This window comes from Prionailurus viverrinus, chromosome C1 (assembly GCF_022837055.1).
Source record: "Prionailurus viverrinus isolate Anna chromosome C1, UM_Priviv_1.0, whole genome shotgun sequence".
In the NCBI taxonomy this organism is placed as follows: Eukaryota; Metazoa; Chordata; class Mammalia; order Carnivora; family Felidae; genus Prionailurus; species Prionailurus viverrinus.
In genome coordinates, this window is record NC_062568.1 from 118935138 (window position 1) to 119220219 (window position 285082).

At 44.5% G+C, this 285082-nt stretch overlaps 10 protein-coding genes and 1 non-coding gene across 20 annotated transcripts; 6 read left to right on the forward strand and 5 right to left on the reverse strand.

Annotated features, from left to right (window-relative positions):
- Positions 1-69678: 69678 nt before the first annotated feature.
- TRNAE-CUC (transfer RNA glutamic acid (anticodon CUC)) lies at positions 69679-69751 on the reverse strand. Its single transcript has one exon. It is a non-coding gene; the product is annotated as a tRNA-Glu (tRNA).
- A 16981-nt stretch (positions 69752-86732) lies between these two features.
- Positions 86733-90957, forward strand: ADORA3 (adenosine A3 receptor). The gene is made up of 2 exons (XM_047873199.1): positions 86733-87605; positions 89848-90957. The coding sequence occupies exons 1-2, from the start codon at positions 87256-87258 to the stop codon at positions 90452-90454; spliced, it is 957 nt and encodes a 318-aa protein (XP_047729155.1). The 5' UTR covers positions 86733-87255; the 3' UTR covers positions 90455-90957.
- A 2457-nt stretch (positions 90958-93414) lies between these two features.
- Positions 93415-106641, forward strand: LOC125173720 (transmembrane domain-containing protein TMIGD3-like). 2 transcript variants are annotated; one of them, XM_047873205.1, is made up of 7 exons: positions 93415-93485; positions 95295-95393; positions 96789-96895; positions 100345-100411; positions 101143-101243; positions 101754-101815; positions 106494-106641. In XM_047873205.1, the coding sequence occupies exons 3-7, from the start codon at positions 96856-96858 to the stop codon at positions 106533-106535; spliced, it is 312 nt and encodes a 103-aa protein (XP_047729161.1). In that variant the 5' UTR covers positions 93415-93485; positions 95295-95393; positions 96789-96855; the 3' UTR covers positions 106536-106641. The 2 variants fall into 2 exon arrangements, 1 of the variants encoding a protein (XP_047729161.1); XR_007155132.1 differs by lacking the exons at positions 93415-93485; positions 95295-95393; positions 96789-96895; positions 106494-106641 and adding an exon at positions 103211-104654 and having other exon boundaries at positions 100329-100411.
- Positions 106642-107264: 623 nt separating this feature from the next.
- Positions 107265-114506, reverse strand: CC1H1orf162 (chromosome C1 C1orf162 homolog). Of its 6 annotated transcripts, none has more exons than XR_007155130.1 (8): positions 113858-114352; positions 112533-112652; positions 112312-112359; positions 111070-111130; positions 110481-110575; positions 110149-110216; positions 109288-109982; positions 107265-107315 (listed from the first exon to the last, which is right to left on the reverse strand). XR_007155130.1 is itself a non-coding variant. In XM_047873201.1 (8 exons), exons 4-8 carry the CDS (start codon positions 112346-112348, stop codon positions 109824-109826), a joined length of 420 nt encoding a protein of 139 aa, XP_047729157.1. In that variant the 5' UTR covers positions 112349-112359; positions 112533-112652; positions 113858-114008; positions 114377-114506; the 3' UTR covers positions 109181-109823. The 6 variants fall into 6 exon arrangements, 5 of the variants coding, with proteins under 5 accessions (XP_047729157.1, XP_047729160.1, XP_047729158.1 ...); XM_047873201.1 differs by lacking the exon at positions 107265-107315 and adding an exon at positions 114377-114506 and having other exon boundaries at positions 109181-109982; positions 113858-114008; XM_047873204.1 differs by lacking the exon at positions 107265-107315 and adding an exon at positions 113531-113601 and having other exon boundaries at positions 109181-109982; positions 112312-112390; positions 113858-114353.
- A 5335-nt stretch (positions 114507-119841) lies between these two features.
- On the reverse strand, positions 119842-142952 carry ATP5PB (ATP synthase peripheral stalk-membrane subunit b). Of its 2 annotated transcripts, none has more exons than XM_047870901.1 (7): positions 142810-142952; positions 142494-142530; positions 138429-138574; positions 136121-136284; positions 135450-135575; positions 129671-129932; positions 119842-119852 (listed from the first exon to the last, which is right to left on the reverse strand). In XM_047870901.1, the coding sequence occupies exons 1-6, from the start codon at positions 142847-142849 to the stop codon at positions 129696-129698; spliced, it is 750 nt and encodes a 249-aa protein (XP_047726857.1). In that variant the 5' UTR covers positions 142850-142952; the 3' UTR covers positions 119842-119852; positions 129671-129695. The 2 variants fall into 2 exon arrangements, with proteins under 2 accessions (XP_047726857.1, XP_047726855.1); XM_047870899.1 differs by lacking the exon at positions 119842-119852 and adding an exon at positions 128128-128463 and having other exon boundaries at positions 129753-129932; positions 142810-142949.
- Positions 142953-143052: 100 nt separating this feature from the next.
- WDR77 (WD repeat domain 77) lies at positions 143053-151838 on the forward strand. Its single transcript, XM_047870898.1, has 10 exons — positions 143053-143320; positions 143575-143760; positions 144756-144897; positions 145180-145229; positions 148027-148097; positions 148232-148286; positions 148760-148831; positions 149402-149510; positions 150060-150128; positions 150718-151838. Exons 1-10 carry the CDS (start codon positions 143206-143208, stop codon positions 150875-150877), a joined length of 1029 nt encoding a protein of 342 aa, XP_047726854.1. The 5' UTR covers positions 143053-143205; the 3' UTR covers positions 150878-151838.
- A 6753-nt stretch (positions 151839-158591) lies between these two features.
- Positions 158592-163393, forward strand: OVGP1 (oviductal glycoprotein 1). The gene is made up of 6 exons (XM_047868850.1): positions 158592-158671; positions 159850-159957; positions 160181-160346; positions 160827-160951; positions 162224-162332; positions 162429-163393. Exons 1-6 carry the CDS (start codon positions 158592-158594, stop codon positions 162642-162644), a joined length of 804 nt encoding a protein of 267 aa, XP_047724806.1. The 3' UTR covers positions 162645-163393.
- Positions 163394-168914: 5521 nt separating this feature from the next.
- On the forward strand, positions 168915-183695 carry LOC125172748 (pepsin B-like). Of its 2 annotated transcripts, none has more exons than XM_047871229.1 (9): positions 168915-168999; positions 176221-176377; positions 177583-177700; positions 178206-178324; positions 178992-179191; positions 180403-180525; positions 182046-182193; positions 183060-183158; positions 183388-183559. In XM_047871229.1, exons 2-9 carry the CDS (start codon positions 176258-176260, stop codon positions 183538-183540), a joined length of 1080 nt encoding a protein of 359 aa, XP_047727185.1. In that variant the 5' UTR covers positions 168915-168999; positions 176221-176257; the 3' UTR covers positions 183541-183559. The 2 variants fall into 2 exon arrangements, with proteins under 2 accessions (XP_047727185.1, XP_047727184.1); XM_047871228.1 differs by lacking the exon at positions 168915-168999 and adding an exon at positions 175616-175671 and having other exon boundaries at positions 183388-183695.
- A 31059-nt stretch (positions 183696-214754) lies between these two features.
- LOC125173923 (pepsin B) lies at positions 214755-223695 on the forward strand. The gene is made up of 9 exons (XM_047873581.1): positions 214755-214810; positions 215377-215533; positions 217095-217212; positions 217745-217863; positions 218539-218738; positions 220307-220429; positions 222199-222346; positions 223240-223338; positions 223543-223695. The coding sequence occupies exons 1-9, from the start codon at positions 214755-214757 to the stop codon at positions 223693-223695; spliced, it is 1173 nt and encodes a 390-aa protein (XP_047729537.1).
- A 4079-nt stretch (positions 223696-227774) lies between these two features.
- Positions 227775-240659, reverse strand: PIFO (primary cilia formation). Of its 2 annotated transcripts, none has more exons than XM_047873582.1 (6): positions 240517-240659; positions 232763-232905; positions 232058-232156; positions 231149-231279; positions 229596-229713; positions 227775-228014 (listed from the first exon to the last, which is right to left on the reverse strand). In XM_047873582.1, the coding sequence occupies exons 1-6, from the start codon at positions 240599-240601 to the stop codon at positions 227946-227948; spliced, it is 645 nt and encodes a 214-aa protein (XP_047729538.1). In that variant the 5' UTR covers positions 240602-240659; the 3' UTR covers positions 227775-227945. The 2 variants fall into 2 exon arrangements, with proteins under 2 accessions (XP_047729538.1, XP_047729539.1); XM_047873583.1 differs by lacking the exon at positions 240517-240659 and adding an exon at positions 233135-233248.
- A 3785-nt stretch (positions 240660-244444) lies between these two features.
- Positions 244445-254803, reverse strand: CHIA (chitinase acidic). Its single transcript, XM_047868851.1, is given in 14 exon segments — positions 244445-244705; positions 245339-245358; positions 245480-245531; positions 245533-245622; positions 245709-245828; positions 246565-246750; positions 247033-247156; positions 247338-247462; positions 249963-250128; positions 250775-250855; positions 252864-253002; positions 253005-253063; positions 253588-253621; positions 254779-254803. Coding segments are annotated over 14 exon segments (1482 nt in total).
- Between the last annotated feature and the right edge of the window lie 30279 nt (positions 254804-285082).

A 285082-nucleotide genomic window follows, 5' to 3' on the forward strand; every position in this document is an offset into this window, starting at 1 on the left:
ACTGGGGCACCTGGGTGGCTCAGTCAGTTGAGCGTCCCACTTCGGCTCAGGTCATGATCTCGCGGCTCTTGAGTTTGAACCCCATGTCAGGCTCTGTGCTGACAGCTCAGAGCCTGGAGCCTGCTTTGGGTTCTGTCTCCCTCTCTCTCTGGCCGTCTTCTGCTCATGCTCTGTCTCTCTCTCTCTCAACAATAAATAAACCTTAAAAAATTTTTTTAGGGGGTGCGCCTGGGTGGCTCAGTCAGTTAAGCATCTGACTTTGGCTCAGGTCATGATCTCACAGTCGGTGGGTCCGAGCCCTGCATCGGGCTCTGTGCTGACAGCTCAGAGCCTGGAGCCTGCCTCAGATTCTGTGTCTCCCTCTCCCTCTGCCCCACCCCTGCTTGTGCTCTGTCTCTCAAAAAATGAATAAACGTTAAAAAAATTTTTTTTGAAATTTTTTTAAATGGAAGCTGATTGCACACACTCCCTGACCAACCCTGCTTTGGACCACCTCGATTCAATACCCAGGGAGTTGATCATGACCATTCTTAACTCTGGTCCACGCCTTTGGCACAGACTTGGTAAGATACTATTTTCATTCATTCATTTAACAAATTTTATTGAGCATCTACTATGGATGAAACAGGGTATTAGGAGTGAGAATGTAGCAATGAAGAAGATAAGTATGGTCTTTGACTTCACAAAACTCGAGTCCAGTGGGAAAACACACTATGACCTAATCATTCTATTGTACAGGGATTAAAAAACACATTAAACGAATTGTTTTCATTTTCATCAACCACCATGTGTCGCAAGGACTCCCCTTGGGAAAAATGGAAGGTGGGCACTCCTTGTGGGCTCCTGTTGTCAGAGCCTCCACGGGCTCATTAAAACCACCTCATGGAAGAGCTCCTTGTCCACAGTTGATTTGGCTGACTCCTAGTCTTCATGGGTTATCTTTAGGGCCTCAAGAAAATGGTACGACAGATCCTACCTGCCCATAATGATGACTTCCAGAACTCAGAGAAAGCCCCATCTTTAATCAATGAGTATGAGCTCATCTTTTATTACAAGCATGTTTATCTATTAGGTTTAAGAGAGGTGGCAGGATATAGTACAGAGACCCCACAGGCTTTGAAGTTAGCCCTGGGTTCTAATCCTGCTCAAACATCTATTAGCCATTTCCCCTTGGGAGACTTATTGATTTCACTTTTCTGTAGTTTAATTGCCTCATGCAAAATGGGAAAAATAGCACTCAACTCAGGATTGTTCACATTCTTAAATAATCACTAAGAAATGCTTGGTATGTGAAACATTCTCCTCCATGATGCTTGGAAACTATATTCTATGTGACACAGGTCTCGCCTTTGAAAGAGCACAGCATTTGCATGAAATATTTAATGACAACCATACACAACCGTGAGCTATTTGGTAAATGATAAAATTATGTCCATAGCTGACGCTGCCCATCCTGACTGGTGCCAACCCTTTCTGCTTCTGTTGCCCTCATTCTGTAGCTCAAACCATACCTTTCTAGCAAATGACCTGACCAGAGGAGCCCAAAAGAAATCAGCATGCTCCAGCAAGAAATCAGAATGAGAGACAGTAAGATACTTTACGTTTTAAAATGAGATCCTTGGGGTGCCTGGGTGGCTCAGTTGGTTAAGCGGCCAACTTCAGCTCAGGTCAGAATCTCATAGTTGGTGGGGTCGAGCCCCACATGGAGCTTTGTGCTGACAGCATGGAGCCTGCTTTGGATTCTGTCTCTTCTTCTTTCTCTGTCCCTCCCCTGCTCTGTCTCTCTCAAACATAAATAAACATTTTTTAAAAATAACAATATTTTTAAAAATTTTTCAAAAATGAGATCCTCAGCTTTGTCACATTAAGTGTAGCCCCTGTCCTCTATTTTACAGTTCTTTTCACTCACTGAAAGTGTTTTTTACTATCCCCAGGATGCTTGAAAATGTGGGGCTGGAGATGGAATTTGTGGCCACGTTTGGCAGGGAAATACAGAGGTAGATGCTAGTGACATTGCCTTAAGCAATTTCTATGTCCTTCAAGACCCTGTACCAGAAATCCATGGTTCTTACAGCCCAAGAGGGGCTAGATCCCCCATGAGGTCCACTGGCAGCCCTCTCTGATTGTCTGTGTCCTATAGGTGCTTCAAGCTCTCAGGTTACAGATGCAGATCCCAGTAGGATTTACCTGATGGGCTGATGTGAAAGTCTCCAAATTTTTTACATTAATTAAATAAAGACTTAGAGTCTTTAAAACAATTTTTTAAAAAATGTTTATTCATTAAAAAATATTTTAAAAAATGTTTCTATTTATTTTTGAGACAGAGAGAGACAGAGCACGAGCGGGGGGGGGGGGGGGGGGGGGAGCGGGGGCAGACACAGAATCTGAAGCAGGCTCCAGGCTCTGAGCTGTCAGCACAGAGCCCGACGCGGGGCTCAAACTCACAGAATGTGAGATCATGACCTGAGCTGAAGTCGGACGCTCAACCGACTGAGCCACCCAGGTGCCACTAAATGTTTATTCACTTTTTGAAAGACAGAGACAGACCACAAGCAGGGGTGGGGTGGAGAGAGAGGGGGACACAGAATCGGAAGCAGGCTCCAGGCTCTGGGCTGTCAGCAGAGCCCAACGCGGGGCTCGAATTCATGAACCGCAAGATCGTGACCTGAGCCAAAGTTTGCTGCTTAACCAACTGAGCCGCCCAGGCGCCCAAGACTTAAAAATAAGAAACGAATAGGGGCCCCTGGGTGGCTCAGTCGGTTAAGCATCCGACTTCGGCTCAGGTCACGATCTCACGGTTCATGGGTCCGTGCCCCGCGCCGGGCTCTGTGCTGACAGCTCAGAGCCTGGAGCCTGCTTCGGATTCTGTGTGTCCCTCTCTCTCTGCCGCTATCCTGCTGGTGCTCTGTCTCTTTCTCTCTCTCAAAAATAAATAAAAGCATTAAAAAAAAAAAAGGAAACAAATATAATGTCTAAAACAGACGAGATGATTAAGTTAACTCTATAGATTATGTTAATTCTATATACATAAAGGAAAATTATGTAAACAATGAATAATATTAGTCATAACAGAACTATTATAAAATAATAATAATAACATAATTTCCATATGATAGCAGGAAAAAACAGTGAGATATATTTAACAAAAAGCAGTGTACAAAACTCTGTATATAGAAGGAGAGTAACTGTTAAAAGAATAAGTCTACACCTATAAAAAGACTGGAAGGAGAGGTGCCTGGGTGGTTCAGTTAAGCATCTGACTTCACTTCAGGTCATGATCTCAAAGCTCACAAGTTTCAGTCCCGCTTTGGGCTCTGTGCTGACAACTCAGAGCCTGGAGCCTGCTTGGATTCTCTGTCTCTGTCTCTCTCTCTCTCTCTCTCTCTCTGTCCCTCCCCCACTCATATTCTGTCTCTCTCTCGAAAATAAATAAACATTAAAATTAAAAAAAAAAGACTAGAAGGAAACACTTTAACATTTGAGTATTGGAACTATGGCTAATTTTTTGTTTCTACTTTTATTTTTATAACAAGCATATATTGTTTATATCATTATTTTATTTTATTATTTTATTCCATTTTATTTTATTTTATTTTATTTTATTTTATTTTATTTTATTTTATTTTTAGAGAGAGATAGAGAGACAGAGCACACGAGCAGGGGGAGAGGGAGAGAATCCCAAGCAGACTCCACACTATGTGTGGACCCCGATGTGGGGCTCGATCCCACAATTGTGGGATCATGATCTGAGTGGAAATCGGGAGTCAGACGCTCAACTGACTGAACCAGTGAGGCACCCCTGTTTACATCCTCTTAAAAAAACATTTTGAAGACTTTTGAGGCCAAGAATATGGACTGCCCTGAGATGATTTCCAAGGAGGATATGCAGTAATTCACCAGTTGGCTCAGCCGAATGAAGGTCAAAGTGAGCAGAGGCGGTAGTTTTCAGGGACTTAATTGTGGATCAAAAAGTTTGCCCTGTTCAAGTCTTGAATTCTCATCTTTCTTTACAGGGGCTGTAGTCGTTTTCTGTCTAGCTGCTAAGCTTTGTTAGTTTTAAGTCACCCCACTTCCTCTTGAGATCAAGCTTTGCTCTTTCCAAGTGATGGCATCTGGCTATGCACTTATGCGGGATAGGGGTGGGGGGTGGGGGCTGTGGGAGATGAAACCAAAGGCTGACACCAGCCCCCACTGTGGGACCAACTGAAGCAGAACGTGCCTGCAGGCTTAAAAACCCAGATCAACTTATTTTGTTTTCCTCTGTTTTTAAGCTAGTCCTCAAACTTCCTGGTTTTGTCCTAAAATGAGAACCAGACAGCTTGTGAGCAAATACTGTCATCCCCATGATCTGTGACAGCCTATCTCAGGGGACATTTTATTATTTTTTTTCTTTTTCCAGAAGATTCTGCCGGCAGCCATACCACATTAACAGGACTACATGCCTCTTGGCCCTTGTTCCTTGCGCACGTGGTTTTTCTTTCTGGTCTCTTGTGACAGTCTAAAAGTCTTCAAGAGGGACTTGAGGGCTGGCCAGGCAGATCCCCATGAAGCCAGACCATTAGACATGTTCCAAGGGCTCAGCCTACTCTACTCTTGTTTCACTTAGAAAAGTGTAAAAAGTAGGAGTTGTGTCCTAATCCAGACACACACCCAGTGGCTTCTCAGCCAAGCCCATCCCGATGGGGCAGCGTTCTTGGATCCCACAGCAGAGCCACCGCCTTGGTTGGCCACCATGTTCACCCCCCCGGACCCTCCCCCACTTCCCAAATGTCACTCCTGACCTGCCCGCAGCCTTAGCCTTAGGCTGGCATCCAGCTCCACTATGATGCTTCAAGATCAGGTCTTAGGAAAATGACGCATTCTAAAAAATCCCAACAAACCGAAAGTACAAAGAAGTCATTTAAGCTACACCCTGACTTTTGTCACCCAGATACCACATGACCAGAGAGGGAATGGCCGTGGAGCAACATCCTTGTGTTCCTGATTAGCAGCCTTGCAGCAACCTGAACCGAGAATTCCAAAGCCCTGGGACCCAGAGCTTGTAAACAGAAGAGCAGAGCGGTCAGGTGACTGGTCCAGCTGAGTTTTACTAGACAGCTCAGTGTTAGCAGTTCCTGAGGGGCCTGCACTTAGCCTGAGTCAGCCAGGGTGTGACAAGCCACAGTGCTGATGTCACCTTTGCAAGCCAACCAAATTCCCCGCCCGCTCCACCCACTCAGCTGCTGTCAGCCACTTCTGCCAACTTGTTCATTTTGTTTCTATTTTTCTCCCTCTCTCTTTCTCTGGGCAGCCACCTTCTCTGTTATTTATCCCCTGGCATACCCGCTGATCTTCAGAGCTCTGCCGTTTGAAGGGTGGTGACTCATTTGCGACTTAGGTATTTCGGGTTTGTTACTTTTCAGCCACTTTACCAAGAACCACACAGAGCCAAAACAGAGAAGAGAGGAAATGGGGGTGTGCAGGGCGGAGGGGGGTGGGGCAGAAATCCAAAACTGCTGTGGAAAAATTCAGCGGAGGTGCCGTGGTCAGAGCCCGGACTCAGAGAACAAGGCCATTCCAAGAGCAACAATGGGAAGGAAACAGTGCTTTGATTAAAACTTCATTGAGAGGCCTGCACACACACCCCATAGTTCTCCCACAGCAGAGATGGCGTGGTCAGGAATCCAAAAGAATCGTCATTGCTCTTTGGGACTATTTATGAGCGACCACACCCTAGCTGTGTTGACTCGACGCAAGGTGGAAGGAAGAGTGCAGTTAAGGGACAGCCCAACACCATCTGCAAAATACAATCCAAACCATTTTCCCTTAACATCAGTCTCCCACTCCCCCGTATCCATGTGCCTTTGGCTCAATTATCTAGGTTTGCTTTGTGGACGACATCCGGCACGTGGAGTCTCGGCTGTCCTGAGTAGACAGACGCTGCTTCTGTTGTGAACAATGAAAAAATCACGTGTGACAGGTCAGCCAGAAGATTCATGAATATATTTGCCTGAGAGGTTTCCAGAAAGTTGTTGTTTAGAAATGAATTTTCCTTAAGTGGTTCCCCCTCCAGACTATGCGGTACATGATGCTTCTGCTTGGTCCATAGGCCAGTTATGTTCTAGTTCCAGTCTCTTTAGCAAGAGTATTGAATTGCTGTTTGTGACATTTACCATCCGTTTCTAGTTTGGGGCTTGCAAGATTAGCATACTGAGAGTATTCATTCCTTTTAAATTATGCATTCTTTACTTCGACAAATATTTCCTAGATGCCTAATGTCGGAGGCAGTCCTTGAGGTCCAGAGCTGGGGCATGGGACAGAGCCCAGGTTTCTGATGGGCAATTCCAGAACAGGATTCTGAACTCTTATCTGACAGGAAGAAGCTGATGAGAATAGAAAGAGGACCATTTCGTGGGTTTCAAGACAAATCTCATGATTATTCAGTCTGGGCTGTTTATTGCTTCTCATGCAGGACTGTATGTTTCAACAGTAGGTTGTACCAACGGCTGCTACATGCAAACCATTTCCTGTGACAAATACAAAGAAAGTATGTGATGGAAGCCATGTATTAGGATGACAAAACAGAAAGATGGAAGGATGCGGGTCTTTGATGGCACATTGCAGCCATCTGTCTCAGCCCAGACGACAATAAATCAGTATCCCATAGGTCACGTCCTCTGAGTTATAAGAAAACTTACTTTAAAAAACCCTAATGTTGATTTCCATAAATTAGGAAATTTAAAAATACTTCTAAATAACATTAGGAATAAATCATAACTGATGGTTCAAAGAAAAAAATAACTACATTTGTATGCTCTTATATATAACTAGGATTGGGTAACATAGAAGCTAAATAAAATATAATTAAAACATGTTTGATGTGGCAAAAGCTGCAGAGAAGTTACAGAGAGAAACTTACAAAAGCTTTAAGATGCTTCTTTAGAAAAGAAAAAAGTCTAGAAATTAATGAGCCATGTGTCCACCTCAGGACACTGATAAAAGAAACAATGGCATACACACAAAAGACTGTAGCAGAAAAGAAGTAATACAGAGGAGAAGTTAAATAGAAAACAAAGTTACAATGGAAATGATCAAGAAAAGCTCATGTCTTCTTATCCCTACATATATAGTAGAATTTAAAAAAAAATAAGAGAATGTTAAAACTTCATGCAATGAAATTTGAAAACTTGTATGAAATGTCCAGTTCCCTAGAAAAATGAAACCTACCAAAACTAACTCAAGAGGAAATCGAAAATCTACTTAGAGAGCTACAGCTATTTTTAAAAAGTTGAATGGGCAGTTTAAAATCTACCTACAGAAATGAAACAAAATACACAAGGGCCAGAGTAGTTTATAAGCAAATCTGACAGAGATTTGTCACTTGAGAAAAAGAAAAACATAATCCCATGCAGTCTATTTCAGAGAACAGAAAAAGAAACGATGACCACAACTCATTTTATGGTGCTGATAGAATTTTGATATCAAAACCAGGTAAGGATAGATAGAAAAGGAAAATTATAATCTCTCATAAATGCAGATGTAAAAATCCCAAGTAATATAATAGAAAATTAAATTCATCAATGCATTGGAACTAATATTTATACTCGGTTGGGGTATATCACAGAACCCAAAACTAGAACATTTAAAAAGTTGCTAATATAATTCAATACACTTATATATTAAAGGGGAAAAAAACCAAATCATCATCTCAATGGATACGGAGAGAACATTTGATAAAATTTAATTCATGACAGAAATTCTTAGCAAATTTATCATGGAAGGAACTTCTTTAACTTGGTAAATGGTGTTCACCCAAAATGTATTGCAAACGATAATGTTTTTTGGAAAAATTCCCTTTGAAGTCAGGATTAAGAGAAACATGTCTACCATCACTTCTTCTATTAAATTGAGTACTGGAGGGCCGAGCAAGCAACCCCAAGATGAAAAGAAATTAAATGTGTAAGGATTTGGAAAGAAGAAACAAATCATTGTTATTCGCAATATATTTAATAATACAGGAAATTCAAGACCATCTACAAACTATTAAAATGAGAGAATGCAGCAAAATCCATAGAAGCAAAATCAAAATGCAAAAATCAACTGCGTTCTTATGTAAGAGAAACAAATCATTAGAAACTGTAATTAAAAAATGGGGGCGCCTGGGTGGCGCAGTCGGTTAAGCGTCCGACTTCAGCCAGGTCACGATCTCGAGCTCCGTGAGTTCGAGCCCCGCGTCAGGCTCTGGGCTGATGGCTCAGAGCCTGGAGCCTGTTTCCGATTCTGTGTCTCCCTCTCTCCCTGCCCCTCCCCTGTTCATGCTCTGTCTCTCTCTGTCCCAAAAATAAATAAACGTTGAAAAAAAAAAATCTCGAGCTCCGTGAGTTCGAGCCCCGCGTCGGGCTCTGGGCTGATGGCTCAGAGCCTGGAGCCTGTTTCCGATTCTGTGTCTCCCTCTCTCCCTGCCCCTCCCCCGTTCATGCTCTGTCTCTCTCTGTCCCAAAAATAAATAAACGTTGAAAAAAAAAAAAAAATGATGTTCCCGGGGCGCCTGGGTAGCGCAGTCGGTTAAGCGTCCGACTTCAGCCAGGTCACGATCTCGCGGTCCGTGAGTTCAAGCCCTGCGTCAGGCTCTGGGTTGATGGCTCAGAGCCTGGAGCCTGTTTCCGATTCTGTGTCTCCCTCTCTCTCTGCCCCTCCCCTGTTCATGCTCTGCCTCTCACTGTCCCAAAAATAAATAAACGTTGAAAAAAATTTTTAAAAAAAATAATAAAAAATAAAAAATGATGTTCCCTAGCAGCAAAAATTAAAAAAAAAAAGACTCTGAAGATGTTTAAGACAATCATGGAAACAGCTATAAAGCCATATTGGTTTTCTACATAAAAGAATACCTAAATAATTACTGAGAGGTACTATATTTTGTGAAAGTAAGAATCAATAAGGTGTCACTTCAGGGGCACCTGAGTAGCTCATTCAGTTGAGTGTCGGACTCTTGATCTCAGCTCAGGTCTTGATCTCAGGGTCATGGGTTCAAGACCTGCATCTGGCTCTATGCTGGGCATGAAGCCTACTTTAAAAAAAAAAAGATAAAAAAAGATGTCATTTCTTCACAAGGTAATTTATGAGTTCAGTGCAATTCCAATCAAAGTCTGCAAGTGTTTTGTTTTGTTTTGTTTTATTGTGGTTTTTGGGTGTTGCTGGACAAGCGAATATATAAATTTGGAAGGTAGTACATTCAGAAGGCCATAAAAAAGCAATACAATTGTGAAGAAATACAAGTTTGGGGGAACGTGCCCTACCACATATCAAGGTAGTATAAATCAGTACAAGATACTTGATCTCTCCTGCACCCATCAGAGAGGTTTCCCAGGATTCCCTCCCGTGAATCATATTCTTATGAATGGACAGTTAGATTACAGGCATTTCAACTCTACCAGTTCTTGCCCTCACCTCTCTGTAGTGCAGCACTGCTCGAGGCACCTGTGAACTGAAGGAAGTCCCTGCTCTTTGGAGCTTGCATTCTAGTAGGAGAGGGGGACACAAAAGCAGTAAGCATACGTGCTCCCACATCCTCACCAGCACTCAGACATTTTTTTCTTAATTTTACTCATCTGACAGGTGTAAAATGACACCTGGTTGCATTAATTTATCTCTGATTTCTAATACGCCTGACCATTTTCCCTTACGTTTATTCACCAGTCTTAGTGTTCCTTTCTGTATCTGTTCACATCTTTGGCCCATTTTTCTCCTGTTGAGTGGTCTTCTTCTCAGTAATTTGTGGGTTATATTATTTATAATGCTAATTTTAGGAGGGCTGTATACATTATAAATATACACTGCTGGCTGCTGGGTTGACTGTTCACGTTGAGCCTTTTTGTGGTAAAGAAGTTTTAATTTTAATATAATGAAATGTATCAATCTGGACGTTTATGACTTGTGCTTTTTGTATCTTATTTTATAAGTCATTTCCTTTCCCAAGATCATAAAAATATTCTCCAATATTTTCTTCTTAAAGTTTTTAAAATTTTTTTTTGAGAGAGAGAGAGAGCATGTGCACGCAAGTGGGGGAGGGACAGAGAGAGGGGGACAGAGGACCTGAAGTGGGGTCTGCACTGACAGCACCGAGCCCGATGTGGGGCTTGAACTCATGAACTGTGAGATCATGATCTGAGCCCAAGACAGATGCTTAACCGACTGAGCCACCCAAGCTTCTTAAAGTTTTAAAGTTCGTCTTTGATGTTTAGGAGTCTAATCCACCTAGAATTAATTATCGTACATAGTGTGCAGGAACTGTGATTTTCTTTTATTTTTCTGCGTGGACACCAACTATCAGTCCGTATCTTGGCTGATGTGTAATGCCACCCACTTGTCATAGGGCAAATTTCCATGTATGTTTGGGACTGTTTCTGGGCTCTCCATTCTGTCTCATCGGTTGTTAGCCTACGCTTTGGGACTTCCTTCTGTTCACAGGTGCCTCACACTGCAGAGAGGTGAGGGTGAGAACTGGTAGAGTTGAAGATGTGTGTAATCTAACTGCCCATTCATAAGAATATGATTCATAGGAGGGAATCCTGGGAAACCTCTCTGACGTACGCAGGAGAGATCATGTCCAAGTATGTCTCTTGTTTCACAGTAGCAACAACTTGGAAGAGGCTAGCTGCATAAATTGTGGAATATTTATACAAGGGAATAATATACACCAGTTAACATGCATGAGTTAGAACTATCATGTATCAATGTGGATAGAGTATGGTATTGTTCTCTGTATTTAAAATGTATTTGCTTAAAATATGTCATCAAAAGAGTTATATCTGTACTGTCTTTAAAGGGTTGAAAAATGTTAGATAAACAAAAATGTCAATATAAAACCACGTATGAGGATTTATTATAATTTTTGCTATACAAAAGTTTAAAAGGTTAAATCAGATATACTAATAGGTACAAAAGGGCATGAGACTCCTGAGAAAAGAGAAATTAATCTCTCCAAAAAGAATCAGAAAAGCGTTCATACCTGAAGCTGCACCTAATATTTAAATAGTTGGAAGTGGAGCAAAGAGATTTTTTTTTTAAATGTTTATTTATTTTTGATGGGGGGAGGGCAGAGAGAGAGGAGGAGGGTCAGAGAGAGAGGGAGACAGAGAATCTGAAGTGGGCTGTGTTTTGTCAGCAGAGAACCTGATGCAGGGCTGGAACCCATGAAACATGAGATCATGACCTGAGCCAACGTCCTAAGCTTAACCAACTGAGCCACCCAGGTGCTCTGGAGCAAAGAGATTCTTGGTGGAGGGAGTTAAGGCCCAGGTAGAAGAGATACAGCAATGAGAAAATATGAAGCATTGAAATTTAGAAGTGCAATTTGAGCGGAATATGGGTTGAGTACAGAGGAGTGGTGGGAAATAGGTTGGGAAGAGACCCTGGAGCTATTTAAATCCAAGTTGAAGTGTTGGATGGCAAAACGGAAGTTGCCCGAGGTATCTGGTGGTGCCTGGATTTGTGTTTCGGGTACTTAGGCTCCACTTGGATTTATTCCCTTGAGAGTTCAGTGTAAGGTATTTTCCTAATGAATTAGGATTTTTTTCACTTAAAAAATTAGGATGTCAGTAAGACACCAAAACATTAATCGTAACTGCTTTAACACACTTATTTAAGGGAATGGTACATTTTAGAGAAAGATATGTATATATAAGCATATGAAGATCTCCAATTTAATGTAGTGCTTTTTTTCTTTTTTCAAAATGTTTATTAATTTTTGAGAGAGGGAGAGAGACGGGAAGAGAGAGAGAGAGAAACAGAAAATCCCAAGCAGGCTCTGCCTGTCAGTGCGGAGCCTGAAGTGGGGCTCAAACTCACGAACCGTGACTTCATGACCTGAGGCGAAATCAAGAGTCAGATGCTTAACTAACTGAGCCACCCAGGCTCCCTCGTAGTGCTTTTTCCCATAATTCTTCCAATGTTATCGCTATTTAATTTATCTACGCTTTGTCCCCTGTCTTGAGTAGAAAACAACTTTTTATTCACTTGAACTTGTTTTTAGACTTGAAGGCTCAGTGATTTCTTTGTTCATTCATTTCCTTCTACTAATATTTATAACAGCTTAAGCCAAATAATACATGGTCTTTGCCTTCCTGGAGAATGTTTTCTAGGACCTGACACATGAATCCACCAGCAATGATGATAGAGGTGATGTTCTTGTGGAACAGGGGAGCGGCAGCTAATTGGGGAGTTACAGAGGGCTTCTTAGACCAGGAGATAGTCGAGAAGGATATTTAACAGTTTTGTTAGCTGGACCAAGGAGGAAAGCGTAGGAGAGCATCTGAGGAGGAGGCCCAGGGGCATGAAACATCCTGTGCAGATAGTCAAGTTTGATTAGAAGAAAGAAGGGCACTTAGGGCACGTAGTGGAATAAGGGCCAAACATGTGGGCAGAGGCAAATTATGAAGGATTAGGTGTTTAAGGGGTTTTAATTTTATCTTGAAAGCTACTGGGGAGCCATCAAAGCATTCTAAGTGGGGAAATAATATGATCTGATTTGCATTTTAGAAAGATTCTTCTGGCAGTAATGTGGCAGGTAGATTGGAGAAGAAGAAATTAGCAGACCACTATAATGATCCAAGTGACAGATGATGAAGCCCTCCCTAAAGTAAAAGCAGTGGGAGTGGATTCACGAGATGGTAGAAGAAGGCTCTAGAAGCCTAAGTAACTGATCAGATGTGCAGGTGAGGAGAGAGGGACGAGAACAAGGGGATGGCCACATTTCCAGCTTGACAACTGCGTGGATGGTGATGCTGATCACTGAGGCAGGAAGAGAAGCAGGTTTATGGGGGAAGACGATGGGTTTGATTGGGGCCCATTGTCATCTATGTAGACAGAAGTTTGAGTTCGACATATTTGGAAAAGATTTGGGGCTGAGGTCGTATGTGGAAGCTGAAGCTGGATATTTGATTGAAGATCACCAAGGAGAGTTCATATGTAGAGTGGGAGAGCAAAAGCCTTAAGACAGAGCCTTCTCTCTGGTCAAAGAATACACAGAAGGAAGATGTGAAAAGGGACAAAATGGTATCACAGAAACCAAAGGGGGAGGTCACATCCAGGACGGAGATTCTACAGCATTAAGTGTTGTAGGGAGACAAAGTGAGATGCTGACGGGCCACACAGAAGCCACTAATAACCTTGGAGAACAATTTTACTGGCATGCTGAGGATGTGCGCCAGGTTGAAGTAGACCTTCAAGGGAATGGGAGCCGAATGCGGAGACCACGATCATGGGCTGGCCTCTACAATCTTGACTCTGAAGGAGAAGGAAAGGGATGTTGCTAGGAGAGAGAGCGAGAGAGCGTGGTATGGAAGGGCAGAGTAGAGGTGAAAATATTTACATGCTGTCAGGAAAGATCAAGTGAAGGGAGGCTTGGAGTAAAGGAGATAGATGGGAGGATTAATAGAGCAAGAGCTTCCTGAGGAGGAGGCAGAGGCCAGATGAAGGGATTAGCCTTGAACTGGAGAAAAAAGTCATCCTGGAACAGGAGAGGAGGAAAAGATCAAGTCAGAGTTTTCCATGTGTAGGCACCGGGAAGGGAGCTCAGGGGGTTCCAACCTTCTGGCTTTCATTTTCTCGTGGAGTAGGAAGTAAGATGATGCGCTGAAAGTGGAGGCGTTGGGGGTTTGAGGGCAAAGAGGGAAGGGGCAGAAACTTGAGCGCCACCTGAAGCTGGAGCAAATGAACCTGCGTGGTGGCTTGTAGCCTCCTGGGTGCCCCAGTGCAAAAGGCAGGATGGCAACAATCAAGGCCAGAATGTTCTAGAATGGTTGAAGTACAAGGGCAAGGGTAAGAGGGCTGGCAGTGGGCCACTGGAGAGGATCAGAGGTCAAGGCCACTGGCGTTGAAGAATCAGGGCAACGTAAGACCTTGTGACATGAGTCTTCCACATGGACATTGGAGTCTCACGGTTTGACGGGGGCGTAAGAGGTGGTGGGGAAGGATAAGAGGAACGAGAACCAGATGCCAAGTCCTAGGTGAAGGGACACTCCTGATTCCAGCTGACTCTGGTGATCCAAGCCTGCAGGGTAGTTTGCCACAAAATAAGAAAGTCTGAAAGAAGGCCGTGAGCTGTCTTTCCAGCACACCTAGTGAGCTGCTTGTCTGTCTGTTCACTCATTCTTTCATTCATCCTACCCTTTCGTTCCTGTCCTTCAACAACCTGAAAATATTCACTGAACATTCACTATGGCCCAAATCCCCATCCCTGACTGTGAACAAGGCATATCTCAATTCATTGGTTCTGAAACACACATCCCACTCCACCCCACTATTTTTAAAGATCTCTGAAATCAGTTGGAATACTTGTCTACGATGAGGTCATCCAGGCGGCAGTCGTGATGCAGCGGGCATGGTCTGTCCAGGCTCACACTGAGTTATAGCTGTTCATGCGGTCATTTACTTCAATTGCGTTAAGTACACTGTTGGTAATAACACGTTGAGCTTAGTTGCTGCTTAAATTACAAAACTTACACTATCATTTGGCATTGAAATGAAAAGTTATCGTACTTGAAGAAGGCGTGGAAATAGTGGGGCATGAATCTGATATTGGTGAAGTAGATATTTATTAGTGGAGAAATTACCACAATTCCACATATAATTGCAAAAGAGACAATAGACAGATATTTTATGGGACCCACAAAAGAAGAAATACCCACAAACAGATTGAAAAAAATGCGTTATGTTTGTTACCGATATATACCCAAAGTAAGTGCCTAAGAAAAGCCAAGCAATGTAATTGAAGGCAAGGAGAATTGTCTCATGTTTTAAAACTGTGAGAGGCTGGTGTGACTAATCCCTGGGTCAGGGGGTTATGGGTAAGGCATCGTGTCATAATGTGGTTGGCAGGATTTTGTTTTCTCTTAGTGATAAATAAACTAACGGTGTCTCTTGCAATTAAGTGTGTCTTAGAATGGGTGATATAGGATCATTCATGTCCTAGAACTCTCTAAACATTTTCTTTTGGGAAAACGTAGAATGGCAGACCCAACTAACTCCCTCCTTTCCCAATGAGGAAACTGAGTCTGAAGAGATAGGCGGTTGGCTTAGGATTGTACACCATAGCACGTTAGAGGTAGAGGAAATGTACTTACTGCAGAGGATATCGCTGTGCTTTCTGGTAAAAGGAGCAAGAAAAGATAAAAATTACATAATGTCTTAATGGCCCAGATCTCTATTAAAAATCCTCGGATTTCGCTTTTTTTTTTCCCCTACCGGAAGGGTTTTAAACAGGTTTAGTAACTTTTAGTAACTACTAATCTTTGACAACATGCTTCTGATGTATACCTATCATCTATATCTGTTTTATCTCCTTAATGGAGGGCCTTCTGGCTTCAGAGCTTTAATATTTCACAGAGCATACACTTTCGGTGTCCTTTTCCTTTCTTTTGAGAAGTTTCCAAGACACCTAAGGCAGTTTTAAAAATAGATACAGACAGCAATCTATTATTGGATGTGATAAATATTTTTTCAATACCGAAAACCCCAGCTCCCCTGGGGCTGGATAGTTAAGGAAAGCAGGTGTCTGAACTTGAAAGGGAGGATCAAGACAAGAGCAATGGTGGATGGAATCACCATGCAGTAACTAGAGATGGGTAGCTCTTCCTACCCCTTTCCTTCTGGCCCATGCTATCGTAGAAGCAAGCTCTTTGTTTACTGGCCTCAGCTCCTAGTATTAGTAAGCAAATACAGCAGAGTGGGAAAATAAAGATCAAAGATACTCAATTTTCTAGTTTGCAGTGGAAAGCTGCAGACTCTCGTGCTGAGAATTTTATGCTGAGCAGCTGGAGTTCATCTTCTCAGGTCCAGTATCTTAACTGAAGAAGACTCAAATTTGTTTTTTGTTTTTTTTATTTTGGTTATAATAGCTGCTACTCTTTTTGTTCTTACTAAATAATGGCATTTCGGTCATTACCCACGCTAGTCGGTTATAAATTATTTCCTATTTATAAACGAATTGCTCTAAAGGCATTAGAGGAATGTAAACTAGCTCTGAGAGACCTTATTCCTCTCTTCTCCCCTCTTTCAGGATCCTTTTATCTCTAAGTGTTTCCAATGTAGAAGAGATTTGCCCTTTTCTGATAGTAAAATTGATCCATAGTGTATCTTGTTACACATCTTTCTGATCTTTTTTTTTGTCAATAAAAATTATAAACTTTCAACAGCTGATGGTCAGTTACGCTTTTTTCAGAAAACATGATTAGATTAACTCATTAATGGCTGCTTCAAGTTTTTCCATATTAGCTCCAGAAAATTTCACCCACCTTTTGTCCCTTTTGAAAACACTGGAAGGTTGGCTTGCAATGACTCAACACCCTGAAGCAACGTCCTGATGGTCATCAACATCTACTTCAACTTTAAGGTACATGGCACTGGATGACTTTCCAGAGGGAACGAAAGAACAGCTTGTTCATTTTGCAGGGCTTACATCACATGGCAGAGAAGCCCATGACCGTGAATTTATCTCCTGCACTGTTCCCTGGCAAGCGTCTGTAAGAACCAATGGAAATGGATCCAATCCTTTGTGCATCCTCTTCCCAGCTAAACTATCCATCGTATATACAGTCATGTAGTTTATTTTGCTCATTCAGCATTATTATCAGCTCTCTTAAGCATAGTTATTAATATTTGCAGAATATCTTCCTGTGTACATATCATACTTTCCAAATTTGATCCATTCTCCTGTGGCTGTAAGTTAGGGTGTTTTCAGGTTTTTGCTATGGCAAATAATGCTGTGATGAACATCTTCTTGCATTCATCTTTTTCTGTATGAAATGAGAGTCACCTCTTTTGGGCTGGCTGGGTATTTTTTAATATATTGAAATGTTAATTAGTGAATTTAGTGGACTAAAATTCAGTGGCCAAAGAAGTGAATAATTGTGTTTAAGTTGACTGTACTTAAAAACAAGGTTTTTGTTTGTCTGTTTTGTAAGCATGTACAAACTTATCACCATCAGGGGATGACCCCTTGTCCCAAAGAGTAATTGGGCATATGTCCAGCAGCCTTGGACTTATTCTGCCCTTTTGCACTTTTCCAAAGCAGTGAAATAAGTTGGGGGTAGGTTGAGTGGAGAGTGTAGAAAACCAGCGGCCATCTATGCCTGGCAACCTCTGCTCTGTGACCAGGGAGTACAGGAATCCCTGCAAAATCCTTTGTGAAAATCATTCTGTCCTGTGTTCCCAATTAAATGACACATTCCATGAAATCAGGGTGGACTCCAGACCTCCATGAACCCTTCATCCCCTTGCAGTCAACACAGGACTGTATGGATGTAGGAGTTGGGAACCCAGAACAGCCAGGATCAGGACCAGGAGACCCAGCTCCGGCCTGGGTGGGAGTAATCCCCTAGCTTGGCACCTAGTAGCTTCAAAGGACGATTTGATCCAAAGGCCCTTAGGTCACACTTTCTAACACAGCTGTTAGAATATACACCCTGTAAACAGGAAATGCCTTAGGAAGTACAACTGAGTACTTCTTATTTTTATTTTTTAAGAAACTATTAAAAAGCCTGAGCAGAGGATGACATTTATCTGGCATTATAGTTAACAAGCTAGCGCTGCTCCCTGACAGCCCTGGTTTTATGTTCTGGGCAATTGTGTGCCCACTGCTGTTTAACAGGTGCTTAAATATTCCCAAATTAGTCTATAACTCATTTTGCCTTGTAAAATGAGTCTCAGTCAAGGGAGTTGTAAGTTACATAGCTCGTGTTTGCTGTCATAGAAAAGGGAAAGATTTACTAAACCCTAAACCAATATTTAGACACCTCTGTGCTTGGAATATGGAAATTTTAATACTTGGTAAAAGGAAAACCATGTAAAACAGAGGATAAGGAGGCTCTAGGTGGCTGAGTACGTTCAGGAAAGGCTAAAACTGAGAACTGCTGACTTCTAGGAAAGACTTAGCTATATGGCGGCCACACTACTCATCTACTGCTTGGTGCTGGATTCCACCCCCGCCCCCGCCCTGGGTGGGTACCAATTGTTTCAGTCACATAGCCTCACAAGCTAACTAGGCTGTTTCACACCACAGGGCCTTTACACGTTCTCCACAACACCTAGAATGGCCCTATTCCTCACCTCTCCCCTCTTTGGTAAATTCTTACTTATCCTTCAAGACTAAGACATCACTTGATTTGGTTATAGTTAATGCTGAAGACAGCACAGCATAGTGGAGAGTACTTGGACTTCAGAGTAAGACATACCTGGATTTAAATCTTAGAACCATTTTTCACTAGATGGGTGACCTTGGACAAGTTGACTTGACCTTCGTAGTGTGTTTCTTCCTCAGCTTATGGAGCTAATATCTTGCTCACTGGACTGCAGTGAATTAATTCACAGAACTATATACAATGCTTGGCATACAGAAGACACTCAATAAATATCAATTTCCTTCTGCCATGCCCACTTGCCAAGCATTCCTTAATACTCCAGCATCATTTTATTCAAAACTTTGGAGATGTCTGTGTCTTATCTCTCAGTCTGTAATATCTACATAGTATTCAAATTCTTCATGCCATGCTTAAATTATAGGGTTTCCAGATGGAATTTTTAATTCGTTTATTTATTTAACAAATATTTATTTAATGGTATCTTATGGACACTAATCCTATCACTTGTGTCTTGATATGTTTTATTTTTCCTTTATTTTTTTACATTTTTAAAAATGTTTTATTTATTTTTGAGAGAGAGAAAGACAGAGTGCAAACAGGGGAGGGACAGAGAGAGGGAGACACAGAATCCGAAGCAGGCTCCAGGCTCTGAGCTGTCAACACAGAGCCCGATGCGGGGCTGGAACCCATGAACGGGAGATCATGACCTGAGCCGAAGTCAGATGCTTAACCGACTGAGCCACCCAGGCGCCCCTTGTTTTTCCTTTAGAATAGGGTTTCTTAGACACTGTTGACATTGGGCCATACCCTTCTTCTTTGGGGCGGCGGTGGGGTGGTGCTGTCTGTGCGTTACAGGATGTTGAGTAGCATCTGTGACCCCTGCTCACTGGAAGCTACTAACAACTCCCCAACCCAGATGTGACAACCCAAAACGTCTCCAGATGTTGACTGCCTTTGGTTGAGAAAAGTTGCTCTAGAACTTTGCCCCCCTGGTTATCATCCCCCATTCTTGGCTCTGTATTTAGCCTCTACTGGCCCCTTTCTCTCATAAATATATATTTTCTCGTCTCTCAAAACAAAACAAATGAATCAAACCCCAAACGCTCTCCTTTCACAGTCAAACTCTCCAAAAGCAGAGCCTGCATTCACTGTCCCTTTCCATCCAGTCTTTCACCTGCTGCAGCCAGGCTCCCCTCACCTTCCTCTGTGAAGCACTCTGGCAATGCTCCTGCTGATAAAAGGCTAAACTCTGTATTCTCTTTCCCTGGCTCATCTTGCTTGGCCTCTATGACATCTGACACTTGATAAGTTCCAGAATGTCTTTCTTTCCTGCTTTTTTTAAAAAAAAAAAGTTTATTTATTTTTGAGAGAGACAGAGTGTGAGTGGGGGAGAGGCAGAGAGAGACAGGGAGACACAGAATGTGAAGCAGGCTCCAGGCTCTGAGCTATCAGCACAGAGCTCGATGTGGGGCTTGAACCCATGAACCGTGAGATCATGACCTGAGCTGAAGTCTGATGCTTAACCGACTGAGTCACCCAGGCACCCCTCTTTCCTGGTTCTTTTTTGACTCTCTGTCACAAACCTTATTGGAGTCTCCCTTGCTCTGCCCCTTAAGGTCTGTCATTCCCCAGGGCTCTGTTCTTGGTCTTCTCCCTTCTCTCTCAAGGCTTTCATTCTAAGATAACATTGACTCCAAAACATTTAGTTTCAAATCAGCTTTCTCTCCTGTGTGTGTGTGTGTGTGTGTGTGTGTGTGTGTGTTTCATAAACATCTCAAAGAGAACTTATTATCCTATCTCCCATTTCTAAAGTTGCTTCTCTTCCCATCTTCCCATTACCCGTCTCATCTGCCCAGTGGAGCACTGTGTGAGCACTAGACCCTGGTGATGCAGATACTGGGGGCTTTCATAAAGATGTTCATTTTAGGTGACCTAGTCATGCAAGGCTGAGTCAGTTCCTCTCCCGCCTCTGCCCTGCCCAGAATCCTCTGGCTATTGCCTACATGGAATGGGGAACCTTAGTATTACATTAAATGAGATAACCTCTGTAAAGCCCTCTGTGTGTGGTAGGTACTCACTACGTGTTAGTTCCCTTTCTCTGATTATTTTCTTCTGGAAGACACATTCCAGAAAACTAAGAGTTGTATATGTATGGTGGGATTTATACGTGATCTTTTTCTGGTGTTCTCTAATTTTTTTCCCATTGAAAAGAAATTAGTTTTGCAACTGAAGAAAAAAGGTTTGCTGAAACACTCTTACAGGCATATCTGATCATACAACTCCTCTCTACTGGCTGTTCGTTGCCCTCATGGTCAGGTCCAAACCTCTCAGCACGGCTTCCAAAGTCCCCTGTGATTGGGTCTTGATCCAGTTATGTAAGTTTATCCTCTTCCACCTCCCCCTACAAAACACACTCTGACCACTCCGAACCTCTTCCAGATCCCTGAACAAGACAGGCGGTTGCGTGTTTCTGCATAGGATAACTCCCTCTGTCTGGTGACTGACCCTGTACCCCTTCCTTTCCATCCTGTGCCCATACACAAGGCCACGCGGAGATGTATACTCTGGGACACATGGCCAATCAATTCTTATTTCTCAAAACTCAGTTTAAATGTCTACTGTGTACCATTTTTTTTCTTTTGGGATACTAGAGAAACGTATTTTTTTTTAAAGCATGTCCCTTTCTCAGCTTTATTTTATCTGTGTGCTGGGTCATTTTGCCTGCTAGATGGGATTCTTCTCTGGTTTTGTAATTTTAGTAGTGGCTTCAGGCCTTCTTGCCTGTGATAGGAGTTCAAATTAATGTTTGTGGAGTTCCACTCAATCAACCTCTCTAGGAGTTCTGGTGTGGCTGGTGGGACCCCCCCATACCTTCCTTTATTGTTGTTGAAGAGAGAAGATTGGGGATCCCTCGGTGGCTCAGTCGGTTGAGCATCAAAATTTGGCTCAGGTTATGATCTCACAGTTCATGGGTTCGGGCCCTGCATTGGACTCACTTCGGTCAGCACAGGGCCCGCCTTGGATTCTCTGTCCCCCTCTCTCTGCCCCTCCCCCCCTAAAAAAAAAGAGAGAGAGAGAAGACTGGCCTTCAGACCCTCCCCTGCCCATAGCACTGCAGTGGATGCTGGTGCACAAGCTTGTCCCTGAGAGGCCAGACCAGTTTGATTTTCTTTCTTGATTGGTGCAGGTTGATGATAAAAAGTGCAATGGATCCATAACATAGTTGTGGTTGTAGTGGTTTGTGCAGTGAACATAAATTATTAGTTTGTTCCAGATCACTCGATGTGGGCGTGGCTTCCGCTGGAGCCTAGCGGCCTGCAAGGCCAAGACTTCAGGGGCACTTGTAAAGGCACTTGTAAAGGAGAGAGAGCCAGTAGTCTAGATTACTGGTTTATGAGCAGCCAGATGGCAGAGATGTGGAGGCCAACGAATGGGGAGAGGGCATCACCCTCCCCAGATTTCATGTTCATCAACCCAGAAGCTCCTCAACTCTTTCTTGTCTCTTTGAAACTAAAAGTAAACACGCTCTGCTTTGTCTCTCTTTGCCCATTTAGACATTTGTCAGGGCAAACACTCGATACCTGATTATACTTCTTTGTCGAGTCATCTGTCTCCTTCGAAGACACTGTATTCCCTCAGGGCAAGGACTCTGTCTTTTTTTTTTTTTTTTTTTTTTTTTTTGGCATATAGGAGAGGCTCCTTTAAATTTTATCTGAGAAGCACAGTAGACTTCAGGATGAGAGGAGGGAAGGGACAAAAGCCACAGCCCACACTGCCTTTATGGGGCTTGCGATTGCATCATGGTAACAACTGGAAACATGGAAACATGGAAACATGTGCTTCAGTGCAATAAAGAAAGAAGTTATAACAACAGTTAAACACTGTACATGCGTTATCTCCCATTTAATGCATGATTTACTTGGAAATATGTACCATTATTTTGTAAATATGAGAAATTGAGACTTTAATGAGGTGAAGGGACTTGAAAACACAGCTAGGAAGCCTCCAAAAACCAAGCTCCTGGTCTAAACACAAGAATGTACTTGATCTGATGGTTTGAATGAAGTCCTCAAAAGTCTATGCAGGGAGAAATTACCATCAGGGTCGTCTTGACCACTCACCTTATCAGAAACCTGGATTCCTGCAGAAGCACACCCTGATGTTTCCTGATTAATCCGAATTTTCAGGGGCTGAGATTTCTGCTACTCCTTAAACTCCCCTCTGCACATTCAACTCTAGAAAAGCTTCCCTGAGTTGCTGGATCCACACCTGCTCGACCCAGGAACGCTTGTGGGTCTCCAGAGACAAGGAAGATCTGACCTGGGTGTGGTGGGGACCTGGAAGGGACTGCTCGGGGCACAACAGGAGAAGCAAGCCCTATCAGAGACGTTCATCTCAGGTTCCCTAGGCCCCCAAGGCCGAGTCTGCTCTTCCTCCTACATGCGCTCTCTTCCCAGAGCGCTGGCTGCGGGTCCACAGGGACGCTTACCTCCTGGTAGCTTTGTTAATGACTTTAGTGTCTGATTGAGATCAGGTGGCCTCCAAGCTGGCACCAGCATCCATTACACTCTCCACAGATAAGGAAACCAAACATTAGTGGGTTGGTAGCAAACAGTGCCATAAAGACACCCACGCCTTCCTCTCCTCACCCCTTCAAAGGAGCAGCGAAATGCCACTTCTGTCCTTATTTGGACGGGGAAATAAAGAGCTGAATACAACCTAGCTTGGACTAGAAAAGGTTGCGTTAGCCCAGAGAGGTTTTCCTACAGAGAATGCTTTCATTTCCCCTGCTGAATCAAGTGCCTTCTTGTCTTCCTCCGGGAATTCTCCAAATAACATCACTGGCTTGAGCACCTTACCTCGATGGCCCCGGATTATATGTCTACTTAAAGGGTACTCTGAACTCTGTTCATTGTATAGATACAGGATACAATTTAGCAAGGATTGTCAAGTCACTTGATATATTTTGTTTTGTGTCTTGTGCATCTGAATAGTTTATTTTTTTAACGTTTATTTATTTTTGATGGGGGGAGAGGGGGAGGGGCAGAGAGAGAGAGGGAGACACAGAATGTGAAGCAGGCTCTAGGTTTTGAGCTGCGGGCACAGAGCCCAATGCGGGGCTCGAATTCACAGACCGGGAGATCATGACCTGAGCCGAAGTTGCATCCGAATAGTTTATAACTCCCCTTGGGACTAAGCAGGGTATTTCCTCAGTGTTGCCCGGTGTGGGGCACGGGCAATCAGCTTGGAGCTTGTTAGAAATGCAGGCTTGCTGGTCCCACGCAGAGACACCATCAGAATCTGCATTTTGACAAGATCCGCAGGTGAGATTCATGTGCACCTTGAGGTTTGAGAAGCTCTGGGCTTCAGTGTTGTTTACTGACAGAGATTCTCCTGTGATCCCAGCACGGTGGTCAGTATACAGGGCAGGGTCCATTTCCACTGTCCCCCAAGACCCCCTCCCCCTAGTGTGGACAATAACTCTGCTTATCCTCTTTGTATATTTTTGTGCATATTATATACTTTTCCAGTGTCCCGCACAGATATTCTTATTAGTAGCAAGTAGGAATAAGAACAAGAGGTATTTACCGAGCATTCATGGGCTAGATGACCTACATGTGTTATTTTGTTTAATTATTGTTGCATTCGTTTTTATCGGGCTGCCATAACAAAGTGCCACAGGCTGGGTAGCTCACACAACAAAAATTTATTTTCCCACAGCTCTGGAGGCCAGAAGTCCAAGATCTAAGGGTCAGCAGATTTGGTTTCTTCTGCAATCTCTCTCCTTGGCTTGCAGACGGCCATCTTCTCACTGTGTCTTCATACAGTCTTGCCTCTGTGTGTGTCCGGTGTCTCTCTGTGTGTTCAAATTTCCTCTTCTTATAAATCAGATTGGATTGGGGCCCACCCTAATGGCTTCATTTTAACTTGATTGCCTCTTTAAAGACCTTATCTCAAAATGTGGTGACATTTTAAGGTATTAGGGGCTGGGACCCCAAAGTATAAATTTTGGAAGGACGCTGTTCAGATCATAACAACAATAAAGTGGCTAATTATTATCATCCCCATTTTACAGATGAAGAAACAGAGGCTTAAACAGTTCCTTAACTGATTAATGTCACACAGCTAGTGATGATGGAGCCAGCAGTGGAATTTTTTGTTTACTCATGAATTTGTTTACTCATTTATGTAGCAAATATTTACTGGATATTTACCATGAGCTATGCATTGTAGTATGTGATAGGGATACAGAAACCACGGGTGTTGGTCTCATAAACTTTACATTTTCCTGGATTATTTTCTATCCTAGAGTCTATATGCTTACTCTCCTATGACTGCAGAGATCCGTTTTTTTTGTGTAGTTTCACATCATTATTTATCACTAAATTTAAGTGAATAATATAGACACCTTCCAAACAAAACCAGGTTCTGAATCGACCCCGTAACCACCTACCTAGGACTGTACTCGCTTCCGGTCAGTCCTGGCCATTTCTCAGAGTGACAAACTCATCCCAGTTTGTCTGAGACTGGGACTTCCCTGGTTTTCAGCAGTGAGAGTCCTGTGTCCCAGGAACCTCTTCCATGTCAGGCAAACCATCATAGTCGGTCACCCTGCTATTCCCCGACTTGTGCCCTGCTAGGACAGAGGATGAGGAAGGAGAAGACGTCACATGGTAGAACCCAGTTTCCAAATGGAGAAGGACCGATGGGCCAATGAAGCCTCAGTGTCACCCAGGCCGCCCCCTACTGGCCAAGTGGAAACCATCTGGGGCGGCCCACTCCCTCCTCAGATGGGAACTGAACCCAGGGGATACACAGACCATCTCAGCGTCGCTATTCTCGACAGAAGCGCGGGCTCTGGGAATTACAACAAAGTAATCTCTTCAGGTTCGTCAGCGGAGGCCTCAGGAATTCCCGAGTTCCAAATTGCCCACAGCCCCCCCTTGGATAATTTCAGTTTTGTTTCAGTCCACAGCACATGTGGAACTCCCAAGAGCAGTGCGTTGTGGGGGCCGGGGACGTCCTCTCTGAGTTGGCCTTCTTGGGGACAACGGGGCCTGCTGTGTTGTCTGACGGTAGAGCCCTTGGAATGTGCGGAAGGCAGCTTCCAAAAGGCAGCCAAATCCTGTTGTGTAACTGATGGCCTCAGCACGGCCCTGCTGACCTGCTCTGCCTCTTCCCTGGTGCTGGTGTATCTTCTGCTCACTGACCCTTTGAGACCCCTGTAGATGCGGCTTCTGGAGTCTGGCAGTGGCAGGCCTGTGTGCTGCAGAGGTGCTAAGCGCCCTGCGGTCCAGCCCCTGCTTTTTGTCATCCTGTTCAGGCTCAGGGCTTCAGTGAAGGGGTCAGGGAGTAAAGAATGGTCAGGCAGCCTCTTAATTAAACCTAGCAAAACTCCTAAATATAAATTTTAGCTTTTCGACAACAAAAGAATAGCCACAAGGAATGCTAGGTTATATTCTTTTTTTGTTTTTAATTTTTTTAAACATTTATTTATCATTGAGAGGCAGAGAGAGACAGACCGTTAGCAGGGGAGGGGCAGAGAGAGTGGGAGACACACAATCAGAAGCAGGCTCCAGGCTGCGAGCAGTCAGCACAGAGCCAGACGTGGGGCTTGAACTCACAAACTGAGAGATCATGACCTGAGCCGAAGTCGAATGCTCAACCGACCGAGCCACCCAGGCGCCCCGGTCATCTATTCTTTCAACAAATTCAAGGTTATAAATGGAATTGGGACAGGCAGAAGAATTGGAACTGTCACAAAAATGGGGGGTCTGCTATTATCTTTCATCCCTAGTTATGCTTCTTGCATTCCAAGTTAGTCAAGGAATTAACCAACTGATACGTGTTTAACTAAGAGCCTACTGTGTGCAGTTGTGGTATGATAAAAAACATATTGAGTCTTTGTCTCAGATTCCTAAAACCCTTGGAATTCCCGTAGTGATAGGAATGTCTTCTGGTAGTCACAAAGGGTCCCTTTTGACCACACCTGTGTTTTTTGCCAATGGAACTCTACAGGGTGGGACCTCGTGGTAACTTCAAGGTGGAGGTTGGTCCCCAGAAACACTGAAGTTTTAGCCCTACTCTCTGACCTTCAGGGAGAGAGGAAGGCTGGAGATGGGCTATAAAAACTCTTGAACAAGGGGACCCAGGGGACTTCCAGGTTGGTGAGCATGCTGTTGTGTTGGGAGGGTGGTGTGTCCAAAGAAGCCTTCAAGTTCCATGCACTCTCTGCCCCCACACCTCATACCTTGCCTTATGAGTGTCTTCCATTCGGCTACTCCTGAGTTATATCCTTTGTAATAAACTGATAAATGTAAGCAGAGTGCTTTCCTGAATTCTAGGAGTTGTTCTAGCCAGTTGTGGAACTGGGGAAGGGGCTTGTGGGAACCTCTGAACTTGCAGCTAGCTAAGCATAAACTTGGGTAGCCTGAGCACCCCATTCGTGGCTGGCATCTGCAATGGAGGCAGACTTGGGGGGCTGTGCCCTTAACTGGTGGGATCTGACGCTAACTAGAGGAATTAGTGTCAGAACTGAGTCGTTGGACACCCAGTTGGTGCTGAAGAATTGGAGCACCATGGGAAAACTCCCACACATTTGGTATCAGGAACCATCTTTCAGCAATGAACATACTAAGCACCAAGGAAGAGACACGAAAGCAATAGATGGCTTTTTGAGTTGACAACCAATTGGGAGTTCAGAGGCACATGAAAAAATGCACAATTCAAAGCCATTTTGATAAGTGCCCAACAAGTGAACTGCTATAACTCAATAGGTCTTCATTTGACCTTGGAGTCCCTTCTGACTTCCAGATGATTTCCGTTTCTATGTATTCTAACACGCTCAACTATAGGGCTATGAGAGAAGAGCAAGGGACAAGAGATGGCCCCTCCCTCCACATGGCCTCAGAGACCCTCGGTGTTACAGCCTGCCTCCCAAGTCCTGCCACACTGACCAGGCACAATGCTGTCATGGTGTGAGGGCCAGGGGCTAGCCATTGTTTGTTCATAGAGCATTTGAGTCTCCATGCCAAAATGAAGGCTGGGTTGCAAATGTTGGCATGTCCTCTGGGAGACTAAGAAGCTTCCCCACATCAACGCTCAGGACATAGGCCTCAAGCAGTTTCCTCCCTCACATTTTATGACTGGTTTTTACTTTTATTTTTTCCAAGTGGAAGAAGCATCACAGAGTCTCCTTGTTTAACTGGGAAAAGACTCTAATATTTCTTGTTGATCAGAACCTTCCAGAGAGACCTCTGAATTCCCACCTCCCAAAATACATTCATGGATCCAAAAGTGACAAAAAGCAGGGGACTCCAAGACTTTTGTGTAGGTGGTACAGTCACCTGTGCACCCAAGGCTGATTTGAAGACTGCTGGGGGCCTCTTGGCCAGAAGCACATCCCCCTCTTAGAGGATGATTCCTTTCTGTGGGACTCCGGGGACGTTTCAGTCCTCAAACTCCCTTGAAAGTGGACCCTGGAAATATGTAGCTTAGAATCTGGGAGCTTAGGGGTGACTTAGCCCAGCCCTCATTTTATAGTTCAGAATCAGGACTTGATCTGCCTGGGGTCTTGTACCCTAGACAGTGGCCAACCTGGCCTATTTCTAAGTATCACGAGGACTTGTTCAGCAGTATTAGCTACCTCCTCAATCCAGGAACAGAGAATCATTTGCTAGCTATGAACACGACCCCTGGGGGATGATTCTAAAACCATAGAGGGGCTAAGATGTCTGGAAGAAGGAGTAGAGGAGAGAGCCCACGGAGGTGAGGGGTACCAAGTGGTTCTCCCACCCCGGGACCCAGCCGAGTGAGAAACTGACAACATTGCTGTAGGGGTCTGTCTTGCCTGTTCAGGCTCCTGTAACAAAGTTCTGCCCAAAAGCTGGGCGGCTTCAACACCAGAAACTTATTTTCTCCCATTTATGAAGGCTGTATGTCCAGGAACAAGATACAGGAAAATGTAGTTCCTGATGAGGCCTCTCTTCCTGGCTTGCCAGGGAAGGAGGGGAAGAAAAAAGGAGGTAAGGAGGAGAGAGAAAGAGAGAGAAATATACCTGGTGTCTCTTTTTTTTTTTAATTTTTGTTTAATTATTTAATCTTCTTTTAAAAAAATTCTTACTCTTTGTTGTTATTTTTAAAAAATGTTTTTAATGTTTATTTATTTTTGAGAGACAGAGACAGAGCATGAGCAAGGGAGGGGCAGAGAGAGGGAGACACAGAATCCAAAGTGGGCTCCAGGCTCTGAGTTGTCAGCACAGAGCCTGAAACGGGCCTTGAACCCACGAACTGTGAGATCACGACCTGAGCCGAAGTTGAATGCTTAACAGACTGAGCCACCCAGGCGCCCCATTATTTTTCTTTTTTTTTCTTTTTGAATTAATTTATTTTGGAGGCACCTGGGTGGCTCAGTGGGTTGAGCATCTGACTTCAGCTCAGGTGACGATCTCACAGTTCGTGGGTTTGAGCCCCACGTCGGGCTCTGCGCTGAGAGCTCAGAGCCTGGAACCTGCTTTGGATTCTGTGTCTCCTCCCTCTCTCTGCCTGTCCCCCACTTGTTCGCGCATGCTCTCTCTGTCTCTCTTTTTTTCTCTCAAATAAATAAACATTTGTTAAAACTTTAAAAATCTTTAAAAAATTATTTTTCCTTTTTCTTTTTGTTGGTGTCTCTTCCTTATAAGAACATCAGTCCTATCAGATCAGGGCCTGATGCTTTTGACCTCATTAAACCTTAATTACCTCCTTAAAGGCCCTATTTCCAAATATAGTCACAATTGAGGGTTAGGGCTTCAACACATAGATTTTGGGAGGACACAGTTCAGTTCATAACAAGGTTGTCATTTTGCCTTGGGAGAGGATCTCAAGTTATTAATAAGCCATTCATCTCGGCAGTGACGAGTCTTTTAGCAAGAACTGAGTTTGCCATTCAAGGCCCTTCTACTTTTGGTTGACAAATTTTGCAGCTTCATGGGACTTAAAGCATTACCCATACCTCTCAGGAAGACACTAGACCACTCTTCCCTCAGGTGAGTCAGGTGCCTCTTTTCTCTGTACCCACGATACCCGTGGACAAACTTTTTATCTTTACTTTTTCCTGATGCACTGCCACAGTGACCTGTTTAACTCTCTCCTCCGCTAACGGGTAGATTTCTTGAGGGCAGGGCCTACGTCTCATCTCAGTCTGTTTATAGCCCCAGCACCCTGCTCAATGCCCATAACGCATTAGGTATTTGATAAACATCTGGTGGATAAACAAAATGGCATCTTAAAGTTGTTGATACTGAGGCAGATTTATGTGCTCATGAAGCGTAAGCATCAGGGCCCCTCATTTGCTGGAGGACCTACCTGGCAATTTTGAAGTCACAAGTTACTACTCTTTTCTTTAAAAAGATCCCACCCCTCAAAAAAATCTATATAGGGGCGCCTGGGTGGCGCAGTCGGTTAAGCGTCCGACTTCAGCCAGGTCACGATCTCGCGGCCCGTGAGTTCGAGCCCCGCGTCAGGCTCTGGGCTGATGGCTCAGAGCCTGGAGCCTGTTTCCGATTCTGTGTCTCCCTCTCTCTCTGCCCCTCCCCTGTTCATGCTCTGTCTCTCTCTGTTCCAAAAATAAATAAACGTTGAAAAAAAATTAAAAAAAAAAATCTATATAAATTTTGGGCTCCACAAAACCTGGGTAGGTTCCTGGGTTGCTAAGGTGAGGGGTGGTACTCTGCTGTATTTAATATTTTTTCCCTTCCTTGTTTGCCACTGAAAAGGAGGGAAGCACCTCAAATACACGTCTCTTTCCAAGACGATTTTTGAGAGATATAATCTTGTCACTCGGCCATCTTTTTTTTTTTTTAATTTTTTTTTAACGTTTATTTATTTTTGAGACAGAGACAGAGCATGAACGGGGGAGGGGCAGTGAGAGAGGGAGACACAGAATCGGAAGCAGGCTCCAGGCTCCGAGCCATCAGCCCAGAGCCCGATGTGGGGCTCGAACTCACGGACCGCGAGATCGTGACCTGAGCTGAAGTCGGACGCTCAACCGACTGAGCCACCCAGGACCCCCTCTCGGCCATCTTTTGATCAAAGGAAATGAAAATACTCGAGCTGTGTGCCTGGCAGCATGGAATATACGGACTTCCAGAAATCCATTAATTGAAGATAAAATAAGATGCCCGAGTATGATTCCCGGACAGTTTTCTTCCCACCAACTATTACTCATAATCTTGGTGGGAGAGGAAGCAGCCACAAGGGTCAGACCTTGAACTTCAGGAGCTCAGTCATTTGTCTGGGCCCTCCTCTTTGAGGGCGGTAGTCATTGACCCCTCAGGCTCGCTCGATGGAAAGTCTAGCCAACCTGACCTCTTGTTAATGTCCCACGTTAGCCCACTTCTCTTTTTGCCTCCCTGTCACTGCCTTGGTCTCCAGCCTGGTTTTTGCAACTGGCGCTAACTGGTCTTTTCCCTTCCCTTCTTGCCCCCTTCAGTCCATCCCTCACATGAGAGCCAGAGTGACCTTTTCAACAATTCCAAGCCGGTCAGGTAGCTCCCGTGCCCGGATCCCTCTATAGCTCCCTATTACACTCAAGATTCTGTGGTACACAAATCCCTCAGGACCTGGCCGCTGCTTCCCTTCCCTTCCTGTCTCCCCCACTCTTTGCTGGCATCTCACGGCTCATCTCAGTGAGTTACTTGTAATTCCTCGAAGGTGCCAAGCTCTCACTACCATCTGGGCTTTGGCACACGTAGGCTCTCTGCCTGGAGGCTTCTCCCTCTACTTTGCGCTGACTCATCCCTTCCACTTTCAGTTTAGATTTGCGCCATCCAACACGAACACTACAGGAGGCACATGTTAATTGTAAATTTTCTGGTAGCCACGTTGTAAAAAGCTGAAAGTACACGAACCTTCCGGCACGATCATAGCTTACGTGACGGAACAGCAGATGCGGAATTGTAGTCCCACCAGAACACCCGAGCTGTGTTTGATGGGACACTATTTCCCACCGCTTCGGTTTTCAAGTTCAAATTCATTAAAATTAAGCACATTTGAACATTCATTTCCTCGGTCATGCTAGTCACACTTCGAGTGCTCGGGAATCCCATGTGGCTGGTGGCCGCTGTACTGGACAGCACAACTTGGATGCCACTCTCTCGGGCATCCCCAGGTGCACTGGGTGCCCTCCCCGTGTTGCTACAGGATTTTGCGCTTCACCCCATCAGAGCACTTATCGCCCTGTGATATAGTTGCCTGCTTACTTGTCTCTGCTTTTCTTCAGACTCCACGCCTCTTGCCAGTTGGATCTTTGTCTGATTCATCTTTGTATTTTCAGCACCCAGCAATCCTGGCCTCAAATGGCAGCTGGGTTTGTTTGTTTGAACGAGGTTGGAGGCCTGAACAGCAACAATCTTCTCTGGGCCTTCCCAGCACCACAAAATCTGCTCCCCGACTTGCTCTCACGTCTCACCTCCTACCACCCTCCCCTTGTTCGCCCTGCTGCAGCCACGCTGGCTCTTTGCCATTCCATGGAGGCCCCGTGTTTGTGCTGAGCTCAGGCACTCAGTGCCGTGTGCCCAGAGGCTGGACAGCCTTTCCCTGGTAGAGCCAATCAACTTTATTTGCTACCTTGTTGTATGTAAGCGCCTTGGTAAAGCTGCTTTTTCTGGCCAACCTTTCAAAAATAGGCCCCAGGGCACCTGGGTGGCTCAGCCAGTTAAGCGTCAGACTCAAGATTTCGGCTCAGGGAGTGATCTCACGGTACGTGAGTTCAAGCCCCACATCAGGCTCAGGCTCATGCTGGCAGGGTGGATGGAGTCTGCTTGGGATTCTCTCTCTCCCTCTCTCTGCCCCTCTCTCTGCCTCTCCTCAGCTCGCTTTCTCTCTCCTTGTCTCTCTCTAAGTAAATAGACTTAAAAAAAAAGAAAGGTGGGCAGTGCCTGAGTAGCTCAGTCAGTTAAGCGTCTCTAGATCTCATGGTGCATTGAGTTCAAGCCCCACAGCAGGCTCTGAGCTGGCAGTGTGGAGACTGCTTGGGATTCCCCAGCTCTCTCTCTTTCTCTCAAAATAAATAAATAAATTTAAAAAATAAAAAAAGGGGGGGGGGCATCTGGGTGGTTCAGTCAGTTAGACATCTGACTTCACCTCAGGTCATGATCTCACAGTTCGTGAGTTCGAGTCCCGCATTGGGTGAGCACAAGCCCTGTTTCAGATGAGCCCTACTTCTCTCTCTCTCTCTCTCTGCTCCTCATGGGATTCTCTCTCTCCCTGTCTCTCTCTGCCCCTCGCTCACTTGCGCCCTCTCTCTCTCTCTCTCAAATAAAAAATAATGGGCTCCATTCTGCAAGTCATTTCCTAACTCCTGAACTTTATTTTTTACGACAGTGCCCATCACCACCTCGCATGTTATCAGCTTAATTAATCTGACGCTCCCGACCAGAGTGCAAGTTTCATGAGAACAGGTGCTTTCCTGTGTTGCTCAGTGGTGCATTTCCAGAACGTAGAAGAGTCTCTGGCACCCCAGAGGAGCTCAATAAATATTTAGGGACTGCAAGAAGGTTAGACTATCATAGGGGAACTTAGGCAAAGGGAAAAGATAACTAGGCACACAGGAGCAGAGTTCCAGAAATTTCAATATTTCTCCCACTTCCAAGTTTCAAAATGTCTGTTAGAAAGTTACCTAACAACCAGCTTTTCCTTGGTTGATGGCTGTAACAGTTGCTGTGGGAAAAAAAGGGAAATCATAAGTTCTAGGAGGCTGAGGCTTCACAAGTATGTCTGAGTCTCTGCCCCCAGAACCAAGGGACCCCTGATCCTCCACAGGCAGAAGGGCTGGATGGGTGGAATGTGATTGTTGGAAGCTTCCACTGCAGTTGGTAAAGGAGACCACCAGCTGGACTGATGGAAGAGATCCTGCAGGATGCATGGAACAGAAAGGCACCAGGTAGGGAAGCTTCTGGGGAAAGCAGGCAGAATGGATGTCAGGCTGCCCTCCTGAATGGCAATGAGGCCGGTCAGAAAATGTAAGGTCTGGGACAAGGATCTAGGTCTCAGTCTGCATAGGGGCCACTCTGGAACATGACTCGGTGATGTGGGGCAGGCCACTCACTCAACACTTTGTGATCACTTGTGAAATGGAGGTAAGTTGTATCTCCCAGGGTTGTTGTGAAGACGTGCCATGATCTCTGTGAAAGTGCTCCTCTGTGAGCTGTTAGTTCTCTGAGAAATACAGGTTATTAGCACTGTGGGCATTTTCTCCTGAGTTCTCTTGTCTGCCCACCCCACATGTTCAATCATTGAGTTTATTGGTTGTATATGACTCAGGGCTCTTGTAAACTTTTATTTTGTTGTAAAACTCAGGCCCTTTCCTCTTGACTGTCCCTCGGGGTTTACAAAAACAAACTCGATGTGGCCTTGGAGAACCACCATAATCTGTGATTTAAGGAGCTACGTTTGGCGTTTCAACAAATACTGTTTTCCAATGATTTCATATGTGAGTTTCTTATCTCCCCGGATGCACCATAAGCTGCTTGTTGTTAAGAACACAGACTTCAGAGTCATTCAGTCCTGGGTTTAAATCTCAGCCTTGCTACTTACTTGCTGTGTAAGGCTTTGGGTAGATTATGCAATCTCTTTAAGCTTTAATCTCCTCATCTCCCACAATATTGACATCACGGTGCCATTTGTGAAGCATCGTTGTGAGAATTAAGAGATAATGCATCTAACATTCTTAACGCAGTACCTAGTACCCACTAAGAGCCCAATTAATTGTACTCCCTGGACAACAGCAGCTAGCAGTACGCTAGGCACTAGAATGGGTTTTCCCAAAATGCTTGATTGAGAACTAGAAGTAAAGCAAATGAAGCAAACAGTAACTCAAGGCCATTTTTGGCTTTCAGCTCCCAGCCTGTATCAATAGGAACGGAAAGAGTATGGCTTCCTGTCCCAGGCAGAGACTTAAGTGGTAACATAAGTGTAATTGATTTTCTTGGGTAGACAACTGATAAATTTCAGTTGAACTACGGCAGTAGGTTTGGGTAGAGGAAGGCGAGATTGGTGATGTTAGTCCTGAGAGGCTCCCTTGGTGGTATGGTCGTGGAACATGAACACAAGGCAGCATAGTTTTGAGGGTATTTTCCCGTTTTAAATCCTCTGCCCCATATTCAGACCACGTGTCTTGATTTTGTTCAAAGAATTTAATGGACACAAACGTAGATGTCTTATTGTACATCACCAAAAATGATTAGCATTTTATTTGGCTATCTATTTAATTTATCCCACTCAGTCAACAGTCTTTAAGCTACCGAGCTCTGTGCTACGTTCTCGAAATCTAACAGAAGACACAGTTCTCGACCTTATGTTCTGGTGCAGAAGTCACACAACCAACTGTACCGAAATGCTAACTGTGCTGTTTTCACGGTTATGTACAGAATGACATGGGGTATATTTGCCCTACTTTTGTAACATTTTAAAAATAAAGCATACGTTGTTAGGTAGAATTATTTTTCCTCTCAGTCTTTGCAAGACCTCACACTTCTCTGTCTTGGCTTTCATCACGGTGTTGAGAAATCAGTTGTCAGGGTAAATATCATTCCTCTGTAGGTGATATCTTTGTGCTGTGACTAGTCTTAACATCGTCTCTTTGTTAATCTGTGGTTTTACTTCACCTGTGTCTAGATTTGTATTTCTTTTACAAGGGATTCATGTAATTCCTTAATTGAACATTTGCGTCTTTTATCAGTTTTGGAAAATGAACTGCTATCATTTTGTCAAGTTTAAAAAGTTGTGGAAGTGCCTGGGTGGCTCAGTCAGTTGAGCCTCAGACTCCTGATTTTGGCTCAGGTCATGATCCCAGGGTCGTGAGATTGAGACTCACATCGGGCTCTGCAATGAGTATAGAGCCTGCTTCAGATTCTCTCTCTCTCTCTCTCTCTCTCTCTCTCTCTCTCTCTCCCCCGCCTTCAGCCCCTCCCCTGCTCTCTCTCTCTCTTTCTTTCTCAAAAAATAAAATAAAATAAAATAAAATAAAATAAAATAAAGTAAATCAAAAAGTTGTGGTAAAATATACAAAACAAAGTTTACATTTTTAACCATTTTTTAAACTTTATTTATTTCTTTTGAAAGAGAAAGAGTGAGTGGGGGAGGGGCAGAGAGAGTAAGAGAAAGAGAATCCCAAGCAGGCTCCACACCGTCAGCGCAGAGCCCAACTCTGAGCTGCGCCGAAATCAAAAGTCAGTTGCTTAACCGACTGAGCCACCCAGGCACCCCCATTTTAACCATTTTTAAGTGTATATTTCAGCAGCATTAAGTACATTCACATTGTTGCATGACCATAACCACCACCCAGCTCCAGAACATCTTTTATTTGTTAAAACTGAAATTCTGTACCCATTAAACCCTAACTCTTCCGTCCCCCAGCCCCTGACGATCACGATTCTACTTTCCGTCCCTATGAATGTGACTGCTCTAGGTACCTCATATAAGTGTGCTCATGCAGTATTTGTCCTTCCAGGACTGCCTTATGTCACTTTGCATAATGTCCTCAAGTTCATTCATATTGTAGCATGTGTCAGAATTTCCTTCATTTTTAGGGTTAAATAATGTTCCATTGTCTGTATATGCCACATCTTATTTATCCATTCATCCATTGATGGGCACTTGGATTGTATTTCCATCTTTGGGCTACTGTGAATAATGCTTCTATGAACATGGGCAGACGGATATCTGTTTGAGTGCCTACTTTCAATTCCTTCACTATATACCCAGACGTGGAATTGCTGGATCATAGAATTCTATTTTTGATTTTTCAAGGAACCACCATACTATTTTCCATAGTGGCTGCACCATATTACATTTCTACCAGCAATGAGCAAAGATTCCAATTTTTCCACATTCTCCTCAACACTTGCTATTTTCTGTTTGGTTTGGTTTTCTTTTTTTGAAAATAGCCATTCTAATGGGTCCGATGTGTTATCTCATTATGCTTTTGATTTGCATTTTCCAAGTGATTAATGATATCGACCATCTTTTCATATGCTTATTGGCCATTTGTGCATCTTTGGACAAATGTCTATTTGAGTTCTTTGTCCATTTTCTAATAGCGGGTTGTTTTTTTGTTGCTGAGTTGTAGGAGTTCCTTATCTATTTTAGATATTAATTCTTTTTTTTTTTTTAGTTTATGGTGTGTTTGACTTAAAATCATTTTTTTAAATTTTATTTTTTACTTTTTAAAATTTACATCCAAATTAGTTAGCATATAGTGCAACAGTGATTTCAGGAGTAGATTCCTTAATGCCCCTTACCCATTTAGCCCATCCCCCCCCACAACCCCTCCAGTAACCCTCTGTTTGTTCTCCATATTTATGAGTCTCTTCTGTTTTGTCCCCCTCCCTGTCCCCATATTATTTTTGTTTCCCTTCCCTTATGTTCATCTGTTTTGTCTCTTAAAGTCCTCATATGAGTGAAGTCATATTTTTGTCTTTTTCTGACTGACTAATTTCACTTAGCATAATACGCTCCAGTTCCATCCACATAGTTGCAAATGGCAAGATTGCATTCTTTTTGATTGCCAAATAATACTCCATTGTGTGTATATATATATATATATATATATATACCACATCTTCTTTATCCATTCATCCTTCGATGGACATTTGGGCTCTTTCCATACTTTGGCTATTGTTGATAGTGCTGCTATAAACATGGGGGTGCATGTATCCCTTCGAAACAGCACACCTGTATCCTGTGGATAAATGCCTAGTAATGTAATTGCTGGGTCGTAGGGTAGTTCTAGTTTTAGTTTTTTAAGGAACCTCCATACTGTTTTCCAGAGTGGCTGCACCAGCTTGCATTCCCAGATATTCTTTATTGGATATATGATTTGCAAATATTTTCTCTTATTCCATGGGTTGCCTTTTTACTCTGTTGATAGTATCCTTGGATGCACAAAAGTTTAGAATTTTTAGATAGTCCAATTTGTTTTTTCTTTTGTTACCTGTTTTTGGTGTCATATCCATGAAATCATCGCCAAATCCTACGGCATGAAGATTTTCCCATGTGTTTTCCTCTAAGAGTTTTATACTTTTAGCTCTTCAGTTTAGGTTTTTGATACATTTTGAGTTAATTCTTGCATATGGTATAAGATAAGAGTCCAACTCCATTTTTTTTGCGTGTGAAATATCCAGTTTGCCCAACACACTTGTTGCAAAGAGCATTATCTCTTGTATTATTGTCCCTCCTTTCTTCTTAGTCTCTCTTTTGGAAAGTTCAATAGACACGGAGTTTGGCCTTCATGTTTTCTTAATCTTTGTCTCCATTATCTTTGTGATATTAAGTCTGTACACTTTCTTCAGCTTTGTTTTTCAATTTATGAATTCTTCTTCTGGGTCACATTACTATTTAATCTGTCCACTGAGGTTTTTTTTAACTAATTTATTTATTTTTGAGAGAGAGTGTGTGTGTGTGTGTGTGTGTGTGTGTGAGAGCAAGCAGGGGAGGGACAGAGAGAGAGGGAGAGAAAGAATCCCAAGCAAACTCCATGGTGTCAGCATAGAACCCGATGAGGGGCTCAAACTCACAAACCATGAGATAATGACCTGAGCTGAAACCAAGAGTTGGACACTTAACCCATTCAGCCACCCAGGTGCCCCTGTCCACTGAGTTTAAACTCAGTTATTACATTTGTTTCATTTTTAGAATATCTCTTTAGTTCTTTTTCATATATGTATGGTCATTTTTAGTTTCTTATACTTTCAATTAATTCTTTTATTTTGTAAACATACTATACATACTTACTTAATATTCTGTAACCATTAATATCTGTACTTAAAAACTTGGAAGGTAATTTTTCCCTTATACATTATTTCTGTGTCTCTCACTCAGGGAATTTTATGTCCTCATGTATTTTGTGATTTTTGATTGTGAGCTAACATTCTTTGGAACTTTGTGGGAGTTCTTAGAGGTCTGAGTGGAGAGAATTTGTGGTTGTTTTTGCCAGAGTACTACCAATATTGGACCTCTTTGACTAAATTTTTGATTTCTTTTTTTTTTGGAACATAAAGAAAATCTGAATTTAGGCCCCCAACTTATCTGAGGTCTCACAGATTAAAAATTCACAAAAGAGACTTTGGATCCTGTACCAAATACCATGATTGATATTATTATTTTTCACTATATTCTTTTGAGAGGTATCTGTTCATCTCTTTGAACTATTCACTGAGTGTGTAATCTTTTGTAACTTCTGGATAAATGTTTGGGTCTCTAATCTTACCCCTGAACTCACTTGGACTCCAGACTTATGGTGCTGCCTCCAAGTGGCCACTAAAACAAGTGCTTTAGATAGTAATCTAGACATTGCTGTGTCTCAGCAAATGCTCTAGAATAGCCCCTTGCTTTAACATTAACCCTCTTCTTTGGGGTTGAGCTGTGGTTTCACCTTTGACCTTTGAATATCTTTATTTTCTTGTGAAACAGAAGGCTTGTTAAATTTTACCTGGTAGTTTACAGCAGAAAGGTTTTTCAGATGTGAAACCCTCTGTAACACTATGTATTTCCATGGGCTTCCATAGTGCTAAATTCTGTGATGTTTCTAACTTGATCTTTGATGGATGTTTTAGGTGTATTATGTTAATTCTCACAACAATTCTATAAGATAGTATTACCATGATCATTATTACCATTTTATATATATATATATATATATATATATATATGTATATGTGTATATGTACATATGTATACATATATATATTTATTTATTTAAAAGTAGGCTTTATGCCCAGCACAGAGCCCAACATGGGGCCTGAACTCACCACCATGAGATCAAGACCTGAGCTGAGATCAAGAGTCAATGTTTAACCAACTGAGCCACCCAGACACCCCTCATTATTCCCATTTTAGAGATGAAGAAACTGAGGCATAGAAAAGTTAAGCATTATGCCCAAGGTCACAAAGTCAATACATAGATATTTTGATCTGGGATTCTGCCTTCAGTGCACATGCACTTACCACTGGGGTCAATCACACTCAATTTCTGCTTTGTGCCCAGCTTCCTGCTCACAGTCAGAATGAGGAGGCAATGCATGCCCATATAGAACCTCTAGAAAACAGTATTAGAAAATAATATATACTCAAATTCAAAGTTATGTGTACAGGTTCTTAAGTACTATAGATGTTCACAGAAAGGATGATCAATGGGGATGTTTCCCACTGGTTTTGGACTTGAAACAGGTCTTGAGAAATGGATTTGAGTAGACTAAGTAGGAGGAAAGGGAATGGGGAAGAAATTCCAAAGTGGAGGAAATATGAACCCCGTGTCAGAAGTAGAAATGAGCAGGGCGCCTGGGTGGCTCAGTCGGTTAAGCGACTTCGGCTCAGGTTGTGATCTTGTAGTTCGTGAGTTCAAGTCCTGTGTTGGGCTCTGGGCTGACCACTCAGAGCCTGGAGCCTGGAGCTTGCTTCGGATTCTGTGTCCCCCTCTCTCTCCACCCTACCCCTGCTTGTGCTCTGTGTCTCTCTGTCGTTCAGAAATGAATAAACATTTAAAAAAAAAGAAGAAGAAGTAGAAACGAGCATGGTAATACGTGTTTGAAATTCCTGGCCTATGAAGTAGGTCTTCTTCAGGAAGAGATGGACAATTCAGTTGGAGAAGTATGGAGGAGCCTAAAAGCCAGAAAAAGAAAAAGAACTGTAGAGGTACTAGGTAGAAATTGAGTTTAAGGAAGTTACCCTTGTAACGGCATACTGGATGGAAGTTCTCAAAAGCTGTGAAGGGTGTGACATTTTACCCTACCCACAATGAAAAAAGTTAGCCCCTTGCAAAGATGCTGGCGGAAGACACCAGACTCCTGAGCAGAGACAAGTGACTTCCTTATCCATGGCACAGAGAGCAACATGAGTTTCAGTTTTACATCCATTCTCTTTGCTCCTCAGGTCCCATAGAGATGATGCAGAGTGAATGCTATATATGCCATGACTGAGGAACCCCAAGCCTGAGGAACTCCAATCTTTTACAGTGGTCTTCAAGAACCCTTGCCTGACTTTTGTCTGGGGGCGGGGGGGGGGGGCAGATATTATCTTTATTATGCTAGACGATACACAAACCCATTCTCTGCTCTAGAGGGAGACAGTCGGAAAATCAAGCCATCTGTACCTCTTGAGGCTTGCAAGAAAGGAAGCAACATGAGAAACCCATGAAAAATTGGTTCCCAGCAGAAATCATCTGAAAAATAGCAGTCTGGGTACAAAGGGTTTGGGATATTTCGTGTAAGTTCTATGAGATCAGGACTCTTACCTGTTGCTATTAATGTTGATCCCTCCCGCCCACCAGACTCACATGTTGAAGCTCTAATCTCCAATGTGTGATCAGAAGATCTGATCAGAAGACGATGATCTCTCTCCGCCACGTGAGGATACAGAAGGAGGCCATGTGCAAATCAAAAAGACCGTCTTCAACAGACGCTGAATCTGCTGGCACCTTGATCTTGGGCTTGCCAGCCTCCAGAACTGTGAGAAATAAATGTTTGCAATTTAGGCCCCTCAGTCTATGGTAATTTGTTAAAGCAGTCCGCGTTGACTGACTGTTGTCAGTCTTGTTCACTGTACAAGTCCTACAGATAAATATATAATAGGACTTCAATATTTACTGTCTAATAAATATTTAGTGTCTAATAGTTTTTTAGTGTTTATTATATGCCAGGCCCAGTACTTATCACTGGACAAGTGTTAACTCATTTAATCCTCATAACAACAGGTACTTTTATCATCCCTTTTTACAGATGGGATATACACATAATACACGTAGAGACACACATGTAGAACTAGTAAACAAATTCAGCAAGCTTGAAGGCTATGAGATCAATATATAAAAATCAGTTGTATTTCTATACGCTAACAATGAGCAATCCAAAAATGAAATTAAAAAAACAATTCCAGGGGTGTGTGAGAGGCTTAGTTAAGTGTCCGACTTTGACTCAGGTCATGATCTCACAGTTGGTGAGTTTGGGCCCCACGTCAGGCTCTGTGCTGACAGCTCGGAGCCTGGAGCCCGCTTCGGATTCTGTGTCTCCCTTTCTCTCTGTTCCTCCCCCACTCACACTCTGTCTGTCTCTCAAAAATAAATAAAGATGAAAAATAATTGGAAAAACAATTCCATGTACCATACCATCAAAAATATTAAAATACTTAGGGATGGATTATTGTTTTTATTTTTTTAATTTTTTTTTCAACGTTTATTTACTTTTGGGACAGAGAGAGACAGAGCATGAACGGGGCAGGGGCAGAAAGAGAGGGAGACACAGAATCGGAAACAGGCTCCAGGCTCTGAGCCATCAGCCCAGAGCCTGACGCGGGGCTCGAACTCAGGGACCGCGAGATCGTGACCTGGCTGAAGTCGGACGCTTAACCGACTGCGCCACCCAGGCGCCCCGGGATGGATTATTGTTAAGATGGCATTATTTCACTTCAAACCTACTAGTATGGCTAGTTCCAAAAAGAAAGCCAAAACCAAGCAGAACAACAGAAGGTAACAAGTGTTGGTGAGGGCAGGGAGAAATCGAAACTCTTGTACGCTGTTGGTGGGAATGCAAAATGGTGCAGCAGCTATGGAAAACTGTATAGTGGTTCTTCAAAACTTCAAAACGGAATTACCCTATGATCCAGTAATTTCACTTCTGGATATAAACCCCCCAAGAACTGAAAGTAGGAACTCAAACAAATATTTGTACACCCATGGTCATGGCAGTATTATTCACAATAACCTAAAGGTGGAAGCAACTCAAGCGTCCATCGACAGATGGATAAAAAAGGTGTGGTACATACATGTAACGGAATATTTTTCAGTCTTAAAACGGAAGGAAATTCTGACACAGGTTACAACATGGATGAAATTTTAGGACATTGTGCTGAGTGAAATAAGCCAGTCATAGAAGGAAAAAGGCTCTATGATTCCACTTATATGAGGTACCTAGAGTAGTCAAATTCATGGATGCAGAAAGTACAATGGTGATTGCTAGAGGAGAGAAAAGTTATTGTTCAGTGGTTATGAATTTCAGTTTTAAAAGATGAAAAGAATTCTGAAAATGGATAATGATGTACAAAAATGTGAATAACCAAGTGTGGTCTCGCCATCAGTGGAATATTATGCAGCCATTAAAAAGGAAGTGTGAATACATGCTATAACATGGATGAACCTTGAAAACATTATACTAAGTGAAAGACTTCAGACATAAAAGGTCACGCATTCTATTATTCCATTTATAGAAATGTCCAGAATAGTCAACTCTATAGAGACAGAATAAAGATGAATAGTTAACTAGTTAATAATAGTTAACTAGTTAATAATAGTTAATAATGAAGTTGCAAGGGAATGGGGGAAGGAGGGAATTGAGAAGTACATGATTTCTTTTTAGGGAGACGGAAATGTTCAGGAACGAGATCGTGGTGATGGTATACAACATGGTGAATATACAGAAAGTTACTACATTATTTACTTTAAAATTGGTAAAATTCTAGATTTTATGTTATGTGGATTTGAGCCCCATTTTTATTTTTATTTTTCAAAAAAATTTTTATGTTTATTTTTGAGAGAGAGAGGGACAGAATGTGAGTGGGGGAGGGGCAGGGAGAGACGGAGACACAGAATCCAAAGCAGGCTTCAGGCTCTGAGCTGTCAGCACAGAGACCAATGTGGGGCCCGAACCCACGAACCGTGAGATCATGACCTGAGCCGAAGTGGGATGCTTCACCAATTGAGCCACCCAGGTGCCCTTGAGCTACATTTTTAAAAAGGAATGAATAAAAAATGAATGAATTCCCTTCAGGCTTCACATCTGGGTAACTAAGAGAATAATTTCATTGACAAAGATAAGTTAGGAATGGAACTCTGATATTTCAGGAAAAATGGCAAATTTGCCTTTTTAATTTTTTTTGGCTAAATAGTCCATGTTATCAAAAGGCGGCAAATTATCTGCAGGAAAATAAATACAAAATGTATAATTTTCAAATTTATTAAAAAAATAATTTATTGTCAAGTTAGCTAACATACAGTATATACAGTGTGCTCTTGGCTTTGGGACTAGATTCCTATGATTCATTACTTACATACAACACCCAGTGATCATCCCAACAAGTGCCCTCCTTAATACCTATCTCGCATTTTTCCCACCCTCCACCCCCACCCCAACCATCAACCCTCAGTTTATTCTCTGTATTTAAGAGTCTCTTATGGTTTGCCTCCCTCTCTGTAACTTATTTTTCCTTCCTTTCCCCTATGGTCTCCTGTTAAGTTTCTCAAATTCCACATTTGAGTGAAAACATACGATATCTGTCTTTCTCTGACTTGTTTCACTTAGCATAATACCCTCCAGTTCCATCCATGTTGTTGCAAATGGCAAGATTTCATTCTTTTTCATTGCCAAGTAGTATTCCATTGTATATACAAACCACATCTTTCTCCATTCATCAGTTGATGGATATTTGGGCTGCTGTAAACATTGGGCTACATGTGCCCCTACGAATCAGCCCTCCTATATCCTTTGGATAAATTCCTAGTAGCGCTATTGCTGGGTCATAGGGTAGTTCTATTTTTAATTTTTTCAGGAACCTCCACACTGTTTTCCAGAGTGGCTGCACCAATTTGCATTCCCACCAGCAGTGTAAGAGAGTTTCCATATCCTTTCCATCATCTATTGTTTCTTGTGCTGTTAATTTTAGCCACTCTGACCGGTGTGAGGTGGTATCTCAATGTGGTTTTGATTTGTATTTCCCTGATCGTGAGTGATGTTGAGCACTTTTCATGTGTGTGTTAGCCATCTGGATGTCTTCTTTGGAAAAGTGTCTATTCATGTCTTCTGCCCATGTCTTCACTGGATTTTTTTTTTTTTCAGCTGTTGAGTTTGGTAAGTTCTTTATAGATTTTGGATACTAACTCTTTATCTGATATATAAATATATAACAAGTGTTTATATATTTGCAAATATCTTCTCCCATTCCATTGGTTGCCTTTTAGTTTTGTTGATTGTTTCCTTTCCTGTGCATAAGCTTTTTATCTTGATGAGCTCCCAATTGTTCATTTTTGCCTTTGGCGATGTGTCAAGTAAGAAGTTGCTGCAGCTGAGGTCAAAGAGGTTGTTGCCTTTAACATGCTGACTTCAAATTGAAGACTCCACATGTAGTTGGATATTATGACCTTTGACAGATGTCTAAGGGTTCAGGGCTGGAAATAAGATTTGGGATCCTTCAGCATAGAATATGGTAGAGACTGGGAGAAGGAAGTACTCCCCAAGAAAACAGTCCCTTCTTTGTAGACCATAGTCTATTCTCTCTAAGAAGGCCCAATGCTTTAAAATAAACAAACCCTGGGGCACCTAGGTGGCTCAGTGGGTTGCGCGTCTGACTTCGTCAGGTCATGATCTCACAGCTTGTGAGTTCGAGCCCCGTGTCGGGGTCTGCACTGACAGATCTGATCCTGGAGCCTGCTTTGGATTCTGTGTCTCCTTCTCTCTCTGCCCCTCCCCTGCTCATGCTCTATCTCTCTCTCTCTCTCTCAAAAATAAATAAACATAAATAAATAAATAAATAAATAAATAAATAAATAAAATAAACAAATCCTATCACCTTCTGAAATGGCCCACTCTGGGTTGGCAGGATGAATGGTAATGTGAGAAAAGGTGTAATTCTATTTTTATTTGAAGCTTTCCAATCTGCACTAGGACCTCTTCCCCACTCCTACTCAAGGCTGAGCCTGGTCTTTCGGCGAGGAAAATCCACTTTTCTTTTCCTCAGAGCACTGAGACACCAAGAAATGACCGTGTTTACATTTTGATGAGCCCTTTCCAGTGGGAGGTTTTTTTTTTTATGTTTATTTATTTTTGAGACAGAGAGAGACAGAGCATGAACGGGGGAGGGGCAGAGACAGAGACACAGAATCGGAAGCAGGCTCCAGGCTCTGAGCCATCAGCCCAGAGCCGACGCGGGGTCGAACTCACGGACCGCGAGATCGTGACCTGAGCTGAAGTCGGACGCTTAACCGACTGAGCCAACCAGGCGCCCCTCCAGTGGGAGTTTTAAGTAGAAGAGTGATTTTATCTAATTATGTTTCTCAGAGATCCCACTGGTTATTGTGTAGAGAATAGATGGGAAAAGAAATTCAGTTTGAGAGCAGTGTAGTTTTTTTTTCCCTTTTGGCAGTGAATCTCCTTGGAAATGATATTCTTCAGTTTTTCTTCAAAATCAAATTCTTCTCTGATTTTAAAGTTAAAAATGTATGTGTACCTGAGTTCACATAGAACTTTATTTAGTTTTTTTTCTCTCTCTCTTTCTTTCTAAATTTTAGATAAATTAAATAAATTTCTTTCTATTTATTTTTGAGATAAAGAGGGAGTGCACGTTGGGGAGGGGCAGAGAGGGAAACAGAGGATTCAAGGCTCTGCACTGACAGCACAGAGCCCAACTCGGGGCTTGAACCCATGATCATGAGATCATGACCTGAGCTGAAGTCCGATGCTTAACCAACTGAGCCACCCAGGCGCCTTTCTCTCTCTCTCTCTCTCTTTCTTTCTCCCTTCCTCACTTTCTTCCTTTCTTTCCTCCCTCATCCCCCCTCCCTCCCTTCCTTCCTTCTTTATTTCTTTTATTCATCAGTAAACACACACACACACACACACACATTAAAAACTACATTTAACAGTTAGGTTACCAAGGAACTCATACCTCTGCTGTGGGTGTGTTTAGCAGAATTTCTTTGGAAACTTTCTAGATATTATAACCCAGTGGGGGAACCTACCAACAGACTTTTTATTTCATTTTCCCATTGCATTCCAAATGACGGTTTTTATGTTTTCTTTGATAAGGAGAAAACTGAGTTTGTGAAGGGGGTAGACACACAGCTATGTAGTTACTCACCTGGCATTTCAGAGGGCCGGTTGCAATTCTCCCAAGACAAATCCCAGAAATACACAGAAATCTGCAGGCAATACTTTGGTAAGATATTGCGGCAGTCAATACTGTTCTATCTGTGCAGGTCTGGTTAGCTCACCTGTAGGAGTATTCAGAGAATTTCCCTAGAGAACTAGGAGTTTTAAAGGATGCTCTCAGAGCTGCTTTAAAAACCAGAAAATTTTTAATGTATTCTTTCGTTTTCCATGGTTACTGAAAGAAATACACATTGTAAATTTCAAATCTAAGAACCGGTCCAGTTGAGGACAAAGGTGTCTGGTGTCGTAAGTTTGTGCATGAGAGACGTGCTCCCTGTACAAGTCACAGACGAAGGCGTTTGTATGGCTGTGTTGCGTGATGTCTGCACTGCTTTAAATCAGATTTTCCCACCCTCGGATGATGGTTCCAAAACTTCGCTTGTCTCTTCAAACTTGCTACACAACCCTCGACTTCCTCTCCCAATGGTGCCTGGTATTTCATCAAAGGAATGGAGACCACCAGGTGGTTTCCTGCAGGTTCTGCCTCTTATTCAGCACTGTCCTTCTCCCCACGAGGAAGGGAGGCACACAGCCTCTTCTCCTTTATCTAACCTCTGTGCAGCGTCCCCAAGTTCAAGGGCTAGGTAAAGAAGGGAATGTGAGTGGTAACATAAACCTCTTCCACTAAAATTCACATCTTGCTTTTCCACTCCAACCGTTTCTTCTGCAGGCAGTAGCCATTTTCCTGTCTCTCTGAATATTAACTCCCTGAATTTCTCAACCTCTATGAGACCCAGTTTTAGTGCAGTCCCTTACAGCTTCTTGAGATTCTCCTTTTCCTTGGCCTCTTTTGAGCTCCTCTCTTCTTGGCGTCTTAGGTTCTCAGGACCTTTTGTGCGTCCCTTTCCTCCTGCCCATCCACTGGAGGCTGGGTTCCTCGGGGGCTCTGCCTTAGCTCATTGCTTTTCTCTCCGTGTCCCCCTCCCGGTTATCTCATTTATTCACATGACTCTGACCATCTCGTCCGTGTGGATGCCTGCTAAGCATCTCCACTTGGAGATTCCATAGGCACCTCAAACCCCAAATGCCTCCTCCTCTTTCATTTTGCCTGCAAATTATCTGCTAATTTCAATTCTCCTGTCACTGTACCAGTCAGGATTGTGTTGGGGGTGCTCATAGACGATTTCAGATCCCCTATATGGACCTTGAGCTAAGAATAAGATGGAAAGCTCTGAGCTCCTATTTCCTTCTCTAAGTTCTCCAACGTACTTAGAAGCAACCAATCACTCCCAGCATAGTCAGCGTTGTCACTAAAATATCTTATGGCAGCAAACGCTTGTTCACTCAAACCTTTACCTTTTATGGCAGAGGTTGGCCAACTAAGCCTCCTGGACCAAATCTGGCTTGCTGTCCGTTTTTGTAAATAAAGTTTGATCAGAACACAGCCACACCCATTCATATACTTACTGTCTGATGGCTGCTTTTGAGCTACAGCCAGAGTTGAGTAGCTGTGGCTCGCAAAGCCTAAAGTATTTACTACCTGTCCCTTTTCAGAAAAAGTTGGCCAACCCCTTTTCTATAGCCATTTGATTAAAGGTGGCACGGTATGACAATTTGTGTATCTGTTTGCCACTGCACGCTACATGGTACCAGTGTCCTCTTTACCACTGGAAACAGGGCAATTATGAACATATTTAAATCCAACAAAATCAGAGAATGAATTCCAGATACCCCAAAACCTATTCGGAGACCCCTAGACCCCTGTAATCGTGTCCAGCACCAAATTGTCTAATGTTGGAGTTCGATCAGAGAAGCAAAACCACTCGAAATTTGACCTCTCACCATTGTGAGATGCGGTTAAATGGTCTCTGGGAGATCGTTCTCTGTGTCAAGTTTGCAGGGTGGGCAGTCAGGAGAAGAAGGAGGATGTAAAGTGGGGAAGAAGAGCAGGGACGGGCTGGAGCCCAGAGCCTCCAGCTGAAGGCCCGTGAAGACGGACGGGAACTGTATCACTTTCTCATCACCTCTAGCTTCTATGGGAGGAGCTGGCATACTTTGCTGTGGAGCTAAATACTCCCCTGGCTCAGGAGTCAGAAAAGCGGGAGGAAGATGCCGGAGGAGGCAGAGCAGTTGCAGGACCGGCTCTGGCCCCACGCCCAGGAGCTGAGCCCACAGATAATGACAACACTCGTGAGTTCCATCAATGCCTCCTGCTTCTGTACCAACCTTACATGCGTGAAACCATGGCTGCTGCTTCCCCTCTACTTCCCAAAGCTCACGTGAAATGTCTCTTTGGCCCACCCTTGCCAGAAACATACAAAGAAGAGAGTTCTGGGAAATAGTCATCGTAACCAAGCCAACAGACTACAAATCACCACAATCACCTTCCCAACTATTACATTTTTAATTGAATTATTTAAAAAAATTTTTTTAACGTTTATTTATTTTTGGGACAGAGAGAGACAGAGCATGAACGGGGGAGGGGCAGAGAGAGAGGGAGACACAGAACCGGAAACAGGCTCCAGGCTCTGAGCCGTCAGCCCAGAGCCCGACGCGGGGCTCGAACTCACGGACCGCGAGATCGTGACCTGAGCTGAAGTCGGACGCTTAACCGACTGAGCCACCCAGGCGCCCCTTTAATTGAATTATTTTAAACTGTAATTAAATTACTTAAAATTTCTGAGTAAATTCTACTTTCTGTCTCTCCATGTACCTCTAGTGGTTACCTAGTCTCAAGTAATGGTGCGCTATTCACTAAACTTCTATTTTTGTAAATAATTTATCTTTTAGTTTACATCCAAGTTAGCATATAGTGCAACAATGACTTCAGGAGCAGATTCCTTAATGCCCTTACCCATTTAGCCCACTCCCCCCTCCCAAAACCCCTCCAGCAACCCTCAGTTTGTTCTCTATATTTAACAGTCTATTATGTCTTGTCCCCCTCCCTGTTTTTATATTATTTTTGCTTCCCTTCCCTTATTTTCATCTGTTTTGTATCTTAAAGTCCTCATATGAGTGAAGTCATATGATTTTTGTCTTTCTGTAACTAATTTCACTTAGCATAATATCCTCCAGTTTCATCCACGTAGTTGCAAATGGCTAGATTTCGTTCTTTTTGATTGCCGAGTAATACTCCATTGTATATATACACCACATCTTCTTTATCCATTCATCCATCGATGGACATTTGGGCTCTTTCCATACTTGGCTATTGTTGATAGCGCTGCTATAAACATGGGGGTGCATGTGCCCCTTAGAAACAGCACAACTGTATCCCTTGGATAAATACCCAGTAGTACAATTGCTGGGCCGTAGGGTAGTTCTATTTTTATTATTTTTTTTATTAAAAACATTTTTTAACGTTTATTTATTATTGAGAGACAGAGCACAAGCGGGGGAGGTGCAGAGAGAGAGGGAGACACAGAATCCGAAGCAGGCTCCAGGCTCTGAGCTGTCAGCACAGAGGCCAACATGGGGCTCGACCTCACAAACTGCAAGATCATGACCTGAGCCGAAGTCAGACACTTAACCGACTGAGCCACCCAGGTCCCCCGGCAGTTCTATTTGTAACTTTTCGAGGAAACTCCATACTGTTTGAGGAAACTCCATACTGTTTCCCAGAGTAGCTGCACCAGTTTGCACTTAAAGTTCTACTTTTTTTTTAGTTTATTTATTTATTTTGAGAGAGAAAGCATGAGTGGGGGAGGGGGAGAGGGAGAGGGAGAGAGAGGGAGAATCCCAAGCAAGCTCCCACTGTTAGCACAGAGCCCGACGCGGGGCTCAAACTCACAAACAGCGAGATCATGACCTGAGTTGAAGTCCGGCACTTAACTGACTGAGCTACCTAGGTGCTTCTCACTGAACTTCTAAACTTCTAAAGCTAGGTATCTCAGTTCATTTCTCTTCATCCTCACCATTCGTCACGCACCAAATCTTGCTCGTTTTAGGTCCTAAATGTATTTCTAATGTGTATGTTCTTTAGCGGTGAACTAGCATTTCCCTAGTCCAGACTTTCCTTATGTTCTGGCTTTCTGCTGTCACTGTCTAACCAATCTGCCTGCCTTTCATTTAGTCCTGATGAAATCCATCCTTCTTTGCTGCCTCAAGCACAAATTGAATCACATCCTATATTCTCCCATTTACTACTCCAGAGTGTTAGTGTTATAATTGGTAGGAACAGGGGGATGTTGTGTATCGTTATGAGTAACTTTCTAGCTTTTCTGTGTTCGTAGGCGGGTTTTTTTGGTGGTAAAATTTAAATAAAATGAAACGTAGCATTTGAACCATTTTTAAGCCTACAGGTCGGTAGCATGGAGCATACTTACGTTGTCGTGAAACTGTTACCACCATCCGTCTCCAGAATTTTTTTCACCTTTCCACACTGAAAGTCTGTACCTGTAGAATACTAACGCTTCCTCCTTCCTCCCCCCAGCTCCCGGCAGCCTTCATTCTACTTTCTATCAATGAATTTGACTATTGACTCTTCTCCTCGTACTTCATGTAAGTGCAATCATACACTATTTGTTTTTTTTTATGACTGGCTTACTTCACTCAGCATAATATCCTCAAGCTTCATCCACGGTGTCGTGCATATCAACATTCCCTTCCTTTCAGGGACCAAATAATATCCTGTTGTGTGCACACACCACATTTCGCTTATTCATTTTTCTGTCAGTGGACATTTGTATTGTTTCCATCATTTGGCTACTGTGGGTAATGCCGCCGTGAACATGGGTGTATGAACGTCTCTGAGTTTCCGATTTCAGTTCTTTGGGGGTATACCCAAAAGTGGCGTTTCTGGATTTTAGAGTAATTCCATTTTTAAGTTTTCGAGGAACTGCCATGCTGTTTCCCACATTTCTACCAGCAGCGGACTTCCTAACTTCTCCACACCCTCACTACCCTTGTTCTTTTCTGGTTTCTTCATTTGTCTGCCTTTTTCTGTTGGTTTTTTTTTTTCAACTTTTATTTATTTTTGGGACAGAGAGAGACAGAGCATGAACGGGGGAGGGGCAGAGAGAGAGGGAGACACAGAATCGGAAGCAGGCTCCAGGCTCTGAGCCGTCAGCCCAGAGCCTGATGCGGGGCTCGAACTCACGGACCGCGAGATCGTGACCTGGCTGAAGTTGGACGCTTAACCGACTGCGCCACCCAGGCGCCCCTTCTGTTGGTTTTAATAATAGCCATCCTAAGGGATGTGAACTGGTATCTAATTGTGGTTTTGATTTGCATTTCTCTCATGGTTAGCGACATTGAGCTTCTTTTCATGTGCTTGTTGGCCATCTATTTATCTGCTTTGGAGAAATGACTATTCAACTCAGTTTGCCCATTTTTAATCTGGTTGTTTTTGTTGTTATTGGGATGTAGGAGACTATATATAGGTATATGTGTGTATGTATATATATGTACATATGAACATATATGTATATACATAATTTATTAACCTCTTATCAGATATGTGATTTGCAATTGTTTTCTCCAGTTCCATGGTTGCCTTTTTACTCTATTGGTAGTGTCTTCTGATGCACAAAAGTTGAAAATTTTTTTAAAGTTTTAAATTTTGATATACTCCAATTTACCTATTTTTTTCTCTTGTTGCGTTCACTTTTGATATCGTATCCAAGAAACCACTGCCACATCCAATGTCATGAAGCTCTTCCCTGTGTTTTCTTCTAAGAGTTTTATAGTTTTAGCTTTTATGTTTAGCTCTTTGATCCATTTTGAGTTCATTTTGTGTATAGTATAGGGTAGGGATAACTTTATTCCTTTATATGTGAATATCCAGTTTTCCCAACACCGTTTGTTGAAAAGACTGTCCTTTCCTCATTGAATGGTCTTCAAATCCTTGTTAAAAATCATTTGACCAGGGGCACCTGGGTGGCTCATTCGCTTAAGTGACCGACTCTTGATTTCGGCTCAGTTTGTGATCTCACACTTTGTGAGATGAAGACCGTTACGGGGCTCCTGTGTGGAGTCTGCTTGTGATTCCCTCTCTCCCTCTCTCTCTGCCCCTCCCTTGCTCTCTCTCTCTCACAATAAGTAAACATTTAAAAAGTCATTTGACCATATATGTGGTTTATTTCTGGACAGTCTATTTTATCCTATCTATCTATATATTTGTCTTTATGTCAATACCACATTGTTTCTATTACTGTAACTGTGTAATAGCTTCTGAAATCAGGAAATGTGATGCCTCCAGCATTTTTTTTTCTCTTTTTTTAATTTTCAACATTGTTTTGGCTATTTGGGATTGTAGTTCCTAGGGTTTTTTTTAAATAAATGAATATTAATTTCATTATAATAAAACATGAAAAGACAAATTTAATAAAATATCATCTACCCAAACAACTCCCTACATAAACAAAGCAAAACTCGTCAATGGTTCCTCACTTTGTGCTGAATAAAGTCCAAACTCCTTAGCAGGCCATTCAAGGTTCTCCACATCCTATTTTCTATAGATTTACCCTCCCTTGTCTCACCCTGTCCCCACCTTCCACCTTGTACTTCTTTAATAATTCCTGAACTAATGTCTAATTGCTTGTGCTTCTTATCACAGCCTATCTCCATGTACCTTTGCTTATACTGTTCCATCTGCCAAGAACATCCTTCCTACCTTTTGGAAGTGAGTCCCCGTTATTCTTCCTGGAGGAATTAGGTTATATGCTATCTTCTTCAAGAAGCTTTTCCCAAACCCCCATGTTGGGCTATGACCCTCTCTTCTAAGTTCTGATGGTCCCCAGTCTGTGTTGTTTGGTTAAGACATTTTATCATACAGCACTTGTTTCTAAGCTTTTTAGGATCAGTGGCTAAACACAATTTTTAACACCTAGATTACATTTGTTAAAATTAACAGAACCAAAAGGAATTATGGCGAATGTCTGTCACTAAGGGCAGGATATCACTGCCATTGGCAAAGGGAGGCCCAAGTGTGACAGATTTTCTCACATTCGTCCTGAGGATCAGGCTCATTGGGGTGTAGAATATATGAAATTTTGTGGGGGAATAGAAGTATCAGATTACTTTCATATCATAGATTGGGAAACTTCTGTTGCCCAATCACTGTGAAGGGCATCTATTTGAAAAAGCATATAAAGTTCACGTCATTCCAAAGGCTACTAGGCAAAAATCCAATTCCTCTGTGGTGTAGTTGTCCTTTCCTGGAGGAATGCCAGAGGTCCTGGGAACCTTTTTATTCTTCAGTGCATTTAGATGGAAACATGTTTTCCTCAACCTTACTTCTTTAATTCTTGACAATGTTTCTCCAAATGCATTCCAATGACTGCAGAAATTGCAATTATTTTGTAAACAATATGGTTCTAAACCCAAAGGAGATTCTGTGTGCTTGGTTTCTGGGACTTCAAAGAACAAATGCATTTACGGCAAAATACGTAGTAGTTGGTGCCCACTACGCAGGGCCAGATGCTGAGAGCAAGCCGATTCAGCAGCCACAACAAGAGACACACACTCATCAGGAACTTCCTGCTCACGCCTTAGAACCATTAGTCATACACAGACATGGTGTGTCCAAGCAATGAACTTGTTAATGGAAAGACCACAATATGTATAGACATGTGAAGGGTGTGGGTGATGAACTTCCAAATTCCAGTCTTTCTACTGTATTTGGTTGAAAGCAAGGAGTCGCTGGGGCACCATGTAGTTTTCTGCACAGTATCTTGTCCATAATACGTACTTGATAAATGTTTGATACAACACCTAATTCCAGAAGAACAAATTGTGTTTTTCGGTGAGCTTTCTGTAGTTTTCTGCATATCACAGGAAGGGTATATTTAATGGCTGGTATCATCCGTGACATCATCCTGATGTGCTCAGTTTTGTAATGCAACCATTCTTTTAAAATTGTGTAAATGCCGTATGAGCTTACAAACATCAAAGAAGTGATCTTTAATTTTAAACGTTTAGGTATTTAAGGAGAGGACGAATAAGAGGCCCCATTGTTGTAGTAAGGGCGTGGAGCTAGGGGAATCCCCTTGAATAGTGAATAGTAATTAAAATGGTCCAGCAAAAAAAGACCACATCTATTTTGGGGTACCTGGCTGGTTCAGTGGTAGAGTATGCGACTCTTGATCTCGAGCCTCACCCTGGGCGTAGAGTTAAAAAAAAAAGTCACATCTGTTTTAATCTTGGTTCCCATGGACCCTATGTGTCTAATGTTGCTAATTATATTGTTTTAATTTTCCTTAAAGTTTCTTCATTCCAGATTAGGTATGTCTCCCTTAGTCTCGGTAAACTAGGATCGTTTCCCTTAGAAACATAATATTTTTATTCCTCGGCATTTACAAATGAGTTCAAACTACCTTCTTTCTAATTCTTTAAAAATCATGTGTCAGGAGCGCCTGGGTGGCTGTCGGTTGAGCGTCCGACTTCAGCTCAAGTCATGATCTCACAGTCTGTGAGTTCAAGCCCCGCGTTGGGCTCTGTGCTGACAGCTCGGAGCCTGGAGCCTGCTTCAGATTCTGTGTCTCCGCCTCTCTCTGCCCCTCCTGTGCTCATGCACTGTCTCTCTCTGTCTCAAAAATAAATAAAAACATTTTTAAAAAATCACTTGTCAGAAAGGGAAGATTCCTCTTAAAGGAGAACTCTCTGGCATCCGAGGACAGCTTATGCCAGGGACAATTTTCAAAGTACTATTTAGACTTTAGGCCTCTTGGGTCTCAGTTACCCAAATAGGGAAGTTTCCTCCTTTAAACAACAATGCTGCTATGAATTTGTTTTTTCTGTCATGATAGCCGTTTACATCCCTGCCTCCATGACTGGATGATGAGTGCTGATGTCAGGTTACCTTCAGGTGCTCAGCAAGCCTTCGCTGTGCACCTGCAGGGAGCTCAGCGCTGTGCTAGGAGCTATTCATTCATTCCACGCAGGACATTTACTGAGCACCTACCCTCTGCTGAACATCGGAATACAAAATAGAAGGGATCGTTCCTGGGTTCGAATTGCTCAGAGCCCAGGCGAGGAGAGAGCTGATGAACACGAAAGCATACAGCAATCCAAGCAGTCCTGTGCCAGAGGTAAGTGCCCAGGGTAACCCAAGAGGAAACGATTACTCTAGTGTTGAGAAAGAAGAACTCTATGATGATACTTGACCCCAGGCCCTGAAGAATGAGTGAAATTTTACCAAAGAAGACTTAGGTGAGAAGAGTGAGGAAACGAGTTTGGGTGGATAGGGTGGTTGTAGGAAAACTTGAAAACCAGGGGGAGGAATTTGGACCTGAATTAGTGGGTAATAGGAAGAAATCAACCATAGGCAGAGGAGCAGAAGGACGGCATGAGCGGTGAGTTGTTCAAGGAACATTCCTCAGGCATGACATGCCGGAGACAAGAGAGGCTGGCTTGGAGGCACCCAGGTAGTTCTTGAAGATGCCAGTCACTTGGATGGTGATAAAGCCTAGGGCTGAGGTAGTGGCAGAAAGAATGAAGACGAAAGGAAGGTGTCCCAGTGGAAAGGGACATGGTGGGAGACAAATGAATGTCTGTTGGGAGACTGATGGAATATTTAAATGGGTAACTGACAGCACTGGATGTATAGAATAGGAGTGAACATAAAACATGGCTAGGACTCTGAGGATTTGAACCAAGGTGACAAAAAGAACAGTTTATCTTTTCATTGACAGGGATGAGGCATCTGAGAGATGAAGTGCGTTCAAAGAAAAAGAAATCAACTAGTCATTATAAATGCCTGAAGGGGAGAGCTTTGCTTCCCTCTCCTGAGCACAGCACTTAGTATACAGCAATTTATCAGCAGGGGTTAATAGGAAGTTAATAATGGAGGTAAATAGAGGAAACAAGGGCATGTCTCTCAGCCTCTCTGGGGTCCTTAAGATGGCTTGTGCTGGGGATACTTCTCAAAGTGCTGCTTGGGCCCTTAGTCTCTCTGTCCTTGGTTTCCTTATCTGAAAAATGGAGGAGTTGATTGGTGGCTAGCTAACATCCTTCCAGTGCTAATAATCAGTGACTCTGTTCTTTTGGCTGATATTGGTGTTCTTTCTGCTACAGAATAACTTAGAAAATGAGCCTCAGCTTCTCAGGCTTATCCCTTCCCTCTGAAGTGAGTGAAGGAAACTAATGTATGAGGTAGAGAGAGAATCCAAAGGACTTCTGAGCTGAAGGGTTATTTCTCGGTTTGAAGGATCCCATTGCCAAAAATGGAAGTGGTGTTTGGAGTGTTGTTTTTGCCATGTCCCCTGGACTTAAATGGAGCTAAATTCTCTTGCAAAGATGGAGAGGAGAGGAGGGGGTGCCTCGGCTGGAAGCTGGCTGCTAATCTATGCACTGGAGGTCCAAGTTCAAATATGCTTTCAGGAAAGCTTCAGTTGAATTTTTCTCCATGCACAATGGGGCTGTTGTGCGTTCAGAAGCTGGGAGAAGGCGGCTGGATTTCTAGAGCCCAATGGCCAGCATCTTTTTGATTTCTTTCTGATTCTCTTATTTGGAGACACATCTTTTTGATTCTCTTCCTTTGGGACACATTGGTCTTGAGAATAAAATGCTAGTCAGTCATTATTATGAAGGCAAGAAAACAAGAAGCACATCCTGAATGGGAGTTATCAGGCCATCATTAGCACTTGGCCTCAGTGAATCGTTCAGCAATATGCAAACAATGACTTTCAGTAGAACAAGGAGCATCAAACACTTTGACCTCACCTTAATTATTTGCCCTGCCTATGCTGACCATTTTAGGTAGGTGAGTTCCTGGACTGCTGGGTTCTTTTGCTGTGTTCACTGAATTTTGTAAACTACCCCATACAGGAATGTGTTGACTAAGTGCCCATCTGATTTCCAAAGTCCAGAAGGATTTCTGTGCCTACTGCTTACAGGATCTAATCAGGTCTAATCAAGAGGGCTCTGGCCCTCTTTCTGGGAAAATTTCAAAAATGACAAATTGTTTTTTTCTGCTAAAACTCTGTGTGATAGATTGTGTGTGTGTGTGTGTGTGTGTGATTTCTCTTTAAACAGATGAAATGTAAGGAATTGGCACAAAAGGAAACTGAAGTTTAGAGCTAAGGGTAGGTGGATGCCTTTAAATACAATGATAATAATAGTTGATGTTTATTCAACTGGTTGACTCTGTGCCAGGCTCTGGTAGAGATATCTTATGAATTTAATTCATTTAATCCTCAGAGTGAGTCTATCAAAGAGATATTATCATCTTTATCAGCCTAAATATGAGGAAACTGAGGCACAGAAACATTAAATCACAAAGCTGATTGGTAGTTGAGCCAGGCTCCCAAATGTGGTACGTAGAGCCACACACTAAACTAGTTTCCTGTGAGGTGGGTGTTGCCTGAAATTTCATGCCTCTTGGCTTTACATTGTGTTATGTTCTGGATACACATGTGTTGTATGTGTCGTGTTTTAGTTCTGGGTACAGTTATTGACTATTCAATGTCTTTATACTCTGCTTCCCAGTCATAAGATGAGCAGGAAGTAATAGAAGAGTAAATAGGGGTGGAGATCAGGGGAGAAGTTGTGACATTGAGTCCATACACTCATGCACACGGACGCATACACACACACTCACACACACACACACTCACAAGCCGACCCATTTATTTATTTTATACTCACATCCCTCATGTGCTCTCACAAGCTCCTTTCCTGCCAGGTTATACATAGTCTTTCCCTGAGGGATCAGCCCTTTCCAGTCCAGGTCGTGGGAAGGGGCAGGAAGGAGATCACTTCCCTTCCAAGGGCCTGCCGGAAAACCATGTTTGGACAGGGTCACTTATAAGAATGGATCAATAAGAATAGTAGCTGTGAAGGCCAAACCTCTGTGGGTGAGAAGTGCAATGCCAGCTCTTAGAACATGGAAGGAAATCAGGCCCGTCCTTCGCAGCTCTGCATCGACAGAAGCAAACACAGGTTCTGACACATCCCCCACGTGTGCCCGCAACCCAGGACCCCACGATTAATACCTTGGGACACATTCTGTGATATGCTGTCATGTACTCTATAGTTTCTTGTGCCCTGGATTTAAAAACAACCCCAGCTCTTACAACCATACCATCAAATCCTGTGTCATTACAATGAACGAGGTTAAATTAATATCGAAAGATACCCATGGGATGTTTATTAGGTGAAATACTCTTGCAGCGCTGTATGCATGGTATGATCCCACTTGTGTAACAAAGATTAAAATACAGGCATAATAACAATCATAAAAATGCACAATAATAATATCCATATAGTGTTTATTAGACACCAGTCATTATTCTAAGTGCTTTACCTTTATTAACTTACTAGTCTTCAAAACAATCCTATAAAATAGATACTAATATCTCAATTTTATATGAAGAACTCAAAGAAGGAGAAGTTAGGTCACTTGCTCAAGATCACCGAACTAAATGGCAAAGCCAGAATTCAAACCTAGGCATTCTAACTCCAGAATATCTATTAGTAACCAGTATGCTGTACTATAGGCATGTAGGCATGGAACAATTCTAGACAAACACACAGCAAATGCTAACAAAGTTTAGTTAAGAGTTGTGGAAACGGTGGGTAGGATAAGAGACAGGACAAGAGCACTTATTTTTATAACACACACCTTTGTATTTTGGGGGCATTATTCTTAAACTATCTTACTATTTGTTTAGTTTTAAGAATCCTTTAATGGCTGCAGACAACCATTAAGTCTGTGGTAGACCAGTCAAGGGAAAAGATCAAAGAGATTCTTTTCTAGGAAGAGAGAATTGAGACCTGGGTTGGCTACAAGTAGAAAGAAAAGAGCAGGATTTGACTAAAAGAGAGTAGGGAGAGTGGGGTGCCTGGGTGGCTCAGTTGGTTGAGCATCCAACCAACTTGATTTTGGCTCAGGTCATGATCTCCCAGTTCATGGGATCAAGCCCCATGTCAGGCTCTGTGCTAAGAGCATAGGGCCTGCTTGGGATTCTCTCTCTACCTCTCTTTCTGCCCCTCCCCTGCTCATGCATGGTCACACACACACTCTCTCTCAAAATAAATAAATAAACTTAAAATGAAAGAAGAGGGAGATATGAGGTACTTGGAGTAGAAATGGAAACTGTGATGGTGCCTGCTCGGGTTGGGGGTGGGAAGAATGGAGAGTTGGTGTTTAATGGGTACAGTTTCAGTTTTATGGGACAAAAGGAGAGGTGTAGGGCTGGATGGTGGTGGTTGGACAACATGAATGCATCTGAAAGCACTGAACTGTGCACTTAAAAATTGGTTAAGATGGTAAATTATACACACACACACATACACACACATATTTATCTATTTATTTATTTATGAGAGAGAGAGAGAGAGAGAGAGAGACAGAGCATGAGAGGGGGAGGAGCAGAGAGAGAGAGAAAGAGAGACAGAATCTGAAGCAGGCTCCAGGCTCTGAGCTGTCAGCACAGAGTCTGATGCAGGGCTCGAACTCATGAACTGTTGGTCATGACCTGAGCCAAAGTCAGAAGCTTAACTGACTGAGCCATCCAGGCACCCCAAAGATGGTAAATTTTATGTTAAGTGTATGTTGCTATAGTAAAAAAGAAATTGAAGAGGAAAAAAAAGGAGAGAGAGAGAATAGGGAAGAAGAGGACAGAGGAGCCAGGGGAGGCAACAAAGAAGGGAAAGGAGCTGAAATCGGTGCATAAAGTGTGCTGAGGACCTTGGATACCTAACACTGCCAACTTTAAGGACCTACACTTAAATACAAAGTCTCAGTGGGAGGAAAATTTACATTCTCCATGTACATATACGAAGTATTTTGCACACCTTATAAACTAGTGTAAGTAAGTGTAAATTGGTATAAGTAAGTGTCCTTTTAGGGAATGGTTAGAGGGTCCCCGGGAGAATTCCAATCATAACTCACTTTCTTGTCTCCATCCTGAGACTGGGTATTCTGGTTTGGAGGAAAGGTTGCTGTTTTAAGGCAGAAGTGGGCTCCCTGTCTCTGAAAAATGCAGGTACAGATTGAGCCTTCTCTTGGAGTAGAAATGGAAACTGTGGAGCATTATGGATAAACAGGGTCTCTTTTGTGGAGCATTATGGATAAACAGGGTCACCCACAAGCACACCAGCATGGGAAGGCAGCAACCGGGTTTAGCCATTCGGACACCTTGCTGGCTTGCTGATTGGCCTCTGTGAGGTGGCCCCATTCCAGCAGATCCCAGTAGCTCCTTTGCCAGGTCTGCTATCAGCTCACCCACCTTTGCCCTTGAGCGAGAGCCAAGGTCTCTGGAGGAAGGAGTATGCTACTACCTTTCATTTCGGGGCCTTCCCGGCACACACTGAGGTCAGGCAGCACTCAGCACTGAGTGGCTCCCAGGGTCTCTTGCATGGAACATTGTCACTGGAAAGACTGAGTCTCTGGAAAACACAGCCTTTGAAGGACTGTCAGTCAGGGCCAATAGTTGCCATCCTCACTTGGGACTTCTCTGACAATTTTGATTTTTTTGGAGTATAAATGAGATTTTCTTCATTTCTCCTAAGCTTGGATGGACTCCACTTTAGAACACAGCATGGTTTTCATTTGGGCAAGTATGAAGAGGTACCACCTTCCTGTCTCTTTCTTGTGGTCACTGTTTCATCTCCATATAGTAAATATAGCTATATTTTCTGAGTGAATATTATGTGCCAGGAATCATACTTGCATACTTCTCACGAAAAAATGCTGCAATAGGGAATATCACCACCATTTTATAAATGGATGAATCTGATCATCAGAGAAGAGAGAATCGAGAGCTTGATCCAGGACCACTCACTTGTGGCCGAGGTGGGATTGGAACCCAGGTCTGTGTCAACTCCAAAGCTGGTAAACGTATACATTACGTTTGTGCGTTCTACATTATGCTAGATTGCCCTTCCAAGCGCAAATAGGATCTATTTTCTATTCACGTCGCTCCCTAATAAATAGGTGGCCAGAGCTGTGGCATAAGCACAGAGCTCTACCTTGTCGGATCTAAGGTCTCAGATTCTCCTCTACCTTACTAGGTACAAAAGGCATTTGCATATGGAAACTTTGGCAGCTACATTTCCTCAGCTACTAAGCACCATGAGGTCCTAGAAGTGGGTTACTATATCCCCAAAGTTCCTCATTTATGCTGAGGGTGTAACTCTAGCGCTAAGAAGGATTTGCTCTAATTGTGTTCAGAGGCCTGCGGAAGGAGCCAAACTAATCCACTTCTCTCCCACTGCAAGGCCAATGGCAGTCTCTCCGAGCTCATCACTGCCCACAAGGGAGGTAGGTTACTACTGTTTCAGTGCTTTTGGCTAGGTTTCTGAGGAAGAATCATCGATTATCAGGGCCGATTGGTATCTGAGGATTGCTTCTCTGCTGATGGCATCTCCTCACGGCGAGGCCATTCTGTACAGTTTGTTAGGGCTGGCCTCAATTTCCAGTGTCTCTTGTACATGATCTTAATGATAGTCTGTGCTACTTGGATTCAAGCTCTCGATATTTATACAAGTTTACAACTCCTTTGTAAAAATACAACTCAGGATGGTTCTGTTAAAGAGGTGATTTTCTTTTTTTTTTTTTTAAATTTTTTTTTTTCTCAACGTTTATTTATTTTTGGGACAGAGAGAGACAGAGCATGAACGGGGGAGGGGCAGAGAGAGAGGGAAACACAGAATCGGAAACAGGCTCCAGGCTCCGAGCCATCAGCCCAGAGCCTGACGCGGGGCTCGAACTCCCGGACCGCGAGATCGTGACCTGGCTGAAGTCGGACGCTTAACCGACTGCGCCACCCAGGCGCCCCAAAGAGGTGATTTTCTAAAGCTGGTTGACCTTTGCATGACCATACCCTGCAACGGATGGAATTTTATTACTCGTGAAAATGTGTCTTTAAAGGCAGTGTTTATTATACTCACACACACACCCCCCACATTAAAAAAAATACATTTTAGGCTTTTAATTCCAAGCAAGATGGCATAAGAAGATCCAGATTTGCTTTCTTGGCTAAAACAAGTAATAAACAGTGTTTGGACACTGTCAGGCCCTGAAGACGGTACTCCCCGAAAGAGAGAAAAAGATGATGTCAGCCCCACAGTCACCCAGATTACTTCTGGAAGAGTGTCTAGGTTGCAAAGCAGAGCAGAAGGAGCGAGGCAGAGCCTGGTGATTGAGGAAATGGACACGGGAGTCTGGCGAGCTGAGGTGGCCAGAGTCTGCAGAGAGAAAGGGCTGGACACCACACAGGGTCTCCTCCTAGTTGTCAGCTGAGTGCTGGTCAGCACACGCATGCAAGGAAACTATCTGCAGCTGGACAGAAGCATCGAAAGGGAGCAGAGGACAGGACCATAATAGTTCATGTTCCCCCCCCAGCCAGGGTGGAAAACTTCACAATTAATGGGATTTGGGGTAGAGATCTCATAAAGATACCACCTCGGTTATAGGACAGAATTAGCCCTGGACTAACGGCAGCTCTGGTCTCACCAAACAATGTTTGAAGCAAACCTGGAAAGGGTAAAACTGTTCCCAAGTAACTTAACCATGCTCGAGAACAGAACTCAAGAATATTTGCAGGAATACAAAAATATCTAGCACTAGCAAGGTAAAATTCACAAGACCCGGTGGCATCCAGTCAAAAAAATTACCTGTCATGTGAAGAGCCAGAATATGACCAAGAATGAAGTGTAAAATAACAATATAGTGAAAGCTTTATCACATTTATAGAAGTAGAATGTATGGCAATAGCACAAAGGCCGGGAGGGGGGGTGGAAATGGATGTATACTGCTTTACGGGCTTATGCTTTGTGTGAAATGGTATAATACTGGAAAGGAGACTGTATTCTACAAACCCATGGTTATAAAATAATAGTTATAGCTAATGAGTCAACAAAAGGGGATAAAATGGAATCATTACAAATATTAATATAGAAACAGAGCAAGGATGTCCCCTCCCACTCTTCTATTTCAACATTGTACTGGAAGTCCTAGCTAATGCAATAAAACAAAAGGAAATAAAAGGTATACAGATTGGGAAGGAGGAAATAGAACTGACGCTTTTCTTAAGATGCCATGATTTTCTATGTATAAAATTCCAAAGAATCAATGAAAAGCTCCTGGGATTAATTTGCTACTATAGCAAGTTTGCAGGATACAAGGTCAATATGCAAAAGTAAAATGTTTTTTTTTATAAAACAGCAATAAACAATTGGAATTTGAAATTAAAAGCACAATATCATTTACATTAGCATTATTATGTAAATATGAAATACTTGGGTATAAATCTAATTAAATACACATGAATTTATGTGAGGAAAATGGCAAAAGTCTAATGAAAGATATCAAAGAACTAAATAAATGGAGAGATATTCCATGTCCATGTAGGAAGACTCAATATTGTCAAGACATCAGTTCTTCCTATCTAGAGCTATAGATTCAACACAATCCCAGTCAAAACCCCAGTGTTATTTTATGGGTATCAACAAAATAGTTCTAAAGTTTATGTGGAGAGGCAAATGACCCAGAATAGCCAACACAGCATTGAAGGAGAATAAAGTTGGAGTACTGATGATACCTGGCTTCCAGTAAAGCTACAGTAATCAAAACACTGTGGTATTGGTGAAAGAGTAGACAGATAGATCAGTGGAAGAGCATAGAGAGCCCCAAAATAGACCCATATAGATACAGTCAACTGATCTTTAACTAAGGAGCAAAGGCAATACAGTGGAAAAAAGATAGTCTTTTTGACAAATGGAGCTGGAATGATTGGACATCCCCGTGCAATAGTAAATTTAGACATAGATTGTGTGCCCTTTACAGAAATTAACTTAAAACGGACCATAGACCTCAATGTGAAACACAAAATTATAAAACAACCAGAAGATAACATAGAAGGGAATCTAGATGACTTTGGGTATGTCGATGACTTTTTAGAACAACTGGAACATCAAAGGCACAATCCATGAAATAATAATTCATTTATTTCTGGACCTCATTAAGTTGAAATTTTTCTCTGCAAGGTCCATTGCCAAAAAAATGTGAAGATGAGCCACACAGGGAGAAAATATCTGCAAAAGGCAAATCTGATAAAGGACTATTACTCAAAACATACAAAGAACTTTTAAAATTCAGCAGTAAGAAAATGAAAAACCAGATTTAACAATGGGCCAACGACTTGAATAGACACTCACCAATGAAAATATGCAAATTTTCAAATAAGCATATGAAAAGACACCCCCCTCATGTTATCAGGGAAATGCAAATTAAAACAACAATGAGAGACCACTACACACACCTGGTAGAATGGCCAAAATCCAAAGCACTGACATCCCCAAATGCTGGCAAGGATGTGGAGAAACAGGAACTCTCATTCATCGCTGGTGGGAATGCAAAATGGTACAGTCACTTTGGAAGACATTTGGTAGTTCCTGACAAAACAAAACGTAATCTTACCATATGATACAGCAATCACACTCATTGGTAGTTATCTAAGTGAGTTAAAAAAAACTTATATCTATACAAAAACCTGCACATGGAGTTTTATAGCAGCTTTTTTCATAATCGCCAAAACTTGCAAGCAACCAGGATGACTTTTAGTAGCTAAATGAATAATAAACTGTGGCACATCCAGACAATAGAATGCTACTGAGCATGAAAGATAAATGAACTATTAAGCCATGGAAAAACATGGAGGAACCTAAAATGAAAGAACCTACTAAGTGAAAGAAGCCAATCTGAAAAGGCTTCGTACTATATTGTTCCAACTATATGACATTGTGGAGAAGGCAAAACTGGAAAAAGCAAACAGACAAAAACCACTGGGTTGCCAGAAGTTGAGGGGGAGGGTGGGAATAATAGGTAGAGTACAGAGGATTTTTAGGACAGTGGAACTATTTTGTGTGATACTATAGTGATAGATACATGTCTATACACATTTGTCAAAACCCATAGAATGTACAACACCAAGAGTGAACCCTAATGTAAAGTATGGACTTGAGTGATAATGGTGTGTCCATATACGTTCCTTCCTTGATTATAACAAGTGTACCACTTGGTGCAGGTTGTTGATAGTAGTGAAGCTGTGTGTATGTGGGGCAGAGGGTATGTGGAAACTTTCTGTACTTGTCACTCAGTTTTGCTGTGAATTTAAAATTGCTGTAAGAAATAAAATCCTTGGGGCGCCTGGGTGGTGCAGTCGGTTAAGCGTCCGACTTCAGCCAGGTCACGATCTCGCGGTCTGTGAGTTCGAGCCCCGCGTCAGGCTCTGGGCTGAAGGCTCGGAGCCTGGAGCCTGTTTCCGATTCTGTGTCTCCCTCTCTCTCTGCCCCTCCCCCGTTCATGCTCTGTCTCTCTCTGTCCCAAAAAAAATAAATAAAAACGTTGAAAAAAAAAATTAAAAAAAAAAAAGAAAGAAATAAAATCCTTTTTTAAAAAAAATTCTAACAGGGGCATCTGGGTGGCTCAGTCGGTTAATCATCCGACTTCAGCTCAGGTCATGATCTCACCTCTCATGAGTTCAAGCCTCGTGTCAGGCTCTGTGCTGACAGCTCAGAGCCTGGGGCCTGTTTCCAGTTCTGTGTCTCCCTCTCTCTCTGCCCCTCTCCTGCTCACACTCTGTCTCTTTCTCTCAAAAATAAACCTTAAGAAATACGAAAAAAAATTCTAACAAATACTCAGTCCAAAAGAAGGCATACAAAGAAGAAAATGGAAACCCAAAACAAATGGAACAAATACAAACCAAATAGCAAGACAGTAGATTTAAATCCAACTATATTGATAGTTAAGGCAGAGATGTCCAAATCACATAAAAACCACAAGATTCAACTATATGTTGTTTCAAAGAAATCCACTTTAAATATAAATGCATAAATAGGATAAAAGTAACAGGATGGAAAATAATATACCATGGTAACACTAATCAAAAGAAAGCTGAAGAGGCTCTATTAATATCAAAGTTGATTTCAGAGCAAAGAATATTATTAAGGATAAAAAGAGTTATTTCATAGTGATAAAAGGATCGATTCATCAAGAGGACACATTAACCCTAATTATGTATGTATTAATAGAGTTTCAAAATAAATGAAACAAAAATTGAAAGAACTGTAAGAGGAAACAGACAAATCTACAATTATATTGGAATTTAACATCTCTCACTCAATAATTATTAGAACACATAGACAGAAGTCAGCAAGTATATTGAAAAATTGAATAACAACCATCATTTAACTGGGCCTAACTTGGTATTCATAGAACTATCCATGCAGCAACAGAAAACATATTCAAGTACACAAAGAACATTTACCAATAAAACATGAAATAAGTCCCAATGAACTCAAAAGGATTTAAATCATACAAATGGTTTTCTAGCCACATGGAATTAAATTAGAAATAAATAATATAAAAATACTAAGAAATTTCCCAAATATTTGGAAATTAACACACTTATAAATAATCTGTTATATCACAGAAGATATAAAAGAGCAAATTAGAAAAGTAGTTTGAAATAAATAAAAATAAAAATATAACATCAAAATTTGTGGACCCAGCCAAAGCAGTGCTTAGAGGGACATTTATAGCACTAAACATTACTAGAAAAGTCAAATCAATGACTTCAGCCTCTACCTTAAGAAAGCTAGAAAGAGATAAGTAAACTAAACCCACAGCAAGCAGAAGAAAGAAAATAATAAAGGCTACAGCAGAAATCAATGAAATAGAAAACAGAAAAATGATAGAGAAAAATCAATGAAATCAATGCTGGTTCTTTGAAAATATCAATGAAATTGACAAACTCTGTAAAAAGAGAAGATGAAATTGCTAAAGTGGAGGACATTACTGCAGCTCCTGTACAAACTGAAAGGATAATAATAAGTGGATGTTATTTATAACTTTGCTGATAAATTCAACAATTTAGAAGAAACAAAAAAAATTTTTAAAGACACAAACTGTCAAAGCTAAATAAATTGAATTTCTTGTTAAAAAAAAATCCTCCCATAAAGAAAACTCTGGGGCCAGATGGCTTCGCTAGTAAATTGCATCAAACATTTAAGGATAAAATATCAATTCCACCAGAACTCTTCCAAGAAAATTGAAGAGAATACTTCCCAACTCAGTTTATAAAACCAGTATTGATTTCATATCAGTATCTTTCATGAAATAGATGCCCAAAAAAATCCTTAGAATTTTTAGTAAATGAAATCTAACAACACATAAAAAGGATAACACATATGTCCAAGTGGAATTTATTCTAGAAATAGGATGTTGGTTTACCATTCAAAACCTAACCCATAATTTGTATATTAACAGACTAAGAAAAAATAAAAAACATATAATTACATCAATATGTAAAATCATATGTAAACTCTGAACACTGTAAACTATAAAACATTGCTGGAGGAAATATGAAAAGGCCTACTAAAATGGAGAGATAGATCATGTTTGTGGATTGTAAGGTTCTGTGTTTTTGAGATAGCAATTCTCTCCCAAGCTTATCTATACAATACCAATCAAGCTCCCAGAGGCTTTTTTGAACAAATTAAAAAGCTGATTTTAAAATGTATATGAAGGGGCGCCTGGGTGGCGCAGTCGGTTAAGCGTCCGACTTCAGCCAGGTCACGATCTCGCGGTCTGTGAGTTCGAGCCCCGCGTCAGGCTCTGGGCTGATGGCTCAGAGCCTGGAGCCTGTTTCCGATTCTGCGTCTCCCTCTCTCTCTGCCCCTCCCCTGTTCGTGCTCTGTCTCTCTCTGTCCCCAAAATAAGTAAACGTTGAAAAAAAAAATTAAAAAAAAAAAAATAATAAAAAAAATAAAATGTATATGAAAATCCAACAGACCTAGAATAGCCAAATAAACTTTGAAAAAGAACAAAGTTGGGACTCCAACACTACTTAGATTTCAAGACTGACTATGAAACCACAGCAATCAAGACAGTGTGGCATTGGTATAAAAACAGGCAAATAGGTTGATGGAACAGAATATATAGAGTCCAGAAATAGACTCACATGCATATGGTCAATTGATTTCAAGAAAGATGTCAAGCAACTGAATGGGGAAAGGACAATCTTGTTAACCAGTGGTGCTGGAACAATTAGATACCCATATGAAAGACAATGAACTTCAACTCTTACTTCATGCCATATGCAAAAATTAACTTGAAATGGTTCATAGACTTGAATATAAGGCTAAAACTATAAAATTTCTAGGAGAAAACACAGGCAAAAGCCTTAGTGGCCTTGAGCTTGGCAAAGATTTCTTAAATATGACACAAAACCCACAAACTATATAAGCAAAAATAAGTAAACTGAATATCCAAGCAAAAAAAAAAAAAAAAGAAAAAAAAATATATATAGTAAATCATTTTCCCTTCAAAAGGCATTATTTAAAAAATGAAATGGTAAGCCACAAACTGGGAGACAATATTTGCAGAACATATATATCTGACAAAAGACTTGTAACAAAATATGTAAAGAATTCTAACAACTCCTTCAGAAGATGAGTAATCCAATTAAAAATGGACAAAAGATTTTTTTTGAAGAGAGAGAATGCGAGTGGGGAAGGGCAGAGGGAAAGGGAAAGAGAGAGAATCTTAAGCAGTCTCCATGCTCAGCAAGGAGCCCAACGCGGGGCGGGGGTTGATCCCATGACCGTGTCATCATGACCTGAATGGAAATCAAGTGTCAGATGCTCAACCAACTGAGCCACCCACGTGCCCCAAAAATGGACAAAAAGTTTAACAGTAATTTCACCAAAGAAGATGTATAAATGTCAAATTAAACATGTGAAAAGATGCTCAATCTCATTGGTCACTGGGAATATGCAAATTAAAACAATGAGATACGACCACGTAACCACTGGAATCACTAAAACTAATGTAATTGACTATTCCAAGCATTGGCAAGGGTCCATTTAGAGAAACTGGAACTTGCCTTCACTACCAGTGGGAATGTAAAAAGGTGCAATCGTTTTCCAATGTGTTTTGGCCGTTCCCGAAAAAGCTAAATATACACCTACCATATGATTCAGTCTTTCCATAACCAGGTGTTTACCCAAGAATACATATTGTCCACATAAAAGCTTGAATGTGAGTGTTTATGGATGGCACTTTTATTTTTTTTTTAATTCTTTTTCAACATTTATTTATTTTTGGGACAGAGAGAGACAGAGCATGAACGGGGGAGGGGCAGAGAGAGAGAGAGACACAGAATCGGAAACAGGCTCCAGGCTCTGAGCCATCAGCCCAGAGCCTGACGCGGGGCTCGAACTCACGGACCGCGAGATCGTGACCTGGCTGCAGTCGGACGCTTAACCAACTGCGCCACCCAGGCGCCCCTGGATGGCACTTTTAAATGTAGTAGCCCCAAACTGGAAACAATCTAGATGCCCATCAATAGGTGAATGCATAAGTAATTTGTGATAGATTCACGCAGTGGAATCCTACCCAGCAATATCAATGAATGCACTATTGGGGCACACAGCTACACGGCCAAATGTTAACATAAGCAGGCTGATTGAAAGAAGCCATGTAAAAAAAAGTGTGCGCATTTTTTTGTAGATACCATTTCTACACTTTTCTAGAAAGTACAGGCTATAATGGCACAGAGCAAAACCAGTAGTTAGTGGGAAGGAGTGGGGAGGAGTGGGGAAGAAGGAGAAGAAGGGATCACAAAGAGGCATGAGGAAAGTTTGGGGGGCAGTGGATATGATATCTTTTTTAAAAAGTAGAATATATTTGGGGAGATTCATTAATTTTTTTAAATTAATCTCTATGCCCGATGTGGGGCTTGAACTCATAACCCTGAGATCGAGAGTCACATGCTCTACCAACTGAGCCAGCCAGGCACCCTGGATATGTTATCTTGATTGTGGTGATGGTTTCACCCGTGTATACATATGTCAAAATTTATCAGATGGTGTGCTTTAAATATGTGAAGTTTAAAAGGGTGACTGCGTGGCTCAGTCGGTTAAGTGTCCAACTTCAGCTCAGGTCATGATCTCACGACCTGTGAGTTGGAGCCCCGCGTTAAGCTCTGTGCTGACTCAGAGCCTGGAGGCTGCTTCAGATTCTGTGTCTCCTTCTCTCTCTGCTCCTCCTCCGTTCACGCTCTCTCTCTCTCTCTCTCTCTCTCAAAAATAAGTAAACATTAAAAAAAATTTTTTTTAAATATGTGAAGTTAATTGCATGTGAATTATATACTTCAATAAGGGTGTAAAACAAAAGGAATTAATTTTAGAGTGCTACCCACTATACACTCAAACATATACCTGATGAAAAAGAATTAGTCTTGCTTATGTGCTGTCATCTGATACACCCATTCCATTTCATTCCACTCCATTGAAAATACACTCTGAACGTGATCTACTAAGCTGATTTCATAAGTCACTAATAGGTTGATGCCTGTAGTTTGAAAAACATTGCATGGCTTGAGTCCAAAACAGTCCCTCAGTTACATTGACAAGCCCCCTCCCCCTCGTGTTAGTTTCTATGTGTTTATCACCAATGGTCATCTCCCCTTCTGTTAATGTGGTGACAAAATTTAGAGCCTTAAAGTAAAAGACCTTATCTTTCAAATTCTTGCACTGGGGCCTGAGATCGACCCTTACCCTTTGCTACCATCTCCCCACTGACTTGTTTGGAGATTGTTAATTTTGTGATCTCATAATGAAGATTCTTCTGTGATGACTCTAGGAACACTATGGGGGCCGTTTGGGGGACAGCGAGATGGCAGCGACTGGCCACAGGGTTACTCTGGTTGCCAAGGCTTCTGGACATCACTAACATAAGTAACAGCTCCTGTTAGCTATCATTTCCCTCATAAAGGAAAGCAAGGTGGCTCTGACACTGAACCTGCTCTTTGTGATGACTTATTTAGCTTCCTTGAAGAATTTGCTTTTAGTTGTTGTTTTGTCTATGCACAGAGGGCCATATGGAAAGTGGTTCCTCTTTCCTAACACACCGTGCGTTAACAGTGGTAAGTACCTGTGTCTGTGCCCAGCAGGGTCCAGCAGAGAAGAGGAAAAGGCTAGAGAATAAAAATGATGGAAGAAACCTAGGCTTGGGGTGGTTTCGGTTCTGCTATGAATTAGTGCTCCTGTATGTGACTTTGTATTGATGTATCTGTCAGTCTGTCTTCAATGACACATCTTTCTGTGTCACAGGAAGTGGTGTCATTTGCAAATTCAGTTCCTTTTATGTCCATAAAGATTTTAATAAATGAATTTGGAACCAGGAGGAGATGAAACTCAGGCAGAAGTTGTGAGTTGTGATTCTGTCCCCAGCATTTTTCTAGACAGTAGCCAGAGATAAGTAACAGAGAGCCGCCCTTATTTCCCAAGACCTCAGCCTTCCCGAGGCTCCAGAAGAACCAGCATGGCATACGCCCAAACCAAGCTGCGTGGCATACTCAGGGGACACAGGACTGTAAAGGAGAGCTTCAATTCCTAGGCTCAGCAGAGTGGCCTAGGTCTCAGTTGATAATAGCTCCAAAAATCTAAGATCTAGATTCCGTTCAGATAAGTAGCAGCCAGAGGCTGTAAGTTCAGAATTTGAACAGCCTTGGGGGCGGGGAGTCAGAGTATATTGACGCTATTGCTTCTGGGCAAATAGATTTCAGTATCAGGTTCACACCTTCCTTATTTAGAACCCAGAGAGAGCACGATACAGTGACAAATACGTGGTCGTGGTATCAGGCAAACCTTGGTTCAGATCTTGTCTCTGCTGCCTGCCAGCCTTGTGACCTTGGGAAAATCATTTAATCTCTCTGAACTTCAGATTTCTCGTTTAGAGCAGTAGTTCTCCACTAGGAGGGATTTTGCCCCCACCCCCACCCCGGGAACATTTGGTGACATTTAGGACAAGGGGTGAGAAGTGCTTAGTGGGAAGGGCGGAGGATACTGTTCAACATCCTACAATGCACAGATAGCACCCCCACAGCAAAGAACTATCTGGCCCCAAATGTCCATAGAGCTGAGGTTGAGAAAATCTTAGTTTAGAGATAACATATGCAAAATGTCTGGCATAAAACAGGTAGGCGCTGCCTCAGGCACTACCAAATCATGCATTCAGTGTGGCTAATTGAAAACCAGATTGTAGGGAAGCAAGGATCATGCAAGTCTATCTGAGGTTCAGGAAAAGTCCCCAGTGGTGGTACCAGAGGCCCACTGAACCAGTTACGGCCGTTGTGGCAAACAGGTTCAAGGTGGTGGCTCTGGAACCAGTCTGCCCACGTCCAAACTCTGCCTCTGCCATGCACTGCACGTATTACCTTGGGCAAGTCACTTAACCACAGTCTTATCCCCACTTAACCAGAGATAATAACGATATACCTGCCTCACAAAGGATGGGTCTGCATAGATAGCAACCTGCTCACCTAATATTTTCTCTTGTTACAAGGGGAATAAATACAGAGCCAGTGCCCAGAGGAGCCCTGGTTTTAATAAGAAACTCTGAATTTTTTGATAGGAAGTATGGAGAGGAACATAAACCAAACATAAAATGGGTAATTGACACAGCAATAGAAAGTTCATCAACCCACTAAGGACCCACTATGAGCGGCTGGGCAAGGTGCCAGATGTTTATAAATATCATCTCACTGAATCCCCTCGACAGCTCTTTGAAACGGCTTCTATTAACCTATTTTGATCTTTTTTTACCGACGTGGAAATAGGCTCTAAGCAATTAAAGTACTTTGCCCAAACTCTCCCAGCCATAGGGGTTTGGAATCTAGGGATGACTCCAGCCTGTGTTTTGGTGAGCCAAAATTCACAAACGCTTAACTCGGGGCAATTCCAGGATGTACAACATTCAACCAGCTGGGATTCTCTGTATACAGGAAAGGAAGCAAAATGTAAAGCCAGGCATCTATCTCTAGTATTGGCTGGGACTCATGGCCCAGGGCATGTAGGGACGAGGAAAGAGGAGCAGGACACCAGTGACAGGTGCAGTCCTTGCTTTTCTCCAGGGATAACTGCTACATCCAGAGAGCCACCTTGCATCACCACTGCAGCCTGAAGCCGCTTCTGGGAACATTTCCTGGTAACGGCTTAGGTCTGGCAGGTTGGGTTACTCAGCGTTGGTGCTTTCTGCCACGAGGAGATATTTTCTAGAGGATTCCTGAGATGCTCCTCCCCTCACTAAATGTTTCATGAGGCTAGTGCTGTGTGTGTGTGTGTGTGCACGAGTGCACGTGTGCGTTTTCTGTGTGTGTAGTGGGATGACAGGATAGCCTGGGACTGAGGAGCCAGCAGAACCAGGAAAAGGTTCCTGGTAGAAGCTGTGGCCCTTCCTCTAAACAAACAGCTGTGTTTGGAGAAAGACGGAAATAGTGCCTAAAAATAACCAAGAGGCCTGAGTATATCCCAAGACTGGCAGTACTAAGGGGTCTCACACACTGACGCTCAGGACCGAGGCTGTGAAGTAGGTGCTGTTTTGTGGATCTCTGCTTTTCCTGAGGGTCCCCTTCACTCTGTCTGGTGCCGGAAGGCATCGCACCTGCTCGCGCCCAGAGAGCCATCTGGGCAGACCTCCCCAGCCGCTCGCCAAACTCTGGGCCCCGTTCACCCAGCAGAAGCTGAGGAGGAGCAAAGCACAGGCCACAGGGCCTCATATCATCGTGTGCCCTGTGTGTTCTGTGGAGGGCTGTGTTCTTCCCCTGGGCAGAAATGCTCTCCCAAGTTCACTAACCTGGTTGTTTAAATATAGGAGAGGAAACAGATGCTGGCTGGGCGGAAGTCTCTTGAAGACGGGGTTTTGGCGGTGGCTTGCTAGAGCTGATAAGGACACGGGGTGTGCTCCCAGATGGGCCTCTGCCAATTCGCTTTTGGGTCTTTCTGAGGCTGCCCTGAGCCACCACCATCAGAACATGGCTCCTCTCCAAGCTCCTCCTCATGGCTGACATGGAGAGGAGGGTTATTTTTAAACTGATCTTTGTGACTTCCTCTTGGCCTTCCTCCTTGCTCTCCTCTCTCCGAGGCCCTAAGAGCAGCTTCCTGGCCAAGCCAACTAGAACTCCAGTGATGGGGATGTGTGCAGGGTCCTGGGAGGCAAGGGCTGGCTGTGCAGGGCAGGGACCCAGCCCAGGGGGGTGCCAGGGCAGGCGGGAATACTGGGGGTACAGGATACACCCAGCAGGGGTCATGTGGAACCCACAGTTCCTGGGCTCTCCAGGGCCACGTAGATGGGTACCAATGCCCTGAGCCAGGACATCACCCCGCTGATCCCACCAGGGGACTGACCCTTCCTGGGCTGGGCTGGGCTGACCAGGCCAGCGCACCCCTGCAGTCTGCGGGGAATGCCCCTCCAGCGGCCCTTGGCTCGCAGAGTTCTGGCGGAGCACGTCTGGCCGGCTGTACCACCAGCATCCTCAAATTGTGTCGTGGCTGAGTCATAGTGACAGCCCCACCCCAGCACCCCCCGTAGAAAAGGAGGAGAGCTTTGCTGCTAGCATGGGGACTCTGGGGGCTGCCTGGGAACCACATCCCTGCACAGAGGCCCTGGGGCTCTGTGGCTTCTGCCCCTGGCTCCCTCTAGCTCCCACACCCACAGCCAGGCAGCCCAGATACAGCCACAGAGCCCAGCAGCTGCCCCACAGTGGGCCTGTTGCCTCTGGCCCAAGCCACAGTTCCTCCCAGGGGGCTCCTTCCTCATGTCTGCTGGGAGGAGACTGACAGCACTCCCAGCTGCCACCAGGAAACCCACAGCACCTGCCCTCTCCCCACTTCTTGGCCTGGCCCCACAGCCAGGACCTGAAAACACCTTTCAGCTGGTGACTCCTTCATCCAAGAAGCAGGGCTGAGGACAGGCATGTAACAGTTTGGGAAACTGATGGTTCCTCTCCAAGACACAGGGGAGCCGAGGCTCAGTCCTTCCTCTCGGGGACTCCTGGTTCTGCAGCCCCTTGTGAAACCAGGCGGGAAGAGCCAGGCTGTGTCCCATGGGCCAGCATCCATGTGATGCTCAGAAAGGCCTTTCCAGGTGAGAGTCTGGGTCGAGAACTAGGCCTTCACTCTGGGTTAGAGTCTGGGTCAAGAACTAGGCCTTGACTCTGGAGATTCCCTCTTTCGGGGAAGAGAGGCCCCTGGGGGCATCTGTCTGTGGAATGCAGAATTCTAGACGCTCAACCTCCGTCACTCATCTGTGGAGACTGGCAAAACCCAGCCCCCGGGGCTGAGGCGGGCCGGGCAGCATGGTGGCTGGGCCAGTGACCGCCGAGGGGGACGCTGGCTCCGCGTTCACAAACAGGGCCATTCTGGGAAAGCTGCTTCACCTTCCTAAATATCAACTTCCCCACCGTGCGAACAACAGATGTGATGAAAATGATAGGCGCTATGATACGGCCATGGCAAGGGTCAAGCGAGGTAGGGCACTAGGCGTCGTGCCCAGAGAAGCCCACGGGAGGGCTGTCGTACCGCTGCACAGGAAAGCCCCCAGCGTGGCTCCTGGCACACGGTCCGCGATGGATACTTGTTACTGTTTTCCCTTCCTTTCTTCCTCCTCAACCTGACCTGAGGGGAGGTGACATGGAAAAGTGTGTGTGTGTGTGTGCACGTGCATGCCCGCCCACACTGCACACACACTCACGGTGTGTGGGGCCGGTGCCGGGTGCTCGTCACTTATCACACCTGCTGCCTCTGTGGGCCCTTGGTGTCACCTGTGGAACAGGGAGTTGGACCCATTGGTTTCCAAGATCCATCCACGAAAGGGTGGATCCACGAAAGGGTGGGCATGTGGTCTCTTCATTCCGCTACCACCCAGCAGAGTCGGGGCCTTCCTTCCACCACGGCCTGGTGGCCTGTTTGCCCTTCTCTGATGCGCGTGCCCTCAAGTCCGTGCATCTTCCTCCCACGGCCTCTCCTCCCGTGTCCCCACACCCCCACCCCAGCCAGCAGCTGCCCTGGCCTCCCTGCAGATGTTTCCAGTTTACAGATTGCATGGAGGGCACGTTGGTCATTTGTTCCATTTGCTCAGAAACAACGGCCAGCATTATTGGCAGGAAATGCAGAGGTCGTGCCAAACTGCAGGATGACACAAAACGCCCTAGTCATGGGCACTGGGCGCGCTGGGGGTGGGGGGAGGGAAGGAGCGCAAGCTGGATTGTCTCGCCGTGACCTGGAGCTCTGTTGTCGCGGTCACTGAAGCAAGGTCCGGCTCCCCTCCGGGAACGGCCCGAGCGGCCCGTTGACTCATCGTGGAGGGACAAGGACAGAGCGAGATGCTATCTTGGATGCTGGGAGCAATCGGGGCTCGGCTCCGCAGCCCGGCCCTGAGGCTGAACCTCGACCAAGAACAAATTCTATTTCTTTGTTCCTGCGAAATCAGGAAAGATTGCAGGGGTAATGAAAGATTAGATGATGTTTGGTGTTGAAGGTCGAGAGCAAACACAAATAAATGTAATGCAAACTAAATTGTGGGCCTCACGGGCCCCGGATGTTTGCCATGCAGCTATTCTGGCCGGAGCCGGCTGTGTGTTCAGCAACCCTCACACCCTGCTCAGGCGGGGGCCCCTTCATAGCAGCAAGTAGTGCCAGAATGAATGGCACATGAGAAATGGGCACTATGATTATTGCTCAGCGTCATCTGGCTCTCGAGACCCAGGCTGGAAGAGTTTCGCTTGCAGCAAATTGGGAGCCCAAGCGGCTTTCAGGGGGTAGTGAGCTGGCAGGCTGCCTTTCCCCAGGCCCAGAGGAGTCATGGGTGGGACTGCTGGTGAACCCACCGGGCAGGCCTGCTGATGCTTTCCTGGGTAAGTAGGTGCCACCTCCAGTGTAGACAAACCACTCAGAATGGCAGAAGCAAGGGACTTCCCGGCAAGTGTGAAGAAGGGAGAGAGAGGTATTGTAGCCTCTGGACATCTCCTTTGCACACTTCTCATTTCTGAAGCCTGGGACACATCAGGCAGAATTGGAACAGAGAAGAGCCCCTTCAGTGAGAGACTGAACATCCGCGCTGGAGAAACACAGGATGCAGGGGGCACATCCTTAATGGATTCCCAATAACCCTGTATCTCACAGTTTGTGGCAGGGTGGTAGGTATGGAATGTGGGATTTTTTTAATGTTTTTTTTTTTTGAGAGAGAGACAGAGAGACAGAGCACGAGCTGGGGGAGGGCAGAGAAAGAGGGAGACACAGAATCCGAAGCAGGATCCAGGCTCTGAGCCGTCAGCACAGAGCCCGACATGGGGCTCGAACCCATGAACTGTGAGATCATGACCTGAGCGGAAGTCAGATGCTTAACTGACTGAGTCACCCAGGCACCCCAGTAGGTATGGAATGTTCTAATTCAGTGTTTACCAGGTACCTCCTAAGTGGAGCTCCCGTCTGGGTGCTGGAGAGGCCCTGACAGTAAAACAGCTCCCCCCACCCCACGTCCCGGAGCCCTCACGCACACTGGAGCAGAGAGTGGAGAGCCAGCACCATGGACCAGTTTCCGTGACACCTGCTGTGCCTATGTCACTTCACTTGGTCTTCACTCAAGTGTCTTTGTTACCTATCAAAGGGGCAATTGGAGACACAGACAATAAACAATTTGTGCAACATCATCCATGTAGAAACAGAACTGACAACAAGAAAGACGGGTGTAGGTTGAAGCACATGGCTGGCACTGATAGCATGTAGGCAGGATCACAGCGGAAAGGGCCTGCCCCTGTGTGAAGAGGCATCTTGCTGTGGCTGAACACCCATTGGGCGCATCTGGGGTGCTCTGGTGTGGAAAGGCACTGTCGGTGTGGGACAATGTAACTTGCAGCACCCACTATTCCCCCGCTGGCGAGGACTGACAGGAAGACCGTCAGGAGTCAAGCACGGTGAAAGACCAACCCACCCGTGGGCTTGGTTGGAGGCTCCCAGGCTGTGTGGCTGGGGTTAAGAGAGTTGTGGACCAGGATGACCGAAGAGCCAGCAAAACGGAACAGGCATACAGCCCCTCCAACAAGTCACTGAGAGAATCAGCCTTGAAGAATCACAGGAACTGGGGAGGGCATTTTTATGGATGCCCAACCGTAAAGGTCCCTAACCATTTCCTGGCTGCTTCTCCAGGTCTGACCTTGAACTAGCCACTCCGGGCATCAGTTTCCCACAGTGCTCCATCCCTCCCCAAATCCCCGTGTCCTGGGACCCCTACACTGAGCACAGCGATCCGGGGCCAGTCCCCCGACTTCCTGAGTCCTGTTACATCATGTGTCAGAATGAGTGGCCAGCCAGGGCCAGAGGGGGCTCTGGGTCCTGCAGACAGAGCAGTGACGAGTAAGGAGGGGATGAACTAGTTCTGACGTGAAGGGGAAATGAGCAGAGTGAGACGATGAAAAACACGTGTGTGAGCTTGTGTGTACGTGTGTGTGTGTGTGTGTGTGTGTGTGTGAGAGGACACACCTTAGATCTACCACAGAGATGAGAGAATGACACAGGCCGTTGCACGTACAAATGCGGAAACCACAAAACGCAATGCAAATATCAGACATTCTCTCCGAAGGTCCCTTTCACTAGAGCTAACTGGTCACACTCTATTTTCTATCTGTACTGGTTTGAGACTGAAGTTAGATGCCAAGAAAACTATTTCTGCTGAGGAGGAGGGCTCCCTGCGTGCCTCCTGATTCCTCACTGGACGTTGAGAGGTGCGGTCAGCACTCTTGCGGGGCGAGGAGAAGACAGGCTCGAGACTAACACGTTATATGGGCCGCGAGGATTTATCCCAGGTCTCGTTTGGGCCAGGTTCTATTTTAGGCTCTTGGTACTTTGGGGAGAAGGGGAGTGGGAAGGAGATCTAAAGAGGAGGAAGGCATCATTTCTTACAGAGTTTGCTTAAGGAGTTTACTAGCTAGTGGGAGAACAGTCATATAAATAAAATCACTACAAATGGTGTAACACAGGCTCGAATAGAGAAACGTGTCAGCTGGCTTGAGCGTACAGAGGAGGAAGCTATTAACTCAGTCTGGTAGTGACTTCAATCCTTTGTGGAAGTGGGTGGGGTGTACATAAATAAAAAAAAAGTCTACCTGGGAGAATCATAATATTAGACCCTGTTCAGCACCATTCCTAAGGGAGTGTTTACTAGATAGCATTTACTGGAGAGCGATGCTTCAAGAGTTGTACTGAAAGCTTTTCTCCAAGAGCTCAACTAACCCCAGGGAACATTTTCAGCCCCATCATTTTTTTTCCCTTTTGTCCAAACCGATCATCTAAAATAATTGCGGGGGCGCCTGGGTGACTCAGTCAGTTAAGTGTCCGACTTCTGCTCAGGTCATGATCTCGCGGTTCACGAGTTCGACCCCCGCGTCGGGCTCTGTGCTGACAGCTCAGAGCGTGGAGCCTGTTTCGGATCCTCTGTCTCCCTCTCTCTCTGTCCATCCATCCATCCATCCATCCCTCTCTCTCTCTCTCTCTCACACAAAAAATAAATAGAAATTTAAAAAGTAAGTGAAAATAAAATAGGATTGTGGACCACCTGTTGAGGAAAAGAACCTCACTCCAAAGTCACGGAGGGACTGGCGAGCATCTTTGTACAACAGCCTGGAATGATCACCCTGCAGACCTGCCTCCGAAATGAACGCCAGTGCTCTTTCTAATGTTCTACGTGTTTATTATTAATACTTAGCCTAGTTCCAAACAGGATGGGAGGTTGCTCCCAGTAAACGAACAGGGTGTGACAGAATCACTCCCACAGGGGAAGCCCAGGGATGACGTGGGACCTCAAGATGCCCCGGGAAACCACAGCCAAGCATGGTCACAGGGACAATACCAGCTCCAGCCTCTTCGCTGCCCCTGCACACCTGAGTTACACAAAGCTCCCCCAGTAGGCAGTTACACAAAGCAAGCTAGTTTATTAAGAAAAGCCCCCTCCTGGCTAGCACTCAACTCCTCAGTGAAATTTACCCTAAGAAACTTTCTACAAGGAACAGGGCAGCAGACCATCCCCCTCGGTCATGATGAAATGCTGAGACATGCTTCTTATGACAGCTTTCTATATTTACCTTTAATAAGCAGCGGAGAGAATCAGGTTATCTGGGAAGGCGTTTAGCAAGGAACGAACGTAATATGGTTTCACGACGCTGCTGTCTGATCACGGGCTGGGTGCAAGAGAGGCACACGGAGAACGCAGAGGAAGAGAGGTCGGCTGCCCACAGCTGTCCCGAACCACCGTCTTCTAAGCGGAGCTGGCGGGGGGTGGGAGCCAGACGGTTGGTGTGATAACACACTGCCCCTGATAGCTGGCCTGACCTAGGACACGAGACTTACCCCATTGGGACACTGAAGAATTTCTGCCTCAGGTGACAAACTGGGTTTTGGCATAACTGATACGGTATTCTTCTTGTGGGGTTCACTGGGAAGAGCCAAGGCTTTGAAGCCAAGACAGACTTGGGTCCGGGCCATGGCCCTGTCGTTCACTGGCTTTGTTGCTCAGGTGGCTCACTGGCCAAGTCACTCAGGTGTCACCGCGCCTTAGTTTCCTCCTCTGTGCAATGGATCCAACAGTACTTACCTCCAGGACGGCTATAGAATCGTCAGCGACACCTGGCAAAGTGCCCAGCCCATGGTGGTTGGCGTTGTCTCCATGGCAGCTGTCATGAGAATAAATACGAAAGGCCTTGTGGAGTAGGAGGGGGAAGACACACGTCAGCAGGAGAGGGAGGTTGCTCATCTCCTGCCATGGCAGGAGGGTTTGCATCCGATTCGTTAAGGAGTGGCGCCACATTTGTTCGGTGGAAGGTTTAAAAAAAAAAAAAAAGAGGGTGGGGGGCAGGATACGGCCCCGCTGTAAACATTTAGGATCAGAGTTCGTTCCTGCACGTTCTGGTGTGTAGATAAAGGGTTTAGGATGTACAGTTGGCTTCTGAGTCCTGCCCGCTTTGGGGCTTGGGGGTGACACCCCACGTGGGTGATTAGAAGAAGCCGGGGGCTGAGTTGCGAAGACACCCAGAACGTTTTGAGAAATCACGGGACAGGAGGCTCACCAGCAAAGGCCAGCAAAACTGCCCACAGAAGGGAGACGACTGGCCAGAGCCTGGCAGGTGCCAAGGGAGGGACCGGTGATATAGGTATGGTGGGGAGCGAAACATCCCAGCAGGACCTCACCTGACAAGCCCTCTCCCCGTCTTCACTGTCCTCTCCTGAGGTGAGGAGGCCAGTGAGAGGCTCCTGTCCCTGAGTCCCCTTTGATGTTGGTACAGGGACAGTCCTGAGCAGACCCCTCCAGGCTCCGGGCCTCAGTTTCTTCTGCTGCGGGCAGAGATGAGTAAGACGGGCCTCTCGGGTGGTGGTTTTGCTGAGTGAAGCGGAGTGTGTGAGCGGCGTCGTGCACTCTACAGAAAAACACAGATACTGTTTTTCTTGGAATACTCACAAGCTTGAATAAGTAGAAGCAGCTTCTCAACCTTCTTGAGTCAAGAGCATTGAATTTAGTGCGGCCCAGAAATATTCCATGGGATCAGGTTGAACTTAGGCAGTTGGCAATCTATCCCTGTCTCCTTTGCCCTTCATTCTCGATTCCTTCGTGTTCGGCACCATCTGAGGTCGCTCTAAGCAGCGCTGAAAGGGGGTGCCACCAACTCCTCCCAGCTTCTCATTTTCTCGCTCAGCCTGCGGTCTGGGAGGCAGTGGGAACGTGCTGCCACCTGGTGGTCACTGCTGAGCACAGAGCCCCTGCCGACACTCGGGAATAAGCCTTGTGGACACTTGAAGCTGGTGCGGGGAAGCCTCTGCCCTCACTAAGACTCTTGTAGTATGAGCATCTCCTTGCTTTCTGAGTGCCTAGAAGCTGGAACCCTAGAACCTAGAACCTAGCTGAACCCTTCCCTGGACTCTCCATTAGGGCCTGGAGGCCTCCTGACACATGAGGTGCGGTGGGGTGTCTGGAGGGTGGGGCGTGCACCCCCAAGGAGTTTCCCTTTGTTGAGCAGGATTTCCTGTTGCTCCGAGTGAAGGGACCTTGACCTCCCTTCGCCCCTTGTACTGGTTCTGAGTATCCCGAACTCGGGCCACAGTTCCTGGCTCCTTGGCCAAGCCGGTGTGGCTCAGGTCAATGGGCCCTAGTAGGAAGCCCCCTGGGGACAGTGCCTCCAGATCAGCCCCTAGAGGAAGGCTTCTGGAAAGGCCCAGCCTCCTCCTCCTGTGCTGACCGAGAGTAGGGAAGGGAGGGGTGCTGGGAAAGGCCACCTTCTTGGCCACCTCACTCTTTTTAAGCCTCCACTGCTGGCTAGCAAGCAAGAAGCTTTATAAAAATATAAGGTTTTGGGGAAGTGGTGTTGGGGCCAAGAGGAAGCGGACAAACTGATTTTGTGCAATTCTGCAGGCAGCAGTGGAGTCCATGTGAGCCAACCCCAGGCGGGAGCCCCCACCTCCCAGCTGCCTGACATCCTGTCTCAGCAGCCTCCTGGACCAGTTTCTAGGACTCCAGAGGGTCCCCCCCACCCCCGGGCTCCTGCTCAGACAGCATCTTGCTGTGAGTGCAGGGTGGTTGCTGGGGCTTCTCAGGCTTGTCTGGGAAGCTGCAAAGGAGCAGATGAACATCTGTCTGACCAGCCTCTCCTGACATTAAGCAGAACCCCAAGGGCAAGGTTGCAGCCCTGTGGCTAAGCTGTGTCCAGGGGTGTCGGGCCAGGGTTTGGGACAGGTGAGGCCTTTCCCTAGGACTCAGATGCTTTTCCTGTGGTTCAGGTTGATGGATTCCCTCCCCGATCCTTGCCTCCTCCATGGAGTCCATGTTCTTTTAATAAAACCGAAACAGACATGGCCCTTCTTTTAGACGGGGAGATTCCCTGAGCCACATCTCACTTACAATTTATTATTTAAAAAAATTTTGGTCGGGGGGGGGGGGGAAATGGGTGTCTCAGTCAGTTAGATGTCCGACTTCAGCTCATGTCATGACCAGTTTGTGAGTTCGAGCCCTGCATCAGGCTCAGAACCTGGAGTCTGCTTCAGATTCTGTGTCTCCCTCTCTCTCTGTCCCTCCCCTGCTCACACTCTATCTCCCACTCTTTCTCAAAAATAACTATTAAAAAATGTAAAAAAAAAATTTTTTTTTGGCACTCTGGTCCAACAAAAGGTGTTCTTTCTATTCCAGATCTCCCCCTGAAGCCCTGCCAAGTGCCCTGCTCATTCTCTCACCTGTCCGTAATTCAGAGCGGGTACCAGGCCTACACTATACTGGTGCTCTGTTCCCATGATCTTGGTCACCTCTCTCTTCTCCATGCGTTGAGGCTAGAACCTCCCAATGATAATATGGCAACGTCAAGTTCAGGGACACCTTGTACTTGTGAAAGCTTCACGTGGCTATTCACTTGCCCACTCATTTACCGTAGCCAGGAGCCTGGGTTTGAATGCCGGCTCTGCCACTTTCTAGCTGCGCAATCCTGGGCAAGTTACTTCACCTTTCTTTTCTCCTTTCTTTCTGTTTTTAATGTTTACTTAATTTTTGAGACAGAGAGAGACAGAGCGTGAGCAGGGGAGAGGCAGAGAGAGAGGGAGACACGGAATCCGAAGCAGGCTCCAGGCTCTGAGCTGTCAGCACAGAGTCCGACGCGGGGCTTGAATTCGCGAATCACGAGATCACGACCTGAACCAAAATGGGACGCTTAACCTACTGAGCTACCCAGGCGCCCCAGATTACTTCTCCTTTCTGAGCCTCAGTTTGTTCAGCTGTGATTATAGTAAACATTTCATCAGAGAGCATTGAATGAGACCATGAAAGTAAAACCCTCACCGTGGCAGGTGGTATGATGGAACATGCTCAACCGGTCCTAGCTGATTCCATGCTTAGTGCCAAGCTGATGCCCCCTGGTTCACTGAGGAACTTTCCTATTCATTCATTTATCAGAAATATACTTGAGCACCTGCAACCTGCCAGCCATGGTGGGGGGGCTAGAAATGATGAGTGGAGACCCCTATGCTCCAGGGGCATAGATAGCAGGGGAGGGGCTTATAAACACAGCATGGTGAGGGGATGTCTGGGAAATTCTCTTCAGGGTCCTGTTCGAGAATAGTCTTGAAGGAAAAGTGCTTGTGTTCTAGGTGGACACAGGGAGAAGGGCTTTCTAAGCTGGGCACACGTGGGGGAGGAAGAGAAATCATGGTGGTGCTTGTGGTTTTGGAGAAGAGGGGGATCCAGGCACCAGGAGGCTGCAGGGGGCTGGGACACCCCACCTCGAAGGGTCTCGTTCGTCATTCCAAAGGGGCGGGACTTGATCCTGAGGGCCGCATAGAGGCTGTGGGGAGACTTGCTTCTGGGGATGGCTCAGGGGGCTGAGACGGCGTGTCCATGAGAGATGAGGGAAGTTACCCAAGAGCAGCTGTGGGGCGTGTTGGGGGGGCGGGGGAGACAAGATGACCATCTGTCCTGGCCTCTCTGTCTTCTTTTCCAGCCTGCTCTCTCTTCTTTTCCAGGTTGCCTTCTGGCACTCGGTCTGGAGTGAGAAGTTGGCTCAGGGCCCAATACTAGGCAAAAATGCTAAGTAATGTGGAAACCTCTTTCCTCATCCCTCCAGTCACCCCCCTGAGCACGGATAGATTCAGCCTTCCCTTGGTTCCTGGACAGGAAATGTCCAGAGAATTCAGGAGACACAATTCCCAGGTGGGAAAAGGGGTCTAGGTCAAGGTGTCTCAAGTGCGGCCCCAGCCTCTCCTTTTCCCCCTAGATTATTCTCTCCCAGGCTATTCTGCACCCACCACACTGCTCTTGTTACAGGTGCAGGGACACAAAGCCCTCTCCGTGGCTTCTCTATCACAGCCGAGATGGGCTGGTTAGAAAAGGACTCACTCAGGTCCTAAGGGAGGATGAAAGGGGTAAAGATCAGGTTTCCAGCTCTAGCTGTGGAATCCATCCCCAAAACCTTGCTCCACTTTCTATGGCTGGATCCGTGGCTCAGGTACTTTCCTGGCCTCTGCCACCTTCTCCCTCCCCCAGCTTCTGGCTCATAATGACACAGCCCCCCTCACACCTCTCTCTCTAAATGTGGAAGCTGTCTGTTGCCTGACCAGCTCTCGAACCGGGAGCAAGGCAGACCTGGGTGGCCAAGCACCCCCCTGGAAACCGCCCCCTTACTATACATTCGCCCCAACGTAGCGATATGACTGGTCCCTACCCCAGAGTGTCTTGCTCTCACATATTGGCTGTTTGGTCCTACCGGGTGGCAAGGGGCCAGCAGAGAGGGTACTTTTTTTTTTTTTTTACACCCTGTCACCAAAATTCAACCATTGCCTTAGGGCGAGAGCGACTTCTTTCGGTAGCATGCAGCCTCCTAGAACTTGTTCTCTGTGACTTCCTCCCCTGAAGCAGAGATAAAGAAAGCAGTTGCAGTAGATACTCTTGTGAGAAGCTGCGCTGGAGGCTGGCGAAGCTTCTCAAGTTCCCACGGTGCAGGGATGTGGGCATGGTTAACACTGGAAAACGCTGGAAAGGCGGCGATGCTGCTGGAGAGGGCCGCCGCCCCTTAATGTCTGGGGGGTTGGGCCAGGGTGAAGTGGCAAGTCCAGGAGGCATGGGCAAGGTTATTCAGACTTGGGCCAACTTGAGATGGGGGGAGGGGGCGTGGGGGGAGCAGAAGGTGACGTGGAAATGCCACGGCCCCGAGGCGTCTCACCGGTGCCCTGGCAAGGATGTGAGCAACGCTGTTGTCGGTGTTGAATTTTAGTTCTGGCTGCGCGTAGATTGGGGTTATTTAAGGCAAATATTATAAACCTTCCGATCCATTGTGTGAGCTCGGGTCCACCCATCCCTTCTTGCTGTGTCTCTAAATAACCCCAGTGGGCAGGACTGGACCTTAAATAACAATTGCATTTAAGTGTCTGATTTCCAGAAGCTTCAGACCAGGTGATGAGCGACTTCCAGGGAAGCAGTTTGGTTCCTCTTTTCATGTGGGTGGGGGTGGGCGAGTAGGAGGGGTATGCTGTGTGATTATGCACACGCGTGGCCCTTTCTCTCCTTTCTGCCTGGCCGGTCATCCTGTTGTCCTGTTGTTCCTCAAAGAGATTTGTCACAGGGGTGGTTGCTGGTGTGAGGGCATGTGAGACATTGGTGGGCGTGTGGGCTGACAGGGGGAAATGTGGAGTCAGCAGATGTGATGCTTGTGGGAGGTGCTGAGTGTTTTTGCCTTTCTGAGCAGGGGATCTTAGCTTGTCCTCTGGCAACGGGTCTCTCTCTCTCTCTCTCTCTCTCATATGAGGGAGACCGACAATGCAAGTGGCGGAGGGACAGAGAGAGAGGGAGACACAGAATCCGAAGCAGGCTCCAGGCTCCGAGCTGGCAGCACAGAGCCCGACGCGGGGCTCCAACTCACCGACTGCAAGATCATGACCTAAGCCAAAGTCAGACGCTTAACCCACTGATCCAGAAGCCTGGGCAAAGGATCTTTGATGCAAAAGCTGGGTCCCAGCTGGCCTCAGTGCTTGCTGTCTGCACTGTCTTAGTCTGTTCAAGCTACTGTAACAGAATACTGCAGACTGGGTGGCTTATAAGCCATAGAAATTCTGCTCTGGAGGCTGGGAGGTTCAAGATCAAGACACTCTTTGGGGTGTCTCTTATAAGACACTAATCCCATGCCTGAGGGCTCTATCCCCAAGACCTAGGCACCTCCTAAAGACCCCACCTCCTAATGCCATCATTTTGAGGATCAGATCTCAACATATACATTTTGGGGGGACACAAACAGTCTATAGCATACGCTAAAAAAAAAAAAACCCAATAAATTCTGGCTAAGGCTGCCACCACAATCTATTTCTTGTTCCCCTGTAGCTACCGTTTGCTTCCTTGTCACGGGATCTTTCTGCTAAGTCAGCAGAAAGCCAGAATAGAAGAGTCTGTGTTTCCACTCCTCTCCCACCCGGCACTACACTCCTATCCGATCCCCCAGTGAATGAATTCAGAACCTTCTCCCTGCCATTCACACCCCTCCTCTTCTCTTTCCATCTTCTGGCTGAATGTCCCTGGTCTCTGCTTCCTCTTGGCCCATCTTACTTCCTGAAACACCCCTGAAGAGGGCTGCTTATCTCGATGGAGCTCAAGTGGCCCCCTGGGGGCAGGAGGCAGAGGTCTTGAGCGTGTCTGTCTGGGGAACTAAGAGCCGCAGCACTTTCAGATTCAGCCCACAGAGAACTGTCCTCCACGCTTCCGGGAGCCCAGGGATGTGTGGCCCACAAAGAGGCAAGAAGTGATTGCCCCTAGATGGGCTCTCTCTAAGAAAAGGTGGGGGCGTCAAGGGAGTGTCCCATCGGAGAAGAGAAGGAATGAGCGAGTTGTGAGTTTCAGACTGCTGCTGCTGCCCCTGAACCTCAAGTGAGGTGCCTGGCAAAGCTCGACTCACCGGGCTGCTCAGATCCCGTCAGCACGCCTGCTACTAGGGAGGCTCCTTGACGAGAGCAAGATGGCTGTCAACAGCACTGCCCTGTTGTTGGCCAACGTGACCTACATCACCGTGGAGATTCTCATCGGGCTCTGTGCCATAGTGGGCAATGTGCTGGTCATCTGGGTGGTCAAGCTGAACCCCAGCCTGCAGACCACCACCTTCTATTTCATCGTCTCCCTGGCCCTGGCTGACATTGCCGTTGGGGTGCTGGTCATGCCTTTGGCCATTGTCATCAACCTGGGTATCACAATCCACTTTTATAACTGCCTCTTCATGACCTGCCTACTGCTGATCTTCACCCATGCCTCCATCATGTCCTTGCTAGCCATTGCTGTGGACCGATACCTGCGGGTCAAGCTCACAGTCAGGTAAGAGGGGAGGTGTGATGGAGGCGCCTGGGACATGGGGCTACAAAATTCAGATCCCAGACGAGTTTTCAGTGAAAACAAATCCAGACTGGCCTCTGAACTTGAAAGAGGGCACTACATTTCTTTGCACCATTTGGTGTGTGAGGGGCTTAACGACGCTGAGCTGGGACTCTGGAACAGAGGAATGCTCGATCTTTCTCCACTGACTGTGGGTATGTATGCTCGGGCCCCCGGGGCAGCTAAGGATGATGAAAGCTTGATGCATCTTTAATTAGTAAAAACTGTTCTTGAGTTTTAGAAATGTTGGAAACCTACCAGATAAAATAAGGAGTGAACAGAAAAGAATAGGCGGGGATAAATGGATGGTTCTGTTCTTTGCAGATGTAGGTTATTTTAAAGTTACTTTAACTTTGCTTCCTCTTCCATGTAGAGATGGGGATCAAAACGTTCTCCACTGCAGAAAGCAGTAACAACCTTTCCTGTGACCATGTGAATAGAATAGGCCCACCAGTGGAGACATGTCATTCCCCAAGAGTCCTGAATAGCAATTGTCTCATATTCCTCCTGTCTGGTCTTGGGGAAGAGACGTGGGGAGAAACCTGCAAATCTGCAAACAAGCCAGGGGTCAAAGCCCAGATCTTGAGCTCTGAGCTGGGACAAGTTGTTTAACTTTCTCAGCTTTGGTTCCTCATCTTTCCATGGTGGTTAACTTTGGAACTCTGAACTCAGACTGACCTCATTTCCATTTTTACCTCTGCCGCTTCCAGCTCGTGCAGGTTACTTGCCCGTTTCTTTTTTTCACCTATAAAGTGGGGACAGTGACTGCAACTTCCTCATGAAATTCCATAGGTCGGGGCGCCCTGGGTGGCTCAGTCAGTTAAGCATCTGCCTCTTGGTTTTGTCTCAGGTCATGATCTCACAGTTTGTGAGTCAGAGCCCCCATCAGGCTCTGTGCTGCCAGCTGCGGAGCCGGCTTGGGATTCTCTGTCTCCCTCTCTCTCTGCTCCTCCTTCGCTTGCACTCTTTCTCTCTCAAAATAAATAAACTTAAAAAAAATATATCTTTCTAAAAAAACAAAATGCCTGCCCAGTCCGTGCTCGATCAATGGTAGTTCAAACGACTGTTATCCTCACCTGTCACCAGCAATGAAATGGACATTATCATAGAGATAGCTTTTGTTTGTTGTGAGGTTTTTTTCATTTTATTTTTTTAATGTTTATTTATCTTTGAGAGAGACACAGAGCACAAGTGGGGGAAGGGTCAGAGAGAGAGGGAGACACAGAATCCGAAGCAGGCTCCAGGCTCCGAGCTGTCAGCACAGTCCGACGCGGGGCTCTAACCCACGAACTGTTGAGATCATGACCTGAGCCGAAGTCGGACGCTTAACCGACTAAGCCACCCAGGTGCCCCTGTTGTGAAATTTAATTGAGCTAAAGTCTCCTGAGGACACAGTCGGTGCTTAACACAATCAGTTTCTTTCTCATAGTCTGTGTGGAATGTTGTCAGGAAGGATGCTGGAAGGAGAGATGGTGACTCTTGTTGGATGAGTCGTTTTAGGTCCTGGAAGCACTTGAACCTGAACTCCACAACTCCACAGACCCATGTGACTCAAACACCAAGTGTGGATGCCATTGCAAAGAGAGAAGCAGGGGCAGGCACCGGTTGGGGGGAGTGTGGGAGAGGCAAAGTGTAATTCCTGGGCCAAACCAAACATGGCCAGAAACGCGCTTTGAGGAGATAATTTCTCACCAAGTAGGCGATGCCAGGAGACTTAGAAAACTCTTATCCTCCCAGGAATCAAAGAATTCTTGAGCTGCGAGTGTGGCAACATATTTCTAATCCATTCTAGATGGTATTTCTTTTTTTTTTTTTTTTAATTTTTTTTTAACATTTTATTATTTATTTTTGAGACAGAGAGAGAGAGAGCATGAACAGGGGAGGGTCAGAGAAAGAGGGAGACACAGAACCTGAAACAGGCTTCAGGCTCTGAGCTGTCAGCACAGAGCCCGACGTGGGACTTGAACCCACAGACCATGAGATAATGACCTGAGCCGAAGTCGGACGCTTAACCGACTGAGCCACCCAGGCGCCCCGTGGTATTTCTTGAAAAAAAACAAAAAACAAAAAAGAAGTCCCTGGAGAAATTTGCAGGAATGCCAGCACTCTCCAGCCTCATCTTCCCCTCCCCCACTCCTTTAGCAATTCCTACTGCGAACTCACCCATTCTCTTCCATTCAAACAGATACAGGAGGATCACCACTCAAAGAAGAATATGGTTGGCCCTGGGCCTTTGCTGGCTGGTGTCATTCCTGGTGGGACTGACCCCCATGTTTGGCTGGAACATGAAACTGACCTCCGAGCACTACAGAAATGTCACCTCCCTTTCATGCCAGTTCCGTTCTGTCATGACGATGGACTACATGGTCTACTTCAGCTTCTTCACGTGGATTTTAATCCCCCTGGTTATTATGTGCGCCATCTATCTTGACATATTCTATGTCATCCGGAACAAACTCAATCAGAGCTTCTCGAGCTCCAAAGAGACAGGCACGTTTTACGGACGGGAGTTCAAGACGGCCAAGTCTCTGTTTCTGGTTCTCTTCCTGTTTGCTTTGTCCTGGCTGCCTTTATCCATCATCAACTGTATCACCTACTTCCACGGTGAGGTGCCGCAAATTATACTTTACTTGGGCATTTTGCTCTCCCATGCTAACTCCATGATGAACCCTATTGTCTATGCTTACAAAATAAAGAAGTTCAAGGAAACCTATGTTTTGATCTTCAAAACCTGTATGATCTGCCAGTCCTCTGATTCCTTGGACCCAAGCACTGATCAGACTTCTGAGTAGTTACCCATGAAAGACCCCTCTTCACCCCATTGACCTTCGGATTCGGCATCAGTAAACACTTGAAGAACCACCCATCTGAGCCAAAGGCTTTCATGTCCTTAATTCCTTCTACTGAGTGGGGAGCATTTGACTGGCTGCCCCCAGTGGTACCTCCCCTAACACCCCTTTTCTATTATCCAATTTTTTCCTTGTCTTTCTTTGATTCTATGTTCTGGATGACTGACTTGAAGAAAGCATTCTACTGTTACTACTGCCTCCTGTTTGAGAAGGAGGAGAAGTCAAGGTATCTGAAGGATGCTTTGTTGACTTACTGATGAAAGGTCCCGATCTGGATGTGTGTGGTGGTGACTCAGTTCCTTTCTGTCGTGGAACCAAGCAGAGACACCTACACCATCAGATGCCAGGGAGATGGTGGGAGCAAAGTTTAACAAAGGGGGATTTAAACTGCTGAATTCACCAGTATTTGAGTAAATGTATTTGAGTAAATAAAAGATGACGGCTAACTGTTGTGTAGCTCTCTGCTGGGGGTCAGGGTCACTTGGGGTTGCGGACCCCAGCTGGCTGCTCGTGGCACTCAACCTGCTTGCCATGTTCACCTGTTTGGACTCTGGGGCCCTCACTCCTTGCCTAGAATACCCTGTTCCTTTTTCCTGGGCTGATCAGAGCATTTGCCAACTTTATGAACCATTCATCAATTGTTAGAGAAGGGTCAAAAGAGGCAAAAAGAGAGAGAGAGAGAGAGAGAGAGAGAGAGAGAGAGAGAGAGAGACAGGATAGCTATTCTTTGCTTAGCACTGTCTATGCACCACCTACTTTGCATACATTGGTCCGGACACCCTCTGGGGTAGGTCCCACCATTACTATCCTCTTCCCTGTGCAGAAGAAAATGGAAGAACAGAGAGGTTAAAAAACTTGTCTATAGTCAAACAGTTAACAAGTAGTAGAGCCAGGATTGAAACTCAGCCCTGCCTTCTGGGAGATCCCGAGCTCCTCTCCACCTATTCTCAGACACGAAGAGGGGCTTGTAACTTCGCCAAAGTCCAAACTCTCAAGTTCATCTGAGGTACAATCAGCAGACACATGGATACAAACTACAGCTTGAATGCTTGAGCATGGCCGTACTTAGGTACGCCAGGCGGGGACAGAGTTCCAGCCACACCTTTCAAACACTGAGCGTGGCTCTGGAGATTCAAGGGCACATCTCTGGTGTGGTCCGTGCACACTTGCAGCTGTGGACTTTCCCCAGACAATGAATATATAAACTTGATGAGAGCAGCAAGATGGGATTTCAATTAAACCACTTCCAAGAGGATAAGTATACTGAAAATGGTTTATTATTATCATCATTAGTATTAGTTCTTAGCCGATTCTGAAAGTTTATCCCGACCGCAATCTTGGGCCAGGACACGATAACCATATTTATCTAGTTAACATTTCATTTCAGTAAAGCCCCGCTTGTCTCCCCCTATCACCCCAGGAAGAAGAACACTGTCTGGGAAGTTGAAAAACTTCTGTCTACTTTCCTACTAACCCCAAACTGAGCTGGTCACCCACCCACCCACTTCCCTGCACCCCTCACAATCTATCTTAAAGGCAAATGGCTGGACCGCGGCGCCACTGTCCCCGGAAGTGTGGGAGGCTACCTTCAGCCCAGCAGCCTCCCCTTCAACATTTGGGGATCTATTTTCCTTAAAAATCCAAGCGCCGGCCCCAAAACCTCCACCAAATTTTCCCCTTAATGGCGTCCCTTGTTTGATTTAAGGCTTTCCCCCCTGAATTAGTTTTTGTGCTGAGTTAAAACGCCCCTCCAGGATGAGGCCCCGGGTTTACTGTGGGATTTTCTGGTGACCCTGTTGCATTCTGCTGGCCAGAAACCACCTCCGCCCTGTCGGACCCTTGAGGGAAGGGCTGATCAGTTTTCAGTCCCAGACACAGGCGCTTGATAATTTACAAACAATCTGTAACATTGCAGTAGCACACTTCACACTGTTTTTGAAACTTGAGGGGCGCCTGGGTGGCTCAGTCGGTTAAGCGGCCGACTTCGGCTCAGGTCATGATCTCACAGTCTGTGAATTCGAGCCCCGCGTCAGGCTCTGTGCTGACAGCTCAGAGCCTGGAGCCTGTTTCAGATTCTGTGTCTCCCTCTCTCTGACCCTCCCCTGTTCATGCTCTGTCTCTCCCTGTCTCAAAAATAAATAAAACGTTAAAAAAAAATTAAAAAAAAAAAAGAAAGAAATTTCATTTAAGGGGACTACTTCCCTCAAAACAAAGCAGCAATCTGTCCTGGGTCATCGCTGTGGGAAGATGAGTTTTCTGAGTTTCAGAAAAAACAAACTTTTCTTCTTTCTTTTCCCTTTCTCCTCCTCCCCACTCCCCCCCCCCCCCCGAAGTCCACTGCTTAGCAGATCCACTGAGCGTTTTCAGGAGTTCAATTTTTTAAAAATAATTTTTCTATGTTTATTTATTTTTGAAAGTGAGAGAGCACGTGAGCACGAGTGGGGGAGGGGCAGAGAGAGAGAGAGAGAGAGAGAGGAAGACAGAATCCAAAGCAGGCTCTAGACTCTGAGCTGTCAGCACAGACCCCGATGTGGGGCTCAAACTCACGAACCTCGAGATCATGACCTGAGCTAAGTCAGATGCTTAACCGACCGGGCCACCCAGGCGCCCCAGGAGTTGCTTTTTTTTTTTTATGTTTTGTTTCAGTGAAATGGGAATGTCCTGAGCTAAGATGTTCCACCAGCCCAGAAGAAGCCCTTATAATGAGAATGCCTGTTTGAGAGGACTCAGAAAAGATGAACTAAGAATCCCTGGTGAGGGGCTCGGGTAGAAGTGGTGAGCTCCACCCTGGTTTCAGGTTTAGTGATTAGTGTCACCGGCGCTTCCTCCAGGCTGTCTCCCGGCTAGCTCCCTTCAGCTGAACAGTTGAGGGTGGCTGTTGGGCTTTTGTTCGCAAGGAATAAGGAAAAAAAGACTACCCAGACAAGACCAAAGTTTGCTTCCTCCTCCTCCATATGAATTCGTTGGAATGAAGGTAGGCGCTGAGTAGCTGGGTTTATTAACCCGTTTATTATTATTATTATTATTAAGTCAACTGTGGAAATAAGCTAGGACCAGATGGGAACAGGCAAAAGCTATCCCAAGCTTGCAGTAGCCAGGGAGTCAGTCACTGCTACTTGGATTTCGGCAGAGACTTAAAGGCGTGCAGAGGAGGGGGGCAGGCTCTACAGGGGAAACTGGGAGGCTTTAGTTGTGCCCTTCCTAGAGGCTGCTGGCCTGGGGAAGCTGTGGGCGGGCTAAGTAGCAGTGGGCATCCTGTGGAATTGGTTAGGAGAGCATATTTGGCTTTCTCTGGTTGGTCCCAAGTTGGAAGCAGGACAAGAATTTGGGAAGCTGTCAGTTATCCCTGGCCATTTGGGGTTGATGGTCACGGGGATTATCGATTGGCGTTCTGGACTTCTGCTAGAGATTACGGTCTGACTTCCTACCAACTGGACTTCTGGCGGGCCGGCTTCCCCGGCCAGTTACTGTAGATAAGATGCTGGTTTCCCTGGCCAGAAATTCTGTCCAAAGGTCTGTTGTCATATGTGATCTGGCCATTGCCCACTGGTGTATTCAGTTTCTTACAACCATATGCGTATTTTCTAGAGAAACTCTGCCCTTTGATGCCACGCCGGGTGTGGTGGGAATGGCAAAACAGGCTGCCTCTTGCCCTGACCACTCAGGTGATATGTGTAGGTCACGTCCCCTTGTAAAACGTAAAGTATCTATAATTTTGCAGTGTTGTTACTGTTGAGGAGGAAGAAGAGTGTGATGGAAAGAACTCTGTGTGTGTGTTGTGTGTGTGTGTGTGTGTGTGTGTGTGTTTTCCTCTGGATTTAGCATCAGATTATCATGGCTGTACTTGGGCATGTGAACTTGGGGCAGTTTCCTAAAACTGAACTTGTAATATCTGTGTCAGAGTTTGTTTGTTTGTTTGTTTTACTTTTTAAAAAAAAAATTTTTTTTTCAACGTTTATTTATTTTTGGGACAGAGAGAGACAGAGCATGAACGGGCGAGGGGCAGAGAGAAGGGAGACACAGAATCGGAAACAGGCTCCAGGCTCTGAGCCATCAGCCCAGAGCCCGACGCGGGGCTCGAACTCACGGACCGCGAGATCGTGACCTGGCTGAAGTCGGACGCTTAACCGACTGCGCCACCCAGGCGCCCCTGTTTTACTTTTTATTATGGAACACTTCAGGCACACAAAAGTGGAGAGACCAGAAAAATGACCTCTCCGATATCTATTATGCTGCTTTAATAATGGTCCACTTACAGCCAATCTTATTCCCTCTATGCCCCTACCCACCCGCTTGCCCTACCCTGACTATCTTGAAATTTGGGGATATCAATTTATTTCCTCTGCAAACACTTCGGGTTTTATTTCTAAAAGGTAGTTTTTAAATGATCAGTGGGCTTCTGCTTCTTACCCATTCATCTTCTTAGTTTGCCCATCTAAGGAGCAAAAATTAATTCTACCCTTATGAGGCACCAGGAGAACTAACTGCACTACCTGGGAGTCAGGATACTGATAAGACACATCCCTCCATTCTCTATAACTCCGGGCCTCTCATTTGCTTTAGAGCGTCACCTTTTCATGACTTGCACACTTCACTGACGTCTGGGCACAATCCATTTCTCCTTCTGTTGGTGCTTTTCTTTGGTTTCACGGCACTTTCTCCAAGCCATTCCCAGTGCATGATTTGCACGCAGCTTTCTCAGAAATAATACTGATTTTAAAAAATATGACCACACAAATGATCAATTGCTATCTAATTTTCATTGGTTTTCTTGATCACACAGGCCAGCCCTGATTCGGCTGAAGAGGGAACAACAGCATGAATGCCGGGAGCCATCGGAGAGGCTGGTTCTTGACGATGTCAGGATCCCCTCTGAAACAATGTAACCATAATTTCTTAGCATCATCAACTATGGAGCCACTGTCTAGACTTTTCTCAACTGTTTGCTTCAATCAGGATCCAAATAAGTTCCATATATTGTAATTTGTCATTATTTCTCTTAAGCCCCTTTTAAACTATAGATTCCTCCTTCCTTTCTTCCTTTTTTTTTTTTTCCTCCACCTTGCGGTTCATGTGTTGAACTCGTAGAGGTTTAATGAGGAGTAAATGAGGCAATATGGGTAACACAACCAACATGGTGCAGGTGAAACTCGGCCTAGAGCTGGCCGACATGCTGACTTCGTGTGGATGAGAGAGAGGTCCCTCTGCTTCACAAGAGGACATGATTGAACACCCTGGACGCTCATCCACCTCTGGCCATTGATGGGAAGCGTTGGCTCCGGGGTGTGATAAGTAGTGCTCGGTCTAAATTCACCTGGGAGGCGGTTCCACAATTCAAACCCTAAAAGTCATTGGTCGGGGGACACCTGGATGGCTCTGTCAGTTACGCCTCTGACTTCAGCTCAGGTCATGATCTCGTGGATCATGGGTTCGAGCCCTGTGTCAGGCTCTCCGCTGCCAGCACAGAGCCTGCTTCAGATCCTTGGTATCCCTGTCTGCCACTCCGCCTCGAGTGCACATGTGTGCTCTCTCTCTCACTCGCTCGCTTGCTCGCTCAAAAATAAATAAAAATCAAAATCAGTGGTCAGGCCAGGAGTCCCAAAAAGAACCAAGAGAAGCTTCTACCTCTGCATGGACAGATACCCTTGGTTTGCCCCAGCTCTGCCCGGCAAGCTCTCAAGAGTTCTGGAGGCTGCGGCCCTGCCTGCTGACACTCAGACACTCACACCGACACCACTCCATGCTCCAGACACCAGGCACAGCTCATAACAGCTTCATGCTTTGCCCCTGACCCCGCTCCCTGGGTGAGGCTTCATGGTCCATGCGGGAGTCAGGGGAGGTAATTTCCTTACTGGTCTTCCTCTCAACTAGACGAGAACGTGCCTCTGAGCGTGTCATCCTCTGGCAATAACCCGGTCCGCTGGCGGGACAGGGCACAGTTGGACACCCGAATGTGTGTCCGTGCTGATGTGTGTGCCTGTGCCGGTCTGCGTGTGTATAAGGCTTTGTTGTAGCAGGGTGGATTTATCCAGGAGGGGACTCTCCGTTGCTGTTTTGGGAGTGCCAGAAACCCACAATTTTTTTTCAGTTGCCCATATTGTTATAAAAGTAAGTTTATGTCCACGAATGGCATCCCTCTGATGAGGTCCCCTTGTGCAGTACACAACCTGGATAGCTATACATAGTAGCACTGCTTGGATTGACTGGTCGTTTTGCCCTGGTCTCTTCAAACAGGATCAAACCAGCTTAAGCTCAAAGATATGTTTCCTTTAAACAGATCCAGGATTCCTGAAACCCTGGGACGTATCTTACCATTCCAGGTGAAGGTTCACTTCCTTCCAGTCATGGGGCTCTTCATTCTGCTTCTCTTGACTGTCTTTTCAGGTAAGATATGGGGAAAGAATATCTGCAGCCTCCAAACTTCTCAGACACCTTGCATTTCCTTCTCCCCTCCTGCTTAGTAGCTCGAACCACCCAAGAAGTGGGATGGGAAAATAAAAGGAGAAAAGAGATCCTGTCCAAATTCATCCTTGCTCTTTGCTCTGCTAAGAGGGTTGTGAGGAATTTGAAAGCCTCAGCGAAAATGTGGGGCTCTGTACTCTTCCTTTCAGTGTAAGGTCCCCTTCCCTCCCCCTTCTCTTCCTCAAAGTGTTTGAGCACATGGACGAGGCCGGGACTTTCCACTGTCTGCCGGTGCCTGAGCCTGAGGGTGGGACTCGGGGGACCAGTACTGGCTCTGCTGCCTCCCACCCCACCCCCGGCGTGCTGACCTTGATGGCTGTTGTGCCTCTCCCTGGGTCAGGGTCCAGCCCTGTAGGCTGAGCATCACCCCATCTTCCTTGTGGGGTTGATAGGAAAACAAGATATCAAGTCACATCAGTTGACATTCGCGACGTGAGCCTGCCGTGCGGGCTGGTTGTTGGCAGCATCTGAGGGGACCTAGCTGAGAGATGCCTGCTGCTCCCATCTCTGCTCCTTGTTCAGGTACTTCCCCAGCCACCTTCTAAGGGGACACGGAGCACATGACTTCCTCACTACGCAACACGCTGAGATGATGGGGCTGTCCGCGCAGGTCTTGTCCGGAGGGAATAGGAAGTTCTCGGCTCCTAAGAACAGAACGTGACTCCCTCTGTTCCCAGCCCTCTGCAGCCCGCAGAAGCCTCCACACCTTCTCGGTTTCTTCCTGAGGGGTCCACAGTGGCGTGGACACAGGAGATCTGCTAACAGTGATCCTCGGGCTCTTCCAGCCCCCCAACAAGCAATGGGGAGAGGCCTCCTAAGTTCTGGATCCCCCGGCCTCAGGCCAGGGGACAGGACTTCTCCAGGGTTGCTACATTAGCTTGCTAGGCCCGCCGTAACAAACGCCACAGACTGGCTGGCCAAAACCACACAGGTTGATTTCTTCACATTTCCAGAGGCTGGATAGTCCAAGACCAAGATGTGGGCGGGTTTGCCTTCTGCTGAGACCTCTCTCCTTGGCTTGCAGAGGGCTGCCTTCTCTCTGTGTCCTCACAGGACTTTCCCTCGACCTGTTGTCTGTGTCCTAAACTCCTTTTTCTTTTTCTTTTTTTAATTTTTTTAATGTTTTATTTATTTTTGAGAGAGAGAGAAAGACAGAGTGCGCAAGCAGGGAGGGGCAGAGACAGAGGGAGACACAGAACCCGAAGCAGGCTCGAGGCTCTGAGCCATCAGCACACAACTTTGCTGATAGTGGGACTTGAACTCACGAACCGTGAGATCATGACCTGAGCCGAAGTCGGATGCTCAACTGACTGAGCCACCCAGGCGCCCCCTAAACTCCTTTTTCATAAGGACACCAGTCAGGCTGCATTAGGGCCCATTCTTAATGACCCCCTTTTAACTTAATTACCTCCTTAAAGGCTCAATCCGTCACATTCTGAGGTACTAGAGTTAATACTTCAATGTGTGAGTTTTAGCGGGACCTCTTTCTGCCCAAAGCAGTTGCTAACCCAGAATAAGCAAAATAAAAAATCAGCCTCCAGTGCTTAAACTGATTTTGCTCCAGTGTGGCAGGAGCTGCAACATATTTAAAAGGACGATGGTGTGTGTGTGTGTGTGTGTGTGTGTGTGTGCATGCGTGTCATGCCCTGAGGGACACAGGAAGCCAGCTCATCATCACTCTGTCCTGCCTGACCAAGGAGGATACAGGCTGGTACCCGTGTGGCATCCAGTGAGACTTTGCCAGGGATGACTTGGATTTTACAGAGCTGGTTGTGACTGACGACAGAGGAGGCCTCGCCAGTGATTTTTGGTCTGGGAAAGGTAGGGACCCTGTCAGGGGTCTAGTCAGGGGTAACCCACAGTTGTGCATGTTCGTTGGTGTGGTACATACTCGCTGAGGCCAGTGAGCACCAGGTCAGGCCCCCCTTAGGTTCCTTGGGGTACCCTGGTATTTCCTTCTCTCCAAGGTAGGGTCTTTGCTGATGGTGCCGGGGATTAACTTGGAATTTGGGGAAGAGGAGGGTGGGTGGGCGCAGGGGTGCTCTTGGAACCTCCCTTCCCTCACAGCGATCTGGCCCATGGCATTTGGAGTGGGAGAGCTTTGTGTTACTGGCCAGGAAAGGCTCAGAGGTTGTCATTACACGTCTGTGCTCTGTGGCCAACCTAGTAGGTCTAGAATCTTGAAGATCCATTTCTTGAGAGGTGAGTGAAGCTGTAAAAAATGACCCAGCTGTCAGGAAGAGGACCTTCAAAGACCGTCCGCTAACTAGTTTCATCATCCACAGGCGTAACTATCACGGCCAAACTGGTTAGGAGTGCAGTTTACACGGGGAGGCCGATGGGTGGGTGTACGTTGAACTTGAGCCTGTGGTGGGAGGAGGTCTGTCTAAGCCGGTGAACTGCTCCTTTGGGCCAGGGCTGAGACACAGCTCTCCAGATGCTCACCCGAATTCTTCTGTCCAATGCTGAAAACCTCTTTTTAAATCAGAAAGCCTCTGCTCAGGCAAAGAGCTTATGGAAAGTACCAGCCTTCCTCTTTGTCCTTCTGTGGCTTCTCAGTGTTTCCATTTCTAGAAGCAATGCCTTTCTATCATAATCCAGAACACAATGCCAGTAGGAAAACAAACTGAGGACTTAAGGGAAGCTACAGGAAGCCTCCTGGGGCTAGAGAATCTTGCTCACACTTGACCAACTAGTAATTTGTTTAGTAATTTGTTTGTAAGATGCCACACATCTTATTGAATGTGTGGCATCCTTCACACCTAAAATGTTTCTACTGCACTGTTTTAGGCTCGGGATGAAAGAGGCCTCGCCTAAATGTGCTCCTTAGTTTCAGTGAAACAAAGACCCCTGCCCCTCCCCAACAAGATTTGCCAGAGACGGCAGTGTGGGTGGGCCATGGCAGAACTTCCCCCATTGGGTTTCAGTGGCTGCCACGAGCACAGTGTGGCAATGATGCCACCTATCGATCCGTTCCTTAAGGATTGGACTGGCCCTCTTGTGCCTCTGGTATCATAGCCTTCAGCCTGGAACTCTCTAACCACGGGCCACATCTAGTCCACACAGGGCTTTGGTGCACCTCTGGAAAGGTGGCCCTTCCTCGAGGTGCCTGGAGCCCAGTGGCAGGGCATATGGCTTGGCCAGCAGAGGGTGGGCTGGATTTCAGCTCCTACCTGTTCCCTCCAGCCTGTGCCCTGTGCAGGGTGCATTTATACAGCTACGCCCCGTGCCTCTGCTCGACCCAGCAGAGTTGCCCAGAGCACTCGTTCTCTGGGGATTGAATGACGGGCAGAGATGCAGAGATGCCGAAGGCAAAGGGCAGGCCTGGGGGCTGGCCTCACTTGACCCCCAACCAGTCCTTTCTGCTGCAGACCTATCAGGCGACAGGAACCGGAGCTGCAGGGCTTCCAATGTGGCGCACAAGGCCAATCCCTCCAGGTGAGTCGGACCTTGGGGAGGACAGGCCGGTGTTGGGGGGTTGGGGGGGAGGCAGGCGAGGATAACACAGCGTGGCAACTGATTTGCACCTGCTGCTCTTTAGCTGCATGTCGTTGGTTCTCGTTCTCCACCTGAACTGTGTAGCTTCAATGTGACCATGTGGTTTCTTTCAGAAAAATCTAGTTTAGGACTCTTGAACGTAAATAGCAAAAATGCCCTCTCATGATGTTAATTGAAAAGGAGGATCTACCCTAAGGGGAGAGCAGTGTTCATGCATGAAGGGTGAGACATGGCACCCTCAACAATGGTCCGGAATGTCTTTGGGACTTTGTCTCTATCTCTGATCCACTGCTCTCATGTGTGTTTGCTTCCTCTCTCTTTCTCTGCACTGCCCTTTTCTGTTTCGTTGCAGCCACTTCTAGCTCCGGAGTTTATGTCTCCCCTGTTCAAGAGGCCATCCAGTCTAAACACTGGATCCTCCTGCTCTGGGTCCATGTTAGTTTCTGAGGCAAGGGCTCAGCCCCGCTTGGTCAGACCGCCAGCCCGGGTCCAAACAGGCGTGAGCTGGATAACACGGGCACTCTGAAGGGACATGGTGGCCAGGAGCTACTGGGACTAGGTGGGGTGGGGGCAGGGCAGAGGGACAGATCCCAGGAATAGGGATCCTGAGCACGGAAATGAAAGGTGGTTTCTTTTCAGTCGACATGAAGTCTGTCTGTGATTCCTTCCAGGATGTCCATTCTCATAATCTGCATACTGATCACAGGCTTGGGGATAATCTCTATAATTAGTCACTTGTCCGAAAGGCGGAGAAGCCAGAGGAATAGAAGGGGTAAGTGGCCATTGGGGGTGGGGATTAAGGAAAATGAAAGGGCCAAGGAACAACTTTCACACGAGTGAATGTGCCCTTCATCTGTTGCCTGGACCCATGGAGGCCAATGCAGTCAGCCCATAGACAGGCGTAGATTCTGCTTCATGGTGACAAAGGCCCCATGAGAGGTCACAGAGAGGACACAGTAGCCTTGGTAAGTGGAGGTATGTGTAGACTAGGGAGGAGAGAGGCCCTGAGATGGTCACACCACGGGTCCCAGTGTGTGCGAGGGCCACCTGCCCCCCCAGCACACAAGCTTTGGGAGGCAGCCTTACTCTTTGAAACTTTTTGTTCATCTGGAGGGACTTACCAAAGGACCTCTGGGGCCACTGGGTAAGCAGACATAGAAAAGTCTCCTTGAGAAGGGTCAGGAGCAGAAGAGGACAGGCCCATGGCCTCAACTGTAGTCTTAAGCCAAGGGAGGAACAGCCCTTAAGCTTTGTGTCTCCTTCTGCCCTTGGGCAATTACAGGTAAAGGCCCAGCTAGAAGCCAGAGAACCAGTCAAGCTCCTTCTGTGATCCCCACACCTCTGGTAAGTTCCTTCCTTGGCTCTTCCTGGGCCCTGCGCCCCACAGCTACCTGACTTAGGGATCTCCCTTCCTAGACAGAGAACAGGAAGTTTGTTCAGCAGGGACTGTGTGGATCTGGGCACCTTTCCTTTGGGGCAGCATCAGAAAAACCAAAATTCTTAAGGCAACCATGTGGTGGTTCTGCTAACCCCTCAAGTGGACACAGGCTAGAAAGAACATCGTATACAAGTGCCACTGCTTGGCCAGTAGGGTTTCTTTATTTTAATTTTCTTTATGTTTATGCTCAGAAGACACAGAAGTACCTTGGGCAGTGGAGAGACTGTAGGCATAGGTACAAAATAGACTCCCCCCTCCTGTGGGTGTGGAAGTGCAGAAAAACATTTCAGAGAATGACGGAAAACACAGCCGCGCACACGCACACACGTGCACGTGTGGCAACACCTGCTACGGAAGCACAAGGGTAACGCCAGAGGAATCTGAGAGTCACAGTTAAGGCTGTGAGGTCTCCTAGTCTCTCTGTGATAACGTGGCCCCAGGTGGAGCAGGAGCCCTAAGAAATCAAAGCCATGGCTCCGTTTTGTCCTCTTAGAGCTTTGGGAACCACGGAGGTGAAGAATATAGACAAGGCAACATCTTTCTCAGTTCTACCCAAGACTGCTCCCTTCGGGACCCAATTGTATGCTAAGTTTTTTGCTAAGACAGACAACGTCACCGCCTTAAGGCATGATCTTGGGTAACTTGTTTCTCTGGGCCTGTTTTCTTCTCTAGCAATTGAGGACTCCATTCTCATACTCCCCACGAGCTTTTAATTCATACATTCATTCATTCTTTCAAGCACAGGACCGTGCTAGATGCTGGGGATACAAAGATGAGCGAAAGACATAGCATCTGTCTTCATGGCACTTATAAGGTAGAGTGGGAGGAAGACAAACTATCACACAGATGAAAAATGTGTCAGCTAGCATAAGGACGGTACGGGAGAAGCACATGGTGTCGTGGAAGTTGAGGCAGCGGAATCCAACCCCCTTCCCTTGTAGCCAGGGGCGGTGCAACCTGTTTCAGCCCCAGCCTGCTTCCTCACACTCAGCCAGTTGAAACATGGCAGCTGGAATCAAGGGCCCTTCCGGCTTTGACGTTCCTGGGCTTTGACGTTCCTGGGGTCCGGTTGCGTTATATCACTGAAGCTCGGTGGGAGGTGAATGAAGGCCCCATGTGCTAAGCATCCCTACTGACTGACCAATGGGCAGTGACAGCTGATTTCTGCCCTGAAGACAAACTTTGGTGTTTAGGCCCCGTAAAGCCACCAGGAGAGAGTTTGCAACTTCTGTGGCAGAAACCACTCGGGAGAGGTAGGCAACACATCTCAACTCCATTTCCTTTGTCTATTCCCCACAAAGTAGACGACTCTTTGAAGCCCTCCTCCTGGTGTCCTGGCTCCAAAGATAATGGCTCATCCTGAACAGACATGACTGAAGATCTCTTGCATTTAGTTTATAAATAAAGTGGTGCTGCCATAGTCACCGTGACGACCAGCCCACACCTTGGGGATGGATTGTGATCTCTCAGGTGTTCCGAAGGGCCCCCCCCCCCCCCCCCCCCCGCCCAGGTTGCCGGCGCTGGCTTGCAGCTAGGTAAGAACAGTATTAGGCCACGGGAGCTGTGCCAGGCCATGCCAGAGCAAGGCTGCCGCCGCAGTCGACAACATCTCAAGATCTTAGTTTCCACACCCTCGGCTAGCTGCCAGGTGAAGAGAGGGCAGCATCTTGGTCAGAGGATCAGGAGATCCCTTGTGTTTTATTGGTTCGCCCATGAACTCCTCACTGGTGTTGAATAAACTCTGAGGCATGACTAACGTCTCCTGGGATATCACTGGAAATGGATTTCTGGGAATGCTTAAACTATGATATTGCAATATCTGCTTCTACATTGGTATTACACGCTGTCCTACCCCCATGAGGCAAAATCAGCATTTCTCAGATCTTCTTGGTGAAAAGGTGGTCCTCTGTGGGAAACCGCCACCAGACTGAACGGATGCTGCTCTTGACTGGTGAGAAGCTGAGGCGTGGTGGGTGAAATATTCGGTCAAACCAGGAAACACAAATCAAGACCGAGGCATCGGCAGCCGTGGGTGCAAGTGAAGCTATACCGTCATTAACGGCAGAATTACCTAAGCTCTCAGCAACCACCCGCACGTCTGCGCCTTCTCTCCCCATATAAAGTCTTTTCCTGCAATTTCAGGGGGTTCCCAGGGGCTCCCCATCACCGCCTCTGCTGCCCTCATAAAAACCCCGCTCTTCTGGTATCTTGCAGTAGGGTGCCGGCCAGTGTCAGCGCTCAGGGTAATCAGCAGTCCTGAGGTCAGCGTGGGGCGGGGGCAGGGAGAATGGCTCGTGCCACAATTCTGCACGTGCCCCACACATTTAAGTCCAGGCTTTCACGGTGTCTTCCACCCAAACCCCTCTGTCGGTGGGGAGCTCAACGCTACCCAGAAGCCTGATGAGAAGGGGCAGGGGTGTGGGGACCATCCGTTTCCCGCCATCCTCCCTGTGTCCTTGTGGCCAGACCCCCAGAGTCTCAGAGCAAACAGCGTCAAAAGTGTTGCCTTTTCCCTCATCTACAAAACAACTCCAGGCCCTCCTCCGTGGCCACGTTCAAGCACAAGCCTGCCGATTCTACAAATAGCAATCCAGTGTGGGCCCCGTGGGGCCTCCTTACTGCACGAGGCAAGACAGCAGGCATCAATCTTCCGTGACAGATGAAGACATCTATCACTATTCTTGGAAGATGTATACTTATGAATCTGGAGAGCCATTTCCCTGAGAATCCTACAGGTTGGCTCTGATTCCATGAACCAGGGTTCTAGAGTCTTTTTTCCCCTCCCGTCCCTGGCACTGACCTTTTGAATCTCTGGTCAATTACTTAATGGCTCATTTCATCCAGCAAGACCAGGTGCACACCAATTTTCACGACAGGGAGACAAAACCCAAAACTTTGTAAACGTACGGCTCTGCTACTAAAAATGGGGAAGCTTCAAGAAAAAAGCAAGAGCAATTAATGTGATACTTCATGTCCAATGTCCATGTCCATGTGGCCCTGGGACAATGCTTACTCCTCCTCTTGGAGCCATGTAGAAAGCACTGGCTCTCGACTGGAAAGCTGAGGTGGCTTCTAGCTTCACAGGTCTGTAGAATTGTTTGCTGTCAGCCCTGAGTTTGGGAATGGGTGACAGCTAGAGAGACCTCCCTGAGGTGCTCCCCACAGCCAACGACAGAAGGGCCTCGGCTGCCCTCCCGGGGCTGGCCACTCTGCTGTGCTGTGGTCTCTGCACAAGACTTGTCCCCAAACCGTCTTTCTCCTCGGTTTGTTTGCTCCCAAACTGGGCCTGCTCTTCCACTGCCTTCTCAAAATCCAGCTGTCAATGGATGCTAAGGTGGCTCAGGTGAAGCGTTCGACTTCGTGGTTTGTGCGTTTGAGCCCCGAATCAGGCTCTATACGCTGACAGCGTGGAGCCTGCTTCAGATCCTCTGTCTCCCTTGCTCTCTGCCCCTCCCTCTCTCTCTTTCTTAAAAATAAATAAACACTGATTTTAAAAAATCCAGCTCTCAGGAGCCACTGCTCCATCTCAGAATGCACACGCTCTCGATTAGGTCACCTGACTTTCCCTTGCTAGTTTCTCTGCCATTCTACCTGCTCTGGGTGGGACAGCTTAGCGTGCAGGCAAGATGCCAAGAATCGGAAGTTGGAAGACTTGGATTTAAATGTTGCTCTGCCGCTTACTAGATGCGAGACATTGGCTAAATTGATTTCTTTGAACATTAATTTTCCTACCTCAGTTTCTTAATGTATTTTTTAATGCATATTTAAGAGAGAGAAAGAGATCGAGGGAGGGGCAGAGAGAGAGGGAGAGAGAGACAATCCCAAGCAGGTTCTGCAATGTCAGTGCAGAGCCCGATGCAGGGCTCAAGCTCATGAAACGTGAGATCATGACCTGAGCCAAAACCAAGGGTCAGATGCTTAACTGACTGAGCCCCCAGGCACCCCTTACCTAATGTTTTTTTAAAAGAGATTTGTGGAGGCTGCTTGCCTCCCATTCTTGCTTCCTTTGCTGCAGACTGAGCTCCATTAGGGTAACACTCCTCAATGATACCCCAACAGAGAAGAAGTGACCTATCTGATGTGAGTCTATGGGTGGGACGCTGGGTGTACCCGCTCTGCCCTTCCTCTTCTTTTTTTCTTTTAATTTTTTAAGTTTATTTATTCTTGAGAGATAGAGACAGAGAATGAGCGGGGGTGGTGGGGGGGAGAGAGGGGAAACACAGAATCCAAAGCAGGCTCCAGGCTCTGAGCTGTCAGCACAGAGCCTGACACGGGGCTCAAACCCACAAACCGCGAGATCATGACCTGAGCCAAAGCCGGACGCTTAACTGACCTAGCCACCCAGGCGCCCCTTCCTCTTCCTTTTTTAACCAGCAAGGGAAAGTCTGGGTGCAGCTTTCAAAGAGCACATGATCTCTTCTGCAACTCCTGGGGGCAGCTGAGCCACTGGTTGGGATGTGGGGAGGGGAGGGGACTTGCCCAATTCTCTGACGACACACTTTCTCTGTGTTCTCCAGTGCTACGTTTGTAATAAAGATAGTACTTTGTTCTTTCTCTGCTGAGTCCTCTTGTTTCTCGGTTCAGAATTCAGGTGGAGACGGGAGCACTGGGTATCAGGTCCCCTGAAGATCCTCATCAAGGTAAATGAAGAACTTCAAAAGTCACAGAAAGGATCGGGCACCTAGGTGGCTCAGTTGGTTAAGCGTCCGACTTCGGCTCAGGGCATGATCTCGAGGTTCAAAGGTTTAAGCCCCACATCAGGCTCTGTGCTGAAAGCTCGGAGCCTGGAGTCTGCTTCGGCTTCTGTGTCTCCCTCTCTCTGCCCCTCCCCTGCTCATGCTCTGTCTCTCTCTCTCTCTCTCAAAAATAAATAAAAATATTTTTAAAAAAGTTACCGAAAGGCTTTTAAGGGACAATACCTCCTCCCACCCTTACCCCTCGGTCCCTCAGTTATCAAGCTCCCAGGGGAGCAATCACTAAGACCAGTTCATGGTGTTTTCTTTCAGAGACTAGATGTGCACAAATACAGGTGCACACCTGTGCAGGCACACATGTGCATACACACACACACACACACGTTCTCTACTGGACATGAATAGAGTGTATTCAGAATTCTGTTCTGCAGCTGGCACTTTTCATCTAACATAACTTGGAAATCCTTTTTTTCTTCGAACATAGAGTGGCTTCCTTCTTTTTAACGGCTACGTTGTACTCCATTAGCCAGTCCCCTCTTCAACAGACACTGAGGGTTTTCTCCATCTCTCACTGTTTCAGATCATTGATGATAATGGAAAAACCGGCAAACTCCGGAGCCAGCCTCCGTAGGTGTGAGCCCCAGCGCCCCTACTTACTTAGCAGTGTGAACTCGGGCAAGTTACTGGGCCTCTCGGAGCTTCCCTTTCTGTTCTAAAACGGGAACAGTAAAACTGTCACCTCCTAGTGTTTTGTGAGGCTTCCATGAACACGTGCCAAACACTTAGAATACACTTCGAGTATAACAAGCCTTGCTAAGTGTTAGGCGATCTTATGAACTGCGATTTCAACTACATAGGCGACTTTCCATAGGATGTGTTCACAGCAATAGATTTTTTTTTTAATATAAAATTTGTTGTCAAATTAGTTTCCATACAACACCCGGTGCTCATCCCAACAGGTGCCCTGCTCAATGCCCATCACCTGCTTCGCAGCAGCAGATTTTAAAACATCACCAGCTCTTGCCAAAGAGCAAGAGTTTGTGTGCCTTGGGTCTCCACAGTCCTGCCCAAGCTGTTTGTTAGCAAACTTTCTGAAGGTCGCCAACCTCACTGACAGAAAAGATCTAATTGTAGTTTCAACTACTGTTTCTCTCATTATGAGTAAACTTGCGTACCTCTTCATATGTTTAAACAAGCCACTTACATTTCCTTTTCTGTGACCAACAGACCTATCCTTGGTCTTCTATTTTCTACTGAGCTGCTGATTTCTTCCCTGTTGACTTAATATATAGGAGCCTTAATATATTCCGGAGCTCTTAATATATTAAGAAAATTAGCCTTTTGGCTATAAGGTGCTTTGCAAATATTTTCCAAGCTTGGCATTTTGAATAGTATTTTGTAAGCCCAGTTAATCAGTCTTTTCTGGTTTATTGGCTCCAGGTCATACATTTGAGGCATGCACCACTATGTTTTAAAAATTCTCCTATATATTCTTCTGGTACTTTAAAATTTTTTATTTATTAATTTAATTTTTTAAAATGTTTATTTATTTTGAGAGAGAGCGTGCACCTGTGTGTGAGCAGGGGAGGAGCAGAGAGAGGGAGAGAGAGAATCCCAAGCAGCCTCCACACGGTTAGCACGGAGCCCAATGTAGGGCTCAAGCCCACGAACCGTGAGATCATGTCCTGAGCTGAAATCAAGAGTCGGACCCTCAACCGACGAGGCCACCTAAGCGCCCCTCTTCTAATACTTTTATAATGTTTTTACAGTTAAATTTTTGATGTATCTTGAATTTATTATGATTTAAGAAGGGAGGTGTAGATTCTGGTCTTACTTTCATCCATATGGCTACCTACCTGTCTAAACACCATTTATGAATTAACCAATTTCCCCCAAATGATTGGATACGCTATCTTCATCATACTCTAAATTTCTTCATGGATTTTGATCTTTTTTTAGTCTTTTTACTCTATCCCATTTGTTTATTCATGAACCAGGAACATGTTTTAGTCTGTCATGCTTGATAAAATAATACTTTTAGTTAGCTGTGAGGACTAGCCTTCCCAGATTACTTTTATTTGCTTCTTTGTATAGATTTTCCTGGATTTACTTTCTTGTTTATTATCTATACAGGAACCTCACTGAGTGAAAAATAACCTTATTGGTATTTTTACTGGGATTAGATATGGGATTATCCATTAGGATTTAGGGGAGTTAACATTTAATCCTTAATTCCATGTAATATTGCTTGGCATATCTTTTATGCTATAGCAAGAAGGTGATTTGAATAGCACTTTACACAACAGGGACCTTGTATTTATGTAAAACTCTGGAACGTATGAAGTACCTAAGTAGATGCCATCTCACTTATTCTCACACTAAGAGGTAAGTATTATTCTGGTTTCAAGATGAACCAGTTGAAGCTTTAAAAAGTTTAACAACACACTTGGGGCGCTTGGGCGGCTCAGTCCGTTAAGCATCCGACATGGGCTCAGGTCATGATCTCAGGGTTCATGAGTTCGAGGCCCAGGTCGGGCTCTGTGCCAATAGCTCGGAGCTTGGAACCTGCTTCGGATTCTGTGTCTCCCTCTCTCTCTGCCCCTCCCCTGCTCACGCTCTGTCTCTCTCTCTTTCAAAAATAAACATTTTAAAAAATCAAAAAAAAAAAAGTTTCACACACTTACCCAAAAGAATGCAGCTAGTTGGTGCAGAGCTTGAGACCTGTGCCCCAATCAATCCTGAACTTGATCTGGAGTCCCGTCACCTCTGTTAGGCTTCTGGCTGTGCATGAGCTCTGCGTCTTTGGAGGTGACGGGGACAGACAAATGCATGATGCAGGAGGGGCCAGCTTTGCAGGGGGTTTGCTTTTATTCGTAATTCTTGCTAACTTGCCCAGTTGGTTGACTTCTCCCAAACTGATCAGCGGCCCTGAGTGAACACTCTTTGTGCCCTGAGCTCTGTACTACCACACTCGTTGAAAGGGGACGAGTGAGGCAGTCTCAGCCCTTGAAGGGCTATCAGACTGTCCGTTCAAGCGGCCGGGCCAGCAATCTTTTCTCAGGTCAAGGGAAAATTGGGCCCTTGGTCTTCAAACATGCTGGCTAACTTGGCCAGATCACACCCCAACAACTCCAACTGTAGTCTGGTCAGGCTGTGGTCCCAAATTTGTCCAAAGGGAAAGTGATATATAAAGACGGAGCTGAGATAAGAGGGACTGGCGTCAAGCCTCCCTGGAAAGGTCGGGTGAGTTTGTCACTTTGATCTGAGAGTAGACAACCGGATCCAAGCCTGCAGAATGTTTCTCAGTCAGGTGATGATTCTTTTCTGCGATTTGGAAAGTCATGCTAGCATAGGTGAGTGCTTCCTCTGGGGATGAAAGCTGCAGAGGAAGGAGGAGGAGGCAGAGGAGTGAGTGAGTTGGATTCGGAGGAAGGTGTCTCTTTAGAAGCCATCTGGAAGCTGTGGTCACAAAGGACCAAAGAGATCAGAAGAACCCTTCCAAGATGCACTTGCCCAGGGTCCCGGAAACAACGTGGTCATCTTACCTTGGCCGGAGGATCTTGGCCAGAGTGAGGATCGAAGGGAGGATCCAGGGTGCAGGGACTAGAGTGACCTGCCTCAGGTGCCAGGAAAGAGAGGGACAAGTCTCAGCAATGGGGTCTGGAAGAATGGGAAGGCTTTCCCTGCAGGCTGGGGTGAAGGCTGGGTGTTGGAGGTGGGAAGCATGGAGGGTGGGAGGGCAGGTGGAGAAGTCTGGGGATTCAGGTCCTCAGTCTGCAGACAGGGTGAGCTCCCTGGGTTCTACTCCCCCTCAGAGCCACGTCTGTTCTCAACGGCTGGGCAGTGAGAGCCATGCCGTCTCTCAGAGACCACTTACGTTTCCTGTAGCTCTTTATGACGAAGAAGATAAGGGCCAACAGCAGCAGCGTGAGCAGGACCCCGGCAAAAAAGGCCAAGAGCAAATACTGTATGCTGTTTTGGCAAAGAAAGGGAGGAGACGGACCACTGGACTTTCTGAAGGCCTTTGCCAGAGGCCAGAAGGTCCTCTTTCCCACCCATGCATAAATCCCTGCTATAGCTGCCATGTTGGTTAGGTGACTTTCACTCTTACCCACTGCTTTTCAGCTTTTTGCTTTTGGGTTCCAGAATTATTTGAGGCCTCAGTGGAAACTGTGGGGCTTTTCCCTCCCTAAAATCTTCATCGGTACCCCCCCCCCCCCCCCGCCCAGAGCAGATTTCATCTATCCGCCCAGGGGATTCATGGATCTCTTGAGGGATCTCCCCTCCCCGGGCAACCTGGGGTTAAGAACCACCCTCTGAAAATAAAAACACCAGTTCAGTTCTTCAGCTGTTTCTGGTCCCTTTTCCCCAGACCACCCTCCTAAGTTCCTCCTAAGTCACCCTCCCAAGCTGGCAACACAAATTCGGGGCCTTGGGGTACCAGACGAAATGGGTGGAGCACTTACTTGGTGCGCTCCCAGAAGGAGAACGGAGGTGTTGGGGCTACTGTGTTGGTGCTTTGTTCGTCTGTGAGAGAACAGAAAGGGGATTAGTGTCCCTGTCCCGTCTCATGAATGTCCCCAGGCGCCCCTCCCTATCCAAGCAACCCGTGGAGATAAATGCTGGGGGTGCTACACTCTGCAATAGGGGAGGGGTGACTGAGCGGCTTAAGTGTCCGACTTTTGGTTTCAGCTCAGGTCACGATCTCACAGTTCAGAAGTTCAAGCCCCGCGTCCGGCTGAGCGCAGAGCCTGCTTGGGATTCTGTGTCTCCCTATCTCTCTGCCCCTCCCCTGCTGATGTTCTCTCCCTGTCTCTCAAAAATAAATAAACATTAAAAAAAAAAAAAAAAAAGAAGAGAACAGTGTTTCCTAGATCCTCGATCCTTTCATGTGAAAATTAGAGTTGGAAGTTAAAAAACAATCAGCTTAGGGGCACCTGGGTGGCTCACTTGGTTAAGCCTCCGACTTCTGGTCATGACTCACAGTTTGTGAGTTCGAGCCCCGCGTCAGGCTCTGTGCTGACAGCTCGGAGCCTGGAGCCTGCTTCAGATTCTGTCTCCCTCTCTCTCTGCCCCTCTGCCACTCATGCTGTCTCTCTTTCTCTCTCTCAAAAATAAACATTAAAACAACAAACAAAAAACCCCATCAGCTAAACCAATGAAAGAGAAGCCTAGCGTTTTTGCAGTCCCATGTGTCCCTTTGACAAACAAATAAACAAACAAACCTCTCCTGTGGCCCCTCAAAGATTTAATAGGACCCCTAGGAGATATGCTCCCTGGGACTTAAGCCAACAATCTCAAGGCCAGGGAGTAGAGAACCAAAAGCAAAACCCAGAACTAGCATTTCCCAATGTTTTAGGGAACTTGGCCTTGTAAACTGCTACCTATTTTAGTTTGTTCCTTTGTTTGCAGGGCAGCTTTTCACAGTGACTAGCCAAAGGCAGCGACAGGGCAGGGTGTTAATGCCTGCACCATAAATAGGGGACCAGGAAGGGAAGGGAAGTGTATTGCCATAAACTACCCAGCCCGTCTGGTACTGAGCACAGAGACATGCTTTACTCAGATTGGGAGGACCAGATTGTTCTCTCTGGTTCCCCTTTTCTCTCTTCCTGTCATTAGATTCTGCGTCAAGGTAAAATTGATGGTGGTGATGCCAGTCCAGATTAACTCAGCCGTGGGGCAGGTAACGGTTCCTGTCCTGGACTTACTGTTGTTGCATTCAGGTTTGGAATGACCTCCTCCCATGCCGTCTTCCCCTGAGAATAAAAAAGGTTCCTCTTAGAAAGCCTGGAAAGGAAAGGCAACAAAGGGGCAAACTCTGAGAGTGTGATTTGAATATCAGAGCGGTAGCAATGAGAGAGAGGCAAGTCAGGGTGGGTGTTCTGGTGAGGCCAGGGGTCACAGACTTCATATGGTATGGTTACCACACCTCAGCAACTAGTCCTCAGCTTTGCACGTCCGGAATTAATCTTAGCGGGGCGCCAAGAATAGGCTGATTGGTCCAGAACCGACTCACAAGCAAGTAACTCACAGGAGACTGATGTAGACACTGAAACGACATAAGGAACGTGTTGTGTCACCAGTGTGTTCTATCAGAACATATAAAAAAGTCAGTTAAAACCAGTTTTTCTTGGTAAACATTGAATCGAACTAAGTATGGGAGAAGATGAAAGCATGACTTTAAGACTGAACGTCATATAGGTCTGATGTATTTGCCTCACTCCTCCCTGGCGGTGCTGGGTAAGCTTGGACCCATTTTTTTCTTCAAGGTCCTTCCTCTAGGCTGTATCAGAGCTTTTATTCTGTCCACATATTGTCTTTCCAAGTATGTCAGTGTCCTTATCTAGGCTATGGTTCTGCTTGTTATGTGAAACTTTCTGTATTTTCTCTTTCATTTATTTGTACTGAAAAGATAAAGTACCTAAAGGCAGCAGAGTAAAATAACCCCAAATCCCACTATCAATTATTAATATTTTAGTGTATTCTTTTTAGTTATACTTCCATGCATTTTCCTAAAATCTGGTTGAGCCTTCTTCATGTCTCCTTTTTTGTTATTTTTACTAAGTTTTTTTTTAATCATAAACATCCCTCCCATGCCACTCAAAACTCTCCGTAAGCATTTTTAGTGGTGATAGGCCTTTCTGCTACAGCTATGTACTATAGTGTGCTTAACCACTTTCTTCGCTGATAAAAATGGTTTCCACCTTTATTTATATAAAATAATAAAACAATTTTAGAAGACCACAGTTCTACTTCATATTGAGACATGCCCTGACAAGAATTTTTGGCTCTCCTTGTACCTGCTGTACTTTAAGGTCATGTATTTGGACAACAAATGTCATCAATTATTTGTGTTTAATTGTTCAGCTTTCAAAAGTGAATGAAGTTCCAAGTCCTTGAACATGGGGAGGGGCGGGAGAAGGATACCTCATCGCCATGTACCAGTTACAACCGCAACAGCAACATTAAGTGCCTTACAGTTGGCCAAAGAATGTAACCTAGGGTAATAAGAAAAGTGACGACAGGAAAATTTGGTGAGAATTCTGAGACACGAGATACAGGAAGCCCACCATTACAGCAGAATCCCCGGTGATAAAAATTTTTCTAGCATTTGTTGCTCCTTTTCTAATTTAAGTCAACAGTGCTCTTTGTAGAGCACCATAAAATATTTAGTACGGAGTATTTTTGAAATATCGAAATATGTGTCTGCCCTAAAAAGACTCTGATCCCCTAGGAATTTATACTGAACCTTACCACTGGGGAGACGAGAGGGAGAGGATTGGAGAGGATCCGGATCCGTAGGATTCTGTAAAATCTTAATCTTCACTTGAATGGCTCTCAATTCACCACCATCGCAAAGAAATGTCACCGTTGCCACCTTTAAAATATTTTGGGCCACCCCAGCCTGAAAGACAAAACCCTCACACACAGTGCTGCAAGGAAATAACTACTTACAGATCCAGGCCAAGAAAAGCAGGAAACACATTTCCATTTGAAAACAACACTCCAAACAAACATTTGACGGAGCATAAATTAAAATAGAAACAGCGTATCTACTTTCCCACATTTTCCCCCCCCGGGGAAGAATCTTACTGACGGCCACAAAATCGACCAACTAACTACAGCTACTCAAAATACAACCCTTCCCCCACCAAACAAAATTAAACAGAAGAAAAAAAAAAAAAGGATAGCAACCACTAAAAATTAGATGACATTTTCTTTTGGTGAATGATTATTTCATCTAGATTAAAAGCATGGGAGTAAAGGCATTACCTTCTAAGAAAAAGTCCGGTCACAAGACGCCAATCGTGTAAGACTGAACTTTTCACTTGCTTCCGTGACTTAGTACTACTTTTCAGAAATGACGAAAGGATTACTGCTATTGCCGCCATCAGGCTGTATGTCGCAAAGATCTTATCTGAACCTGAGGGCAGACTTCCTCTTTGAGGCCAACACTATATATATATATATATATATATATATATATATATATACTTTTAATTGTTTTTTATACGAGCATATATTTTTGAATCCCATAAACAGCTTCTTTTGTATCTTTCGACACACGAACACCAGAATGTAGGGGGTTAAGACAAGTTTATTCCTAATGAAGTGTTTCTTATGTATTTAACCACCATGCTAGATAAGGTGGAGGTCACAGCAGGATGATATTATCACGGACACCAAGCATCTTAAAATCTCGTTTGTTCTAACCAGAAAGATGAGGTCGATAAGGAGAAACGGAGAGCACTATCAAGGGTGAAGGGCCGGCTGGCTGGGCACACATGAAATGTGTTAACAGTTATGGCGATCCCTTCAAAGGGAAGACGAATCATTTATTTCTTTTTAAAGTTCATTTTTTTATTTTGAGAGAGAGAGAGAGAGAGAGAGCGGACAAGCGGGGAGAGGCAGAGAGAGGGGGAGAGAGAAAGGATCCCAAGCAGGCTCTGCACTGTCAGCGCGGAGCCAGATGCGGGGCTGAAACTCACAAATGTGAGACCATGACGTGAGTGGAAACCAAGAGTCAGATGCTTAACCGACTGAGCCATCCAGGCACCCCACAAATTATTTCTTTATAAACATGTATTCATAACATAATGTTAATAAAGTACCCTGTCTCTTTTTTTTTTTTTAATTTTATAATGTTTATTTTTGAGAGAGAGCACAAGTGGGGGAGGGGCAGAGACAGAGAGAGAGGCACAGATTCTGGAACAGGCTCCAGGCTCTGAGCTGTCAGCACAGAGCCCAACGTGGGGCTTGAACCTATGAACCGAGAGATCATGACCTAAGCCAAAGTCAGATGCTCAACCAACTGAGCCACCTAGGCACCCCTAAAGTACTCTCTGCTTCTTAAAAGGGGTAGTAAAAAGTAGAGGGAAGATGAATTTAGAAAAATAAACATAGGGATCTAGAAATATTATCCAAAATGGAATTTATGAAAGATGTACTATTATTAATTCACAGATATTTAAGAAATTTGGAGCATGGCAATTTCTAAGAACACCATCGAGGTCCTGGTCACTCTTGTGTTTCGTGTTTGACATTATAAGAAAACAACACCTTGAGAGTGAAATCTGATATTTAAAGGGTTCAAGAAGTGTGAAAAAAGAAAATATCCCCTGAAATTATTATTTTTTAGGTATCTTTTTTTTTTTTTTTACAAAAGAATGTCCTCAATTTTGGAGTTTATGGAAAATAAAGCAAGAATTCTCATGCTTATGAGGCTAAAGCAATCAAAGAGAGGGCTCAGTGGATTATCCTCTTAGTATAACTCAAAGAAACTATTGAAATAGAGGAAAAACACCTTTCTAAAAAAATTTTTTTAATGCTCATTTAAAAAAATTTTTTTTTACACTTATTTATTTTTGAGAAACAGAGTGAGACAAAGCGTGAGAAGGGGAGGGGAAGAGAGAGAAGCAGACACAGAATCTGAAGCAGGCTCCAGGCTCTGAGCGAGCGGTCAGCACAGAGCCTGATGTGGGGCTCGAACCACAAACTGTGAGATCATGACCTGAGCTGAAGTCGGTCGCTCAACCGACTGAGCCACCCAGTTGCCCCTTAATGTTCATTTTTGAGAGAGAGACAGACAGAACGCAAGTGGGGGTGAGGCAGAGAGAGAGACACACACAAAATCCGAAGCAGGCTCTAGGCTCTGAGCTGTCAGCAAGGAGCCCGACGCGGGGCTCAAACTCACAAACCGTGAGACCATGACCTGAGCCAGAGTCAGACGCCCAACCAACTGAGCCACCCAGGTGCCCCCCAAAACACCTTTAACTTGGAATTACTATCTCTAGATTGTTAATCAAGAAATGCACACTATTTTTTTTTTTGGTATAGTATTTGAAAACAATAAACATTTGATAGTTTGGAAAAATATATAAAATATTAATACATATAATCACTAACAAAAAAATAGTGAACTGGGTGCAGTGGATATTTCAGAGAACAGGGCAGAAAATTTCGTGAGGCCTACCGTCTAACTGAGAAGAGAGATGGTAAGAAAACAACAGACTGATTACAGATTGTGTTGAGGGCCATGAAGGAAAGAAGCCGAGTACCATGCTAGAGAGTAAATGATGGGAGAATGTCATTAGATGAAATGGATGACCGGGGATGGTCTGTCCAAAGAGCAAGCACTGAGGACAAGAGGACGGGAAAGATGGTTCCAGGCAGAGGGCAGAGCAACTTGTGGGCCTGGAGAAAGGAAGAGCTGGCGGAGCGGGCAGAGCTGGTGAAATCAGACCAGGCTTTGCACAGGTACGCCTGGAGCTGGGCTCTGGGGCCTAGATGGGGTTTGATGGAGGGGGCAGAAACGAACCGGAACCGTGTATGAAGAGTGCCCCAGGCCTGGGACTGGTTGCTGGAATTCAGGGGATGTGTTTCCGGGATATCAGCAAGGTTCCAAAGTGGGGCATTTGGAAGGAGGGGAAGTAGGAAATAGTTCCACAGATCTGAGCCAGACTGTGGGGGTCTTTGAATCCAAGCAAAATACATATTTTAAGTAATAATAAGGAACCACTATAGGTTTTTGACTTGGGATATAATACGATAAACATGGTCTTTAAGGAAGATTGTGCCACCTCATCTAGGATAGATTATGGGTAGAGAAAGAGACAAGGAAATCAGCTAGGGGAATATGGCAATATTTTAGGTATTTAATAGGCACATGAGCATTGGGGATGGGGAGGAACCCGCCTTCCAGGTGTGAGGAGACTGGAAGTGGTAAAAGTTGGGACCTGGATACAGGGAATGAAATGAGTGATTATGTCAAGGTTTTGAATCTCGGTGGCTGAGAGAATTCATTTTTTTCATTCGCTCCAAAATCATTTGTCGAACATTTACTGTGTGCCATGTACTTACATCCTGAGGACATAATGGTGAGCCCAAAACAGCCTTTTCATGTCTCCGTAGAACTTTCAGGCTAGTAAAAGAGGCCTATACCACACAAGGAAATGATAAATTGCAATAATTCCATGCGCTGTGAAGGTGCAGGATCCCCACTGTATATGCCTATGATATATACAGGGAACCAGGGAAGGCTTCCTGGAGGAAAAGCAAGCCAAAATTCTAAGTGTGAGTTGGGGTTCCACTAGGCCAAGATGAGACAAAGGATCAGAGGGAACAGAATGTTAAAATTCAAAAGCTCTGTGCCAGAAAGGAGGGTAGGAAGTTCAAAAAGCAAAAACAAGACTCCTATGACAACAGCCTAAAGCAAGGAAGCCTGTGACTCTGGGGTTGGGGGGTGGGGTGTGGAGCATGGTGGTGGGGAGGGCGGGATTTGAAGAGGCAGGAAGGGGTGGGTTCCCTCAGAGCTTTGGTTTTTATTGTAAGATAATTGGGTTGATCTACACTAGAGGTATATAAGCAAGGGTGACACGATCAGACTTGCGTTCTCAATCACTCAACCTGGGGGGGAGGAGCAAACTAGAAGACAGTGGATTAAGTATGAAAGGACAGGCTGTGAGGTTACTGCAGTGACCCAGCGGAGGGATGGATAATAGTAACTCGGGCTAGGGCAGTAGCAGTAGAGAGATGGAGAGGCGTAAGTGAATTTGAGAGATATCCAGGAGGGTGGTGGCAAAAACAAGGAAGGGCAAAGTCAGACTGTGAGCAAAGTTGTTACCAAAGTTGTTACCAAAGGGCTGACAGAGGAAGAAGAGCCAGAACGGGAAACAGCAGTAGCTCAAGACTTAAAGTAATGAATTTATTTATTTATTTATTTACTTACTTACTTACTTATTTATTTATGAGAGTCAATGGGGGAGGGGCAGAGAGAGAGGGAGTCAGAGGATCCGAGGCAGGCTCCACACCCCGTCAGCCTGAGCCGAAGTCGGATGCTGAGCCACCCAGGCGCCCTGAGACTTAGAGTGATGATTTAATTAATTAATCAGACATTGACCGAGCGCCTACTATGACCCAAATGCACTGCCAAGTTCTGGAGTCGACAGTAAAATGAAACATGGTAGATGCTATGCTGGCATCTACACAGGATGGAATGGGACCCAAGAGAGAAAGGGCCCAGCTTACAAAATAAGGAAGAAAAGTGAGTGTCACCAGAAGCATCATAGAGGAGATGATGTATGAGCTGCGTCTGGAAAGATGAATCACATTTTCTAGGCAGGCAGAGGAAGGAAGCGTATTCCAGGTAGGGGGACTGCACAAGCAAAGACATGCTTTGTCACGCTGGTTACGGTCCAGGAAATGCAAGTGTTTTACGTGGCTGGTGCAGTGGGGAATGAGGCTCAGGTGTGGATGGGGAACAGAAGAGGACAGGCTGGAGACGAAGGGCAAGACCAGGTGATGGAGGACCTACACAAACCTTACCTTACAGGAAATGGAGACACTGCTGAAGAGGAATCACATGGTCACATTTAGGTGTAGGCAACAGAGCGCTGGAGGGACTGATTGGGATCCAGGAAGTGGGCGCAAGTCCTCTGCCACTGCAGAGCTCTGGCCAGAGGAAATGAGCACAGGGAGGAAGAGATAGGGCAGATAGACGGGATTATTTATCAGTTGTGAGAGGAAGGCACGGGAGAGGAGCTCAGGGTAACTCCCAGATTTCTGCCTTGTATCCCTGATTAATAGTGCAAATATAGAAGAAAGGGGTGTGGGAGTGGGGGAATAACGCATCACTCTCGGACACGTTGACTTTAGGGTGGCCGCGGAACATGAGGTAGTTGGATGCACAGGTCTAGGGCTCGTGAAAGAGATCTAGATTTGTGTGGACAGTACTAGTTCTCACCCACAACCGGTTCTCCTCTCCTGGCCCAGAGCCTCACCTGTAGTTGGGTGGTGCCATGTGACTAGTTCTGGCCAACATCCCATGAATGAAAGTGATGTATTCCCTTCTAGTTGAAGCATTTACTTGCTTAAGTAAGACCTCCTCTGACCCCTTCTCCTGCAGGGTGATCGCGGAGATTTTGTGGTGAGAAGGTAAGGCTGAAAGCTCTAAAGCTGGATCACTATGTCATCATATGGAGGGCAGTTTCTCTGGAGGGTCGCTTGGACCTGCGGTAGATTCTTTAGGAGCAAAAAAATAAGCTTTTCCATATTGACGCTATGGAAATTTTGGGATACGGACTTCAAGCTGTATCACAAAGCTGTAATCATCAAGACAGTATGGTCCTGGCACAAGAACAGACACTCAGGTCAATGGAACAGAATAGAGAACCCAGAAATGCACCCACAAACGTATGGCCAACTAATCTTCGACAAAACAGGAAAGAATATCCAATGGAATAAAGACAGTCTCTTCAGCAAGTGGTGCTGGGAAAACTGGACAGCAACATGCAGAAGAATGAACCTGGTCCACTTTCTTACATCATACACAAAAATAAGCTCAAAATGGATGGAAGACCTAAATGTAAGACAGGAAGCCATCAAAATCCTTGAGGAGAAAGCAGGAAAAAACCTCTTCGACCTTGGCCGCAGCAACTTACTCAACACGTCTCCGAAGGCAAGGGCAACAAAAAAAAAATGAACTATTGGGACCTCATCAAAATAAAAAACTTCTGCACAGTGAAGGAAACAATCAGCAAAACTAAAAGGCAACTGACGGAATGGGAGAAGATATTTGCGAATGACATATCAGACAAAGGGTTAGTATCCAAAATCTATAAAGAATTTATCAAACTCAACACCCAAAAACCAAATAATCCAGTGAAGAAATGGGCAAAAGACATGGAGATTTTGGGATAGTTCTTATCTCACATGTGCTATTAGAAGCCAGGGAGGGAAGGAAGGAAGGAAGGAAGGAAGGAAGGAAGGAAAACTGTGGCCAACAGTGCCAGATGCTGCTGAGAGGGAGGTGCAGTAACATGAGGGCTGGAAAGAGTGGATTGGATTAGGAAATTAAGAGATCATGATCTCTTCTGTGAATGTAGTTTAGGGTTGGCAGTGGCGGGAAATAAGACTTCAGTGGGTTGCACAGTTGAACAGAAATCCCGGGACATAGAGCAGATTGGATCTTTAAAGAGATCCTCTTGTTAAAGAACACCAATAAGTGCTGGGTAAAACATTTTAAACACCATCATTTAAAAATGCATGGCTGAACTAGATGTTGGAAATCCTCAAAGGTAGAAAGGAAGCCCGCTGGGTGAGAGCTGGAGCTGGTGTTTGCTTGGGGAATAGCTGGTAATCTTCGTTGAGCCAGAGCTAGGGTTGAAATGCCATGTGCATAAGATCTGGAAACCAACTCTAAAGCCTGCACGAAGGTGGAAATTTGCATCGGACCCTCTGAAAGGGGACCCACAGTGGGTAAATGAGGAAAAGTCATGCCACAGATGGAAATGGTAGGGATCCTTGTACCAGCTTTCAACAGCAGCATAACAAATGGTCACACAATTAGAGGCTTAAGCGAGTGCACATTTATTATCTCACAGGATCTGTGGGTTACAGGCTTGGGTACAGCTTAACAGGGTTCTCTGCTTCAGGCTCTCACCAGGGTGCAGTTCAAGTATTGGCTGGGGTCTTGGTTTCATCAGAGGCTTGGCTGGGGGGGAAGATCCACTTTGAAACTCCACTTGTTGGATGAATTCGTTTCCTTTTGGCTGTAAGACCGAGGGGGCCCCAGCTTGTCACTGGCTCTCTGTTGGAGTCTGCCCTCGGGTCCTAGAAGCTGTCTGCAGTTCTCTGCCGTTGGCCCTGTTCATAGGTAGTTCAAAACACAATCTCCTGCTTCTTTAAGGCCAGCAGGAGAGTCTTACTAGGCTGCTGGGATGGTCTTACACAGCGTAATGTAGCAGTGGGAGTGACTTCTCATCACCTTTGGCCACATAAAGTAACCGAATCAGGGGAGGGACACCCCACCACCTTTGCTATATTGTATTGATTAGATCCAAGGCACAGATTAAATCTGCGCTCAGGGGAAGGGATTTCACCCAGGGTAACACCAGGGGGCGGACACTGTGCCGCAGTGTAGAATCCTGCCTACAACGCTGGCTTATTCCAATCTTGGCTCTGGGCAAGAGGAGGGCAAAGAGAAAAACAAAACAAAACTTCTTTGAGGATCCTCTAACTGCAAACCCAACTTCAGCAAGTTTTGGGCCAGATTTTGCACTCTGCGGTTCTATATCTTCTATCATTCATTTTACAATACTTTTTAATTTCCTTTCTGATTTTTTTGATGCATGGATTATTTAGAAAGGTGTTTCTTAATTTCAAAATATATGTAGATCTCCTTATCTTTTTGTTAGCAACTTATAAGCATAATTTTTCTGTGGTCAGCAAAAATACTGGGCACGATTTCAATCCTTTAAAATCTGTTGAGACATGCATCATGCATATTATATGGTCAAGTCTTACATACTATTTCGTATGTACTTGAGAAAAATTGTACAGCCTGCGGTTATTGGGAGCAGTGTTCTGTACCTCTATTAAGTCCAGTTTGTGTTTGTGTTTGTTCAGACGCTATATCCTAACTGCTTCCTAATTCTTTAGTTACTGATGTAATTATGAATCTCTCTCCATATATATATATATATATATATATATATGAATGTATATATATATATATACTTTTTTTTTTTTTGAGAGAGAGAGAGAGCATGCACACGAGTAGAGGGGCAGAGGCAGAGGGAGGGAGAAAATCTCAAGCAGTCTTCATGCCTAGCGAGGAGCCTGACACAGGGCTCAGTCTTGCCACTGTGAGGTCATGACTTGAGAGCCTAAATCAAGAGCGGGATGCAAACCATTGAGCCACTAGGGCACCCTCGAATTTGTCTATTTCTACATAAAAATATTTTAATCTCCAAAGGTTTTATATTTATAATATTCATTTAGGTTTTTCTTCCTTTTCCCTTGTGTTTCTGTCATGTTCTATGGGATCATTTTCCTTGTCTTAAGAAGAATAGCTTTAGTCTTTTAATGAAGTGCTACTTACTGGTTGCTAACTCATTTTTAGTTCTCTTGAAATCTTTCTCTTTCATCCTTAAAAGAAGATATTTTTGCTGCTATAGAATTCTAGTTAGGTACTTTCCCCCCACACACTGATCATTTCCTTTCACGATCTTCTGGCCATAAGCTCTTTAAATATTCCTTCTGCCTTGTTTTCTCTCATTTTCTTTTGGGACTCCAACCACATATTTAGACCTTATTGTATCTTCTCTCCTACTCTCCCTTTTGTGTTTTTCATCTTTTTGTCTCTCTTCTTCATTCTGGATGTTCTCTTTTAAGTTATTTCCAGTTCATAATTGCTCCTTTCTAATCTGCTATACAAAATGGCCAATTGAGCTAATTTCTGTATATTTTTTCAGTTCTAGAATTTATATGTTTCAAAACTTGTTTAAGAGAGTGTCTCGTTCTCTGTCCACATTTTTTTTTAAGTAGGCTCCACACCCAACGTGGGACTTGAACTCACAACCCTGAGATCAAGAGTCAGATGCTCTACTGACTGAGCCAGCCAAGCACCCCTCTGTCAACATTTTCGGACTGACTTTTATCTCCTTCACTACAATAAGCATAATTAGCTTATGGCTTATTTAGTCCTGGCTTACGGTATCTTACCTTCTAATTATCTGATTACCTCTTCCTCTAAAATTGGGTTTGAAAAATCATTTGCAGAAGAAAGAGAAGACTAGGATCATGTTTTCTTCCTCCAAACGAGGTTTCGTGGGTTTTTTTGGCCAGAGACCTGGGGGCATCGGCCATCTGGGATCACCTTAATCCGAGTTCAGGGCTGAGTTCACTGAGTGGGTCCACTCACAGCAAGGCATTGTCAAGTGTAAGGACTGGTGTTTTCTGGCTTCACCTGTGCTCTGAGCACGGATGACTGTGTGCACAGTATGTGGTGATGGTGGGCAGTGGTGATGTTTACTTGCGTTTCATCCTCGATGGGTCCTGGGCTCCGTCTTTCATTCCTCAAGCTACCAGAGGCCGGTGAAGCCACCAGAAGCATAGCGTAGTCTCTTGGCTATCTCCAGATTGGCAAATGCTTCCAGGGCAGAAGTGGTCCCGAGGGCTACACTCACCTCTCTGAATTTCCACCATCTCTCGGTTCTTGGCCTGACGATTTCTCATTATCTTGTGGTGCTTTTGTACCCCTAAGATAGGTTTTATGTTTCGCTCAGATGTTAAAAATTTCTTCAGTCAGACAGTTGGTCTGAATTACCTTGTCTACCACTAGTGGAAGCCAAAGTCTCAAGATTTTGCAGTTTAATTGTATTTGAATCCCAACAACAAAGCTCCAGGGGTCCACATCTTAATTGTACTTCGTGCTTCAACAGCAAACAGAAAATTTAAGCAAGGTACATTTTATAATACTAATAAAGGGCAGATAGCATTTAAAATAAGTGTTACAAAAGAGGTATAGGACCTTAATAGAGAACATCAAAAAAAATTTAAGGGAAAACACAAGACCTAATATATAGAAAAACAATCCTTAATTTAATTACTTCCTTTAGTGTCGTTTATCTTGTTCCTCTATCTCCTTCATTTCCTGGAACTGGAATTTATATCTTAAGCCTTGATAGATTCAAGTTAAATATTTTTAGCTAGATTAACATCGCAGGTGACATTGTCTAGTTTATATTTAGTCCCATCAGGAAACATTTCTGGTTATCTCACCATGCGTGTTGCTAAGAATAACTACTGAATTAGGGTGACTGACTTGACTGGAATGGTCTTCAGATTATTATTAGTTATTGTTGATAATAAATCTTCTTATGGTCATTATCACATTTATAACAAAAGTAAAGAATCTAACAACAGTTCCCTTTTCTCACTGACATTGTAATCTATTTCTTTTGCTAACACAAAAATACTTCAAGTTCAACTGGACTTTTTCATATCACGTATTTAAAAAATAATCACCCTACTCTAACTTGCAGACTGCACAGCCAATCACCACGCGGCCAGTTTGCAAGTACTAAACCACATCTACCACATAGAAATAAACGTCTTGTAATTTGAAGGTGGAGATCTGGAGCTGTAGTCTGTGGAGTTTTACCTCCAGGAACCCTGTTCAGCTTATCACCTCCTCTCTTTCCTGGCTGGCTTCACTTTGGGCCGTGACACCACACTCCTGGGGCACAGGTAAATAAATTACTCCATCCGTGGCCTCCTGCCCAAGAGAAGCAGCATGTGCTCCTATAACTGGCTATGGCTAAGGACTAGGTTGGCAGAGCAGTCTTGGCAATGTTTCAGTGTTGCTGAGTGCAGGACGTCACTCATCCGGCTCTCTGGTTCTGGGGACTATGGGGCATGCTTTCAGACTCTGCTCAGATCAGGTGGCCCTGTGAGAAACCCAGATGCTGTTCTCAGCCTGAAATCATTGGCCTGAGGCCTCGAACAGCCCGGCTACTGCACATATTAAGGAGAGCAGTATCTCCTGGCGTATTTGCCATTCGTGGTAACCTGTCTGGGAAGCTCTAAGTTTGTGCCAACACTGCAAACTGGAAAGGTTTAGACGTCTGAGGAACAGCAAAGAAAGGGTAGCCAAAGCAGAATGAACAAGGAGTGGTAGGTGAGGTCCGAGAGGCTGCTGGGGACCAGATCATACGGTATCTTCTGAATAATGGTGAGAACTAGATTCTATTTAAGTGTGATGGGGCATTACAGTTTTATGCAGGGGAGTGATGGGTTTAGACTTACATTTGATAAAGCTCACTTTGGCTACGGAGGCTTGTTAAGAGGTGCAAGTGTGGCAACAGAGAATTGTAGTAGCCCGAAGTGTAGTAGCCGAAGCGGCAGCTTGGATTAAGCAGTGGGAGGAGTGGCCAGATCTGAGAGAAGTTTGAGAGTAGAGGTAACAAGACTTGCTGATGGATTGGATAGGGAAAGGGAGTGGAACTTAAGATTGACTCCTAGTTTTTGGCCTGAGCAGCTTGGGTGAATGGTAGTGCCATTATCTGAGGGAAGGGCAGGCTGTGGGCAGAGACTGAGAGATCTATTTTTGACTTCAGTTTGAGATGCTATTAAGTTGTTCATTGGGCATGTAGACAATATGAGGGAGGGTGAGTAGCGTTCTGGAAATTATTCCATGAAGGTCCATTTCCTCACTGCCTTTCAGTCCTTTACCACTGCTGTGATCTTCTGTCCCCACCATTCAACCAAAACTACTCTAGACAGGGCCACCAGAGACTTCCAAGTGATGAACTCTGATGGGCGTGAAGTCCTCTTAATCTCCCTGAAAAAGTGGCTCTTCTGACACAGAACTCGCCACCGTCCTGATTTTATTCTATTGTCTCCTGGTTTTCCTCCAGTAAGTGGCTATTCTTTCTTTGGCAGAATCCTCCTTATCTACCATTTCTCAAACACCGATGTTCTTTCATGGCTCTACACTGAGCCTTATTCTTCCCTGAATCACAGTTTATCCTGTATTCCAAATCACAGTGAGAATATCTCCCTTTCACTTCTCTTTCAAGCAAGAAAGCTGTGACTCACGTTTTTCCCTTCTTCCATATTCTCTACACTCAATCCCACTGTTACCGTGTTTCTCAATTCCTTTCCGTCCACACTGCCAAGGCCTTAAAAGTCTTCGATGTCTTTTCGCTAGAACGTTCCAGCAGCCGAACTAGCTTTGCCTCTCCAAACTGTCCTCTACTGTTGATAGTGACTTTTCTGAAATGAAAGTTAGCATTCCTCTGCTTAAAACCTTTCACTGGCTTCCCTCTCCTCGGAACAAAATCCAACTTCTAAGCACAGCATTAAGAACTCTAATATAACTCCTATTCATAGTTCGTTCAAGTTCTTCAGTTTTAAGAATGCTGCTCTGTTACATTAGCTTCTCTACAATCATGAATGCTGCTCCTTCCTTCTGGACTTGAATCCCTCACTCTTCTGGCCAACTTCCTCTTTCAAATGCCAGCTCAGCCTTTCTTTTCTGACTTGTCACCTTTCTGCTGTCTCCATGTTTTGTTTTTTTTTATTTTTTAAAAATGTTTGTTTTTGAGACAGAGAGAGACAAAGCATGAATGGGGGAGGGTCAGAGAGAGGGAGACACAGAATCTGAAGCAGGCTCCAGGCTCTGAGCTGTCAGCACAGAGCCCGACGCAGGGCTTGAACTTGCAGTGTGAGATCATGACCTGAGCCGAAGTCAGATGCTTAACTGAGCTACCCAGGCGCCCCATGCTGTCTCCATGTTTTATTGGAGGTTCATTGAACTTCCTGGGATTAGAGTTTTTGCTTTCTTTATTCAGGGTAACATTTATTAACAGGATAGTTATTGTGGTGGTTCTTAATGTGTCAAGTGGGTTAGGCTGAACTACTTTCCAGAATTCTCTTCCCCGAATGTTTTGCTTAGAGTGAGCCATTTGATTCTTGAGCAATTTCAGAGGGCAGGTGTGAAGCAGCAACTGTCCAGTGGCTCGTACATGTTGCTGATCTGTGGCTCAGCAGCTGCAGCTGGGCCTTCCCCACCTTTCCCGCACCACCCTTCAGCTTTTCTAACCTTTGGACAAGGTATGTGTGAAAAAGGACCCGGGCTTTTTGAGGAAATCATACCATCAAAGTCAGAGGTAATAAAAACGGACAAGGGTTTCAGTCTGTGCTTGCGATTTCTACTTGTTCCTGTGTCTCCCACTTTACATCCACCTTGCCTTCTTTACTGCCCGCTCTGTGGACTTCACGCTCCTGCATCAGAAACCAAGGTAAAAAAAGACTTTCAGAGACCAGCTTAACCAGCTCCCACAACAGCAGTCAAATTCCTTACATATATCCTAGTTCTGCTTCTCTGAACACTGATAGTTATATACAAGAAAAACGATGAGGCTAGTGAGACTATCTAAAATGGTACTTGTCATTATACTCTCAAAGCACCTGTGCTAAAGGCTCTATTGTTCACATATTCTTACTGCCTTTCCAAAGATTTTTTAACTTTTTGATAGGGGATTTTCTCTGTATTATCAGTACAGGGTGGTGCTTAGCACCAACTAGGTTCTTATAAATCCTTTGCTAAATGAATAATTTGAAACACCTCTGTTGACCCTAGCAAAATCTCTTTAACAATAAGGGTATCAATCTAATTTATATAGTAAGTGAATATATTATCCATCAATAAATACTGAACTGATATCTATTGTTTCATAAATTAAAATCCTAAGAAGTCAATGAAAATAGCAATTATCCATATGGTACATATTTTCAAATATTTCCTATTATGTAAGCTGTCCTGTGTACAAGGACATCCTTATACAAGTATGGGAGAATTAAAAGCAGACAAACCTATAGAAGGGAAGATTTTTTAAATTTATTTGCTGGATTCTTTAGAATAATTTTATGACACATTGGGTCCATATTTTCTGTAGACATATTACTAAAATAACAAAGTCAATAATGTGACTTGATACACAAGATTTCCTTTAGTTATTTTAAGAATACTAAAAAAGCTTTAAATTTCCAATAGCCTGTCAGTTGGCCAGGAATAGCTTACACTAAATTATCAGTTCAATGACACGTTTGATTTTTACCCATATGACAAATGTTAAAATATTTTAGTATATTACACAACTTGAAAAACCTAGTCTCAACTGTCACTTTAATGCAAGATGGTAGAATTAATTACAAATTTAAACTCTAACTTGGTAATCTTTAGTCAGGCAACAAATTTTATTAAAAGCAAACTGCTTATTCAAACATGATCATGGAACAACTCAAAATACAGAGCAAGAAGGATGAAAAACATCTCACTGGCCAACAGACTGTTTTCATTCTCATGTGAAATTCAAACTTCACTTTTGGGAAAGGTTAAGTGTAACTTCAGTAGACAGCAATACAGAAAGACTATGCCACATCGATGAGTCTCCTTGGTCAACTGCTTCTAGCTGTCTCCACAGAGATAGATGCATTTACAAAACTGGCTGTGCTTGAGCCTTCTTTGCAAGGAGCTTCAGATCTGCAATGCACTTGGCAATTGTCTCCTTCTCCTGTGATAAAGAAAGTGCAATCTGTTTAGACATCTCCAAATCACGGAAGGGTATAAACATTGTAATTCTGAAGGATACCTCCTACAAGATCTTGAGGCTCCTACAGAATCTCAAGATGGATTACTGGCTTGATATGATAGACTAGGAATTCTTTATGTGACATAGGGGAGATACAATTTATTTAAAGCAAATCCCAGAAAACTAGTTAAAATCCCCTGGCTCACAGCTTTTATGAGTGAAATCTACATAGAATTTGAAGCCAGACATTCCTGTAACCACGTGTCACCGATGTTACACAGCTAACAGTTGCTTGAAAACTACCAACCTGACATTAGTAACACAGAAATGTTAAAAATGAGAATAATTTTGTCTCTTTTCTGTATTTTTTGTTTTCCCTGTTTCTTAAATAAACGTGTTACTTTTACACAAGACAATTTATTGAGAAAAAAATCATTAAATGTTGATAGACCCTGTTTTTCTAGTCCTTGAGTGTTATACAGAAAATGACTAGAAATGCCTACATATACTATATATTTGGGAAAGAAGAAATCAAGTAAAAAAAAAAAAAGAATATAAACTTTAAAAAGGAAATCAAATTTAGGTTAATAATAAAAACATTTATTTTCCATTCATGACCAGTGATTTAAGTGGCAAGGAAGAGGAAATGGAGTAGAGATCATGGAATGAGGAAATGGAAGGGACTCAGAAATAGCTTTATTCAGTCTGCTGTACAGAAAAATGAAATCTGTTGGTTAACATTTCCCAAATGATGGAACCTGAATACAAGTCTGCCACAAGCTGTGCCAACTACCTCCCGCTGTCTCTGATACTGAGAGATTCTCTGATACCAAGTTCTGACTGAAGAGGAAAGCCACCAAGGCAGGTGGGCAGCGTCCTCCAAGTTACCACTACCCACAGAAACGAAACAGGGCGACCCTATCGTCTGGAGCCTAAAGACTCCCCACCAGCGGGGCATCTGGGTGGCTCAGTGGGTTAAGCGTCCAACTTCGGCTCAGGTCATGATCTCACGGTCCGTGAGTTCGAGCCCCGCGTCGGGCTCTGTGCTGACAGTGCAGAGCCTGGAGCCTGTTTCAGATTCTGTCTCCCCACCCCCCCCCCCCCTCTCTCTCTGACCCTCCCCCACTCATGCTGTCTCTGTCTCAAAAATAAACAAACATTAAAAAAAAAAAAAAAAAAGACTCCCCACCAGCAATTCCTAGCCTAACAGCGCATCAGCAGAGGCTCGTCAGAAATGAATACAGCTCCAGAAGTTTCAGAACATCATGTACCTGCTGTGCAGAGATGCTCTGCACCACATGCTTCTCCACCCAGTTTATCATGTGCTCTTGTTCCTTTCGACGCATCATGTTCTGCACAGAGATGTGATAGTCCAGGCGATTCTTTACCTCCTTGTATACTCTATGCAGCCGTTCCCGGTAAGTAAGTTCCAGTGCCATAGCAATGTTATTCTGAGGCAAAATTAAGAATTGATGAAAACTGTTTGCATAGTTGAAGGATCATTTCCACTCTGCGGATTCTGCCAGTCAGAACACCCCACCACTTTCTTGTACTTTACACAAAATTATTTTATCTAATATGAGTAAGAGACACATGTGATAAAAAATTCTAATAGCATATTTACAGTAAAAGTATGTTTGAAAGTATATACAGTAAGTTTTCTCCAGTCCCCCCACAGGCCACCACCTTCCTGTATATCCTGTATTTCCTCCCAGAAACATTCAATAAACAAAATACAGGTAAAGGCAGGCGCACGCACGCGCACACACCCACACATCCCTTTTACTAATTATGACACGTAGATCCACCTCAATTTTAAGTTACATTGAATTCTACCATACTGGTGGTTCCATAATGCAGTTTAATTAACTAAGCTCTATTAATAGATTAGACTACTTCCCATTTTTTTCTACTACAAATATTGCTGCATCTGCTGCGTATGTCTGCACTTGTGTGTCAGTCTCTATTGGAATAATAATATCTGTTGAGTACCTACTATGTTCTAAACACTGTGTGTCAATTCAATGAAGTCTTATCATCACACCATGGGACAGTTACTATTACTATATCCATTTTATGGTAAACAAACTGAGGCAGAAGCTAAGGAACTTGTCCAAGGTTACAGAGCTAATAAACTGTGAAGCCAAGATCTGAATACAAGGAGCCAGGCTCTAAAGCCCATGCTCTTAAACTGATCAACACTGTCAAATTCCATATAAACTTGTACTACTTCATTCTCCTACTGGCAACACAAACCCTGACCAATGATGTTTAGAAAACCTTTTACCTCATGCTATTCTCATAAGCAGAAAAAATGAACTTTGTCATTATCTAAGGAGAAAATTTACATATTTAGGAACCATTTACACTTAGTTACTTATCAATGGTCCATGTCCTATGCCTAGTTTTCTACTGGGATATTGGTCTCCCCTAAGGTAACTACCCTTTTGTGTCACATGGAACACACAGTCTTCCCAGTTGGTCATTTAACTTTGTTTATGCTAATTTGTACATGTAAAATTTTTATGAGATCAATTGAACAACTTTTCCTCTTATAATTTCTGGAGTTTTGCAGTTTTTCTATTTTTATTCTCTTTCAAGTTTTTATTTAAATTCCAATAAATATGCAGCATATTAGTTTCAGGTGTACAATACAGGGATTCAACACTTCCGCACATTATCCGGTGCTCATCACAAGTGCCCTCCTTAATCCCCATCACCTATTTCACCCAACCCCCTGCCCCCTCCTCTCCAGTAACCACCAGTTTGTTTTCTACAGTTAAGTGTCTATTTCTTGGTTTGTCTCTCTCTTGCTCTTTTCCCCCTTTGCTCATTTGTTTTGTTTCATAAATCCCACAAGTGAATGAAATCATACAGGCTGTCTTTCTCTGACTTATTTCACTTAGCATACTACTATCAACTCTATCCACGTCGTTGCAAATGGCAAGATTACATTCTTTTTTTTTATGGCCGAATACTATTCCATTGTGTACATATACATCTTTTTTATCCATGGATTTTTTTTTTTTAATTTTTTTTTTTCAACGTTTATTTATTTTTGGGACAGAGAGAGACACAGCATGAATGGGGGAGGGGCAGAGAGAGAGGGAGACACAGAATCGGAAGCAGGCTCCAGGCTCTGAGCCGTCAGCCCAGAGCCCGACGCGGGGCTCGAACTCACGGACCGCAAGATCGTGACCTGGCTGAAGTCGGACGCTTAACCGACCGCGCCACCCAGGCGCCCCAATCCATGGATTTTTTTTAAACTGAGGTATAATTTAATTTTTATAAACTGAAGTGTAATTTCAAGTATATAACATAAATTCAGTATTTTGCATTCATTGTGAAATGGTCACCGGAGTAAGTGTAGTTAACATCTGTCACCACACAGAAGATCCTGATTTTGTTATCTTTATTAGAAAGGCTTTGCCAACTCCAAAGGAATTGTATTTTTTTTCACGTTCTCTTTTTCCACTTTTATGGTTTCATTCCTTAGAAAGACCTTTAATTCATTTGAAATTTATTTTAGTAGAAAGCAAAAGGTAGGAAGCCAACCTCATGTCTACACAGGGGCCCAATTCTCTCCCCTCTATGATGAAACTGGCACGTCTAAATTGCCTTAGCGTTTAGACCTTCTCTTCCGTGGCACCACCCTGACTGACCTTCTTTTCATGCAATGCACATACTACGTATAGTTTCTTATAATCTTATAATGGGTTTTCACATTTGGCAGGATAGGTTCTCACTACTTCTCTTTTCCAAAATATTCCTGGGTATTCTGCTTCTATTAATAATCAATTTGTCCAAGCCCCAACATCCCCTACCCTCAGGCTATCAGTATCTTCCTTATAAGAATGTGTTAAATTTAGAGATTAAAGCAGGGAGAGTGTATCTCTTTATAATATTGAGTCTTCCAACCTAAGAACAAGGTTCTTAGAACCTTAAACCACATGAGCATTTTCTATTTTTTGAAGTAAAAAGTTTGTATTTTTATAGCGAGGTGTACTCGATGCATCGCTTCCTAGATGGTTTATCTTCTTCCACTGTATTTTCTAACTGACTGCTATTTGTATACGGAGGGCACTGATTTCGTTTCTTAGTAACGTTGCACCCGAACAGCTGACTGAATTTGATCATTAAAATTTTTTAACATTTATTTATTTATTTTGAGAGAAAGAGAGAGCACACGCACAAGCAGGGGAGGGGCAGAGAGGAGAGTCAGAATCCCAAGCAGGCTCCACACCATCAGCGCAGAGCCCGATGTAGGAGTCGAACTCACAAACTGTAAGATCGTGACCTGAGTCAAGATCAAAAAGTAGGATGCTTAACTGACTATGCCACCCAGGCGCCCCGAATTTTGTTATTAAAAGTTATGTTGATTCTCTTAGGTTTTCTAGGTATATAATTAGGTAAGCTTTAAATTATGGTAACTGCCTCTGCTAAATTACAGATCTTTTATTCCTTTCTCTTCTCTAATACCACCTACTACCTCTAGATTAAGATCAAATCAACAACAGTGACAGGGACATTGTTATCTTTTAGTCTGTAGTGTGAATCCTTACAGATCTGCCTGTTACACAGAGACATTAATCTCAAGTAGGCCCTTAATACCTCTAAGTACATTTCTTTAGTCCATTGATCTTCCTGGCCTTCTTTCTCCTAATCTCTAGTACCTCCTTGACTACTTTCACTGTCAGCAAATGACCTTCATCCGGCTTCACTGAGAAAAGGGGAGCGGTAAGAGAACTTCCACAAACTTCTACCACCACATAACCTAGTACACCTGAATCCATACTCGTGTACTTGCCTTCCTTTCTGTAACTGCGGCCGAACTGTGGATGCAGCCCATCCCCCTGCACTCTATGTCCCAAGCCCTCTGGCCTACTAAAGGACATCACTCCAGCAAACTTCTCTCCCCTTTTCTTGCATCAGTTTTTCTCTCTCCCCTAAATTCTATCAGACACTAACATGTAATCATACTTTCCATCTTTAAAAAATCTCGATTCCTACATCGTCCCCTCCTAGCTGCTAATTTCTCTGCTCATTATTACAGTAAAACTCCTTGACATTTTTGACAGTTGTCCTTACTGACTCCACTTTCTTCTTTCCACTTTTTCTTCAACCTACTCCAATCACTTTACTAAAATAGCCCTTACCAAGGTTACCAAGAACCTCCATGTTGCTAAATGTACAGCAAATTCTTAGGCCCTTTATTTCCTCACCATAACTAGGATGACTACAGATTGACACTGTCCTTGTTTTCACCTGTTTTGTTTTTGTTTTTTTCTTTTCATCATGTTCTAGTCTTGTAATTTTAAGTACCATCTGTCAGCTCATGACCTCCCCAATCTCCAGCCTAGAATCCTCCCCATAAATTCCAGACTCCTACATCCAATGGTCTGTACCTAACAACTGTACTTGGCTAACTTGTAGGCATTTCAAACCAGTGCTACAAGACTGAAGGCTATTTGCCAGCAAAGCAATCAGAGTGACACTTCAACAAAAGTGGGACTGTATTACTCCTCTACTTAAAAGCTTCAATGACTTTCTCATTTGGAGAACAAAGTCCATAGAGAAGCCTAAAAACTTTACCTGATCCAGTCCCTGACCACTATCTACTTTGCTACATTTTCTCCTCCTCACTCATTCCTCTTCAGCTACACTGGCGTCCTCACTCTTCCTGGACTACACCAAACAAGTTTCCAGGTGTAGGCCCTTGTGATTTTTCTTCCCTCTGCTGCAACGCTATTTTCCCAGAAGTCCACATAGCTTGTACCATCACCTCTTCAGGTCTCTGTTCAAGTATCACATTAGAGATCTTTCTAGACTGCCTGATAAAAATAACTCCCCCCTTGTAAATCTCTTTTCCTCTAATTAGTTCCTTTTAACTCTATTCCTTTTCTACCTAGTTAATTGTTCTACATCTCACTTATTACCAGTTGGCATTCCCATCTGCTCAATTATTGTTTTTCTATCATTCTCTCAACCCCTGGCTAGAAAGCAGACTCCATGAAGGCAGACTTTCTTTTATTCCCAACACCTGCCTTGACGATCAGCAGCTATTGAATATTTCATAAACAGAAATGCAGTGACTACCTATTTGAGTCTTATGAAAAAGCTGTATCTTCAAAAGGCAGATTTTATTTCATTCTCTGGTTGAAATCTAAATTATGTACAGAAAGGTTTTAAAGTTTTCTGAGGTTTTTAAACATTTACGTGCTTGAGAATCCTTATGAATCAGTTTTTAAAAACATAGATTCTGCTTCCAGTCTTTGACTGGGTCCAAAAACCTGCACCAAAGACGACTGACACATGTGGAGACCACACTAAGAAATACTGGCCTACATCCTTAATATTTTAGATACTTGTATCTCGTTTTTCATTTCATACATGCTTCTGTAACATAAAATATCAATATAAGGCCATGTCACTGTAAATATCAGGCATAAAGCACTGGGCTCAGAGGAGATAACAATATGATTGTTAAAGCAAAAATACTTGAACGTGTTCCAAAAATGTTCCTGAAACTAAGTAGTTTAGCATCTAATGATGCCTTGACCGTAGTAAAAAGTTCCACTGTTTTCTGAATTTGCTTTGTAAACTGGAATATAAGGTATCAGATTTCCTCACAGCAAGCATATATGAAACACAGAGCATGTACTTTGCCTATGGCCTTAGAGAGCGAATACCATTTTTTAGTCAGCTATAATTTAATAACTACTTTCCTTCTGTGTGGATCCAAAATATGTTCTTTTGTAACTTTTAATTTTAGAGTAGTAATTCTAATTATTTATCCATTTGACGGATATTGAATATCTAAATAGCTGTAATTGCCAACCCCCACCCAAATCTCTTTTCTTAATAAAATGTGTTCAACATATTCAACCATTCCTCATAAGAGATTCTAATTTTTGTTTTAAATGCACACAAACGAGTAACCATTCTCCTTAGGAGGTTCTGAAACCTACCCTCTGGACATCAAAAAGGTAATGGCGCTTTTGAACCAGTGCTTGCTGTGACTTTTCCATATCAATTGCATCCTGGATCTGCTTGATGGAAGCCTGTTTCACCTCTTCTAGTTGGGCAATTTTTTGCTGCAATTATAATTTTACAACAAAGATCAATGAAAGCATAAAGGATAACAAGAATAACTTCATTACATGCTTCTTCAAAGTTATATTCTTCATTTGTGAAAACACCCACAAAGAGACATACAGATACAGGAAAAAATGCACAAATTCTTAAAAATAATTGCCCACAATAGTTACACAACATCCTGTTGAATGAACAAAACTGGAAAAACTGGAGAAAGTTTGGTAGATTTAAAAAAATTTATCTCAAATTAGTAACTAGCATTAATACAATTTTCATCATTATAATTAAATTCACTTCTTGTTAGTTAACATTAACATCAGAAACATCACTTGATGGCATTGATGCTTTCAATTTTTTTTAATGTTTATTTATGAGAGAGAGAAACAGAGAGCAAGCACAGAGCCTGATGCAGGGTTTGAAGTCATGAACTGTGAGAACATGACCTGAGCCAAAGTTGGATGCTTAACTGACTGAGCTACCCAGGCGCCCAGCATTGATGCTTTCAGCACAATCTAAATTGAGAAATAAGGTTTATGATTCTTACCTCATTGAGTTTATCAGCAAATTCTCCAACAGAGGCACCATATTTTTTAATTACATAGATAAGCAATCCTATTGTTGATACGGCAGTAAAGGTCTCTGCAGTGATCACATATATTTCTTTGGACAGAAAATATAAGATAAGCCCAGTTCCAAGCACATAGGGTCCTAAAAGAAAGAAAAGTTATTTTATGATGGATATACTGTATCTGAAAGGGAAGACAAAAACCTCTGCATTTTATTAGTTGAAGGTATTATATAATGATTTAAGATAACTGGATTTAAAGATGACCCTGCCCTGAGGAGCCATATGGTAGAGTTGAAAGAATAAGGATGTGGACTCCAGGAAATCTGACTCTATAACATGTAAGAAATATTAATAATCTCTGAATTTAGTTTCCTCATCTGTAAAATGGGAATGGTACCTTCTTCACAGGGTGGATGAAACTGAGAAATAATGTATGTAAAGTGCCCAGCACAACTGCTTAACAAACCTAAACGTCAGGTTACTTCCAGAAGTAATTTGTGCGGCAAAATATACTATTTCTTTATATTGAATAGGAAACAGACACTGGAAATAAGCAAAAAGAACCCAATATAAAAGCTGTATGAATTAAATAAATCGCAGGACTCTCAATTCTTACAGCACCTAATTGCAATGCTACAAACATAGCTATCTTTTTCTTTAACCAGGACATGAGTTCCGAAAGGACACAAAAGCATGATGTATGTCCCTTTAGGATCTTCTGCTATGCCTCAAAACATGTGAGACAAGGACAAAGCAGGCTTTAGGGCAGCATTTTACAGTTTTTCTGAGCAACACTAGTACCAAAGAATGTTAGGATGTATTATGAAAATAAAAGGGTTATAGTCTAAAATGTATTTTATCCATTTTCCTGAAAAAAACTTTCAACAGTTCCTTTTTTTAAAAAAAATTTGCCTCCAATATATAAATTTTATTTTTTTTAAGTTTATTTATTTTGAGAGACAGTGTGCATGCATGCCCACATGGGACAGAAAAAGAGGGAGATAGAATCCCAAGCAGGCTCTTCACTGTCAGCAGGGAGCTCCTAGAAACAGTGAGATCATAACCTCAGCAGAAATCAAGAGTTAGACGCTTAACTGACTGAAGCACTCAGATGCCACTCCAGTATACAAACTTTAAATCTGACTGTGAATCAGAAATTTTATTTTATCTAATGTTTTTCTTATTTTTGAGAGCACACAAGTGGGGGAGGGGCAGAGAGAAGGGGACAGAGGATCTTAAGCGGGCCCTGCGCTGACAGCAGTGAGCCCAATGTTCAGCTTGAACTCATGAACTATGAGATCATGAAATGAGCTGGATGCTCAACAAACTGAGCTACCCAGGTGCCCTGAGTGCAAATCAAAAATTTTAAGTATGAATTTGCGAAAAAGCCTATTCATATGTAATGTTTTTTATCACCTATAGGGATCTGAGGACCCTAATGTTTCTTGCAAATTCAGGTACAGAAATGCTATTTTGGGCCACTCCCTGGAGGGTTAAAACAAAACAAACAAACAAAAAAACCCAAAAAACTTTGGTTTCCTATGTTCCACAGTCACACCAGTAGTTGTAGCAAGAAAGGCACTGCAGTAAAAGTAAAAAAGTAAAAGTAAACACTGAATTGGAGACCCTGGGTGTAAGTCCAACTCAGTCACTAAAGACAGAATAAATGTCAGCAAATTCTTTATTTGCTAGTTCTTCTGTGAAATAAAAAGTTCTTACAGGACTGTTAAGGATTAAATAACGTAAGTGAAAGAATACTGCATTATAAAAATGTAAGATCTCAGAATAGTTTATGCCTTTTTAAAAGGGAAAAACCTAGTATGGCCCAATTTCTGTTTTAATTCTTATATATACAATTTAATAATCTCTATCATCTCACCTAGCTTTATTTCAATCCATAGTTCTTCCACTAACTGACAGTACCTTATACAACTACTCATTTCTTTACTGTCTGTCCTGTAACAGAACACGTGTTCCATGATGGCAGGCACCTTAGTTTGCCCCTGTATGCTTAGAAGAATGCCCTGCATAGGGCAGGCATTTAATAAATGTGGTGTATCAACAAATGGCACAACGCTATAAAATCAAGTTAAAATCCCTAACACATTTACTCCAAAGACAAGTTAGAGCAACCGAATCAAAAGTGTTACATTGAATCACTTCCACAATTTACTTTTGACTTCATTTTTGGGGTATATGGAAGAGGTTAAGAGGCCACTAAAATCCTAGGTACACATAAACCATACCATGTAAACATACTATCGAACACTGGGCAAATGCTTACCTGTTACGCCAGTTTTGGGATAAAGGAACTGGAAGAACTCCTCGGGGATCAGCCCAAAACGAACTTTTCCTCCATATTCAGGAAGAGGTGGTACAGGGGCAAGGCTTGGCTGCCCTGTGTGAAAGATCCTTGTTGCCTGCAATACCCTTCGGGTAGCAATTACACAAATTTAAAGCCTATTCTTTAAAAAGAACACAATGTACGCACAATTAGTAGAAACAATAAATGGGGATGAGGACAGAGGTGGTTTCCCACTGTCATAATGGAAAGGGAACAGACCAGGAACAGGAAAGGGAGGGTTCAATAATTAGCTGTGTGACAAAGGTGAATGACTAAAAGATTTGTTTTGTTTTTTAAAATGTTTATTTTTGAGAGAGAGAGCATACAAGTGGGGTAGGGGCAGAGAGAGAGAGAGACCGAGGCTCTGAAGTGGGCTGTGCGCTGACAGCAGTGAGCCTGACATACGGCTCCAACTGATGAACCATGAGATCATGACCTGAGCCAAAGTTAAGATGCTTAACTGACTGAGGCACCCAGGTACCCTGACTGGAAGTTTTATGTAACTATCCACCCAAACCAGAAGCCCTTCTGTAGGTCTTAAAGGTCATCTGTCTAGCACTTTGTATGTCTATTACTGGAACTGAAAACATAACATAGACCCTGCAGCCAGATTATCTGGGTTTAAATCCTAGACGTGCCACTAGACTTTGAGCAAGATTAAGCTTCTGTAATCAGATTTCTCTCCGTAAAGTGGGAATAAAGAACATGCTTTTATAGGGCTGCTGTGAGGATTTTATGTAAAGTCTTAGAATGGTGCTAAGCATACGGTAAAGTTCTATGTAAGCGATTAGCTATTACAGTACAGGTCCACTGTGTTGAGAGCACCTTGATGGCAAGGACTTTGGCCCTTCTGAATATGCTCTGCGATGGTGTGCTAACTAATCATGGTGTGAAACAGGCCTTTTCAGTGTCGGACAGATTATGTTGGTCTTTAAGCTGAACTGCTGTGTACAAACTCGAGACCTCTATCCATTAGTTCTAATGTTATTTTTCTATATAACACACATAATGCTTGTGCATCTGGGTTAAACATCTTCAGTTCTCTCACAATCCTAACTGTCCCCCACAAGGAGCTGTCTGGTTTTATTTACTAAAAGGAGGTATACAGAACTGAACATAATACTCTAAATACAGCTTGATCAATTCATTCATTCTCCAAATATACATGGAAGACCTGCAAATGCCATTATTGGGTTTGAATCACTGTACTATTACCATGGGTTTGTAAACTATGCTCATATTCCAACAGCTCAAGGTTGCATTTTTAGAAGTTACAGTATATTGGTATTTCATTAAAATTCTGATGAAATAAAATCCTCTAGTCTTTTTATATATGCTGTCAGCTCCGTCTCCTTCAAATTCCCAACATGTTTTTGTCCCCCACCCCCCTGCTCTGCCTCTATCCCTTTGCAATGTAGGCGTTTATACTATTTCATTGATGTTGGTTTGCTGCTTGTCTTTTGAATATTTCTCCTCTCAATGTCTTGACTAGCCCACCAACTTTTGAAATCTGAGAATCATGCTCAAGATTCTTTCATTTAAATGAGGGTTTCTCAACCTCACCACTACTGACTTTCTGGACTATTGTCAATTTTTTTTGTTGCTGTGGAAGGCTGTTCTGTGCACTGTAGAGTGATTAGCAGTACCCCCAAGGCCTTTATACACAAGATGCCAATTAGCATCCCCTCTCCCACCCAGTGGTGACAACCAAAAATGTCTTCAGACATTGCCAAAATGTCCCCTGGAGAGCAATACTACTCCAGGACGAGAACCAGATTTAAATCAGTGGTTTAAATCTTGAACTATAGAAGTTGCTTCAACAAGTTCTTGAACTATTTAAACTTGCTTGTTTAAACTATAAAACTTGCTTCAGACCAACTCAAATTCTCTCCCCAACTGCCTTAGTTCAAGCCCTCATTATCTCTGGCCTAAACCAGTTAACAATCCCAAACCTGGTCTCCCTGCTTCTCGACAAATATACCTCTTAAACTTAGCTCCTTCCCGCTACTGCCAATGTTTTTAAAATGCAAATTTGACTTTAAAACTCTTCAATAGGCTCTCCTGCCTACAGAAAACAAACTCCTTAATATAGCATACACGATTCAGCACCTGTCAGATTTTATATCATCTTCCTTCATTCTCCTACCCTCTAGCCATATGGAACTACTCAGAGCTCTCATAAACAAACAAAAAAAACAAAAACATGCCTCATGCTGCTCCTTCTGCCTGGTATGTCTTTCACTAAACGGCTGCCAAGCCCAAGCAGCCTTCACAACATTTCAAGCATATCCTTTATCAAGACCTCCCCAATCTCACATTCAGTCATCCTTATGTCAGGTGTTGACAGTACAGCAATGAGCAGACAAGGTCCCAGCCTTCACATTCTAGTGGGGTTGTGGAACGTATGAGTGTGTAGGTCCACATACAATTTCAGGCACTGAAAGTCTATGAAGAAAAATGGGGTGGGGTAAGGTAAGGAGGTAGGGAGCAATGCAGTGCAAAAGGCTTTTTTGGTAGGAGGTCAGACGACACATGAGTCAATGACCTGGGGAAAAGAGAGAACAAGTACAAAGACCCGAGGCAACAGTAAGCTTGGCAATTTTCAAAGGAACAGCGAGAAGGCCAGCATGGCTGGAGAGTGCTAAAAAGAGAATATAAAGAGATAAATCGAGAGGGAGGATGAGATCAATTCATGTTGGATCTTCTGCGTTATGCTAACTCTGAATTTTATTTCAGTGGGATGGGGAGCTCTGGAGGGTTTTGTTGGGACTGGGGGGAGGGGTGGGGGTCATGTAATCCTTAAGACTACTGTGAGAACAGGTTGTAACAGGACAAGAACGGAGATGCAACAAGACTAGTTAAGAGACTACTGAAATAGACCAGGTGAAAGTTGACAGTGGTTCATACTTCAGTAGCAGTGGTAGTGAAAAAAACAAGAGTCCAGATAAAATCTGGAGGAAGAGCCTTGTTGAATAAATTAAATATGGAATGTGGAAGGAGAAATCAAGGATGTTCCCTATATCTTATATACAGTTATTTTATTTATGACTTCTATTGCAATTACTTGTTAACTTGTCCGTATGGAATCTTTTTTTTTTCTGATAAGCTAGAAGCAATTATAGCCTCACTTTATTGCACACACAAAAAATGACAGATGGATTAGAGCCATTTTTTCACGGCACAAATAGCTATCAAATCTGGCAAGATTTAGGACTAAGTCGGGAAGCAAAAAGAAATTCCAAAGAAAACTGACATGTTTTACGAAACATGAGTGACAGACGGTAACGCTAATCACATACTATGTATCAAGCACTGTTCTTAGAGTTTCACAGGAACCAAGTCTCTTAGTTCTCATAACCCACAATGTACTATTATCTCCATTTTGCAGATGAGGAAATTGCAGTCACACAGCATTACAAGTGTAGGAACCAGGTGTATCACGTTCTAGCTTTAGAGTCTTTGCTCTAAACCACTACTCTCTACCACTGCCTTCTCTAGAAGACTGAGCTCCACAAAACCAAGTTAGTTAGCCTTCCTCATTTTTCTATCTTTGGTTATGTAGGTAGGAAGACATTTACTGAACGAATGATTTCTCTGACTCTTAAGATTTGGTAGTAAAAGTTGGAATCTGGGAGAGACTGAAAACAACATTCTTCTTTTATTTAATAGAACTCGTTTTTGGGTATGCAATTTATCAACTCCGATTCCGCTGTGGACTGTGGCAGCTACCTCTACCTGAAGGTCAGAAGGGAAAGGGGCGGGGCTTAGAAGACACCAAACACCAATTTCCAGCTTAGTTAGAACACATCACTTAGCCTATTAATCTTTGCCGTGAGATGACACAATGTTCCAGGCGGTTAGAACAACACAAATGTTTGAATGAGACTTTAAGCTTTTCAAAATTACCTAAAGAGGGTAACTTCAGGCCTAAAGCTAAAAGGGGGTTACAGAGAAATGAAACGAGGTGATAAGGACGAAGGGCAGTATTACACCTCTCCTACTTACCCTGGACCGAGGAAGGCTGCGTTCTTCAGACGGGGGGCTACACAGAAACAAGGCGCAGGTCAGCAAGGTCAAGGTGAAATCTCGTCTGCCCCTCCCTCGGTCCCCGCGAGGTCCGCCCACTAAGACCATGGACTCCTCTTTCCTGTCCCCCGGGACTCCCACGCTCCCCTTACGAGAGACGTAATTCATTTCTCACTCAGGCCCAAGTCTTGCTGCGCCTTTCTACACCCCATTTCCTCCCACCCCTCCCATGGAATCCTAGACGCATTCCTTTGCAATCATCCTGATAGCCCGGACTAGGGTCTAGACGGCTCACCCGCTGCAGCGGCCGCAGAAAGCACCACCCGGGACAGCATAGTCAGCGAGGGTCCACGCAGCACTCTCCGCGTCCTAGTGACCCGGGCAAGAGACACTGTCAGGGGCGGGAGCAAGATGGTCGCTCACAAGTCTCGCGAGAACACAACGTTGCGTCCTCTGGCCAGTAACTGGCCTCGGATTTTTTTCTCGCGATAAGAGGCACGGAACGCGGAGACCCTTTTGCCAGAGCCTAGCCGGCTGCGGAAGGGAACCGTACAAGCAATTCTCGCGAGATGTAGAGTGACCGTAGCTTGTGGAGAGGGGCGGAGGCCCAGAGGAGCACCACGTGGGGACTGCCGGAGCTGTCTCGGGCGGGCGTTCAGTTTGGGTCTAGGTTGGAATTGGAACCGTGGAGATGCGAAAGGAAACGCCGCCCCCACTAGTGCCCTCGGCGGCCCGCGAGTGGAACCTTCCCCCTAATGCGCCCGCTTGTATGGAACGACAGTTGGAGGCTGCGCGGTATCGTTCTGGTGAGCCAAGATCCCGGGCCTGGGAGCTCCCTCATCCTGCCCGGGATGCCCTTTCCCAGGACTGGCCTTTCCAGCGCTCCTTCCCGCCCCGCATGCCTTCCTGACCCCCGCCTCGCGTCGCCTAGTTCAGTCCCCAATCTTAACCCCGCGTTCCTGAGCTCAGACCCAGACCCGGCCCGCGTGCTGTTCAATGTGGTCACCATGGAGACGAGCCCTTCCACTCGTCCCGTGCTGACAGCTTGTACTTCCCTTAGATGGGGCGCTCCTGCTCGGGGCCTCCAGCCTGAGTGGCCGCTGCTGGGCTGGCTCCCTCTGGTTGTTCAAGGACCCTTGTGCCGCCCCCAACGAAGGCTTCTGTTCCGCTGGAGTACAGACGGAGGCCGGAGTGGCTGACCTCACTTGGGTTGGGGACAGAGGTATCCTAGTGGCTTCCGATTCAGGTGAGTCACTTTCTCCTCGACCCCACAGGTGAAATAGATGATGGGATACTGGTCGGGCTGGACTCAATCTTTAATGTTCCATAATCAGTGCTTAGGGGGGCTTGAGGGTATTGGCCGAAGGAGAGCTCTTGTGTAGTGGGAAAATACCTTTCGGAGACTATAAATTGCATGGGGGGAATTTCTAACAAAATTAAGGAATGGATAAGAACCATTTTATGTTTCCAGTAACCTTCCCAGTATCTCTCCTCAAACCCAGACAATCTTGATCTTAAAGATGATGCTTAAGTCAGTTTGTGTTGTCTCTTTCCATTTCTTCCCATTTTCTTCTTTTTAAATGTCTTTATTTTGCTTCCTTTGTTTTGAAAGTCAGGTTCAGCAATGGAGTCTTTGACATTAAAAAAAATCAGTATTTGGGTGTTGGAAGGCATGCATAGAAGTGGGGCATTAAAAACTGAGCCTCTCTGATCGTTGAGCATGAGCACTATCCAGACAACTTTTGGGGTGTTTTCTGTCCTTAATCTGTCCCTGTACAAGACATTCAGTTATTCAGCATATTTTTAAAGATGCTGTGAGACATTTATGCAAGTTGTTCAACAAATACTAATGTTCAAGCAATTGGGAAGATTTAACCGCACTGGGCTCTGTGTTACACAGATTGTGGAGACTTTAGCCTTGTCTCCTGGGACTTATTTTCCAGTGTTTTCTCACTGGAAGCCAGATAATGAATTTTGCCAGTCATTCCACCTTTCCTTGTCTTTCTAGAAGTTTTCCCCACCTCGTTTTCTGGATTGTTAACTAAGTAAACAGTAATGCCAGCATAAAGCCAGATGGCTTGGAAATTAGCTAAATCCTCTGATGATAATGGATTTTGCTTTTATAGCAATAGCTTACTTTGTTAGTTTAGTGACAATGGATTCACTTGAATCTTAGACATGAGTTACTGTCTTGGTGTTGTCCATGCTCATTTCCCTCAACCTTCACCCCACTCCCAACAGGTGCTGTTGAATTGTGGGAGCTGGATGAGAATGAGACACTCATTGTCAGCAAGTTCTGCAAGTATGAGCATGATGACATCGTGTCTACAGTCAGTGTCCTCAGCTCTGGCACACAAGCTGTCAGCGGTAGCAAAGACTTCTGGTGGGTCCTTGTGTTCATCGCTCCTGTATTTTAGACCTCTGCTGGGTGCCTTTACTATCTTATTAGCCTCATCGAGTAACGTTTTGGGCTTATTGTAAGAACCCGGTGATTAATTATGATTAAGATTTTCTTAGCGATATTGCAATCTATTGTGAACAGACCTTAGTAGCAGCCCAGTAAGCAATGACATAGGACATGTCAAAGGAAGTTCTTGTTTGAACACCTGTTTTTATGTAGGTAGTATAGGTCAAAATTAAGACTCTGTTTCCTTTTGCTTCTTAGTATCAAGGTTTGGGACCTTGCCCAGCAGATGGTACTGAATTCATACCGGGGTGAGTACACATTCTTTTCAGTCTGGCCTTAGCTGTTTTGTTGTTATTCTCCCATTGGGCTCATTGACTTTGGATGTTAGGGGCAGCAGTTCCTTGCCCTCTGCCTGATGGTTTTCTTCCAAAACTATAGTCAGGCCCCAGTATCTATCCCTAGGCTTTTCTGAATTTCCCTGTTTCTGGTAATGGCCTCACCATCTTCTTGGTCACAGGGGACTCCACCTCTCAGTCCTGTTCCCCCCCTCCTGCTTCCTCACTATTAGTGGGTCCCCAAGTTCCTTGGAACCCTTTTCCCCTTGGTCAGGGATCTTCCTTTCCATTTCTTTTTTTTTTTTTTTTTTTTTTTTTTGAGAGACAGAGTGTGAGTGGAGAATGGGGAGAGAGAGAGGGAGACACAGAATCCGAAGCAGGCTCCAGGCTCTGAGCTGTCAGCAGAGCCCAATGTGGGGCTCGAATCCACAGACCGTGGGATCATGACCTGAGCTGAAGTCGATGCTTAACCAACTGAGCCACCCAGGCGCCGTCTTGCTTTCCATTTCTGATGCGTTTTGTTTTCAGGCTTTACCTCGCATAGATGGTGGTACTCACCTCATCTCTCCACCTGTAGTCCCTCATCGTTTGTGGTTTCTGTGACTTGTGGATTAACATCCCCTTTTCTTGTCCTGGCATTCAAGCCCTTCTGTCACTCTCCCTTCAAACATACTGCTCTAATTAAACCCAAGCATAGTAGATCCTTGGCCTTCTCCAAGTATAAACCTGAGACGTGGGAATCTCGAGCTTTTGAGTATTCACTTCCACAAAAATTTTGTTTTTCTAGTGAGAACCATCACTTTGTATTAATGTTACTTTTTCTGCTTACTTTCATTAATAGCAGTACCAGTTGACTTTGTTCTGAGAGCCATTCTTCATGAAGATGACATCTTCACGAAGATAACGCGTAGAGCATTAATGTGTGTGTGGCTAAGAGATGTTCATTCAATAGCTAAGGGCCTTTCCCTGCCAATTCTAACTTTGGAGTGCGTGATTCACTATGTGCCAAAGCAAAATCAAACTCATACACATCCTGGACCTTCAGGGTCCAAGACCCATAAACAGTCAAACAATGTTAAAATGCTGGTGCTGGAGTCTGTTACGTGTGCCTTTTGTTTCTTAGGCCCACGAGGGGTTTTCCTGGTCTGTGCTAACTCTTTCAGTACTTCCTCTGTTCAGCTTTTTTCATTAGTTCTTTGTATTTTTGTCTGAATTGCAAATCCCCTGAGGGCAGAGGCACTACGTAGTATCTTTTTTTTTTTTTTTAATATAATTTATTGTCAGTTTAGCTAACATAAAGTGTATGTAGTGTGCTCGGTTTTGGGGGTAGATTCCCGTGATTCATCGCTTACGTACGGCACCCAGTGCTCATCCCAACAAGTGCCCTCCTCAGTGCCCATCACCCATTTTCCACAGTGTGGAAGTTCCTCAAAAAGTTAAAATAGAACTACCCTACGTCTTCTTTATCTTTTATACTTTCCCATGGTGCTTGTGTCTGAGCTTTGCTTTCACTTGAGCAATCCTTTGTCATTGTGTTGGCTTTCTATGGATTCTAGGGCAAGGAAAGAACTATGGAAGGTGGTTTGATTACATTCTCCTGTCTTGGGGCAGAGCCATATTCAGACCACTTCAGGTAATCTGGTCAGATGCCATTATAGTAGGTGGTTTCCACAGCCTGTAATTAACACATAGCAGCGATCTTCAGAATTTTTAGCATGTCGGCCTGAAAATTTTTCAAAAAATTACCCTCTCACACGTTTTTATATTGGCAATTAATTTAAGTTTAAACAGTTGCAAAGGAAGTAATTTCTGGTCATTTATTGTGTACTGGTTTCAAGGATATGTTTGTCAAAATTTTGGACTTGGAGATTAAGCCTCTTCAATATGCAGAATATCTACCGAATAACCTAACTGGCTAAAAAACAATCAGCACTGTTATGCCAGCTGGCCAAGTTAGACTTCACTTCCTGTCAGAAAAAGTCCGACTTCGTTTTTAGGTTCGGTTAGACTTGTCAGATGTGTCCTTACCACAAGCGTTTACCATATTTTTCAAAATTGTCATTGTTAGGCAGAAACAGAGATAAGTCCCAGAGCCACCCTGGTGCTCGTGGTGTGTTGTGGTTTGTGGTCCGGTGAAACAGGGCCAGCCCCTCCTCTGGATTTTACCCAGGTGCTCTTTCGTTTACTCTCTGGTTCTTAGGGAAAAGCCCCTTTGTTTTATGGCTGTGGGTTTTGTACCCCCCGGCATCGTGCCATGGTGAGGTGTGGGACGGCCGAGAGGTGCGTGTGCCTTCTACGCCTGGGAAAACGGGAATGTGGGAGCGGAGGGAGGCAAGGGGCACGGGCAGACTGCGGCAGCTTCTCAGTTCGATTTCAGGAAAGAGAACATTGGAAAAGTTTACTTCTCTAAAAGTAGCAGCGTCTAGAAGTCCCTTGAAAGGCTGTGTTACCTGGAAGTGTGTGTGTGCTACATAGGAGAATACAGTTGCTGTTCTGGGGTGTACATTCCTTCATGCTTCTTGCTCAGCCCCTAATTCCTCTTTCTTGTCTTTACTAATTCATTTTTCTCCCCCAAGCCTTTTTAGGTTCTGTGACTCCACCAACATTTTCTCCGGGGTTTTGTCTAATCCAAAATCTCTCACAGAACGGGTTAAGTCGCATCCTGAGACCAGGCCTGTTTCTCACACCTCCCTCGGTAGTATCTGGGCTCCTCGGTAGTAATGCGTCCAGCTTCTGCTCTGTCCTACTTCGCTTTCTCTCTCCTTCACAGCTCACTCCGGGCAGGTCACCTGTGTTGCCGCCTCTCCCCACAAGGATTCCGTGTTCCTTTCATGCAGTGAGGTGAGATACAGCCTCTCCTTCCCTCCCCACTTCCTAACCACACTCAGACCTCTGGCCACAAGTCTAGAGTGGACACCTGGCCAGCAGCTGCTTTGGGGATTGTGAAGCCTTTTTTCCATCCCTCCTTCTTCTAGGACAACAGAATTTTACTCTGGGATACCCGCTGTCCCAAGCCAGCATCACAGATGGGTGAGTCTGAGAGCCGGTGGTGGGAGGGTATACTAGCAACCCACCTGGCAGAGGCTTCCTCGGTGAGAGACAAAGGCACAGTCACCAGATCCTCAGTCATTGTGACATAGGGGACGTAATCACTCTCTTTCCCTCTGAGGTTCTATTGATTCCATTTTGTGCAGTGGGGACCAAAAGGAAGGGTAGGCTTGTGGGTGGCTGATTCCGTTCCTGGGACGGGTGGACAGAGGGGCCAGAATTGTCCTCTTCATGCTTTATGCCTGAAACTTGCCTGTGACTCGGGTCCGTCCAGAAAGGGCAGGAGGCTGAGGGATCAATGAGGTTTTGAGGGTCAAGGGCAAGGACACAACTGTCTTCACAGGGTTTGGGAAGGCGAATAAAGGTGCTTCTGGGACTTAGAGTGACTTCGTTTGAGAAGCTTCTTCACAGAGCTAGGCTCTGAGTCTTATTTCAGAGCCCTCTTCTCTCTGCAGGCTGCACTGCCTCTGGCTACCTACCTACCTCCTTGGCTTGGCATCCTCAGCAGAGTGAAGTCTTTGTCTTTGGTAAGCCTGTCACACCGCATTTTTATGCCAGGAAGGGGGAGGACGAGGGCACGCTGACCCTGTAACGCACAAGGCTCCAGCTGCACAATCTCAGCAGTGCACTTGGGCATCACCTATATTACGCCAGTGATAAGGCGGGATGATCCAGAAGTGGTTTTCGTTTGGCTTTGGGAAAAAAAAAAAAAACATGACGACTTTTTTCCTGGTAGATTTGATTGCTAATTGTGCGTTCCATCTCCTGTATTCCGGGCTTGGCTGCAAGTCGGTGGAGTACAAAACAAGTGGATTGCTATATAGGGACTTCAGTTGCAGAATAGGGCTCACTCTCGTGCTCTTGTGGTGATGAGGCTGTGCATGTGGTGACACAGTCTGTGGTTGAAATAATAACTACCTCATTCATTAATTTTCAACAACCACCAGTGACTAACGATCTCTACTTTACAAAAGAAAAAACTGATGCTCAGAATGGTTAGCATGTGCAAGCTTGAGGAACTAGCATTCAGATCCAGGTCTGGCTGACGCCAGGGCCCATGCTCTTACCCACTGTGATGGGCTCCCTCTTTTCTCTAGGTGATGAGAGTGGGACCATCTCCCTTGTGGACACCAAGAGTGCAAGGTGTGCCCTCAGCTCAGCTGTGCACTCCCAGTGTGTCACTGGACTGGTGTTCTCCCCACACAGGTACTGTCCTTTGTTCCCAGGGGCCTGGTGGGTGTGAATGGGAACTGCACACGGGGAGTGCTTATGTTTGCAAAGCATTAGCTGATTAGGTCATTCCTTAAAGCAGACGGTGCTCTAATTAAGGTTTCAGAACACGAAAGATCTCTTAAGACCATAGTCCTTTTTTGGGTAGCATGGTCTTGTGTTCACATGGCTAAAATATGGTCTTGTTCCTGCACAACACCCAAAATGATGAATATCGTGGGCTTCTGGGACTGTGTGATTGGGAAAGCCTGTGTTTCTGGGTTATTGCTGAAGCTGCAGGGAGGGCCTAGATGGGGTGGTTAGTTGCCGGGATGACAGTCAACCCCGGCTTGCTCCATTTCCCTCATCCTTCCCTGCAACTTGTAATGTGGACTTGAGTGGTAGCCAGACCTTAACCTGAGGTGGGGATCAGGTCACCTCCTCTGGGTTACTTTGGGGTGGGGGTTGAGGGCAAACCAGGTAGGATTTGTCTTGGAACCATGACTTTACCTCTCATAACTGCCCCCCGCCCCCTTGCTCTCCTAGCTCTCCCTTCCTGGCCTCTGTCAGTGAGGACTGCTCACTTGCTGTGCTGGACTCGGGCCTTTCCGAGGTGTAAGTGTGAAGTGGGGTCCTGTGACCGGGAATCGGGGACAAGAGCGGAGGGTGGCTGGGTCCTTTCTGTCTCCATGCACTGTCTCTCAAGGGGGCTGGGTGATGGGAGCAGGCTGACACCGACCGGCTCCCCGTCCCCAGTGCTGGCTCACAACTGGCCCTGGTAGAGGAGGGGTGTGGTGGTCGGTGGGATTTCCAAGTCTGGTGTTCCAGCTGTCTCCCAGAAGGGGGCAGTCTACCCTTTTCACGCGAAGAACACGTATATGAAATGCAACCTGCTGTGCAGTGAAAGGCACCAGAGTCCCTGAATTATACTGCCTTCTTTGCCATGATGTGCTCTCTGATCCTGGCCCATGTTACTACCCTTGCTCTAGCCACCATTTCTTCATGAAGTTAGGGTGCTAGATTGAAGGGTCGATGAAGTTCTCTGGATGATTACACTCTATCCTGGTGACAAGGCCACACATCTGGTGAAGTTTGTATAACACATCCCAAAAAGGTGCCCTGGATGTGTTGGATTCTCTCTTTTCTCCAAGCCTGCTTTCTCCTCGTTCTCACCGTGCCCAGACTTTCCTTTTTTCTCTTCTAGGTTTAGAAGCCGAGCCCACAGAGACTTTGTGAGAGATGCTACGTGGTCCCCGCTCAATCACTCCCTCCTTACCACAGTGGGCTGGGACCATCAGGTCACCCACCACATCGTGCCCACGGAGCCTCTCCCAGCCCTTGGACCTAAGAGTGTTGTTGAGTAGATAAGACAAAAAACAAATCCCCCATGAGTAACCACTCCCTTTGCCCTGCCCTCTCAGTCTGTGAGACCACACAGGAGCCTTATACACTATGTTGATACACTAGATCTGGGCAGTTAATAGGCATTGTCTCTCAGCCCAAGGAAGGCTGGATTCTGGGATCCTGTAGTCCTAGGGAAGAAAAACTTTCCTAAAATTGGATATGTATGTGTGTCTGAGTGTGTGTGTAGATGCATAGTTTTTGGTGGTGGGGGGGAATTAAAATCCATCTTATGTCTTTCCCAAGTCCTTCCCCCACCAAAAAAAAACAAAAACCAAAAAACCCCCAAAAAGTTCACAAAAGGGTTTTATGCTTCCTATGTAGCTGTGCATGAGGAATTGGCCGTGGCTAGATGGAATGTGGGATGTGGGCATCCCTGGATTCTTGGAAGCAGCTTATATACTACTCATGGAGATAGAAACAACTTTATTTTTTATAAAACTTAATCTACCTTTCTCACGGGCAATGCTTCCATCCACAAAACTCTTGCCTGACTCACCTTGAGGAAGAGCCAGAACACTCATCATAGTTTTGCACATCTCCTTGCCGTGAAACTGACTCAAAGATACATTTTTTGGCTGGTGCCTGTGTAATGCTCCCCACCCCTCATGGAGTTGTGTGTATGAAAGATGAGTGTTTTCCTGTCGTAGATTACATGGAAAAAGTTGGGGGGTGGTACAGAGCTTAAAGGCATTTCGATTAAGTGAAAAACTGACCCAGGCTTGCAGAGAAACATGTGCCACATCTCCCACCCCCAAACAGCTTGGGGCCTGACCTCTCCTGGCCTCTGGATCCCTTTCTCTGGATATAGGAAGTCTGAATGCTGTTTTTGTGGACTCTGAAGATTTTAAATGCAGCATCAGAGAATCAGAAATACTGGTTGGTGAAATAAAAAGTTTAGGCTTTGCTGGCCTGTCTTTTGAAGCGTGTGTTATGTGCAGTTGGACACATCTCACTTACGTGAGGCATCAGGGTGTTCGTCTTCTAGCTCGTTGTCTGTGTGCTTCCCCAGCCCTTAGAGCAGCTGGTTGGAACTTAAAGTAAATGTTGAGTCACTTGGGTTGATGGGCTGGCTACCACCATAAATCATGGTCAATTACGGATTATGAAACTCCATACAATCAATTATGTACTTTAGTGCTTTGCAAGTTTAGCTCAGCTAAAATCACATGAAACTGAGGTAGTTTGAAGGAATATGGACGAAATAAATAAAGCTTCCATGCTGCACCCTTGCCAAGCATGAGCTCTTGTCACAATAACCCCCAAGTAAAAACGAATTTGTAGTCCTGTGCTGTACTGGGTTTGGGGTAGGTGGGAAGAAACCCTTCACCGTTCTTAACTACAGCTTCTTGGAAGGTAATAGGGTGGGTGGGTAGAAACATTTTAAGTTCTTCTCAGAGGTAAACTTCACAAAGTTGTGATGGCCTAGAGAAAGGAGGGGTGAGGTGGGTAGGAACTAAATTTGCCTAGTCCTTTTCCTGGTGAACTCAGCCATGGTGGAGAGGAAAGCAGTGGAGATGAGAACCCAAGGAAATGTCCACCTGTATCAGGGTGTTTAAAATGACAGGAAAGAAAGAAAACCTAGGTTTTGAAGAACCACATTAAATTGTTTAAAAAAAAAAAAAAAGGGGGCACTTGGGTGGCTCAGTCGGTTAAGCATCTGACTTCGGCTTAGGTCATGATCTCACGTCGTGAGTTCGAGCCCCACGTCGGGCTCTGTGCTGGCAGCACAGCCTGGAGCCTGCTTCACATTCTGTGTCTCCCTCTCTGCCCCTTCCCTGTTCATGCTGTGTCTCTGTCTCAAAAATAAACATTTAAAAAAAAATTGGTTTAGATTCTGATCTGTGCTGATGAGAGTGATCACATCTGTTGATTGCCACCGAGACATTTGCAAACCTAATCAAAATCACCCCCCCCCCCCCGGGCTGCGTGTGTGTGTGTGTGTGTGTGTGTGTGTTACAGTGAGCAAACAATGAGAAATGCGGTATTACACGTAGGGTTATTCACTTGGGGCCTGGATGCGGGAATGGTTTCAGTAGCATGAGCATAGACTTACTGGTGAGTTTGATTTCCAACTGGTCATTTTACTTTGCTTAAAACTGTGGGCATTTATGTTGCATTTAATTTCACTGGTTCAGATGTCTAATGCTGGAATGAATCCACTTCCCTGACTTCATTGTTCTTACTCTGAAGCCCATCAGCCTGACTCACTCTATTCCACTGCTAATCCCCAGTCCGTGGTTACAGGAAGCTTGCTCCTTGGGTAGTGAGTTCCCAGAGCCGAATGCTGAAGGAGGCTCAAGTATGGTTTCAGGTGGCACCAGACATTGCTCTGGTTCCCAAGGTATCTCTCCTGCCCCACAGGACAGGCGGTCAGCTCTTTAATAAATAGCTACATAGGCATTTCATGCTGACTCCCCACGTTACAGCAGCAAAAATACCCAAACAGTATTACCTTCATCAAATATTCTTTTTTGAACTGCCTCAATGTTTAAACTATATGAAATTAGAGGTTTGGGAATAATCCACATTTTCTAGTACATGTTAGTATTTTAAAAATCCTCACGCACGGGGGCATGAGTCACTTGAGCTCAGTCACTTGAGCATCCGACTTTGGCTCAGGTCATGATCTCGCAGTCGGTGAGTTCAAGACGTGCGTCAGGCTCTGTGCTGATAGCTCAGAGCCTGGAACCTGCTTAGGATTCTGTGTCTCTCTCTCTCTGCCCCTCCCTGCTCATGCTCTGTCTCTCTCTCTCTGCCAAAAATAAATAAACATTAAAAAAAATTTTTTTTAAATCCTCATGCACAACGAAAAATAATCTTTTATCTTGAATATTGGGAAACACTGCTCTGTCTAGCCACTTTATTGTTAAAAACATTTTTTTTTAAGTTAACTCCACGCCACTCGTGGGACTTGAACTCACAACCCCCAGATCAAGAGTCACATGCTTGCGGAGCACCTGGGTGGCTTGGTTGGTTGAGCGTCTGACTTCGGCTCAGGTCATGATCTCACGGTCCGTGGGTTCGGGCCCTGCGTCGGGCTCTGTGCTGACCGCTCAGAGCCTGGAGCCTGTTTTGGATTCTGTGTGTCCCTCTCTCTCTGCCCCTCCCCTGTTCATTCTCTGTCTCTCTCTGTCTCAAAAATAAATAAACGTTAAAAAAAAAAAAAAAAGAGTTACATGCTCGTGATCTGAGCCAGCCAGGCACCCTCATCCCATTCATTTTAAAGATGTAAAATGGTTAAGATCTTTTAAGTTTGCACCAATCCATAGTCAACACTCTGGGCTCTTGGATTCATTCAATCGATTTTGTTCAAGTCATACTTGTCCAATTTATCCACATGAGTATCACAAAAGTTTGGCCAAATGCTTTGCTAAAACCGAGGTATTTTGGCTCTGATCTTGCCTTCGTCTACTTGGGGATTGTAAAATCTGGGAGGGGGTGCGCTGCCATAGGCATTTCTTCAGTAAGTCAACTAAAAGACGTTTGTAAATGTTTTCCCATGAGAACGGGCTAGGCACCAGGGAGGAGTATTTTCAAGTATCCGGGTGGGTGTGTAAAATAACAATGGTATTTTTTGACAGCAAAATGTCAAGGATTGAAAGCAGACAGAGCGACATGGCATACTGACTTTCAACAGAACCCTCACTCGGCATTTACTATTCATCATCTGCTATATACATGGAGTCCTAGTTCCTACCCTTGGCATGATCGTCCCTGAATGAAGCAGAGGTCCCTCCCGGGCATCCATTGTTACATCGTGGTGTTCTTTGCATCCATAGCAAAGGAATCAATGCATCCATAGCAAAGGCATGGAATCAATGGTTAGGTCTGAGATCCTGCCTTGTCCACTGCAGCAGAATAGGATCCCAGAGGACTGACCCAGGTACAGATGAGGACGGTGCAGATTGGCAGGCAGACTGAGCTCTGTGCTGGGGACAGCATTAGGAGCTAGTGCCTCCTGGAGGGAGTCGGGATGGAAAGGCACAAACCTAGTGGGAAATCTCAGTGATACGGAATCTGGGGGACAGGAGGTGGCAGGAGGGAGGCTCAGAATTAGAGAGAGGCATGCATCCACATCAGGGAGGTCTTAAAAGATAGCCAGCAAAGGCCCCAGGTGCCTGGCAAGACTGAGTCAGGACCCAGGCCCTGGGAAACAACTGTAGTGCCTACAGTTTACAGAACAGGAAGAAAAATGAATTCGGAGACCCATTAACAAGAATTAGGGGACCTGGGCTAGAAATTGGGAAACAAGTAAGAGCATGGTCCTTAGTGTTAGAAACCACACCAGGGGTAATGTAGCCAGTGGTACAAGTTGTTGCCCATCCTAATCCAGTGTTGCCCTCAGGAGGCTTAATTATTTCCTGATTCAGGTTACTGTTAGCCCAAGGAATGGAGGGTGGCATTGAGCAGGTAGGTGGGACTCCAGTGGCCCCAGTGATGGTACAGAGTAAGTCTCTTTGGTGATAAAACTCACATTTTCCCCCACTGCACCTATCCAAGAGAGATGAGAGAGATGCATACATCTCCAAGAGAGAGACATACACTCGGGGGTGTGAACAATCTGTTCACTAGACTAGAAGCTCCCTGAGAGCAGAAACTGTCTTGATCACCATTGCATCTAGAGTGCCTAGCAGGGCCTGGCACATGCTCAACAGGTATTTGTTGAGTACTTAAGGCAAGGCAAAGATGGATGAGTAAGTGGAGACAGTCTCTTTTAGGTGGGGTATTCCATCAGGCTTACCTAGAGTTTTACTGAAATATTCCTTGCCTACACATCCTATAACATCTATTGTTTTTATTCCATGATATCCAAGCAGTCTTCTTTTTTTTTTTAATTTTTTTAAAGTTTATTCACTTTTGAGAAAGAGAGAGACAGAGCATAAGCAGGGGAGGGGCGGAGAGAGAGAGAGAGAGAGAGAGAGAATCCGAAGCAGGGTCCAGGCGAGAGAGAGAGAGAGAGAGAGAGAGAGAGAGAGAGAGACAGAATCCGAAGCAGGGTCCAGGCTCCAAACTGTCAGCACAGAGCTCCAGGTGGGACTCAAACTCACGAACCGTGAGATCATGACCCAAGCTGAAGTCGGATGCTCAACCGACTGAGCCACCCACGTGCCCCCAAGCAATCTTCTGATTAAAAAATTGATCTTCCTGGTTTCTTCATACTGGAAGTGGAACTAATTTAACCACTAGTCATTGTATTTTGCCGTGTCATTTATTATATTGACATCTGGTTAGTACCTCGGTGAAGTGTGGATGAGGTGAGCAGTGTCAGTCTCTGAGAAGATGAGCATCCAATTTCTGGTCCTCCATGATTGAGATTCAGATCGTGAAATATGGGACCTACTCATGATTTGAGATCCTTCGTAGCAGAAAATGAAAACTGACGGATCATAAAAGCATCTGGCTACAGATCTATTTTTGTTTATCCTTCATATTGTTGTTGTTGTATTTTTAAAATATTGGCTTTCAGGTATCCAGAGTTGTATTCCTTATATTCCTTAGGTTCATAACACGTTCTCAGCATTGGCTCGTGTACTGGCTCAAACACCGTTGACCCGCACGAAAATTCAGATTTTTGTCTTCTCTTGAGAAACTGAGGGATCTTCCAACACTGGGTCTATTTCACTACATGGCAGCCGTGAGTGGTTACTCAGAACAGCTGCCTCTGTTCATACCCATCTCTAGTGTCTCCTGACCAAGAGGCTTCATGTTAGTTGGTGTATGTCACTCGGCTCGGACTGCTATCCTTCTAATAAAGTGGAGAGTGAGCTATTTTATTGAGCCTGCTTCACCCATTTACATTACCTGCCTGGCGAGTCTTGGATGGGAGTTTGAGAACCCGGCTCTGCTGGGCAACTGTTCTGGCATCCTTAGTAACAGCTACCGTTCGCTGAGCCCTTATTACGAGCAAAGCCCTGAACTAACAATGTTTTGTATGTCATCTCGTTGACTCCTATAAAACCGTATAAGCTGTTTTACGAGTGCGGAAGCTGAAGCTCAAAAAGCTAAGCAACACGGAGGTTCAAACCTTACCGTGCCTAGGTCCGAGGCTGGGACTTTTAAACTTTATATTCCACCCCTTCCCCAACTAATAATCCGGTAACAATGGAATGACTGCCTCCATATAGTGTGTACTCCTCATACTCAGTCCCTGTGGCGCGAATCCCAGGAAGTGGGCTGAGCGCTGCCCTGCCCTCGCCCTGGCCCGTGGCGGACACCCACCGTGTGCCAGGGTCAGACCCAGCTGCTGCTTTGTTGGTTTTGAGGGAGGACGGGAGGCTGCTGGCATCACTGTGGCTCTGATGGAGGACGGGAGGCGCTGGGGTCACTGTGACGCGGCGGCAGCCCATTCATCACCGCCCCTGGTTTTGTGTGTGTGTAGCCAGGCTATGTCAGCACTGTCCCGGGGCTGTGCCCGGGGAAGTTCCTATAAAGGCACTCGAGCCCTAGCCTTGTAGCTCTCAGACCTTTGAGATGGGGAGGCTGTTGCTGTGGGTTGGTGAGTGTGGCAGTTCCCAGCCCCTGCAAGGTCACTCAGTCCAGCAGACAGCAATGTTCAAGGCCTCTTGAGTGCCTGAGAAGCAGCCTAGGACTCGGGGTGGGGGTGGGGGCAGCTTAGGTGGAGGTGGGATGGGACATGGGGAAGGCACAAGGAGCCCAGGCAGGAGTCATCTGAGCAGTGGTTCTCAAATCCAGCTGCCCATTAAATATCTTTATGCCCAGTTCCACCTTGGACCAGTGAAATCTGAATCTCCTCCCCTGGACCTCCAGGGGGAGGAGCCAGAGTATCACTTTTTGTACTTGCAGCCAAGGCGACAACCACTGGCCTACGGCTTTCGCTGACTTCTAAGTCATCGCTGTCCCTGTGCCAAGCCTGTGTGTATCCACATGGTGTTGGTTGGGGTTAAATAGGAGCTTTGATAGATTTGGCTCCACTGGTTCAACTTAGAGAAGAGGAAACAGGTGAAGGGAGGCTGTCTCCATTTGTGCATCTGTGTCTGGCTCTGGGGCACGGGTGGTGGGTGCCCGGGAGGACTGGAGGGTGGCCGGGGCAGGTCACTCGGGGCATGCATGTGAATCAGAGCGTGATTCCACCCTTTGTTTCCTGCAGGGCTGGTTCTTGTGCTGAGGCACCACGACGGTAAGGAGAGTGTGTCCTCCTCTCTGGAGCCAGGGAGCTCCCCCAGCTGAGGAGCGCTCTGTGTTGAGTGTCTCCCGCAGCCCCTCCCTGCCCTGGCCCCTGTGTCAGGGACCATCCATCCACTGCAGTTGAGCAGAAGATTTTGAGTCACCTGCCACTTGTCACTCTGCGTTGGCAGGGTCCAGACTTGAGGATCCATCCTATCAGGATTTTATAAGGCGTTCTTTCCCCCCTGGGGCCTCAGCGGTTGGGGTGAAGGGGGAATCAGACCTCAGTCTAGCTTTGGGGTGTGTTTGTATGCAGGGGTTACGGTGGCCTGGCCTCTCGGGCTGTGTTCACACGGCTCCGTGGAAGCTGAGCTCCACCCTCTCCCTGGGTCTCTGCCAACTAACGCACGTTCTCCCTTGCCAGGCGCCGCCCACAAACTGGTGTGTTATTTTGCCGGCTGGGCGCAGAGCCGACCTGGCCCTGCCTCGATCTTGCCCCGTGACCTGGACCCCTTCCTCTGTACCCACCTGATATTTGCCTTCGCCTCAATGAACAACAATCGCATCGTTGCTAAGGATTTCCGGGATGAGAACATTATCTACCCAGAGTTCAACAAGCTCAAGGAGAAGTGTGTTCCGATGGCCTGTGGGGATCGGATTTTCAGATTTTACAAATAGGAGAAAATTAAGCCTATTTTCTCTTGTGACTTATCAACTTTCTTCTGATTCTTCGGGTCCTAGCCTCCTCTCACAGGGGGCTCGGGATCATCTCTGCCTGAGAATTCCCTGAGGAATAACACCCTGAGCTCATTCTTGCCTGCTTGCCTTTGTTGCCTCTGCCTGGTAACCCTCAGCTCACCCTTCAAGCCAGAGGGAAGGAGTTCATGTACTAATGCTATTAAAATGCTTCGGGGAGGGGGGTGGGGCGCGTGGGTGGCTCAGTCAGTTAAGCGTCTGATTTCAGCTCTGGTCATGATCTCGTGGTTTGTGAGTTTGAGCCCCACATCAGGCTCCACACTCACAGCGTGGAGCCTGCTTGGGATTCTGTCTCTCTCCCTCTCTGTCTCTGCCCTTCCCCAACTTGAGCTTTCTCTCTCTCTCTCAAAATAAATAATAAACTTAAAAAACATTTTAAAAATGCAAAAAAAAAATGCTTCAAGGAGGGTCCGCATATCACAGATGCTTCACAAATGCTAGTGTCTTTATTACCATTTGTCACCTGCACCCCACCCCTCCAGGACAGTGAGGTCCCTGAGGGAAGGGGCAGTGTCTCCTGTATATTTGCGTACCAGTGGTTAGGTGAGTGCCTTGAGCAGAAGTGGTGCTCAGTAAGTGCTTGTATTCCTGTCCCCAGCTCTCTTGGGTTCTCTCCCTGTCCAAGGAGAGGTCTGTCACTGCGCTAATAGTTATAGATGGCCAGGGGATAAATCCCACATCACTAGATCACAAGCTCCCTGTGAGCAGGGAGCTTGTCTGTCTTGTTCTCTGTTGTATCACAGTCAAGCACCTAAGGCAATCAACGGCACATAGTAATTACTCAATAAATATTTGTTGACTAAGAAAACGGTGAAGAGAAACATCTTGAGACTACTTCTTTTCCTTCGCACAAGAGCATCATGAGATGTGGGGGAGTTTGGTGGACTTTGGACATCCTGGGAGGTCGGGTTGTGATGATGCATGGGTTGAATGTTCTCCCCTCTTTTCCTTTCTTTTCTTCCCTGTTCTCTGCTCTGCACTTCTCTGCCCCTCCCTCCACCTGACTTCCCCTTTCACTCCCCTCCCCCCCTAAATTTCTGCTGTTCCCCAGGGGCCCACTGGAGTGGGGACCCAGCTTACCTCCCTCTATCCCGCATCACAGGAACAGGAAGCTGAAAACACTGCTGTCCATTGGTGGGTGGAACTTTGGCACAACCAGGTGACACTTTGGGGCCCCTCCCTGCTGCTTGAATTCCCCATCCCTGGGTATTTGGCCCCCAGGGCTGGGAGGGGCTTTTAAGAAGGGCTGGGAGTTTCAAAGACCTGCCTTTCTTTCTTCCAGCCCGTGTCTGTGGGCCAGCTGCCAGGTGCAAACCAAGGGGCTTTGTGGGGGTTGTGGTTCTGAGAAAAGCCTTCCTTGCCTCACCCCGGGTCTCCTGCAGGTTCACCATCATGCTTTCCACATCGGCCAACCGGGAAAGGTTTATTGATTCAGTTATATCCCTCCTGAGGACACATAACTTTGATGGTCTGGACCTCTTCTTCCTGTACCCTGGAGTAAGAGGCAGTCCCATGAGGGACCGATGGACTTTTCTCCTCTTAATTGAAGTAAGGCCAAGTCTGGAAGCTCCAGAATCCAGAAATGATTCTACTTTTATCATATCTGGGCTCGGGGCGTAGGAGGAGCAGAAGGCCAGGTGGGGGCAGGGGCGGGAGAGCGGTAGCAGAATGTTCTTTTACTGCCATCCTAGAAGGGTCTGGCAAAAAGAGCAGGAGTCCTCGTAGTGGCTCTTTTTCACTGTCACACCCAGGTCCTGCTCCAGCACTGCAGCCCAAGTGATGCCTCCTCGGTGCAGCTTCCTGGCCTCCCACAGGCAGCCTGTGCTCCCCTGCCCGGCCAGCCCTTTATTAAGTCACTTACCACGTTGGCTCAAGGCCGCCTCTGTCACGAGCCTGGGGCAGGGGCTGTGTCTGACTCACCTCTGTGTCCCTAGAGCCTGGCTCAAGGGGCTCTGTAAATAAAGGTATCCTGGATGATTCTTTCCCTGACTGCTCTGTCTGGATCTGTGCGTCTGCCTTTTTTGGCAGGAGCTCCTGTTTGCCTTCCAGAAGGAGGCGCAGCTTACCAGGCGTCCCAAGCTGCTGCTCTCTGCCGCCGTCTCTGGGGATGAACAAATCATCAAAACAGCTTATGAAGTGCTCCTTCTGGGAAGGTGAGTGGGTGCTGCCTGGGGGGCAGGAGGGAAGGAGGCACGTCACGCTCAGAACCCTGGCGTGGCACAAACACTCTGCCTGTGAGCTCTCCATGTGCAAGTGCTATTTGGGGGGGCCGGCAGAGGAACATAGGTGGGGACAGGGATCAGCCCCACATACCCTGGGCTTTCTTTAGGAGACCAGACGGAGCTGTAGGACCAGTGCCCACAGTCACATCATCTCGGGCAGAGCCTTCTGCAAAGCTCTTTGCTGAGTCTCGAAGGAGAGAATACCAGGGGCCTGGCCTCTGCCGTCCCAGAGTACAGCTGTAGACATACACTGTGGGGCACACGGCGGGCATCAGAGAGCCATATGAGTTAGCAGCCACTGACACAAAAACAGAAATAGGCATGCCCAACCAGGACTAGTTTTCAGAGCGCTGGTCTCTGTAAAAAAGTTACAAAGCTAAACAAAGAACCGCTCATAACTCACTCTCTCTGGACACGCCAGTTCTGGGCTAATTTTCTTGAACCTCAAGAATCGAGTGTTGACAGAGGAGCCGCTGAGGCTAACAGAGACCAAAATAGAGGATGGCGTGGTTCGGTGTGTGATTACACCAGGGAGCCTGGTTTCAGTGTGGGGACAAAAGGGAGGGACCCCATGGGACATAGAGTTTGTCAGCATCAGTCTCAACGGCCGGGCAGGCCAGCTGGGTGACTTGAGGCCAGTTAGTTAACCTCGGAGTCTCAACGGCTTCAGCTCTAAAACGGAGAGAGCGATGGTACTGAGGCCAGCGGCCAGATCAAAATTAAATGCTGGCATTTTTGTGCACTGGTGCACTGCTGACCTGGTAAGTACTTGGTTACACTTGGTCATCCTGAGAGTGTCCTGGAAGAGATGGTTTCACTGGTGTCTTGAACGGCGGAAGCATGGAAGCTGTGTAGCTGCTGTGGGGAGTACCGCCTTCCTCCTGACAGCATGACCGAGGTCGTGACAAGTGACCTCGGTTGGCACTTGTGTCAGGCGTGAATGTGTTTTTTGGTCCGACTCCCGTCTACTTCCACGGAAACTCTCAGGATGGCCTTGGTCTTCATACACGGCTGTCCCTAGCCAGCATTTTGCTGCGGTGACACATCTCGAGTGGCTGGCACAGATGGGCAGGCACCCCAGGCCGAAACGGGGGAGAAGCTGGAGTGGCCAGTACTCAGCCAGTCAGCTGGTTAGTCCTCTGGCGACCTGACTCGAAAATCTCCTTAGCCCAACCTTCCTATCTCCTCCTTCTGCCCTTGCAGGCTCCTGGATTTCATCAGCGTCTTGTCTTATGACTTTCATGGGAGCTGGGAAAAGTTCACAGGACACAATAGTCCCCTGTTCTCTCTGCCTGGAGACCCCAAATCTTCGGTAAGGAAAGATCTCGAGGGGCCCCGACACCTGCCCCTGAGCCCAGGCCATTGGCCGTCAGTAACAAGGAGGGGTTTGTGTTCTTCCCACCTGCAGGCACATGCCATGAAATACTGGCGGAATCTGGGGGCACCCCCAGAGAAGCTCCTCATGGGGCTCCCCACCTATGGACGGACGTTTAACCTCCTCAAGGCCTCTAATAATGGGCTACACGCTGAAGCTAAGGGTGTTGCGCTTTCAGGAAAGTACACCAAGCAAGATGGCTTCTTGGCTTATTATGAGGTGACAGGAATAGAGACCTCTGTCTATTAGTCAGGTCTCCATCCTCTGTTGGGGCAAGAGCAAAGACAACAGGGCAAAGGCAAGGGTGACGGCGGGAGGACAAAGAGGTAGTTTACTAGCGCAAGAGAAATCCACTATATAAAGAGAATCTTAACTGTTATACAAGTCAATCCTGACTTACTCTCTGGCCTAAATAAAAACTATTAGTACCTGAAATAGATATAATTTCAAACATTTGCAAAAGTAAAAGAATAGTATCACCTCCTCCCCCCCTCTGCCACTACCACCTACCCCTCACCAGCTTCAATCTCGAACCGCTCTTGGCCCATCTTGTTTCATGTCCGCTCCCTGACTCCCTCCCTCCCGCTACGAGATTATGTTGAAGCAGTTCCAAGACCTCCTCTACTACAGATTCTTTCCTCTTACCCCGATTCCACTCCCTGAATCCCCATCTCAACAAAGCTTGCTACTGAGTGGAGGAAAGAGACTTGGACCCAAGGGAATATAAAACATAAGAGAGGACAATAAGAGGCACAGGGTGTGTGGCTTAGGGATCTGGAAAGGTCTCATGGAGCAGGTAGCTTTAGAGCAGGGCTTTGGAGCACAGGAATGATCCTGATGGGCAGGAATGACAGGAGGGAAGGGCCCCACAGGCCAAGGATGGCGGGTACGGAGGCACATGGTGTGCATGGGTGCCTTAGGTAGGAGTGGAGGCACAGTGCTCTGTGCTGACTGGGTAGAAATGTTTTCCTGCTAATCCAGTGAAGCGTGGTTATGAGTGATGGCATAGTTGAAATAATGGTCTTGAAAGACATTATAGACCGAAGACATGTTTGATAGACAGAACCTTTAAAGAACAGAAAGGAAGGAAGGAAGGAAGGAAGGAAGGAAGGAAAGAAAGAAAGAAAAAGAAAGAAAGAAAAGCCTCAGACTTTAGCTTCTGCAACCAGCTTGAATACTTCTGCTTCTTCGTGGCATATGGTTTCTAGCACAATGCTGGGCACCTAGCCAAATTCACAAGCCTGACTGATTGTAACAACCCAGTTCTCCTTACTTGTGAGAAACCTGAAATTTATTGGAGATTCACAAGTTAGTTTGATGGCCTCCAAGACGGGGCCCCTTTATGCTGATTTCTAAAGAAGACAGGAGAGGTTTGTTTATGGGAACTCTCTGAAAAAGATACAGGTTTGGTCAAGGGTCAGATAGGTTACCATTCGTAGTTTGATATTGGCATTATTTAGCAAACCCTGATTTGATTTTTAAGGATGTCAGCCACTCCTTGTTTCTCTCTTTCTTTCCATCACGACATTAGAGAAAGGAACATATTTTAATACGAATTTGCTCAGAAAAGAGAGGAGGTCCTTTGTGAGTGGCTTTCCCCTCCCTCTTTGGTTTGCCTCTTCTCGTTCCCTGGCAAGGGATTCTTGGATGCTTTGTCACTGGGAAAAGAGCAGTTTGCCTGCTGGTGCTTCTCTCCATGGACTTCCCGGCACTAACCTGGTGATCCTCCTGGCAGATTTGCTCCTTCGTCCAGAAAGCGACGAAGCGCTGGATTGACTATCAGCATGTCCCATACGCCTACAAGGGGAATGTGTGGATTGGCTATGATGATGTCCTCAGCTTCAGTCACAAGGTAAGACATTGGTCCTTTCTTGCTCCAGCATATAGTTTCCCTCTGGCTTCCGTGAAGCTCATATCTGTATGATGTATGTGTGTGTGTGTGTGTGTGTGTGTGTGTGTGTGTTTACTGGGTGGAGGTGAAAAGGTGAGATTTACTAGATCAGGTGAGTTTCAGGCATACCTGACCTAACTGGGATTTCCTAAATCCGTCTATCCAATCCTCTTCTTCTTCCTTTTTTTTTTTTTTTTAACTTTTATTCAGTTTTGAGAGACCGAGAGAGACAGAGCGTGAACAGGGGAGGGACAGAGAGAAAGGCAGACACAAAATCTAAAGCAGGCTCCAGGCTCTGAGTTGTGAGCACAGAGCCCTATGTGGGGCATGAACTCACCAACGGTGAGATCATGACCTGAGCCAAAGTTGGACACTTAACCAACTGAGCCACCCAGGCGCCCCTTAAATTTTTATTTTTAAGAGAGAGAGAGCAAGTGGGGGCACGACAGAAAGAGAGGGAGACAGAATCCCAAGCAGGCTCTGCATTGTCAGCACAGAGCCCCATGTGGGGCTCAAACTCATAAACCGAGAGATCATGACCTGAGCCGAAATCAAGAGTCAGATGCTTAACTGACTGAGCCACCCAGGCGCCCCCTGCCCCAACCCTCTTCTTTGGAAGAAAAGGAGTCGCGGTTTTGAGGGGAGAAATGACTTCTCTCAGTTTATGCAGATTTTTGGCAACAGTTTCTTCTTTTCTGCTTGGGCCAGATAAGTTCACAACAGCTAAATACCAATATGAGGTAGAACTTGCTAAGTGCCCCGTGAATATCACTGAGATGTGTGTCAGGAGTAGGGAAGTCAAGGAGGGCTTCCTCAGGGAGGTGAGCGGCAGGAGATAATGACATGGGGTCAGAGGGTGCTGAAAGCTCATTCAAAGTAGGTTCAAAGAAAAATTTGGGTGGGGCAGAGAAGTTTTGTAAAGCATAAGAGAAGGCAGTAAAGTACAGGTCAGTTTATAGAGGGACTTGAACGCTGGCAAAGATGTTTGGACCTCTTCTTGCAGGCATTTTAAGGCAAAATCAGGTTTCCGTGCAGGTACATGACCTGCAAGTTTGAAACCTTTAGAGCCTAACGGTGAGCACCTCCTCTCCCCACACAAGCAATGTTAAATGAAGTCGAGCCTGGCAGGTCTTTTTTATAGTGAATTAAAACAGAAATGACATGCTTTGGTGATTTCTGAACCTGCCTCTGCTTTGGAATCACCTGAGACTTGATAAATGTAGAAAGATGTGGCTCCACCCCTGAATATTCAGCAGGTCTTAGAAAGAATCTGGGAACTGTTTTTACTATGTTTCCATGTGATCCTGCTGTAACCGGTTTGGCATTTTGGAAGCTCTGAGAGAGACTCGGAAGTGTGCCGGTGACATACTGAGGGTTGGACCAGGTGGTTGGAAGTGGAGGTAGGGTCTGAATGAGAAATTGTCAGCACTTGGCAACTGCCTGGATATCGGGTCTCATTAGAGAGAAGTCACTGTCTCCTCTACTATAGGTGACGCAGAAGCGACAGGTGTTGGCTGTTCTTTGGGGGAAGTTTGGGGTAGAAAGCACAAGGTGATAGGGCAGCATTCGTGAAGACCCACCGTGTACCTCCTCTGTGCACAGCACCGGGGGAGGCCCGCTGTGCAGAGAGAGGTGCAGAGTATGGCTTTCAGCCTCCAGGATCTTACTCCAGTTTGGGAACAGAGGACACACACAGAAAAATCCAGTGACTCAGTGGAATTACCCAGTTGGATGGAATTCAATATATGATCCACAGGACATGGGGGAGGGCATTGACCTGTGTGTCTGGGGAAGCCTGAGACCAGCAGGGATGGTGTTCTCGCGTTGAGGGGCAGTTACTGTGCCTTGCAGAACTAGAGGGGAACAGAGCCCCGTGTGAGGGTGGTTAAGGGATTTCATCACAGAATCCCAGAGCTGGAAGAAACCTCAGAGGTCATCATCGGGAGATAATTATCCCTGGATTTCTCAGCGTTTCTGCGCTGTCTGGGCATTCTGAGCAAAAGAAACAGAGCAGCTATAATAAAAGTAGAAAGCTGCCTTCCCCTCTTCCCCCAGAGCCTTTGCTGACTTTCAGAGATTGTAGAAGTCCCATCCCAGTGAAGCTCTCAAACCGTCCAGAGGGGAGAAGGGTCCGATTTGCCAGCTGTCTCACATAAGCTCAAGGCTCATAGTTTCAGGATCCCTCTCCTGTGCCGCAGACCTCACTGCACGTACAGGTGTATATCTGGCCTTCGCCATGTCATTCTTTGGGCAGCTAGGCCATGGGGAGCAAAGTCAAAGTGCTGTTGTGATTGGTCTTTTGCCATGAGTAATAATGGTCTGTCCTCTGATTCAGAGATCCTGTGTGCGCACACGTAAACTGGCAGGCTAACTTGGCTTGTAAGCAGAGTAAAATCTCAGAATCTTGACAATTTCAGCTTACCTATAATTGGGTTCCTCCTTCTTCCTATTTTACATTTGGGGAAAGTAAATCTCAGAAAGGAGCCCATTGATTTGGCCAAGTCATGTAGTTATTTGGATGTGATGGGGTCTGTCTTTCCCATTAGCCATGACAGAGAATACTAGCAAAGTAATAATAGGACTCGGATTTGGGTCTAAACCCTGCCATTTAGTTATAGGTGAGGGTTTTTTTTTAATGATTTGTAAAAAATATTTTATTTTATTTTATTTTATTTTATTTTATTTTATTTTATTTTATTTTATAAAGAGAGAGAGATGCAGAGGTGGGGGGGGAGAGAGAGAGAGAGAGAGAGAGAGAGAGAGAATCCCAATCCACGCTGGGCATAGAGCCTGACTTGGGGCTCAATCCCATGACCCTGGGTTCATGACCTGAGCTAAAATCAAGAGTCAGACACTCAACTAACTGGACCACCCAGGCACCCCTATATCTGAAGTTTTTTTTTTTTTTCAACGTTTTTTTTTTAATTTTATTTTTGGGACAGAGAGAGACAGAGCATGAACGGGGGAGGGGCAGAGAGAGAGGGAGACACAGAATCGGAAACAGGCTCCAGGCTCTGAGCCATCAGCCCAGAGCCTGACGCGGGGCTCGAACTCACGGACCGCGAGATCGTGACCTGGCTGAAGTCGGACGCTTAACCGACTGCGCCACCCAGGCGCCCCTGAAGTTTTAAAAATCATGGACAAAAGCTTCTCTTTTCTTACCTGTGGAAAGGTGACAGTATTACCTGCTTTATCTCTTCTTTATAGTGTCACTGTGATATACGGCGTGAGGAAGTGTTTTTAAAATAATATAGCAACATCTGTGTTTCAGCATAATGACAATAATGATTGGCACTGGGACTCTGGTGAGACAGTTTTCATTATGTGCAAGGTTTTGATCCAAATATTTTACATGTAGGAATTCTTTTTAAAAAAATTGTCTTCCATTGTGGTTTATATACACAATGCAATACTACTCGGCAATGAGAAAGAATGAAATATGGCCCTTTGTAGCAACGTGGATGGAACTGGAGAGTGTTACGCTAAGTGAAGTAAGTCATATAGAGAAAGACAGATACCATATGTTTTCACTCTTAGGTGGATCCTGAGAAACTTAACAGAAGACCATGGGGTTAGGAAAAAAAAAGTTAGAGGGAGGGAGGCAAACCATAAGAGACTTTTAAAAACTGAGAATAAACTGAGAGGTGATGGGGGGTGGGAGGGAGGGAGGGTGGGTGATGGGCATTGAGGAGGGCACCTGTTGGGATGTGCACTGGGTGTTGCATGGAAACCAATTTGACAATAAATTTCATATAAAAAATCATCTTTAAAATTGTGGTGAAATATACATAAACATAAAATTTGCCATTTGGCCCATTTTTAAGTGTCCAGTTCAGCAGCATTAAGTGCAGTCACATTGTTTTGTAACTATCACCACCTTCTATCTATCTCCAGAACTTTTCTTTTAGAGAGAGAGAGAGAGAGAGAGCAAGCAGGGGAAAGGGACTGAGGGCAAGAGAGAGAGAGAGAGAGAGAGAGAGAGAGAGAGAGAGAATCTTAAGCAGGCTTCATGGTCAGTACAGAGCCCAATGTGGGGCTTGATCCCATGGCCCTGGGATCATGACCTGCCCCGAAATCATGAGTCGGACACTGAACCAACTGAGCCACCCCGGCGCCCCTATCTCCAGAACTGTTTCATCTTCCCAAACTGAAACCCCATTCGCTTCTCCCTCACCCCCGATAGTGACCACCACTATGCTTTCCATTTATGGGAATGTGACTCCTCTACCTCCTACGAGTGGAATCGTACAATATTTGTCCTGTTGTGCTGGGCTTATTTCGCTCAGTGTAATGTCTCCAAGCTCCATCCATGCTGTAGCATTTGCATGAAGGGATTCTTTGGTTCCTAAAAAATATCGGAAATGTTATCCCTTTTTTTTTACAAATGAGGCAAAGGTTTGTGTGACCTTTTCAAGATCCCTTAGCTAATAAGTGGTAAAGGCTAGATTCAAATACAGGCTGTAACTACCAACCATGCTACTGTAGTGTTTCCTGAGAGTCTGTCTTCAGTGTTTTGCCATTGTACCCAGTCTGGGGGATGGCCAGCACAGCAGGTTGACTGACTACTCCTTTTTCAGGCAAGGTTCATAAAAGGAGAGAATTTTGGGGGAGCCATGGTGTGGACGTTGGACCTGGATGACGTTAAGGGCACTTTCTGTGGCACTGGCCCTTTCCCCCTTGTCTCCAAGTTGCATAGTTTCCTGGTGCAAGCTGGTAAGTACCTATGGCTTGGAAGTGGGGTTGGGAGCAGATCTTTTAGATCTGCAGGCTTCGGTGAGACAGCATGGCACCGAAGGAAGAGAACAAACTTTGATGTCAGGCCGGTCCATTTCCTTGGCTTAGAGGCAGGCTCCATTTGACCCTCTGAGCTTTGTTTTCCCTATCTGCAAAACGGGAATGATCCTTATACTCATGACATTATTATAAGAACTATATGAGATAAGAAATGAAAACTGCTGGCTCAATGTTAGCGCTCAATATATGTCAGTTTATTCCTCAGAGGCTTCCTCCTGCTTTCGTGGGACAAGGGCCAGAAGAGGAAGTCGGATTTCTTTTGATAACCTCTTTGATAGTAGAGACTGCCCTGGCATGCTACAGCTGCAGCATCCTTTGAGATTATTTATAACTATCATTTTAGGGACAAGGACACTGGGGCTCAGAAAGGCAATACTGCTAGTCGAGGGCAGAGATGGGACTCCAACCCAATTCTTTACAAAATGCTGTCAGGGCTCCTTGCCCTCCATGTTGTTCCTGGTGCCTTCTACCATGGGGGACACAGGAGGTTTCTGTTATTAGGCCTTGGGGGGCAGCAAGGTCTTGCTGAAGGTGCCATCAGTAAGGTCAAAGTGAGGCCTTAAGCGTAGAAAACTGGCAGGCTTCTTGGGGTCTTTCCCCAGAAATGTAAATGTAAATGCCCATAGGTGCCTGGGGTCATATCGACATGATGAGGCGAGGGAGCAGGGCTTCAATGTGGTGGGATTTTATCTATGCCCTCAAGTCAGTGCATTATGAAATCCTTCACTTCTGGATTTTGGGAGCAAGTACTTCAGCCCTGGAGTGGTCGTAGTCCTGCCAGCAATTAACAGGATGGGGAGGAAGCCGTAGGACTCTCATCCTGTTCTGATGATTTCCTCTAGAGTTCAGCTCAACTCCTTCACCAACATTTTGGCTCTCAACTGCTATGAATTCTTTAAGAACTGACCCTGAAAGTCCGACTGGAACCAATGATATGGGGCTTTTGTCCTCAGAAGGAAAGTCTATGGCTTCTAACACCCATAGGAAGTCTGAAGATATGACTAGAGGCCACCAGAGTGGGATTGTGACCCCTACGAGTGAAACTATGTCCTTTGGAAAGCACACTGTGGCTGTGGAAATGAAGACTGAGACCCTTGGAGACGCTATGACTCACGGAGAGATGAGTATGGTTTCTATGCATGGTCAGACTAAGTCCCCTGGAGAGAGGATCGTGCCCCTTGGAAAGAGAGCTGTAGCCCCTGGCATGATGACTACCCCCTCCAGAAATATTACAGTCACTCCTGGCAGGCAGACCAAGACTCTTAGAAGAGAGCCCACCACTTCTGAGGTGGACACAGACCACCATGTTGGTGTTCAGACAGAAGCCGAAAGCAGGAGGCCGTCCTCTGGCCCTGTCATCTAGCCCCAGGACACATTCCTCTTGCTTTGGACAACCCCTGTCTTCCCATTAATGGGAACGAGTCCTCTGTCAGTTCGATGACCCTTCCAACAAGTGCTCTCTCTCTCTAAAGAAAGAAAACCCAGAAAACGCTGCTGTGTGTCAAGGAGCCTAAGCTCTGTTGAAGGCAGAAGCTGGGGAAAGCCCTTATCTTTTCTTGTAGATCCCCTGACAGGAGCTGCTCTTACCCAGACATTCATAAACCATTCATGGTTATGAGCAGGCCCCAAAGCCACAGGGAGTTCGTCTCTTTTCTGTTGAATAAACTGGAAACACAAGAATCCATCTGCGTTCCCTGGAGTTCTTTTCTTGAAATGACCTGAGCAATGCAATTGTCAGCTCTGCCTTTCAAGTTCACGTTCCCCTACTGCTGTTTTTGGAAGGAGGGAGTTTGGGTCTAGCCCATGCTGATGTTTTCCAGTGTGGATTATGTTGCTTCCCTCTCTGCCTTGAACAACACTCACTTTGCTGGTGGTCAGAGCCAGAATCTCTTCCAGGGCGGTTTCCCACAATCCTCTCATGTCACACCGGTGTAACATCTCCTCCCATTAATACATCAGAACTACTCTTTGCCAAGGTCACTGGTGATGCCCACGTTGTTAAATACAGAGTTCAAGTCTCACTTCTGATTCTCCTTGATGCAGCAGCAGCAGCACTGGCACACTTGGTCACTTTGTCCTCCCTGATCCTCTTTCTTTCTTTCTTTCTTTCTTTCTTCTTTCTTTTTTAATATTTATTTATGTTTGGGAGAGTGAGTGTGCGAGCAAGTGGGGGAGGGGCAGAGAGAGAGGGAGACAGAGGATCTGAAGTGGGTTCTGCACTGAGAGCAGAGAGCCTGAAGTGGGGCTCAAACTCACCAACTGTGAGATCATGACCTGCACCGAAGTCGGACCCTTAACAGACTGAGCCACCCTGCGCCCCAGTGACACACTTCCTTAACTATGCTTCCGGGTTTTGATTTTACCTGACTGGTCATTCCTTCACAGCGTTGTGTGCTGATTTCTCCTCTTATCCCTGATCTCTTAATGTTGGGGAGCTCCAAGTCTCTCCCCTGGGTCCCTTTTCTTCGGTATTTACATTCACACCCTCTTGGTGTTGTCCTCTAAGCACATCATTTAAACAGCATCTGTATTATTGTCAAGAGAACAAAAGTGCAGAGAAACGTCCGTAGTACACTATCTTCCACGTAAGGGAAAAGGGGGCATAAGAAAACACACGTCTGCTCGTTTGTGCACAGAGTAATAGAAAGTAACAGAAAGATTACGGAAGGAAAGAAACAGAATAGAAACAGAAAGGATAAACACGGAAATAATGAAATCGGTACTAGCAGGAGTGGAGTGAGGGTGGTGTGGAGAGAACGGGAGATCAGGAAGGGGGTACAAAGGGTTGGGGGGGGCGGGTTGCCACTTACCTGAGTACGCGTGTTTGTGTCATTCTGACTTTTCGAACCATGAGACTGTTTCACATCCCACAAATAAATAAAATCAAGGATGATGGTGGTGGTGGAGCTAGAGCAACTCAAAATTAGAGCACAAACAGCAACAAATGTATTTAGCCACGCTAAAAATGCACCAACAGCGTAATCACATTGAAGGAATTAGGGAAGAAAAGAGCTAGCCTTAGTCACTTTGGAAAACGGCATTTTGCCTCCTTATTGAAAAGCTAAAGAGGAACCATGGACAAATACTGGCCTCCAGCAAATTTGCTTTTGACACGTATATAAGGTAGCCATTCTGAAACTGCTTTCTATGCATTCCAGAATTAAACACAGAAGGAAATCCACTGTGGGTAAGAAGGACCATGTTTCTCACTGCCGGAGAAAGTAGTTACAAATAGGAAAACAGAAAAGGCTAGAAAGAACCCTGTGGCGTTAGGCTCAGAAGTATCAGTATGAAATCATGATTTCAAACTATATATGGATTGGTTGATATAGAAATATGTGTATCCATACATATATTTCCTGCTTGGACCACTAGAAGGGGCTACAGCAGTGACATCCGAATAGGCCCCATACCTTGAGGAGAAGGTGCCCAAACACCCCTGGACTAACTGGGGAAGGAGGCCTGTGTATACTGCTCCCGTCTCCCCTCTCCTGGTGGATGATTCTGAGTGGTGATTCCGAGTGGAGGCCGCTGGGCCGAGGACAGTGGGTGAGGTTTCAAGACCAGGCTTCTACAAGACTTGACTCGCAGGTGGGAGAGAGAAAAGTACTCAAGTGATGTACCTCTGGGAGCAGCCAGTGGCTGGTCTGTGCTTCACCGACATTTCATCTCATGCTGAGGAAACAGACTCTGAGAGCTCATGTACTACTATCTCGCTGCAAAGAAGCCTTGGTAAGTGCTGTAAGGGAGCCTGGAGTAAGGAATGGCAGGTGGCCAGAGGCACAGATGTACGATCAAGTCCCAGGAACGCCTGGCAAGGTTTGACGCGGATGGGCAAGGGGGCAGGACGCGAGCTCCACGGGCATGACTAATGAGCGGGCACCGGTCGTCTCCGCACAGGAAGGTGATCTGTGGACACCATGTTAGGAGCTGTTGTCACTTTCTCATTTGACTTTGAAGAGTTACATAAAAGGTTCCCAAACCCTGTTTTTGTTGAGTTAGGAATATTGCCACCAGGGGGCAGCAGCATACAGGGTTACATTTTCTCTGCGGGTGGGAAGAAAAACTAGGAGAGTAGAAAAAAAGTAGTTAGAATACCTCTGTACAGAAAATGAAATCAAATATAAATCTGTCATTGTCGTTAAAGTCAATACATTTGGGGCACCTGGGTGGCTTAGTCGGTTAAGCGTCAGACTCTGGATTTTGGTTCAGGTCATGATCTCATGGTTCGTGAGGTTGAGACCCATGTCTGGCTCTGTGCTGTCAGCACAGGACCTGCTTGAGATTCTCTTTCCCTTCCTCTCTCTCTCTGCCCCTCCCTCACTCGTGCTCTACTCTCTCTCTCTCTCAAAAATAAATACATAAATACATAAATAAATAAACAAACAACAACAAAATACAGTCAATGCTTTTGTGCACATTGACGCAGAGAGAGCATGAGTGCCCTGAGCTTGGAGGAGGGGCTGTGCTGAGATACAGGTTGAGTTCTGAGACACAGGTTGAGTCCAGACAAACCAGACTTGAAATCCCAGCTCGGATTAACTATGTGATCATGGGGTAGTTAAATCAGCTTCTAAGGTTGTTACAATGGTTAAATGAAACATGTATCTGATACAAAGCCAATAAGTGGGAGTTACTGATATAAGCATATCTTCTGTAGAGCTTCAAGTTTCCATTTAAGTATTTCTTGGAGCGCCTGGGTGGCTCAGTCAGTTAAGTGTCCAACTTTGGCCCAGATCATGATCTCGTGGTTGATGAGTTCAAGCCCCACGCCAAGCTCTGTGCTGACAGCTCAGAGCCTGGAGCCTGCTTCAGAGTCTGTGTCTCCCTCTTTCTGCCCCTCACCCACTCACACCCTGTACCTCTCTCTCTCAAAAATAAATAAACATTAAAAAATTTTTAAAGAATTTCTTTGTATAAAGAAAGAAATATGAAATTAGAAACTCTTTAGGTTTTGTGCATAGCTCAAAGTGTTCAGGAGTAGATTCATGACAAAGTTCCAATAATCTCTCATGCTGCTACAACTTTATGTAGGGAATCATTTTATAAACTGGTTACTCTTACCACATGCTTCTAAAACACTACAATCTAGAAGCTAGTAAAGTGTTACAACTAGGAACACAAATAGGTACAAATACCTACAAATAGGTAAGGTGTGTATAGAAGGTATTAAGTGTGTCATTTCCAGGATTAAAAAAAATTAATGGTTCCTTAACTCTTTATGGAATACAGTCCATGTTGCTTAGCATGGCATACCGGGTCTGCCTCACCTTCTGGTCACGTCTGTGTAGACACCTAGTGCTGTGCTCCAGGAGTTTGATCTGGGTGCTCCAAGGTGTGCTCCATCAGTATGGAGCATGATAACAAATAGTTCAATGGACTAGAAGTTAAAATATGGTGGATACTGAACATACACTGCTTTAATACAGTTTTGCAGAATCAAGAGTATTCCGATTTTAGCATTACAGGCCTTTCCATTGCGATGGGTCCTGAGTAGAAAATAATTTCCAGAGCGACAGTTAGCATGATGAGGACCGCTCAGCCCCAGTGCAGGTTCTTGGGCTGGGTCCTGGCTTCCGAGGAGCCACGTTGAAAATTGCTCTTCTGGCCACGCTGGTCACGATGTTCTCTGATTTCATCACATCACTTCACTCCTGGGTGCCGTTGTCCAGCCTTTGCTTCTGCCTCCAGTGGATTTTCCATTTCCTTGCTTTCTCAACTACCATCTGGCAAGATCCTTCCTCAAATGTTACCTCTTCTCTGAAGGCTTTTCCATCCTTCCAGAAGCTATCACTCCTTGTCTCTGCTTGCTTTATCATACTGTTCTTCTCCCTCTTGTTCACTCAACACATATGTGAATGCTAGGGTGTCAGTCATTTGACAGGATGCCGACTTTGCATACAAGGACCATTTCTGATTTTATTTTGTGCTCCCAGAGCTTAGCACAGAGGTGAGCACAGACTAGATATTCCATAAGTGTTGGCTAATTGTGAACTAAGAAACAGAAAATAAAGATCAGTGTCATGGACTGTGAGAATCGCATTCAGGAGACCATAGATGAGTCTGATGAGAGGAACAAGAAGGAAAAGGGGAAGAAGTGGAGAGTCTATTGTAAATCTCCCAAAAGCACATGGACTTTGGAGTCAAAGCACAAATTGTTCCATTGTTTTGGCAGAAGTTGCCAGCACCCATTTCCCAGTAGATGTGGGCACCAGGATCCTTTGTTCCCAGTGCATTTCACATTTGTTATCACATCCTAATCTGTGGATTCGATCAGCAAATCCACTAATTGCTTTTTAAGTTGACTACAGAGTGGATAAAAAAGGCCATGACACTTACCAGAGGGAAAAACAAACAGAATCCATGGACTTGTAGGGGCACAAGCTGGTACAAAGGTTAAGAAACTCATGTGCTTTCAGATGAAAAGAGCAGGGAGATCAGGGTATAAAAGAGAGATCCAACCTCCCTCTGTGTGTCCCATCCCTTGGGTCTGCCACTGTGTCCTACGTGTCTCTGGGCCATTGAAATCAACGCCATGAAGATCCTGGTCTTGTTGTTGGTTTGTCTACACCTCTCGGAGGGTGTGGAAAGGTGTGTATGGGGATTCAGCTTCAGCCCTGAGGGAGCATCAGAAGCTATGGTAGAGCGAAGGCCTCCCCCTATAGATCTCATGGAAAGGCAGTCAGATTGTGTCATGATACATGTACCCAAAAACCACAGGGAGTGAAGACTTACAATGGATGGATGGGTGGATGGATGGGTGGACAGATGGTGTGTGTGTGTGTGTGTGTGTGTGTGTGTGTGTGTGATTAAAGGTGGGTTGGTGTTTTGTGGGACAAGAAGGAAGGATGTACAATATCTATAAAGCTTAGAGGAAGGACTGGGAAGGAACAGATATTTATTCTGTGTAAGCCATATGTAAGCAGAAAACCCCAAATACATATTGCAGTGCATTTTCATGCTGGAAATGCTGGAGTGACTGCAGTGGTCAGAACTCACTAAAATCCAGGAGGATTTCTTATAAGAGGCTCTTCTTGGGTAGAGTATAAGAAGGTTTGAAAACCCACATCAGATCAATGAAGGCATTGCTTTCATGGGGAAGATGAAGGTCACTCCTTTTGTTTGCCCTATTCTCTACAGAATCATTCTGAAGAAAGGCAAGTCCATCCGCCAGGTGATGGAAGAGCGGGGTGTACTACAGACTTTCCTGAAGAACCACCCAAAGGTTGATCCAGCTGCCAAGTATCTTTTCAATAATGATGCTGTTGCTTATGAGCCCTTCACCAACTACCTGAATGTAAGTGAGGGTCAAGGTGGTGTCTATAAACCTTGGCTGAAAACCATTCTCAGATACTCATTTAGACCTCTCATTAGCTCTGATTTTGGACTTTTTACTAAACCCACATCTCTCCCTTCCTCAGGAAAGTATCCGGAGAAGTTATGAGTTGGTACCATTTAAGACTATCACATTCCCTCTCCTTCCTTCTTTCCTGTCATTACTGGCTCACTCTCTAAAGCTCCATTTACATGGTTAGGAGTTTCCGAATGACCATGTTCCAGTCAATTGAGCAATCGAAAGGAAGTCCTAGTGATGAGCTGTAGGGGAAAGAGGGAAAGCACAGGCAAAGTGGCCAGGCAAAATCTCCAGTAGCTCCAGATGCTATGTAGCTCCCCATTTGGGAACATACACTGGTGCTCAGAGCAAGTATTTGCATGTTCTTGAGACTGCAGTGTCTTCTCAGGGCACCCCAACACACTGGTGTCCTATGGACTGTCTTTAGTGAGATGTTACATGAGTGTCAGATCTAGAAGCCACTTCAGGAATCTCCTATCTCAAGTCCCACTTTTATAGATGGTGGATGAAGAGGCAGGGCAGTGACATGACTGGCTAAAATTCACTTAGAACTCAAACTATGTCTCAGTGAAGTTCTCTTCTTGCTTTTCTAGCCACCTTTCTTTTTTTATTTCTGGCACCTTGGCTACTAAGTGACCAAGGGAGGAGAATGGTGTGGAAATATCTAACACCGGAAGAGAAAGAGGTGTGTGTGTGTGTGTGTGTGTGTGTGTGTGTGTGTGAGAGAGAGAGAGAGAGAGAGAGACAGAGACAGAGACAGAGAAACAGAGAGAGACAGAGAGAGAGAGAGAGAGATGGGGAAGGTGATGGGCACTGGGAATGGAGAAAAAAGTGATTACTTCTCCAGCTTTGCATGTTCTGGCATAGAACGGCAAATCCATGGAGGTATCACCTTATTGCAAAGGAGAAAACACATCTGGAAGGAGAGATTGTCTTGCCAGACTAATTCTCACCTGGTCAAAGTCTTGCATGTAAGGACAAAAATGGAGAATATCGAGGGACTCTGGCTCCAGAAGTGACAGAGAATTTCTGGAAAGAGAAGAATATAATTTGGCCACAATGTGGCTTCTAGTGAGTCAACTTCATCTCAATCTTTAGGACATGGCTTGGCTGCTTAATACACTGGGGTAACAAACTTTTCTTTGCAGTCTTACTACTTTGGAGAGATCAGCATTGGGACACCACCACAAAATTTCCTGGTCCTCTTTGACACGGGTTCATCCAACCTGTGGGTGCCCTCCACCTACTGCAAGAGCCAGGCCTGTTGTGAGTATACCACCATCACCACCCACCTACGGATAGGAGCAGAGGGCGACGCAGAGTCAGGATTAAGCACAAGCCCATCATCCAAGTCTAGAGTTCTTGGTGCATATCCATGATCTCAGCCTCCTTAAATTCAGAACATCTGGAAATCTTTCTCTTGGTCTGTATTTCACAAGTGCTGCATCTCTAGAAAGCGAAAGAAGTAGACCAGGGCTTCCATTCCTTTCTCTATTGATCCCTTTCCTCAGCTCTCTCCTGTGGGCCCCAATTCTTGGCACTTTTGAGTTGACCCATGCTTCAGGAAATGGTAGGTTGGAAGGAATTGGGGCAACATCTGTTTCCCAAGGGGGCAGACTTTTCTGGGGCTATTGATTGCTTTCAGCCCAGAGTCTGAGGCTGAAGCCCAATCCCAGGCTTGGTCTGATGGTCCCAGGCCATCAAGGATAAGTGTCCTCCGTGTATTTTGGAAAATGTGTTGACACTAACATTGCATTGTCTCTTTGCACAGCCAATCACAACACGTTCAACCCCAGCATGTCTTCCACCTACCAAAACAATGGGCAAACCTATACACTATACTATGGAAGTGGCAGCCTGACTGTGCTCCTGGGATATGACACCGTGACTGTAAGTGCTGTTCTCATCTTTCTGTGGGTCTGCCATTTGGCTCCCCTTTTCTAGACTCTTAAGCTGTCATAGATATCAAAGTTGTTAATTAGGTACAAATTTCTAAAAGTGGACTCTTGGAAAGAGTGCCACAGGCCATCTAATTAAACCTTTGTCCCAAGACAGGAATTGCCCCACAGCAGTCCTGACCTCTGCAGACTCTTTACATTGTGCCTCCCCTGTGACTTTGCTCCTTGGTCTTATCTGCCCTCCTCAACCACCTGGAGCACATCTGCTTCCTCCTCCACAGGACTTCACTCTGGGTATTTGAAGACCTTCCTTTCACTATTTTCTTTTCTTTACATCAAGCACACGCATTTCCTATGTCATTTGTGCACACGGATTGTTCGATATAAAACCAGCCACTGTCCTTTCGCTGTCCATGGAAGTGGAAACTCTAACTCCAAAAAACAATGCCCTCTACTTCTCCAACACCCACACTCTTCTTTCCAAGACTTGCATGTTTGGCTGATGCTGTTGTCCCTTCTTTTCCATGCTAGGACTGAGCCAACTCAATGAAAGAAGCCAATTTCTTCTCCCTAAAAAAGGGTCTAGGTTCCTGGACACCTAAGTCTGGGAAGGATTTGTCTACCCTGAATTGTTGATCTTTTCTTTTCACTTGTCTCAGGTTCAGAACATCGTCATCCATAACCAGGAGTTTGGTCTGAGTGAGATTGAACCTAGCAACCCCTTCTACTATGCAAACTTTGATGGTATCCTGGGAATGGCCTACCCCAACCTGGCGGTGGGGAATAGCCCAACAGTCATGGAGAGCATGATGCAGCAGGGCCAGCTCACCAACCCCATCTTCAGCTTCTACTTCTCTCGGTGAGCATCTTTGCCCTGTAGGGCTCAGCAAATGAGGCACTGTGGGGGGTTTTATTTTACTTTATTAATTTTTTAAACATTTATTTATTGTTGAGAGACAGGGTGCAAGCAGGGGAGAGGCAGAGAGAGAGGGAGACACAGAACCCAAAGCAGGCTCCGGGCTCTGAGCTGTTAGCACAGAGCCTAACGTGGGACTCAAACTCGTGAACATGAGATCATGACCTGAGCTGAAGTTGGATGCCCAACCGACTGAGCCACCAGGCACCACAAGATGACTCTTTTCTTAAAAATGGACTATAATCACTCAACATTTAATAAGTAAATGTCGAGATTGTTGTATTAGATTCACAAAATTCAGAGCTTATAGGACCAGCCACATGATCATTTCTTAATACAATAAGTATAAATATAGAATAAAGAGAACTATAACGAAATGATATTTATAAGAACATATCTGGCTCCAAAAAGAGTTCTTGTAGTCATCACTTCACAGGACATCTCAAAAATCTTGTTTTTAGCTCCATTTTTCCAGAAAGGCAATGCAGGCTCAGACAGGTGGTCACTGTTGAGCATGACTGACACTGACAGTGGTGAAGCCATGACTCAAATGCAAATACCTTGGTCACAAATTCAGTACTTTTCTTACTCTGCTGGCCTTGAACTCTTGTGACAAACTTTACTTACTGCTTCATCTTCCTAACCACATGATCCCCAGGGGACCTGAGTCCAAATGTTCAATGACTGGCAGGCCTAGGTTAGGGAACAGAAGAGGCCTGAATCCTCTTAACACCGTCTAGTTACCAACCTGAGCACGACAGGAGCATCCCCATCACTGCCCACTTGAGATCTCTGTCTGTCAGGCCCCTCCAGGTACTCTCTGAGGGCTTTCTTCTTGTTCTCACTTTGTCCTCAGGAGGGTGTCCCTGGGAGGCTTTTAGAGTTTGTTTTCACAGGCCTGGTTTCCAATCTCATCGCCTCTTTTATGGGCATAGTCTGTGTTTCCGTTCTCTGGTACTCTGGGTGTTCCTCCGAGGAGGCTCCTCTCCCTTATGCCTTAAGCCTGGTGGAGCCTGAAGAGCAGGTCAGAGGATGGTACCCCTCTTCCTCTGGTTCCACTGTGTCTGAAGGAGAGAGGGACAGTGAGAGGGGAGGGAGGGGCTGCCTGGCCATGTGTGTTGTGGGAACTCACGCTCTTCTCCTCTTCTCCCTAGCCAACCAACCTATGAGTATGGTGGAGAGCTCATCCTGGGAGGAATGAACAGCCAATTTTATTCTGGTGAGATCGTCTGGACTCCTGTCACCCGGGAACTGTACTGGCAGGTTGCCATCGATGAGTAAGTACAGAGGAAAGTTCCTATGGATTATGGACACCCCTAGAGTGTCCCTCCAGTGTGACTCTATTTCCTGTTCTTGTCATGGCATAAACCTCTTAAAGAGAATCAGCAAACCCTCAGGCTGATTATTCCTGGAGCTCAGTAGACTTTGGCATCTAGCTCTCGACTGAACTTTTTGACTTGGTCACTGAGCCTTGCCATGTCAGCAGGTTGGTCATTCCTAGGTCTCTGTGAATCTACATCTTTGTTCTTGGACGCTTCATTATCCCAATTAGCATAGTCTTTACCACTTCCTTCATCAGGAAATGTAATAGCTGTCATGGGTGTTTTCTATGTGCCCAATGTGCTAAATATTTATTTAATATATTATTGCATGTAATCTCCACTACAACACTATAAGGTGGTCAGCAGCATATTTCTTTGCATAGATAAAGAAATCAAGGCTCAGAGGTTAAGTAACTTATCCAAAGTCACACATTTCACACATTTCAAAATTTGAGCCCAAGCATATTTGATCCCCTTACCCACGATCATGAATCAGTTACTTCTACACCCCAAGCCTTCAGGAAATGTCCATCACTGCCAGATAAAGATACATGTCTTTGGCCAGTAGTCGAGACCATCCGACAGCTGAGCCCTACCTATCAGAACAGCCTTCCCACCACTTCCGGATGTGCAGCACGGACCTGACCATGTCCTTGCACCTCGCCATGACTTTCTTGCTTCTTCTCTTTTGACTATAACACCTGAAGTGGTCCTCGTGTCCTTGCACATCCTTCTGAGCCCAGATGAATTCCTACCTCCCTTGAAAAGGCCTCTCAGGGGCCCAGTCTCTCTTTCAGTCCCATAGTCTTACCAGCTTGCATCTCCTCATCTTTGGGTATGTCACAGTGCAACCAGCCCAATGTGAAGAGTAGAGAGAGAGGTAATTGGTTGGGTGTCTTATTCACCATTACATCCAAGTACTTTGGTCCACCAACAGTACCCAAAAGATACATGGACTGAAGAGGAAGGGTAGAGAAGGAGCCGGCGACTTAATCACACAGGACCACATTACGGAGATTACCAGCTACTGCATTAAGTGGTAGCTTAATGTATGGTGTTGTCTCATGTCTCTTAGAAGGTATTCTTTCAAAACAATGAATACAATCTGCTCCTGTTTGTATCACGATAATTCTTGCAAGAATGTCTTGCACATGCCCAAGTGATTTATGAAGTGATTCCCAGCTTTGGCACTGTGTGGACCTCACATAGGTAGATATAGAAAGGTAAGACATAGAAAAAGGAAGATAAGATAAAGGAAGAGAAGCCCTGCCTCCCCAGGCCTCTCAGTCAGAGCTGGAAGGGTTACCAGACCAAGAAGGCACAGCAACATTATAAGGGCAGCTGTGTCGTGGGGTGGCCAGGCTTCCTAGAAGAGGCAGAACGTCGGAGCTCCGAGGTTGGGGAGATTAGGGTGAACATGGCACAGCCATATGGCAGTAGGCCACTGATTTCTCTTGTACTGGTGTCCCTCTCAGGTTTCTCGTTGGGAACCAGCCCACCGGCTTGTGTTCCCAGGGCTGCCAGGCCATTGTGGACACAGGGACCTACGTGCTGGCTGTGCCCCAGCAGTACATGAACTCCTTCCTGCAGGCAACAGGAGCCGAGGTGTCTCAGTACGGTGATGTGAGTAACCAGAAGCCAAGGATTTTTCTGCACACGGATGCAGCCTCAGCACAGGAAGAGGGGTTTGGGTGGGGGGCTAAACCCCTGGCAGGACAGATTAAGTGGGGACACAGCATGGCCTTTCGGGCATGAACCCTCAAAGCAAGGAGGGGTGAGGGGAGGGAGTAACACCAACCAGACTGTGAGTATGGGCTGAATGGTTGTCAGGAGGGACGGCTGTTCCATTGCAGGCCCTAGGAGCACATTTCACCTTGGTGTGGCCAGTGTCATTTGACGTGTGCCAATAGAGGCAGGCATGTCACGTTTCCCCATTCCACCGAGATTTCTTTTTACCTAGAAATACTCCTTTGGCTTTTATCTGAGCAGCCTCCCGTCCCCACCCCTGCTGCCCTTGTACACACTTCTGCAGTTTGCTCCTCCAGCATGCAAGAGTCTCGTTTAGTCAGACCAAATCTTGGCTCCTCAGGGTGTGTGTGTGTGTGTGTGTGTGTGTGTGTGTGATGAGTACGTGGACAGGTACACACAAGCAGGGATATGAATTGTGTGAGAGCATGCTTTTACAGGCTGGGCCTGTGTTTCTTCTCTGTAAGTTGCACTTTCTGAAGGTAGAAATCTGTTCTGGAATGAGTCTAACTCCTTACGGCCATACCAACACATCCCAAACTTGAGATGTGCTCAGGGAGACCCAGGAAAGCAGAGCACCTGGTCAGTGTTGTGCCTGGGAATCGGGTTTTGCCTTCCATGCTCTCAAACAGCCTCTGCTGGAAGGTCAGGAAGGAAGTCTCACAGGGAAAGGGGGACTGGGGCCCTTTGTCTGGGCCCCCCGCCTCCTGGCACGCTACAGCTCTGCCTCTCCTCTCTCTCAGTTTGTGGTCAACTGCAACTCCATACAGAGCATGCCCACCATCACCTTCGTCATCAGCGGGTCTCCTTTACCTCTGCCTCCCTCTGCCTATGTCCTCAATGTACGTATGCACTCCGGGCTCCACGGACATGGGATTGGATGGGCCCAAACAGCTGTTCCGTGTCCCAGCTCACGTCTGGACACCTATGGGGAGTCACCAGTAGCAAGGCTGAGGGTGAACAAGAAGCCAGAGACCCCGCAGGTGTCATGGAATATAGGGTGGGAACTTCCTGTGGGGAAAGGCTTTTATATGCAAAAATGTTATATCCGTATGTCTTTTGTCTCTTTAGAACAATGGCTACTGCACCCTTGGGATTGAGGCCACTTACCTGCCCTCCCCCAGTGGGCAGCCCCTGTGGACTCTGGGAGATGTCTTCCTCAAGGAATATTACACTATCTATGACATGGGCAACAATAGAATGGGCTTTGCCCTCTCTGTCTAGACAGGTGAGAGGCAGCTGTCTCCACCCTCACTGCAGGACTCTGGGATTACCCTACAGTTTCTCTGGGCTGACCGCAGCATTTTGGACTAATCTGACCCTTCTGTGCACTAGAGTCTTACTTCCTGCAACTAATAAATCAAGAATCTCCAAATGTCTTTGTTGCTCCTTCCAAATGTCTTCTTTGCCTTATGTTTGTAGTAGTTTATTCTAAATTGAAAATTAGTGCCCACTCGTTGGGAAATCTGTGAATTGACCAATGGGGGAGAACATGGAGCAGAGATCTCTGAGTGAGGACCCACTGCACAGACCTTAAGGACGCAACAGTCCCTTCATGACGAACGCTGGCTGGAGGTGACCAGCTCTCCCAGCACTCTCCCTTCCAACACATTCTTCTTTGCATTCTTAGACAAGAACGTGAACCGGAGTAGTCTCTGACTCAAGAATTTTAGAGAAGAAAAAGAAACTTTAGAGAACATTTCCAACTGGTGCTCTGAGAACAAATCTGATCAGAAAATGTGGTTCTTTTTGAAGGGAGCAGCACAGTTTTAATGAATATTTTCTGGTATTTTCGTAGATATTATCCTCCCTATGGTGCTCTCAGGCTGCTCACATACGCACTTTACCTGCCTGGGCCTGACTGCTTTTGAGTTTAGAAACCCCATCTCATTTTACAGTGGAAGAAAGTGAGGTGTGGACAGGTAGTCATACAGCTAGTGTTAAAATCATATCCAGATTCAAGGTATTAAATACTTTTATTGTGCTGCCACGTGATGAAGTCTGCTATGTGCAAGCCATGGATGCATGCAATTATAAATGAGGCGTGGCGTTGGCTCCCTAGGGATTTTCTATCAAATAGAGCCTCTGGCTCCAGAGCGGTTTTCTGATGGCAGTAAGACCAGTAGCTGAACTTGCCCTCCACGGTAGGTTATGAGCAATCATCTGCAGTGGGTTCTTCGACCGCAGTAATGCTGCCTTTGGGGAGCTAAGAACTGGTGTGGCTCTGGGAAAGATGCAAAGAATTATCAGTCCAGATGTGCATGGGTGGTGGTGGTGGACAGAGGTGTGCCTTTCTCCACAGCATTGCATCGTTCCCCTCTACTGATCTAATGGAACTGACTAATATAAGCACTTTGGCCATTCCTTTTCCTTTTTGTTGTGTTTCTCTTATAAGAGATACAGACTTTTCTTTTTCAATTTTTTTGCCAAAGGGACGGATCTCAGTTCAGCTGCAATTCACCTACATCCTCACCATCTGCCCTGTCAGCTACTGTTCCTGCCTCAGTATCACCTCTATTCATTCTCTAGTGGTTAGCCTCAATGATATAAAGCCATGATCTTTCGTTAGTGGTAAAATGTCTGGAACGTTCTCAATCCTGAGATACAGAAAATCCAAGTTATCATGAGTAACCTGAAATTCATCAGCAGGGGACCATCCGTAGCCACTGGGAACATATGGCATTGGTAATGAGGGCTGCTGAGGATCAGGACGATTCCTGTTAGGGTGTGGAATTAAGGTAGCGGTAGAATGTGCTAGTTTAGAACGGATCCATCACTAACTTTCCAGAAATTAGAAATCTTCGTGGAAAACAGTTGCCATTTTTATCGTCTATTTGTTTGCTCTCACTCCATTCCTAGGTCTTTGAGAAGGGGGTTTGGCTTATAGTCTTGCCTCACCAAATTGGCCCATTGTCTGCCTTCCTCACATCCCCAGCCCCAAAACCAGAGGGAAAACTGGCATCCCCAGAGTGTTTCTGTTGCTCCTTTCCTGGTAGCCCACGGAAAAGTCCCAGGGCACGGAGATGGCGAGTTTCAAGATTTCCAACTCCTACCTTCTGGTCTTCCCGTCTGGGTGTAGCTATGAAACTTGTGTGTTACTTTACCAACGGGTCCCAGTATCCAGATCCTGCCAAATACATGCCAGAGAACGTGGAACTGTGCCTGTGTGTAGACCTCACCTATGCCTTCACTGCTTGATCAATCACAAGATCATGCCCTGCGAGTGGAATGATGATGTCCTATTTCCCAGTTCCAGGCCCCCGAGCAGCAGTCAGCACTTTGTTCTGAAATACCTGGGAGAGTCACAGGACAGACACCCTGGGTGGACTTGAAATCCAAAGGTAGTATTGGGGACCACCTCCCCACTCAGGACTAAAGTACACAGTATAGAAAAGGTAGCTCTGGAGGAGAGGAAAGAAAATGTCAAGCTACCTTGACAAAAATAAAAATGACATCCTTTTCCTTGGCAGTAATTTTATCTTCTAGAAAAATTGGCTTCTTTGCTCTAATCCTCTATTTCTCATTCCCTACTCTTACTTCTAAACTGGAAGCCCCTGTTGTGCTCTGGCCTGTGTCCCTCTGAAGCTCCTTAGCCAAGGGCAGTGAGCAAAAGAAAGTCCAGAATTGCCAGAGGGACTTAAAAGGAAAGTAACTTCAAAGACTGACTGAAATTCACCTCACTTAAGGAACTTTCTAGAAGAACTGCCTTCCTCTTGAGATCAGAATGGGACAAGTCAACCCCATTTGGAAGATCCCATTTTCTGTTTTCTAATAGGTGATGCATTTGACAATTTTGGGGGCTTGTGGGAAGGGGGAGAAACAGTAACCTCCAGAGTCTCATGGATGTCTTTGGATAAATGTCCACCATTCCCTCCATGAGGCTGTCTCCAGGTAGAAAGCAAAGTTCTCTACAAGATCCCATACACATGTTGTATTAAGTGGAAGGCTCTCTTCCACTCAGTCTGGCCTCTTTCCTTCTGCTCCAGAAAGGATGAGTGGGTGTTCCAATCTGAATGGCTGGCATAAAGTTGATCCTTGGAGAAGCAGGAAGAGGATCCCAAGAGAAGATTTCCTGGGGACATGATTCTGTCCTTTTGGTGCCAGAACCATGAGTCTGAGAGAAGACCGTTTTGACTCTGGTGGCAGTTTCCTCATGCCTGGCTAAAATGGACTTTACGCTGTCATTTCTCTGTCCTTACTCATTAGGAATGAAAACCTGGTTATGCTTTTGATGGTTAGCTTGTGGAACTTCGACACCCAGAAATAAGAACCTCTTCTTTCTATGGGGAGTTGGCCTAGGGACTGATCTCAGGAAGATGAGGCTGAAGCACTTTAAAGGTGAAGAAAATTGTGGTTGAAGGTGGCACAAAAGATCCAAGAAGTGTATCAGCAGGAGATTTTCCAGAATAGGGAAAAAGCTAGAATTGGGAAATGAGAAATTTATTTATCTTCAAATAAGAGCTGAATGGAGTCCATCGTTTTTATTCTTAGGATCATAGGATGAGGGAAGGCAGAGAACTAGAGGTAGAGAACCAAAGGAAGGGCTGCTCTATGGAAGGAGTCTGTAACCTACACAAGACCTACACATAGCACATGCTTAATGTTTATCTACAATGCTCCAATTTATTTCAGTGAGTGTTTACTGAACATATATTGTGTGCTGAGTACTATGGCAGGCACTGAGGATCCAGATCTGGGATACACAAGGATGAAGGGGCTATAAAAGAGGAACTCTTGAGAATATGATGTATCCTCCTATTTCAACAAAATAAAGAAGATGGATAGAGGGATATTGCCAGCCTGGGGAATTAATGAAGGATATTAGATATCATCGAGGTATCTCAAGGATATTAAATATTTACTGAGTAGCATAAGACACCTTTTAAGACACTGTAAAAAAATGGATGAATAAAAGTCCCAGGAAGCTTCCTATCTAGCGGAGAGACAAACATATACACACCCAACTGAATAGTGCAGTGGGCAAATGCCATGATGGAGCATGCACGATGTGATAACAAATGGTGAGAAAGTAATGGCAAATTCTGCCTTTCTGGAAGGACATTGCAAGAGAAGGCACCTGTGTAAGCGAAGGCATGGAAGTTTGAGAGTGTAGAGTGTTGGTGGAACTCTGAGCAATCAAGTAGCAGGAAAACCAGATCTTAAAAGTAGGAAAAGAGAAAGAGGGAGGGAAGAATTAACGAACATGCTGTGAATGGACGAGATGCCATTTTTCTTTCTTTGTTGATGAATTATAATGCCCTTCCTAAAGGGATTTGGGAGGTGAGGAGAGAACATGAAATGTGACTGGTGAGTGGTTGCAAGACTTGCAAGGGATGGTTCATCAGCAAGCCCTAAACACCAGTTGAGTTTTGTTGCTCTCTGGGCTCTACAGGAGGATTTTTATGATATCAGATCATGTGGAGTAAAGGCTGGAGATGAGGTGGATTTAAAGACAGAGCTTCATATGCTGCTGATGGTTCCTCTAGTATTTCTTGGAGCTCAGAGAAAGAAGGAAGGGGAAAGGTGATGGCATCTGAATGCCAGCAAGGATCATGCCTTCTCCAGGGTCACCACCAAGGTGGCCACAACAGGCAACCATATGATTCTCATTGACTCAGTGGTCCAGCATCTCTAGCTATATGAGTTCAATGGCATTGACATTGACTTTGGGTACCCACAGTCCTGGGCAGCCCATCTGAGGACTAGCAATTCTTTACCATCCTCATCAAGGTAGAGACCTGCAGGTGCATTCATATAGCCCAGGACCTATGGGGGTTTCCCACCCTTGACAGATTTCCATGTTTAAACAAAAGGGAAAAAGAAGATACAGGAATCAATAATTGTTGAAAACCTACAATGTTCCAGACACTGTGGCATGCACTGTGTATATGGGACTTTATTTGATATTCATAACATTAAATGGAAGTATGTACTTTATATCAAACCAGAGAGGAGAAGTAATCATAATTAGAAAGTAGTGGAGATCTCTGAAACTTCTTTCCCTACAAGACACCGCTTCAGTGAGGAAGCAGGGGAAAATATTACAGACAATTTAAGTTTCAAGCCTTAGCTCACTCACTTATACACACATATACATGGTGAACACATACATTCTAGTACATGCAAGATTTTTTTCTTCCATCAAATATTGATATATTTTTAAATTAAAATTTGGCCATTTATTAACACTGTCTTTTTCCTACAATTATTGCTACCTGTAATCATCAATACTGTCCTAGCTTGCAACAGGAAATACAGCAGCTTTTGAAGCTAAGGCCCAAGCCACAGGCCACCCCCCTCTGCTGATCTTGGCAGCCATACCTGCAGGCAAAGGAACCACGGATGTGGGTTTCAGAATTGCCAATATCAGAGCATGAGTCAGGCATGGGAGCAATACCGCAAGGCCTGAAGGGCACGTCTTATTCCAAGGCTGGAGTTAAACCTACGGACCTTTGGAGCTACATTCAGACTAAAGTTAATGTAGTGTGTACATCTTTGCTTGGTGTTTGTGGGATGCCACTCCCCATTTTTCTCCTCAGCGTTCTTGACTGGCAGCTGCTGTTTTCTAACCACTCTGGTCTCCGGCTTAGGACCTAGAAGGTGTTCTATATGTTCTATGCTGCTTGAGGCTCCCCAGTGGGCTGCATAAATTCATGTGGGCTTAGCTACTGTGTCAATCCACTAGGGAGAAGAAGGCATGCCACTAGTGAGAGCAGAGGAGGAGAGGTAGGGAAAGTTTTTACTCGGTGTGCAACCAAGCCTGTTGTCAATTCCTGCCCCCAATTTTTTTGCCTATCTACTCACACTAGGGCATGGAGGAGTGAAGAGAATCTGGCTCCAGGGTATTCTCCTCCAGCCTCCAACAATAGCTAGTACACCAGCCTGCCAAGCTATCCACTGCATGAGGAACCAGAGAGGCCTCTGAGGACCCACAGTATCGTTACCCAGAGCGCAAGAGAGCTTGTTGGATGGACACTGTGTTCTTTGGAGATTTCTGGGAATAGTGAAGTCTTATTTCATTCCTGGAAAAAGTTCAATTCATTGTCTGTGAGAACTGAATTAACAGGTAATCAAAATGCTTGGTTTAAAAAAAATGTGGTCAGGGAATCATGTATAAATACTTCTGATAGCATAGACTTTTGTGGAGGTTGGGACACTATCACAGGAGGCAACAGCCCTCAGCACCAGGGTTCTGCTGACCATGGAGAGGTTATCTATGTCAACACTGTAAAGCAGGCATCTTGGGTTAGGACTGGGAAGCAGACACGGGAGGAAGGTGGAAGAGAATGGGCTTAAAGCCTTAAGCTAAATGTCCCCCCAGTAACTGGCCATGAAATATTGGTGAGACAGTGGAGTTCCTGCTGAGAAGCTCATCATGGGGGTCCCCACGTATGGATGGAAATTGTGCCCACTTCTTTGGATGTGTCTGTGGGAGGACCCTCCTCAGAATCTGGGTCTATCAGGCCCTACACCCAGGGGGACTGGCTAATGGGCCAGCTATGAGGTAACCTCCCCCCCCCCCCCCCCCGCCCCGGAAGAGGCTTAGGGGAGACTCTGGCCAGTTGGTGAGTGGCATTAGACAACTTCTAAGTTCCTTCCAGTTGTAAAAGAACTCTTGCTACATTGATTGCCCATGTCTTCTGTATACCCCAAATGGAGATGAAAAGCATTCCCCAGGGAGAGATAAAACATCTTGGCAAATGACAGGGTCTTGCTATGTGTGACCCAACTTCAGTTTGACTTATATGAGAAGTTAACTCCTTTTTAAAAAAAATTTACTTTTTAATTTACAACGAAGTTAGTTAGCATATAGTGCAATAATGATTTCAGGGTAGAATCCAGTGATTCATCCTCTACATATAACACCCAGTGCTCATCCCAACGAGTGTCCTCCTTAATGTGCCTTGACCATTTAGCCCATCCCCCCACCCATGACCCTTCCAGCAACCCTGACTTTGTTTTCTATATTTAAGAGTTTCCTGTGTTTTATCCCGCTCCCTGTTTTTATATTGTTTTTGCTTCCCTTCCTTTATGTTCATCTGTTTTGTATCTTAAAGTCCTCACATGAGTGAAGTCATATGATATTTGTCTTTCTCTGACTAGTTTCATTTAGCCTAATACACTCTAGTTCCATCCATGTTGCAAATGGCAAGATTTCATTCTTTTTGATTGCTGAGTAATACTCCATTGTGCATATATACCACATCTTCTGTATCCATTCATACATCAATGGACATTTGAGCTCTTTCCTTACTTTGGCTATTGTCTATAGTGCTGCTATAAACATTGGGGTGCATGTGCCTCTTTGAAACAGCACACCTGTGTCCTTTGGATAAATACCTAGTAGTTCAATTGCTGGGTCGTAGGATAGTTTTATTTTTAATTTTTTGAGGAACCTCCATCCTGTTTTCCAGAGTGACTGCACCAGTTGGCATTCCCACCAACAGTGCAAAAGGGTTCCTCTTTCTCTGCATCCTCACCAACATCTGTCATTGTCTAACCTGTTAATTTTAGTCATTTGACAGGTGTAAGGTGATATCTCATTGTGGTTTTGATTTGTATTTCCCTGATGATGTGTGATGTTGAGCATTTTTTCATGTGTCTGTTAGCCATATGGATGTCTTCTTTGGAAAATTGTCTGTTCATGTCTTTTGCCCATTTCTTCATTGGATTATTTGTTTTTTCCGTATTGAGTTTGATAAGTTCTTTATAGATTTTGGATATTAACCCTTTATCTGATATGTCATTTACAAATATCTTCTCCCATTCCATCAGTTGCCTTTTAGTTTTGCTGATTGTTTCCTTTGCTGTGCAGAAGCTTTTTATCTTGACGAGGTCCCAATAGTTCATTTTTGCTTTTATTTCCTTTGCCTCCAGAGACATGTTGAGTAAGAAGTTGCTGAGGCCAAGGTCAAAGAGGTTTTTGCCTGCTTTCTCCTTGAAGGTTTTTATAGCTTCCTGTCTTACATTTAGGTCTTTCATCCATTTTGAGTTTACTTTTGTGTATGGTGTAAGAAAGCGATACAGCTTCATTCTCCATGTCGCTGTCCAGTTTTCCCAAAACCATTTGCTGAAGACACTGTCTTTATTCCATTGTATATTCTTTCCTGCTCTGTCAAAGATTAGTTGGCTGTATGTTTGTGGGCCTATTTGTGGGTTCTCTATTCTGTTCCATTGATCTGTGTGTCTGTTTTTGTGCCAGTACCATACTGTCTTCATGATTCCAGCTTTGTAATACAGCATGAAGTCCGGAAATGTGATGCCTCCAGCTTTGGTTTTCTTGTTCAGGATTGCTTTGGCTATTTGGGGTCTTTTCTGGTTCCATATAAATTTTAGGATTGTTTTTTGTAGCTCTGTGAAGAATGCTGGTGTTATTTTGATAGGGATTGCATTGAATATGTAGATTACTTTGGGTAGTATCAACATTTTAACAATATTTGTTCTTCCAATCCATGAACATGGAATATTTTTCCATTTTTTTTGTGTCTTCTTCAATTTCTTTCATAAACTTTCTATAAGCTACTCCAGCTTTCTTTTGTTGACCATTAGCATGATAGATGGTTCTCCATCCCCTTACTTTCAATCTGAAGGTGTCTTTACGTCTAAAGTGGGTCTCTTGCAAACAGCATATAAATGGGTCTTGTTTTCTTATCCATTCTGTCACCCTATGTCTTTTGATTGGAGTATTTAGTTCATTTACATTTATATTGAGTACTGAAAGATATGAATATATTGCCATTGTGTTGCCTATAGATTTGGAGTTTCTGGTGGTGTTCTCTGGCCCTTTCTAGTCTTTGTTACTTTTGGGTTTTTTTTGTTTCATCTTTTCTCCCTTCAGAGAGTCCCCCCTTAAAATTTCTTGCAGGGCTGGTTTAGTGGTCACAAACTCCTTTAGTTTTTGTTTGTCTGGGAAACTCTTTATCTCTCCTTGTATCTTGAATGACAGCCTTGCTGAATAAAGAGTCCTTGGGTGCATAATTTTCTGATTCAATACGTTGAATACATCCTACCTCTCCTTTCTGGCCTGCCATGTTTCTGTGGATAGGTCTGCTGTGAACCTGATATGTCTTCCCTTACAGGTTAATGACTTTCTTCCCCTTCTACTTTCATAATTCTTTCCTTGTCTGTGTATTTTGTGAATTTGACTATGATATGCCTTGTTGATGGTTGGTTTTTGTTAAATCTAATGGGAGTTCTCTGTGCTTCTTGGATTTGGATGTCTGTGTCTTTCCCCAGGTTAGGAAAGTTTTCTGCTATGATTTGCTCCCTCTTCATCTTCTGGGACTGCTACGATTCAGATGTATTCCTTTTTAATGAGTCACTGAGTTCTCTAATTCTTATATTGTTCTCTTTTGCCTTAGTTTCCCTCTTTTTTTCTGCTTCATTATTTTCCTTGTTTGTCTTCTATATTGCTGATTCACTGCTCTCTGTTCATCCATCCTTGCTGTTGTGGCATCTATTTGAGATTGCATCTTAGTTATGGCATTTTTAATTTCATCCTGACTAGATTTTACTTCTTTTATCTCTGCAGAAAGGGATCCTATGGTTTTTTCAACCCCAGCCAGTATTCTTATTATCATGATTCTAAATTCTAGTTCAGGCATCTTGTTTATATCTGTGTTGAGTAAGTCCCTGGCTGTCATTTCTTCCTATTCTTTCTTCTGGGGTGAATTCCTTTGTTTTTGTCATTTTGGAGGAATAAAAAGAATTAATAAAATAGAAAATAAAAATTAAAAAATTAAAAGCAACATGAAGAAATCAAATAAAGAAAGCTAGATCCTAGGTGTGTTTTGGTCTGGTTGTTGGAAGAAGCTTGATAGAAGAGAGAGAAAAAATAATGAAAGGAAAAGAAAAAAAGTAAGAAAATGTTTAAAAATTTAAAAAGATGCACACAATAACATAGAATAAAATGAAATGAAGAAAGTAAAATATAATTAAAAAGTTTACAAAAAATAAAAATATAGTAAAAAATTAATAAAAAGATTAAAAAAGGAATGTAAATTTTTTTTCTCTTTTCATATCCAAGAATAAGAGAGGGAAAAGAAAAAACAAAACAAAACAAAAGGAACAGATGGACCAGCGAGCAGAATGAAATCTGAATGAAATAACATCAAGTTTCCCCTAGAAGTCTAACTATGAAGCCCTTTATAGTCTGTACACGAGGCAGGAGGGGAGACTTGTGGTGGTCCTCTAAGTCCTGAATTTGGTTGGCTCAGTTGGACCAGGCTTGGTGTAATGGCTCTATTCTCCACTAGGTGGCACTACTTAGCTTACTGGGGTGAATCAGTGTGGCATGCATGTGCATGTGCATGTACGTGCACGTGCGGGAGAGGTGAAAGTGGCTTCACCCAGCTTCCCAGTCTCTGGTATCAGAACTCTGTGCTCTCACAGACCAGCAATCAAGCACTCCTCCTTTGACGCCAGCTTCTGTCCACTCACCGCTTCTACACTGTCCAGGTGCAAGCTGTCAGCCTGCCAGGCAGCACCTCCCTCTTGAATTCTATCTCATTTGGGGCTGTGTTTCCAAACCCCTCACCTCTGAGAGCCTTGTGGCTCGGGCCCACTCTGACTCTCTGGGGGATGATGTCGCCAAGCAATGGCCAGGTGCCAGCTTGCCCCCCGGGAACGTTTGTGCAGTTGTGCTGTTGCAGAGGCTCCTCAGCGACTGTGGCCGGGTGCCTGCCTGCCCCAGGGAATGTTCATGGGATCATGAGGCGGCAGAAGTTCAGAGCTTATGGAAAAACGCAACACACAGCCGGGGCGGTTTCACCGCATCTTTGTTCCAATACCAGCAAACGTGGCTGTTCTCCGGGGTCTGCTGGGACCTTTGCCTGTGGGAGGCCTTACGGCCTCTACCGGATGCCTTCCTAGCGGGGGAACCGCTTCTCCCGTGTGGCCCGTGGACGCCTCAGACCTCGCTGCCTGCTCCTGGGGATTCGCCCTTCCCACCAGAGCTCCGCCAGGTATTGAGCTGTGGAGTTTCAGACTCTGTGCTCTCCTGTTTATAGAGTCCTGATGGTACTGAAACCCTCTCCTCCTTTCTCCCTTTCTTGTTCAGTTGCTTGTGGGCGTTTCCACTCTCTCTCTTTCTCTGTAGGGGGAGAACTATTCTGTGGGGGTGTGCTTTTCCTGCACTCTCCCCCCTTTCTCTCTTCTCTCTCCACAAAAACAGCTCCTTACCCTCCACGGCTTCTCTTTCCCCCAGTTCACCTCTCTGCACCACGTACCTGCCGAGTTCTGTGGCTCAAGTGATGCAGATTGTTGTGTAAATCCTCAGATCAATTTTCTAAGTGTGCAAATGGCTTGGTGCTGATCTAGCTGCATTTCAGGGACGAGAGAAGGCGAGAACTTCCATGCTGCTCTGCCATCTTGGTCCCTCCTCTTGAATTGAGAAGTAAACTTCTAAGGATAAGAGTTTAGGGGTGCCTAAGTGGCTTCGTCAGTAGCTCATCTGACTCTTGCTTTTGGCTCAGGTCATGGTCTCGCGGTGGGGTCATGGGCCCCACATCAGGCTCTGCACTGACAGCATGGAGCCTGCTTGGGATTCTTTCTCTCCCTCTCTCTCTGCCCTTCTGTTTGCATGTGCACTTTCTCTCTCTCTCTCTCTCTCTCCCTCCATATGTTAAACTAGCATTCTCTTTACTTTAAACAAAGGGTTCCATGGTAATCTGCAACTCTCCTCTAATCTTAGTGAATATGGTTCCCCTCCCTCTAATATGGCTGGGTTTGAACTGATGAAGAAGAGAAGACCTTTCTTTTTGTAAATTTTTTATTTAATTTTTAAAATTTTTAACTTTTTAAAAATACGATTTATTGTCAAGTTAACTAATGTACATTGTATACAGTGTGCTCTTGGTTTCAGGGATAGATTCCCATGATTCATCGCTTACATTCAACACCCAGTGCTCATCCCAACAAGCGCCCTCCTCAATGCCCATCACCCATTTTCCCCTCTTTCCTGCCCCCCGCCCCCTTTAACCCTCAGTTTGTTCTCTGTATTTAAGATTCTCTTATGGGTTTGCCTCCCTGTTTGAAACTATTTTTTCCCCTTACCTCCCCCCATGGTCTTCTGTTAAGTTTAAGAGAAGACTTTTCTAGTTTTCCATGTGTAGATGTGTCCTCCAAATTTTCATAAGCTGCCACTAGTGGTGTTTCCATTGTTTCATGCTCCAGAGCTCCCAAGCCCACACCTCCCAGCACATCCTCTGAAGGCAAAGCTGATGGGATTAATGGGGACCCAAGGGATCCACCCAGGTTTCCTGAGTGTGCTAATGCTAACACTGTGTCCAAAAGAGGTTTGGAGGGCCTCGTATTAGACCAAAGCTGCTCACACTGTAACTGGCCTTGAACAGAAAGAATGGGGTTGAGGGGTGCCTGGCTGACTCAGTCAGAAGAACCTGCATTTACTGATCTTGGGGTCATGAGTTCAAACCCCATGTTGACTAGATATTTTTTAAATTAATAAAAACTTAACAAAAAAAAAAGAATGAAGCTCTGAGGGGATGAAGACTTCCTGTATTTTGTTTCAACTCAATAAATATATGAAATGTGATGTTGCTTTGCTAATCATTCTTATCATTCTCTTTCCTTTAACATTACTGTTTAGAAAGTCATTTTCTTGTTGGACTCCCCGTGGAGAGAATTAAGCAGACATGATCTCTTTTGTTTATAGACTTGCACCTTGAAAGAGAATGTGCTCACAAATAGGAAATACATTTTAAACAAGTAAACTGTCAGCCCACTTAGAGTGAACTCAAGCAAAAAACTCGAGGCAAAAAACTACCTTTATTTTTATCTTAGTCATTATTTCTCAAACTGAGCTCGTTTCATTTCCTGCGGAATCAGCTCTTCTACAAAACTTCTCAAAACTCTTCTCCCAATCACTCATGGCTGCAAACTCGTTGATCATATTCTCCAACTCAGCTAGAGGTCTTCCTAGAACACATCTTGTCCATTTGCAGAGATTAGGTAACTGACCTATTCTCAACGATATTAACATTGGTTCTGGTCACTAAAAATTTCCTCAATATTTATTTATTTATTTATGTATTTATTTATTTAGAGAGATGTGGGAGGGGCGGGGGTGGGGGGAGAGAGAAACACGAACTGTGAGATCATGACCTGAGCCAAAACCAAGAGGCTGATGCTTAACTGACTGAGCCACCCAGGGGCCCCTCAATATTGTTTTATAAATGCTTTCCTATGGCTCTTGCACACTCTCCAACCTTTCACCAGAGAACCAGTGAACAATAGAAAAATGTTTACATGTAGGGTGACAGCAGTGAAATTCTGTTACTTTATCCCCATATAAGGGGCCAGAACAGTGAGCTTCACTGTCTTCCTCTCCAGGATTGTTGGAAACCCATTTCTCCTGCTATACTACGGGTTCACATTAATTTGCTCATCTTGGAAAATTAGTTTCCAGAGGCTTTGCATGAAGAAAGATCTTCATTCTGAGTCTTCAAGAGCAATTTAAAAAATTAACTCTTCCAATTATATCACTAAATCCAGAGATCCTCTAACCATGCATCTTAATAATCGTACTAGCTACCGGGTATTCTTTGTTTCTCTATGTAAATAACTACACATGATTTTACATATGTTAACACAGTTGAATTTCCACAACGACCTTGTAGAAAAGATATTATTGTTTGCATTTTATAAATGAAACCGAATGTTGGAGAGATTAAGTAATTTGGCCAAGATCACATCTCTAGTACATGAGAGAGCAGGTGTGCAAACAGCTGTCCGATTTGAAGCCCAGAATCTCTCTCACAAGGACTCAGATTCAGTATTGGGGCTGAGTGCCACCCATACTTTCTGATGTGCCTGATTTCCAGGGTATTGCTCCTATACTAGTCTTAAAATTTCTTTTTTTTTATTTTAGAGAGAGAGAGAGAGCATGAGTGAGCAGGGGAAAGAGGCAGGGGGCAGGAGAGAGGAGCAGGGGAGAAGAGTAGAAAGAGAATCTTAAGGAGGGTCCATGCTCAGTGCAGATCCCAACGCAGGGCTTGATCTCATGACTCTAGGATCATGACCTGAACCAAAATCAAGAGTCAGATGCTCAACCAACTGAGCCACCCAGGCACCCCTACTCTTCTACTATTCTAGTGAAGAACTCACTCCAGCCTTACCTAAATGTGGAATTGGGGTGTTGTTTTCTTTCCGTAGGTTACCACAGATACAAAATTGATTCAAATCATAAACAGACACTGCCATACTTTTATGCAAATACACAAAAAGATTTAGGTGAGCGTTAGGTGAGTTTTAGGAAAATAGGAACTAATGAGATTGACATAAGAAGTAGAAAACCTAAATAGACCAATAACCTTTGGAGATACTGAAAGTGACATTAAAAGTTTCACTAAAAGCCGGGGTGCCTGGGTGGCTCAGTTGGTTAAGCGGCCGACTTCGGCTCAGGTCACGGATCTCGCACTCTGTGAGTTCGAGCCCCGCGTTGGGCTCTGTGCTGACAGCTCAGAGCCTAGAGCCTGTTTCAGATTCTGTGTCTCCCTCTCTCTCTGACCCACCCCCGTTCATGCTCTGTCTCTCCCTGTCTCAAAAATAAATAAATGTTAAAAAAAATTAAAAAAAAAAGTTTCACTAAAAGCCACCAGAGCCAGACAGACTTATCAGAATTTACAAAACAATTAAGCAACCCCAGAGCATAAGAAAAGCTTCCCAATTCATTTACCTTTCATTTAAACCTGAGGAAGATAAAGAATCAGCAAATATTTAATGAGCATCTATCATTTTCCAGGCAGTTTGCTGGGCTGTGGGGATCAGAGGCAAATAAAATATAAATTCCTTCTCTGTGGCTCTTGCAATTTCTTAGAAATAAATCATGTCCCTAGATGGGAAAACTCAATATTATAATATCGTTTTTTCACATATTAATCTCTAACTGTCTTTATTTAAAATCCCAAAGGATGTGTGTGTGTTTATTTGATAAACTGATTATAAGTTTCATCAAGAAAAAGCATTAGTGAAAATGATCAAGCAAATATTCTTAAAAAGTAAAAGTAGTAAAGACATGTCCATGAGATCAAAAATGTTATATTAAGGGTTTTTGCATTTGTGGGAAATTATAGAAAGTTCAGAAATACTTTTGAATTTATTGAAATCTATTTGGTTCTTTCCTTCAGGCTACTGGGTTCCCTTAAACGATGTGTGTTGTCCTTTTCCCATCTGTCAATGGGTATGCCTGACTCAGTGCTCTACAGGTCAGACTTTTGGGGCCTTCAGGCAGTGACGGAAGTATGAGGTGGCCTTTAAGTTGAGTGTTTCTCCTCCAAGGGATCAGAAAGATTTCCAGGCCAATTTTCAGGGTAGTCTAAAATGGAAAAAATAAAATTTTTCTCTCAAGGGAATTAAATGTATCTTAGATGTTAGATAAGTTGTAAGGTATGAGAATTTGGGGGATCCTGAGGATTAATTTTTGTATAAATATAATATCTTATAATATATAAGGTATAAGATAGTATATAATATGTAAGACTGCTAATTTTCCAAAAAGATCTCGGGCTGAGTTATCTGCCCTCTGTATGCCAATGTCTCTCTTAACCTATCAAAGAAGAATGAATGAGGTGTTAAACACCATTAAATGTAAAAGATGCAGATTTGCCCATTGCTTAGGGATTAATTCAGTTGATGGAGGCTCTACAGATATAGGCTGCAGGCAGGCGAGTCCTGTCCTGAGTTGTAAGTATGTGCACAGTGGACGGTAAAGCATCTGGATGGAGCCAAGTCAGCAAACTGAGGAAGTGAGACCAATCGGGGCCTCTGCCAACAAGGTGGGTCTGAGGCAGGAATCAGGTCCAAAGAAAGAATGATACAACTCAGGATTTATCGAGCACTTTCCATGTGCCGGGCACATGTGCCTGGAAAGCACTGGCTAGGTCGATAAAATATAAAAACCCTACTAAGAAAGTCTAGTTGGGTGGGTCAGACACTTGGGAGGCTGTTGGCAAGGAGCCCAGGTCAAGCTGGTGCCCTTGCCGAGGGTTCCCATGGCACCCTGCAATATCACCATCTCCCTCACTAGTCTTTGAATTCCTGGAGGACAGGGGATGGTGTCTCAATTTTTGAATCACCAGTATTTAGCACAAAACCTTCATACAGTGGGTGTTCAAAAACTATGTGTTCCAAATGGCCTTCAGTCCTTCTTCCCTGCTGGTATTCATGCCCCTGTGTAGTTCCTCCCCACTCTAAGACCGGCTGGTGTAACTACTAGAAAGCTGTAGCTATGTTGGAGTGGGACTTCCATCACGTTCTTTCTTGGATCACTTACTCTGAGAGAAACAGCTGCCCTAGGATCCCTAAAGAAAGGTCCACAGAGAGATACTGAGACCTCCTGCCAACAGCCAGCACCAGCATGCCAGTCATGTGAGTGAGTCAACTTCAAAATGGATCCTTTGGACTCAGTCAAGCCTTCAGTGACTGTTCCAGCCGATATCTTGTCTGCAACCTACAGTTCTTATGACAGAATCCAATACAGAACCACTCAGCCGAGCTGCTCCTTCATTACAGAAACTGTATGAAATAATAAATATTTCTTATTGTTTTAATAGCTAAGTTTTAGGATAATTTGTTATACGGCAATAGGTAATGAATACAGTCAGGAGTATCTTGGTGGTTGATTGCCCAACACCAGGACTGTTGAAGGTGAAATATTCATTCATCCAACCCACTTTTGTCAAATGCCTAGTCTGTGTGGAGTTCTAGGGATCCAAAGATGAACTTGGCTCTGGGCATATGAATCAGCCCCTTCCAGAGAAAGCTGAAATGCACCTACCAAATTCTTGGCTCAGCCTGAGGATCTGCTTTCAGGCCAAGCTGGCAGCTGCCCGGCACCTGTGCCCACTCTTATCTGCCTGCCTGGCTTAATCCCAGTTCCAAGGAAGCACAGCTGCTGGCAGTGATAAATCAATGCCCTCGGGGGCATCAAGGTGAGAAAAAACAAGCCCCGGCGCCTGTGAGCACTGACCCCCCTCCCCACCAGCCCGTTTTGCCCTCCCCCGATCTGTTTTTCCTAGGGAGTCAGGCTCTACCCAAAGGAGGTCACAATGCTCCTTATACCCATCCCAGAATGAGGAGAAGGGGGCATAGGTACAAGGTCCACATTTCTCTGGTGGCAAGTGCCCTCTCCTTACCCCCACCCTGGGCTGGAATAAGACAAGAGGCTTGGCAGGTGCAGCATCCTGTGGCTGCCCTGTCCTCCTCCCGAGCTGTGGTGATAAAAGCACAAGGAGACGGGGGGGAAAGATGAGCAGGGCTAATCGTGCCCTTTCCCTGAACTGAATGCCCTCCAGGACCTTTGCTTCTGGCCTTGAGCGTAGGGCCTAGTCCTGCAGAAGGAAAATGACGTGCCTCAATTAAATGTTTCAGTGTCTTGACTCAGCCCTTTACATGCTTTCCTGGCCCTGGGCCTGGGCTAGGGACCCTGATTTCCAGCACAGTGCCCTTCCTTCTCTCCCTGGGCTTCCATATCCCTAAGGGGACTTGGCCTCAGTGCTGAGTTAATGCCTCCACTTGTAAGCAGTTGTATCAGAGTAGCCAGGCCTGGGTTGCTGAGGAGGTTCTTCTGGATTTCTTTCCCCACTGGGGGTCAGTGCCTGTTCTTATGAATCTGGAATGGGTGGCGATATGAACATGAAGGCCTTGGGGACCTGTGGTCATGATGTGGCAGCTATGTGGCTCCCACATGATAAACAGGTCTTCTTATATAGGGCTGAGCCAGGAGGCTGATCAGGGCCAAGGGGGCTGATGTGGAGGCATCGTGGGGAGGATTCTGCTCTGAGGCTCTGAGTCTCCCACTCTTTTTGTCCTTCTTCCTCACCTCAGGTGGGAGGGGGGGTTCACTGGAAATGGGGTGAAGGGCAGGCATCTGTTTCCATGAGGCTGCTACATGGGGTCCCCCCTACCCCATGCCCTGGGCTCTGAGCAGAGCAACTTTAAGTCTCGACTTGGAAATGATGAAATGGAGCCCTGAGAAAGGCCACTGATAAATCCAAACGCCCTTGGGCCCTTAACTCCCTGGAAGTCTCTTGGGTAGCAGCAGGTCCCAACTGGGAAGCCTGTCTGATGACTTCCTGTTTTTGTTTTTGTTTTTGTTTGTTTTTTTCAGGCATGGCTGTTCTGCTTCAGGTGCACCTGGGTGAGGAATAACACCACCTCCTCTCCCCAGTCCCATGTTCCCGAAAGTCGCTCCACTTCCTCTCCTTTCTTCCAACTCTGCATTCCCTTCTCCTTCCATGAGGAAGTCAGGACTGGAACCACAAGCCATTTTGCTGGATTCCAGAATATCAGAGCTGGGAGGGAATGTAGAGCTCATCGATTTCAAAATGCCTGACTTGATAGATGAGAAAACTAAGGCACAGAGAGAGGAAGTGACTTGCCCTTCCTACTCAGCATCAGGACTTATCTGTATGTTCTAATGCCAACAATGCTGATGCAATCTCTGTTACTAGCAGTCTATACTTGTCTTTGTGGTGTCTTTTCTCCTCTCAAACATCACCTTCTTCCTGACACCTAGGTGTTGAGCTGTGGGTGTGAGACATGAGTAAGGCCCAGAGGCGGGGGGACTCGGGAAAGAAGAGTGAGGGTAGCATGAGCTTTGGAGTAAGACTGCCTGGAAACAGTGCATGCACAGTACAAATGTGGGGAATAAATGGGCGAGTGAGTTGATATTAATCTTTCAGTCTTGAGAAGTTTTTCCTGAGCCTTAGCTAAAAATGAAGATAATATTTCCCTCATAGGACTATTGCAGGAATTAAAATTTAAGCAAAACAATGTATGTAAACCCTCTAAACAAAGCACCAATCCCATCATATGCCATCTACAAAAGGTAGCTGTTTTATTGGTAATGAACTTGAACGGTCTGTGAAGTTATCGGTAATACACAAGGAGCATAATTATCCTGGCTACTTGCTTCTGTAATGGCAAATTGATTTTATTTTATGTGTTGGTCTGATTGATTTTTAAGCTGAGTCGCAAAAGGTGCTTAGGGCTTGCTCAGATTCTGTTGAAAAAAGTGTCATGACTGTTAAGCAAATTCTCCCATAGGCATGGGAAAAGAGTGCAGCAGTATCTACTGGGGACATGCCAAGCTAACTCTGAGGTAACCCTTTCCCTTGAAGAGGTCATCATCAAGTGAGACCGACATTGGAACCTTACACTACAGTGACAGTTGCTTTCTCCTTGTGGACGCAGCCTAGAAGCCAATGTGCTACTTTACTGACTGGCCCCAGTTTTGACCAGAACCAGACAAGTTCTCCCCAGCGGATGCCGACTCACATCTATGCATACACCTGACATATGCCCTCACCACCGCGAATGACAAGATCGCCCCCTGCGAATGGAATGATGTTGATGTCCTGTATCCTCAGTACTGAGCCCTGAAAGAAAGGTCAGGGGAATTGAACCCACAGTGAATGGGAGACAGGGAGGGATAATGCCGAGCCCAAAGTCAGTCCCTGATTCATTCTCAAATATCATGAGATTCTGGCAGGCAAAGTCCTTTGCAGGTAGTTTCTTCCTGAAAAAGAAGACATAGATGTTTGATACACACGATGGTGTAAACACTAACACAGGCAGGTGGGGAGGAGCCCTTGCCTTGGGGACTTTAGAGGTCATACTTGGCAGCTGCCCATTTCCCACAGTTGAGAATGAAGGGGCAAGAGTCACTTTCCACAGTGTCTGCATCCTACAGGCTCACAGAGATCTCACTTAAACGTGCCTCTTTGTTTCTGCAGTGACAGAGATCTGGTCAACTGGCTGGCCATTGGCAGCGGGAACTTTGGCGCTTGAAAGTAAGAGTATTTCCATGGCCAGGGGATGAGGGTGAAAAGCAAGAGAAAGAGTGCTTGAGGCTGGGGTGGGAAACAGTGTTGCCACAGGACAGCTGGAAATAGATATTGCAGGGGGAAAAGAGGCTGGTGCTTGGAAGGAACCCACGTCTTCTGGTGGTAACGGTCGGCAGCAGCAGACGTGGAGAGATAAGCAACGGTAAATGGAGACTGGGCAGTCAGACACTCAAAGGATTGTAGAAAACGACAAATAGAAGAGAAGGGTCTTGGGGAGGGAGAAGCGCCCCGGCCAAGGAGAATGCAGAGCCCTGGCCTGGGTCATAGGCTTGTCTTCTGGGAAGCAACCGGAAAAGATCGGGAGCCTCATAGGCATGTAGGCTTGGAGCTGGACAAAGGAGATTGTAAGATGAGACCTGACTTGCATGGACAGAGTTGCCCAAGTCAGTGGTAAGTCACTAATCATGAAAATGTTGCATTTCCATGATTATTTTTTTAATTGGATAGCGCAAAATTATTTGACACAGAAAGAAACTTGCTCCTGTCTCTGCTTCCCTTCCCCGGTTCTCCAGAAATAGCCATCTTGGAAGTGCAGCGTTAGAACGAGTTGCAGTGACTGTTTTCATCCTTGTTCTAATGGCTAAGTAAACATGCTGGCAGTTGCCTATCAGCTAGCTGGCTAATTCCCACCTATGGTATTTGACCCATATGTCTTCTGCCCCAAGTGTCCATTCTACCAACATAGCTTTGCCTTATCTTGCCCACATATCACTTAAATAAAAAATCTTGAGAGGTTAGGGGCGCCTGGGTGGCTCAGTCAGTTAAGCATCTGACTTCGGCTCAGGTCATGATCTCACAGCTTGTGAGTTCGAGCCCTGCGTCCGGCTCTGTGCTGGCAGCTCGGAGCCTGCAGCCTGCTTTGGATTCTGTGTCTCCCTCTCTCTCTGCCCCTTCCCTGCTTGATCTATGTCTCTCTCTCTTTCTCAAAAATAATAAACATTAAAAATTTTTTTTAAATATGTATTTTAGGCTATAAAGATACTGACTATGGCAGGGGAACTGAATATCTTAGATATTACAGCACCTTCAAATATAGGACTCAGAATATATTTAATAGTACATTCTCTGAGGGTCAGAAGGGCTCATTAAATGTATTCACAGACTGTAAATTACACCTTAATTTTGGAAACAGCAAATATTAAAAAATGAACATCTTAGGGGCGCCTGGGTGGCGCAGTCGGTTAAGCGTCCGACTTCACCCAGGTCACGATCTCGCGGTCCGTGAGTTCGAGCCCCGCGTCGGGCTCTGGGCTGATGGCTCAGAGCCTGGAGCCTGTTTCCAATTCTGTGTCTCCCTCTCTCTCTGACCCTCCCCCGTTCATGCTCTGTCTCTCTCTCTGTCCCCAAAATAAATAAAACGTTAAAAAAAAAAAATAAAAAAAAAATGAACATCTTAGAATCAAAGAGTATCTGAACCACTGGCCCTAATAAAAAAAAAAATGCACATGCACCTTTGATCTTACAAATAGAGAAATACTATTCAGTGGTATACTGAAGAAAACACGTTTAAGTTAAAAACACTTATCCTTTGATTAAATTAATGCTTTTCTTGTTCATCTTAAGTGTAAAATTCCAACAGGGGTTATTATGAAGAGCATAATAAAAACTGATATCAGACATGGCGTGGGAGGATCCCCAAGGGGTGCTCATGTTAATACAGACCAACTCTCTGCCTAGATTCACCACCATGGTTTCCAGGCCTGTCAATCACAAAATGCTCATCTGTTCTGTCACTGACTTCCTTTGTCACCCTGCATTTGATGACATTGAATATTCAATGTGATTTACCATCTTGATTAAGGTCAGAATGGAGCACTCTTTCTGTATCTTCTTATAGAGAAGCTAGTGCCCTTGTGGATTTTCTATAAAAGTTTCATTTCCTGGGGAAAGCAAAGGGGGCTGCCCTCAGGACACTGGGTAAGGCATTTGGGGTTGCAAGCAACAGAAACACTTTCTGGCTAGCTTAAGCCAAAACAGAATTTATTGGAAGGGTACAAGTATCTGTAGGAACCCGAAGAAGGAATCATTAAATTGAGAGAGGGGAACAATTTATTGTATCTTTCCTCAGGAAACATTTATCGAGCACCTTCTATAATCCATGCAGTATGCATCACTTTGGAGATAGAGCAGCGAACAAGACAAACATGACACCTGCTTTTGTGGGGCTTATAGTGGAGAACCCAGAGGGGAAAAAAAGAAAAGAATAAGAAAAAGAAGAAATAGATGGGATGGTCAGGGGAGTCTTCTCAGAGGCAATGACATTACCTTTGAGCTGTGATATGAAGAATGAAATGGAATCAAGCATACAAAGGATAGGAAGAAGAATGTTTGTAGGAAATGGCAACATGGTAACAGCATCCGCAAGGGCCTGGAGGCAGGAAAGGGCTTAGCCCGCCATGCAAAACTGGGAGGAGAGAACTGTAAAAGGGAGGGTGAATTCATAGCAGACAGGGTCGTTTCTAGACTCTCTGCCAGGAGTTCCTGGACTTTGTCTCCAGGATTATCATTAGACGTAACTCAGATTCTAGGATCTTAGAGTCTGTATCTCTTTCATTCAAGGTATACTTCACCGGAACCTATCCTCATGTTTTAGGGACCATTTCTAGAAATTGGGAATTGCTATGAACTAGAAAGTAGCCCAAGAGGCACTTACTTTAGAAAATACACGATGAAGATAGCCACCAAAATCCCTTTCTCTTCTCTTTCCAGGAAATGCTAGAGGCTTTCGAAGAAGAGGCTAAAGAAACAGGATATCCCAGACTGCTTAGCACAGCAGCTGTATCTGCTGACAAGGGAAGCATTGATGCAGGAAATGAAATTGCAGAGATTAGGAAGTGAGTGCACTGGGTCTCTCGGGGCCCCCAAATCCTGGAGCAGAGATTCCTAAGCTTTTAGGTGGAGAACATCCCACCAAGTCGTCCTGTGAACGTTGTAAAAGGAGATTTCGAAATGAAACAAGCAAGCTTAGCTAATAGAGTCTCTTTGGAAAATAGGGTCGGGAGGCTATAAGGGAGGAGGAATTTATGCAAATCATCACCGGAGGAACCATGAACTTCTTGCCAGCTACAAGCCCTCAGGAGCTTCGGCTTAACCTGCCTCCTCACCATGACAACTGAATTGGTCCCATTCTTGACTTGGACAGGAGCCAATGCAGCGTAACAAGTTTCAATCCCTCATTTGCACACTAGCCCAACCAATCCCAGTTAACCGAGTTTCAATTCCTGTTTTGCATGAAGGACCTAAATGACAACTGCTCTCAGGGCCTTTTGCCTTCATAATTCTGCCTGTCCTTTGTCTTCCTCAGAGCACGAGTCGGGTTTCTACCTGAATCCATGTCTCCCAAATTACAATTCTAATTACCCAAATAAATGCCTGTTTGCGTAAATTGTCAGTGAATTCTTTCTAGGTCAACAACGTAATGTTGAGAGAGTTGGTACCTTCAGTTGCCAAAGAGGTTAGTGACTCTGAAATACGGCAGTGGCCCCTTTAACTTGTCAACATGCTGGACTTTGGGGAGGAGAGGAACAAGGTTCAAGACATGGCAAATACTTATAATAGCAATCCTCATTAGCAATTTCTTTTGAAAGAGGCTGTAAAATGAAGAAAACTGTTATCGACAAAGCAGTAAGTATCCATATGGATATCTGCTTGACATCATGAATTTCCCCACTGCTACCATTTCTTGCTCCTAAATTGTCTATAAGAAAATGCCCCCAAGATCCTGATGGCTCCAAATGTCTTGTTCCAGGATCCTAGGTGGTTCAGTTGGTTGAGTGTTGGACTCTGGCTCTGACTCATGATCTCACAGTTTGTGAGGTCAAGCCCCATGTCAAGCTCTGTGCTGATAGTTCAGAGCCTGGAGCCTGCTTTGGATTCAGTGTCTCCCTCTCTCTCTGCCCCTCCCCTGCTCATGCTCTGTCTCTCTCTCTCTCTCTCTCTCAAAAATAAGTAAACATTAAAATTTTTAAAAAGGATCCTTGATTTCATCAGTGTGATGACCTATGACTTCCACTGTAACAGGACAGATGTTCAGGATACAACAGTCCCCTGCATGTGGAATCCAAGGATCAAAGTGGCACGCATCATTTCAACTCTGTAACCAAGAAAAGCCTCAAATCATAGGCAGAGGGGATAGAGGGAGGGGATTGGGGAGAGTTTGTTTTTTGGGAAAGCGGCTTTCTCTTGGGGGATTTTGTTAATCCAATGAGACAACGATTGGCAAGGCAATAATGCCTGTAAAACCTTCTTCAGGAATATGTCAAAAAGCACTGGAGAAACAATGGTTTCTCTGCACAGAAGCTCATCTTAGGGTTCCCTATGGGAGGACTTTCTGGCTCAGCACTTCTGATCCTCAGTCTCCGTCCCAGTCTCCGGTCCTTACGTGTGTGAGGCTGGCTTCTGGACGTACTATGACATAACTGACACGACTAATTCAGGAATTACAATACCCTGAGGAAAACTCTGTCATTCTCTAATCTCTCTCCTCTTGCTATCCTTCTACTCTTGAGATCCAATATCCTGGCCCCTCACAGCTCTGAGCACAAGCAGCCTGGGGAAAATGGCTGTGGAACACTTTTCATTAAAAAAAAAATCGATCTGAATTTCCTTTTTGGGTTTTGAAGGGTGTGCTATCATCTTTCCCACAGCCCCAAAGCAAATACTCAATTCTATTCCATCCGTGGAAATCACTGGAGAAGGATTCCAATAGTCTAGCCCAGGGATGGCAAATAATTGGCTCTCCCTTCCAACTTGAATTGATTGCATTCACACTCAAATCCTGGGCTGAAAATTCAGAGACCATTGTCATGCTAGTACTAAAGATTTTCTGTAGTCATTGGCACCTTCTCGGGTCTTTGGTATTCAGACACATGCAGACTTGTCACCTTTCTGCTAATTACTAGGCGGGCACTAACGACCTTTCAATTAAAAGACAAAGTGGACCACACTTAGGGCCGATCCTGAAGGAGTTATTTCAGTCAGTATTGGAAGGAAAGGGCCTCTCAGAACAGAATGTCTCGGTAAGTACTTTGAATGTGGCTGCTGTGAGTTCTGACCTTTATATCCCGAGACTAATTTGGAAGGCTTCAGGGAATCACTCAGATGAGAGAGTAGACTCAATCCACTAGCCTCATGGGGAGGCCTCTGCATACTTCAGGCCTGTCTAAGGAGCCAGTAAAGGAGCTTATTTTGATTCCTGTTGTGTCCCCAGTCCTCGCCACTCAGACTCAACGTATACAAGGACTGACTGACGAAACAGATGATGTAATGGGAAGCGGGGGATTTTTGGTTCTGTGAAATATGCATCAATTGGGAAAGGCAAAGAAATCCAGACTTGGCCAGTCCATGCCAGGAACTCAGAAACTTAGATGCACTCTTAAAACATGTTTTACCCTGCCTTTAAATATCCCTCTGTATGCAGCAAGTTCAAGTAGAAGCCCAAGCAAGCCCAAAACCCATTCTAGTCCTTGATGTGTAGAGGCCAACAGCCCTTCTTCCCAATGCTAGCGGTAGAATACATAAGACTGGAACCTGGGAACGAGAGCGTGAGGACAGGGACCCACGAGTAGGTCGGTAAAGTGGAGCCACCCCACTGAACACTCGGCAGGAACCCCCAGGCCCGTCTACATACGTACGCACACAACAAACCAGCACATGGAGACAGAGGTCTGCAGCGGTCTTTCTCCTCTCACACGGTAGTTATGAGCCCTCTCCCTCCCCGGGCCCCATGCTGGCAGAGGAGAGAGCACAGCAGTGCAGGGGGAAGAGCGACTCTGTCCTCAGTCCTGGATCTGTGGTCAGGAGGACCGCGTGAACGCAGTCACAGCTCCTCAGTTGTAAAACAGGCTTAGGTAGGCCACGAGGTTCCGGTGCTTTCTGAAGTCCTTGTCAGTGGACAGCTGCAAGGAAGGAGTATTGTCTGGCTCAATATTCTAATGAGAGCCCTCCACCTCTGGTCTTCCTGGCTCGTCGCTGCCGGTGTGGCCCGGCTGAAGCCCACCCCAGAGGAGCCTCGTCTCAGGGATGCTGTCAATGTTTGCATGCACAGCTACTCTCTGTCACCTTCCTCTGCTGCTGTCATGCTAGGAATTGTTTTCTACTTGACAAATCTCTGAGAAGAGCTGGTAAACTTCTCAAACACAAAGATTATGTGTTTGATTCCTCCATGTTACTCATAGGTCTAGCTGCCATGATGTGGATGCATTAGGCATTTAATACGTAGTTGTAGAATTAATCCAAGGTTCCTCTTAAAAAAAAAAACCCGGCACTCCCAGAATTATGATAACTCACATGGATTGAAAGTTTATTATTATTATGTTATAGGTACTGTGTTAGATGCTTCTCTACCTTATCTCTATCTTTACAACCTTATCAGATGGATTCTATTATTATACACATTTTAAAGAAAGGAACACGGAGACTTAGAAACATTTTCCAAGAAAATTGCCCAACACTCTTTGTTGTGTTGGAAACAGCACTTAGGACGGACTTGGGGGCCAAGAGTCAACATTTTCACTTCCTTCATGCAACCTTGAGAAAGTTACACCCACTCTCTGATCCTTGTATTTCTCATGAGCCAGGCAAAGACCTTGACCCTCTGCCCCACAGTTGCACATATGCTGAATGGCTTCCTGAAGCACTTGGTCTACAAAGGCCACGTGCTCAGCCCTGGTCTTCCTCCTGTGTTCAGTTCCTCTTTGCTGAGCACACCCTCGCCACACCAGCCTCTGTCTTCATTCCGCCCACACGTTCCTCCCCAGCTTACAGCCTTCCCATTTGCTGTTCCTGCTGCCTGGGAAGCCCTGGGCTTCCCAGGGCCCAGATCTTCACAGGCCTGGCACCATCTTGTCACTCGGACTTCAGATCACGTGTCTGTTCCCCTAAAGACCTTTCTGGACATCCTTGCCAAAACAGCGCCATCCATCCAATCACCCGGTTACTGTCTTCATAGCACATCGCCAGCTCACCACACTGCCTGGTGTGCCCGTGACAGTCCTAGCTTGTGGCTACTATTTTGATGTAATTAATAAGTTCACTCTCAGAAGCGCCACTGTCCGACTACTTAATTGTAGTAACCGTCCTAATTACCATTGATGTTTTCATGTTTATTTACTTCTCATCTGTCTGGACTCTAGAGTGTAGGGTCCGAGGAATGAGGAGCCTTGTGTGATGGGTTTAACTAAGCAAATCCTCCAAAAGTGCCTGGCACGTTTATAAACATTGACTGAATGAACCACTGTGAATTCGAATTCTACAATGCCAGAGATCCGGAAGGTAAGGGGTTGGCTCTTTAAAGATGGACGGGGGGCGCCTGGGTGGCGCAGTCGGTTAAGCGTCCGACTTCACCCAGGTCACGATCTCGCGGTCCGTGAGTTCGAGCCCCGCGTCAGGCTCTGGGCTGATGGCTCGGAGCCTGGAGCCTGTTTCCGATTCTGTGTCTCCCTCTCTCTCTGCCCCTCCCCCGTTCATGCTCTGTCTCTCTCTGTCCCAAAAATAAATAAAAAAAAAACGTTGAGAAAAAAAAAATTAAAAAAAAAAAAAGATGGACGGGTGGTTTCTCATTAAGCTGGTGTGGTTTGGATGGAGCCTCTCCGTTGTACTCCCTTTCCTATTGCTGTTTGTTGAAGCACTCCAGGAAAGAGGAGACATACCCAGGATAATAAGTGTCCTTTGAGTCTGTCCTAAATCGAGGCAAGAAGGTATTAAATGGAGCAAAATTTTGTTTGTGTTTTTGCTCCCGAGGATGTACAGTCTGGTACATGCCAGGGTAAAGCATCATGTGCTTTTTTTCAGAAAAAATAAACAGGTTAGAGGGTGATACATATATATACATATACAGCCGCAAAGTAGATAAGACAGAATTATCATCTTTCTGCTTTTGGGAAGGGACAATTCTTTCTCTACCATTCCAAGTCTTCCATTGGACTGAGAATCAAATTTACATAAAACGGATTTACAGAAGTAAAAAACTCAAAGTTTCATTAAGTCACTTGGGGGCCTAATAATGAGATTGAAGCCTAAAGAAATGATCAAGGCAGGCAGTGTCTGTCCATTTTAGAGCGAGAAAATAAGGTTGTGAGGGACTGATAGGATAAAGAAAGCAGGTGTTCAGAAGCCTTAGAGACTTGTAAGCAGAATTCAGGCTGAGGTAATAGATTGGAAAAAATAACAAAGTTTGTTTTTACAGCTTTCTCACCTTTAAAGTCCCTATCTCTGGTGATAAGGATTTCCTTATACTTCTTAGTACAGGGAGGGTACTTAAAAAAATTTTTTTTTAAGGTTTGCTCATTTTTCAGAGACAGAGAAGGACAGAGCGTTAGCGGGGGAGGGACAGAGAGAGAGGGAGACACAGAATCTGAAACAGGTTCCAGGCTCTGAGCTGTCATCACAGAGCCCAACGTGCGGCCAAACTCATGGACCGCGAGATCATGACCTGAGCCGAAGTCAGACGCCCAGTGGACTGAGCCACTCAGGTGCCCGTATCGAGGGTACTTTTAATACAGGAGATCGGTTTCCTGCTCTCAGGGGGGACAGAGGGGGATCTGAATTTCCTTCTACCTGCTGTTGCTTAAGTAACTTTTATTTAAAATAATCAATATGTCAAAATGGCATATTTGGGGGCAACCTGCCCTTGGCGTCCACACTGTTCATGTATCACCATGGTTTCACTACTGCAGCTATAGATTTAAGCCTACAGTAGGGAGAAACCCAAGATGAGGGTGGGGTTCAGCTACCTAAAGACACATATGCTGAGGCTGTAGAAAGACACCTATAGGCGGAAAAGGACCAAGATGACTCCTTGCACCTGCTGTGTCTGTCATCCCACCCAGAGATTTCTTAGATCCAGTATCCCTCTCCTTGAGCTCAAGTGTCAGAAAAACGTTCAACAACAGATTAGGATCCTATACTGAAGACATTTGGACTTGAAATCCAATCACACAAGAGGGCTAAAAAGTAAGAATTTGTTTTTTAACTTACAAGAAAATAGGGTGCATATAAACAAAGCTTCTGTAACATCATCTGTTTCAGCCCTGAAATCCTGTCTTGGAGCCATTTCTTTTGAGATTATTTCCCACTTTCCCGGGACACTCACACACATTTGAGATGCTAACACTCAAGGTTTTCATATTGGATTCTCAGAAGCTTTGGTCTAAATGTCTATTTTAGTGACATTTTAGTGATGACACTTAGTACATTTAGTGATGTACCTCTGGGAGCAGCCAGTGGCTGGTCTGTGCTTCACCGACATTTCATCTCATGCTGAGGAAACAGACTCTGAGAGCTCATGTACTACTATCTCGCTGCAAAGAAGCCTTGGTAAGTGCTGTAAGGGAGCCTGGAGTAAGGAATGGCAGGTGGCCAGAGGCACAGATGTACAATCAAGTCCCAGGAACGCCTGGCAAGGTTTGACGCGGATGGGCAAGAGGGCAGGACGCGAGCTCCACGGGCATGACTAATGAGCAGGCACCGGTTGTCTCCGCACAGGAAGGTGATCTGTGGACACCATGTTAGGAGCTGTTGTCACTTTCTCATTTGACTTTGAAGAGTTACATAAAAGGTTCCCAAACCCTGTTTTTGTTGAGTTAGGAATATTGCCACCAGGGGGCAGCAGCATACAGGGTTACATTTTCTCTGCAGGTGGGAAGAAAAACTAGGAGAATGGAAGAAAAGCAATTAGAATATTTTTGTACAGAAAATTCAATCAAATATAAATCTCTATTATTATTGTTAAAGTTGACAGTTTCATGCACATTGAAGCAGAGAGAGCATAAGCGCCCTGGGCTTGGAGGAGGGTCTGTGCTGAGATACAGGTTGAGTTCAGACAAACCGGACTTGAAATCCCAGCCCTGTTTTTTTATTAACTATGTGATCATGGGGGTAGTTGAATTAGCCTCTAAGGGTGTTACAATGGTTAAGTTAAATTTGTGTCCAGTGCAAGCCAATAAGTGAGAGTTATTGTTATAAGCATATCTTCTGTAGAACTTCAAGTTTCTGTTTAAGAATTTCTTTCTATAAGGAAACATTAAATCATAGATATGAAATTGGAGACTCTTTGGCTTTGTGCATAGCCCAGAGGCTTCAGGAGTAGCTTCATGACAAAGTTCCTGCCTCTACAACTTTATGTAGGGAATCATTTTATAAACTGGCTACTCTTACCACATGCTTCTAAAACACTACAATCTAGAAGCTAGTAAAGTGTGTATAGAGGGTATTAAGTGTGTCATTTCCAGGATTAAAAAAATTAATGGTTCCTTAACTCTTTATGGGATACAGTCCATGTTGCTTAGCATGGCATACTGGGTCTGCCTCACCATCTGGTCACGTCTGTGTAGACACCTAGTGCTGTGCTCCAGGAGTTTGATCTGGGTGCTCCAAGGTGTGCTCCATCAGTATGGAGCATGATAACAAATAGTTCAATGGACTAGAAGTTAAAATACGGTGGATACTGAACATACACTGCTTTAATACAGTTTTGCAGAATCAAGAGTATTCCGATTTTAGCATTACAGGCCTTTCCATTGCGATGGGTCCTGAGTAGAAAATAATTTCCAGAGCGACAGTTAGCATGATGAGGACTGCTAAGCCCCAGTGCAGGTTCTTGGGCTGGGTCCTGGCTTCCGAGGAGCCATGTTGAAAATTGCTCTTCTGGCCACGCTGGTCACGATGTTCTCTGATTTCATCACATCACTTCACTCCTGGGTGCCGTTGTCCAGCCTTTGCTTCTGCCTCCAGTGGATTTTCCATTTCCTTGCTTTCTCAACTACCATCTGGCAAGATCCTTCCTCAAATGTTACCTCTTCTCTGAAGGCTTTTCCATCCTTCCAGAAGCTATCACTCCTTGTCTCTGCTTGCTTTATCATACTGTTCTTCTCCCTCTTGTTCACTCAACACATATGTGAATGCTAGGGTGTCAGTCATTTGACAGGATGCCGACTTTGCATACAAGGACCATTTCTGATTTTATTTTGTGCTCCCAGAGCTTAGCACAGAGGTGAGCACAGACTAGATATTCCATAAGTGTTGGCTAATTGTGAACTAAGAAACAGAAAATAAAGATCAGTGTCATGGACTGTGAGAATCGCATTCAGGAGACCATAGATGAGTCTGATGAGAGGAACAAGAAGGAAAAGGGGAAGAAGTGGAGAGTCTATTGTAAATCTCCCAAAAGCACATGGACTTTGGAGTCAAAGCACAAATTGTTCCATTGTTTTGGCAGAAGTTGCCAGCACCCATTTCCCAGTAGATGTGGGCACCAGGATCCCTTGTCCCCAGTGTATTTCACATTTGCTATCACATCCTAATCTGTGAATTCCATCAACAAAGCCACTAATCGCTTTTTAAATTGCCAACAGAGAGAATATTAAAGGCCATGATATTTCCAGAGGGAAAAACAAACAGAATCAATGAACGTGTAGGGCCACAAGCTGGTGTAAAGGTTAAGAAGCCTACGTGCCTAGAGGTGAAAAGTGCAGGGAGATGGAGGTATAAAAGAGAGATCCAATCTCTCTCTGTGTGTCCCAACCCTTGGGTCTGCCACTGTGTTCTACGTGTCTCTGGGCCATTGAGATCAGCACAATGAAGATCCTGGTCTTGGTGTTGGTTTGTCTACACCTCTCGGAGGGTGTGGAAAGGTGTGTATGGGGATTCAGCTTTATCGTAAATTCCAGCCCTGAGGGAGAATCACAAGCTAGGGTAGAGCAAAGGCCTTCCCCTATAGATCTCATGGAAAGGCAGTCAGATTGTGTCATGATACATGTACCCAAAAACCACAGGGAGTGAAGACTTACAATGGATGGATGGGTGGATGGATGGGTGGACGGATGGTGTGTGTGTGTGTGTGTGTGTGTGTGTGTGTGTGTGTTGTGAGATTAAAGGTGGGTTGGTGTTTTGTTGGCTAAGAAAAAGGGATACAGGATATATGTCCCTAGTTTACAGGAGGGACTTTGGATAAATGGAAATTTATTCTGTGTAAGCCATATGTAAGCAGAAAACCCCAAATACATATTGCAGTGCATTTTCATGCTGGAAATGCTGGAGTGACTGCAGTGGTCAGAACTCACTAAAATCCAGGAGGATTTCTTATAAGAGGCTCTTCTTGGGTAGAGTATAAGAAGGTTTGAAAACCCACATCAGATCAATGAAGGCATTGCTTTCATGGGGAAGGTGAAGGTCACTCCTTTTGCCCTATTCTCTGCAGAATCATTCTGAAGAAAGGCAAGTCCATCCGCCAGGTGATGGAAGAGCAGGGTGTACTACAGACTTTCCTGAAGAACCACCCAAAGGTTGATCCAGCTGCCAAGTATCTTTTCAATAATGATGCTGTTGCTTATGAGCCCTTCACCAACTACCTGGATGTAAGTGAGGGTCGAGGTGGTGTCCATAACTCTTGGCTGATAACTATTCTCAGATACTCATTTAGACCTCTCATTAGCTCTGATTTTGGACTTTTTACTAAACCCAAGTCTCTCCTTCCTCAGGAAAGTATCCGGAAAAGTTATGAGTTGGTACCATTTAACACTATCATATTCCCTCTCCTTCCTTCTTTCCTGTCGTTACTGGCTCACTCTCTAAAGCTCCATTTACATGGTTAGGAGATTCCGAATGACCATGTTCCAGTCAATTGAGCAATCGAAAGGAAGTCCTAGTGATGAGCTGTAGGGGAAAGAGGGAAAGCACAGGCAAAGCAGCCAGGCAAAATCTCCAGTAGCTCCAGATGCTATGTAGCTCCCCATTTGGGAACATACACTGGTGCTCAGAGCAAATATTTGCATGTTCTTGAGACTGCAGTGTCTGCTCAGGGCATCTCAACACACTGGTGTCCCATGGACTGTTTTTAGTGAGATGTTACATGAGTGTCAGATCTAGGAATCTCCTATTTCAAATACCACTTTCTATAGATGGTGGATAAAGAGGTAGGTCAGTGACATGACTGGCCAAAATTCACTGAGAACTCAAATTGTGTCTCAGTGAAGTTCTCTTGATTTCCATGCTACCCTCATTTTTGATTTTCTGGCACCTTGGCTACTATGTGACCAGAGGGAGAAGAATGGTGGGGAAATACTTGACACTGGAAGAGAAAAAGGGACATCGGTGTGTGTGTGTGTGTGTGAGAGAGAGAGAGAGAGAGAGAGAGGGAGAGAGATGTGGGGAAGATGGGTTGTGGGAGACGTAGGAGACAGCATCAAAGGAAAAGACTTCAAAAGGGAATGGCTGGAGAAGGTGCAAGATCTTAGGACATGTTTACACAGCTGAATGTGGCTGCAGCTCCTAAGGAATGACTAGAGACATTAACATTGTCCAGGGCTGGATCCTCCTTCACACCTGACCCTTCCTAGTGTTATAGAAACCAATTAACTCGAAATTCAACCTTGAAAAGCGAAACCATTAGATTCATTAACACACTTGCTTAGCTGACTTTATGCACGTAGCCTTTAGCAATTATCCTAATAAAAAGAAGCTTCATTCTGGAGTCGGGGCCTCATTCCGACTCAAGTATGAGGACCTTCACTTAACTGTGCTTTGTTTACGGACTCATCTTTTGCAACTCCGGCCATACTCCCTGCAACAGTGGATGAACACTGGGAAAGGAGAAAGTGATTGCTTCTCCAGCTTTGCATGTTCGGGCATAAAATGGTAAATCCATGGAGGTATCACCTGATACAAAGTAGAAAACAGTTTGGAAGAAGAAATTGTCTTGCCAGACTCAGCTAGTCAAAGGTTTGCAATTAGGGACAAAAGTGGGGAATATTGAGAGAATCTGACTCCAGATGGAAAGAAGAACCTGTTGGAGGAGAAGCTACTTACTCCCCCAAGGAAATTATTTGGGAAAAATGTGGCTTCTAGTGAGCCAACTTCTTCCCTATTCTTAGGACAAGATTTGGCTGCTTAATACGGGTGATAAACTGTTCTTTGCAGAATTACTACTTTGGAGAGATCAGCATTGGGACACCACCACAAAATTTCCTGATCCTTTTTGACACGGGTTCATCCAACCTGTGGGTGCCCTCCATCTACTGCCAGAGCCAGGCCTGTTGTGAGTATACCACCATCACCACCCACCTACGGATAGGAGCAGAGGGCGACGCAGAGTCAGGATTAAGCACAAGCCCACCATCCAAGTCTAGATGGTGCACCAAGTCTAGTCTTTGTGCATATCCATGATCTCAGCCTCCTTAAATTCAGAACATCTGGAAATCTTGCTCTTGGTCTGTATTTCACAAGTGCTGCATCTCTAGAAAGCGAAAGAAGTAGACCAGGGCTTCCATTCCTTTCTCTATTGATCCCTTTCCTCAGCTCTCTCCTGTGGGCCCCAATTCCTGGCACTTTTGAGTTGACCCATGCTTCAGGAAATGGTAGGTTGGAAGGAATTGGGGCAACATCTGTTTCCCAAGGGGGCAGACTTTTCTGGGGCTATTGATTGCTTTCAGCCCAGAGTCTGAGGCTGAAGCCCAATCCCAGGCTTGGTCTGATGGTCCCAGGCCGTGTATTTTGGAGAGCCACGAATGCTGTATATGTATTTTGGAGAGCCACGAATGCTGCTAATATTTAATTCTGTTTTTCCACAGCCAATCACAATAAGTTCAACCCCAGAACGTCTTCCACCTTCAGAAATAGTGAGCAAACCTATACACTGGCCTATGGTTTTGGAAGCCTGACTGTGCTCCTGGGATATGACACTGTGACTGTAAGTGCTGTTCTTATCCTCCTGTGGGTCTGTCATTTGGCTCCCCTATTCTAGAGCCTTAAGCTGTCAGCGATATCCATGATTACTAATTAGGTACAAATTCCCAGAAGCTGATTCTTGGAAAGAACACCACTAGCCATATAATTAAACCTCTCTCCCAAGACCGGGATAGCCCTACAGCAGTCCTGACTGCTGCAGGCTCTTTACATTGTGCCTCCCCATGACTTTGCTCCCTGGTCTTAACTGTCCTCTTCAACCACCTGGAGCACATCTGCTTCCTCCTCCACATGACTTCACTCTGGATATTTGAAGACCTTCCTTTCACTATTTTCTTTTCTTTACATCAAGCACCCATGGGTCCTATGTCATTCTTGCACGTGGACGGTTCAATATAAAACCAGCCACTGTCCTTACACTGTCCTTGGAAATGAAAACTGCCACCCCAGAAAACAATGGCCTCTACTTCCCCAACACCCACATTCTTTCCAAGACACACATGGTTGGGTCATGTTGTCATCCCTTCATTTTCCATGCCCCACCCTAGGATTGAGCTAAGCGTGAAAGAAGCCAACGTCTTCTCCCTAAAAAAGGGTCTAGGTTCCATTCCCTGGACACCTAAGTCTATGTAGGATTTGTCCACCTGAATTGTGAATCTTTTCTTTCTGCTTGTCCCAGGTCCAGAACATCGTCATCCACAACCAGGTGTTTGGCATGAGTGAGAATGAGCCCAACTACCCCTTCTACTATTCATACTTTGATGGTATCCTGGGAATGGCCTACCCCAACCTGGCGGTGCAGAATGGCCCCACCGTCCTTCAGAGCATGATGCAGCAGGGCCAGCTCACCAGACCCATCTTCAGCTTCTACTTCTCTCGGTGAGCACCCTTGCCCTGGGTGGGTAGGTGCAAATGAGTTGCTGTAGGGGCTTTCAACAAGTCAACATCGCACAGAGCCCAGGTTTTAAAGTTTCCTGACAAGTATAACTTGCTATATGCAATCAATGCATTTCTGAACATTTGTTATTTCATTTTGCAGGGGATTTTATTTAAATACACTAGAAGAATATTTTTTAAAGGTTATTTATTAATTTGAGAGAGAGAGAAAGAGAGATGAGAAAGGGAAGGACAGAGAGAGAGGGAGAGAATCCCAGGCAGACTCCACACTGTCAGCACAGAGCCCGGTGCAAGGCTCAAACTTGTAAACTTGAGATCATGATTTGAGCTGAAACCAAGAGTTGGATGCTTCACTGACTGAGCCACTCAGGTGCCCCTAAATGCACTAGAAGAATTTTTAATTCAGGCCATAAGTCATAAGATGACTCTTTTTAAAAAAATCAACTGGGGGAGCCTGGGTGGCTCAGTCGGTTAAGCGTCTGACTTCAGGTCATGATCTCACACTCCGTGAGTTCGAGCCCCACGTTGGGCTCTGTGCTGACAGCTCAGAGCCTGGAGCCTGCTTCGGATTCTGTGTCTCCCTCTCTGCCCCTCCCCTGCTCATGCTCTGTTTCTCTCTGTCTCAAAAATAAATAAAAACATTAAAAAAATAAAAAAAAATGAACTGTAGTCCCTCACCTTTTGATTAAAAAATTTGAAGTTGTTGTATTAGATTTGTAACAACAGTAGAACCATAGAACTAGCCTGATGATCATTTGGTAATAGAGAGAACAACAATGAAATGATAATTACAATACACATCTGACTTTCCAAAGTGTTCTCATAGCTATTCTTATTTCAAAAATTCTATTGACTTCTTTTTGCCAGAAGGAAATGCAGGCTCAAAGGTAGTCACTATTGAGCAAGGTCACTCACTGACTCACTGGTAGGTGTGAGGCCATGACTCAAATGCAAATATGTTGGTCACAAATCCAAGACCTATCCTACTCTACTGGTCTTGAGCTTTCATGGTGAACTTTATTTACTAATTTTTTCCCCAAACAATGATCCTCAGGGCACCTGAGTCCAAATGTTCAATGACTGGCAGGCCCAGGTTAGGGAACAGAAGAGGCCTGAATCCTCTTAACACCGTCTAGTTACCAACCTGAGCACGACAGGAGCATCCCCATCACTGCCCACTTGAGATCTCTGTCTGTCAGGCCCCTCCAGGTACTCTCTGAGGGCTTTCTTCTTGTTCTCACTTTGTCCTCAGGAGGGTGTCCCTGGGAGGCTTTTAGAGTTTGCTTTCACAGGCCTGGTTTCCAATCCCATCGCCTCTTTTATGGGCATAGTCTGTGTTTCCGTTCTCTGGTACTCTGGGTGTTCCTCCGAGGAGGCTCCTCTCCCTTATGCCTTAAGCCTGGCGGAGCCTGAAGAGCAGGTCAGAGGATGGTACCCCTCTTCCTCTGGTTCCACTGTGTCTGAAGGAGAGAGGGACAGTGAGAGGGGAGGGAGGGGCTGCCTGGCCATGTGTGTTGTGGGAACTCACGCTCTTCTCCTATTCTCCCTAGCCAACCAACCTATGAGTATGGTGGAGAACTCATCCTGGGAGGTGTGGACACCCAATTTTATTCTGGTGAGATCGTCTGGACTCCTGTCACCCGGGAACTGTACTGGCAGATTGCCATCGATGAGTAAGTACAGAGGAAAGTTCCTATGGATTATGGACACCCCTAGAGTGTCCCTCCAGTGTGACTCTATTTCCTGTTCTTGTCATGGCATAAACCTCTTAAAGAGAATCAGCAAACCCTCAGGCTGATTATTCCTGGAGCTCAGTAGACTTTGGCATCTAGCTCTCGACTGAACTCTTTGACTTGGTCACTGAGCCTTGTCATGTCAGCAGGTTGGTCATTCCTAGGTCTCTGTGAATCTACATCTTTGTTCCTGGAAGCTTCATTATCCCAATTAGCGTAGTCTTTACCACTTCCTTCATCAGGAAATGTAATAGCTGTCATGGGTGTTTTCCATGTGCCCAATGTGCTAAATATTTATTTAATATATTATTGCATGTAATCTCCACTACAACACTATAAGGTGGTCAGCAGTATATTTCTTTGCATAGATAAAGAAATCAAGGCTCAGAGGTTAAGTAACTTATCCAAAGTCACACATTTCACACATTTCAAAATTTGAGCCCAAGCATATTTGATCCCCTAACCCACGATCATGAATCAGTTACTTCTACACCCCAAGCCTTCAGGAAATGTCCATCATTGCTGGATAAAGATACATGTCTTTGGCCAGTAGTCGAGACCATCCGACAGCTGAGCCCTACCTATCAGAACAGCCTTCCCACCACTTCCGGATGTGCAGCACGGACCTGACCATGTCCTTGCACCTCGCCATGACTTTCTTGCTTCTTCTCTTTTGACTATAACACCTTAAGTGGTCCTCGTGTCCTTGCACATCCTTCTGAGCCCAGATGAATTCCTACCTCCCTTGAAAAGGCCTCTCAGGGTCTCAGTCTCTCTTTCAGTCCCATAGTCTTACCAGCTTTCATCCTAATATGTATCTCCTCATCTCTGGGTAAGTCACAGTGCAACCGGCCAGTGCAAGGGTAGAGAGACAGGTGAGCAGTTGGATGTCTGACAACTAGTTTAATGTGCCTGGAATAAAGGGATCTTTTCACTTGGACCAATTTCACTCACACTTTAAGTATTTCTTCTCAGAAAAATCCTCATCTGACTAAATGCCTCCCACATCCAGACTAGATCAAGCACTCACCAGGGCTGCAATCAAACTCCATCTGTGTGTTTCTGTTAATTCTGTTGTGTCTGTCTTGTTCACCATTATGTCCAAGAGCCTTAGTTCACCAAAAACACCCAAAATATACGTGGACTGAAGAGGAAGCATAGATAGCAGAAAAAGCTGGATGAGGAAACAGGGACCGAATCACATAGAACCACGTTATGGAGATTACCAGCTACTGCCTTATGGTGTTAGCTGTGGCTTAATGTATGGTGTTATCACATGTCCATTAGAACGTGTTCTTTAAAAACACTGAATATAATTGACTCACCTTTATATCACCATAATTCTTATACGAACGCTTTGTATATAGTAGGTGCCCAATGTGTATTTTTGAAGTGATTCCCAGCTCTAGCTCTTTGGCACTATGTGCCAGGCTGCATATAGGTAGATTAAAGAAGACAAGACATGCTCCCTGCCTCCCCAGAGCTTTCAGTCAGAGCTGGAGTAGTTAGTTACCAGAGCAAGACTGAGGATGTTACTCTGATAATCACAAAGACACAAAAATCACATTACGTGGATTGCAGTTCCGAGGTATGTCCTGAGTTTTGGGGAGAGGCATATCTTCGGAGGAGCAGGGTTGGCAGGTTAGGGTAAAAAGGCACTTCTTTGTGTCAGAAATGCTCGACTCTCTTTGTACTGGTGTTCCCCTCAGGTTTCTCATCGGTAACCAGGCCACCGGCTTCTGCTCCCAGGGATGCCAGGGCATTGTGGATACGGGGACCTTCCCACTGACTATTCCCCAGCAGTACTTGGACTCCTTTGTGAAGGCAACAGGAGCCCAGCAAGATCAGAATGGCGATGTGAGTAACCAGAAGCCAAGATTCCTCTGCACATCTAGGCAGCCTCAGCACAGGAGCCTAAGTGCAATGAGTTCATGAGAGATAGGAGGAGGGATTTGTGGGGAGCTGAGCCCCTGGCAGGACAGAACAGGTGGGGACACAGCATGGCCTTCCAGGCATGAACCCTCAAAGCAAGGAGGGGTGAGGGGAGGGAGTAACACCAACCAGACTGTGAGTATGGGCTGAATGGTTGTCAGGAGGGACGGCTGTTCCATTGCAGCCCTAGGGGCACATTTCACCTTGGTGTGGCCAGTGTCATTTGACGTGTGCCAATAGAGGCAGGTATGTCACATTTCCCCATTCCACCAAGATTTCTTTTTACCTAGAAATACTCCTTTGGCTTTTATCTGAGCAGCCTCCCGTCCCCACCCCCTGATGCCCTTGTACACACTTCTGCAGTTTGCTCCTCCAGCATGCAAGAGTCTCGTTTAGTCAGACCAAATCTTGGCTCCTCAGGGTGTGTGTGTGTGTGTGTGTGTGTGTGTGATGAGTACGTGGACAGGTGCACACAGCAGGGATATGAATTGTGTGAGAGCGTGCTTTTACAGGCTGGGCCTGTGTTTCTTCTCTGTAAGTTGCACTTTCTGAAGGTAGAAATCAGTTCTGGAATGAGTCTAACTCCTTACGGCCATACCAACACAACCCAAATCTGAGAGCTGAGATGTGTTCAGGGAGACCCAGGAAAGTAGAGCACCTGGTCAGTGTTGTGCCTGGGAATCGGGCCTTGCCTTCCATGCTCTCAGACTTTGCTGGAAGGTCAGGAAGGAAGTCTCACAGGGAAAGGGGGACTAGGGCCCTTTGTCTGGGCCCCCTGCCTCCTGGCACGCTACAGCTCTGCCTCTCCTCTCTCTCAGTTTGTGGTCAACTGCAACTCCATACAGAGCATGCCCACCATCACCTTCGTCATCAGCGGGTCTCCTTTACCTCTGCCTCCCTCTACCTATGTCCTCAACGTACGTATGCACTCTGGGCTCCACGGACATGGGATTGGATGGGTCCAAACAGGTGTTTGGTATTCTGGGGAGTCACCAGCGGCAGGGCTGAGGGTGAACAAGAAGCCAGAGACCCCGCAGGTGTCATGGAATATAGGATGGGAACTTCCAGTGGGGGAAAAGCCTTTATATGCAACTATATTGTCATGTCCTTTGTCTCTTCAGAACAATGGCTACTGCACGCTTGGCATTGAAGTCACTTACCTGCCCTCCCCCAATGGGCAGCCCCTGTGGATTCTGGGAGATGTCTTCCTCAGGGAATATTACACTGTCTACGACATGGCCGTCAACAGGGTGGGCTTTGCCCTCTCTGCCTAGACTAGTAAGAGGAAGCTGTCTCCACCCTCCCTGCAGAACTCTGGGGATTGCCCTTCTCTCTCAGCCGACAGCAGCATTTCAGGCTAGTCTGACCCTTTTGTGCAATAGAGTCTTACTTGCAGCAAATAATAAATTAATAATCTCCAAATGTCTTTGCTGTTCCTTCCAAATGTCTTGTGTTCTGCTTAGTTTATTCTAAATTGAAAGTTAGCACCAGCTCCTTGGGAAATCAGTGAATTGACTAATGGGCAAGAACAGGGGAGCAGAGAGCTCAGAGTGAGGATCCACAGCACAGACGTTAAGGGCGCAGTAGAACCTACATGGGGAACTGTGGCGGAGGCGAACTGCACTCCCAGCACTCTCCCTTCCAACACATTCTCCTCTCCATTCTTGAATGTTAGAGAAGAAAAAGAAACCTTAGTGAGCATTTCAAACTAATGCTGTATCAAATCTGATCAGACAACACAGTAGGTTTTGTTGTTGTTTTTGTTTGTAGGTTAGCAACACAGCTTTAATGTATGTTGACATTATCTGATTTTTTCACAGACCCCCTATCACTACTGGTGCTCTCAGGCTGCTCACATACGCACTTTACCTGCCTGGGCCTGACTGCTTTTGAGTTTAGAAACCCCATCTCATTTTACAGTGGAAGAAAGCGAGGTGTGGACAGGTAGTCATACGGCTAGTGTTAAAATCAGATCCAGATTCAAAGTATTACTTTTATTGTGCTGCCACGTGATGAAGTCTGCTATGTGGAAGCCATGGACGCATGCAATTATAAATGAGGCGTGGCGTTGGCTCCCTAGGGATTTTCTATCAAGTAGAGCCTCTGGCTCCAGAGCAGTTTTCTGATGGCAGTAAGACCAGTAGCTGAACTTGCCCTCCATGGTAGGTTATGAGCAATCATCTGCAGTGGGTTCTTCGACCGCAGTAATGCTGCCTTTGGGGAGCTAAGAACTGGTGTGGCTCTGGGACTCAAAATTGTTTCAAGAAATGTAATTAGAAAGATGTATCTGAGAAGAAAGATGCAAAGAATTCTCAGTCCAGATGTGCGTGGGTGGTGGTGGTGGATGGAGGTGTGCCTTTCTCCACAGCATCGCATCATTCCCCTCTACCAACATACAATGTTATCTTATGGAGCCTAATGTCTGCACTTTGGACATTGCTTTTTCTTTCTTGTGTTTCTCTTATGGGAGATACAGACTTTTTTGGCAATTCACAGAAACTTCCCGCGGCTTGACGTCTATTCCACATTGTCTATCATCGTAGGATGGGGACAAGATTAATATGTGTGTTTCCCACCTGCCAGTATATCATGCTGTCCCCATCACACTAATAAAAATCTTGCCTGTCTGATTCTTGTATCTTATGTGATAGAGACTGGGGGACTGGGGAGAGAAAAAAAGAGAGTGCAGGAGAGATGGAGAGAGAGAGCGAGAGAGAGCCCAGTGGGTCAAAAAAGGCAAAAGAAATGAGGTGTAATGGACATTTTAAGAAAGGGGGGGGGAGGTAAGGGGGAAGAGAGAAGGGATAGACACTATGGATGGGGGAGGTGACAATAGAGACTTGGAATTTGGAATTTCTTGGTGGAGATGTTTCACAACAACATCTGTGGAGGGGAACGTAGGATAAAGATTTTGAGAAATGTTGCCTGTGCTTACAAATTAGAGGCTTTTTAATGTTCTTCAAGAGTAGAAAGATTGGAATTCCCCTGTAATTGTTTTTGGCAGTTATAATGTGCTTTTTTAAATGTGAATTCATGCAGAAAGTGGCCACATGGGACCCCAGCCTATATTTGGGTTATAATTGTAAAACAGGCTCTAGAGTTTTCCTTCCATTTGACTGTTTCTCATGGCATCATCACTGGTGAAGTATCATTAATTTATTCATAATAATTAATCAAAATCTCAATTTGTGTAAGCAAAATCTTCCTGATCCCAGACATCTTTCTGTTTGTCCCCTGCCTACCAGCCCCCACTCCACATGGAGGTAATTACTCCCCCTTCCTTCCTCCCACAGCACTTTGTCCCGCTGACAGTGCACTATAGAGTGCACTGTATTTTATCCATTGCACATCTGCCTCCCCAACTCGATTATGATCTGGAGGAAACAGAATGATTATTTTTTTCTTTAAATCCCCAGATCTGACATGTGTTGCAAATGCCTGCTACGCAACCAGATTCGTGACAATACAAGTGAGATCAAGGCTGTTACGGTGAATGGTGCCTGAGAGTGGCAGGAAGAGGGAAGGGATCACAAAGGAAACCGTGTTAGATTTCTCCTTGAGGTATGAGTAGGAACTGACTGGGTAGAGAGTGTGAGGAAAGGCATCTCATGCAGAGACTGGCATAGGGCAGCACGGAGGCTGGAGACAGTTTGAGGAGTCGTAGAGCAGCAGGAAATGTGAACTGGCTGGACACAGGTACCCAGAGAGGATAGCAGGAAGTGAGGCTGCTAAGGCGGGCTGTGATCAGACGGGCAGGGCCTTGCTAAAAGTCTGGACCTGATTCTCTAGTCAAGGGGACCCATACTGGGCTTTAGTGGAGAGACCTAGGATCCGATATTTGAGGAACAGGGCTCTGCTGGCAGGGGTCCTCTGCTGCTCTGCAGCCCGCAGCTGGGGCTCCCCAGGTGCCAGCATCTGTACAGACTCAACCCTAGATGCATCATCTTCGTTCCTGGGAGAGCTTCTGCTCTAGAACTCTGGCCATTTTCCTAGGCTCATAATCACGGCTGAAACCTCTAAACAGATATGAAAGACCTCTTTCTATCTGACTCACCAAACCAGAATTAGAGCCAACCTACAGTAGTGAGCTCTTGGCTTCCCCCCCTTCTTAGCTCCACTCTGACTCTGCTCTTACTATGAAAATGTCACCAGAAATGCCAGAACTGCTCTCCACGCCATCCTAACGGGAGGTTTTGATCGAGGCCTCCTTCTGTGTGCCAGCACATCAAAGCCATGTTCGGAAGAATATTATCTTTTTGAGAAGATTTCATGAGTAATGATTTCACTGAACTTGGCCACAGCAGGTGGGGGCTCTGGCAACAAAATAGGCTGCGTGGGGCCCTTGGGAATGGACAAATGTAGACCCGGAAGCAGGCCTTAGGTTGGATTTCTGGTACTCTGCCTGTACAGCTACTCCAGTTTCACAGAGATAAGGAGGCCCCTGCAGGCTCAGACCTTATGCAGACAGTGGGGGTCCCGAGGCCTTTGTGCTGGACTGCAGCAGAGATGGGGCAGCGCTGCTTTGAGCTGTTAAGTCACAAAGACCCTAGCCCTTTCCCTTCTTCTTTGTAACCGGGGGTCCTCTCCAGCAAAGAGCAGGGAGCAGAGATCCAGCCCCCAGCTTCGACACGCCAAGGTTCGGTTTGGATATTACCATGCCATTTCTCCCTTGGCCTGACTTTTCAGGTTGTTGTTTTCTCTCTCTCTTATACATGCTCTAATCCCAGAATGTAAAAATTGAGGTCCTCTGTGGGTTGAGAGAAAGAGCATTCCAGAGGCCTAGAGGGGGTGTTCCAGCAGGTCAAGCATTCCCTGAATGCATCTACACCAGGGCACTGCTTCTGTAGCTTCCAGACCAGTAGAGGAGGTTATTTTGACTCCTGCTATGTCCCCAGGCCTTGCCACTCTTTCGGATACATGGTAAGAACTCAATTTATATGATGATTGACAAATGAAATAGATGATGTAAGGGGAAGTGGCAAATTTTTGATTCAGTGAGTTTAATGTCAGTCTGGGAAAGCAACAAATCCGGACCTGTCTAATCCATGCCAGGAACTCAGAAATTTGGGACAGATTGTAAAATAGAAATGTTTTACCCTGCCTGTATGTTTCCTCTGTATGTAGCATGGCCAAGTACAAACCCAAGGAAGCCATCCAATCCTTGATGTGTAGAGGCCAACAGCCCTTCTTCCCAATGCTAGTGGTAGAATACATAAGACTGGAACCTGGGAACGAGAGCGTGAGGACAGGGACCCACGAGTAGGTCGGTAAAGTGGAGCCACCCCACTGAACACTCGGCAGGAACCCCCAGGCCCGTCTACGTACGTACGCACACGACAAACCAGCACATGGAGACAGAGCTCTGCAGCGGTCTTTCTCCTCTCACACGGTAGTTATGAGCCCTCTCCCTCCCCGGGCCCCATGCTGGCAGAGGAGAGAGCACAGCAGTGCAGGGGGAAGAGCGACTCTGTCCTCAGTCCTGGATCTGTGGTCAGGAGGACCGCGTGAACGCAGTCACAGCTCCTCAGTTGTAAAACAGGCTTAGGTAGGCCACGCGGTTCCGGTGCTTTCTGAAGTCCTTGTCAGTGGACAGCTGCAAGGAAGGAGTATTGTCTGGCTCAATATTCTAATGAGAGCCCTCCACCTCTGGTCTTCCTGGCTCGTCGCTGCCGGTGTGGCCCGGCTGAAGCCCACCCCAGAGGAGCCTCGTCTCAGGGATGCTGTCAATGTTTGCATGCACAGCTACTCTCTGTCACCTTCCTCTGCTGCTGTCATGCTAGGAATTGTTTTCTACTTGACAAATCTCTGAGAAGAGCTGGTAAACTTCTCAAACACAAAGATTATGTGTTTGATTCCTCCATGTTACTCATAGGTCTAGCTGCCATGATGTGGATGCATTAGGCATTTAATACGTAGTTGTAGAATTAATCCAAGGTTCCTCTTTAAAAAACCCGGCACCCCCAGAATTATGATAACTCACATGGATTGAAAGTTTATTATTATTATGTTATAGGTACTGTGTTAGATGCTTCTCTACCTTATCTCTATCTTTACAACCTTATCAGATGGATTCTATTGTTATATCCATTTTATTTATTTTTTATTTTTTAGTTGCTTTATACCCATTGTAAAGAAAGGAAAATGGAGGCTTAGAAAAATTGCCCGAGATGACACAGTCAGTAAATATGGGAGCTAGTACTTGAACCTAAGCAGTCTGTCCCCTGAATTCATGTTCTTACCAGAACGGTCTACAGTCCCTGGGTGATCTAATACTCAAATGGTGTGATGGAAAGAGCACTGGCTTAGTAGGTACGAGATCTAGATTCAAGATGTCAATCTGGGCTAGGAATTTACCCAAGGGATACAGGAGTGCTGATGCACAGGGACACTTGTACCCCAATGTTTATAGCAGCACTTTCAACAAGAGCCAAATTATGGAAAGAGCCTAAATGCCCATTAACTGATGAATGGATAAAGAAATTGTGGTTTATATACACAATGGAATACTACGTGGCAATGAGAAAAAATGAAATATGGCCCTTTGTAGCAACGTGGATGGAACTGGAGAGTGTGATGCTAAGTGAAATAAGTCTCACAGAGAAAGACAGATACCATATGGTTTCACTCTTATGTGGATCCTGAGAAACTTAACAGAAGACCATGGGGGAGGGGAAGGAAAAAAAAAAAAACAACAGTTACAGAGGGCGGGAGCCAAACCATAAGAGACTCTTAAAAACTGAGAATAAACTGAGGGTTGATGGGGGGTGGGAGGGAGGGGAAAGTGGGTGATGGGCATTAAGGAGGGCACCTGTTGGGATGAGCACTGGGTGTTGTATGGAAATCAGTTTGACAATAAATTTCATATTTAAAAAAAAAAAAGATGTCAATCTGGACACATCACTTAATCCATCAGAGCCTGTTTTTCCTCCTCTATCATCTAGGGATCGTTCTGTTCTTACACCAGAAGAGCACTTGAGGATTAAGGAAGAAAATGTGCCTTTTGTTCAGTCATACACACCTTTAAAAATCTAATGAAACTGTGTAACTCTCAAAAATATAATATGTGCATCTACTGTCCCAGGAGTAAGGACTTCCTGTAGCTCATTCAAACACTTCTGTATAAGAACCCCTGATACATAAGGAAGAGGGTTCCACAAAAGTCCAGTCCGATTACCTCAGTTCTTAGGGTTCTTTTCTGTAGGCATGGAACCTGAGCCCAGTCTGGAGATCCAAATTTCATTGGCCAGGTGATTTTTTTGGGGGGCTTCATCTCTGGGTTGTATGTGCCAGGTCTAGAAATAAAAATACAAAGCATCACATGTGATGACTTAGTGACTGTATACAAACTCCATCAGTACCACAGCCATCCCTGAACTTGGCCTAACTCCTTGAGAAAAGGAAATAGCCCAATTAGCTTTTTTTAATGTGGGGCAAGTGTGGGGTTTGCTTGCCTATTAATGTATTTCTGGTGAATGTTACGATATCTAGTCTTGCCATCCAGTTGAGATTAACATTGACTCTAGTTTAAAAAATATTTCTGCAACTCAGTATCCTTGGTGGAGAGACCAAAAGATCCCAGGAGCGGTGGGTGAGAAAAAGAGATCTACCACAGTCATGAATAAGTACTGCTCATGATTTGAAACTGGTGGTAAAAGTGTAATGGTAATCCAATCAGCAATCTCAGGATGAGAAGGCTGTTAAATTTTGATAGACATGGCATTGTTTTATAATTGCTTTTGTTCATAACGCTTTGTTTTTGGTGTAGACTCTTCACTGCGTTGGAAACAGCACTTAGGATGGACATGGGGGCCAAGAGTCAACATTTTCACTTCCTTCATGCAACCTTGAGAAAGTTACACCCACTCTCTGATCCTTGAATTTCTCATGAGCCAGGCAAAGACCTTGACCCTCTGCCCCATAGTTGCACACATGCTGAATGGCTTCCTGAAGCACTTGGTCTATAAAGGCCACGTGCTCAGCCCTGGCCTTCCTCCTCCATTCAGTTCCTCCTTGCTTAGCACACCCTCGCCACACCAGCCTCTGTCTTCATTCCGCCCACGGGTTCCTCCCCAGCTTACAGCCTTCCCATTTGCTGTTCCTGCTGCCTGGGAAGCCCTGGGCCCTGGGCCCAGATCTTCACAGGCCTGGCACCATCTTGTCACTCAGACTTCAGATCACGTGTCTGTTCCCCTAAAGACCTTTCTGGACATCCTTGCCAAAGCGGCGCCATCCATCTAATCACCCGGTTACTGTCTTCATAGCACATCGCCAGCTCACCACACTGCCTGGTGTGCCCGTGACAGTCCTAGCTTGTGGCTACTGTTTTGGTGTAATTAATAAGTTCACTCTCAGAAGTGTCACTGTCTGACTACTCAATTGTATGGTAACTGTCCTAATTACCATTGATTTTTTTCACGTTTATTTACTTCTCATCTGTCTGGACTCTAGAGTGTAGGGTCCAAGGAATGAGGAGCCTTGCGTGATGGGTTTAACTAAGCAAAACCTCGGGAGCCCTTAAAAGTGCCTGGCACGTTTATAAACATTGACTGAATGAACCACTGTGAATTAGAATTCTACAATGCCAGAGATCTGGAAGGTAAGGGGTTGGCTCTTTAAAGATGGACGGGTGGTTTCTCATTGAGCTGGCGTGGTTTGGATGGAGCCTCTCCATTGTACGTCCTTTCCTATTGCTGTTTGTTGAAGCACTCCAGGAAAGAGGAGACATACCCAGGATAATAAGTGTCCTTTGAGTCTGTCCTAAATCGAGGCAAGAAGGTATTAAATGGAGCAAAATTTTGTTTGTGTTTTTGCTCCCGAGGATGTGCAGTCTGGTACATGCCAGGGTAAAGCATTGTGTCCTGTTTTTCAGAGAAAGATAAACGTGTTAGAAGGTGATATATATATATATATATATATATATATATATATATATATGTACACACACACACACACATACAAAGCTTCTAATTAAAGAAAACAGACAGATCCTCTTTCTGTTCATGTATCACTATGGTTTCACTACTGCAGCTACAGATTTAAACCTACAGTAGGGAGAAACCCAAGATGAGGGTGGGGTTCAGCTACCTAAAGACACATATGCTGAGGCTGTAGAAAGACACCTATAGGCGGAAAAGGACCAAGGTGACTTCTTGCACCTGCTGTGTCTGTCATCCCACCCAGAGATTTCTTAGATCCAGTATCCCTCTCCTTGAGCTCAGGTGTCAGAAAAATGTTCAACAACAGATTAGGATCCTATACTGGAGACATTTAGACTTGAAATCCAATCACACAAAAGGGTTAAAAGGTAGGAATTTGGTTTTTTTCTTACAAGATGATAGGATGCATATAAACAAAGCTTCTGTAACATCATCTGTGTCAGCCCTGAAGCCCTGTCTTGGTACTAGTTCTTTCTAGAATCATTTTCCACTCTCCCAGGGCTCTGACACACATTTGAGATACTAACATCTGAGTTTTTCAGATATATTTCTTAACAGCCTTGGTCTAAATATTTTTCTTGAATTGCAGGGGATATTTTTGGGGTAACACCCTGTTCTCTCGGGGATGCAAATACATGCAGCAAATACATACAGCAACATGGGTCACGCTAAAATCAAAGCACATTCAGCCATTTCTAACCTTGTTGATTGACTTAAACCTCACAGCTGTCCTGGCGCCAAAAGTATATCCTTTCCTACTGGTTGGGATCCTAGAGAGGTTGTATGCCAATCCATACATCTTCAGGTTGTGTATTAAAAAAGGAAAGAAAGAAAACACATAATGAATATTAAAGTCATCAAAACAGAGTGAACTCAAAATGTTCTTATCTGAATCTTCTCTGCAAAAGTTGCTGTTTCTTTTTTACTCCTGTGAGTGAGGACTATAGAAACAATTATATAAAGTAAGGCAGATACATCTGCAAGGAAACGTGGCTGGCTACGTAGAGTAAATGACTTGTGCATTCCAGTGAATCCAGTCCTGTGGGCCCCACAGAGCTGAATTTGCCCTAATCCCACCCTTGGTCAGATTACATTATTTCATGACCTAGCAGCACAGCAAGGTACCAAGGTTGGACTAATGGGAGGCATTGGTTCAGAGGCGTTTGGAGGTGGAAATGGAGTGAGTACTACATAAAAGACTATTTATAGAGAGGCTTGTGGTTGGTGGGTGTTGATAGTGGAGACAAGGGTCCTTTAATTGCGACACTGGATCTGACAGCTGGCCTTAGAGGGCGAGGGCACCTTCCTATGCGGCCACCTCAAAGATCACGTGTTTTTCTTCCATGCAACCTGGGTGTCCTCGAATAGGGAGCTGAGACTCACGCAAGGGAAGGTGAATACTCACATCTTCTGCTATGTAACATCCAGGCCCTCTGTGGGGCGCTCCTCGAAGAGGGATAAACTTGTTCCCCAACAAGTTTGGGGGGTAGTATTGAGGAAAGAGCTTCCTCTGTTGACATGTTCCAAAGGAGTAGTTATCCGGCGAATCTGAAGATCAAGAAAGAGGAGAAACTCCACATGAGGAAGGCCCCTGGGTCTAAGTGAGCGCTTAGGGAACGCGTGGGGTGTGTGGAGGCTAACACCAGGACTGGGCCGGATAGAGAACAAAAATCAGACCGAACCCCGTGGAGGGGAAGAACTGCATCCTCTCGCCCGCCAGCCTCCCCACTCTTCCCTCCTGCCCTCTATCCTTGACTCCCTTATCAGCCCCGCGCACCCGCTTTGCTGAAGCACATCGCGTGCGCAGCCAGGCTGGCATTTATGTACAGCGTTGCTAAGAGAACGCAGGGGCGCCGCGAATGCAAGGGGAGCGGCTCCGCGCGCGCCTGCGCTGCTGGGCGGGAGCCGCGTGCGCCTGCGCAGCTGCGCGGGACCCTCCCCCTGCCCCGCCTTCCCGCGCACCCCTGGGTCCCAGAGCAGTGTGAACTCTGCGTTGGGCGCAGGTGCAGGGAAGGGTTGTAGGACTCGCGGCTGCAGGGGCTGTGCAGGTGTGGGATTGAGCGGAAGGGCTTTAGAAGTTGGGCCACCCGGCGGGGATGTGCTGCTGAAGAGGGCTCCCAGGGCCAGGCCTACGGCAGGGGAATGGAGGACTAAATGGAGTGTAGCCTAGACAGTTCCCTAATTAGGCCCCTTTTAGACCCAGTTTTCCCCGCAGGTTGCCCCCTTCTACCTCTAAGTGGGGCACGCACGAGGCTTTAACACGGTTGGCAGCCTTGTGTGGAGCAGTGGGACTGCAGAGGAATCACAGAAGTGTCTGATGGTTTTAAAATCTTGAGCAGTCACTTCAGTGTTTTAAGTACCCGGTTCCTCATGTCCAAATTGAGAATAAAAACTCTTCCTTACAGGGTTGTTGGCAGGATTGGGAAAACAGGATGAAAGCAATCAGGTCCTGGTACTTGGTAGGTGACAATTGCAAGAGGTTATGAAGATAGTTTCCAGCCCCCTCATGAGCGCTCCCATCCTAACCCAAGAAGACACGTCAGAGTGCTTGTTGCCTTTACCTTTGTCCTGAATGTTTACACTAACCTGTTTTGAGTTTTGGATAGCTTTAGGAGTTATCACATGTGGTTGGTTCGTGCTACCCTTTGGCCTCTAAAGATGACCCTGTAAGCCACACGTATCCCAGGCTAGAATTGTCTGCAGGGATGATTTTATACATCTAATGCAGGGTTGTTTTTGGAAACTTGGGGAAGCATTTTGCTTGTTAAAAACTACTGTGGGGATGCTCCTGGTCACCGGGCCAGGGAGGCTGGCCACCTCTGCAGTGCATTGCCCAGTCACAAAGTAAATTGTCACATGTCCTACATAATATTCAGATATCTTGCCAGACTTTACAGAAATAATTGGTTGTGCCTGACTTATATATAACAGCACTAAGAAAATTTTTTACAAGTAATAGTGCAGAAAGCCCAATAATAGAGAAGAAGGTTGTGTGAGAAACAAAGCTTATAAATGGAACAACGATATGGTCTCAAAATTATTGTATAATTTACTCTAAGCGTTCTGTCTACTCGAAATATAATTGCAGTAACACTGATGATAAATAAAATGTAAAAATATTGGTATTGATTTGATCATTTTCACTTTCATTAATATTTCAAGTAATCTTAATATTTTTTTAAATTTTTTCTTATGTTTATTTATTTTTGAGATAGAGACAGAGTGTGAGCGGGAGGAGCAGAGAGAGAGGGAGACACAGAATCCAAAGCAGGCTCCAGGCTCTGAGCTCTCAGCATAGATCTCAACATGGGGCTGGAACTCACCGACTGTGAGATCATGACCTGATCCAAAGTTGGACACTCAACCGACTCAGCCACCCAGGCGCCCCATCAGGTAATATTAATATTTTTAGGTACTCACAGTATTCTTGAAATTAGTGTTTATGTTATTAGTGATATGAAACATGTCTTGCAAAGTACTTGGATATTTTGGCACCTAGTTTTCTCATTGGTGGACTAGTTTGCTTCAGACTAATACTCCAGCTAAGAACAGGTAGAAAAGCTGGACTAAATAAAAAAGATATATTTGGAGACATCCAAGATACACCAAGGAAGGAAGAATATAAAGGGCCAAGACTGCAAAGAGAGGGGGAAGTCCAAAGTGGTGAGCCACAGTTAGTACTGATGTTCCCTTTCAACATGGGCTAATCAAAGAGTGGCCGAGAAGCACAGGGTTTGAGCGGAAATTTGGACATGTGTGTCTCTGAAAGCTGGGGACCAAAAATTAGGTTGGCCATGGAGGATGGGAGACTGGAAAACACCCTGGGCTTTTAGTTGGGACCCTATACAGATAAACTACGGGAATAAGGGTAAATAAGAAATAGACAAGCTCTCAAAAAATCCTGAAATCCAGCTTCATATCTATATAGTCTCCATACTGCTTTAAGGTGATCTGCTTGTACCCTTACTGCATACCAGAAAATAAATAAATAAATAAATAAATAAATAAATAAATAAGTAAATAATCTCTGAATAGAAATCATCCAAATCTTCAACTAATTTCTTATGATTTTTTTCATGCAAAATGTTTGGCATTCAACATAAAACAGCCACTCATACAAAAAAAAAAAAAAAAAAAGAGTAGAAATAAACCCAAAGGAAATCCAGAGATTGGAGTTTTCAAACATGGACTTTAAAGTAACTGTACTTGACTGAGATTTTAGAGTAAGCCTCCAGACTGCAGGGTACACATAGGAAGAAAGAGAAACCAAGGTAAGAGGCTAAAAGAAAAAGTTGATCAGACACTAAAAACAAAGTCAATAAAGATCTCTTTCTCAAGAAAGAGAAATTTTCCCCATCAATCTTCCTGTTTATGTTACTAATATAACACACAACTGGGTCCACCAGTTTGCATCCTGATTGATGCAGATTTATCAACTTTTCATTATTGCCAATCCAAACACAGTACAATCAAAGATGACTGTCTAAGGTCACCTGGGTGGCTTAGTTGGTTCAGCGTTCGGTTATCGATTTTAGTTCAGGTCATGATCCCAGGACATGGGATCAAGCCCCACATTGGTCTCCACGCTGAGCATGGAACCTGCTTGAGATTCTTCTTCTCCCTCTCTCTCTCTAGCTCCCTCACTCTCCCCTCTTCCCTGCTCACTCTCTCTCTATAAATAAATAAATAAATAAATAAATAAATAAATAAATAAATATTACTGTCAATGTGCTACATATATCTCCTGCATAAGCAACGGTGTGATGGTAAAATTGAGAAGTGAAGGTAGAACTTCAGGTAGTTCTGAGGATTATCAAGGATTTGATGTTTGAATGATGATGAAGTGCAAAGGAACCTATGCAGGTGATTATTTAGTACTGAAGAATATTTAGGCAAAGTTTTATATTGTGGCCACTTTTAGAAAATTTTTTTTAACGTTTATTTATTTTTGAGACAGAGAGCGACAGAGCATGAATGAGGGAGAGTCAGAGAGAGGGAGACACAGAATCTGAAATAGGCTCCAGGCTCTGAGCTGTCAGCACAGAGCCTGATGCGGGACTTGAACTCATGGACCACGAGATCATGACCTGAGCTGAAGTCGGCTGCTTAACCGACTGAGCCACCCAGGCACCCCATATTGTGGCCACTTTTGATGAAGACTTTTAAGAATTCAGCAGTTCCCATCATATACATGTCTAACCATAGTTACAACATCAAGAGGATGCCTAATATTTATGCAGATTGTTCTAGTTTTATGAGACAGTTTATCTACTTTCCTCATTTGGCTATGTATGAGGCCATTATAAGAATTATTATTCTGGGAAACCACCCACTCTGCTGCAGTGGTCTAATTGAATGGGATAAATACATTTGATTTTTGGTATAATGTTTTAAGTAGATTTTTGTCTCATTTAAAAATATATTGCATTAAGTAATAAATCAGTTCAGCAAAGGGGCTGAAGCTGATAATTATATTCAAGAAAATTAAATGATAAATTGGAGAATTTTATTTTTTTAATGTTTATTTCTTTATTTTGAGACAGAAGAGAGAGCAAGTGGGGGAAGGGAAGAGAGACGGGGAGAGAGAATCCTGAGCAGGCAGAGCTGGCTGCAGGGCTCGATCTCACGAATCGCGAGATCATGACCTGAGCCGATATCAAGAGTTGGACTCTTAACCGACTAAACCACCCAGGCGCCCCAGAGAATTTTAGAAGCAATAAAAAGGAAGCAGATAAAAATTGTAGAAATAACAAGTGCCATCTCTGAAAGCAAGAATTCAATGCATGAGTTTAAAAGCAGATTATAAAAGCTGAAAGAACAAAAGAAATAGGAAAATGAATCAGAAGAACATATTCAGACTGGAAGCTTGGTGATGCAAAAGGACAGAAAATACAGGGAAAAAAGTATTAAAGATGAGAAACAATGTAAAGTTTCACTTCCATGCAGATTTTTTACAGTATAGTACTGTAAATGTATTTTTTCTTCCTTATGATTTTCTTAATAATGTTGTATATTCTCTAGCTTACTTTATTGTAAGAATACATTGTATAATACATATAACATATAAAATACATGTTAATCAGCTCTTTATATTATTTGTAGGGCTTCTAGTCAACAGTAAGCTGTCGGTTACATTTTTGGGCAATCAAAAGTTATATGTGAATGTTCAGCTGCGCAGGGAGTGATCACTCTTAATCTCATGTTTTCAAAGGTCAGCTGGATGTATATGTATATATATATATACGTATATATATATGGAGAGAAAAAGAGAGCGTGCATGTGATAGGGAGAACATTTAACAATTGAAGAACTGGGGTGAAGAGGTAAGAGAATTCTTTGTACTGTCTTTGCAACTTTAGGTTTGAAACTGTTTCAACATAATACTTAATTACAAAAAAAGATACCATTAGAAAAATGAGAAATGAAGCCAAGATATGGAGGAAGATATAAGCACAAAAACATCGAGACCTGCAATGTCCATCCAATGCAGTAGTCACTACCCGTATTAACTATCAGCACTTGGAATGTGGCTAATTTAAATCGAGATGTGTGTAAGTGTAAAATACACCTCAGGTTTTAAAGACTTCAAGTGAAAAACAGAGTACAAAATATCTCAATAAATGTTTTATTGGTTGCATATTGAAAGGATAGTATTTTGGATCTATCAGATTAAATAAAACATAGGAAAATAAACTTTACATGTTTCTTTTTACTCTTTTTTTACTGTGGCATTCAAAATGTAAAATTAAACACATTGCTCACATTATATTGCCATTGGATAGTGTTGATCTATGATAGATTAAGATCAGATTACCAATCAACGTGAAATTACAGATCATAAGGAGAAACAACTTAATAAAAAATTACAGATCAATAAGAAAAAACTTAATAAAAAATATGTAAAATACTTGAATGGGAAGCTCAGAAAGAAAGAATATCCAAATAATCAGTAAACATATAACAAGTGCTCAACTTCAGCAGTCATAAAGGAATTACAAATTTAAACCACAATGCACGACCCACAAGATGGCTAAAATTATAAAGACAGGTAACACTTGGTGCTGCTAGGATGTGAAACAACTGGAAATCTTGAATAAGCTTTTAGTGTGAAAGGAAATTGATACAATCACCTTGGAGAACTCTTTGGCAGTATTTACCAAAGCTGAAATAGACATCTCCACGACCTAAAAACTCCTGCTCCTTGGTGTTTACTCAGCCAGAATGCATACAACTGTGTACCAAAAGACAAGTAGAAGAACATTAAAAGCAACATGATCCGTAATAGTCCCAACTGGAATAACCAAATGTCCATTAATGGTAGAATGGAAAATTCAGTTGTGCAATGCTCATGCGGAGGAATACTATATGGCAACGAAAAGGAACAACACCCTGCACATTCACAATGGTGAATGAAATAATTTAGACACGAACATTTACATACTGTATGAGTACACTTACATAAATTCAAAAATAGGCAAAACTAATTTATGTGTTAGAAGTTAGAATGGGGGTACCTTTTAAAGGAGGGTGGAAGGAAAAACAGGGTATGAAGAGGGCTTTTGGGGTGATAATGGTGTTCCATTTCTTTTTTATTATTTGTTTATATAATGCTTATTTATTTTTGAGAGAGAGAGAGAGAGGGAGAGAGAGAGAGAGAGAGAGAGAGAGAGAGAGACAGAGACAGAGCTTTATCAGGGGAAGGGAAGAGAGAGGGAGACACAGAATCCAAAGCAGGCTCCAGGATCTGAGCTGTAAGCACAGAGCCTGACGCGGGGCTTGAACCCACGAACTGGGAGATCATGACCTAAGCTGAAGTCAGCCGCTTAACTGACTGAGACACCCGGGCGCCCCAGAGGTGTTCCATTTCTGACCTGAGTACTGTTTATACTGAGGAGTTCACCCTACATATCTCACTAATGCCCAATACAATTTGGGCTTTTTTGGTATGCATGATAGAACGATAAAATAGTATATTTTTAAAAAGCTGGCAATCCCAGAGGAAGCACATTAACATTACTTACTTCTTTTAAAAAATAACATAGGCATACCCCTTTTCCTTTTTTTACTTCAATAGTTTAATTTGTCAAGTATTATTCCTATATTAACTAAAGCTATTCTTATTATTATCAGGAACCAGGAAGTCTAGAGTGTTATCACTTTTCCTAACAAGTTTTTGTTCTGGCATCCACTTACAAATCTGCTTTATTTGTTTTCCTAAACTGCTCGTATGAATGGCATTTAGCCTTCTTTCTTAATTCTAGACTTATTCATTATTTATTATGTGGTGCAAGAATCTGACTACTTCATTGTCTTGTAAAGTAGTTATATCTGGGCATTTATATATTGAAATGCACATTATTTTATTAGAAATTATTTTTTGCCCTTACAATTATGGCATCATGTTATTTCTGAAATTGTCTGTGGTAGGCTGTGTTATTCATGAATTTAATTTTAGGATAATAAAGGGGGTATTACAAAATAATTTGTTACTCAAAGCAGGACTTGGATCCGAATAGAATTGAGATCCCCTGATCCAGTGAATAGGGATTCTGCTGGAGTATGGGTGTGTCTCCAGAAGGTAGAAGGAAGAGAAGAAAATAGACTTTCTAAATCCACTTTCCAGACTTTCTTAAGCACCAGTCTTTCGTGGCTGGTAGTAGAGGAATGAACATAGGCTTTGAGACTCTCAGAACTGGTTTCTGATAGGTACTGGTATGCCATTTACTGGCTACATGACTTTTAGAAGTTACTTAGCCTTGGTTCATCTGTAAAATGGCGCTAATCATTTCTTGCCTCTTTAGGCTGCCATGAGAACTTGAGAGATAACACGGGACACATCTTCCACAGCAAATGACTGACTTATAATTGGCATTTAACAGATGTTAATGCACTTTCAATCTACCACCTCCCTGCCCAGGGCTACAGCTAACTCCAGGAGTACCTTTGTGCAAATTAAAAAAAATTAAAATGTTGCCTTTTCATCTGAGTGGGTGCCATCTTTTATCAAGGCTCAGGACTCGATGAGAGGACCACTGCCACAGCCCTGCCTGGATCAGGGCTCTTATATCATCCCATGCATATCCCAGCTCCTTCCGGTTAGATTCCCATATGGAAGGAATGAGTTTTCATACATGTACTAGAGTTTAGGAACATGATTACCATAAGCAAATTTCCAAAGAAATGGCTGGGTGATCCATGATGTGATTTGGTTGTCTTTTATGTTCCCAAATGGATCAGATGGCATAGACTTTGAGTATCTCCAAGAATATCTGGGCCAGATGTCCCCATCGGAGGGACTTTCAGCCAGCCTGTTCCTTTCATTTACCAGCTCCATGAGTCACCACTGACACAAATAGACTTTAACCAAGAAGATGAAGGGTGTGACTAAGACTGGCTGCTAGGCAGCAGCCCCACCCTTGAAGCCCTCCAGAAGTCATTGTGACATTGCTTTCTGAAGGGCAACATTCTGGTGAGAAGGCTACATAAACATAAAGACCACAGTTCGAAAGTCAGCTCTGCTAGGGACACCTGGGTGGCTCAGTCAGTTAAGCGTCTAACTTTGGCTTAGGTCATGATATCACAGTTGGTGGGTTCAAGCCCTGCATCAGGCTCTGTGGGTTCTGTGTCTCCCTCTTTCTCTGCCTCTCCCCTGCTCATGCTCTGTCTCTCTCTCTTTCAAGAATAAATAAACATTTAAAAAATCAGTTATGCTAATTATTAATTGCATAATTTAGGGCAAGTTTTTCTCACAAGATCTCGATTTTGTCCCCTATAATGTGAGGACAATATTCACCACACAGGAGATAACCCATACGAAGTACCTAGTCTCATGCTTGGAACACTCACCTTGATAGTTCCTGTCTCCCTTCCTGCCCTCATGGATTTGGTTATTCAACAAATACTTATTAAACTCTTGTAATATATGCCAGGCACTGCTCTAGGCAATGGGAACATAGTAGTGTACTGAAATCCTTGTCCTCCTAGAGGTTAATTCTAGCGGAGAAGGCAGACAATAAAAATGGTAAATATATAAAATGTAAGATATTGCAGGTACCAAGAAAAAGCAAAAGAAGCACAGAAAGGGAAAAGAAAAAAGGAGGTTTCAATTTTAGGTTGTGCAGCCAGGAATGGCCTCACTGAGAAGCTGGTTTCAAGGAAGGGCCTGAAGAAAGGGTGGTCCAAAGGCAAATGGAGATCTGGGGAAAGTGCTGTAGCTTGTGCAAAGGCCCTGAAGCAGTAACATACCTGGACTATTTGAGACACAGAAAAGAGGCTGAAATAGTTCCAGAGGCAGGAGTGAGATGAGTCCAAGGAGGTGAGATAAGAACCGTCGTGACTCTAGAGCTGGACTGAGCCTGTCCTCTTCTTGCAAGTAGTAGGTGTGCAGTAAACATTCATTTGAATTACTAATTGATATGTAAATGTAGCAGGAAAAAATGGGGGGGGGGCAGGGCACCATTTTTTTTGGCTGCAGTAATTTCTGCATTCTAGACATGGTGACAGAATCAAAATCTTTATGGGAGGGGCGCCTGGGTGGCTCAGTCGGTTAAGGGTCCAACTTCGGCTCAGGTCATAAACGAGTTTCGTGAGTTCAAGCCCCGCATCGGGCTCTATGCTGCCGGCTCGGAGCCTGGAGCCTGCTTCGGATTTTGTCTCCCTCTCTTTCTGCTCCTCCCCTGCTCGCACTCTGTCTCTCTCTCTCTCTCAAAAATAAATACAGATTTTTTTAAAAAATAAAAAAAATATCTTTATGGGAAAATAGTGGCCTTGGAAAAAGATATTGGTCTGGGAAACCATTCTAATCTAGCAACTGGCCACTGTGTTGTTCAAAGATGCTTTTCCTCAGAGTCAATGGCCCCTTTCATGTCCTTCACCAAGACCAGTTCCTTGCATCCTCCTGTCCCCTCAGTGTTATTTGCCATAGCACTGACCTAAATAGAAACTCCTTCCAAAGGGACCGCCCAAATTCCTATGCTCTATTTTACTCTAGACTCTCTTATTCTTTGGTTAGAGATGCGATTACATTAATAATAATACTCAATTTTACTGACTTCTGCTTTCACTTCCTTATTGACGACACTCTCATATTTATGTTTCTGACCTCCAAAGCATGTCATGTAAGCACTCAGAAGTCAATACATCAGCTGTCATCACCCACAAGTGTGATTTTCCCACATTCTGTAACCCTATGCCAGCTCTGTCTTCTCAGTGGTGAATTTAGAGCATATCACCACCTCTCCATCCCTGCTATAAACTTCCAATGGCTGCACAGCTCACTTACAATAAAATCCAAACTTCTAACCATGTTGCAAGACCTGGTGTGATCTGACCCCTGCCTATTTCTTTCCTGTGCCCACTACCCTGGCACAACCTCGGTCTTTTTTCTAACGTGCCATGTTCATTTCCACCTCAAGGACTTTGTACTGAAATGCCCTCTTCCCAGATCTCAAAATGCCCAGCTCTTCTTGAATGTCAAGGCTTGTCTCATATGGGACTGCCCCACAGAGGCCTTCCTGTACTGCCCAAACTAAAGTACTTCCCGCCCCTTGTCACTTTCTGTCACTGACACTTTTTTGCCTAACACTCTCACCGTCAAAATACAATCGTCATAGGGGTAGAGTCCCTATCTTGTTTACCACTATATCTTTAATACCTAGAACATTACCTGGCACATAATAATAAGTGTTGTGAGCTCATGATTATGTGGTCATTACCCAGAAAGCTATATGTGCCTCATCACTACCACCAAGGTGGCCACCAACTATGTGAACACTGACGCCTGTATCAAGGGAGGCAATAAAGTATGGTAGTCAGGACTCTGAGCTCCGGAGCCAGCCTGCCCGGCTTGGGATCTGGCTCTGCAACTTAGCTGTGGCTTAGCTTGGGCAGGTGACCTTTGTGCCTCAGTTTCCAGCAATTAATGTTATCTCCCCTCACAAAGTGGCTGGGAGAATTAAATAATAAAATACAGCTAAAACACTTAGAACAGAGTTTAACATACTGTAAGCCTGCCAGAAAAAAGGAGTCATTATATTGTTATTATAGATTCTTTTAGTTGCAATAAAGGAAACAAAGTTAAGCCAGCTTAAGCAGCAAAGAGGAATTTATCATATAGTGACAGGGGTGCTTTACCAGAGTCTGAAGGCAGAAAGGCATCTAAGTCTCAGGAAGAATCTAGAATCAAAAGGTGGAAAGCCATCTGTAAGTGTTCTCCAACTGGCATGGTGGTTTTTCTCTGTAGCTCCCCTTTGGTCTTCTTCTTGCTGTGTGCCCAGGGCAACTTCCCTTCTCTGCAGTCTCTCACTATATAGCTCCTGAGTTTACGCATCCCAAAACAAGCCACTCTCAGGGTGTGACAGCCATTCCTTGTCCGTTGCAGACTTCAAGTGTTGATAATCAGATTGGCCCTCTTGAGTCTGATGTCCATCCTAGTCAATCAGCCAAGCCAGGCAAGGAGACCATGCAGTGTAAGCACAGCAGTTGGTGACCATTGTCATGGTTTCAAAGAAGGGGAAAATCTCCTGATCAAGGGACATGGCTGGTCCATGGGGTAGGCAGACATTTCAAAAGGAGTCTATGTCACAGATCTTCCCAAAGCTGCCAATTTAGAAGGTGCTGGGCCAGGTTTGGGATCTTAACAGTTGTGAACACAATGCCCCCTGCTTCTGCTTTTTGAGCAAGCCACACAGGCCTGTGCTCCCTGGTCTCACAGAGTCACTTTGGCTCTTTCCCGAGGACAGTCACCAGGCTACAGACCTATTTTCTTCATGTCCTCATCCCATCCCAGCACCAAACATCCAAACATTTCCTCCGTTATGACAGCCTCCAGCCTTCAGGCAGATCAACTGAGGCAAACAGAAGACTGTGGGGTTGTGCTACCCCCCCCCCACTTCCTTACACACTCTTGCTCTCCAACCCCTGCACAGCCTGTATTTTCACATCTAGAAAGGTTTCCACCCAAATCACTTAAAACCAAGGACACTCATGTTTTGACTGATGGCTTTTATTGCAGAACTCTAGGCAGGAACAAGATGCACTAAGCAAGGGAGACTGTTCGAACCCTCGGGAATGGAGGCACAGGTCAGGTTTATGTCCAGTTGCAGCACTCACAGCTGGGGTCAAAGACAAGCCCCACCTGGCAATTCTGCTGGTATGTGACTCCATTCACGTACCTTCTGTGCCAGAAGGCATTTCTGTTATTCACCACGGGGTAGAAGCCTTTGGCTTTGCCGGCACAGAACCCACTACCCACAGAACTGCCTCCAGAGCTGCTTCCGGAGGAGCCGCTCCCGCTTCCACTTCCGGTCCCACTTCCGCCGCTGGGAGGAGAGGTTATGGGCTCAACTGGCTTAGCAGGGCCGGTGCAACCCGAAATAGCACAAAGCAGATTAGTGGACCTGGAAGGGGCACCCAGATTGCCTTGAGGTGAGGAGACTAGTGGCCTTGAGGCGAAAGTCTGGAGGTGGAGTGCTGTTAGCTCAGGATCCCTGCCAGCGAAGAGATCACATGATTACTCCATATTCGGGAATTAGGAAGAGCTATAATTTCAAGCCACTCCAGTTTTAAATTGAAAACGTTCTCTCTTCTTTATGATGTCAAAATCATTTAAAAAAAAAATCACTGAGCACCAGTATGTACCAAATACTTTCCTAGGATCTGGGTATATGTGGCAAGCCAATAACCTCTGGGAGAAAAGTCTGGAAAAAAATTAGGGACGTGGTATTTGTCCTGAAGTACAGACTAGAAACATGTGAGCAGTGCTGAAGGCTCTTGTTCAATCTCCAGGAGGGCTGAAAGAGACTATTAATGAGGGAGGGGTTCATAGAAAATAAATGCTTATATATTGAAAGTCAGCCTAATTTCTTGAGGCTTTCTTTTAAGATTTAGCCGACCTAGAAAACTCACCCAGGTAGGTCTGGCTTGCCATAAAAGCATAACATGGCTGACCTGGAAGTTCAAGGGTAGGGAAAGAATGCAGCACCTGTGTTTCAGCTGGGCAAGAGCAGTGAGGTGAAATGGGAAGTGACTCCCTGGACAGTGGGGGTGGGCAGATATTAGAGCGGCCTTTTGAGTTAGAGAAGGAGCATTTGTCTACCCTGGGCATCCTCCTGTTGTCACTTACTTGCACTCTGCAGTCCAAGGGCTTTCTTCAGGGTATTGATCAGGGGGAACTTGGCCCTGGTTGCAGAAAGTGCCTGTGAAGTCATCAAGGTCTATGGCCCAGACCATGGCACCTCCAAAATTGTTCTCCTTAAGCCACTGAGCCTGCTTAAGGATAGAGGACAGCAGAGGTCATTTTACTTCCCTGGACTAAGGCTGGGCCCACAGCATGGCAGAGGGGCTGACCTTACCTTGATATCGAAGCTCTTGACATTATCATAGCCAACCCACTGGTTGCCCTGATAGGCATAAGGAACATCCCGAGGGGTGTCCCATGCCTGAGTGGCTCCATTTTTCAGGAAGGTACAGATCTTTAAAAAATCAAGAGATTCAAATCTTTTAAATGTGACTCCCACGAAAGAAAAAAATAGACACTTGTTTCCTTGTTTTGTTTTTCTCATGTCTCTAATTGGGCGATTTTTCTGTTTTCTAGTTACAGGTTGTTATTTGCAGAATAAGATCAAGTTGCTTTTGAAATACTCTCGTTATCCCTACTCTTAATGCTTAATTTTGGGAGCCCACATTAATATGAGAGATATAGTTCTTTCATTCCCTTAGGTGCTAATATAAATGACCTTAAATCTGCAGTCTGATGCTTGAATATTGCACATTATAAGTGCTCTTCAGGCGCCTGGGTGGCTTGGTCGATTAAGCGTCCAACTTCGGCTCAGGTCATGATCTTGAGGTTCGTGAGTTTGAGCCCTGCATTGGGCTCTCTGCTGTCAGCACGGAACCCACTTTGGATCCTCTGTCCCCCTCCCTCTGTGACCCTAGCCCACCTGTGCGTGCGCGCGCTCTCTCTCTCTCCAAAAACAAATAAACGTTTTTTAAAAACTCTAGAAAAAATAAGTGCTCTTCAGACTGGATTAGGTAAGTGAGTTGATTATTTAAACACTTGAAGCATTTAGAGTGATAGCTGTGTTTTAAGTAGATAAGTAGTGGACTGAATGAGCATTCAAGCTTTCTGCAGATTCTAGCCCTAAGGCTACCGTTCAGCACAGCCCATGGAATTCACAGAATTTCCATTGTACAGCCCAGTCTGCCTACCTCATAGTAGGCCCAGAACCCAGACTGCCTGGTAGAGGGCCCAGGAGGACCAGCACCAGAGGTGGGGGCACCAATGCCAGTGTTGGAGGGGTCACTCAGGATGACGGTGTGGCCGTAGGTAGGGAATCCAACGATAAGCTTCTCAGCTGGGGCCCCATTTTCCTTCCAGTAGTTCATGACGTAATCCTGCAACGGCAGTGGGTTAGCCAGAGGCTCCACCCAGCTGATGACCCAATGCTTAGTGACATTAGTCCACTGTTCTAACAGGCAAAATTGTACGATGTTAATAACAGATAGGTAATATTTCTTCAAAACATTTTGGTGAAATCATAGTTAACGGGATATGATCAGCCACTAAGGAGCATAGTTATCCAAGTGAGACATTTGCAGAATTTTCTTTGTCCCCGAATCTCCATGTAATTTACAGCCTCATCTCTGGTCTTCATGTGCATGCGTGCAGAGACTTACCACATTGAGGTAGGCGTTGCTGCCCTTGTCAGTAGGGTATTTGTACAGGGGGCTGTTCTCTGCAGTGTAGCCCTCCCAGGAGCCAGGGAGGTCATAGGTCATGACATGGATGTAGTCTAGGTACCTGGGGTGGGGTAAGGGATTTAAAAACATTTCTGATGGTCATCTTCCACACATATGCAGGCAAGCGATACCACTTCCAAAGCCTCCTAAACAAGGTCCCTGAATAGCAAGTCAGACTAAGGACAAGTCTACCTTGCAAAAGAGAGAGCTACAGGAGTTTGAGGATAGGGTGAATCACTCACTGGGACAGCTGGAGGATCTCATAGCCACACTGGATGTTGGAGATGCCAGCAGCTACTGCAGCAGTGACCATCAGCCTGGGCCTGTTGATCTGCTTGGCCTCCTGCTCAAAAGCGTCACGCATTTCCTATAGAATAAGCAAGCACTGTAGGTCATCTATGAATCTGATTTTAGCTCCTTGAATAATCATGATAGGTATGTTTGTATAATGCTTTTCTTTTTCAAGATGTTTCCATGTGTTTTATCTTACTTTTTAGTCTTTCAATATTCCGATAACGTACATAGTATTGATGATACCAGTCCATTTTAGTGGTATCTAAGATGAATAGAAATTAGACATTTTCACCAAAGTCCCACAGCAAGTTAGTAGCCAGGTCATGACCAGAATGCAGGTCCCAGATGACCAGTCAGAGCTCCACTTATATCACTATACTTTGATCTCACAGTTGCTGCAGGAACTTATATCCAGCTTTTAGCGGTATAGATGTTGCTTCCCTTCATCCAGTAAATGAACTACTTTGTAGGACTGACATCCCGTCAAATGAAATGCTGATTTGGCCAGTAAGGGAAGTGGCTACAGCCAGGTGATAGGTTCCCATTCAGCCCTAGCACCTTTATTTTGTATGACTCTAATCTCATTCGGAGGACTGGGTTCAGTTTTTATAACTGTGTTCTTAGGGTGTGCCAGAGTGTGTTCCACGGAAGGGTGGGTCTGAAAACTGTCGTGTGGTACTGGTTAAAGGAAGTAGGATATTTAAACTGGAAGAAGAGAAATTATAGGTGGGATGTTGTAGCTGTCTGCAAATATTGAACTGATAGATTACAGAAGGTGTTTTTTTCCTTGGTTACTTTAGTGGGTGGAGCTAGAACCAATGACTGGAAGTTATAAATTATGATTGGAGGCATGTTTCGGCTAAGAATAGAGATGTTCTTTCTGATCTCTCGAGCTGTTCAACAAATAAGTAGATTGACTTTTCAACTAGTGAGTTACTTAATATTGAAGCCCTTGGAGGCTGGCTGATGATCTGCTGTATGGAATAGTATAGTAAGAATCTCTGCTTGCCTAGTGGCTCAGTCAGTTGAACATCTATCTGACTCTTGATTTTGGCTCAGGTCATAACCCCAGGGTTGTGGGATCGAGCCCCACGTTGGGGCTCCATGCTAGTGTGGAGTCTGCTTAAGATTCTCTCTCCCTCTGTCCCTCTTTCCTGCTATCATGTTCTCTCTTTCTCTCTCTAAAATAAATAAAATGAAAAAAAAGTTAAAAAAAGAAACTCACTATTTTGAGAAGGTAAATTTAAAAATTATCCTTGGATCTTCTTACTCCATTCACTTTTCCTTGATTATCTCTTAATTATCTTCCTCTTCTGATGACTTCAATACAGTATATCAAGTCAGGTTCTTTGTCCTGAGCTCTAGATTGGTCTTCATTCAGTGACTACTGGGCATTCTTATAGGAGGTCCTATAGACTCCTCTCATTCTTCATGTCCAAAGACAAATTCATGAGTCCTCCTTGTTCCAAATCTACTCTTTTTGTATTTACATTTTAGTTAACAGGACAACAAGGCACTCCTTAAAGTCAGAAACTGGAAGCCCTATATTTTCCACTTTCAATTGGTGTCCAAATCCAATTGATTCTACCCTTGCGTACTTGCCCTTTCTGTCCTCTGTTCGGTTCCCTTGGAATCTCTTGCTTGACTTACTGCAATAGCCTAACTGTATCCCTGCCTTCCTACCTCCTTTGAATTTGTCCTCCATGGTTAAGCCAAGAGTTGTCTTTCTAGAACACAAGTTTCATCCTATCTCTCCACTACTTTCAAAGCTGCCCCATAGCCTTGAGAGTAAAGTCCAAATTCCTTAACATAATGTACAAGTCCCACATGGTCTTATTCCTGTGCATGTGTGGCCTCACAATCGTCCCTCTGTCTTCATCTGTGCAGTCCCCATCTTCGCTTCATTGCTAATACTAGTTGCTTTCAAGACTGAGCTCAAGCGTCCCTTTCTCTAGGAAACTCTTCCTGATCCTGCCCCAGAGCAGAATTAGGTTGCCTCTGTGCTGCTTGATCAAAGCATACTGTAATTGTTGGTTGTTTTCCAACCTTCCACCTCATTTCATGTTCCCTAAAGCCAAGGATTATCTTATTCTTATCTCCAACCTGACACCTCACCCAGTGTCTGGGACAGAGAGTAAGTGCTCAGTAGTAACAGACAGTCTAGTAGTGTAATGGTTAGAAGCAGTGGGCTCTGTAGCCAGACCGCATGGGTAATTATGACACCTGCTAGGCGTGAGATATTAAGCAAGTTACCTAAACCTTAGTTTCCTCTGTAAAATACAGATTATGGTACTTATAGTATCTAGATCATAGAATAGGTGTACAGGTGAAATGAGTTATAATTCTTAGAATAGTAGAATACAGTAGAATAGTGCCTGGCATGTAGCACACACGTGTTGTTGTTATCCTTATGAAAAGCTTAGAATGAAGGCATGCTATCTAAGAATCTTTGGGATGCGAAGATTCTGTCATTCTAAATTCCAGTTTAGTTGCACTTGGGAACCACCAGATTATCATTGGAAGGAATAGACTTTGAATCTTCTTGGGCTGGAGATTGCCACATCTCTCCTCACCTGCACCGGGACGGTGAAGAGATGCTTGTCCTGAGGGGGGCTCCCACAAGAGCCAGGGTACTCCCAATCAAAGTCCAGCCCATCAAACTCATACTGGCGCAGGAATTTGATGACTGAGGCAATGAAGTTCTGGAGGTTCTCAGGAGTGGAAACCATGGCAGTGAAGCTGCAGGAGACCCAAAGAACAAACACAGGGTGAGGGAATGCCTTGGCGGTCCCAACACCTTGTAGTAAAATCAGACTTTTATATTTCTGCCTCAGAGCTCTTCACGGAGACCCACAGCCCAGATGTATGTATGCTTCTGGCTTTCTCCTGTCCTTTGTAATCAGTATTCTGCCAGCTGTGGAATCTCAGCACTCCATTTATTTTGTGATCCACCCGGCTCTGAGCTTTCTCCTAGGTTGCGCTTGTTGCTTCGAACACATGGTTACCCAGCTCACTGTGTCCTCCCTCCAGATAGCCCCCCAAGTTCATATACCTTCAGAAAGTCTTGTTTATTTGCCTGGCTTTCTCTTCTCTTCCCCCAGGAGGTAAATAGAAGTGCTATAACACCCTTTTCAGGGGTTGTGTTTTTGAAATACTCTAAGAAGTGGTTGTTTTGAAATCTCCGTAACTAAACCCCTGTGAATGGAATCTCAGAATATCCATCTAAATGTAAACATATAAAATAAATTGTGGTCTACCTTAATATTGCTATTCTGGTAGAGTAATTTATTCCAGTAGCCTGTTTGTTTAATGTGGATCCTTCATACCCTGTCTTAGATTGTGAAGTCTAAAGAAACACAGCTTGTTTTCAATAGCAAATGAACACTAGGCTCTCCCACAGAGGACTTATGGGGCAGTTCCAAAGTTCCAGCCTCCGATGGCCAGGAGAGTTTTCAGCTGGCTGTTCCTATAAAGCAAAGGATAGAAAAGAGAAACTTCAAGATCCATGAGTCCTTCTATTTAAAATTACATCGCTTTACTATTGGGTCTGGTCATATACTTTGATGTTGCCTTGGTAAGATATTCTGTAGGATAATTTTCCTTCACTACTGAAGACTTTCTTTATAAAAATTGTGTTGTTATTCAATACTTAGTGTAATACTAAGTGAAATAAGTCAGTCAGAGAAAGACAAATGCCATATGATTTCAAACATGTGGAATTTAATCAACAAAACAAATAAACATAGAAAAAAGAGACAAGTAAAAAACCAGACTCATAGCTATAGAGAATAAAATGGTGGTTGCCAGAGGGGATGTGGGGAGCTGGTGGGGAAGATGGGTGAAATAGGTGAAGGAGACCAAGAGTATACTGTATCATGATGAGCACTGAGTAATGTATAGAATTGTTGAATCATTATATTGCACACATGAAACTGATATAATTACGTTAATTATATTTCAACGACAAAAAAAATTGTGTTGTTATCATAAATGCACTCAAGGGATGTCAGGATGTCTCAGTCAGTTGAACATCTGACTTTGGCTCAGGTTATGATCTCACGGTTCATGGGTTCAAGCCCCACATTGGGCTCCATGCTGACAGTGTGGATGGAGCCTGCTTGGGATTCTCTCTCTCTCTCTCTCTCTCTCTCTCTCTCTCTCTCTGCCCCTCCCCTGCTTTTGCTCTCGCTCTCAAAAATAAATAAACATTGGGGCGCCTGGGTGGCGCAGTCGGTTAAGCGTCCGACTTCAGCCAGGTCACGATCTCACGGTCCGTGAGTTCGAGCCCCGTGTCAGGCTCTGGGCTGATGGCTCAGAGCCTGGAGCCTGTTTCCAATTCTGTGTCTCCCTCTCTCTCTGCCCCTCCCCCGTTCATGCTCTGTCTCTCTCTGTCCCAAAAATAAATAAACGTTGAAAAAAAAATTAAAAAAAAAATAAATAAACATTAAAAAAATAATAAATACACTCATAATTCTTTAGGGAAGTCCAAATTATGGGACTGGATTTTGTAAAATTAGGAATCGAATAGCAATAATATATATAAAACTTAAAAGCATAATTGAATCATATTCTATTCCATCAGATGACATATTGCTTGAGCTTAATTGCTTTCTCAGCCTCCAAGATAATGAATATAAATCAATTGCTTAAAGTTATGTACACTTCCTGGAATAGCAGTTCTCAAACAGTTCATACAAGAATGGAGTGCAAGTGTCAGAATGGGAAAACATTAAAATTCTGAGTTTATAGCCTCTTTCTCAGAGATTCTGATTCGTTTGGATTGGGAGAGGGTTTGGCATATTTGTCAGGTGCCCCATGTGATTTTGATTCACAGTCCATGGATCATACCTCAAGAAATACCACTCTAAAGGAGTTTATTTCCTGTTTATCATAACTTAAATTCTAGTAGCTACATTCAAGACAATACCACTACTGATTGTAGCAATGGCCTATAGCCTTATTTCTCCTAGAAATAGCTAAATTGAGCAAATCAGAAATTAGGAGATACTAGGGTTATTGTTTCTTTGTTTTGTTTCATTTTTACACAAATAGAACTTTAAAACTACAGTAGACACTTCTGATTTTTTTCAGTTCAGTGATGTCTGATCTTCAGTATCTTCCACCTCCTGCTCTCTGATGTGAGTAGCTAAGATGGCTTGCAGTTTCTTGGGTCATAAAAAAAAAAAAAGATATTGACAGGGAATCAAAGACACAGACCTGATATATTTTGAATACCTTCTAGAGAAGGCAATGTGTTATGTTATCTATATGTCTGCTACTTAAAGTATAGTTCCTGGACCAGAAGTATCAGCATCATCTGGGAGCTTGTTTGAAATGCAGAATCTTGGTCTCCACCTCAGTCTTGCTGTCTCTGAACTCATTTTAAGAAGATCCCACATGAGTTGTTTCCACATTAATGTTTGGGAAGAACCGACCTAGGAGATAACCAAATTAGATATCTCCCTCTCTCTTACTTGTTTTTCAGGCCGTTGAAAGCTTGATAGAAAGTCACATCATCCCATTCAGTGGTGGTGATCTCGTTGTTCCGCATCCCAGCAAAGGCATAGATCAGGTGAGTACAGAGGCAGGGGTCAATGTCATCAGGTTTGAAGCACCCAGGCCTGGCTGGTACTGGGCCCAGTTAGTGAAGTAGCATGTCAGCTGGTAAGCAGAACTTGAAAGTAGTAAGAAGTGAAAACAATGACCTGATATAGGTGCCACTGAAATGCGCTGTGAATTTTGGCCCTGCCTCTGTTTCCCTCCCTTTGCCTCAATGCCTGATCTCTGTGTGGTGGTGCTGAATGTAAATACCCTTGCAGCTGAGTTCAAAGATTCTAGTTTGGAAACTAGTGACTGACTTGGAGTTGGTTATTTTCCACTTCAACAGATTCATTTGGGGATCTTAAGCTAAGAACCACTTATGAAAATATGTCTGGTAGTCCTGTGAAGCCTGGTGAATACCAATTTATAATGCCCGGTGGTCATGCTAAAGAGAATAGCAGTGACAGCCAATCCAAAACAACAGATTTTCTCAATGTCAAACCCATCTGTCTGTGAAGTAGACAGTAGTTCCCTTTCCCTCATGTGGCCTATCTCTTGATTTACTTAAAAAAATACATTAATCGACAATTGCATTATGAGTAATTTATAAAGATTTGTGGTTTATGATAGGAAAAGGTAAAAGACAGAGTTCATGACTTACCTAGCTGAGCATTCAGCAGAAGGGCCAGACCTAGAGTGAAAGAAAACACATGTGCTCTGTACCAATTGTCTATATCCTGTAGAATCTAATTCTGAGGCCTTGGGTGCCGTCTTATGTGCCATAGGTTGTTATAGCCCAGTGACGCTTGTGGATTATGCCGAAGAGTAGGCTTTTCAGTGAAGGCACCAATAGATTGACACTTCCCTCCTCTTAGTCAAAAATGGCCACAGTGCTCTCTTCTTCCACCTTCCATGTCAGTAATAAATGTCACTGAATGCAGAGTTCAAAGTCTACTATCTATGGAAGATGTACTTACTGAAATTACCCAGAATGTACTGTACTCAATGAGTACACATCCATCCATGCTTCACCTCCCTGAACTGGGGAGTACAGCCTTCCATAGACAGGGCTCTAAAGCAGTGAATTCAATATCTCCTGGAGCTTGGATTTTTTTTTTAGAACCACCTTTTAGGAGCCCTTACGGTAAAAGAGAAGAACCATGAACTGTGAGGCAAGACTCCAGATGCCTCTCCCTGATGCCACTTCAGACATCATTGAACTACAGTTTTCATTTAGAAAAGGTCCTGAAACTATAAAAAGTTTGTAAATCACAGCTCTAGAACAACTAATAAACTATGGCTATAGCTTGGCTCTAAGCAATTTACTCACTTAACCCCTTTAAATGACTGAATTTCTAGCTGACATTTTTATGATACATTAGCAACTCAGTAGGATAGTAGGGGAGAAAAGAGAAGTAACCCTCGAAACAGCAGAACAAAGATAACTTGCATAATTCTATCTCCGTTCCTACTAACTTTCATCCCTGGAAAAGTTAGACCAAGGACGCAAGCATGTAAATAAAAATAATAGCAATTAAAATGAGGCGGCGCAGGAAGATGAATGGAGAACAAGAAACCATTGATAAGGGATGAGAAAGTCAGACAAAGCATTGGAAGAAAACAAGCCTTTCTTTTAGGAGCATGCCCATGGTATCAATGAGGGTAGAAATGTTACTAGAGTCAACTGAAATTAAGAGAATATGATTTGTGTATGTCAGGATTCTCTTGGAAATTTAAAATGATGAAAGAAGAATGGAAGAGCCTAGGGGCGTAATGCGAAGGCTATCAGATCCAGAGAGAAGAAGAAATCAGGTAAGAGTAAGGCTCTGTCTCTGACTGGAGACTCACCTGTGAGGAGAATAAGCTTTGCCATGGCTGTCATTGGTACTGGTCTGGCAGAGAGAGCCTGCATTTGCTTTTTATACCATCTGAGTCCCAGGTTATCACGAGGGATTCCAAGTGGAGAGGATGAACTCAGATGTGTATATAGCTAATCAGTAAATCGACAGATCTCCGCTCCTACAGACACTACACCTTAGACCTGCAACCTACGCTCCCCCACAACCACCACTTTCTCTGCTCAGTAACAACAAAGCAATGCTATGACCCCTAATAAGGTGGTGGGGACCATCACAATGGAAACCACCAGCTTAATAGCTTTTATGGCAGTTCCCAGGGCTGATAAGCATCTGGTTAAACATTCTGATTACGTTTTTGTGTTGTGGACATTTAGTGCCTGGCATCAAAGCATGTCTTTATTGAAAAGTAAATAATAAAAACCCTTAGAAGTTATTAGCCGTCTTAAAACCTTTTTTCCTCATGGAATTTTTCATGTATAATTTGTACAATCAGTACAAACTTTCCATCTTTAGGTGCTACTTTCTGAACATTTTACCCACACCTGTTCTTAGGAATGACTTTGTCATGACTATATGATAATTTTATCTAAGAAGGTATGGTTTCCAAAATGTCCCCTCTGAAGGTCAATAAGAACTCATTAGTGTTCCATAGTTCCAAATTACATCCAGAAGATGTTAAAAAAAATTTTTGTCTTGCCGATGGGTAGAGATGACAGTGATGATATTGAAAGGAATCTCTTTTAATAGAAATATTAACAATTTGACTATGTCTAGAATTTTATGTTTGGAATTAATTCCAATCAATGTTTCTAAACATTATCCACTACCATTTATGACAGGATGGTCGTAAATTTCCATTTTAGCCAAAATGGTCTATTTGTTGTCCCCAAACATGTCTTGTGTGACTTTGCTTATACTGTCTCTCCACTCTTTGCCATAATGTCTTCTCCTTCTTCTCACTGCCTGCCCACTCTTCCAATTCTTCAAAGCCTAGCTCAGACCTTCTCTTTGAAGCTCAGTGATCTTGTCTTCCTCTGAAATATCTTAGGTACTCTAGTACATATTGTCTGTACCATGTATATGCTACTGTCTTGTACAATACCCGGAATGTAGTTGGTGGGCATATGGGTGCCCATCATGGGATATCAACACCTTAGCCCACTTACTGTGAATGCAGACTGGCTTCTCTATCACATTTAGAAACAAAATTGTACGTATTCACCCAACGATATTTCGGTCCTGAGTGCTTAGTTTCTACTCGCAGGACCAGAGAAGGTCTAGTAGAAATGCTGCCGTGGGGGTGTTGGTTGTGAAAATAATAATATCAACAAACACTATGTGCCAGAGATTGTTCTGCATGTTTATATCACTAGGAACTTATTTTTGCAAGTGACTAAAACCAACTGTTATAAGCACAGATTGGTATATTGGAAAAATATGAAGAAGCTCACAGAATCAAAGATAAGAATGTAGGGCTGCCTCAGAGAAGACAGAAATCAAGTCTTTCTTGGGGGAGTGGAGTGGGAGGAGGCCTTAGAATAAACCCTCATTTTATTTTTTATCTATGCATCATTCCACACAAGACCCAAAGTCCTGGGAGAAATAGTCTGTGTAGCTTTGAGCTTGTATCTGGCCCTTGATTAGGGAAAAAACAGGGCACTTGGATTTAAATTTCCATCAGGAATGATCACAAAATGGAATTTTAAAAGAGTGGGGACAGTGAATACTGAGTGACTGAAAAATAATGAATGTTCATCAGAAGGTTCTACTTCATTATTTCATTTAGCCCATAAAAATGATTATTACTGTCACCCCATTTTGTAGATGAGAAAATTGATCCAACAAATCGTAAGCACCAGATCCAACATTCAGTGCCAAGGTAGTTGCCTCCAGAATGGAAATCTCCTAGTATTTCCACTGCACTGCCTCCTTATATTAAGTAGGCTAGTTGGTGGTCCAAGTTGAACTGGGAAAGGCATTCCCCCAAGGCACCCAGGAGAATATGGTTGGGATAAAGAGCCAGAATTGTGTCAAATCAAGGTTAAGTTAAGGATTTTCAAAAATAGCAAAGCCAGTAGTTTCGGGGTTATCTTGTTTGGCACTATCAGATCTGCTGCTGTTCAGATTTAGTGAGATATTTTCTATTGAATTGGGTGCCTCTTATCCTACATCCGTGACCTGCAGATAAAACACCCCTTCTTAATATCTCCTTAGGAGCTCCAGGTGAGTCCTTATCAAGCTTGCATCCCATCTGAGCACTTGAGTGTTGGCAAGAATTATAAGATTTAGAGAATAATAAAGGTTTGAAAGGGCTGCATTGTGTATCCTTCCATGTTATTTAATGTTTTTCAATAAGCATTATTTTTAGACTCCCAAATTGTACCATACACATGAGTTTAGATGTGCATTTAAAGAAAAATATTAAAATGAAGACCCTTGTTCCACTGCCCAGCTTAAAAGTGATAATATTATCTTTGAGTGTTACTCTGTATGTCCTTATACACCACTGTACTCAGTGTTTGTCATTCCCCTGAAGCGAGCGATTCTCCTGAATTTTGTGGTAACCATTTCCTTGCTTAATTTATAATTTCACCAAATATACCTATATCCCTAAATAATATACTCAATAGTTTTATAATTTTTATCATATTAATAATATCCTCATTAGTTTTAATATGTTCATTAGTTTTGACTCTGTTTAAGTGAAATAATGCCAAGTGTATTCTTCTATTTCTTGCTTTTTTAGCTTAGCATTAAGTTTTCGAAATACATCCACATTGTTACAAGTAGCAGCTGTTTTCTTATTTTTGTAGCTGTATGGTATTCTATTATGGTATTCTATTAAATGAATATGCCTCGATTCACTTATCCTTTCTGTATAGAGCAACATGTGGGTTGCTTCCAGCTTTTACCTCTCTATGCTGTTACAGGCATCTCTTAACATGTCTCTTGGTGAATATTTGCAAATTTCTCCAGTGTTTATATTGAATAAGATGGCCGCATGAAACAGAACATGCATCTTAAAACTTGCTATTTAGCTAGACATCTTTTCTGAAGTATTTCTATCAGTTTGCACTACCAACAGCAATGTAGGAGAATTCCCATTACTCCACATCTTTGCCAAAACTTGGTATCATCAGATTTTAAAATTTGTGTCGTGGTAGATAGTTTTTGTTTTTATCTCTCAAGTGACTAATAGGGTTGAGCATTTTTAAACATTTTAAACATTTATGTTCCTTTTTCCACTTGTGTTCCTTTTCTGTGAAATGTCCGCTCATGTCTTTTGCCCATTTTTCTTTTTTTTTTTTTAAATTTTTAAAATTAATTTGAGAGAGACAGAAGGAGACAGAGTGAAAGTAGGGGAGGGATAGAGAGAGAGGGAGACACAGAATCTGAAGCAGGCTCCAGGCTCTGAGCTGTCAGCACAGAGCCTGATGCGGGGCTCAAACTCACAAACCGTGAGATCATGACCTGAGCCGAAGTCAGTCGCTCAACCGACTGAGCCACCCAGTCGCCCCAATGTTTATTTATTTTTAAAAGAGAGAGACAGGGTGTGAGCAGGGGAGGGGCAGAGAGAGAGGGAGACACAGAATCTGAAGCAGGCTCCAGGCTCTGAGCTGTGAGCACAGAGCCTGATGCGGGGCTTGAACTCGTGAACTTCGAGATAATGACCTGAGCCGAAGTCGGATCCTTAACCAACTGAGCCACCCAGGAGCTCCTCTTTTGCCCACTTTTCTGTTGGGTTGCCCACTAATTTATTAATTCTTTATAGGAGTGCTTTATATATTTAGAATTGTAGTCATTTCTTCTCCCATCAGGGTCTTGTCTTTTCACTTTCTTCATGATGTCTTATGATTTTAAAAAGTTCCTGGGGCGCCTGGGTGGCGCAGTCAGTTGAGCGTCCGACTTCAGCCAGGTCACGATCTCGCGGTCCGTGAGTTCGAGCCCCGCGTCAGGCTCTGGGCTGATGGCTCAGAGCCTGGAGCCTGTTTCCGATTCTGTGTCTCCCTCTCTCTCTGCCCCTCCCCCGTTCATGCTCTGTCTCTCTCTGTCCCAAAAATAAATAAATGTTGAAAAAAAAATTAAAAAGTTCTTAATTGTAATGTAGTCAAATATATACAACTTTTCCTTTATGGCTTACTTTTGTGTGTACATGTATCTGAGTAGAAAACAAAAAATCCCTCCCCACCCTGAGAATATAAATATTCTTTTTTATTTTCTTCTAAACTTCTAAATGTTGCCTTTAAATTTAAGTCCTTAATTCATCAAATTTGTTTTTGTGCATAGTGTATGGACTAATTTTATTTTGTTCTGTATGGGTAACTGGTTGTGCCAGCATCGTTTATGTATAATCCATCTTTCTTACACTTATCTGAAATGCCACTTCTATCATAACTCAAACCTGTCACATGTAATGTTATCTAGTCACATCTCACCCTACCACCCCCACCTCCTTTTACACACACTGCTCTTATATCATCAGGAATGTCTTAGTCATCATGGCGCTTTATGTTCCCATTTCAATTTTATAATTCACTTGTCAACTTTCATGAGAAACATCATTGGAAGTTTGATTAGAATTACATGGAATGACACCGGGGAAAATTGAGATCTTTGTGGAACTGTCTTTCTATCCATGAATATGGGTTGTCTCTCAAACTATTTACACCTTTTGGGGCGCCTGGGAGGCTCAGTTGGTTAAGCATTTAACTCTTGATTTTAGCTCAGGTCATGAGCTCACAGTTCGAGGATCGACCCCTACATCAGGCTCTGTGCTGACAGTGCGGAGCCTGCCTGGGATTCTCTCTTCCCCTCCCTCTCTGCCCCTTCCCTGCTCATGCACACACACTCTCTCAAAATAAAATAAATAGATATTTAAAAACATTTACATCTTTTAAAATGTCTGTTAAAAAGTAATATAGTTTTCTCCATAGTGGTTTTTCACATCATTTGAAAAAGGTGTATTCCAAGGTACTATATATATTCTGTCTCTATTATAAATGGTATCATTTAAACTTCATTTTCTGTTCATTGCTTGTGTATATAAATGCAGTTAATTTTTATATACACATTTGAGTCCGGCAACATTATGAAGCATGCTTATTAGTTTACATAATTTTCTATGCTTTTGTTTTGTTTCCTATGTAGTGAGTCATATCATCTGAGAACAATGGCAGTTTTATTTTTTCATTTCTAACATGCATAGCTAAAGAGCTACCACATAAAAAAGCAATGAGAGACTGGCCCATGCGGTCAGTCTAAGTACGAGTGCCAATTTATTCACATACAAAGAGGGACACAACTGGCACAATGGTACGGCCAGTCAATTGCATAGATCAATTGTGGCATACAGCCACACCTGCCTGGCATAGCGGTTCCCCATGGAACAGAACAGGGTACCAAAGTGGACTCTAGAATCATAGACTGGGTTTCCAACCCTGGTTCTCCTTCTTCCTAGGTGTGTACATTAGACAAGTTATTCCACCTGTTGGCCTCGGTTTCCTCACTCATAACCTCTGGGTAATAATAGTTCTTACAGGGTCATTGTGAGGATTAAATGAGATCACCTATGTCACTCACCTTGCACTGTACTTAGCACATCTTAGGTATTTAATACATTTTAGCCATTATTATTCTTCCCAAACTGAGGATCTGAAATCCTTGGATAGACAAGGCGCAACTATGGTTGCTGGTGGAGTTGGCACACTAGACTTTGTGTATGGATTAATGACATGTTTCAAATATGAATTTGTTAGTTTTCTAATATAGATTTTATTTTATTTTATTTATTTTTTTTTCTCAAGGTTTTTATTTATTTTTGGGACAGAGAGAGACAGAGCATGAACGGGGGAGGGGCAGAGAGAGAGGGAGACACAGAATCGGAAACAGGGCTCCAGGCTCTGAGCCATCAGCCCAGAGCCTGACGCGGGGCTCGAACTCACGGACCATGAGATCATGACCTGGCTGAAGTCGGACGCTTAACCGACTGCGCCACCCAGGCGCCCCTAATATAGATTTTAAATAAAATACCAAGTCGTGAGAAAATTCTACTTGCTTTTTGCTGTATTTCCTCAGCTGGCAGAGGAAGAAAACTACTAATCCTCTACTACTATCCTCTGTGTGTTTGTAGAGAGGAGTATATAAATTAATTTTTTTTTAATTTTAGAAATGGTCCCACTTGAAAAAGGCTACCATTCGAATCTGGCAGGGAGAAAAAAAAGTGTTTCAGAAGTGGTGAATTTCCTGCTCTGGAGATGTTTAAGTATAGGCTGGAAGATAACTAAGGTCACCTAGTAAAAGACTTTGATGGTCATAGACAGTAGATTTGCTGACTGTTAGAGCCTCTTCTAACCCATTTGATTCTTACTATTCCTCCGAGAGGGAGGCAAGCTAGACTTTATTGTTCCTATATACAGATGAGGAAATGGAGAATGAGAATTTGATGAAATTAAACAGTCAGATGTGTAGCCTGAACTGAGGCTCAGAGTTGCTGACTCCTAGTCCAGTATTCATCTTTCTTCTTGATGAATTTTATTTCTACTAATGCAGCCTAAGACTGTATTATCTTTTGCAACAACTTCATTGTGTGGTTGTTTCATATGGAGTTTCTTACACAAAATGGACTCAAATCTCACTCACTGTGTGCTTGGGAAATAGATTTTTTTGTAACCCTATGCATATTTTCATTATATACATCATTGTGTTTTGTGTCACTTGTTTATAGTCTACATCTCCTACTAATGGGTAAGCTCCTTGGAGGCAGGTACTATTTTTTATGCATCTCCATATCTCTATGCTTTAGATAGTTCTTGGAATTTCAAAGATGAGACTACAAGTGATGTTGAGGAGGGCTATGACGCCTACCCCATAGAAAGGTGACTTCTTTCTATCCAGAACAAATAATGGACACAGAGTCCCAGAAGGGAATACTGGAAAGCTAAATGGTTGGGTGAACTTTCTGCAGGGTGCGGGTGTCATTTTGTTGAGATCGGCTGAGGAAGATGCTCATTCATAAGGAGGAAGATCCCCTCATGGGTACAGTATACCAGCCAGAAAGTGTCATGGATAGCCAGGGTCAACCAGTCATTGATTGTTCTCCTTACTGATAAACATAAGCATTCTGTGGAGCTGAACAAGGCCATCATCGGGAGATGCACTACAAAGGTCAAACTATAACTGAGTAATGACTACAACATTGGTCCCAAGTCAGCTCTATTGACCACGGAACCAGTAACATCCCAGAGGGAAAGAAATCTCCTGCATGGCCTACTAGGCCTAGTACCTACAGTCCTTCACTGACAGGGCTTACATTGGCAGATACTGGGTGGGATAACTGGGTGGGATAACTGAATAAAATATTTTAAAAGGATAGTGACATTAGGAGATACCAGAATGGCTCCTGGCTCCTCCCAGTTGCACCTACTTCTGGACTATAGATTCAATCAGAAAAAGACAAATACCATATGATTTCGCTCATATGTGGAATTTAAGAAACAAAACAAATGAACATGGAGGGGGAGGAGAAAAACCAAGAATCAGACTCTTAACTATAGAGAACAAACTGATGGTTACCAGGGGGAATGTGTGTGTATGTGTGTGTGTGGGTGGGGAAGGGGGGGTTTAAATAGGCGATGGGGCTTAAGGAGTGCACTTGTGATAGGCACTAGGTGTTAATGTAAGTGTTGAATCACTAAATTCTACACCTGAAACTAATATTACACTCTATGTTAACTAACCAAAATTTCAATTAAAAACTTGGAAAAAAAAATAGATTCAGTAGCATGAAGAGTAACAAAAAGAGTCCACCATCTGTGAGAGTTGCATTTAAGAACTTGGGGCAACCTGATTGATAATTCTCCTAGGAGGATCTAATGCAAGACAGTGGGAACGCATCACCACCCCACATCCTATGATTTCAGAGGTTTCCTTCCTACCTAGCAAGGGATTTTTTTTCTACCTCCATAAATATCAATGGCATTTTTCTCATACCTGGGACCATCACCTAGGTGGGAATCTTGCACCAACACTTTCCCATTTCCGTGGTCATGCAATAGTTGGAGCCCTTCATTTGCACCAGCACCAGGGTAAGAATGGCTTCTCAGTGCCCACATGGCAGAGTATTGGACCCTGAGCAAGGGAAAGGTCATAGGCCAAGCTGCAATTGGGTAAACCATCAACAGCCAGGTAAAGATAGCAGAGACCCAGGCTATTCTCCACCTGTCCCTTAGTGCAGCAGTCCTGATTTCGCAGTTGCTAAGACAGGTTTGGGGGAACAGAAAGAAATAGCTGTGGGAAGGGATATCTGGATTGGGTCCCCAAATCGCAGTTGTTCAGCACCAGAAAACTTCCTGTCCTCAGACTCCTAGGTTCCTAACAGATGGCTGAGAACAGATGGACTGTTGCTGGGAATGGCTCTATTTAGGATATTTATAGCATTGGGAGAGCAATCCAGTTAGCATACCAGTTGGAGTGAACACTAGGCTTAAGCAATTTGTCTTTGTGTTGACGTATCTGCATTCTCTCTCTCTCATCCTCTGTGGGTAATAAGAAACATGAAATAGCCATCAGATTAGGTTTGGACATTGTCTTAGTTTGCTCGGGCTGCCATAACAAAATACCATAGATTGGATGACTTAAACAACAGAAATTTATTTTCTCATAGTTCTGGAGGTTGGAAAGTCTAAGATCAAAGTTATGTCAGGATTCAGTTCCTTGTGAGAACTCTCTTCCTGGCTTACAGACAGTCACCTTCTGGCTGTATTGTCACACGAAAGAGAGATAGAGACAGAGGCAGGGGCAGATCTAGTGTCTAGGGCACAGTTCCCTTGGATCACAGCTCCATCCTTGTAACCTCATTTAACTTTAATTACTTCCTTAAAGGCATTCTATCTCCAATACGATATCTCCAATGAATGATTCTCTCGTGACCGTCTTATTCTTAGGTAGCCCACAACAATCTAGCAGATTATAAATCTAGGTCTGAGAGAGAGAGAGAGAGAGATCCTGGGCCTTAGATGTTGGGGTTTTTTACCTTCTTAATTACTGAAGAACCAAACTTCTCCTGGTGAGATTAGAACATAGGCTCTAACAGCAGAACCTTGGCTTTCAGCTCCACCCACTGTCTCAGTATCCAACGATTGGAAGAACACTTGGCTTTCCCTGGTGTGATCTTAACCCTTGTGATTACAGCACTATTACTGGGTGGAAACTGGCTGAAGTCTTGATTCACATGTCAGCTCTCTGCCAGGATAAAACCCTAGGCCATAGGCTATAGTTGGTGTCCAGAGGCATAAGGCCAACTTCTTCTCCAGGAGGCCGGCCTTCAGGGCATCGGTGAAGTTAATCATCACTCCTCAGGTGTCTTCCAAGAAAAACTTACAAAGGACCATCATAACTGAGACATATCTTGGTTAAATTGTTGAATTCTTCAGGCACCACAAAGAAAAATTTATCAAATAACTTAAACTGTATGGGTTGATGAAGCGGTAGGAGGTACCCACGGGCCCCAAACATCCCCACAACAACATTCGAGGCCAGAACACAATGGAGCAATGCCTACTATCTAAGGCTAAGTTTACCTGGAAGTAGTTCATGTGAGAGTAATTTATTTTGGTAGTGGAATCCAGGAAGCAGGAATAAAAGATGGAAGAATGAAACAGGGGAAAGGGGAAAGATGAATACAAAAATATATTATTAAGTAGACCATTGCTAGGGGCAACTAGCCCCAGTCCCGGTCCCAGTCCCTTGGGACTGTCTTAGAAGTCTTATGAAATGTGTTTCTAGACCATCCAGAGAAGGAAAGTGGCAAGACCATGATCCCCTGACCCCCCAGGGATGATATTAACTCCTCGGCATGTGCAAGTTGTCTGTGCTCTGGTGGAAGCCTATGTCTGAGAAGCCCCAGGTGGGAAGCCCGAAGTGCATGGCACACACAGGCGTGAAGCGAGGTACTACGACTCCATGAAGGTGATTGAAACTTATTCAGAGCTGGTTGCTGCAACCGTGACTGAAGGTAAAAGGGTAAAGCAGAGAGAATTTGAAATGGTGCTGAGAGGTTTTGTCTACACCTACAGAGTTCTGAAGAAAAGAAAGTATCGGCCTGTCCTGTCATACTCTGCCAAGGAATTATGCAAGTATGAAAAGAACAGGCAGGCGTTCTCACATGTGAAGGGACCCCAGGACTGTAGCAGCCATGGTGCTACTTACAAAAAGAGCTCAGCTGCAAAGTCAGTCAAGAACAACGATGACAAAAAGTACAAGAAAAGCCATAGGAACAGAACTAGCTCAATATGCAACGCCAGAAAAATTAAAAAAAAAAAAAAAAAAAGAACCAATACAAAATTTGAGGAAAAGAGTGAGCCCAGAGTTTTTTTTTTAATTTTTTTTAACGTTTATTTATTTTTGAGACAGAGAGAGACAGAGCATGAACGGGGGAGGGTCAGAGAGAGGGAGACACAGAATCTGAAACAGGCTCCAGGCTCTGAGCTGTCAGCACAGAGCCCGACATGGGGCTTGAACTCACGGACCGCGAGATCATGACCTGAGCCGAAGTCGGCCGCTTAACCAACTGAGCCACCAGGTGCCCCGAGCCCAGAGTTTTATGTCTAACAAGCTGTTGATCAAATATAAAGCCAATGGTCAGGCATTTTCACACCTGTGGGAAAATGGAAGGCCACAGCTTCAGGCCTTTCATGGCAAAGAAAAATGAAACAAAGGAGGAAATGAATTAGAGAATCCAGTATTAGAGAAGCTGTAGTAAAAGTACTGGTCATGAGCATTTCATTCATTTAAACCTAAGAGTTCTACTATAAAAGGAAGTGATATTAAAACTATTGCGTAAGTGAAAATAACATAAAATCTGGAGGTGACAAGTATCGGAAGAGTGTTAGATGGTTAGTTTTCACACTCTAACATTGAAGCAGGAGCTTAAACATGTAAGTCCAGCTCCTAGTTTCCATTCTCTTTTCCTTCTTAACCCATTTCTTTGCTTTCTTTTGAGGCACATCAGATCGGTTTGTGTATTCTGTCTTCAGTTGTTTTCCTTCCATTCTTTCTTGAACCAACTCCACTCAGGCTTTTGCCACTAAGCGGGCAAAGAACCTCTGTTCTTCGTGATGACCCACATGTTGTTGAATCTAGTGGTCAACTCACAGACTGCATTTTACTTGAACTATTGGCAGTATTGGACACAGGTGTTCACTTTCTTCTCTTTCCAGACACTTGACTCTCTTGGTGTTCTCCCTCGTGCATCCATCCTTCTTGCATCTTCATTACTCTTTGCTACTTTTTTCTGATGCCTCTGGATATTGGAATGCCCAGAGCTCAGTCCTAGGACTCCTTGCTTTCCCTTTCCATACTCACTCTTTTAAAGATTTCATCCGTCTATTGACTTTTTTTTTATTTTTAAAAAATGTTTATTCATTTTTTAGAGAGAGACAGAGCATGAGTGGGGGAGGGGCAGAGAAAGGGGGAGACAGAGAATCTGAAGCAGGCTCCAGGCTCTGAGCTGTCAGCACAGAGCCTGATGCAGGGTTCGAACTCAACAACCGTGAGATCATGACCTGAGCTGAAGTCGGACACTTAACTGACTGAGCCATCCAGGGGCCCCTAGTCTATTGACTTTAAATACCAACTACATTCCAACCTCCCAGACATTCATGTCCAACTGCCTTCTCAACATATCCACTTAGAAAGCTAGTAGGAATCTTAATTCAACATGTCCAAAACTGAATTCATGACGTACTCTGAGAGCCCACTCTACCTTCAGCCTTCCTCATTTCAGTCAATGGCAACTCCATATTTGCAGTTCCTTTGGCCAATATGCTGGAACTATCCTTGAATCCTCTTCTACCCTAGCCATACTCTACATACAATCCATAAAGAAATCTGTTTATCTAAAGAAAAAAAAAAGCTTTATTTATTTTTTTGAGACAGAGAGAGAGAGAAAGGGCACAAGTGAGCAAGGAGCAGAGAAAGAGGGGAAGGGAATCCCATGAGGGGCAGAGGGAAAGAGAGGGAGAGGGAGAGAGAGAGAAGTGGGTCTCACTCGAAGCGAGGCTCTTGTTCACCCAAAGTGGAGCTTGAGCTCACCCCATGCGGGACTCAAACTCACAAACCGTGAGACAATGACCTGAGCTGAAGTCAGATGCCTAATTGACTGAGCCACCCAGCACCACCCTCCCCTAAAAAGCTTTAAAACACAGCCTAAATTCAATTGCTCCTGACCACTGCCTGCTGCTGCTACCCTACGTTGAGCTATCGTTTCTCTCCTAGATTACCGGAACAGCCTCCAAACTACATTCTCAGCAAAGCAGCCAAATTATTTTAAAATAGAAGTCACATCATTTGTCTACTTAAAAGCCTTCAAAGTTTCCTGATTGCTTCAGAGTAAAGGCAGAAGTCTTTATAATGCTCTCTAAAGCCTTAAGCCAGGGTCAGCAAGCTACTGTCTGAGAGCCAAATGTGACCAACCTATTGCTTATTTTCTTGTACAGTAGCCTGGGAGCTAAGAGTGAGTTTTACATCTTTAAATGTGTAGAAAAAAAATAAAAAGAACCTTTAGTGACACATGAAAATTATACAAGATTCCAACTTCAGTGTCCATAAATAACATTTTATTGGAACAGAGCCATGCATATTCATTTGTGCATGGTCTCTGGCTGCTTTCACCACTATTACGACAGCAGGGTGAGTAGTTGCAGTGAGACCATATGGCCTGCAAAGACTAAAATATTTACTAACTGGCCCTTTACAGAAAAAGGTGGCCAACCACTGCTTTAAACAATCTGCTCTCTCTTGACCACATCTATAACTTCCCCTACGACTCCTCTCCCTTTGCTCCCTTTTCTCCAACCAGACCGGTCTCCTTGCTGTTGTTCCTTTTCTACATCAGGAATTTTTTTCATAGGGCCTTTGTACTGATCTTTCTCTCCACAATACTGTCCCCCAGATAGCCACAAGGCTAACATTTTTGCTCTCTTATATATTTGCTCTGGTAATTTGTGAGCCCCGTGTAAAATGAAAACACGCAACTCCAGGTTCAAAAATGATTAAGGATCCAAGTGACGTTAACAACAGAGCATTAAAGCAAGCACAGTGGTCACGCGTCTAAGAAACTGGCCGGCCGCCCTATTTCAAACAGCAACCCCTCCCCTAGGAGCCTCCAGGCCCTCTCCTCTCCTCTGCACTTTTTATAACACTTTTCATCATCCAACGTACTACATGGTTTATGTATTTATTATATTTATTATTTAATATCTGTCTCCTCAGCTAAAATGTAAGCTCCATATGAACAGGGATCTTTCTCTCCTTTACTGCTGCATTTCAAATACATAGTATTGTACCTGGAATATAGTAGGTGCTCAGAAAGTAAGTGTAATAAATTTTATTGAAAAAAGTGTATGAAATCCAGCAATTACCATGGTTTTATTTATTTTATTTTATTTTATTCTTATTTTAAACTCAAATAAAACAAAATACACTTATTTATTAAAAAGAGCATTTCTGGGGCACCTGAATGGCTCTGTGAGTTAAGCTCTGACTCTTGATTTCAGCTCAGGTCGTGATCTCACAGTTTATGAGTTCGAGTCGCATGTTGGGCTCTGTGCTGACTGTGTGGAGTCTGCTTGAGATTCTCTCTCTCTCTCTCTCTCTCTCTCTCTCTCTCTCTCTCTCTCCCTCTCTCCCTTTCTCTCTGCCCCTCGCCTTCTCTTTCTCAAATAAATAAATTTTTTTTTTAAAAGAGCATTTCTACTTGTGATTTACAAAATTTTTTCTGTCTGGCCAATTCTTCTTTCATTTGTACAAATATTGGCTAATAGGTACATAATATTAATAAGTACTCAGAAATATAGTTGATGGAATTAGCCCTCTAGGAAACTGCTGTTTGTATTTTGTAACTGTGTAGTATCTTCAGCTCCTAAGTTATGTACATGTATTATTTTGACAAAAACTAAAATTTAGATTTTAAAAAAGATAAAGGCTGAGAATTGAAAAAAAGCAGTATGAGTCCTCAGATTGAAAGTGACCATTTAGTATCAGACAGAAGGGGAAAAAAATAAAACCACACCTAAACATAAAAGTAAAAATAAACTAAAATAGTGGAATTGCAGAACTTCAATGAAGAGAAGTGATAAAGGTTTGGTAAGAAGGGGGAAAAAGTAACATTGATAAAATTGACATAAACTTCAATGAATCCTTTTCTTACTTTCAAAACCCCTCACATAAAGCTCTTCAGAGCGGGTAGAACATTCTGCATTATTAGAGATGCAGTTTTGGTGGTAGACATGGGCAGAATTAGAAAAGAAGCCTTCACCTATGATTCTGTCCTGTTGATTTTATTCCAGGCTGCTATGCTTATTTGTGCAAAATTTTGGGTGCTGAGGGATCTCTGTCTTGCCAGGCCTGCATCCTCCTAGCATTATCTAGACAGAATTTTCTTGAATTCTGCTAGAATAAGAAAGTTGTGCAGTTTATCTGTATAGCTCCAATCCTTTTATTTCTATAGTTGGTGTTTGTCATTTGTGATCATCCAACATCTTTGCATACTGTACCTACTGTTTGATCATTTCTTCCTTACGAATCCCACTTTCCCAACTAGAAGTCAGAAACTCATGTTTCCTGTCTCACTCACAGCTAGTGATCAAGCCTGTGACCTAGAATCTGGCAATCAGTGTGAGTCCTGGATTTCAAAGTAAGCAGCGTAAGAGGTGGCCGTATGCGAGAGAATCCACCTTCTAGGAAGTGCCATGGTGGACGTGACTTGTTCTTCCAGGACAGCAATGGTAAGCTGCTGCCACCTAGTCCTGAGTGTCATTAGCTGTAGACAGTTGGACACTGTGCTATCTCAACTAGAGCCACCCCCACAGTAGACAAGCACTGTCTCCATCTCTCTCACTTTTCCAGAGACTCTGTGGGTCAAAACATATATTTTAATAAGTTCCATTATTGCTTGGATTAGCCAGAGTATAGTTTATTACTAAAAACTGAGAACTCTGGCCATGAATAAAAAGCCTTCAATTAACATTGTACTCAATGGTGAAAAGCTGAAAGCTTTCCCTGCAAAATCAGGAATAAGGCAAGTGTTCCCTCTTTTGCTCCTTCTGTTCAGCATAGTACTGGAAGTCCTAGCCAGAGACATTAGGCAAGACAAAGAAGTAAGGTTTTTCACAGCAACAAAACAATAAGCAAAATGAAAAGGCAGCCTATGGAATGGGAAAAAATATTGGCAAACCATAAATTGGATAAAGGGTTAATATCCAAAATATGTAAAGAACTCATACAACTCAATAACAACACCCCCCCCCAAGCAGTCCAATTTAAAAATAGAAAAAATGTTCAAAGAATCCATCTAAAGGGCCAAAAGGTGCATGAAGAGATGCTCAACATCACTAATCATCAGGGAGAGCCAAATCAAAACCATGATGAGATATCACCTCACACCTGTTAGAATGGCTGTCACCAAGAAGACAAAACACAATGTGTTGGTGAGGATGTGAAGAAATGGAAACCGTCGTGAACTGTTGGCGCGAATGTCAATTGGTTCAGCCACAATACAAAAAGTATAGAGGTTTCTCAAAAAATTGAAAATAGAACCACCAGCAATCTCACTTCTGGGTCAAAGGAAATGAAAACATGATACTGAAAGATATCTATACTCCTACCTTATTGCAGCGTTATTCACAATAACCAGGATAACGGAGACAACTTAAGCGTCCACCAACAGATGTACACAATATACACAAATACACACACACACACACACACACAATGGAACACTATTCAGCCATGAGAAAGAAGGAAATCCTGCCATTTGTGACAACATGGCTGGATCTTGAGGATATGATGCTAAACGAAATAAGTTAGTCATAAAAAGACAAATACTGCATGATTTCACTTACATGAGGTGCCTAAAGTAGTCAAACTCTGTGACACAGAAATCAGGATAGTGGTTGCCAGGGGCTGGGGGTGAGGGAAAAGGGACGGTTGCTGTTCATTGGGTATAGACTTTCAGTTTTTCAAGGTGAAAGTTTTGGAAATCTGTTGCACAATAATGTGATTAAGTTAACCCTACTGAACTGTACATTTATGGTTAAGATGGTAAATTTTATGTTATGCTCTTTAAAAAAAAAAACAAAAATTTTTAATAACCCCAATTAAGACAACCTCCAGTTTTTAAGTTATTTAAACTCATATTTTAACTTTGCTTTGGATAATAAAGCTTTTTTTGTTTGTGTTCAGTTCAAGAAAGCCTTCTAAACAAGGTCTCTGAACAGCAGGCAGACCAAAGATGAGTGTCTCCTGAACAAGTGACACATGGAGGAGATGGGGAAAAGTCATCACTCACCAGGACATCTGGGGGAATCTCATAGTCAGACTGGATGTTGGAGATGCCAGCAGCTACCGTGGTGGTGACCATCAGCCTGGGCTTGTTAATCTGCTTGGCTTATTCATAAGCTTCACATGTCTCCTGTACATAGGAGAAAGTCTATGAACATCAACTCTTGAGTTGATTTCCATGACCACTCTTTGAATTAAATTAATCTTTCCCATTCTTCATTCTTTAGCATCCTCACTAGAATAGGATCCTTCATCTCCAACTGATACTGTAGGGAGCTAGGTTTTCTGTACAGCCTCAGTGATCTTTCTTAGACTGGTTGTATGCTTTCCGGCCAAAATGATATGGAACATGGCTCCCCTGCACTGGAATAGTAAAGAGATGCTTGTCCTGAGGAGGGTTCCCATGAAAGCCAGGGTACTCTCAAAGTCCAACCCATTAAACTCGTAAGGGTGCAGGAATTTGGTGATTGAGGCAACGAAGGTCTGGCGGTTCTGAGGAGTGGAGACCATGGCAGTGAAGCTGAGGGAGACCCAAAGAACACTGGGTGAGGGAACACCTTGGTGGTCCCAATATCTGGTAGTAAAATCAGTGTAGGAAGTCATCTCAAAAAACTTCTGGAGCAGTTCTAACGTTTTAGCAACCAAAAGCCAGGAGAGTTTTCAGTCAACTATTTCTGAGGAAAAAGAAGCAAAGATTTGCTGATCAGAACAAATGGAAAGATCATTCATTTCAACATTAGCTGTTAGAGGGATTGATGCAGCCTCTCGTACTGGTCTTCTTCGTTCTCATCCTTATTCCTAAATTGTGAGAGTGATTGAAGTAGGTGGTCTGAGGTTGGTATGTTTCAATGTCTCTACAGTTCTAATTACTGCCTTTGGAGTGAAGCCCCTGGCTGAGGACACTGAGTGCTTCATCAATGCCAGCCTTGAATTGCTTCCAAGTGGAAGATTGTTTTCATCTGAGTCCACAAGTACTTGGACTTTTCTAAATTTCCTTGGCAATGGAGCTGGACTTTAATTGACAACCACCTCCTGTGAGCCAGCCATTCCCCTTAATGTTAGAATCACCTCTGTATTGGAAATAATAAGCAAGCTTGAAACTTGACTGTGTGCTGCACGTCAGCCTATTTGGAATTGCAGCCTAGTGGCTGCTATGAAAGTTTTTGCTCAAACTACTCCTGAAGGTTAAAACATTTTGATCCTTGGTCCTTTCATTACTTACTTATTTTTTTAGGTCATTGAAAGCTTGGTAGAACCACATCTCTGCATTCACAGATAGTGATCTCATTTCACATCACAGCAAAGGCTTAGATCAGTGAGTACAGAGGCAGGGGTTGATACCCCTAGACTTGAAGCCCCCCCTGCCCCCCCCCCCGCCCAGGCTTGGCAGGTCCTGGGCCCAGTTGATGAAGTGTCAGCTGATAGGCAGAACCCATTACTCAAAAGGTGAGAAACTATTGCAGAAAAAGCTCCCTAGAGAGTCAAACATAGCTTCAGAAACCACAGATTTCCAGATAACTTTCCTGTTTAAGTGTCAAAGGGAGAGAGAAGATCTGTATGAGAACCTTGTGTATTGCAGCAAACCCATAATTAGCAGGCAATTCAGGAAGATAGCTCTTAGAGGTAGCTCTGTCCCTCCAAGAGAATTAATGAACCTTAAAAATCAGAGCCTTAAGCCGGAAATGAAAGCTTATAGCTAGTAAACTTTGATTTAAATGTATTCTAGCTTCTTCCACATCCTAATAATAGCAATTTCTAATGCTTACTCAGCACCTGTTATATACCAAGTGCTACTCTGAGTAATTAACTTAAATTCACTCATTAATCCTCACCAAAACCCTATCGGGTAAGTCCTATTATTACTTCCATTTTATTCATTTGGAAACTGAAACACAAGATAGTGGTAGAAGTCTGTTTAGCAATTAAAGCTGTTGCCCTGAGTAATAATTTCACCCAGGGAGAAATGAACCATCCACTAGCAGTCGGGAGTCCTGGTTTCTGGTTTAGATTCTGCCATGAACTCTCTGTATCTCTAGGACAAGTCATATGACTAATCTCTGTCTTAGTTTACTGGTCTGTGTGATGGGGTATTAATGCCTTTCCTGTCCACTTCTCAGAAAAGAGTTGTGTCAAAGACCCAGTAAGATGACAGGCTTGAAAATGCTTCAACAGAGCCAGAGACACCATGTGCATCGCTTCACCATACTATTTTTTATCGTTAACATTCATTTTTAAGGCCACTATCAGTTGGTTTCAGCTTTTGGATTCTCAGGTCAATGATCCCAGTCCTGAAAATGTGATTAGGTAATTTCAAACTCTCTAAAAAATGAATTGCTATTCTTTGTTTGAAGTAGAAAGACAAATGCTGAATTTCCAAATTATGAAGACAAAAAGGAACAATATGGTGGCCCATCCCAAGGATGCATACCTATCTCAGCTGTAAGCACAAGAAGCAGATCTTAAAGAAACATAATAATGAACTAGAAGAAGAGCAGCCTTTGTAAACTAGTGCTTTACTTGTAGTAGGAAACTTTTCCTGTTTTACTCTTTGAGTCTTTTTAATACTGTCTGTAGTCTCCCAACCTACTGAGGCTGATAAAACCTCAAGGTTTCTCCTGGAAACTCACTCCCCTTTGCTTCTACTCACAAGACCATTAAGGTGCCATAACCTTGAGACTTGTGAAGGGGAGTGGGGGGTGGGGAGGAGAGAGCGGGGCAGTGGGAGGCCTATCACTTGGGAAGGGACTCTGTCCCTGTACTTTTGCCAAAGGCTATCATCTCAGGCAATTTGTTTAAAAGTTTTTAAAGGGGTAAAAAAACAAGAGGGAGAGAGTGGCTCATAGGCACAGAGCTGTGGTGGTTCTTGCCAGGGAGGAGGGTGAGGTTGGCCATCTTGCCTCAGTGGTAGAGACTACTTCATCTAACTTGCCTTTTAGACTCTCTTTCTCCTCTCCCAAGACTTAACAGATTCTTCTTTACTGTGATTGCCCCTAAAGTAAATGTTGATCTTGGTAGTGTTCACAAAGCTCAAACCCATTTAAGAACCCATTATTGGCTTGGAAACCACTACTATCTTGATTTTGCTTTATGAGAAAAGATTGGGATGAAGCCCAGGAACCATACCAGTAAGCTCCATTATGGGGTGGCTTACATAATTCAAAATGGTTTATTTACAGTGGACTATAGTCTGTTTGGATAGTGAAGCAACTAATTGACTATTTCACACTTTCTTTGACAGGCAGAAGCATTGGCTAAATTTACATTCATTCATTGTTGCAGTCATCCATTCATTCATTGTAAGAAGAAAGGTCCCTCCTTAAGCACAGGGATAGAGGGGAGTAGCCTACTCTGTCTTTTTGCCCCCAAATCTCCTTTCGTCCTATTTATTTGCCTGTTCCTGTTCTTCCTACTTCATCCTAGACTTCTATTGCTGAAGTGGCCCTAGCTTGGTTCCTCTTTGCTCAGGCTCCATCCCACAGGCTTGGCTGCCCCCAGCATAACATACCTGGCCACCAGACCCTGAGTTTAAGAGGTGACACTTCCCAGGTGGTTATTTTCCCCTAGGCCAACACTCTTCCTGTTGCCCACATTTTGTAAATGGTTCCAAATTTCTCCTGGTCACTGAAGCTCTCCCCATAGAAGTCTTTTTGACTTATCCCTTTCCTCTACTCTCCACAACCCATTGGTCACTGAGATATAGTGCTCTTCTCCTTGGTGCCAGAGTGCCTCCTTCTCAGGATGCTCTATTCCACTCTCTACCGCCACTGCTCTTAGAGCTTATCATCTGTGGCAGTGTAGTGTGGACTCCCATTTCCTCATTTCCTTTTAAATCTAGTCTATATATGGCCCCAAGTCCCTAGAGGTGGTGGTGGTGGTGGTGGTGGTAGGGACTTTAATGGCTCCCCATTGCCACATAGGGTGAGTCCTTTCTCCTTTATCAGACTCTCCACAATCTAGCTTCAATGTACCTTTCCTGCCTTGCCTCCTGCTATCTTTTCAGGATAAATCTTGCATATTAAATTATACCATTCTACATGACCCAAACCAGTCTCGTCTCCATGCTCTTGCTGGAGCCATTCCCTCTGCCTAGAAAATAGCATATATTCCTTCTGTACCCAAGTCCCACCACCATCTCCCAAATGCTTTCCACCATGACACCTTTCCCAATCATCACCTCTGGAAGTGATTGTCTTCTTCATCTCTGAATCTCTGGCATTTTGTTTTACCATTCAGATAACCCAGTGCTTATTCTAATGGACCATTTGTAGGGAAGAAGTGTGGAATGAGTGGAAGGGCCATACACGTTGAGGTTCAAAGCCTATTTACTACTACTTGGGTGTGAGAAATTGGGGAAGTTTCTTAATCTCAACTTCTTAATTTGTAAAAGGGGTATACAAATGTCTACTTTTCAAGGCAGTTCTTAAGCCTTGAACTAAATATATATAAAGAAATAAAGTACAGAATAAGCAACCTAAAATGATAACTATAATTATAGAATAGTGCATATGTGCGTTTTCTCCCCTCTGCTTATGAACACTAATCAAACCAATGTGGACTCTCATATCACACCTAAGTTCTATTTCCTGTGCAAAATCGGCCCCCAAATAAACATTGAACACCAAATGAATTAATTTTAGTAGGAGTAACCATTGTGAGTATTTTATCTACAAGAGCAGGCTGGTACAAGGGCATCTTTTGGAGCAGGAATATTCTGCCCCAAGTCATACTTTGTAGAAAACTGTCTAGACACGATCTTAGTGCAAGCATTAGGAATTGCTGGATGAATTTCAGTTGAGTTTTGTAGTCTGAGAAGGGCTGCTATAAAACTTGTAGCCATAAAAGTGAGGCACTGATGGGGCACCTGGGTGGCTCAGTCAGTTAAGCGTCCGACTTCAGCTCAGGTCATGATCTCACGGTTTGTGAGTTCGAGCCCCGCGTCGAGCTCTGTGCTGACAGCTCAGAGCCTGGAGCCTGCTTTGGATTCTGTGTCTCCCTCTCTCTCTGCCCCTCCCCTGCTCATGCTCTGTCTCCCTCTGTCTCAAAAATAAATAAAAACATTTTTAAAAAAGTGAGGCACTGAGGCAGTGTGCACATCAGGTACACCCGGAGGAAAGGTAAGTGTGGTTTTTCTTACATTGTGCTCCAGCCCTCCCAGCTCCCCATTGTTCTGTCCTGTGTTTCTCTAGCTGTGTTTCAGAATGTTCCAAGTGTTCCTGTCCCTTACAAATAAAATGAGTGAGCTAGGGAGCACTAGCAGTATAGCATATGCAGAGCTCTGCTGGTGCCTGTGGATGTGGACTCAGCCCTACCTCTGATTTGTTTTGAGTTTCCAATCTGTCGAATGGCATTGAGGTCCTGACCCTCCCAGATCTTAGGGCTCTCAGAGGAGTTCAAGGAAATTCACAATCGTGAACTTTGTGATAGTTTAGTTAGTGGAGCTGCTTTCTTTGAAAGTTTTCTCCTCCTGTGTGGGCTCCTGGAAAGCCCTAGGGGGCTATTAGTATTCCTTTGTTCTGGGCTGTCTTTCAATGGTAAAGGCAGAACCCAGCCTATAATTCCAGGGCAGTACTGTTCATACCCGTCAAAGGACTTTAAGAACCAAGATCACAGCAGTAGTAAGGGCAGGGCGAGGGAGGGGGGCAAGAGGCAGATATACCCTTTAACCCAAGTACAATGTTCAATGGATGAGAAAGTGTCCTCGACTTGGCAGTCAGGACATGTCTAGTGTGATCTCTGCCATTAACATGCTGAAGGCTTTAGGTAAAGTCACTTAATCTCTTTGGCCTCCTATCTCATGTATTTGTAACAAATGATTTCAATGGTACCTTCTAGAAACAGATTAACATACTCTCACTCTGTCTCTCTCTTTCCCATGTGCTGTTATATCAGATGCTAGAATACCTAAACCTTTTAAGGAGAATACAGGGGCGCCTGGGTGGTTCAGTCATTTAGGCATCCGACATCAGCTCAGGTCATGATCTCACGGTTCATGGGTTTGAGCCCCACGTCGGGCTCTGTGAGGACAGCTCAGGGCCTGGAGCCTGCTTCAGATTCTGTGTCTCCCCCTCTCTCTGCTCCTCCCCCATTCATGCTCTGTCTCTCAAATGTAAATAAACGTTAAAAAAAATTAAAAAATAGAATACATGGGGAGATTCTCAAATTCCCTATGTATTCTTTACTAGAATTTATTTGCCTCCAAACTAGTTTGCAGTCTGAAGATTTTCCTTCCTTGCTTTCCTTTTCACAATTGCTATTCTTTCCAAAGAGGAGAAAAAACAGAATGTAAAATGTGGGTTAAAAAGGATTGTAGATTTAGTTCTTTCTCTTCAGTGAGGCAGTCAGTCAGCAGAGGTAGAAATGTAGATCTTTGTAAGACCCTGATGGGCAAGACCACACCCTTGAGGTTGAGGAGTGTCATCATCAAGAATGTCAAAGCCAAAATTCAAGACGGGGAAGGCTTCCCACTTAACCAGTGCCATCTGGTTTTTGTGAGTAAACAGTTGGAGAGTGGCCACACTCAGACTGCAACATCCAGAAAAAAATCCACCCTGAACTCCGTGTTTCTCCTGTCAAGTGGCATTATTGAACCTTCCCTCTACCAGCTTTCCCAGAAATACAACTTCAACAAGATGAAATGTCCCAAGTACTTTCCTTGCCTGTACCCCCACACTGTCAAATGTTATAAGCCACACCAACAACTTGTACCCACAAGGGTGACCTCCCGCACGAGCTCCATGGCCCTGGGGCCAAAAAAAAGGGGGGGGGGGTGGGTTGTAGATTTAAGCCTAAACATACCAGTAATTACAACGAATGTAAATAAACTAAATACTCTACGTATAAATCAAAGATTGATCATCTATTTTCTTATTTTAAAAATGCTTAAGTAATGCTGCTTTTAAGAAGCGTACCACAAAGATACGGCAAGGTCAAAGTAGAAGGGTGGAAAAAATATACCATGCAAACATTAACCAAACAAAGTTGATATAGCATACTGCTGTCAGACAAAGCAGACTTTAAGATAAGAAGCATCCTAGAAATAAAGAAGGACATATCATAATAAGTTGATCCAACAATATATAGAAATTTGTAATCTTTATGATATATAAATTGACAGAACTGAAAGTTCACTATGATAGTGGGAGATTTTAAAAAACCTTTCATAGTCATAGAACAAAGCAGAAAGTTAAGTGTCTAGATCTGAGCACATGATTAATTTTAATTGACATCCATAAAACACTGTATCCAAAGTTGCACAATCACATTCTTTTCAAGTGCACATGAGGGCATGAAGGGGGTCAGAGAGAGCTCTCATCACAGAAAGCACATGCGAAGAAGAAATAGCCTAATGAAGAGACAGATTCTGGCAGGTGGGACACATAGGTGTGTGCAGACAGAATGCTGAGAGTGTTACCAAAGGAATTCACATATGGGGAACCATGTAGGAGGTATTAAAAAAAAAAAAAGGCATTCTTCCAGTAAAGGTGAGTCACAAATTGGAAGGAAGAAATGAAGGAAGAGCAGTTCCCATCTTCTGTAACCTGGTGGTTACATACTCTACTCACAATAAATGCCATGGGAATACACCTGTATCAAACCTGTCATTCAATAATGTTCATTCACGTATTTAATAATGATTTAATGGTTGCTTACCTTGTATCAGGTACCATGTGGGTGCTGAGCTATATGAATAAACAAGACACAGGGCTCACTGTCATCAGTGCAGACAGAAACATAAGTGGAAAACTATGACCTGGTGAATTAAGTGCTAACAGACAAATTAGTCCAGAGTAACTATTAGAGCCAAATAAAAAGGAGTCCAGCTTGAGAAGTGGGAAGCTATGCATCTGGATATAAGGATCCCCCCCACCTCAAAAATGATCAGAGGTAGGTGAAGAGTCAAGAAAACATTTTTAGAGAACACCGTTTTTAGAATATCCATCATTTGGTATAGAGATACAGTAAAGACAGGGAGAGACGGGGGCAAGGGAAGCCCAACAGAAGTGATAATGCAAAAATTCACCACTGGAAAGAATAAAGCAGCTTTGTGATGCTGATGAGATGGAGAGGTGTCTGGGAAAGAAGATGCTTCTCTACATATATAGCACGAGAGACAGATAATAATGGATTATTCTGGAAAACGGGACTATGGGCAAGTGTGGAGCATTGTAAAAGTGGCCACAGTGCTTGTGAGCTCTTTGCACCAGGAAGTAGAGATGCTCACCCCACCCTTTGAATGGGAGCTGGCCTTGTTACTCGCTTCCATTAACCGAATGCGGCCGGAGTGACACTGGTGCATTCTGGGCCCCGTCCTGAACAGGCCATGAAACTTTGGCTCTCACAGTCTCAGAATGCCGAGACTGCTATGTGAGTGGGGCCTGCCTGAGGGAAGATGAGGAACATATGGCCAGTCATGCTAACGGCCCTAGCTGACAGCTGGGCAACTCCCAGAAGCCCATCTAGTTGACTGCCAGCCGACCACAGATGTGTGAGTGAGGCCAGCCAAGACCAGTAGAAAAAGTACGCAGCTCAACCTAGCCCAAACTGCTGACCCACAGAGTTGTGAACGAAATTAATGATTGCTGGTCTTTTAAAATTTATGTTTTATTTTTTTTAAGTTGTGGTAGAAAACATAAAATTTACCCTCTTAATCATTTTTAAGTGTTTGGTTCGGTAGCATTTACTATAATCACATTGTCATGTAACAGATCTCTAGAACTTTTTCATCTTGCCCAACCGAAACTCTATACTACCCACTGAACAATTTCCCATCCCCCCTTCCCACAGCCCTTGGCAACCACCATTCCATTCTCTGGTCCATGTTTTGACCACTCTAGATATCTCATGTAAGTGGAATCATACAGTATTCATATTGCTGTAACCAGCTTATTTCACCCAGCATAATGTCCCCAAGGTTCACCCATGTTGTAGCATGTGAAATTGTGTCTGTCTTAAGGCACTATATTTTGGGGTGGTTAATGATGCAGCCAGAGTTAACCAATATAAAAAGGGTGGTCTCAAAGCTGAGTCATTAAGTCTGGGGTAAGGACTTTCAATCAGGTGAAAATATTGGTTTAGATATTATCTGGAATAGCAAGAGGAAAGACTTCAGAGCCAAACCACAAGCCATACAGGGAGGCTTAGGGGCCAGGGTAAAAGCCCATGAGCTCAATCCTCCTGGCCAGTGTTCCCTAAACTGCCTTTCAGAATGACATCAACAAGTGTTGTGCTCATGATAAAAAGGGTTCTTTGGTTGGTTATGTTGAAGAAATGCTACTTATGAGAAGCACTCTTAGAAAATCACTTATCATTAAGAGTCCTAAGAAACCCTCTATGCTTAATCTGGCATTGCCCAAACATGTCAATTCGTGGAATTTTTCTCCCAGGTTTGTTACATTACCATCCTACAGAACACACCAAGAAGGGGCTAACTATAGACAGTGTTTCCCAAGTCGTTAAACTTATGGCATCTTTTCATCATGTATATTTATTGATATCTTAGAGTACATAGTTTAATAAACATTGCATCTCTCTTCAGTAGAAATATACTGGGAGCCACATATGTACCACTGAATTTAAAAAAAAAATTTGGGGGGGGAATGTTTATTTTTGAGAGAGACAGAGACAGAGCATGAGCGGGGAGGGGCAGAGAGAGGGGGAGACACAGAATCCGAAGCAGGCTCCAGGCTCTGAACTGTCAGCACAGAGCCCGATGCGGGACTTGAACCCAGGAGCTGTAAGATTATGACCTGAGCCGAAGTCGGACGCTCAACTAACTGAGCCACCCAGGCGCCCCATAACTCTGAATTTTTTAATAGCCACCTTTAGAAAAGTAAAAAGAAACTGGTAAAATTAATTCAATATGTTTTATTGAATCTAATTTATCTGTAATATTATTTCATCATGGACTGCTCTACTCATTTACATAATTTATATGTAAGTTATTGAGATGTTTTACTTGTTTTTTTTCCCTTAGTTTTCAAAATCCGGGGTGTATTTCACACTTAAACACATATCTCAGTTTGGAGTAGCCATGTTTCAAGTGTTGGGACTAGCGGCTACCGTATTGGACAGCCCAGCTCTGAAGAGACCAGCAGAGAGCTCAGATCTGGTTTTTCCAGGCTTCCTATAGGTTTGCTTGGATTGGTTGTAGTTTGGACTTAGGCCCGCCCTTTCTTCTGAGGGATGCTATAGAGAGCATCCATATATAAAAGAGGCCTGGTGTTTATTGTAAGGATGTTCATCCTAACATTATACAGTGTTCTCTTTGTAAATATCCTGGGGGAAGTAGATTTCTGCTCCTGGAATCTAACATAGTGGTTTTTTTTTTTTTTTAATTGTCTTGTTGGTTTTTTTTCTTTATGATTTTCTGGACATTATAAATTGTGTAATTCATTTCCTATTTTTCATTGGCTACCATAAATACAGAATGGCCACATATAGCATTTCCCAAAATGTGTTTAGTCTATTACTAGCTTGCAAAACGCTAGTGTTATTTAGAACACATTTTGCGAAATGCTTCAGCTGATGGAGCAGCCACCTGTCACATCCAAATGATAGCTCTGTTAGGGATGTAAAAAGAAAAACAGAGTGAAGGAGTGAGGAAATAGAGACAGCAGAACAAGAAGGGAGCAAGTGGCAGTGGGGTGGGCACCTGGTCCCACAGACTTGCCTGCCTCGCATCTGGGCACTTGGAACTTTTGGCCAGGAGATTTTAAAAACCCAGGGCCCACTTGTCCTTTGTTGCTGGGGATGGTGGTAACTGCCCCTGGTTGCACCGTGGTGGCCCACATGGGCTGGCGGGAAGGGAACCCCAAGAGCTAGGCCAAGTGGCCTTGAGCATCTTCAGACACCTGGACATCCGGCATCCCAAAGAGGGTATGGGCACTTCACTTGTTTTCCGAGCAGGACCTGACTCTCCCTCCAGCCTGCTGCAGGTGCAGTATTTCCCTTGGATTCTGGCCAGCATTTGTCTTGCTCGACAGCTCAATCCACCTTAGGGTTGTTGGATACGCCTACAGAGGATTTGAGACACTCTTGACAACCTGTAGCAATAGATCACCCACCAGTGGGTGGATGAAGGGCGCAGGTAGCTGCGAGAATTGTGAAGTGCAAAAGGTGTTGGTCACGGACACCTCCAGAGCACCGAGTGTCACTTTACCTTTAATTTTTTCTTTCCGGGGACAGAGATGGGGATTCCATCACTGTGCCCTCTCCACCCTGTCGCGCTTTCTGTCCCATTCCACCTTGCCGGCAGGCCAGCTTCCTGCCGCCACTTCAGCTCTGTAAGCGGAGATTTCGACGCCAAGGCCATCCCCTCAGCCCAGCGCTCCTCCACTCGGACATCCCTCGAGCGTGTGTGGGGTGGCGGGACCCCATCACCTGCGGGAGAAAAGGGATGGTGGGGGCCGGGACGGGAGGAGGAGGGAGCGCAGAGTGCCAGCAAGTGCGTTCTCCCGGCGCACCGCTAGGGGCGCTCTGGCTGGGCTCCAGTCCGGCGGGGGACAGATCGCTGTCGCCGCCCGGCTCAGGACGGAACACTCTGCGCAGGCGGGAAGGGTGCGGAGGGCTGGCTGCGCGCGGGATGGCACCGAGCGGAGTCGCCACTCGAGGGCGACACTCGATTCTCCCCGCGCCGCCTGCGAGGTCCGTGCCACGCGGAGAGGGCGACCGGTCTGGAGCAGCATGATGGCTCCAGGTTCTGGGTGGGGTGTACTGAAGTCGGAGGAGGGGGTCCTAAATCACAGGGTGGTTCCACCGGACCTACTCCACTCGGCTTTCCCCTCAGTTCTGAGTAAGATCCAGAAACCGGACCCTGGGCTGGGAATGAGGGGTGGTCTGGGGTATAGTCGGGCCAAAGGAAGGCACAGAGTGTGGGGCAAGGCAGGCACTCCCTGGCCACCCTGCCAGCTTTGAAATGCCTTTTCCTGCTGAATGACTTTAGGCAAGGCTCTCGGCCTCTCTGCGCCAGTTTCCTCTCTGTAAAATGCTGATCATCACCATAACTACTTCAGCGGGTCCTTACGAAGATTCAAGGAGTTGATGTTTATTGAGTGCTGTGAGCACAGGGCCTGCTTATAGGGTGCCGTGTACGTGTTGGTTAAATAAATAAAACAGAAGGAAGGGACTTGGAGCTGAGGACTGGGGAATACCAGGGTGATTTCCTTCCTGGCCTAGCCAGGGCAATGAGATAAGGGGTGTGTGGACTCTCAAGATGAGGAGAGTAATCCAAACACATGGACAGATGGCTAAAGTGCAAGCCGCAGGGATCGCAGGGGAATCTGGGGAAACACTGGGCCAGAGATGCTGGGCTGTGCAATATTTTCAAGTTTTCTTTTTATAACTCACTTACAAAATAGCTGGGTCAGCACTTGGTACAAATCTGGGGTCTTCTGTTTTGCCGACCTAAGAGAACATTCAGTGTATAATGGAATGTCTGGCCAACAATTCTGAATCCCTTCACATAATTCATCATCCACACCCAGACACATCCAAACCCGGACACTTCCAAACCCAGAAATATTTAGTTTTGATTGTTTTGCTATACGAATAAACTTACCAACTATTTCCATTAACACTATTTTCAAAAATATGTTTTTCTAAAAAATAATATATATCTGCACAGTAAATCAAAATTTAAAGACCTGAGTAATTATTCTAGCTATATATTGCAGCCACTGTGGAAAACAGTATGGAGGTTCCTCAAAAAACTAAAAATAGAACTACCCTATGAACCAGTAATCACACTACTGGGCATTTACTCCCAAAATACTAAAACACTAATTCAAAGGGATATATGCACCCCTATTTTATTGCAGCATTATTTGCAATAGCCAAATTATGGAAGGAACCCAAGTGTCCATCAATCATTAGATGAATGGATAAAGAAGATATGGGGTGTGTGTGTGTGTGTGTGTGTGTGTGTATTATTTGGAATGGAATCCATTATTGGATTATTGTATGGAATATTATTTGGCAATCAATAAGAATGAAATCTTGCCATTTGCAACAACGTGGATGGAACTAGAGTGTATTATACTAAGTGAAATAAGTCAGAGAAAGACAAATATCATATGATTTCACACATATGTGCAATTTAAAAAAACAAAACAAAATAGCAAAGGTAAAGAAAAGAGGGAGAGAGAGACAAACCAAGAAATAGACTCTGAACTATGGAGAACAAACTGATGGTTACCAGAGGGGAGTTTGATGGGGGATTGGGTGAAATAGGGGATGGGAATTAAAGAGTACACCTATTGTGATGAAAATAAAATAAAATAAAATAAAATAAAATAAAATAAAATAAAATAAAATAAAATGATTAAAAAACAAACAACAGGGGTGCCTGGGTGGCTCAGTTGGTTGAGCGTCCAACTTTGGCTCAGGGAGTGATCTCGCAGTTTGTGAGTTCAAGCCCCGCATCGGGCTCTGTGTGGACAGCTCAGAACCTGGAGCCTGCTTCAGATTCTATGTCTCCCCCTCTCCCTCTGCCCCTCCCCCACTCACACTCTGTCTCTCTCTCCTTCAAAAATAAATAAACGTTAAAAAATTTCTTTTTAATTTAAAAAAAAAACAAAAACAAAAATCTGAGTAATTATTCTTGTGACACATTGACAAACTTCAATCAGTTTCTTATCCATATTTTTAGCATGGCATCACAGGCATTTTTCTGAAGAATGGCGTTTCCAATATTGTGTTATTGTTTTTAATTTTTTTTCATAATATTTCCTGAAATCTTTTTTGAAGTTGCTCTTCATAGTTCATTATTTTAAGATGCTGATACCATTTGTGTTAGTTTGGTAGGGCTGCCATAACGATATACCACAGATATGGCTTAAACAACAGAATTTTATCGTCTCACAGTTCTGGAGGCTAAAAGTCCAAGGTCAAGGTGACTGCCGGATTGGTTTCTTCTGAGGCCTCACCTTGGCTTGTAGACAGCTGCCTTTTCCCTGTGT

What these genes read in the sequence shown, in the direction of transcription:
- ADORA3 (XM_047873199.1), top strand. Translation starts at nt 87,256, where the DNA reads ATGGCTGTCAACAGCACTGCCCTGTTGTTGGCCAACGTGACCTACATC. An exon ending in CGGGTCAAGCTCACAGTCAG is followed by an intron (nt 87,606 to 89,847) that starts GTAAGAGGGGAG and finishes CCATTCAAACAG; the next exon opens with ATACAGGAGGATCACCACTC.
- LOC125173720 (XM_047873205.1), top strand. Translation starts at nt 96,856, where the DNA reads ATGGGGCTCTTCATTCTGCTTCTCTTGACTGTCTTTTCAG. An exon ending in TCTCTTGACTGTCTTTTCAG is followed by an intron (nt 96,896 to 100,344) that starts GTAAGATATGGG and finishes TTTCTGCTGCAG; the next exon opens with ACCTATCAGGCGACAGGAAC. An exon ending in CTGTGATCCCCACACCTCTG is followed by an intron (nt 101,816 to 106,493) that starts GTAAGTTCCTTC and finishes TTCTCGGTTCAG; the next exon opens with AATTCAGGTGGAGACGGGAG.
- CC1H1orf162 (XM_047873201.1), bottom strand. Translation starts at nt 112,348, where the DNA reads ATGGGAGGAGGTCATTCCAAACCTGAATGCAACAACA. An exon ending in TCCTTCTGGGAGCGCACCAA is followed by an intron (nt 110,576 to 111,069) that starts GTAAGTGCTCCA and finishes TTGCCAAAACAG; the next exon opens with CATACAGTATTTGCTCTTGG. An exon ending in CATAAAGAGCTACAGGAAAC is followed by an intron (nt 110,217 to 110,480) that starts GTAAGTGGTCTC and finishes CACCTGAGGCAG; the next exon opens with GTCACTCTAGTCCCTGCACC.
- ATP5PB (XM_047870899.1), bottom strand. Translation starts at nt 142,849, where the DNA reads ATGCTGTCCCGGGTGGTGCTTTCTGCGGCCGCTGCAGCGG. An exon ending in TCCCAAAACTGGCGTAACAG is followed by an intron (nt 136,285 to 138,428) that starts GTAAGCATTTGC and finishes TCTTTCTTTTAG; the next exon opens with GACCCTATGTGCTTGGAACT. An exon ending in AGAGCATCTCTGCACAGCAG is followed by an intron (nt 128,464 to 129,752) that starts GTACATGATGTT and finishes TCTTTATCACAG; the next exon opens with GAGAAGGAGACAATTGCCAA.
- WDR77 (XM_047870898.1), top strand. Translation starts at nt 143,206, where the DNA reads ATGCGAAAGGAAACGCCGCCCCCACTAGTGCCCTCGGCGGCCCGCGAG. An exon ending in CCTAGTGGCTTCCGATTCAG is followed by an intron (nt 143,761 to 144,755) that starts GTGAGTCACTTT and finishes CACTCCCAACAG; the next exon opens with GTGCTGTTGAATTGTGGGAG. An exon ending in GACTCGGGCCTTTCCGAGGT is followed by an intron (nt 150,129 to 150,717) that starts GTAAGTGTGAAG and finishes TTTCTCTTCTAG; the next exon opens with GTTTAGAAGCCGAGCCCACA.
- OVGP1 (XM_047868850.1), top strand. Translation starts at nt 158,592, where the DNA reads ATGAACAACAATCGCATCGTTGCTAAGGATTTCCGGGATGAGAACATT. An exon ending in CTTTTCTCCTCTTAATTGAA is followed by an intron (nt 160,347 to 160,826) that starts GTAAGGCCAAGT and finishes CTTTTTTGGCAG; the next exon opens with GAGCTCCTGTTTGCCTTCCA. An exon ending in GAAGTGCTCCTTCTGGGAAG is followed by an intron (nt 160,952 to 162,223) that starts GTGAGTGGGTGC and finishes CTGCCCTTGCAG; the next exon opens with GCTCCTGGATTTCATCAGCG.
- LOC125172748 (XM_047871228.1), top strand. Translation starts at nt 175,616, where the DNA reads ATGAAGATCCTGGTCTTGTTGTTGGTTTGTCTACACCTCTCGGAGGGT. An exon ending in TGGGATATGACACCGTGACT is followed by an intron (nt 178,325 to 178,991) that starts GTAAGTGCTGTT and finishes CACTTGTCTCAG; the next exon opens with GTTCAGAACATCGTCATCCA. An exon ending in AGGTGTCTCAGTACGGTGAT is followed by an intron (nt 182,194 to 183,059) that starts GTGAGTAACCAG and finishes CCTCTCTCTCAG; the next exon opens with TTTGTGGTCAACTGCAACTC.
- LOC125173923 (XM_047873581.1), top strand. Translation starts at nt 214,755, where the DNA reads ATGAAGATCCTGGTCTTGGTGTTGGTTTGTCTACACCTCTCGGAGGGT. An exon ending in CTGCCAGAGCCAGGCCTGTT is followed by an intron (nt 217,213 to 217,744) that starts GTGAGTATACCA and finishes GTTTTTCCACAG; the next exon opens with CCAATCACAATAAGTTCAAC. An exon ending in CCTCTACCTATGTCCTCAAC is followed by an intron (nt 223,339 to 223,542) that starts GTACGTATGCAC and finishes TTGTCTCTTCAG; the next exon opens with AACAATGGCTACTGCACGCT.
- PIFO (XM_047873582.1), bottom strand. Translation starts at nt 240,601, where the DNA reads ATGCCATCTGATCCATTTGGGAACATAAAAGACAACCAAATCACATCA. An exon ending in GATGTTACATAGCAGAAGAT is followed by an intron (nt 232,157 to 232,762) that starts GTGAGTATTCAC and finishes CACAACCTGAAG; the next exon opens with ATGTATGGATTGGCATACAA. An exon ending in AAAGAACCCTAAGAACTGAG is followed by an intron (nt 228,015 to 229,595) that starts GTAATCGGACTG and finishes CCTTCCTTGCAG; the next exon opens with CTGTCCACTGACAAGGACTT.